Raw genomic sequence first — 288,358 nt, 5'->3', positions numbered from 1 at the left:
CCTGAAAGCCACCGGGTTGACCTGCTCTTCGACTTGGTAGGGCCCCAGTTGTTTATGCCCTAGTTTCTTCTTCGCTAACGACCTGGCCGGTACTGCGTGGGCTGCCAACCAGACCCAGTCTCCCACATGGATCTCTTCGCCAACCCTCCTGTGTTTGTCTGCTTGTACCTTGTATGCGTGCTTGGCTAGCTCCAGGTGCCGCCGAAGCTGATCGTGGACCTCCTGCAACTCCAACACGAACGCGTCTGCTGTCTGCGGCTCCCCCTCTCCCATTCTTTCCAGTCCCGGGAAGGTTCTGGGGTGCCTTCCGTTGTTGGCGAAGAACGGCGTCACCCCCGTGGAGACGTGCTTCGTGTTGTTGTAGGCGAACTCGGCGAGAGGCAGGTAATCCACCCACGTCGCGGGCTGTTGATTCGCATAACATCTCAGGTACTGCTGCATGATGGCATTGACTCGCTCCGCTTGTCCGTTGGTCTGTGGGTGTCTAGCCGAAGCCAGGTTGATCTTGACGTTCAGGAAGCCCATCAGCTTCTGCCAGAAGTTCGAGATGAACTGCCGCCCCCGGTCGGACAGTATCGACCGCGGCAGACCGTGAACCCTGAACACGTGATCTATGAACAGTTTGGCGGTTTGTTCCGCCGTGGCCACCTTCGCACACGGGATGAAATGTGCCATCTTGGAGAACAAGTCTACCACCACTAGCACTGCCGTCTTGCCCCTCGAGCTGGGCAGATCCGTGACAAAGTCCAGGGCCACTCTCTCCCACGGTTCGAACGGGGTTTGCAGCGGTTCCAACAGTCCCGCCGGCGGTCTGTGTACTGGTTTGGCCCTCTGGCAGGTGTCGCACCTCGCCACGTAGTCCGCGACCTCCCCTCTCATTCTGGGCCACCAGAAGTCTCTGGCGACTAATTCTATCGTCTTCTCTGTGCCAAAGTGCCCGGCAGTGGGTGCGTCGTGCAACTGCTGCAGTACCTTGGCTCGAAGATCGTCCCCCGGCACGTAGATGGCCCCTTTACGGAGGAGTAATCCATCGCGAACCTGGAACTCGCCGGTCGCCGCCGTGCCCCTTTGCGCCTCTGCCATCTTGGCTCGCGCGAAGGAGTCGTCCTGCAACGCACGTCTTACCGCCTCCAGGTCAACAGTCGCCGAAGCGCACGCCCACGCTGTCAGTGCGAAAATGTGCATGGCCGCCGCTGGTGTCGCCTCCTCAAGGTATTGCGGTTTACGGGAGAGGGCATCCGCCATGATGTTGGTGTCCCCCGGGACATACTCTATACGGAAGTCGAAGTCCGCGAAGAACTCTGCCCAACGTATCTGCCTCTGGTTCAGGAACCGCGCCGTGCGCCAGTGCTCCAGATTCTTGTGGTCCGTGCAGACTTGCACCGTGTGCTTGGCTCCGATCAGGAAGTGCCTCCACGCCTTGAAGGCTGCATGAATGGCCAACAACTCCCTGTCCCAGATGGTGTAGTTCTGTTCTGACTTAGTGAGCTTCCTGGAGTAGAACGCTCCCGGTCTCCAAGCCCCCTGCGGGTCTTGCTGCAACAGAACTGCTCCCACGGCTCTGTCTGAGGCGTCCGTCTCCACCCTCATCTGTCTGCTGGGATTGACGTGCAGTAGCTGCTCCTCCGACGCAAAGAGACGCTTGAGTGCCTGAAAGGACTGCTCCGCCTGCTCCGTCCAGATGAACTTCTTCTTCTTGGAGCTGAGCGTGTCTGTGATGGCCGCCGTTTGCATCGCAAACCCCTTGATAAACTTGCGATAGAAGTTCGCAAAGCCGACAAACCGCTGGACTTCCTTCCGGTTGCGCGGACTTTCCAATCCAACACCGCTCGCACCTTGGCGCTGTCCATGGCGAGCCCCTTGTCGGACAACCTGTAGCCCAGGAAGTCCACCTCCGACACATTGAACTGGCATTTTTCCAGCTTGGCGTAGAGCCTATGCTGCTGCAGTCTGCCCAGCACTTCCTTGACGTCTCTGTCGTGATCCTGCTGCGATTCAGAAAAGATGAGTATGTCATCCAGGAAACAGACACACTTCTTGTAAAGGAGCCCCGCCAGCACGTGATGCATGAAAGCTTGAAAACAGTGGGAGCCATTTTGCAATCCAAAAGGCATAACTCTGTATTCGTAGGTGCCCAGGGGCGTGAACATGGCTGTCTTCCACTCATCGCCTTCCCGCATGCGAATGAGGTTGTATGCCCCTCGCAGGTCCAACTTGGTGAAGACGCGTCCCTTGCGCACCGTCGCGAGGAGGTCGTCAATCCTGGGCATAGGGAAGTCCGATGGCTTGGTCATGCTGTTCAAGGTTCGGTAGTCCACTACCAGCCTTTTTTGGGGCGTGTCCTTCTTCTTGACGAAGAATACAGGACTACCCCCCACCGCTTTGGACTCTCGGATGAAACCGCGCTCCAAATTGTGATCTATGAACTCTTTGAGTTCCTGCAGTTCGTCCTCAGACATGGAATACAGCTTCCATTTTGGCAACGCCGCCCCTGGCAGGAGGTCAATCTTGCAGTCGTATGGTCTGTGGGGGGGTAGCTTGTCCGCCTCCTTCTCGCAGAAAACCTCCAAAAACTCTGCGTACTTGTGGGGAACCGCTTGCAGCGTCCCTAGCTGCAACTGTGACTCCTATTCCTGTCCTTCCTGCCGGGGCAGGATGCAGTGTTCAGCACAATAGGAAGAGCCGAAGGTCAGCTGCATCTGGTACCAAGCCAGCGTCGGGCTGTGCTTGTCCAGCCAACTCATGCCCAATACAATAGGCGTGTCCGATAGTTGAGTGACGTTGAAGCTGATGACTTCCCTGTGATTCCCAAGGCGCATCACCATTGGTGGCGTTTGCTTCACCACTTGCCCTCCGAGCAACTCCCTGCCATCCACCGTGACAACCTGCAGGGGCAGTGTGGCAGGCAGCAACTGTATAGCATGCCGGTCGACAAAGTCTTGCCCTATAAAGTCCGCATTGCTTCCTGAGTCAATGGTGATTGGCACGTCCATGGTGATTCCATTGGGTAGCTGGAGCGATGCGGTGAGCCTCACTACTGGTTTGGGCGGGAGGGGGTCTGTGGGCTGCAAAATCTCTGGGGACTGCTTCACTGACTCGTCTGGCTGGGCCCCAGTGCCTCTGTCTCCAGCCAGACTCCGTCGTTTCCCTGCTGTGGTTCTCCTTGCTGCGTTGCTGCAGTTACCATTGCTGAGGCTGCAGTGTGCTTGTGGAGCCTCTGGGGACACTCTTTCGCCATGTGCTGCGGACTTTCACAGATGTAACACTTCCTGTTCCCTCTAGGAGGCTTCGCTTTGACTGCTCCCGGTGCTGTGGCTCTGGTTGCTGACTGAGCCCTGGCCCCGCCAACCTCCATCGGTTCCGCTCCCCCTCCTGGCGGAGGCGTGGATTGCGCACGCGCAGCTTCCCTAGGAACGAAGGAGAACCCTCTCGCTGGTTCGCGCCCTCCACGCCCTTCGTCCCTGCTCCATGGACGCTCCTCCAGCCGCACCCCCACCGTCAGCGCCCTCTGAACGACCTCCTGCGTGGTCCTGGGTCGCTCCCCCCTTGCAATTTCGTCTTTAACCGCACTGTTCAATCCTTCCCAAAATAGGTCTCTGACCGGAGCTGAATCTCTGTCCCATTCCAGGGCACTGACCAATGCAAAAAAGCGGGCATGGTACTGTCTTACGCTGGCCCTCCCTTCAGCCCATGTACCTCCTTCCGGGCAAGATCCACGTCTATGCTAGATAAAAAGCAGCCATCCATCGCTTTAATAAAGGCATCCACGGTTTGGAGCGCCGGATCCTTATCTCTCCACAAATTGCGCAGCCATGCTTTAGCCTCTCCATGCAAATGGGACATGATAAATCCCACCTTCTCTTGCTCATCTCTAAAGTCTTTGTCCAGCAGTTGCAGTGCACACTGTACATCTGCTCTAAAGTTGGGGTACTGTTGTAAATTCCCATCGAAGTGAGAGACTAGACCGCCTGTTCTTCTCCCCAACCCAATCCCCTCCGGTTTGGGTGTCAGTTGCCCTTGCTTCGTAAGCACTTCCAACCTGACCTGGAGATCCCTGTAGGCAGCAGCTGCGTCCTCCTCTCTCTTCCTGGATGCAAGTATCTCGGCATTCAGTCGTGTCACTGCTTCTCTGAGTTCTCCTATCTGCTGTTCGGCCGTCATATTGTCTGCCGTTCGTGAGCTGGGTCGTAGGCACCCTCCTTCTCTCCTCTCCGCGAGGCTGCAGATGCCCACAAGGTGAGACGGAGCTTACTGTCAGAGCTGCTTCCAGATCCTAGCTCACAGAGGATCACGCTAGCCAGCGTTCACTTTATAAAAGTCTTTATTGAGTTACAGTTTCCATTCTCAAGCTGCTGCGTGCAGCTCTACGTCTTATGGGTTAGACCGGCGAAGCTCCGTCTGAGTCTCCGCCCCCTGTGCACCAGCTTACTAACCTAGTCTTACTCCACCTTTTCCGCCTGACCGTTCTTCTCTGGGTCCCTCTGCCCCCTGTGGTCTCTTCCTTCCGGGATTCTTCTGACGCGGACCCCCCGGACCCTCCTGTCTCCTTGCGCCGGGCTTTAGGACCTGGCTCCCTTTCCGGGCTGCTTACTGCGCCACCTTCCTGTGCATTTGAACTTGGCGCGCGCGCCCAACCTTCCACTTTCCGCCTGACCGTTTCTTCGCTCCCCGATGGAGGTGTGGCCACTCCTGACTCGTGCCCTCCCTCCTGTTGCGAGCTGCCAGCGCTTGATACCTGGCGCCCTTCTTCTCCCCTGCTCTCTGTTGGTGACGCTGGTCCTGATTTCCAACTGCTCCCCTCTGAGCCCCCTCTGGACCCTTCTTCCTGGGGTGTCCCCCTAGGTTCCCCCCTTGTTCTGGCCACTGGTGCTCCTTTCTGTGAATCTTCTGATTCACTGGAAAGACTCGGAGATCTCGGGTCGTCGTCATCACTCATCTTTTCCTCTGCCTCCTCCCCCTCGCTTTCTGTTTCCTCCCTTGCCCTCGCCTCTGCTCCTGAACCCCTGACAACTATCAAAAGCTTTCTCCGCGTCCACAAATATCAAAACTGCCTTAGTGTTGATATTCACTTCTAGTTTTTCCAAAATATTAATTATATTCCTCAAATTGTCAGACAAGTGTCTACCCGGGAGAAAGCCTGCTTGGTCTTTATGAATCTCTTCCATCAACACTTTTTTCAATCGCTTGGCTAAAATATCTGCAAAAATTTTGTAATCCACATTAAGTAATGATATGGGGCGGTAGTTCTTAAGCTGAGTCTTTTCAGTCTCTGTTTTCGGTATAAGTGTAATATACACTTCTTTCCACGACTCTGGTGCCCTTTTCCCTTCCAATATTTCATTACAGACTCCCTTTAAAGGTTGTACTAACCACTCTTTTAAAGATCTATAGTATCTAGAAGTCAATCCATCTGGTCCTGGAGATTTGCCTAATTGCATGTTTTGAATGGCACCTTCTACTTCCTGTTCAGATATTTTATAATTCAACATTAATTTACTTTCTTGAGAGATTTTTTTGTAATCCATTTATCTTCAAAAATCGATCTATATCAATTTTTTTCTGTGACCCTTGTGTATCTAATTGTTTAAAGTACCTCTGGAAACAGTTTCTGATCTCGGCCAGGTTCTGTATGTTCTTTCCTTCCACTTCTAAATTTATAATAGTATTTAGTTTTTGTCTTTTTTTCATTTGCCAAGCCAACAATTTCCCACATTTATTAGCTGATTCAAATGTTTTTGTCTCATTTGTTTAATTTTCCATTCTATTTCCTGATTCATCATTTTCATATATTGTATTTGATATAACTTTATTTCTCTCAAAATCTCCTGCGATTTTGGTTTTGCTCTCAATTTCTTCTCACTTTCTTTTATTTTCTCAAAAATTTTGTCTTTCTTCTCATTTTGACTTCTCTTCTTTATTGCATTCTGTTGTATCAGGAACCCTCTCATGACCACTTTGCTTGTGTCCCAGATTACTCTTTTTTCAACATTAGTGTTCATATTTATCTCAAAATAGTCTCTCAAAGTTTTTTGGGCCTTCTTAATCACGTCTTCATCTCTAAATAAGGAGTCATTCATCCTCCATCTGAAGGAGCCAGTTGATATTAGTTTCATCTCCATCCTTACAGCATTATGGTCGGAGCAGGTTTTTGGACAAATTTCCGCTTTCTTTATCTTTGGTGCCATTCCTCTAGTTACCCATATTTGGTAGATTCTAGTCCATGTCATCTTAGCTTCAGAAAAGAAAGTTCCCTCTCTTCCCAAGGGATTCTTTGTTCTCCAAATGTCGACTAAGTCCACGTTATCTGTCATCTCAAAAAATGTTTTCGGTAGTCTACCATCCTTGGTGACTACCTGTCTTTGTGCCTTATCCATGTTTGTAGATACCACTCCGTTCATATCCCCCATCAAGATCAGATTGTAATCCAAATAGTCCAATAAGGTCTCATGCAGCTTTTTAACGAATTCAGATTTCCCCTCATTCGGTGCATAAACTCCTACTATCAAAAACTTCTCTCCTTGTATTTGAATTTCAATTGCCACAAATCTTCCTTGATCGTCTTTAAAGATAAATTTTGGTGATAATCTCTCCTTTGCATAAATCACTACTCCTCTTTTTTTAACTTTGTCAGATGAAATAAACTCCTGTCCCAATCTCTTATTAATCAGTACTTTTCTATGTAGCCTTATCACGTGTGTTTCCTGTAAGCAAATCAAGTCCAATTGTTCCTTTTTTAATAAATGAAAAACACTTTTCCTTTTCCGAGGAGAGTTGAGGCCATTACAGTTCCAACTTAATAGTTTCAGAGCCATGATGTAATTACTTTGCTTAACCTCCAACTGCACCAAGTGTTTGTTCTTGTTCTGTCGGTGGTGTCACTTTCTCTGAACCATGCAATCCAAACGATAAATTTGCTATGTCTAGTATTCCTCTTTCCAGTGCTCTTGGCTCTTCTCCAGATTCCACTTCTTTCTGTAAGTCTTCTCCGTGATCTTTCAGAAATCTATCTTTGTCGTCGACTGATCTTATTTTTATCTTTCTTCCTTTATATTTAAAAGACAGGCCTTGGGGAAATTCCCACCTAAAGATGATTCTATTGCTTCTCAACAGGGCAACCAGATCTCCGTAGTTGAACCTTAAATCCAAAAGATGTTTTGGAATGTCCTTAAATATCTCCACACTTGACTGATGTATTTCCAGAGTCTTTTGGAAATGCAGATTCAAGATTTTGTCTCTCTCCTCTTTTGTTCGAAGGGTAATCAAACAGTCTCTCACCTTGTTCTTCTTTCCTCCTCTTCCAAGCCTGAATGCACTCACTATCTTAAATTCTTCCTTCCCCAAATCCAGTTGCCAGAAGTCTGCAAATTCCTGCGTAAGAAAGTCAATCGAATTATCTTTCTCAAGTTCAGGTACGACCCTGATTCTCAGATTCGTTTGTTTCTCCTTCAATTCAATCATAGACAACATCAACCTGTGGTCCTCGAGTTGCCTGTATATCGGTGGTATCTTCTCTTCAGTAGCAGTTGCTATATCCTTTGCTTCTTCAGCTGTCTTTCGGGTTAAAGTAGATTCCTGTAACAATTTCTCAATAGTCTCTGTATTAGTATTCACCTTCTGTCCCAAATTATTGATACTTGTAGTATTTTGATCAATTTTAACTGATGCTTCAGCTACTTGTTTATTTGTTTCAGCTACTTGTTTACTTAAGTTTTCCAAAGATTCATTAATTTTTCCTACTGCCAAAGCTAAAACGTCTTCAGACGACATTCCTTTTGGTTTAACTTGTACAGGTGCAGCCCCTGATAATCCAGATGGTCCAGAAGGACCAGATGTTGATGCTCTCCGCTGCGACCCAGTATCTGTATGAAAGGATCTACCAGACCTCGTAGTTTTTTCCTGAAGCAACTCTAACTTTCCTCTTCCATCTGCCATAACACTCTAGTTAGAATCCAAGGTAAATCCCACGGCTAGGATTGTTTTGTTCTGAAGTGGAAAATTCCCCTGGCCCAGTTGTTATTGTAACAATGTCAAACCTCCTCTAGGGGGACACAGTAACAGTCAAAACTTGTAGCTTTAAAGAGAAAATAACCTTTTTAAATCCCCCAATTCACAAAGAGACGACAGTTTCAATTGCGCTTAATCTCCAGTTACTTTAAAACCAGGAGAAGTCCAGAAACACTGTATCTCTCTTGCAGAGTTAGCTATCAACAGTACTCTATTTACCAGTGGTGCTTTTCACAGAACGGCATTCCTATTGTCCCTAGGCAGTCCGTTCCCAGGCTCTAAGCGGTGGATTTTAGCTTCCTTTCCTCTCTTTTTTTGCAGAAAAATACAGTTCAAACCTTCCCCCCTCCTCTCCTGCAATCCGGAGGGGAGATCGCTTATCTGATGTTAGAATTTGAGTCTTTTTCAAGCGTCTTTCAAAGTTTCTGCTTACAGTCTCTTTGCTTTGATCTGTTTACAAGAAACGGAAGGCGGACTTCCTGTTTATGCCTCCCCGCTTCAGTGCCGAATTAATTGTTTTTCTCCCTTTAAATCCAATTTTATCCTACTCACGGGTAGTTGCTTTTGAAACCAAACTGTCCCAGGAAAAAGTCAGCGCTCTCTGATAACAGCTGTGCGGCTTCACTCCGCGGAAGAAGCAGTCGACTCTCAGCACCACGCCGCTCACCCCGTTTCGCTCCGGAGCCCGTAGATGGGTTCCTTTGCAAATTGGGGGGTCGCAAAGGGTGCTCGCCGAGTCCCACGTTCACAGGCTTCACCCGCCTGTGATTTTTGAAGGGCCCCCACTTCGCCGCAGCGGTAAGACCCGATCCCGCGGAGCTGGTCCCTCAGAAAGTCAGAGGGAATCCGCCATTACCGATGGCGCCAACCCGGAAGTCCTCTGTTTCCTCGCTTTCTTCCACCCCTTGTGAAATGCACATTTCCTTGTTATTTGAGCCCCACAAGGCAGTGACCTGGCACAGCCAGTAACGTACAAACTTTTATGGAATCATATAAGGAACATTTCAAAACATTTATGGAAGCAGAGACATAAAGGCAGCAGAGAAAGAAAAGGGGGTTGCTCCCACAGCCAAAAGACATCTGATCTTGATTCAGGATTGTTAAATTAAATCAATGACAATAGGAATGAATTAAAGAAATGTGCTCACAATATAGAATATAATTCTAGATTCAGTGTTATAGAGAATGCTGAACGGCACACAAATCATAAGTAGGGCAACCAGAGCCACCTCAGTTTTCCTAAACAAAGATGATACTTTGGGCTGCTTCACACATGTATTTTGTATCATTTGGTGACTACAGGCTCATCCACACTTACCTTTTATCCCACACTTTCTAGACACAAAGTCCAGCACTTTCCCAGTCCAAGCACCTCCCCCACCTGAAATGCTTTTCCCAGGAAAACCTACTCTTTAACGCTGAATCGGAACAAACAGCAATCCAGGTTTTCCGCAGAGTGCTATTTTCTCTTATTGGTAGTGAAAAGAGGGTTTTCATGGGGAAAGTGCCGGCAGGGGCAGGGAAGACGCTCTCAGACACGGACCTGAAAACCCCTGACCTGTGCCTAGAAATGCAGAGCAAAGGTAAGTGTGACTGAGCCCTCAGACATCAAGTGATGACTTCTGTCTGTGGTGGAAGATCATTCACACATGTAACACTACTGACAGTCCATACACTCAGGTACCAGTAATCAAGTGAAGACTAATCAGGCATGAAGAAACCAAGTGCTGTGAATGGTTTTGCTGAACCAGGCCAATAATGAGAGGAGGCTGCAGCTCAGCATTAGAGCACATGCTCTGCATGCAAATAGTCCTCACTCCAACCCTGTCCTCTCTAGGCATGGCTGGGAAGGACTCTTGCCTGAAACTGCAGGCAGCTGCTGCCAAAAAAGTGTCAACAGTACTGAGTTAGATGGAGTAGTGCTCTGACTTCATATAATACAGCTTCCTTGGTATAAGGCATGTACAAAGCAATGGCACTGTGTGTGTAGGAAGTGCACAGATTATCTCTTTTGCCATGCATGTATCAGAAAATAATTTATAATTTTGTGCATATTTCAAGTGGAATTACTTCCCTGCAGTGGTAAAAAAAGAAAGGATTGTGTATGAAGAAATCTTTGTTCAGAGATGAAAAGGCAAAGAGTTCTGAACAAACAAACAGGTTGTTTCAACACTTTGGGATTAATGCTGAATTACAGGCTGGGGACACTGGTGCCATGTCAGATTTCCCAAATGTACACGTGTGGAGATTTACGTGTATAGGTTAGATTTCAGAGGACACAGGCAAGAGGCATAGCAAGAATCAAAGGCTTATTTTTGGATGTAATATGCAAAAGTCTCCCAAAATCATTTTATTGCCCCCCCCAAAAAAACCATTTTAAGTTGTGTTTGTATATTTTGTGATCCACACAGGTCATTTACTGTTTCTGAAGCAAAAGAATTTGTGACTTTGGCATACTTATTTATTGTATTTTTCACTGTCAGTCAAGTCAGTTTATTGTGTTTTAGCAGACAGCCATTATGCACATGAAAATGATGATGATGGTGGTGATGATGATGATAGATATTTACATTTCTGCTCCTTAAAAGTATGCATAAACAAGAGAGCTAGGAAAACACAGAAGCACTGACAGTTTTGGACTTTGGGCTCTCAAATTTCAGCAGCGCCCCGTGCAATGCTAAAATCTGGTGGCCCCTCCCTCTGCGCTTCTTGTGCTCTGTGCTACATCATTGTTGAAACACCCCCGGTGGCACCAGCACCCAATGAAGCCAATCCGGTTGCACTACCTTAAAACCGCCTCTGGTCCTGAAATGGTAGCAGGAGACAAAGTCTGCTAAGGAATGCAACTGTAGATCATTGAAACCCTCATATTGTATCTGACCAGCAGAGAACTCAGTTTATACTTAATTTGCCATAATCTAATGCAGAGCAAAGCACAATGAAGGCCATTAAACCAATGAGCTTGTGCGTGCTTAGCTCTGTAGCCATGGAACTGGATTATGGCCATGGGATTTCATTCACAGTTCATTTACCTGTACAAGCTTCTCAAAAAAGCAACCCAACATTCATGCTCTCTTTAAGTCTGATGCTGTAGAATCCAGAGCCCTGGCACGAAAGGAACATCATCTCATCTAACAGCTGATTTTCTGAAAGTTAAAAAAGGAAACAATCCTGAACAAAAATAGTTATGCTGTGTGCACTTTGTGTTCATGGTTGATTGCATGTTTTTCCCTTAGTGCTTCTACGAGTGCCTTTTTACATAATCAGCTATACAGGGCAAAAATGCTGAATTTACTTGTACCCATTTGTTCTGTTTACATGTTCAGCTGGTGAATCTGAGGCTATCCTATATACTACTATTCTCCAGATGCTGAGCCTTAAGTAGCCAAAATTGCACCATCCATTCACAAGAAGGATATATGAACAGGCCTGGGGCCAAACCAGTTTGTAGAAACACACACAAAAATACTTTGCGATGGGTGGGGAAAGTCCCACCATAGAGAACAAAAACCCCAAAGAATCCAACAAGGAATAAGCATGGTTGGCTGCCATAGGACACTAGGTGTTCTGTTGGATTTAAGAAAAGCAGAAAACCGAGGAAAGAGAAGAGAGCTGAGGAGGCTTCACTCTGGGGCCTCACAGGCCAATGCCGGTTGTTCCTCCGGGCACGGGCGGTAGAGGGAACTGGGGCACTTTCACCCTGGTGCCACACAGGGCCGGGGCTGATGCTGCTTGTTCCTCCCTCCACTTTTCAGCATCACAATGTATCACCATATCACAATGTTTGGCTGGTGATACATCACAATGTTGAAAAGCTGATATTGCCCAGCCCTAGTTGTTAGGGTAACAAAAGAAGTGGCTCTGTGCCAGATAGCCGGGGAGTGGACCCCCTCCCTCAACTTGCTGGTAGTTAAAAAGACAAAGGCTAGACTTATGTAAGTTATGTTAATTGTTTATTTTTCATCCCTGAAGAAAGTGATCAGGTAAACAATAGCAAAGTTATATTTAGTAACAGATAGGTAGCCGTGTTGGTCTGCCATAGTCAAAATAAAAAAAATTCCTTCCAGTAGCACCTTAAAGACCAACTAAGTTAGTTCTTGGTATGAGCTTTCGTGTGCATGCACACTTCTTCAGATACACATATATTTAGTAGTTGTGTTTCACGTTTGCACAAAGAAACAAAAGTGCCATCACACCCATGTGGTGTGGTTGGAACACTTTGGAATTCTGTTTCCACATTGACAGGGAATAATATCAGATACTTGACTGCATACATAAACTCCAGTAATATTGACTATAATAACACAGTGCCTATCTTGGTTTTTCAAGTGGGCTGTGGGATGCTAAAACCTGCAGCTAATCTTTCATGCCCACATCTTTTTATCCTTTTTCCTCCTCTGTATACAGAGGTCAGTCATGTGATAAATGCAGTCCAATTCAAAGACAAAGGTATGTGAGAATTTGGAACATCTCCTATAGTCTTCAACAAGTTATCTAGTTTATTTTATGCTTTCTGTTTTCTTCAAGTATCATTCTGTTTCCTTTTGTGTTTCTTATTCTTACTCTTATTCTCATATATATATATATATATATATATATATATATATATATATATATGCAGGTTATGGTGTCTTCGGGTATCTTCCCGTGTAAGAGTTGGGGTGTCTAGGCGACGTTTCGACGAGGTCTCACTCGTCATCTTCAGGCTGGTGCTTTCGGCTTCTTGTTACTAGAACAGAGCAGGATCTCAGTGTTTGAGTTCCTATAAATACTGTTGAGGGGGTGTGGTGTATAGCCTCCAACGTTCTGGGCAGAGAGGAAGTTCCCAGGTTATTGTGCCTTTTCTTCTTTTGTTCATTAATTACTTGAGGGATATCTTGAGTGATTTCTTGAGTGATATTCTGAGTACCACTTAGGAGGGTCATTAGGTGTGGATTAGTTGCTAAAGCTTTCGTGTCTTGACCTCTTGAGCTTGTGAGCTCATGCTTCCAACTTAAATTCCACTCTAAAACCCCAGCTACCGAAAGGATCCTGAAACGAACTGAACTATCCCTAATCAGAAACGAACTACATAAGAAAAGATACCTACTAAACCAAACCAACAAAGATCTGCTCACTCTTCACCTCAAACTCTGTAACAAAATCCACCCTGCACTCTGGGACAAATGCAAACAACTAGCCGTTTGGAGAGCTGAAACAGAGTCCTCACATAAGACAGACACACACACCAACAAACTCCACAAACTAGAGAAACGCCAGAAGCCCAGCCACCCTCCACAACAACCCATGAAACAAACAGTACATAACATATCAGACAGGATCCTCACCTCAACTGAAACCAAAGTACTCTCCAAAGGTTTCAACTTTGCAGTCGCCCCGAGACGCATCCCCACGGAAAACATCATATGCGGAGTCGAAGCTAGCCTAACCAAAATCAACCCAGATGAAGCCAATAAAATCAGACTCGAAGTCACCAACATCCTCTGCTCCAGCAAACCACCCAGAAGCAATTTACACAAAGAAGAACAGAAAGCACTCACCAACCTGAGGAAAGACAACAACATAATCATTCTCCCAGCAGACAAAGGTAATGCCACTGTTGTGATGAACACATCGGACTACCAAGCAAAACTATCAAATCTACTCCAAGACCCTACCTACCAACCTATAAAAACAGATCCCACCACCTATCTGGAAAAAACCACCAAATCCAAAATAAAAGCCTCTCCTATCAGTGAAGAAATCCAGCTAAGAATCATCCCCAGAGAAAAATCATCCAGATGCCCCAAACTCTACGGTCTCCCCAAGATACACAAAGAAGGAACACCACTCAGACCAATAGTCAGCTCCATAGGCTCACCTCTACAAAATCTCGCTAAATTTCTCGCTAAGCAACTTCAGCCCTATGCAGAATCTATCGCTTCACACGTTACAAACTCCTTCCAGTTCATAGAAACAATAAAGAAGCAAAACCTACATCCCGATGACCTACTTGTGAGCTTCGATGTTGTATCTCTCTTCACACAAGTGCCCATTAATGAAGCCTTGACAGCCATTCAAAACAAATACAATCCCCCCGAATACATCCTGGACCTGACCAACCACTGCCTAACCAACACGTACTTCATCCACAATGGACAAAGATACAAACAGATAGAAGGAGCACCTATGGGATCACCCCTCTCACCGGTCATCGCAAATCTGTACATGGAACACTTTGAAACCAATGCTTTAGACAAGTCAGAACACAAACCCAAACTTTGGCTCAGATATGTTGACGACACCTTTGTAATTTGGCCACACGGGAAGGAAAAACTAGATAGCTTCCTCACACATCTCAACAGCCTACACCCCAAAATACAATTCACTATGGAAATAGAAGCCAACAACCAACTTCCCTTCCTTGACGTCCTAATCTACAAAAAACCTGATGGCTCCCTAGGACACACTATCTACCGGAAAAAAACACACACCAACCGCTACTTACATGCACAATCACACCACCACCCTGCACAAATAAACTCCGTAGCCAAGACTCTCATCTCCAGAACCAAACGCCTGGCTGACAAAGACCACTTGACAACTGAGTTACAGAATCTCTCAAATGTGTTAATCGCCAACGGATACCAGCAAAACAGGGTTACGAAGCTAATCCAAAAAGAAACACCCCCCAAAAACCAAGACACAGAAGAAAACAATGGCATGGCACTCCTTCCTTATATCAAGGGCACTACAGATAAAATTAGCAAAATCCTCCATAAACACAATATCAAAACAGCCTTTTGCACCAACCAAAAAATAGCCAATATCCTCAGAAACCCCAAAGATAAAATCCAGTTAGAAAACCAAGGGGTCTATGAAATACCCTGCAAAGTCTGCCCAGCCACGTACATTGGACAAACAAACAGACGAATAAATGCACGTATCGCAGAACACAAGAATGCCGTCAAAAAAGAAGAAAAAACTTCCTCTCTTTACCAACACATGAAAGAAACAGGACACGAAATTAATTTTGCAGATTCCAAATTGCTCTTTAACATGGAACATCACCACAAGAGAATAATCATGGAAGCCATCGAGATAGAGAAACACCCTCACAACATGAACAAGCGTGACGACACGTCCCGCCTGCCAGACATCTGGAAATTAGCCCTCCCCACAAAAACCGACACCAGAACCAGAGGGACACAGAACGCCATCTCCAATCAACCACACCAGACCCAAACCCAGACCCTCTCCACAGATAAATTACAGACACCATCCAGTAGCCAAACCATAGTGGCACCTCCGGATGCTGCACCCCCCTGCAATCCCTACACAGATCTGGCTGGCACAGGGCACAAAACCACAGCTCGCCCCTATACACGAAGCCAAGCCAGAGCACAACTAAGTGCAGTACAGCCATCTTCTCAGAAAAACTCTTCACAAGCTCAAGAGGTCAAGACACGAAAGCTTTAGCAACTAATCCACACCTAATGACCCTCCTAAGTGGTACTCAGAATATCACTCAAGAAATCACTCAAGATATCCCTCAAGTAATTAATGAACAAAAGAAGAAAAGGCACAATAACCTGGGAACTTCCTCTCTGCCCAGAACGTTGGAGGCTATACACCACACCCCCTCAACAGTATTTATAGGAACTCAAACACTGAGATCCTGCTCTGTTCTAGTAACAAGAAGCCGAAAGCACCAGCCTGAAGATGACGAGTGAGACCTCGTCGAAACGTCGCCTAGACACCCCAACTCTTACACGGGAAGATACCCGAAGACACCATAACCTGCATTCCTGTACCCGTGAAAATCTACGAAAGCAAATATATATATATATATATATATATATATATATATATATATATATATATATATATATATATATATATATATAAACAATCCAATAAAAGCCACATTAATAGAATGCCAAATTATAATTCAATTAAAAAAGCCAATTATCCAATTCCAAATTAAACAATTTTAGATGACTCCCCATGTTCTTCTTCCACCCTGCTCCCATTCTCTTAGTCCAAATACAACTGTTCTGATCTTAATCCTTTATTTTAACAACCACTGCTCTGATGACTTGTGTTCGTATTTAACTATTCCATATCCATTACCAATTGCAAGAGGAGTTTTTATCCTGTATTCCTGTGTGAAATGTTTGTTTTACATTCATCTGCCTGCATGTAATCCATCAACTTCAGCATTTCCCTTCATTTCCACTTCAAGGACTGTAATTCTTGCTGCGCTGCACATCCCATGCAATTTTACTTATCCAAAGCCAAAAGAAATCTGGTGTCTCGCCATAGCCCCAGGCAGACATCCAGGATTATCTTCTTTGATCCCTTGCCCGTCCATTAATAAGCTGGTATCTCGCTGAAGCCACAAGAAAAGAGAACTAGAGTCCACTTTACCACCATAGAAGGTCAATGCCACAAATCCTTACAATGCTTTCACACAGTTTAATTCTTGTAGTTATTCCATGAAAATTATGAAGCTGGGGTGAGGGGCCTTGCAAGGATAATTACTCTCAGATTATCCTCAATTTGCTGCATGGACAATCTCTTCTAGCATGGGAGCCACTTTTCACCATGGCAGTGAGCGCCAGAGGTTTCTTATTCTTATTCTTAATAAGTTCTTCTTTGGAGTTGGTTTCAGGATTGAGAGTGTGTCTGTGACAAGTTCAAGGTACTGTGTTCCTCTCATTGGACAAAGGCCAACAGAATTCATGCTACATACATGTTCTTTAGGATGTACAAGGAGGGCAAGCTATCTTGGTCCTACACAAATGGAAATTTACAGCTGGGTGGGTGCTGCCCCAGGTAGATAAACAGCTCACAGCTCTGTCTTTCCCTCCTGACCAGAATTAAAATTAAACAACATAATGATGACAGACATGAGATTAACACTTGTTTGTGTGGCCTCCCTCATAGGCAGGCATTACATTCTTAGCTAACACTGAGAACAAACAGGAGATGAGAATTTCAAATTGCCAACCATTGCATGGCAATAGTAATTTACTGCATGTACAGTAGCATAGTTGTATGAGGATGGAGAGCAGAAGAAAAAGAAGAATTTGACTGTCACTCCTTAGAGGAAATGCAAACAAGACAGGTGAAGTATGAAGGAAGGTAGTGGAAAGAAATACAGAAGGATTATGAAACTGACTGCAGCCATAAAGGCATTCTGTCAAGATTTGGATTAACTCAACAAAAGGCCTTGCAAGCTTGTGCACGATTTCCTCATCTGTGCCTTCCTACAATTTAAATAGCCTCAGCACCAGCATAAAGCTGTCTACGGAAAACATATTATGGCTAACTTCCTTTAACATTTTGTTATTCTCAAGGCTGCACAGCAATGCTTGTGCAGCCTTGTTACTGTTTGTCGTAGGAATTAAAAATCTCTTGTTGTCCTCCCCCTTCTCCATGAATTTGCTGCTCTCAGAGGATAGCTGAACATTTGATGAGGTCATTTTCAGAAAACAGGTGAAAAATAGGAATCCGTGAAGGAAGGATTCAAGTTCCTAGTCAGAAGCTGATAAATCATCAGGACTCCACTTCTTCACCAATAAACCTTTGCATGAACTCCTGAAAACCTTGAGGGATGAACAACTATGTGGCAAGTAGTTTTAAAACAGCAGATTCTAAGAGTCTACACTGAAGGCATAAAAGAAGACTTAGATACCAAACTGGGAAATGTGAAAGCTAAAAGCAGCATTCCTTTTCTAGCATATATTTTGAAGGAGACGTCTTATAAATCTGACTAAGTGTCGGGCATTGACCTTGCTCCAATGCTGCATCTGGGCTCCAATTTGGGAGCTGGCAGACGGATCAAAAGGGCAAGAGACAAGACCACTGGACCTCAGGCAGCAGGTTGAGCAGACAAGGAGCAAAGGGCCTGGTAATAGAACCATGGTCATGGATGGGCTGAAGGACATCTGGCTGGCCACTGTGAGAAGAGGATGCTGGAATGCCATTGGCCTAATCCAGCAAGCTCATCTTATGTCCTTATGACAGATACCAAAGAGGCAAGGGCCAGAGACAAGTACAAAGTCAGGGCCAGGAAGAAGGCCAAGTTCCAGTGCAGAAAGCGGCCAGAAGCCTGTGCAAAGTGGAAGGTAGGCTTGGGTCAAAATCTGAAGCAGCAGTTTGCACTCAGTCAAGAGAATTCCCAGGCCAAGCATAGTTTCCATGAATTTGCCTGCTTAGAGTTACCTTTTTAATGCTTAGAGCTGAATTTAGTAGATAATGGAACCTGGAAATTAAGCTAAGCTCCCGAACATGAATTCCATTTTGGAATTCTGTATATTCTGGAGCACTTGCCAAAGTATTGTATATCCTAATTGCTGCATATTGTCATCTCCCAAAAAGGATAACCAATGCAGCATAGGAGCAATTTCCCACAAACCAGAAGCTTTAAACTAAATTAATAGCCTATATACTTGTCATGCTATTTTCACATTCTGCTTACATCTTGAATAAGGATCTTTGAAGCTACTGTATAAATCAGTGGAGGCATAAAATAAGCGACATGCTATAGGATCGTTTCATTATCAGTGCACGTAACATGGTTCCAGGAAGAGGCTGTGCGTAGTAAACTCTATTAAGGCATTGTGGGAGCTACAATTGCTCTTATCTCCATAAAGCTGTTATCTCAGAATTAACTGAGTTCAACAGGCACACAGAATGGCAGGTATGACCTATACTTTATGAGAGAGAAAAGTTGAATACCACATGGCCAGATGAGCAAACAGATTGTTGATTCATGTTTTCATAACACAAGAAACAAAACAAAAAAGTCTGGTCTGGACAAGCTTCAGTTTTTTCGTCTTATGCCATAGCTTATTGTGCCATCCCAGGACAAGATCCTCAGACCTTAGAGGCCAACTAACATCCTTCTGTGCACACTAATAATTGCAAACGGCATATGGAAACTCCATAAAGACAAAACAATATAACTACTGTATATTCAAAAGCATTTATGTTTCTCTGATTTATATGCTACATGCATGTCTCCATTTGCACTCACAGGGGTGCAACCATTAAGCTTGTTTCACACATTAAGCAGGAGAAATCCAGATCTACCCATATCAACCGATCCTAACTCCCTGGAGAGTATGCCTGACCTGTATGATTTGTCACATTCACTGCTGACATTTTTTGGTATATGTATTAAAAGGTCATGGGTGATTGGCCTGTAGGCACAAATCCCAGTGCTAGATTCGTAGCTTGCAATTTCACACCCCTCATGGTATTTCTTTCCAACTAGCACAGGTTCCCAATATATTGAGTTTATCAGCATTTTATCATATTTATCACATGAAAGCAAATGATACCCAGTCTGTGAAATAGCCTGACACTAAAAATGTGCTACTACCACCTAAACAACATTTTACAGTGATCCCAGCACTTCACATTGGTTATTTTGTTAATCTTTACAATAGCCCTGTAAGCTAGGCCAGCATTATCCAATTCCAGATAGTTGGATAGGTGCAACTACAACTGGGGGGGGGGGTGATTAGATCCAGCCACCTGGTGGTTAAAATAACATTGTAATGAGGGTCCTGCTGATTCTTAATTAATTCAGTGGTACAGACAATTAGAATGACCACGCTGAGTCTAAGCAAAGTACAGTCATATCTCGGGTTACAGACGCTTCAGGTTGTGTGTTTTCAGGTTGCGCACCGTGCTGAACCCAGAAGTACCGGAACGAGTTACTTCTGGGTTTCGGTGCTTGTGCATGCACAGAAGCACTAAATAGCGCTTTGCACATGCGCAGAACCACTGAATCGCGCCCTGTGCATGCGCAGACGGTGCACTGCGGGTTTTGAATGCTGCGGGTTGCAAACGTGCCTCCTGCATGGATCATATTCGCAAGCCAAGCGTCCGCTGTACTACAGAGAACATGAGGCTAAATTAATGGGGAACTCCCCACTGTACTGTCTTCCCAAGTCAATGATGAAAAGGCAGTCAGTGGAAAATAAAAAGCTTTATTTTCAGTGCTGCAGCAAAGTGGCCCAGTGGAATAATTTCCATAAAACTGAGCAGCAACCACAAGTTTCAAAGCACATTGTGTACTATTTTATACAAGTGCAAGTAGATAAATAAGTACCGCTCCGGCGGGAAGCTAAATGGCATTTCTGTGTGCTGCTCTGGTTCGCCAGAGTCCTGCAGGCCACATGACCCAGAAGCTGTACGCCGGCTCCCTCGGCCAGTAAAAAGAGATGAGCGCCGCAATATAAGGACGGGCACACCTTGGTTCTGGGTTCCTCCTCCTTTTCTGCGTGTGAGGGGAGCACCCTGTTGCAACAGATCAATAAAGATCGGGCTTACTAGCTGCTTTGCTTCTCAATGTTCTCTGGTTGGCCTCTGTTATTTTCTCCTACCAATAAGGAACCTATGTAAGGGCTCTTGGATACCCCATAAGGGGAAAAGGGCAGATTTTTATTTACAACACTATCACTACCACCAAAAATGGGAACTCCATGCTCAATTCCCCCTCCAATTCTGAAAGGTCTAGTTGAACTTAGCCCAAATCCTGACATTATTACAATGTGAATTTTCCATCCCACACTCCACAACAGGCTTCCGCAAACTTGGCCCTCCAGATGTTTTTGGCCTACAACTCCCATGATCCCTGGCTGGCAGGACCAGTGGTCAGGGATTATGGGAATTGTAGTCTCAAAACATCTGGAGGGTTTGAGGAAGCCTGCTCCACAACATGGACTGGTGAGGATTGTAATGTTGTCAGGACCCAGATTTGTGTCAGGACCCTGACTAGATTCAACTAAGTATTACAGAAGTGAAGGTGGAACATGTAAGGGGGCTGTCATTTTTAGTGGTAGCCGCATGTTCTTAGTAGCATGTAGTTCTGACTTTAGACAATGCTCCGGTTCATTGCAAATAAATGGATGAATTAACAATATATTTATTGTAAACAAATAAATGGTGAACCTCAACAGGGTTGAGTTCAACAGGGTTTACTCCCAGGTAAGAGGGTTTAGTCTTGCAGCTTTAGTTTATTATCCTTCTGTGTTTAACCAGTTCTATAGAGTTGGATCAAGCAGGCTGCTTCTTGTATACTACCAATGTAGCTAGAGGAGGGGGAAAAGTACCTGCCAACCTACACATTGCCAATGTTCAGACACTGAAAGAAAATGCCTCTCTCCTGATTGCTGTAGAGTTACATTGTTCGTATCAGATAGCAAAACTAATAGTGCAACTGCCTTGGACTCCACATGATCAAATGCTTTTTTTGGAAATTTATGTTACTAGCTGCTACTGCTACTGTACACAAAGGCGTGGAAGCATTTAAATGAAACTCATAGTGTTTTCTGAATATTAGACATAGTAGTTTTACATTATTTAAACTGAAGGATAAATAACGGCACTTCTTTCAGAAGAGGGCAAGAAATGTCAGTGTATTAAAATATAGCTGAACACACTGCATTGTTCTGGTCCATTTTTTTATTTGGGATTTATATTCACAGCACACAGAGCAATGAAAGAAGATGCTGTGATGGCAGTAGAAAGCAAATTATTAACACACATCTTAGATTCACAACGCAAGGCATTATTCAGTCTTAATTGACAGATAAATACTGACAAACGACTCGGCTGAAATAATCATGTGTGATATAGTGTCAATGTATATTCACAACCTAGTATTTGCATATCAAATCTCTCTTCTGCAGTGGCAGATTCATGCTCAATGCTCACTAGTGTGTAAAATGTAGGAATGTTAGAATAGCAATGTGAAATATTCTTTTCCCATACATCAGAGATGGCCAAATCCTTGAGTCTGGTCGTCGAGACTCTGCCCAACATTACTGCTCAAAGGAAATAGCTATACCATCACCACCCCAACAAGCACACCGGTTTGGTCTTTCTGCCAAGACGCAGGCATTCCTCTCAGAAGGAAATCAGAAGAGCCTCTGGTATACTTTGCTCTCCTAACTTGGTAAGGAGAACAGTGGAAATCCAGAGAAAAATCAGACCAAGAGCCAGCCGCAAATGGTTCATGGACCAGAACCATCACTGAGTCACCACTTGCATGAACCAAAAACCTCTTCAGTCATCCTGAACTCTAAATAGACACACATAAAAGCATTTTAACCAACATGTTTTCACATGTCTTTTGCGAATAGTCATAACATTACAGTAAATAGGGGCTATTAATCTTATAATTCAATTTTAGTCCATCCATTAAGAAGTGCAACCTGATAACCAAGATCAAATAAGAGGGATAGATTTCACATAGGACCCTTAACAGTTATTGCAAGTCAGTCTGCTGTAGTTACACTCTCTGGATAAAAAGAGTTCCAACAAAAGCATTGACACTACTTTCCCCAGGGGTATGTTCCACATTGGACCTCTCTGTGGTTTCATCTGAGTGGTTCCCTCACATGCAGAAAAGGAAGCAACCGATGTCTCATGATGTCTCAGAATGCTGACCAGGCAGCAGCAAGTCTCACAAACAAGAAATGAAAGTACATAAATCATGTGACAGGTAGGTTCCATTAACAATCTTACGTTTATTTTGCAAGTATCTATTGTGCTGTGTGGATCCCAGTTTCCTATTATTTGCCATTTTCATATCAGTGATATTAAACTTCACTGATTTGAGTAATCTCAATCTGAGTTGAAGCCCTGGGGAGAACTTGTCAGTAACATTGTTTGCTAAGATCTGGAAACTCAGCTGAACCTTGTTTGAAGTAAATAAAATAGTGTTTCTCAAGCTGGATTTGTGAAGTTTGGCTTCTGCATTGGTTAATTGGTGAAAGGAATTGCTTCAACCCTTGTGCTCTTCTAGGAAGATATGTTTTCTTGCTATGGAAACTGAAAATCAGAATATAAAACTATAAACTTAAAAATAAATACAAGACAGTCACTCAGCTAAAGAAATCTTAGCAGGTTGATATTGGTTATCCATATTTGTTGATTAATCAAGCAGTTACATTTGCATATGCCTGAAACCATACGGTGTGAGCCATAAACTGAGTAAACTAAATACAAATCTTACATCACAATTTGAGTAGAATCCTTCACTAAGGATTCAAGCTGAATTTGGAATTACTTATAAACCAGTTTTTGCTCTCCTGATAAGAGCTGTTAGTTTATCATGGAATCTTGATTAACACAGACTTCAATAATTCAAAAGAAATTATAGATCTCTTTGTTATTTGCCAAGTTTAATTAATGGATTCATGGCTAGCATAATCTACTGGGCCTCCTGTGGTTATCAGAGCCAGTCTGCAGCTACATTGGGGAAATCAGATCACAACAACAATGCATACTAATGAGGCTGTGTGATTTGATATGCCACACCAGTGTGTGGGGGGGGTGACAGGAGGAAGGACGAGACAGGATGGTCAAAGGATGTGTCATTCCCTTAATTGTATAGGTTATTTGGAAATGTGTAGAATTGTTGCTCCTTGTATTCCAATGGTCAGCAGCACAAACAAGAGCGAGCCCAGGCTCTAATCTGATGCAAGTTTAATCAGTTTGCATTGACAGAAAGCCAAAGACTCCCAAGTTGTTTACACTTTTCTCTGATTTATGTACCTTAGTTATATTTTTCTTTGAGCTTCCTCCTCTGCAACTGCGGCTGGGCGTACTCTAAGCTGCTATCACAGAGTAGGCATTAGAATAACAATGATAACAATAAAAGAAGAGACCGCTTTGAAGCACAACACACTCACTGAAGCAGGGAAACAAGGTAGATACCAGGACAGACACAGAGTGCATCCTCTAAAATGATCTGAGGATGGATTTAGTAGCTGACAATGAAATGATTCATTTATACTACCCGATAGCTGCATTTCTTACAGAGCTCTGGGTGCACTAGCCCTGCTGACGTTTTGAAATAAATGAAAGGTGGCATTTTGTTTGTGATGTATTACGTACCCCCAAGAAAAGAGGGTGGGGGAACCTATTTCCAAACATCTTCACCAAAACAAAACAAAAACCCCATGCACATCGAGTTTTCAGCCGCAAACAAATCAGTAGGAAGCATCTTGACTACCATTTCTTCTCTGCTGCAATAAAGTTTCTTGGAATGACAGCTTGTCTTCATTTGTATCTTGCTTTGTAGTAGTCTCAATTTATTATATAAATGCAGCTTCCATGCCACCTTTACAGAGCAACAGACTATGTGGGATCTGATGCCACATCAGACCAAAAGACAACTGTCATGGTTATCGTATTAGAAAGACCTTGCTAAGCTACCCACATCAACCAGGCTGATGATGTCACAGTGGATCCTGGGATTTTGGGCAGCTGCTTCCTGGCCATTCCTCCTGTCTCCCTCTCCCTAGGCCCCCTAGCTGCTCCTTTCCACCTGAGAGGTGCCTTGGCAGTAGCAAGACTTGCTTGTTGCTGACCTGGCCTCTTTAGCTGCCTGTTTCACCCAGCTGTCTGCTCCCAGTGCATCACAGCACCACTGGGAAAGGCCCATGACTGAGCATGCAGGGAGAGAGGCAGTTCATCCAGGTCATGTGCTCCAGAAGGACATGTGTCCCTCTGCTTACATAACACACACAGAGGCCACCATCCTGCATTGCCCTTTTGTTTGCCTGGTCAGTCCCAGGCAGGCTGGTGAGTTAGTGGCCGGGAGGTGTCAGAGAACAGAGCTCTGCAGGGCTGGCCCATCCATGAGGCTAGATAAGGCTACCACCTCAGGTGGCAAGATCCACAGGGGCAGCTGATCCTGAGGTAGATCTTTATTCCCCTCTTGCTCCTGATGTAGATCTTCACTCACCCTTTCTTCCCTGGTGGAGAGGGAAGCACCATTTTGTGGTTTGCCTCAGGTGCCAACCCTGCAGCTACAGGTATGTGTGCCACAAGGCCTGCTCTGCACCTTCTAAGCTGCCCTCAGTGGCAGCGGAGAACACTGTCCAATGGCCAGCACAGCAAGTATAAAACCACAATAAACATACACAATACACAATAAAATATAACAGCAGAAAACATCATAACCAGTTGGCTAATCACATAAAATGTTTTAGGTCAATCAATATTCCTGTCCTCCACTCACATACACAGTTCAAAAAGCCATGTGTGTATTTATTTAATCTATGGGTTTTAAATTTTAACAAGCTTAAATTCTGTATTTTTACGATCTAGATTCTGTGACAAGAAAAAGCTGGATCATTTTATCTATATTAGGCATGGGTCCAGAATTGAAGGGATGAGCCACAAATAGTTCAATAGTCTAATGACTACTCTTTCATTAAGCATTTCAATGCTCTGCAATGAGATTCTCTCTATTCTAATTAATTATATAGTTCAAGATCCCAGTGTGAGTCCCTGTCCCTTTTGGGATGATTTAGACTTCATCCATCTTGTCCCACCATCAGAATCTGTCCTGATGCAGAGCCACAAAGCAATTGCAAGTCCCTATTTTGTCTCCTAATGGTACACATATCCCAAACTGCTACTGAGGGAAGCCTGACTGATAAGCCATGGGCTGGGGAAGCAGGGAACCTCCAAGGCCAGTTGGTGGGTGGTGGTGGGGTTTCCAGTCCCCAGTTCTTTTTTGGCCCAGTGGCCCTGAGAAAATGATCTAAAGAAACCCTCTTCACCAATCAAGATATGTTCCATGCGCTTATCAGCATGCTTGATAAATTCTTTCCATCAGCAGTGGCCATGCAGCCATGACCTGTTTAAAGCCCAAGTTAATAGTTTCTCAGTCAACCCAAAGCACAAAGGACATTGTAACACAAAAGAAACAAAAAATATTTGTTTTCATGGCTGGTCAGTTAATACTTTATTGGGGGGGGCATCAAAAAACAAAAATTTAAAATGGGAAAATAAAACCCAAGCGGGAATGTCTAACAACAATCCAAGATGTTCTGATACAGATCAGAATGTAAGTCAAATGCATTGGCATCACTCTTGACATGATGATTCTATACCCAGTGATCAGCTTGACAGGATATAGCAGTAGATTTAGGATACTTGAATGTTTCTCAACTGCCACCACATACAAAACTGTCTTATAAGTAACACATTTATCAACATCAGCCAGGAAATAAATATTCCTGTCAAAATATGTCTTCCTGTCAGAAAAATGTCTAACCAATTCCTGGAAGTGTCTCTTGTAGGATTCTCATATAGTGGCAGTACAGAAGCTGGCACACATGTTCTTCCCTGATATTTTTCTAGGCCATACATTAAGAATAAGAATAAGAATTTCAATTTATATCCCACCCTTTATCAAAAGATCCCAGGTATGTATACAACATTAGGAACAGATTTTACGGAGCATGAATAATAAAACTTAATTAAAAAAAACATAGTAGCAGATAGCATAATAATAAAATAAACATAACAACAGTCCTCACCCCAGCTTTAACAGGCCATCAATTATTTAATAGCCAAAGGCCTGGGTAAAGAAGAATGTTTTTGCCTGGTGCCTAAAGACATGTGATGATGGCACGAGGCAGCTGCGGAGCTGGCCACTCAGGTGCCCAGAGCGACACACGCACCCTGCAGCCAGGGGCGGAGCAATCCACCTATGGCGGACATTCAACGCGCCGCCTGCCCGCGACTCACAAGCCTCCGCTAATCTGTCAAAATGAAGGGGGAAGGGGGGAATGCCGCTGGCAAATCGTTGCAGCTCCCCCCCTTCCCCAATGGCTTGGGAGTCGTGGACAGGTGATGTGCGAATGTCACCCCCCCCTGTAATGGCACCTGGGGCGGAGCGCCCCCACTGCCCCCCTTCCTACGCCCCTGACACTAGGGAAGCATCTCTGGGGAGAGCATTTCACAAAGAGGGAGTCACCACAGAAACGGCCCCATTCTCATGTTTCTACCCTCTGGACCTCATGTGAAGGAGCCACACAAAGAAGGGCCTCAGAGGATTAATGCAGAGTCCGGGTTGGTTTATATGGGGTTAGGCCACCCTTAAAGCAGTGGTTTTCAACCAGTGTGCTGTGGCACTCTGGGATGCCTTGAGTGATGGCCAGGGGTGCCATGGGCAACCCTGGCCTCTGTCCCTCTTTCCTTCCCTCCCTTCTCTGATGCCCTCTTGCGTCTCTGCCTCCCAAAGGCTTGCACAGCTGTTTGTTGCAGCTGCCCTGGCCACAGCCTCCCCAGGCCAATGGTGCCTTTGGGGCTGGCCAGCTTCATCTAGTGTAATCATCCACCAGTATGAGGTAGAATTGGGCCTTTCCTAAACTTAAACTAAATGGAGCTGCAAGGTCAGCATGGAACAGTTCAATAGGTCTAATGGACTTCCTATAACTACCGTATTTTTCACCCTATAGGACGCACTTTTTCCCCTCCAAAAATGAAGGGGAAATCTGTGTGCATCCTATGGGGCGAATACAGGCTTTCGCTGAAGCTTGGAGAGCGAGACGGGTCGGTGCGCACCGACCCCTCTCGCTCTCCAGGCTTCAGGAAGCTATCAGCAAGCCTGGGGAGCCCGCGGGAGTCTTGGACTTTGTTGGTCAGACGTGACTCCCGCTAATTGATTTGCGATCCTCAATTAGCGATTTATGGCCGCCCGGCACACTTCCGCTGCGCAGCTCTCAGTCACGCCTCAGCAGAGTTTCACACAGCGGTGTAAAACTGTCACGTAGCTTGGCTTAGCTTCCAGACAAACACACAGAGTACAGGTTTTTCTATTTACAGTCATTTATTCCAACAAATCTCCGGAAAAACCAGGACTGCTTGCAGCCATTACAAAGCTGCTCCTTTTCCCCTCACAACACAGAGTGAGAATGAGAAACTCCTCCCAATCTCCTCCCAGCTTCGAAAACTGACGTCAGAATGGTGTGGCATCATGGGAACAACTTAACCTGTTAAGTTCCAAACCCAACACCCCCCCTTGCCGCACATTCTGACAAGACCCTTTTGAGTTCAACACCTTCCCCTTTGCCTTGTGCCCCTTCCCGGCATCTTTCTCAGGCACCTGTTGAACCCCTTCAACACTCCCAGAATCACACTGTGCGAATCTGGCCCACGCACTTGTTGCCTGGTATCTTTCAGGTGGAACGCCCTTTGTTGTGCGACTAGACCTTCTGGGCATAAACTCAGATGTTACCTCTGACTCACCGCCACTAGGAAATGTGTCCTCAGCATCACGGGATTCCCCCTCTGACTTAAAGCGTTTTCGAATCCTCTCCATTACACTCACAGGAGAACTAGGCTCGCTTTTGGGTGTTCTCTTAACATCCTGTTGAGAAACTACCGATACCTCCTCCTGTTCCTGACCTTGGTCAGTTACCTGATCATCATCATCGGATTCTGAATCCTGATCTTGGACCTGGTCCTCATCACCGGGATCAGCCTCTGCCTCCCTTTCCTCCTCAGAATCAGATAGACATTCTGAGAGCACATCACGCATGACAGCAGGTTTTGACCTTTTATCCTGCTCATAGAACTCAGCGTGTTTACTGATCAGTAACTTACTCTGATCACCTGATGGAAATGCAAACCTCCATGCACGTGCTTCTGGCTCATACCCGCAGAAGATCATTTTCCGGAACTTGGATCCATCTGGCCCCTGCAAAGCAGTAGGTACTGCCACAGATGCACCTGACCCAAACATACGCAAAAAAATGAATCTGGGGTTTCCTGCCATGCAACAACCCAAACGGTGTGTCCCCTACCATGGAATTGTAGGTCCGATTCCAGGTGAAGCTCACATACCTGATTGCCTCCAGCCAAAACCTTGGAGGTAACCCAGAATCTTTCAGCAACACCTGTGCAGTTTTAACCAGAGCCTGACGTCTCAGCTCTGCCACCCCCCCCTCATTGGGTGAAGTCACTGTGTGACGTATCCCTTTCTTGCGAAAGAACTTCTGCAAAGCAGAACCTGTTGACTGGGCTCCTCTGTCACTTGTGACAGCTCGCACCCTGGTGGAAAACCTTTGTTCCACCTCCTCAATCCACCCTTTGATCAGCTGTGCTGCATCATCCTTGGATTTGAGACCGTGCGTCCAGGAATTCTGCGTAAAATTATCCTGCATCGTCAGCAGAAACCTTGACCCTCCCAGACTTGGTTCCCTTACAGGACCCCACAAATCTATGTGGACCAGTTCAAAAGGTCTTGTGGTTACCCTCTCCACTTTTGGATAACTGCATCCTTTTACCTTTGCCAGCTTGCAAGTTTCACATTTCACAGCATATCCACATTCTGAAATATTACAACCGTTGGAAACCTCCGGCAGCACCTGTAGTTCTTCTAGAGAACCATGTGCTGTTCGTACATGCCAAGCATGGACACATGAATCATGATTGGGAATTGTAGCACGCAGTGCTTGTGCTTTCTCAACCTTCCCATCACCCTCCAGAGGTGTTTTAAGAATGAAGAGATCATTCTGCCCCTTTTTAACCTTGGCAAGCATCCTCCCTCCTTTGGAGATTGTGCACACATCATCCTGAAAACAAACCTTAAATCCCTTTTTCAGTAAATAAGGCACAGATAAAAGACAGTGGTGCATCCCTGGAACGGTACAACACTCCAACGTCTCCTGTAAAACAGAAAAATGCACATTTACAGCATTAGTCACATTTCTTTTCTGTCCATTTGCGAAGAGAACAGTCTTCCCAGCAGGAATTGCCTTGCAATTCCACATCTCGACAGCAGGAGTCTCTGGAATCATAGAATAGAATCATAGAATCATAGAGTTGGAAGAGACCACAAGGGCCATCGAGTCCAACCCCCTGCCAAGCAGGAAACACCATCAGAGCACTCCTGACATATGGTTGTCAAGCCTCTGCTTAAAGACCTCCAATGTAGGAGACTCCACCACACTCCTTGGCAGCAAATTCCACTGTCGAACAGCTCTTACTGTCAGGAAGTTCTTCCTAATGTTTAGGTGGAATCTTCTTTCTTGTAGTTTGGATCCATTGCTCCGTGTCCGCTTCTCTGGAGCAGCAGAAAACAGCCTTTCTCCCTCCTCTATGTGACATCCTTTTATATATTTGAACATGGCTATCATATCACCCCTTAACCTCCTCTTCTCCAGGCTAAACATGCCCAGCTCCCTTAGCCGTTCCTCATAAGGCATCGTTTCCAGGCCTTTGACCATTTTGGTTGCCCTCCTCTGGACACGTTCCAGTTTGTCAGTGTCCTTCTTGAATTGTGGTGCCCAGAACTGGACACAGTACTCCAGGTGTGGTCTGACCAGAGCAGAATACAGTGGCACTATTACTTCCCTTGATCTAGATGCTATACTCCTATTGATGCAGCCCAGAATTGCATTGGCTTTTTTAGCTGCCGCGTCACACTGTTGGCTCATGTCAAGTTTGTGGTCAACCAAGACTCCTAGATCCTTTTCACATGTACTGCTCTCAAGCCAGGTGTCACCCATCTTGTATTTGTGCCTCTCATTTTTTTTGCCCAAGTGCAATACTTTACATTTCTCCCTGTTAAAATTCATTTTGTTTGTTTTTGCCCAGTTCTCTAATCTGTCAAGGTCGTTTTGAAGTGTGATCCTGTCCTCTGGGGTGTTAGCCACCCCTCCCAGTTTGGTGTCATCTGCAAATTTGATCAGGATGCCCTTGAGTCCATCATCCAAGTCGTTGATAAAGATGTTAAATAAGACCGGGCCCAAGACAGAACCCTGTGGCACCCCACTAGTCACTCTTCTCCAGGATGAAGAGGAACCATTGATGAGCACCCTTTGGGTTCGGTCAGTCAGCCAGTTACAAATCCACTGAGTGGTAGCAGAGTCAAGACCGCATTTTACCAGCTTCTTTACAAGAATATCATGGGGCACCTTGTCAAATGCCTTACTGAAATCAAGGTAGGCTATATCCACTGAGTTCCCTTCATCTACCAGGCTTGTAATTCTGTCAAAAAATGAGATCAGGTTAGTCTGACATAACTTATTTTTCAGAAATCAAATTGCAGTTTGCTGCAGAGTCAATAACAAAACAAAGCTCTGAGCCTGTCCCACGGCCTTGCTCAAACAAAGCAAGACTGGCCGTGAGTTGATACGTCTCTTCCTGGCACCTGGCACGTCCACCAGCCTCAGTCCCACGCCTGGTTGTTTTTCCAGACCGATTGCCATGGAAACCCGACTGGTTCCCATGAGAGGTGTCCTTGAAGCCTTCCTGTGCAGCTGCTCTCGCTCTCTGTGGGCAGTCTCTTTTGAAATGACTGTTGGATCCACACACGTAGCAACGACAAACTCCAGTGGAAAAACACTGCCCGGGGCTCTTTTCAGTTGGCCTGGCCCTCCTTCTTCCGGAAAAGCACTCCTTGCCAGATCCGCCCCCCCTGAACTCCACTCCAGCACGCACAGTGGAAAACTTTTCAAACTTGCCTTTGGAACTTTCCGCCCCCCCGACTTGCTCACTAGCACTCCTTGAGGCTAAATCATCAGGAACAGGGGCTCCAGCCATCTCTAGGCTTCCAGCTTTCATCTGCCCTTGGCCCCCTGCTGCGTCTTCACACAGACGTTTCAGCACTCGCCAGGCCTCACACGCAGATTCAACGCTCTCCAGGTGATGTTGCAAATTAGCATGAACACCTGCTCTCAACATGCAGATCTCAGCTCTCACAGCTTTCTCCCTCTGCATTTTCTCCTCCAGAGAAACAGACTCCAGCTTTCCTGCATCTCTGTCCACCAGCTGCACTGGTTCTCTCTGGGAAATGTCCCAAACTTCCGTGGCTAAAAACCACGCTCTCACCCTTCTTGCCCAGGTATTCCACGCTTGGGCGGTGAGTTCCTCAAGCTGTTCAAACGGAGCTTGAAACACCTCCTGGCCATCCACCATGTTCTCCCGTTCTCCCAAGACGCCCCAAGCTGTACTCACAAAATCACCAGCTCCCCTGGCTCCTGTCCATGGAGAAACGATTCCCTGCTGCTCTCAGCACTTGGCTCCACAGCATTCAGCACAGCGTCTTTCAGCTAGCTTGCTTCAGATTCCGGCCTCTGCCTCCTGCCGTGCTTCTCTGCTCGAAACCGCAGACTTCAAAGCTCCCGGCAGTATCTCCAATGACAGCTTTACGATCGGTGATTAAGGTTACCCATAACCTCTTGGACTTTGTTGGTCAGACGTGACTCCCGCTAATTGATTTGCGATCCTCAATTAGCGATTTATGGCCGCCCGGCACACTTCCGCTGCGCAGCTCTCAGTCACGCCTCAGCAGAGTTTCACACAGCGGTGTAAAACTGTCACGTAGCTTGGCTTAGCTTCCAGACAAACACACAGAGTACAGGTTTGTCTATTTACAGTCATTTATTCCAACAAATCTCCAGAAAAACCAGGACTGCTTGCAGCCATTACAAAGCTGCTCCTTTTCCCCTCACAACACAGAGTGAAAATGAGAAACTCCTCCCAATCTCCTCCCAGCTTCGAAAACTGACGTCAGAATGGTGTGGCATCATGGGAACAACTTAACCTGTTAAGTTCCAAACCCAACAGGGAGTTCCCGCAGGGCTCCCTAGGCTGCGGACAGCAGCCTGTCGCCCGGCGCGCGGGGCGCCCTGAAGCAGAGCGCCCCGCGCGCTGGGCAGACATCCGCAGTGTGGGGAGCCCTGCGGGAGTTCCCGCGGGGCTCCCCACGCTGCGGATAGCAGCCTGCCGCCCGGTGCGCAGGATGCCCTGAAGCAGAGCGCCCCGCGCGCCGGGTAGACATCGGCCAGCCCCACAAGCTCGGGGGACAGCGGGGAGGCGCAGCGCCGCCATCCCGCTGTTCCCCGACCTGGTTTTGGGGGGGAAATAAAGGGGGGGAAATTCCTCTATTTCCCCCCCAAAAAAAAATTAGGTGCGTCCTATGGGACGGAGCGTCCTATGGGGCGAAAAATACGTTATGTTATGCTATTGGCTTCCCAATAGTCTGAAAGCCTAAAGCTCAAAAGGAAGTGGTCTGATCCTGACAAGGGACTGATGTCAATATCCCCCACTTTCAGATAATCCATTTCCTGCCCAGTTGAAAAGACAAGATCCAGAGTGCGACCTGCTATGTGCTCAGGCCACTGAAATGTTGAGGCAGCCCCATGGTCATCATGGCAGCCATGAAGTCCTGAACAATAGGAACAACAGTATACCTGTCATATAGACATGCTGATAACATGGCTCAGAAATGCAAAGGTGTTTCTCAAAGTACAGACAAATTCAAATCAAAACATTTGATTAAATAATATCATGATGAAAAGCAGATATTTTGGGTGTTTTGTAATGTCATCTAAGTGTCCCAATTAGTTTCCTAGCAACACCAAAGCAGCAGCAACCAAGGTTTTAAGTAGAAAGAAAGATGAACCATTTTTAAGATGACCCAAAGTACTCCATACGGTTTGAGTGTTACACCTTTAATTACTCCTGAAAGTATACCCTTCAACATTTCTACGATGAAAATAGGGATGTCCTATTTCATAACAACAACAACGCATTTATAACATTAATCCTCAAACAAGATCAGAATGTGTGTGTGTGTGTGTGTATATATATATATATATATATATATATATATATATATATATATATATGCAGGTTTTGGTGTCTTCGGGTGTCTTCCCGTGTAAGAGTTGGGGTGTCTAGGCGACGTTTCGACGAGGTCTCACTCGTCATCTTCAGGCTGGTGCTTTCGGCTTCTTGTTACTGGAACAGAGCAGGATCTCAGTGTTTGAGTTCCTATAAATACTGTTGAGGGGGTGTGGTGTATAGCCTCCAACGTTCTGGGCAGAGAGGAAGTTCCCAGGTTAGTGTGTCTTTTCTTCTTTTGTTCATTAATTACTTGAGGGATATCTTGAGTGATTTCTTGAGTGATATTCTGAGTACCACTTAGGAGGGTCATTAGGTGTGGATTAGTTGCTAAAGCTTTCGTGTCTTGACCTCTTGAGCTTGTGAAGAGTTTTTTCTGAGAAGATGGCTGTACTGCACTTAGTTGTGCTCTGGCTTGGCTTCGTGTATAGGGGCGAGCTGTGGTTTTGTGCCCTGTGCCAGCCAGATCTGTGTAGGGATTGCAGGGGGGTGCAGCATCCGGAGGTGCCACTATGGTTTGGCTACTGGATGGTGTCTGTAATTTATCTGTGGAGAGGGTCTGGGTTTGGGTCTGGTGTGGTTGATTGGAGATGGCGTTCTGTGTGCCTCTGGTTCTGGTGTCGGTTTTTGTGGGGAGGGCTATTTTCCAGATGTCTGGCAGGCGGGACGTATCGTCACGCTTGTTCATGTTGTGAGGGTGTTTCTCTATCTCGATGGCTTCCATGATTATTCTCTTGTGGTGGTGTTCCATGTTAAAGAGCAATTTGGAATCTGAAAAATTAATTTCGTGTCCTGTTTCTTTCATGTGTTGGTAAAGAGAGGAAGTTTTTTCTTCTTTTTTGACGGCATTCTTGTGTTCTGCGATACGTGCATTTATTCGTCTGTTTGTTTGTCCAATGTACGTGGCTGGGCAGACTTTGCAGGGTATTTCATAGACCCCTTGGTTTTCTAACTGGATTTTATCTTTGGGGTTTCTGAGGATATTGGCTATTTTTTGGTTGGTGCAGAAGGCTGTTTTGATATTGTGTTTATGGAGGATTTTGCTAATTTTATCTGTAGTGCCCTTGATATAAGGAAGGAGGGCCATGCCATTGTTTTCTTCTGTGTCTTGGTTTTTGGGGGGTGTTTCTTTTTGGATTAGCTTCGTAACCCTGTTTTGCTGGTATCCGTTGGCGATTAACACATTTGATTCTTAGCTGGATATCTTCACTGATAGGAGAGGCTTTTATTTTGGATTTGGTGGTTTTTTCCAGATAGGTGGTGGGATCTGTTTTTATAGGTTGGTAGGTAGGGTCTTGGAGTAGATTTGATAGTTTTGCTTGGTAGTCCGATGTGTTCATCACAACAGTGGCATTACCTTTGTCTGCTGGGAGAATGATTATGTTGTTGTCTTTCCTCAGGTTGGTGAGTGCTTTCTGTTCTTCTTTGTGTAAATTGCTTCTGGGTGGTTTGCTGGAGCAGAGGATGTTGGTGACTTCAAGTCTGATTTTATTGGCTTCATCTGGGTTGATTTTGGTTAGGCTAGCTTCGACTCCGCATATGATGTTTTCCGTGGGGATGCGTCTCGGGGCGACTGCAAAGTTGAAACCTTTGGGGAGTACTTTGGTTTCACTGTTGTGAAACCAAAGTACTTTGGTTTCACTAATGCCACTGTTGTGATGAACACATCGGACTACCAAGCAAAACTATCAAAACTATAAAAACAGATCCCACCACCTATCTGGAAAAAACCACCAAATCCAAAATAAAAGCCTCTCCTATCAGTGAAGATATCCAGCTAAGAATCATCCCCAGAGAAAAATCATCCAGATGCCCCAAACTCTACGGTCTCCCCAAGATACACAAAGAAGGAACACCACTCAGACCAATAGTCAGCTCCATAGGCTCACCTCTACAAAATCTCGCTAAATTTCTCGCTAAGCAACTTCAGCCCTATGCAGAATCTATCGCTTCACACGTTACAAACTCCTTCCAGTTCATAGAAACAATAAAGAAGCAAAACCTACATCCCGACGACCTACTTGTGAGCTTCGATGTTGTATCTCTCTTCACACAAGTGCCCATTAATGAAGCCTTGACAGCCATTCAAAACAAATACAATCCCCCCGAATACATCCTGGACCTGACCAACCACTGCCTAACCAACACGTACTTCATCCACAATGGACAAAGATACAAACAGATAGAAGGAGCACCTATGGGATCACCCCTCTCACCGGTCATCGCAAATCTGTACATGGAACACTTTGAAACCAATGCTTTAGACAAGTCAGAACACAAACCCAAACTTTGGCTCAGGTATGTTGACGACACCTTTGTAATTTGGCCACACGGGAAGAAAAAACTAGATAGCTTCCTCACACATCTCAACAGCCTACACCCCAAAATACAATTCACTATGGAAATAGAAGCCAACAACCAACTTCCCTTCCTTGACGTCCTAATCTACAAAAAACCTGATGGCTCCCTAGGACACACTATCTACCGGAAAAAAACACACACCAACCGCTACTTACATGCACAATCACACCACCACCCTGCACAAATAAACTCCGTAGCCAAGACCCTCATCTCCAGAACCAAACGCCTGGCTGACAAAGACCACTTGACAACTGAGTTACAGAATCTTTCAAATGTGTTAATCGCCAACGGATACCAGCAAAACAGGGTTACGAAGCTAATCCAAAAAGAAACACCCCCCAAAAACCAAGACACAGAAGAAAACAATGGCATGGCCCTCCTTCCTTATATCAAGGGCACTACAGATAAAATTAGCAAAATCCTCCATAAACACAATATCAAAACAGCCTTCTGCACCAACCAAAAAATAGCCAATATCCTCAGAAACCCCAAAGATAAAATCCAGTTAGAAAACCAAGGGGTCTATGAAATACCCTGCAAAGTCTGCCCAGCCACGTACATTGGACAAACAAACAGACGAATAAATGCACGTATCGCAGAACACAAGAATGCCGTCAAAAAAGAAGAAAAAACTTCCTCTCTTTACCAACACATGAAAGAAACAGGACACGAAATTAATTTTTCAGATTCCAAATTGCTCTTTAACATGGAACACCACCACAAGAGAATAATCATGGAAGCCATCGAGATAGAGAAACACCCTCACAACATGAACAAGCGTGACGATACGTCCCGCCTGCCAGACATCTGGAAAATAGCCCTCCCCACAAAAACCGACACCAGAACCAGAGGCACACAGAACGCCATCTCCAATCAACCACACCAGACCCAAACCCAGACCCTCTCCACAGATAAATTACAGACACCATCCAGTAGCCAAACCATAGTGGCACCTCCGGATGCTGCACCCCCCTGCAATCCCTACACAGATCTGGCTGGCACAGGGCACAAAACCACAGCTCGCCCCTATACACGAAGCCAAGCCAGAGCACAACTAAGTGCAGTACAGCCATCTTCTCAGAAAAAACTCTTCACAAGCTCAAGAGGTCAAGACACGAAAGCTTTAGCAACTAATCCACACCTAATGACCCTCCTAAGTGGTACTCAGAATATCACTCAAGAAATCACTCAAGATATCCCTCAAGTAATTAATGAACAAAAGAAGAAAAGACACACTAACCTGGGAACTTCCTCTCTGCCCAGAACGTTGGAGGCTATACACCACACCCCCTCAACAGTATTTATAGGAACTCAAACACTGAGATCCTGCTCTGTTCCAGTAACAAGAAGCCGAAAGCACCAGCCTGAAGATGACGAGTGAGACCTCGTCGAAACGTCGCCTAGACACCCCAACTCTTACACGGGAAGACACCCGAAGACACCAAAAGACACCAAAACCTGCATTCCTGTACCCGTGAAAATCTACGAAAGCATATATATCCTTCCTTATATCTAAGAAATCTACGAAAGCATATATATCCTTCCTTATATCAAGGGCACTACAGATAAAATTAGCAAAATCCTCCATAAACACAATATCAAAACAGCCTTTTGCACCAACCAAGAAGAAAAGGCACACTAACCTGGGAACTTCCTCTCTGCCCAGAACGTTGGAGGCTATACACCACACCCCCTCAACAGTATTTATAGGAACTCAAACACTGAGATCCTGCTCTGTTCCAGTAACAAGAAGCCGAAAGCACCAGCCTGAAGATGACGAGTGAGACCTCGTCGAAACGTTGCCTAGACACCCCAACTCTTACACGGGAAGACACCCGAAGACAACAAAACCTGCATATATATATATATATATATATATACACACACACACACACAGGGCTGCCTTCAGATGTCTTTTAGAGGTTGTATAGTTACTTACCGTATTTTTCTCTCTATAAGACGCACTTTCCCCCTCCTAAAAAGTAAAGGGAAATGTGTGCGCGTCTTATGGAGCGAATGCAGGCTCCATGGCTTCAGCGAAAGCAACACGAAGCCTGGGGAGCGCTCCGGAGGCTTCGCGTTGCTTTCACTGAAGCCATGGAGAGCAAGAGGGGTCGGTGCGCACCAACCCCTCTTGCTCCCCTGGCTTCGCTTCGCTGGAGAGGCACTGTACAGCTTTCCTTCTCTGCGCAGCACCCCTTCAGCGAAGTGGGAGGAGAAACGGAAGGGGCTCAGTTTCTCCTGCCGCTGCGCAGAGAGGGAGAGAATATTTGTTTTCTTGTTCTCCCCCTCTAAAACTATGGTCTTATGGTCGGGTGCGTCTTATGGAGCAAAAAATATGGTGCCTCCTTGGCTCAGGGGTCACATAACTCCATACCCTCCTAAATTTCTCTGATGAAAATAGGGACATCCTAGGGAAAAGCGGGACTTTCCGGGATCAAATCAGAAACCAGGATGGCTTCTGTAAATCTTGGGCTGTCCCTGGAAAATAGGGACACTTGGAGGATCTGCTGAAAGTGACTGGGTTACTGGGGTAATTCATATTCAAGCTGATAAAGGCAGAGGATTACTGTATAAGAGCCACTAGGCTGGGAAGACCCTGACTGAAATCTCTACTTGGTGGGCAACTTTTGGACAGGCGCTACCACACTAAGTTCACAGGGTTCTTTGGAGAGCAGAATGAGGGTGTGGGAAAGAACCACGTGTTCTGCTTTGAGCTCCTGGGAAGAAAGGTAATAAATAATGTGAGGGGAAATGAAGCAAATTAAGATCTGTTAAATATATTGCAGAAGCTTCTAAATTCATTCAGCTTATGAATAAAGTTAAAGATGTGTAAACATCTGAGAAACAAACAAGCCTAGGAAGTGTTGTATCAGGATAAATGACAATGAAAGCAAGAACTTTTTCTTTTTCCAAATTTCTCTCTCATTTCCACCTGTACCTGGCCTGATATGATCCCACGGTTATACTGAGTCATTAAGCATAACTTAACATCAGCTTTAATATTATGTAGCACAAATTTATGTACTATTGCTAGCATTTAAAGAAAAAATAATTCCGTTAGAGGAAAATGTTGAATTAAATATAAACTCTCCCCAAGAGGAACAATTAGCACAAAACATAAGATGACACCCCCGGTCTCCAAGGTTTGTTTTGTTTTGTTTTTGCATTGCTGAGAAACGCCTGTCCTGTGTGTCGTTAGTACAATCCCTGCCTGTGGCTTTGAGTAAAGAAACATTGAGTCTAGGCTTGACATAGGTCAGGAAAAATCCTGACATGTCCTGGGTTTTGGATGTAAAAATGGTGTTTTCTCAGCAAAATGTCTGTGAAAACCCAGATGTATGGCAATGCAATAGAAAAAGCAGAGGAACCAAACCAGCTCAAAATGCTTTGAGGTGGTTTGTGGAGGTGGTTTCCCCCAAAAAAGCTCAACAACTTTACAGGTGTCAGGCAACCCTAATTGAAATATGGTAACCCTAATTGAGTTAAAACCTTGATTCCATCTCAGAATGTCTTTAGGAGAAGCCTTCAGAAGGTTTACAAGATCCATATGGATGGAGGCATCATTAATTGTTTTATTAATTGCTGATATAATTGAAGCTGTGCAATGGCTCTCAGAGGTGAGGTATTGTTACAGATCTGGGGTTACAGAGTTTGGGGGTGCCAGGGTACCCCATAGCTGCTAGAGGTAGTGGGTGGTAGAAATCAATAAAGGGGTGGGATTTAGCTGATATTTGGAGTATTGAAGGGAAGATGCCAGGCCAAGGGAGAGACGTTTCTAAGAATGACAAAAGGTGCTGGAAACAAGTCATTAACAAGTCATGGGAACTGTCGTGAGGGCAAGAGATTCTCTGCCAGGGAGGGGGAGGTTACCCTGCTGGAGTGCCTGCAAAGCCCTGGAATCTTGCTGCTGCTTGGCAGAGATTGGGGGTAGCTGCAACCTTAGAAACAATATCTTTGTAAACATCTTTGTAAACAAATAGAAACTGCTCAATTTCATCCTGCTTTTCTAAAGAGAATGTTTATTTTTATTTTTAAGTGCAAAAGTAGCATTACAAAAAAAAAAATAGAAAGAAATGCAATAATATTTCCACATAGCCTAAAAACCAATTTAGGAAGATTACCTCCTTTCTCTGCTGCCCATGCCTTTTGCTTGGTTGGTATAGACTTGCAGGTGCCCAGTCACAGTTGTCTTAGCATCTTGGCTTTTGATCTGTTCAGAAACCTGCCTGAATGGGTGTGTAAGTGGATGAGTGTGTGTTTTGTGCAGTTGTGTTGATGTGCACCAGTATGCATGTGCATGTGTGTCTGTCCGCATGAGAGAGGCTGGTGGCCCCACTGACTTTTGGCATTGTTCACAGACCCCACTGGCATGCAGCAACAGAGCTTTGCTTACAAGGAAATGTGGCATTTTCACTTTAAAGTGTGCTGGGGAAGGCCTCTCCCTCCTCAGGCTAATTCCACCAGGCCTAGGGGGCGGAGCCCAGACTCACCTCTGCCACAGCTTTAAGGACACTGGTGCTGCTGCAGCAAATGTTAAAAATGTTTTGATATATTTTAAAGTGTTTTAAAGGTGTTTTTACTTTTTACTTGGTTGTACCACCGTGAACGGTGCTTTTTATTTATGTATTTTTATTTTGTTCCATTTTATTTTGGTTTGGGGTTGGATATTGAGTGGGGTGGGGATTGGTTTTGTTTTGGTATAATTGTTTTTGGTTTGGTTTTCTATTTTGTAAATGGAGGCTAGTATAAGGCTTGGGATTGCTACCGTGGAGGGGCGAGGGAGGAATGGAGGTGGGGGCAGATGTTATAAGCGAAGGGGATCGAGATACGGATATGCTCCTACCCCTTCCAATCTGCGCCCCATCCCGAGAGACGAGGGTAGGGTGAGCAAGGATTACTCACCTCCGTCACTGGTGCTGTCCAACGCCATGTCTATAGGCAACAAAACCGCCACTCTGCGAGATTTCTTTACCTCGCAGGGGGTCGACCTGGCTTGTGTGACGGAGACCTGGGTGCGCAAAGGGGAAACTGTTACCATACGAGAGATGGCACCACCGGGTTTCTCCGTCCTCCACCAGTCGCGGACTGCGGGCCAGGGGGGAGGGGTGGCATTATTAATCCGGGAAGATTGTCCTTTCAGGGCTCTACCATCGCCTTCGATCCCCGGCATTGAATGTGTTGGCCTAGTGTGGGGCTCCGAGGAGAGCTTGGCTGTCTGGCTGGTGTACCGGCCACCTAGCGCACCAGCAGCCACCCTGTCAGGCCTATTGGAGGCGGTGGCCGGCTGGGCCTTGGAGTTCCCTAACCTATTGGTATTAGGGGACTATAACATCCATGCTGATGCCACTCCCTTCTCACAGGCTCTGGACCTGGTGTCTTCCATGGCGACACTAGGGCTCTCCCAGTTTGTTTCGGGCCCCACACATCAAGCAGGCCACACGCTGGATTTGATCTTTGGCGTCGGTATAGATGTGATCATGTCTCCTTCGACGAAGGTGCCATGGTCTGATCACTACGCTCTGAAAGCCAGGATTGACTTTCCACTCCCACCCTGCTTAGGTGGCGAGCCGATTTGGGCTCGCCCGCAGAGGCTGATGGACCCTGATAGATTCCGTCAAGCCTTGCGGGACCTTGCTCCCCCGGCGACTCATTGACTGAGCTTGTTGAGGGCTGGACTATCCAGCTCCTGGCAGCCATCGATGAGATCGCACCTAAGCGCCCTCTGCGACCCCGCAGAAACCGGGCTCCCTGGTATACCGAGGAGCTCCGGAAAATGAAGCGGGACCTCAGACGGCTAGAGCGAGTATGGCAGGCTGCCCATGACGGAGCCTCAAGAACATCTTATAGGGTTTTTATGAAAACCTATGAGATGGCAATGAAGGCCGCTAAGAAGTCTTACTTCTCAGCCTCCATTGCATCCGCTAGCTCTCGCCCGGCGCAATTATTTAGTATAATTAGGTCTTTAACGTCCCTTGAAGGACAGCCAAATTTAAATAACAATTTGACACACAGCTGTGAGGCATTTGCGAGCTTTTTTGCGGAGAAGGTCCTGTTGCTCCGCCATGACCTCCCTGCCAATTTGGATACAATAAAGGAACTGGAGGCCCCTCGACTGTCCTCGGGTCCAGTATTGGACCACTTTGACCGGATATCCCCAGCCGATGTGGACAGACTCCTCCGAGCTGGAAAGCCCACCACCTGTCCTCTCGACCCGTGCCTATCTTGGCTGATTAGAGCGTGTCCAGACGAGGTGCGGGCCCCCCTGGGGGATATCATCAATTTGTCCCTTGGCACGGGGACATTCCCAGGGGAACTGAAGGAGGCAGTGGTGTGCCCGCTCTTAAAGAAAACATCATTAGATCCTTTAGATCTATCCAATTACCGCCCGGTTTCGAATCTTCCGTTCCTGGGTAAGGTGATTGAGAGAGCAGTTGCTGAACAGCTTGGCAGGTTTCTGGATGAAACATTGGCTCTGGATCCATTCCAGTCCGGCTTTCGCGCTGGTCATGGGACCGAGACGGCTCTGGTCGCCCTAACAGATGATCTCCGCAGGCAGCTGGATCGAGGCGGGTCGGGGCTGCTGATTCTTCTAGACCTGTCAGCAGCCTTTGACATGGTCGATCACGAACTCCTGGACCACCGCCTTGCCAACGTGGGGATCCAGGGCACAGTCCTTCAATGGCTGCACTCGTTTCTCTCTGGTCGGGGACAGAGGGTGGCGCTTGGGGGGGAATTGTCATCGCGCCACTCCTTGGTGTGTGGAGTGCCTCAGGGTGCAATACTCTCCCCGATGCTTTTAAACATCTTTATGCGCCCCCTCACATAGCTTGTCCGTAGTTTTGGGCTGGGTTGCCATCAGTATGCCTATGACACCTAACTCTATCTGTTGATGGATGGCCATCCTGACTCAGCCCCAGACACACTGACCAGATGTCTGGAAGCTGTGGCTGGATGGTTACGTGGGAGCCGGTTGAAGTTAAACCCTTCGAAGACAGAGGTCCTCTGGCTGGGACAGGACAATATGGGATCGAGGGGGCAACTCCCATCTCTTGCGGGGTGCAGTTAGTGCCAGCACTGTCCGTTAAGAGTTTGGGTGTAATCTTCGATACCTCCCTCTCTATGGAGGCGCAGATTACAGCTATAACAAAGGCGGCATTTTTTCATCTCCGCCAAGCTAAGCAGTTGGCTCCTTATCTCTCTCGCCCTGACCTAGCCACTGTGATCCACGCAAAGGTCACCTCCAGACTGGATTATTGTAACTCGCTCTATGTGGGGCTGCCCTTGAGACTGACCCAGAAACTCCAGTGGGTGCAGAATGCCGCGGCGAGACTCCTTATGGGGTCTTCGCTGTGAGGTCACATTCATCCGGTACTATACCAGCTGCACTGGCTCCCGGTGGAGTACAGGATCAGGTTTAAGGTGCTGGTTTTAACCTTTAAAGCCCTATACGGCCTAGGACCCTCGTACCTACAGGACCGCCTCTCCTGGTATGTCCCACAGAGGAACTTACGGTCTGTAAATAAAAACATCCTGAAGGTCCCAGGCCACAGAGAGGTTAGGCTGGCCTCAACTAGAGCCAGGGCTTTCTCGGCTGCGGCTCCAATCTGGTGGAACGCTCTGTCACAAGAGACTAGGGCCCTTTGGGACCTGACATCTTTCCGCAGGGCCTGCAAGACAGAGCTGTTCCACCAGGAGGGCGCAGCCTGACTCCCTCCTCTGGCAATCTGCACAGAATTTTGCTTAACAGTTGTCATCAATCTGATTTTAATTAATTTTTAAAATGAAATGTTTTTAGAATGTTGGATTATTTGATTGTTGTTAGCCACCCTGAGCCCGGCTTCGGCTGGGGAGGGCGGGATATAAATAAAAATTATTATTATTATTATTATTATTAAACGGCTGGCTATCCCTAATCAAAATTACCAAGCAGCAACTGAGTACTGAGCATGAGGACAAGAAAGTGCTTACAACGGAAGTGGGTGACCCCTGTTCTGAGAGCTTGATCCAGCCTCCCCTCCACCAGCTCCACCCACACATTTTTTCTGGTCTCCACCAATTTTGGCAGCGAAAGGGTGGTAGGCCTCGCACTGGGCTGGGTGGAGTGCCGTGCTTTCGCATTTGGGCCCCTGGAGATTTGGCCAAGGATGAACAAGGCCTTTGGGCCAAAAAGGTTGCCAGTGTCTTTAAAGAGCACTATGTCTTTAAATCCTTCATCAACAATTCCACCCTTCCTTCTTGGGGCAAACCTTCATTTTTCGACAGAGTACTAGAAATCATGGAACTAAAGGCAGATCTTTTCATGGTATGTGGTCCTTAATTACCAACTGGCTCCATATCCTCAAACTTTTTTTATTCCTATTAAATCGAAAAAACACTTTAGGATATTTCCCAGTGTTGTTTGAAAGTTTAAATACTCTTTTTCTTTATGCATTATTCACAACAGCCAGATGCTTTGGGGAGTTTGGCTGCCTTTGGAAGGGATCTAGCATTTCCAATTTAGTGTTGTAATTTAAACTGAAATATCTAGGTCTGTGCCTGCTTGCTTTCCATTCCCTGGTTTGAAGAGTGAAACTTACCCTTCCAGTGCTAGGCTGCCACTACAACTATAAGCTCCCATTTTGGGAATCTTATGTGCTGTATTTCTTTAAGCATATATAACAAGCATTTTCTAGAGTACATTCAAACTTCAAAGGCATAGTAATATTATTTATTTTTAGCTGCTCTATTGCAAAGAAGCTCCCTGAGTGATGTGAAGTTGTTGCTGTTCCATTCAAATGCAGTATTAAAATTGGATATGAAAAAGCGAAAGGGAGCCATGGCTGGTGGAGCAAAGTGTGCAGGCGCCAACTTTGCTCAAATTCTCTGAGCTCTTCTTCCCTTTCCAGTGCCCATCCTCCTGCCCTAAATGCAGTGCGTGTTTCTGGTTGTCTTCTGGGGCCAAGTAGGATTTTTAGGTCCTTCTCCCCAGCCCCAGGCTGAAGTGTGGGTGCAGCTCGCATGGTGGGGGCAGCTGTTTGATAGGTTCATTTGGTCACATTTGGCAGGCAATCATGGAATGTTATTGAGATTTTGTGAGTACCCTCGGGCACCTTTAAGGTGAGAGGTGTCATCCTGAGACTTTCCTTCTTGAAATATAGCAACCCTGAGACTTTTCTGCAGGGCTGTGGGGCTTGGTGGAAGGGAAAGGAGCACCTTTGAGGACAACCTGCAGTACCTGCTTGGGGTTGTGAGGATGGATCAGGATGGCAACTTACAGGGGGTAATATGATAACATAGGTCAGGAAATCCAGCACAGGGCCATAAGAATTGACCAAGGGCCCATCAAGTCAAACGCGCTACTTCCAATAGCAGCTAGACTAGGCTTCCTCAAACTCGGCCCTCCAGATGTTTTTGGCCTACAGCTCCCATGATCCCTAGCTAGCAGGACCAGTGGTCAGGGATGATGGGAATTGTAGTCTCAAAACATCTGGAGGGCTGGGTTTGAGGAAGCCTGAGCTAGACTGAGTGCTCTGTCAAGCTGAGGTGTTCAGCTGATGCAATGGGGGAGGAGACACCTGAACATGGAGACAGAATTTAAGTATCATGGGTGACAGATGTTAAGGGAGCCATCTACCATGAATATCTTTCATTGATTTTAAAGCAATCTAACTTTGTGACAAATAATCTCATCTATTGTGTATTGTGTACATTTATACTCTCCACATCCCAGACAAAAAAACCAGAAAGCATATTTAATTGTATTTTACCTACCAGGCATCAGACAGTTTTAGTGATCAAAGTTGTCTACATAGTTCATAGTTACAGAGAGAAAGAAAATGAGCAAAATGTATCAGTAAAAATTTAAGAAGTACATCCTTACCTAGATCTGTTAAATTTTGATTGCTGTTAGAGCAAATTATGCTGTTCTGAGTACCTGCTGTAAATAACTTTCATTCAGTGACTTCAAGTTTATTATTTATAAGATAAAGAGATAACATTTTCACTATCTGAACATTCACAATATGACCATATATTTAAAGCACGTGGCTTTCCCAAAGAATCGTGAGAACCGTAGTTTACCCTCATAGAGTGCAGTTCCCAGAACCTTTTACAAACTACAGTGGTACCTCGGGTTAAGTACTTAATTCATTCCGGAGGTCTGTTCTTAACCTGAAACTGTTCTTAACCTGAAGACCACTTTAGCTAATGGGGCCTCTTGCTGCTGCTGCGCCGCCGGACCACGATTTCTGTTCTCATCCTGAATCAAAGTTCTTAACCTGAAGCACTATTTCTGGGTTAGCGGAGTCTGTAACCTGAAGCGTCTTTAACCTGAAGCGAATGTAACCTGAGGTACCACTCTACAAGATTTTTTGAGGGAGTTGATGTGCGTTAAATGTATGGTGAAGATGTGATTGGGCTTCCTGTTCTGCCATGTCTGATATGTCAGGGTAGTTCTGTACACTTGATTTTGCAGGGCCATCTGTACTACCTTTGTAGGTATTGTAGTCCTCCTCTGTGCTTGTATGTTGCAGCAACTGTCTGAAAAATAACCACATGGGGAAGTTATAATTAATACGTACTTCCTTTCTACTGCTAAGAACCAATCAAGATGTGCAATCTGAAAAGAAGAAGAGCCCAGTCTGGGGACATTCTGCTGAGAAAGAGCTTTTCACTGTTGAAACCCTTTCCTATTGGGAATAGGGAAGCACCCAGGGAGCGTTGCCCCAAATCCTGTGCATGGGCACTGTTTTAAGGGATTGATACTTCTTTTTTTTAACAGAACTGTGCTATATTTCTCTTTGTTTGATGAGGAGGATGTTAGACGTTTTGAAGGTGTCATAATGATTTTTTCATTGCACCATGAAGGAGTTTAAAAACTTAGAAAAGTAGAGCTTATAGTTTTTAAAGGCACAAGCTCCCTTGCTAGGCAATCCTGAATGACACAGCCAAACTGGCACACTCAATAAGTCACAGCCATACACAAAGAACTGTGAAAACATAAGTTGGATTTATAATGCATCTGTCACTTACTTAAGCCATTAAAAAATGCACAACCTCCAGAATTTTCAATGTCACTGGGCAGGAGCAGGGAACCTGCTTTTTCTTCACTGTCTTTCTGACTCATCCTCTTCTTTCTCTTTTCTCTTTCTCTTTCTCTTTCTCTTTCTCTAACCTCTCCCTCTGCATCCAGTGTGCTGTCATAGGAAGGTCAGATCACTCTGGCCAGAGGTCACTTGCAGAGGCTTTCTACCACTCCATCTGCGTTGGGTTGTCACTCATTTTCTCTTCCCATCCTTCTTCTCTAGAGTTTGAAAACCCCACAAGCAAACATCTGGATTCAGCAGGACTCTTAATCAGGCTCAAGTTTGTCAGGAAAATTGAATGTTACAAAACTAGGCAATGCTAACTTAGTGGGATCACATTGACATTCATTCCTTCACATCTGCAGAGCTCACCGACCCGTTCTTGCTGAGCAAGTGAAAAAGACTGAGGATATATATGCTGTAGTTCTGGTAGGTATCTTTTTGGTGCCTGCCAGTGCCCCCTTCCCATCACAGCCACCTCACCTGTCCAGCCCCTCTACCAATTTTACTCTCTCACTATGATTATTTTCATTACCTCCTTAGTGTGTCTGAACAACCCCCTACAGTACCCAACTCGTCTCCACCTAAGTTCCCTTCCCATGCATCTCGGCTTGCTTGCAAAAATGCTCCCTCCCACCCCTAAATAGCTACTGCAATAGCCTATACTCACCATCCCATTAGCCATTGTCTCCATACCACCATCACCAGTAGCAATTCCATGGTGGAATCTACACACATATAAAAAACACTGAGAAAATGTTTTTTAAAAAACATTTCGAAAAATATATTGAAATTGCCATAGTTCACCATCGCTATCTGGTGTCACATTTGTATATTTCACTTTACAAGTCACTTAAAACATTTTATTTGCAGCTGTATAGTTGAGCCCCATGTCTTCCTGTAAAGCAGGGAGATGGATTCTGTTGCCTTCCAGATGATCAAGTCCCAGCAACCCCAACCATGGCCAACAGACAGGAATGATGGGAGGTGTAGTCCTACAAAATTTGGATGATCACAGCTTCCCCAATGCCGTTGTAAATGCTAGCAATTTGCAAAATTCCATGCTTTGTTTCAGTGCTCAGTTCCATATATTGGCTACACTCACATACTGCTAATTTGTAAAGAGGAAGAAACAAAATAAATGGCATTGTTGTTGAAGAGTAAGGTATATATTTTCATTAGCTCTGAAGATGGCTCAAGCACTTGCTTACAATGTAGATGAAACGCTATGAACCTTCTTAGGCACAGGAGACAATTTGTGGAAGCAGCAACATGACTAACCACCACAATCAGATCTTTGGTCATGGAATTAGGCTTTCCTACACCATCCTCCATAGTGAAGGCCCTGCACCGCCTGAACCCCCCCCCCCATGTGAAAGATGGAATGAGGGGAGTGTCCATGGGCACCACTTTGGCACTGCTCTTCAAAAGCCATGTCCCCACCCCGACTTCTGTTATTGAGGAGGGACACGCTGGGGAGAGGGCTCACCCGTCACAGCACAGAGGTGTTCTTTTATGCAATAAACGGCAGAGCCAGGGACTACACCTGGAGACTGGCACCAGGAGGGGCAGCCCTCTGGTCAAAGTTCCACCAGGCCCAACCAGAAAGTTGAGGGTGGAGTGGGGGAAGAGCTGGCCCACCGCCAGAGCAGAGGCCACAAGAGGCCTCAGACAGGCAGCCAATGCCCGGAGCAGCACATCAACTTCACCTGCACCTGCAGAGAGTGGAGACTTTGTCTGAGATCCTTGTGATTCCTTCATTGCAAGGAGTTGGACTAGATGACCCTTGGGGTTCCTTCCAACTCTATGGTTCTATTACTCTATGATGGCTTCAGCTGCAGAGTGAAATCTGCAGAAATTGTGGACCTCTCTTGGGCAAGAGGAAATGTCTTCCATTTATGGTAGGATTCCCTTTAAATCAGCCCAGTGAAAGCAGCAGCACTTCTCACCATGCACATAGGAGAGTCTTGCTGGATCATGACCTTTATTTTGTTCTTCGCGCATAATTTACTTTAAGTACATAACATTTTGTAAATGCACACTTCTGGATCTTTTGAAAAAATGAACTTAGCAACCTACACAGAAAGCAGGTGGCATTCATCTTACTAATTGGGATGTCAAAGACCATTGGTTTTGATTAAATCTCTACACTTCACATTATGTAAATGATTCACAGCTCAGAAAAATAAATGCAGAGTTACCGGTGGCAGCAGCAGGAAAGCAGACAAAACCAGCAAACACATTAGGGGCTGCCTGGTTCTTTAATTTACGTACTTTACTTATACTTGAGTCTTTGCGTAACAGCATTTAGTTCTTCTTGGTTTCACGGGAGTTTGCATTTAGCTAAATCTCTTCAAGATGCATCACACAGAGCTGTTGTGTTATTAAGACTTAATCTCCTTCTTCTGAATTTCATCAGTTAAATTTAGTCTAATTACTCTGTGCTTACCTCCCACAAAGTCATACCTCAAAACCACACAAAATGCATCATCTTGAAATAATTAAAGTATGTTGTCCCAAAATCTGCAATAGTGTCAAGCTAAGAATACATGAATACATGGAGTTCAAATGCCGCTGGCAGCCTGACTGACCTAACAGATCTATGAATGAGAGACTTGAAAACGAACTTGGTACACTGGAAGGTTATAGGAATTGAGTATTTGGAAGTGAACAAGTGGCAAAGACCACTGTAAGGCAAGCAAAGTTTAATCCATTATATCCATCTTATACCATAGACCTTGATACAATGATTGAAAGCTGGAAGAGCAAAGGGGATCGGGAGAACTATTTGTGGTGATATGGGAGAATGACCTCCCCCTCCTCAGTCCTCATGTACATAAACGTATCAATATGTCTTCACAAAGCACTACATCACACACACAACCCCTGAAAACCCAGGCCATTTCTGGCACCTTTTTCTAGAAAAATAGCACTGAGTATGACTCTGTTTAGCCAGACTGTCTACTGAATAGGATGTGCCGGTTATGTAGATTGCACACAATGTCACCTGTTTGTAACTTGCAGAAACCCATTGGAATGCCAATGCCAGGTGTAAACTTTGTCTGGAAAAGGTATAAGGCTTGTAAATTCCAAATGCTTTGATTGACACAGGCAATTTTGACCTGCCTCACCTGCTGTAACCCCTCCCAATTTTGGGATGTCTCTTTGACATTTGCCTACGCTTCGCTGACACTTGTGGGGTGGGATTTTTTTACTGTTTTGTGCCAAATGTAAGACTTGAAAGGCAAACCCCCTTTGTCTCAGGGTTCTCCTTTCTTTGCTTTTAGAGAGGTTGAATCTTTGTCACGACAAATAAACAATCAAAGGCTGAGCAGCCCACTGTGCTTTTGGATTTTTGCCTGGTTGTGTTCTCTTTATTTTTTACTCTGACCCAGGAACCTAGCTTTTGTGAAGCACCTCAGGTAAGGGGTTCAGCCCTAAAGCGAGCACCAAAGGAGAAATACCTGGTACCCCCTTGGAGCATCCATGCCCATGGGGCAACTTTATAGTGTTCTATTTGAAGCATACACGAAAAAGATTTTTTCATTCTCTTATCAAAGTTTCCCAAGAAAATACAGCCATCATGAAATAAGAGATTCTCTTTTGGATTAGCACAATAGCACTTTTATCTCCTTACCTAAATGTACTTATCTTGCATTAAGCGACTGTAGCTTTTTTCTTTCTTATTTGCTGTCTGTTATCTGACGTGTTTTATGCCATTATTCCAGACTAAATAGAATTTTTCGAAACGAAAGAAAACAGTTCTCATAATGGAAGTAATAAACAGTTATGTAGCTTGAGGTTGTGGATTGGAAATGACGACCTTTGACATTAATGATGAAATCTTTAACAACGGTGCCTGGGAGGTGAACTTTCTGATAGCCTCCATACTGAGACTGTCGTAATTGAAACATGGGGCTCGTCCACACTTGCACTTTCTCTACTGCTTTCCCCTGGGAAAGCACTGAATCAGAACGAATGGCAATCGGGTTGTCCACTGAGCGCTATTTGTTCAAGTTTAGCACTAAAGAGCAGATTTTCCAGGGGGAAGTGTCAGAGCTAAGGCAAAGCTGCTTGGACCCATTCTTTCTAGGGACAGGCAAAGTGGAAGTGCAGATGATCCCATAGTTGTTAGCTTGTTGCTTCTCACTATGCCTCATCTAAGACAAGGTCACCAAGGTTTGCTCGAATCTAACTTTCAACAGCCCCAGCTACCTTGACCAATGTGCAACAACATGTAGTGGTCCCCCATTCCTGAGCTAAATAGTCTCTTTTAACTAATTTCTTGATGTCTTGTTGCTTCTGCGACAACAGGCAGATAAAGTTAAACCATTGTACTGCACCTTAAATTCCAGCAGAAATAACTCCTCAACAGTCATGTCTCAATAGATGGCAGTACAATCCTATGCATGTCTATTCAGAAAAACAACTCACATTTAGTTTAAAGCGCTAACGGCTGTGTGTATAGAATCAGGGGTGTAGCACCCCCAGCCTCAGCAGCTTCCTCACGGGGGGGGGCACCCGATCTCACCCCCTCCCAAAAATGTGCCTGAGGCTGCAGCCCCCTCAGCCCCCTCATGCCTCTGTATAGAATACATACAAATTTGCATGATTCAAAGCCTAAGAGTGACCTCAGTTTATGAACAATTTTGGTGACAATCTACCTTTTCCTAGCTAGATATATCATGAAATATAAACTCTTGTATGACAGTTTTTCTTGCTATGTATATAATACAATTACATGGCATATGTGTACAGTATCTCAGCCTTTGTTGTACTTTGAAAAAAGGATAATGTGCTGCATTTTTTTATGTTGGAATACAATCTAAATGCACCAAAGTAGCATTTTTTAAAAAGTGGCCCAAGGGAATATCTAAAAGCAGGAGAACACTGAAATCCATTGACCTTTGCACATAAGAGCAATAATTCCTTTTTAATCCCCTTAAGGGAGCCGGGGAGTGGGGCTGTTTCTTGTCCAGACGCCCAACTCAAGGGCTGAAGGGCAGTGGGTCATATGCAGTGCATGTCATACGCTGAACCTGACCCTGGTCAAGCCCTTCCATCCATCAACCAGCAGGCAGTTGATTTAAGGTACACACCCAATGCCTACACCAAACCTGTTTACATCTGTAATCAATCAGATATCCTAAATTGGGCAAACTTTCAGAAAACAGGATTGCATGCTGGTGGAACAATACACCTTTGCCATGCACATTTGGCACAAAGACTGAGCTGCCATCTCATTGTCTCCCAAAGCAGCAGCCTAGTAGCCCATGAGTCTGTGATCAGAGTGATTCACATGCTTAGACCGTTGAGGGAAATTGAATGAGAGCATGGGAAAAGAGTGTTTCAGTGGTTATCATGCCATCTTGGGGTCCCAATGTGTGTTAAAGAAGCGCTTATGGCTCAATTCAGGAAGCAGCACTGTCAAACTATTGTTCCATCCACATCAGCATTGCCTGGCAGCACCTCTCCGGGGGTTTGAAGAAGTCTTTCTCAGTCATCCCTGGAGATTGAGCCTGGTACCATCTGCATATAAAGCATCAGCTGTAACACTGATATGCAAGACTTAGAATGTGATCTGTAGTGTTTTTAGAAGTACAATTGCAAAGCATAATACATATTTCATATGTGCTTCAAGTGGTTTAGAACTTCTGTGCTACTTTGTATTAGAGTTTCACAAATCTAATTTTAGTTCTCTCCATGCCTTGACTGCAGAAGTCACAGTGAGACAATCCAGGCTGTGTTGTGGAAAAGCAGCATTATGAGTCAGAATGAAAGGCCTATTGAGTCTCTAATCTCATCTGCAGTAGTAAACCTTTGGCTTCCTCCCCTCGCTCCTGTGCACTACTGCATGTAAGCCTGTAACTAAACCTAACCACAAGCAATTGAAACATTTAAAATTTTATTCCCGGTTTACCCCTGCCTCATCTCCCTCCCCTGTGTCAAATTTTAGACTGTAAGCTCCTTTTGTCCTTTAAAATAGTGTTCTATGTTGGGTTGCCAGTGCAATGAATTTGATTTTTAGCACAGGAAGGTGTCTCCAATTGGGTGGGGGTTTTTTAAAGCAGTGTTTCCCAACCGGTGTTCCGCGGCACACTAGTGTGCCGTGGAACGTTGCCTTGTGTTCCGTGGGAGGGAGGCGGGCGAGTCGGGCGGCGAGAGGCGGGGCGGCGGCGGCGAGGAGAGGCCGCCCAGCGCGGGGCTCTCGCCGTCTGCCTGCCTGGCTGCCTGCGAGCTCGGCGGGCAGCGCTTCCGTCCACAGCGCCCGCCTCGCGGCTCTCCCTCGTCGCGCGCCTTGGCTCCCGCGGCCAGCGAGGGGAGCCCGGGCCGCGCGTGGCTGCTGCTGCTGCCGCCGCCTCTCCGGGCGGGAACGCTGCGGGTGCGCGAGGGAGGAGGGCGGCCCCCGGGGGCTGGGAGAGCCGGGCTGCCGTGGCCGAGAGGGCTGCTCTGCCGGGCGCCGCTGACATAATTTAAGAAAATTATCGCGCGCCTTGGCTCCCTCGTCGCGCGCCTTGGCTCCTGCGGCCGGCGAGGGGAGCCCGGGCCGCGTGCGGCTGCTGCTGCCGCCGCCGTTTGTAGTCATGGCGGAGCTGCCGCCTAGGGAGGAGGGAAGAGGGGGCTGGCGGGGGGGCAGGCGGTGAAGGGGGCTTGGCTGCCCCTTGCAGGCTCAGGTGTGCACAGGTGGGTCCCTGGCCACCTGCATCTCTGTGTGTTGATCAATTGGAGGGGGGAAGGCAGGTAGAATTTGCAGCCTCTCAGGCCAGGAAGGGGGAAAGATCTGAGCCCTAAACTGGCTTTTCTGGTTCCTGGAGGGAGGCGAGAGCTGAGCTGCCGGTTCTTAGGAATGTCCTCCTCTCTCTCTCTCTCTCTCTCTCTCTCTCTCTCTCTCTGGCTCTTCCCGCCCAGGGCTTGTGGGCATCTGCTCTGAGAGGAAGATGGAGGTGACTTCCCTTAAAGGTCATGGAATCATAGAGGTGGAAGGAACCCAAAGGTCATCCAGTCCAACCCCCAGCAATTCAGGACTCACAGCTAAAGCATCCCTGGCAGATGCCCCCCCCCGACCTCTCCCTAAAAGCCCCTTCCCCTGTCTGACTGCTCTCACCACCAGAAAGGCCTTCCTAATGTTTTGTGGGAATCTCCTTTCTTGTTTCTTTATATTTTATTGAGAGTATTACAAGGAGTTAAATTGGCGGGGGGGGAATAAAAAGGTTACACGCATTAAAAATAAATAGAAGCAGAGGAAAAGAGCAATAACAAAATAGCAATGGAATATAATTAAGCCTACAGAGCTATATATGCAAATGGATCTACTTATTCTTTCCCTTGAAGATACATTGATTCGTTTGTTACTGTGGTTTCGATCAATACTTTCCAAAGATCTTTACATTTGTCCATGCATGATCTTTGTCTGAAAGCTCATGGGTTGCAGGAGTTGTCATAGGAGGTTATATTTTTGACCTTCCAACTGTTATGGAAATTACAGGGGGGGGCACATCTTTAAAAACCCGCTCCGGGCAGGTAATTCACAGAGAGTGGACAGAAGGAAGCCTTAAAGGGCTTCAGCCTCCCAGAGTGGCGGGGAATAATAATAATAATAATAATAATAATAATAATAATAATAATAATAATAATAATAATAATAATATTGACAGGTGGTGTTTTTCTAGGTGAGGGGGTGGGGACTGTAATAACAAAAAAATCAGCTGTATATCAACCGCTGTTTTGCAATGAGGAATTGCAAATAAGGAAGATCAAAAGGAGAATGTTTTTTGGGGGGGGCTCTCTTCCTCTTCCTCCTCCTCCTCTCGTTCTTGCTGCTCTTCCTGGCAAAAGGGCTGCTGAGACCCCTTCTCTCTTGGGTGCCGGTGGGTGCTGTGACGTTGACGCTGCTGTGGCAAGTGCCTTTACTTAGCAGAGTGCATTCCCCTTTACACAGGAGGGGAGGGGAAAAAATTGAAACTTACACTTTCGTGCGTCCCTCCCGGCGTGACGCTGCGCGCTGACGTCACGGGGCTGTAATGGTGGTGTGCCTCGAGATTTTTTTCATCAAACAAGTGTGCCTTTGCCCAAAAAAGGTTGGGAAACACTGTTTTAAAGTATTTGATTGTCCAGTAGAGGCAGATGTTGTTAATTGGACTTCTGAGTAGGAGGGTATGGCCGGCCTCCCCCAGTTATTATAAATATCCTTAGTAAAACTACATGACACACTTTTTAGACTGCTGCTTCCTGGACCTGCTTTGTGATGCACTTCAAACCCAACCTCCTAGACTTGCTGTTTGACTTTCTTTGGAAGACTACCTGTCTGCTAAACACTTCATATGCCATCTCTTTGTGGTACTTTTGTGACAGCCAGGTCATGTGACCAAGCTGAAGAGGTGCAAGAACCAGCCTAAGTCTTTCCTCTCTGGTCATTTTACACCATCCGGGGCTCAGCCACCTTCAACCCAGCCAGCTGAGCCCTGGCTGAGCTCGGGAGAGTAAATGACTCTGGTGTAGCTTCAGCTGAACAGGGTTGGGAATTTAACACCAGCTGGGGCTGCCTGAGCTCAGGCATCCTAAACTGCTCATCTTGCCATAGGACTGCCTAATAAATGTACCACCACAGAAAATAATGTCCTCTTCAGATGCTAAAATACGAGGAATTAGGATTGCACTCAGCCAAGTAAAAAAAAAAAAAGACACAAAGCAAGGACAGGATAGATCATGGTGGCTTTTATTGATGGCAATATCAACAATGGTTTTATTTCATATGTAAAAAGTTTAGCTTCGTGGAACTTAAAAAAATGTCTCTGTTGAGTACATCCTATACGTATTCCCTGCTTGTACCAGCCTTCTTTATCAAGTGCAAAGTGAGACGTCTTGAGCACCAAGGAGACACTGAGAACTTTTGCCACAACAAATACCTGAAATGCGGAGGAGAGGAAAAAGGTAACATGGAGATCTCATTGTCATTTGCACTCCATCTCCCATTGTTAATCAACAAAATTAGCAGATGTTGTATAAAAACAGGCTTCAAAAAAGTGCAATTTTGTCTCAAATAACTTTTATTTTTTGAGGTAAAGCTGTTTTGACATTATGAGGTAAGACGCACTGTTGATGGATTTTAAAGCACTTTTTAGGAGAAAAGAAAGAACCCAATAGTAGGTTAGGTATTAACTTAATGAGTGTTCCTCATTAAGTTCAGCGGCCAGGTTGCTCACCGGGGCAAGACAGTCTGAGCATATTACACTGATCCTGGTCCAACTGCACTGATTACCAATTAGTTACCAGGCCCAATTCAAAGTGCTGGTTTTGACCTATAAAGCCTTAAGGACCACAATACCTCAAGGACCGCCTCTTTCCATATGAACCTCCCTGGACCCTGAGATCATCTTCTGAGGCCCTTCTTCGTGTGCCTCCTCCTTGAGAGGTCCAGAGGATGGCAACATGAGAACAGGGCCTTCTCTGCAGTGGCTCCCCATCTGTGGAATGCTCTCCCCAGGGAAGTTCGCCTGGCGCCTTCATTATACACCTTTAGGCGCCAGGCAAAAACATTCCTTTTTAACCAGGCCTTTGGTTGACTAACATTCAATGCCCTTTTAAAATGTGCTTTTGTGGGGGAGGAGGGTTGTTCTTTTTTCTTTTGATTATGTATTCTGTGTTTTTATATCGTGATTTTATCCTGTGAACTGCCCTGAGACTGGGGGTATAGGGCAGTATACTAATTTAATTAATAAATAAAGAATGCAAAAATCACCACCCACATTCATGTTAGCAATGAACTCCAAAACAGAGAAGTGGGTCCACAATTTTGTAGTTTGTGTTTTTCCAGCTCAGGACCATCCCAGGTGCTTCCGATATTGACAGAAGCCCATGTTGCCCTGCTGCCATACTTGGCATCCCAGTAAAGCCGGGCATGTGAAGGTGGCAACTGCTGTCTCTAAGCAGCCCAACAGGCTATAGCTCTGAAGAAGAAACATGTCAGGAAAGAAATCACATCAAATAGTGTAATTTCTGTACACTAAATATGAAATATAGAAAAAGAGAAGGGAAGTTTATAACCTTGGAAGATAAATAGATACAAAGGAGACCCACAAGATGGATTGCTCCTGTTAAGTCCAAGTTCTAAGCCAGCCATGTCCTGTTTGTGGATATTCCACACTTCTGCTCCCTCTCGCCCCTCGTTTCCTCCCCCAGCCTCAAAAGCCACTTGGCATTCTGTGCTCTTTGGGCGAGGGCTGTGGCTGCGTGTTTCTCCATTGGTGGGAGCTTCTGGCTGAGAGCATGTGACGCCATTGTCCAAACAGCTCCACTGGCTGCCCATCTGCCACCAAGACAGGCTCAAGGTTCCTGCACACCTCAGGGATCAACTGATATTCCAGCTCTATCACTGAGAACATTTTGCGTCTTTGGTCGTTCCCTGAGTTGGTGAGACTCGTTTGACAACAACAAGAAATCAAGCCTTCAGCCATTGGCCCAATCCTGTGGAACAGCCTGCCTTTTTAAAATTTACTGGGAAATCTTCTATCATCACCACTGGAGTTAGTGGGAAATTTACTGGTATCAACTTTCCTTTATATTTTTCCCATATCTCAACAATGTTTCTCAATAAGGGATTTTCAGTATTATCCCACCACTGCCTATTTGGTTTGATGAAAAATCTATTCACTAACTTCTTCCTCATTTCCTGTGTACCACTCTCTAACCATTCTAACTCTCCTTGTTCTATTATCTCGTCTATGATATATCTTAACTCATTTGCTATATAATATAACTATGTTGGGAAGACCCAGTCCACCTACTTTCTGGGGTTTATACCCCATCTTCTTTTATTAATTCTGGGTTTCTTATCCCCATTGCAGATTTATTAATCATACGTTGCTAACCCTTTATCTCTGTCTCCAATATCTTAATTGGTAACATAACATATTGGTAACATATAAATAAAAAATATTATTCTAGACAAAATTTTAATTATCACTATTCTTCCAAACCATGAAAGATTAATTTTCTAATATTCCTTCAGCTTTTCCTTAATTTCAGTCTTTAATTTCTTAAAATTCTCTTGTTCTAAATTTTCTAAGTTTCTTGTTATATTTATTCCCAAATACTTTATTACATTTCTTAATTTTATATCTATTTTATTTTTCTTCAAAAAAATGTTTTTCATCTTCACCATAATTAAATATCATCATCTCTGATTTGGACCAATTAATTCACAACCCTGTTATTTCTCCAATTTTTCCCCCAAATGTGCTTCTATTACCTGCATATTTTCCAATGGATTTTCAGTTGTTAGCAAGGTGTCATCTGCAAATAAGCTTATCTTCTCCTTTCCTTTACTGCTTATTCCTTTCATATTTCCATCTTCTCTAATTACATTGGCCAGAGTTTCAATGACCATTACAAATAAGATTGGGAAAAGGGGGCATCTTTGCCTTGTACCTCAGGCTAGTGTTATTTGTTCTGTTATACTATTGTTCACCATGACATATGCCTTGTTCCTCAAGTCTAAATCTAATCCTTTAAATAGTTCTCCAAATCCTAAACTTTCTATAATCATTTTTAACACTGGTCATTCTACACAGTCCTATTAAACTAGACACCTGTCTTCCTGCTATAAAGCCACATTGGTTTTTATTTATACATGAAAGTATTCATCCTTTTTGTCATTATTGTTGTCAATATTTTAGCATCTTGATTTACTAGGGAAATTGGCCTAAACGATTCTGGGTCTTTCAAATCTTTTCCTGGTTTTGGAATTAAGATAATTATTGATTGTTCCCACAATAGTGTGGTCCTTTCACTCTCTATTATTGAATTATATAATACTTTTAATTTAGGAAACAGTATTTTTTAAAAATACCTTATAATATTCTGTTCCCATACTCCTGGGGTTTCCCTCCTTTTAGTTTCCCTATAATTTCTGCTGTGATATATTTTCATGATACCGAGATATATAAATATTTTAAATAAATAATAAATAAATAAACTGCAACCAATCGACACTAGCATAGATTTATACTGTTAATTAATATAAAGTCCTAAATCAATCAATTCCATGGTTGCCACATACTGGCTTTAGTCACATTTTTTTATCCACAGACCCAGTGGTGGGTAATGCTTTTGGCAAGTATTTCTCAAATCAAGTATCTCACCATTTATATTGAGCTGCTTTGTGGTTTGGTTTTTAGCATCTACCGAACAGAGAGGAATCCAGGCATGACCATGCTTTGCCTGTGCCTTCACTGTACCCCTTTAGGCACCAGGCAAAAACCTTCCTTTTCAACCTTTGCCTGACTTGATCTACTTCCTATACCCTTTTTTAAAATGCTGGCTCTTTTGAGGGTTTTTATTGGGTTGTTGGTTTTGTTTTGATTTTATGTATTTGATATTTTATGTGAACCACCCTGAGACCTTCGGGTATAGAAACAAACAAACAAAAAAACAAAATGCTTTAGCCAGGTCCACCACATTTGCCTCAGATACCCATTTCTTTTCAGAGATTATCTCCATGACTAGTAATTTTTAGCTGACTCAAAACAGTAGCCCCATCAGTGCAAATTTCTAGACAGCCCCGCAGCATCAGATAAATTCCAACAGAACGTCCATGAGTTATTCTCTTATTCTAGGAAGTGATAAATGTTTGCAAAACCAACTACATGGAACTGGCAGAAATGACGGGCAGAAGAGTCGGTGAAAGAAGACTGGAAGAAATTCAAAGACTACTTACAGAGACATTGTAAAATTAATGAATGTTAGAAGGATGTTGGATAGAAACTAAGCGGTTTCCAGCTGTAATGCTTTGTGAGATATGAAAAAAAAAGGTATTACAAATGGGTAAAAGTTTAATGGTAAGGATTTGCTGAACTAACAAATCGAACTGGAATACAAAGAAGGGGGGTATGAGGAGGTCCGAGGAAATAAGTGTATGGAAGTTATGTTATTGAAAATTAATGTGTGTTTTTAACTGTTTTTTATTTTGTATGTTTATTTTTCTTTTTTTGTTATATCTTAAAAACTTTCAATAAATATATTTTTAAAAAAATGTTTGCAAAACCAAACATTAAAAGGTTTTGTGCACTACCCCCACCGCCCCCTCGCACTGCATGACCATCATCAGTATTTACCCATTATCAGTTCCTAGCTCTTGGAGGTTGATAAAACTGTTGAGTAGGCCGTGTTGACCGCCGGGGCTGTCCATCACCACCTCTTCGGAATTCTAAAGTTTGTTCATAAGCCAATTCTTCCTCTTCCTGCAGGTAAACAACATTATTTAAAAGTGTACACTGACAGAATTATACAGAGAGAAGTTCCCTTTCTAGGCAAAAAGATCTTTAGCTAAAATGGCCCTTACAAGAATGGCTGGGCCAGATCACACTCATGTTTTCTTAAGGACAGACGCCTGAGAAGTGAAATCTGGATACTGGAAAGAGCAGGGAGAGGCTGTATGTGTAGCAAGGAATAGTACAGATAGAACATCTTTTCCCCCAAAAGTCTACACAAACTAATATGCAAAAAAGGGCCAGAAAAGTGACTAGTGGGACTTTTAATGATTAAAAACATGGCATTGGAGTGACAAGTACTTAATGTGCAAGATCCAACACAGAAGCATCAAAGATGAAATGAAAATGTGAAACAGAAAAATGTTACTACTCTTTCTGTAGGAACCTTATCTGTGAGATAATGTCTGTAATGAATAAATAGACAAGCTCTGAAAACTATAGTTATATGTATGTCCCACACTACTTTGAGGTTGGCTCAGAGTGATTAGCTAGCATGGTGCACAAGTTAATGACACATTGGAACTGGGGAGACCTAGCACTGAAACTCCTTCTGTGAGCTCAGATCAGTCACACATTCTTACTCTAGCCTACCTCACAGAGTTGTGAAAATAAATGGAGTGCGGACAGGGGGCAACCATATACTGTATGTCGCTTTCAGATCTTTGGAGGAAAGGTGGAACACACATAAACAAAATCATAGAATCTTAGAATTGTAAAGTTGAAAGGGACTTGAGGGTCATCTAGTCCAACCCCCTGCAAAGCAGGAATCTCAACGAAATCATATGTGACAGAAGGCCATTCAACAGCAAGCACTTAAAAAACTAATACTAATTATAGTTTTTTAGCCATAAATTGTTGCTCCTTACTGAATTGGAAGCTCACCATGACAATCCCCATAGTCATGCCCCCAAAATAATCCCAAAATGCAAGCTGTTCTGTTGATGCCTTCATAGATAGATGATAGATACAGAGATACTGTAGAATGTAGATGATAGATAGATACAGTGCTTTTGGGGGGGGGGTCACAGAGGTCGCATAACCCTAAACATTTTGTGAATCTAAGTCTGGCCTCATTTCAATATGAGTAGGAAAATGAGAGTACCCCTAAACATTTTTTTTAGATTTTTTGGATAGATGATAGATAGATAGATAGATAGATAGATAGATAGATAGATAGATAGATGATAGATGATTGATAGATAGATTAGATTAGATAGATAGATAGAGATAAGAACACACAAGAGTTCATAGCATTTGTATGTACTATTTATGAGGCTCAGAATGACTGCAATCCTATGTAGTTTCTGGAGGAAATTCCATTGAACACTTGGGTGCTTACTGCTCACTGCAAGTGTAAAACACTGGCTTGCAAGACACACTAAGCCTTGCCTTAGCAAGACCATGCAAGCATATGGGTTCCCAAAGAAGATAAATTCTGCAGGGATTAGCTGCTCTACAGACTTCTAGTTGTCAACTCCCTGCTGCAGCCAGTTCCAGCAGGGAGAAAGATATGGTGCTGACAGCACAGCCTCCTCGACAAGCCCTGCTGGGATCAGCTGCACGGAGTTCCTGGCTGCACAAAGCAGGACTTGCTGTAAGTGCCAATCAGCTAAAGGTCATAGTGACCTCAGGAGATTGACACAAAATGGGGATGGGAGTTGGTGGAGCTCAGGATGTGGTCTCCTGGTTGGATCTTGTTTCCCCACCTGTAACATAGACTGTATATTAGATTGAAGTATCACAAGTCAATTGAAGTCTGGTCCAGAATACCGTTTGCGTTTCTTTTTCACAATCTGTGCAAATTTCTCACTCCAGCTGCACTAGGTGGAGGTTAAGATTGTAAGGGGAAAGAGGAGCAGTAGGCATTTCTATCAGTGCTTTTTTGTACAAACTCAGATGTTTTGCTATGACATTAGAGACACCTCTTGTTCACATCATTTATAGAAAGAACTAGCAGGGATAAATGGAACAAGGATTGAACAGCATGGGGGGGGGGAATAGGAACACCTGGCCCTATTTTTATTTCAAAGCCAGTTCAGTTCTCCTTGTGTAAAGGAAAAAACCAAAACATATTAAGTAGAAGATTTCTCACCTTTAAACTTCTGATACCCTTTTAAAGTGTCAGCAGCTCTTTCAACGGATGTTACATATAACAACTGCAATAGCTATCACCACTGAGCATGAATTTAAATTTAAACTTGAATTTTTGGCCTCCCATCTGCTTCCCCACCTCTTATTTTAAATTATAGTACAACCTCCTGTCAGAAAGATTAAAAGCAAAGAAAAGAGGAGGAAATGAGTAAGTGACCTAAAAAGCTAGCTCATAGTTGCTAGAATAAGACTTCCCATTATTCTAAATGCAGGTTAAAATGCAGCTCTAGCCTTTTCTTGCTGTGCTTAAAGCACATGTGTATGTCTTAGTCTACACTTTTTCCAGGTGGATCAAACCTTTTGGTTCTGTTTGGGCCAGGGGTGTGGAACTGCATTTGGCCTGTGGGAGAGCACCCTGGCATTCCTCTGCAGCAGCGCAAACTGGGATACAAGGGAAAAGCCAAGCAGGCTTGAGGCTCAAGTCCTGGTTTGGCAAGGCATAGCTGTGTTATGAATTCCCTATGGGGAACTCTCTAAGGAAGCTGGTGCTGGTGCCTTTGCTCTCACTACAAGGCTGAGAGCAAGCCTGCATTGCCAATAAACCCTCAGGTGCACACGATATGGCTCACGACTGTGAGCTAACAGCAATGTCCCTACCTGTCCCACATCTGACATCACATATGATGGGAGGTGTTGGGCAGGTATGTGTGGTTTCATGGAACTGGTTAGCAGACCTAATTAGGCCCACAACCCAGAGGGTCCCCAGCCCTGGCATAGGTGTTGCCCTACACCTCGCTTCAGATATTTGAAAGGGAATTGCACGTGCTACACTCTCAGATAAGGTTAACAGGAGACTTTGGGACCATGCTAAATCAAGTGGGGGTTGGCAGTGGAGCTGGTCTGCAGTCATACCTCCTTTCTGACCAAACATAGTACTGTTATTGAAGCTGTTTATGACCAGATGTGCTTCAAATAAAGTAGCCCCAAGTGAACTTGTCAAATGCCCTCTCGGCATCCACCAAAGACCATCAGCAGCAAAAGTGTATTCTCCACAGTTGCTATTAAGCCATGTGAATGCTTTGCTAAGACAATGGTTAAGAATGAGCTTAGGACATAGATTTCAGCCTGCCTTTGTAAATCAGATCACACACTAGCTTGAGCCGAAAAACTTGGTTTCCTCACATCGGAATGACTGGGGCATGTCTCTTGTATCTTGCCTAAGACTCTGAAGAGCTGTTGATGTGCCCCAAACCTTTTCCCAAAGCTACATTGTCCAGTGAAGCAAATAGGTTTCTGGCACAGTGGCAGCTAGACCATTTTGTGGCACATACCATGTCCATCTAGCGAGTGAGAAGTTTCTTACCACACTGACCAGCAAAGTACTATGCCAGTTCACAACTACATTCTTGGGGCTCTCATTGAAGATGAAAAGAGGAAGCTCATACTGGAATAGGCTGTTCTAAGAAGAGGTCCATAATTGCCTGGGTCATTCTGGCCATGGCCTCCCACAACTGGCTTGTTCGTGGCAGATTAGCTCAAATTCAAAAGGTGTAGACTTTGAGGAAGCACAGACAGTCTTTCTGTAGGAGATCACTTGTTCAGTTGTTTTACCAGCACGAATTGAATGGAGAATGCAGATAACTCTGATTAAAAACAAACTTGGGGAGTGAATAGCTGGAGCTTGATCCTTTTTTGGCCTGCAAGCTTTGCAGCCTCTCAGAGAACTGAGAAGGATTTCTTCTAACTGGGAAAGTTCAGGCTAACAGGGTAAATGCTTACAATTCTTTGTCAGATTGTTTCCATTTCTAATTTAAAACTAAAGGTTGCATTTCACTAGGCTTTTTAAAGCTCAATATGTTTTGCTAAGAGGGACGCGGGTGGCGCTGTGGGTTAAACCACAGAACCTAGGACTTGCCGATCAGAAGGTCGGCAGTTCGAATCCCCATGACGGGGTGAGCTCCTGTTGTTCGGTCCCTGCTCCTGCCAACCTAGCAGTTTGAAAGCACGTCAAAGTGCAAGTAGATAAATAGGTACTGCTCTGGCAGGAAGGTAAACGGTGTTTGCATGCGCTGCTCTGGTTCACCAGAAGCGGCTTAGTCATGCTGGCCACATGACCTGGAAGCTGTACGTCGGTTCCCTCGGCCAATAAAGCGAGATGAACGCTGCAACCCCAGAGTCGTTCACGACTGGACCTAATGATCAGGGGTCCCTTTACCTTTACCTATGTTTTGCTAGTTAACCTACATGTTCAGAAGTAAGTAGCACAGAGCTCAAAGGAGCTTAGCCCCAAGTATAGAAACAACTGCAGTTGTGTCGTAATTCTTTTTAGTTTAATGGAATAAAAATCCTAAATAGTTGAAAGGGTGGGGGGGGTGTCAAAAACTGTGGAATTAATACCAGCTGCCAAATAAATCACATGAATGATTCATATACTCATCAATCTATGTAACTGGCAACACAATCACATTAAGATTCTTGCTGTTTAGTCAGAAATAATCCCCAGGGAGCCAGCAGCCAATGGGCCAGAACCAGCCTCCTCAACAGGTCCAAACAGGATGTTTTGGACCACTGCTCTCCTAGGATACTGCTTGAAACTACTTGGGAAAGGGAAAGGACAAGGGAAGGTATCCAGAGCACCTTCAAGTGATTGTTCCCAGTGGTGATTCTGCATCCCTTGCCATTTCTCTCACAAAAGGTGAGGGAAGCAGGATATGCTGGGAACTACTGGGAACTACAACCTCAAGGTTCCTGGAACACCATGAAGCTGTGGTTCTCAAAGGACCAGCAGCCTTTTCTATTGTGGGGAGGGGGAAACTGGGAGGCCGTGGAGATCTCATTCTGTCTCATTGCTGCCCTGGTGATTGGGAACAGCCACACCTACCTTTGTCTTGGCCAAGACTACCACTTGAGTGTGGTCCCTTGCACCAAGACAGAAAAAAGGTTACCTACCCCTAAATCACAAACTGAGTTATGTAACTCTGTCAGGTAATATGGCTCTGGCTGGTAATCGCATAAATATTGTTGCACTATCATGATGTAGCTATATGTTACAGCTGACTAGTAGAAAGTGGTTCTTAAGGCCAGTGATAATTTGTTGACCCATCACTAGTTATTCAAGAGGAAAGCACCACCAGACATCTCCTGTACATGCCCTTCTGGCTGCAGAACTATCATTGCACTACCTGTTGGTGAAGGTGACAAAAACCTCTACCTGCAGCATCTCCTGATAGAGGAATAGGTAGTGGAAAGCACAAGGGTCTACCTGCCAGAGTAATGAAGTATAGTTCAGGTGGTCTGCTGGGTCAGTTTCTTTCACAGCAATATAAATCACCACAGGAATGATAACATTAGGTACACACCAGTTCCACAACTCCAGTGTAAGGGCAGGAGAATCCTTGAACCAGTGCCAGTTTGCTTGTTTATGTAGAACACTGTGGCTCCCAACTATGACATGTCACAAGTCAAAACAGATGCTTGGGATATCTGCTGCCCTGGGATGGTTAGATAACTGAACTTCACAGATGGGAACGACCTCTTGGATCAATGTGAAGATGACTAACAGGATAATTGTGCCTCTGTTGACTGAGATACAGGACATCTGGAGAAACCTCCATGACAAGGGCATATGGAACACTGTGGGCCTAGGTATGGAGCTTCGGTACAGAATGTCATTAGCTTTAGAACTAATGAGTCCCTTACCACTGAAAGGCAGGCCTTCAGTGTGGGATCAGGCATCCTGGTTATGCCACACTTAGTTTAGCAAAGTATGCAAGCAGAGGGCAACAGCACCTGCCATGCTCAAATTTGAGAATGGGTCAAGTCCCTAAGGTGTGGTGTTGTAGCCATGTCAAAGGAAACTTGTGACCTCTCAGTCTGAAAAAACAGTCTGCTGTCAACAACAAAATGAATGGAACCAAAGTAGAGAAAACCCTAAGTTTGTGATGGTTGGAAATATTGGCATCGGTGTCAAGCACCACGGAGGCTTGCTCTCACAATATCACTTGGTAGACGGCATGAGTGGTTTTGGTGTGCCTGGTGGAAATGCTGGCAATGACTGGGTACATGTCCACTTTTTGTCCCTCAACAAGACATTCATGCCCATCAGTGGAGGGTGGAATGCTACCAAAAGCAAACATGACCAAAAGGCCACCCATTGCATCATAGGCTCTGATGGAGGGCAGCGAAGGTGTCAATCAGTGCAGAATGGACCAAAATAAAATAACACAAATGGACAGAGAAAAATAAACTGTAGAAGAGAAAGTAAATGAAGGACGAGATGCCCTGTTTCCTGCTGCAATGAGGCATTTTAGATGAAAAATATCTGCTCTTCTTGCTCTTCGTCATTTTAGTGCTGCAAGTTTGGGTTTTCCAAGTTTCCATGACATTGTTTGATGTCAAAGTATGTATCTTACATTAGCAGATTGTTTTTCCTTTTTTAAAACAACATCCTTTTCCTGTTTAAAAATTGAAGCCTTTCTTTTGGTAATTAAAAGAGGAGGAACAAAGAAGACTCAGAATCTTGGTGTAAGTCACAAATTGATGGAGGATTAATTTTTAATGAATAAAATTATTTGAGGATGTAACCAATGAGAACCAGATTTAAAATGATTTTTTTTATTTTAGGGAAAGGGCCTTCTTCTCTCTCTCGACCTTTATCTTACAACTTCACATGGGATTTTACTCCAGCGACATTTCCCTCTCCAAACCCACCTTCTATGAAAGCAGAAACAGTGGTTTGGTGTTTTGGAGAAATGAAGAATCAATCTATGCTTTTATTGGGCACACTGGTTTGTTCGCTAAGAGGAGACTTGTACTCCTTCCAGGTCAGGTCTCAAAGAGGATAGTTTTCTTCAGTTTTTCCCTGTTTTTGTTTCCTTTTTTATTCTTCCTGATCCTTGTGGACTACATTTGCTCAGAAATCTTCTAACGGAAAACAGTAGACCTCACCCAAGAAAGTCTGGTAAATAAGGTTGTTTTGATTAACATTTTCTCAATTTTCAATAATTTATTTACTCATTGTTCCACAAAGTCTTTACATCTATCTCCTACATGTCATCTTAATCTTAAGCAGTTAATGCAACCAGCTATATTTCCCCCTATTTAGTGTTTGTAGTAGTCCCACTGAAATTGTTTCATCTATTATATTGCATTCATATCTATTTAATTTAGTGTTTATTTTGCATCATGTTTGCATTGAATATTTCCAATTTTTCACCACTTGTCAGTTGTTTTTCTTTCTGGTGTGGTTCTGGTCTTTGCTCACTATCCATATGCTCACTAGAGCAAACTAATGTAGACTTATTTGAAAACCTGTTTTTCAAAGATAGGTTTGGAGCCTAATGCTTTCTTCTGGCAGGGATTGGAGGTCATGTCCATTAACATTTCAATTATTCTAATGGCTTTGACACATGATGCTTTCATATTTCAATCATTCTAGCAGTCAGAATGAGAATATGAAATATCAAGGCTCTCATTGTGAATAAAGGATAACAATTGTTTGCAAGTGATTGGTTAGAAATCCAACTATTGTTCATCTGGCACAGTTCATAAGTGCTGTCCTTTTCCAAAACAATTTGTTCACTTTGACAAAACATTTAGGGGTTTAAGTTTTGTTTTTGCAAAAGTAATGTACTGCTGTCCACATACCCATAATATCAATAAATTATCACATTTCAGCACAAATATGAATGCTGCCTCATAATCCTCTCACACACTTGCACTGGCAACATGGTTTTCACTGGCTATTCCTATGTTCCAAGCAGGGAACAATATTTTTCTCCACAACAGGTCTTTTGACCTGAATAATATCAAGTTGCCAAGATACTGGCTGTATTTGAATGTCATGCTAAACCAGAGTTTGATGCACTGTGAAAGGGCTTAGCCTCCTCCTAAGTTGACATGCTCCTCTTGCCTTCCCGTCTCCTTCCTACAAGGCTGAGATTTGTTTGAAAGCTCCTGCTTTTGGTTTTTGTTAAGTGCAGCCTCCCATGCCTTCCATACAAGGAACTGTAATTGAAACTGGCTTATCTTTTAGCTCCAAGTGACACAAGAAACTGTGCTATCCTAAAGAAAAAGGAGAAGCTTCGGAATTCCTCCTTTTGAACTTATGGGATGATAGGAGAAGTGTGCAAACACTGGATGAGTCTAGGACTATTCTCCACATGCTAAAACACAGTTCAGCCTGACATCCAAATGTGGTTCAGTTATGATGTAGTCAACAATTTAGAAAAGGCTCCATCTCAAAACTCAATAAACTCTTCTCCCAATGTCTTAAAGATTAAAACAAGTATGCTTTCAAAAGCATAAAGTTACTGAATTTTTTAGATCTCTCTGAAAAGCAAAAAGAACTGAATTAAAGCTAGAAAGGACTTGTAATTTATACTTGAAGGAATTCAATCAAATAAACCATCTTGTTTTGCTTACTAGACTAATTCTGACTTCAGGCTGTTCACAGCATATGCCTATACCAAGTGTTATTTGACAAGATTGGGAGTCTATGCTCATAACAGACTCCAAAATTAAATAGCTTTCAGAATGGAATACCTTCCACCTGAAAAAATGAACCCTTTTTGAATCAATGTTGAATCAATGTGTTAGGTCCAAACAGCTATCCTATATAACATTGGATAATATGCCTTCGTACTGGGGAGTGTTGTGGGATGAAGTGAAGCACAAATACTGAAAATAATGAGATATTTTGTTCAAATTCCTTTATTTATATGCTGCACTGCTACATCTCTCATCCCCTAACTGCTGCCTAGTAGAGAAGGCCCAGAAAAATAAATAGAATGTGTGTTCATGCACATGTACCTGCATGCGTGTCTTGTGCATTAAGAGTGTGCGGTTGGTAAATCTGGGTAAACATTGAAAAAATATGTCATGAAATATTTTCTAATTTTTAAAGCAAGCAAAGTTTTTAAAAATACTGCTATTAATTGCTGATTATGCCCTCAAAATGTTTTCTAGTCACCATTTAAGACAATTTATAAGGCAATCTATCCCATTTACTCTAGAGGTGTAAAATAAAAATCTTGTCAACCTTCATATTCCTATTGACACACGAAACAAACAGCTGTTTCAAAATACGTGTGCCATTTTTTAAAGAAAAAAAACAAGCTAACATGCATAACAAAAAGCTTTTTTCAGCCTCAGGAAATATTCACTTTTGTTAGGTTCATGAAGATAAAAATGGAAGTCCGGAATCAGAAGCTATTGATCTTTCATCAATACTCTGAGAGAGAAACCTGAGGGCTGTACTTTTAGTTTTTAAAATGACCCGAGTTTCTTGTGGCTAACTTTGTCTAGTTCCTGTGGAATTGTATAATGATGATACACTACTGAGTACTTCAGTATCATCAAGCTACCTCAAGCATCTAGATGTACTAATGGTCCTTAATAATGTGATCAGTGGAGGCCGGGGAAGAGACTTTTCCAAAGTAATTTCAACCCTCTGTAGAAAAAAGTGCTTATGGTGTATGCTGCTAGATCACGGTTGCCTCCAGTTAACAGGTTTCATTTCTTCTGTTTCTGGGTAATGTTGATGGCATGAAGGGAAGCCTGTTCCTAAGCCAAGATGGAATTAAGGCCTTTTATTTCAACTCTATTTTTACTATATTCTCAACTGGCAAAACTGAAATATGCCTGACTACCTTCAGTGCAGCTGCTTCTTGCTCCTTCTCCAATACTGGAAATCCTTTTAATTACTAATTTTTAATATTCAGGCATTTTCCTAACAGTATCACTTCATGTGCAAAGCTAAAGAAAACTGTTTCTCTCTTTATCACTCTAAGTTTAGAGATGGCAAATGAGCACCAACCAAACCTTACAGTGCTGCCCCATCCCCCAATGGTAACATTCCTGTGCTGAGTCTCTGGGCAGCATGGGATTAGGTCTGTGGAGCTGTTTGCAGAACACCTTAAGCTCACCTTCAGACCCAGTTCTCGCCCCATCTATTGTGATTTTTAAAATAGATGTGGCTTAGCTTCGTCAAGTGCAGCTTAATTTCTAGACTTGCAGTCTGCCAAGCTGGTGCCAAACCTATTGCTCTGCTTTCCTTTAGGCCCCATCAGCGAGGCTGAAGGGGGCGGGGTCCTGTCTGGGCAGCCCAGGACCTCCAGACACACTGCCCAGTGCTGCTGACCCAGACGCACTTCATTGCCTCTTGAGACAGACAGATGCCAACCACAAAGGCCCTTGCAATTCCATAGGCTAGGGAAACCACTTCCATCGGATGGGCCAGATCAAAATGCAGCCCTCCGCATTTGACAGGTGGGCGGGGCTGTCCAACTATCAATCAACTTTTATAAGGCAGCTGTGGTTGCACTCTAAAGAAGCAGGGTGGCATTCAATGCCAAATGTAAACTGCAGCCAGGGCTGCAACAAAACAACTGAGAACCACCCTAAGGCTTTGGATTGCTCCGTTGCCACCATGACTTTAGCTGTTCCATTCCTGATGTATTGTAAGCAGATGAGTAGCAGGCGACTGTGACTATGTGAACATGGCCTGGTGGGTCTAATTTGGGCATTCAGCTGAGGTTCCTCACTGCCAACTGTAGGTCCTGGAAGCTCTCTCAAATCGTAGAAGTAGAAACTCACCAGGAAATGATAAAAAGCATAGTAAATATTCTACTTTCTTCCAAAAATTTATCTTTCATTCTCTCCACCTACCCACCCAAATGGGAGAGGAAACATTTCGTTCCTCTGTGACACTGAAGTTGATGGAAATTTTACTTTTCTAAGTATCCGAAATCCTGCTTATTCCTATAATTTACCAAAGTCTGCCTGCTTACAAAATACCGGTTTGGCAGAATTCAAAGACTATTCAGTGCAAAAATCCAGATTGTTGGTTCCATAGTTTGCACTTAATTTTTGATAATCGTCCTGTCATGTCCTCTTCCAGCCTTCCCCTAAGCCTCTATTTCAGATGCAGCAATAAAAAAAAACATGGTTGTATCTTATAATGTTGTCCCACTAATGCAATAACTTCTGCCTGCAGAATGGGACTTCCCCTCCTGTCCCGAAATGTCTTCCCTTCCCTCCACAGTTTGTTCTGAGGGTTCTGCCAACATTCTACAGCAGATGGGAGAGATACAAGAAGCGAAGTCCCATTGTGCAGGCTAACATCCTTGCATTAATGGGATGTCTTAGCTGAATATAACACAGTACTTTGTTGTTTTACCACCACTGATGTGGTTTCAATGCATCTCTGCTCCAGTTACATTCAGAAGGCCATTTAACACATCACCTAAGAGCACACATAGGAATTTCCATCAAGTGGAAATTAAACAAAAAGCCATAGCCAATCACATATTTCTGAAAAGTGTGGCTATATAGCTTCACTCACAAATGTTGTTGATGTTGTTGTTTTGGCTCCACACTATAGTTTTCAGGCATACACATAAAAAATGGTGTATCTGAGTCCCAAAAACTCCTTCCACTATGAAAGAAGTGCATAATAAGTCTATGTGGGGTGGAGTCCATGGGTGGAGCATCTCCAGCCTGAGGCTTAAATGGGTCCAAGCCATGACCAAACCATGCCCATAAACTCTGCACCTGGCATCACATATGACATCAGGTGTGGGGCAGATAAAGACCTGGCTGCACTGCCAATCAGCTGGTCATCAGGGGTTACAAAGCACTGGCTGTAGAGCTCTGCCATCCACGAGAATCCGATGATTATCTGCACAAGCAAAAATAAGTCACTGTATGTCATTGTGATAAACTTGGTCCATGGAGTCTATATGGATTCAGCCCACTGGCCAGATCTAGTTCCCCACCTCTGTGGCAGACCAACAGATGGATTGCAGCCATACTAATCTCTTTCAGAATGCGGTGTGAGTGATTACTGCTTCCATTCAGCTATTCACTTCAAAGTTATAAATGCTAAGATGTACAAGCAGCACTTTACAAGACATAACACAAGTACTGGCCCATATAAAACTAATGCACTGATGTCACATAATCCATAAAGTCATCCCTGAATGGCACAGTAGTGCATCTGACTTCATCAAACCAGATGATTTCACCAATAACTGCTGCTTATCATTTGTGATTATCGCTATTAAGACTTCTGAAAAGACAGACAATCCTATTTTAATTATCTTAAGGCTTTTCCACAAATTGTGTGAGTTACAGCACATGGATAGAAGAAGCCAGACCAAATGGCTTAACTGGAAAGAAACAGGCAGTTTTCTGGAGTTGTGAGGTAAAGAAGTCTGCTCCTAATATATACAGTGTGTGCATGCATGCATGCATGTGTGAGAAAAATGAATCCTGTCTCCAGCAGCATTGGGGGGAAGTGGGCCTCCCTCTCCCACCAAGGCTACTGGATGACATCAGGATCAAGAAAAGAGACTGGCTACTGTTTACCCAATATTTTTGACTTCATGGAATATTTGACTTTAATCAAATATAGGTGGTGTGTTGACCAGCCAGCAGATCAGCATCCCAAACGAACACACATTTTTATGTCAACCGTGCCTAGTAAGTAGAAGTAGGTTTTTATTCTTCAAAAATCATATATACCCTTCTGTCACTTTGTATGGTTTGCACCCATGGCACTAGTTTCATTGCAGTCAAATCAACAGAAAACAGGTTTTTAGAACTGTTTCAAAGTCACTTTTCAGTGCTACTATGGAAACTACTTGTAAATGAAGGCAAGATTCACATTTCACTGCTAATACAGGAAGTACATTTAAATCAAAGAGTTTTATTAGTTTGTGCTAAAAGCCTTTTCCCCACCCACCTCTAAACTGACGTGTAGCACTTGTTAAGAACCTTCAAGAACAGCATGTAAACAGCAGTACAGGCCCCTATAACAGCTCACTACTTATTCAATAATAAGGTTGCTAACCCAATTTGAGTTCATGGAGAGTGATTTTCGCGTGTGCATGTGTGTGTACGATTCAAAACACAACACAAAGGTTGGGCACTGTGTTCCTGGTAACCAGCACACAGCAACTGCATATGAACTGTTTTCTAATGTTTTACTTTCTTCCTATTACAAATAGGAGCCTTACAGATGATCATCTTACCACACATAATCTTCACCTTGTGGGTAGCAAAATTCTCCTTACCCCTCTCTAGTGTAGCACAGATGGTCCAGATACCCTGATAAGAGAAGTCACTCTCAGATTGGTCACCTCTGTGGGATGGACACAGAAGCACTTATCCTCATATACACAGAGTACAGCTTTGCTCATGTGGACAAGGATATGTTCCCTTACCTAGAGCATTCATGCCAATTCACTGTCTTATTTTACTGGTGGTTGCCAACATAAGCTAAAACTAAAGTGTGTGAATTTGGAAAGAGACTTCAGATATGCAGTAGTATTACTTAATGTTCAGATTTCTGTAATGACTAAAAGGCTGACAGAAAAATAACTAACTTCCAAATGTTTGGTGTATTTGTTCTAAGGCACAGGCAGCTCATCAGGCCTAGCCAGTGCCTCCTGTGAAGTTTGTGTGCAACCTAAAATATGCTTGAGACTCCTCTGCAATGCACAAGAGCGCCTTGGCAGGCATGTTGAAGTGAAGTGTTCTCTGAAGATGAAAAGTTTCAAAATTGCTGACTGATGCAAGAGGTACTTGCTTGAAAAGATGTGCTCCATTAATGAAGCACTGTCACTTGAAAGTACCTCATTATTTCTGTTGGGCTACTGTAGGGTTAAGAGTACTCTTAGACAGCAACCATAAACAGCTATATTATAACCAGATGCTTAAGTTCTACTTCCAGAAATAAAGCCAAATGCTAGAGATTACTGAGAAGCACACGGACGTATGAGAGTAAGAAGAAAAACTAGTACTGATAATGAAATTAGATGCTGACAAGTGCATAATCATTTGTAACCAATGTATTCCTGAAATCTGAGAAAAACATAACACTTTAGGTTTAAGTTATCTTGTGTTTATTTTACATTTCTACAGAACAGACTTAATTTAGCCTGAAGTCTCTGAACAATGCATGCTTTTCAAATTTATTTTAAATGTTGCAAAAGAAAAAGTTTATTGTTGTGATGGCATTTAATTTTGGGCTCTTTTTTTTGCAAACATATACCTTTATTTTGTGATCACTGCTACATTTAGCACAACAGTGGATTGCATATATAAGGGTACATATCTATAGCCAAGTTCAACGTTCAAACAATACTTGAGCGATGGAAAGTGCAAGCTTCTTCATCTACATTTTCTATTGAAAGACCTGTATGTCTGCTTGAAAAGAACTCATTCAAAATCTCACATTTATTGCTTTAGGAAATATACAGAATTCATATAGCCCTTTCTTTTACTTTTAATATAACTGAAATGCATTTATTACAGTAACATTCCTTCCCTGTATTCCTTATCAGATACTTTAGTATTAGTCAATGTATGCTATTTTTCTTCTGCCAGGACTCAAACAATATTGTGAAGAGCTTAAGAGTTGGAAGCATATCAGGATCGAACCTTTAAAAGACTATCCATTTTTGTTTATTTTCAACAAAATGGAAATTACTCAATTCCATGGTAAGGAAGCAAAAATTAAAAAATGCCATTTCTAAGTACACCTCCAGCTGCAGGATCCAGACAAAACAAGGGACAGCTCTCCTACTGGCCACTGTTTGGAGATTAGGCTGGATGCCTTCTGCAACCAGAGAATCATTCACATGCACTCTCCAAATCGACCAAAACCTAAGGGTGCATTATTTATGTTGCTTTGATGTCAATTTAAGTGTGTGTATTATGAGTATCTTCATTCTGTAAAATTTGAGGAAAGACAATTAAAAAAGGCCACCACGGGGTGTGGGTGGGTGTGGCACACACACCTGTCCTTCAACAGACTGCCTCCAACGCACTGAGCCTCTTCCTCTCTCTTTTCTCTGTCCTTGTATTGCAGCAGCTGCTGCTGTTTCAGGCCTGCCTACCAGTTTTCCTCCTGATGCTATAGACTGTGCATGACCATAGTATCATAATGAAGCACGCTGGCTGGAACTGGTAAGTCTGCAGCCACCACAAGCACCAAAAGCACAGTGATGTCCCTCAGATCAGGCAACAGGCTGACCAAGCCCATAATCAGACGAACACTGAACTAGCATAACTCATCTTTAGCAATGCATCCATACAAATGAGAGCTTTGGGTGGGTTCTCTTATTTCATCCTGAAATGACCCAAATTCTTTGCTGCATATCCACAGAACATCTGAAAACTAAACAGATTCTGAATGATGAGTGTACTGGGTCTCTAGGCCAGGAAACAGGTATGACAAAAGTTGGGCTTTGCAGTGGCTGCCACAATATGGCCTGCAGCGTTCTTTGCTGCCTCCAACTGAGGCTCTGAATGTTGCACAGGACCAAGATGCTAGAAACCATGAGATGCATAATGCTCCTGGGTCCTATCTCGAGATCCTGCAGAGATGTGTGACAGCACTGATGGCTTCTAAACCTATTTCAATGTCGTCTGGAAATCTGGGAGTCGTGCAAGAAGAACTGCATGGGGACCCACAACAGGGACTGTGACAGTACATGATGCATTTCAGACTGGGCTGGATGCCAGAGAACCTGAGAGCTAATCTGATGGGACAGAAAAGAGCAGGAGACTCTAGACATCACTTGACTGTCCCCATCCTGAATTACAGAACAAACCTCTTTGCTAGAAGAAACTAGTACTAAGAGAATGCAGAAGCTTGTATGGAAAGAAAAACAAGGTCCTCCACTTTACATAATATGTTTGCAGCTATATGAAAGAGAATAAAATGTGAGGAATTATCAGCAGCATGAAAAAATGTAGCACGAGTTCTGGTAATTACTACTTGAACTGCTATGTTAAAGTCATAAAATTTATAAAAAACCATAATGGATTTTTAATTTTTCTACTGGGTTGTCAAAAAAACTCAGAAAGAGAGCACAGAAAGGACTGAAAATGTAAAAGCCAATTCAAGCGTTCACTCTTCTGTGTACCATTAACAGGATAGTTATAAAGTGTCATCATAGCCAATTATACAGACAGTCCTAGTAAAATGGAGTTCAAAGCAGTGGGTGGTAACCAATGCTGTACTCATGCAAGGATGCTTCTATAGGATCGGGAGTGGGGAGCAGTGTGAATGGGAAATTGAGAATTAATTGAGTGGGAGGCAGTTTGGGCTTCACTGGATACAACCCAATTGTTCTTGAATAAACGTGCACTAAACAAAAAGGTTTTTTAAACTCTAGCTTTACCTAAATAGAGCTTTCCATGAACATGTTGTATAAGACCTTTTAGAATGTCATATTTTATGAAGCACTTTAGGTCTTTATGGTTATTGTACCTATCTAATATACTTAAGTAGCATTTGTCAAAATAATGAGCACAATGAAAACAATGGTGGAAGCAGCTCTAATTTTACCTGACATACAGATAGATTAAAAAACCCTTTGGAATTTAAGACTTATGAATTCATCATCTCCTAAACTAAAGCAGAACCCTATGGAAGCTGTCCGTCAGAACCCTTAATTTGACAGAGCAAATTTAAAAAGCATCCTGTTAATTTTTCATATAAATATTATTTTGCTAGTGACTCGAGAATATTGCCCGAACAATTTACATTTTATTACATGAGTGTAAGACCGCATGCAGATTCTTTAAGGCATTGTTATGGATGGATATGTAATAAAGAAGGTCTTAAACCAGTTCTAGAATTCTCTTCTTCAGGCTTTTACTTCAAACTCTCTGCACGATTACCAGTCATCTGTTTATGGCTTCATTGTTCGTATGAACTATGCACTTTATCTCTTTGTATACAATTTATTATCACGTACCCAGGTGTCAGCTTGAATGGGTCTGATGTTGCTTAGTAACACCTCTTCATAGTTTCCATAATCACAGAACTTAACAACTGCAGTTGTCCCAGAGGAATGAAGAGCTTCAATTTCTGCTCGATAAAACTGGAAAAGACATTTAAAACAGAAGTTCACATATTTTAGTTGCAAAAGCAACAATATGTTCACAAACCATGTAATAAAAACCAATCTGTAATAGGATTAGGAAAAATGTATAAGAAACAGCTGATAGTAACTTTTTCCATTTTCTTTTAAAACATTCCTAGTGAAAGATTTAAATCTGCAATTTAATCAACAAATACTTTAGCTGATTAAATGATAGGGGAGAATTTAATCAGTGAGGTGTGAATTGGCAAACTGCATTACATACTAGAGAATAATAATTAAAAATTAAAAGATGACAAATAACCCTAAAAATGAATGGTTGATTTTATCAGTTGTAAATCAGTTCCATATCCTTGATTCTTAAAAAGGCATCTGCAGTTCAAGTTTAAAGGTTTTACTAAATATGCAAATATAATCTATTGTTTAAAAATTAAAATATCCTTAAATTGCTTAAGTGCCTTACATTTTATACAGTTTGTACAGAGGGAAAAACAAGGCTGCACATCTGTCTCTTTATGATCACTTATTCAGAGAAAACTCACTCTTAAGGAGTCCCACTTTCTGTTTCACACCTATTACCCAGGATTACTTCAAGCCTACTGCTTTTAAGGAAATATCCTCTGAACACCCATTACTACAGATATGACAAAAAAATTCTTAGTTCCACACAACCCAATGGAGTGCCACCAAGGACAGGAAGCCAGGATAGAAAAACTTTACAAACCCAGGCAGCAAACTATTCACTTTTCTTATTTATTAAAACAGAAGCAATAGAATTTGACTTGATTTGAGCAGGGCATACCTTGTTATCTTCCCAGTAAAGGGCGAAACATTCATCCCCTGGTTGCCAGCTTTTCCCATATTCTCTTGAAGTAGATGGTTCCACCATTTTTTCTGGTTTGATGGGTCCAGATCTCTTTTTGGGCCCAGTATCATAGTACATTTTTACATCAAATGCTGGGGCCATGTTGGGCGCAGGCAGTTTAATAGGTCCAACTCTCCTTCCTTTCTGAAAATGCTCCACATCGCCATTTGGTACAGAACTAAAACGATCAGTTCTAACAGGGTTTTGATAATCTATGTTCATACCAAAGTGCTGCTCATTTTTTAAGCCAGCTAAAGTTTCATTGGTCAGCATTAGTGTTTTCCTATCATAGAAATTGTCAGGGTGGTGAATCTGGGTTTCCCTACTTCCCTGTTTCTGATTATTGTTGTCAGATGCATCTTGAGCAGCAGAATTCTCTTTCATTTCCATGGGTGATGCCACTTTCCCTTGTCGGCTTTGCACTGGGATGTCCCGCTTAAAATGGAAGTCACCAGGGTGAACAGCTGTGGGATAGGCAGTATCTTTTCGAGCATAAAGTCTATCACACCGATTTCTCTCTTCAGTCCATTGTTCAGGGCCCAAAGAATTTTGTCTTTCGGAAGCTCTGGTTCTCACTGATACGCTCCCCTCCATGGCGTGCCTCAAATTTTGACTGTCTCGCTGAAAGCGAGGTGGCTTCTCGTTCCTTGGCTGCCTGGTGTCGTTTCGAGGAGCATGCCTTGGCTGACTGTATACTTTCAGGCCATTCTGCTCAGCATTCATTGCTCTGTGCTGCCCCTGGTGCTGCAGTGACATCTGTAACTTTGGTTCTACAAAAGAAAAACAACAGTTATTAGTGACACAGCTAGTCAGCATCAAACAATTTTAATTCCTAAAGACAGTTTAGATATTTGACAACCGATATGTAATTGATCATCTGGTGTATAAATAATACATGGAGTCTAAGGTCACATTGTCACTCTCAACCTATATTTATTTTAGTTATATCCTGCCTCTCAGCAAAGATTCTAGGATGCCAAAATTACACATAAAAGTCAAGAATTCACATGAAATTAAAAAGGGAGTTAAAAATAATAAAATCACAACATAATAAAACTTCATAGAACATTCTCATAGAACTATTCTATAAGGTGCAATCAAGAAGCATGTCAATAATCTATGTTAGCAAGACACATGGGAAAGTGTTCATATGGCATTAACCTGAATGGCGTTTTCACAAGCTACAGGAGTTAAACACTGGGGGATGAGCCACCTAAAGATAAGCACTTTGAAGCTCTTGATTTCGAAGCTGTTAATAGAGCAAACTATGGCTACCGCTAATCAGCAACTGCTACCAAACCATGCTTTGAAGGGTTCGTGGTTTGGGATGTTTCTTATTTTGCAAGTAACCATAGTCCGCTCAACTCAAATGTCTGGCAAATCGTGTAAGGGAGAATGAAAACAATGCCTCAGAGGAAAGTATTTCATGGAATGACCACAACCTCTAAACCACGGAATGGCTGTAACTTCTTAACTCCATCAAGGAGAAAGGAAAGGGGCACAAGCCCAAAGGTAGTTTAAATCCAGGGGGCTGAGGGGTGAAATGACCAGGAAAGAGACTATAAACAATTCACAGGCTTCATCTTGTGCAGGTCTAGCTTAAATAGCAAGCAAAGCAAACCCAATCTTTATTGTTGAGCAGAGAGTATAAAAGCAGAAGTCATAAACGTTTGCTTCTTTGTTGTGTCCAACACTTGCTTTAAATGAAAAGAATTCATATATTGGTGCACCTGGTAAGATAAAAAGGTAAAGGGACCCCTGACCGTTAGGCCCAGTCGCAGACAACTCTGGGGTTGCAGCGCTCATCTCGCTGTACTGGCCGAGGGAGCCGGCGTACAGCTTCCAGGTCATGACTAAGCCGCTTCTGGCGAGCCAGAGCAGCACATGGAAACGCCGTTTACTTTCCGCTGGAGTGGTACCTATTTATCTACTTGCACTTTGACGTGCTTTTGAACTGCTAGGTTGGCAGGAGCAGGGACCGAGCAACGGGAGCTCACCCCGTCACGGGGATTCAAACTGCTGACCTTCCGATCGGCAAGCCCTAGGCTCTGTGGTTTAGACACACAAACACTATGTTAAATCCAAATATAAATCTGAAGGTGCATGCTTTGCTTTGAATAATATTAGATTCCCCCCCCCCCTTCTCAAATCAATTGTTTATATTGCTTAATTAATTCTGTCTGAAATTTGTGCTGGAATTCTTGAGTGTACAAGGTATCTAATTTGGTTGATCTCCCTAGCAAATTTTACTAATTCAGGCTGAGCACAGACGAAAAATATTCATTAGAACTGTTGCAGTCAGAGTCCACCTTGAGACAGGTAAGTCAGTGGACTGGTGTAATTTTGCTACCCTGTCACTTCAGACTATTTGTATCTGACAGTAATTTTGGACTTTGAAAGCCACAATCCATTAAAAAAGCATTGATTTTATTAACCATCACAGCAGATGTTTCCAACCCAATGAATTTCTGTAGCTTTCTGCAAAGGGAAAGAGGTTAGTCTGGCATGATTATTTCAAGGTCACAGATTTATGGGAACCTAAGTGAATAAAATGATTGACTGACAACTTAAAAGGGAAATGCTTGTCATCTTAAAACTACCTAGTATAAGACAAAAGCTTTCCTGTCTTGCAATTAAGGCAAAGACTGAGCCATTTTCCAAGCTATTTTCCCCAATTTCATTTTACCATAATAGCCGAAGAGATGTCTAGCTGTGTGACAAAACAGCATGTCCTGCTCTTAAGTGTCAAATTAGGTTTGTTACTACTGTCCAGCAAAAGCATATACGCCATTTGAGAGTTTGGGCTAACGGCTCACTGGAGAAGGAATAATACAAGAGGAAATGGTGGGGTGGGGTTGGAGTTCCTGTCAGTTTCCTTTATGCTACGAAAATGAACTGCTGATAAGCTTCTAGGAGTGTTGGACCTGAGGCGAGCCCCATAATTGTGCAGCAATCCCCAAGTTCTTAGCTTAAAGCAGAGATGGGGAACTCATAACCATCATCCTGGGTCACTAGTCATGCTGGCTGGGACAGAGGGAGTTGGAGTCCCACATCATCTGGAGGGCCACAAGGTCCCACCATCCCTGGATTAAAGTTCTCTGCAAAATTTCCTGGAGAAGACAATTCTGTTTTTGCACCAGGTCAGTGTTGTTGCTGCTTATTAAATTTGTACACTGTCCTTCATTTACAGATCTCAGGCTGGTTCACATGTGTTGAAACCATTTGGAACTAAGCTTCCCATTTTTGGACGGGGGTGGGCGGGGGGGGGGAGTGTGTATCTGAAGGAGGGAAAAGCTGAGTTTCCCCATTAGCAAGATTTCCATCTAGCTATACAAGACATCGAGAAGGATGTCAGGTATTGCCAAAGGACATTCAACAACAAATCACAGAAACTGGGAGTAACAAAACTCAAGCATAGCTCGGAGCTTCATAAATTGTGTTTTACACAACAAGAAGCTTATTTCCAGGAAGGGTGCCTCAAGTAGCTGCTGAAACAACTATCTCTTTGTAAAATTTGAAAGTGGTTCCATAACAAGTAAAATCTCCTTTTACGTGTAGTCTAAATACTTCAAAATACTCCAAGTTAAACTACTTTTAAAAGGAAATCTTTCATTAAATAAAATGCTAAAGAATACTGAAAGCTTCTTCACATGCAAATAATGCAGTTCTTTTAAAAAATAATTTCTAGATGGTGCACAGGTTCTCCTCCCCCTTTAAAGTGTTTGAAACTGTAACTTCAGACACCTTTCCTTAATTTTTGCAACAATGGATTCAAAATGACTGGAAGAGATCAACAATATAGTGCATAAGATGCTCGGAATAGAACTTGTGCTGTTGTTTTTTAACTTAAAGGAAGAAATAGCTCTTAGCCCCTTGGTCTTCCAATTGCACACTACATACCAAACTTCCTCTGTTCATCCCACTATCTGGAACTATGCAACTATCACATATTAGAGTATAATTTGTAATGCAAAATATCACACCTGTTACACCAGTAACATCCCTCACAGTAGCTTCAGGGTAATGCCACGTTTACTGTTTCACTTCATACAAAATAGTTGGGGAGCCAACATATGAACCACATGAACTGACCTGGACCCTGCAATCCTCATCTGAGGCCCTTCGTCCTGTGACTCCTCCTCAAGAGGCCCAGAGAGTGTCAACATGAGAACGGGCCTTTTCTGCAGTGGCTCCCACTTGTGGAACACTCTCTGCAAGGAGGCTCACCTTCATTACATATCTTTAGGCACCAGGCAAAACTGTTTCTCTATAACTAGACTTTTGGCTGGTTAACATTCTTTAGTCTTTTAAACCGAGGGCGGAATACTTGTTTCTTACTATGGTATGTATTTTTGTGTTTTTATGTTGTAAACCACCCTGTGATTTTTGGACGAAGGGTGGTATAGAAATTTAAGAAATAATAATATACAGACATTTCAGAACAACTTCAAGCTGCATATTCTTACACTGGAAAATCTCAATATTATCTGACAGCATTAAAGAAAAATCGAAAACACAAAGCGAAGGAACACAACAACATGAGCATTACAGCAAGTCTCCCTACTTGTAATTCCCAGCAACCGGAATTCAGATGCATATTGCCTCCGACAGTGCAGACAGAACATAGCCAATGCGGTTTGTAGCCATTTTTAACAAGGGAAAAATATACTACATCAATTTGTCTTACCCTTTTTTAAAAAAACAAAACCATTCTAGTTGGAGGCCATTACTACTTCTGTGGGAGGCTGGCTGGAGAGGGTATTAGGCTTTAGACCTCAACCAAAACCATCATAGAGTAACAGACATTCTGGCACCACAGAATCAAATGAGTCCAAGTGTTCTGGTATATCCTATGAGCTGAGTCCCTTTGGGCTGCCAGTAGAGTATAAAGTACTCCAGAAGAATATCCCAGAGCCTCCTAGCCCTGAACTTTGAGCCTCTACAGTAAAGCTGGAGCAAGTCCAGTCTAAAATAAAGGAAGAGCTATTGGCTAAGCAAGTTTGGGTAGACTGTACAATGCAACTGTGGTGAAGTCTGAGCTACAACAAACACAGGCGAACCATACACAACCTGGCCAGAAAGAAGTCTCCAAGATGGCCAATATGCGTTTTCTAATTAGATCTTGGTTAATATTCTGGGCATGAGTGGGAAAGACAAGGCAGCATACCAAAGGTCCCACCAGGACTGGTCTTGGAGAAAAAAACATTCCAGTCTTTTCACTAGATGATCCAAGTATAAGCCAATTCATGGATAACCCATTTGCTGGGATTAAAATGTTATCTGTTCAACCAGTTGTTTTTAAGGTTTCCCTCTTTGCTGCCTTGATGGATTACACCAGAGGTTCCCAAACTTATTTGGCCTACTGCCCCCTTTTCAGAAAAAAAAATACTCAGCGCCCCCCTGGAAATCCACCGTCCTTAAGTGAACAAAGAGAAATATGCAGTGACAAATTTGCATCGTTTATGTATCTATATTTCTACCTCCGTCCTACACCACAGCACAGAAAAATGTTGTAAATAAGACACCTTGAAACTCGAAATTACAAAATTATTTATTAAAATCAACCATAGTAACATTTGCATTACACACACAAAATGAAGATAACAAAGGATAATATTAAAATAAAAATTACAAATAACATTAAAAATAGTCCTAATGAGAAGGATGAACCTAGTGCACTGCCTTCAATTTATTAATGTTCAGCTCTATGAGGTGAACTAGGCCCCAGGATTAAAAACCCATGGGCCGTACCAGAGTGAAGCCGGCTGGCTCAGTCCGATCCGCCCCAGTGGTGGGGCTGGCGCCATTGCCCACCTGCCATTGGCCAAATAGGCAGGCAAGCTGCGATCTACTTCCCGAGCCTGGGTGAAGCTGAAAATGGCTCACCCAAGTCTGGGAAAAACCCTGGCCTCCAGCATGACCGCTGGAGCCAGGGGAGGTGGTGTCGCTTCCAGTGCCAACGTAGGCTGCAGACCTCACTTCAGACCCAAACCTGGACATTTCATATAAAATGCAAAAATCCGCCTGGATGGGTGTGCTGGCCCCCCCAAAAGAGGACACGTCCAAGAAAACTCAGACTTAAGAGGACAGCTATAAATGTTCAAGGTGATGCCTGCTCCACAATACTAGGTCTATACAGTACAGTGGTGCCTTGAGTTACAAACGCTTCAGGTTACAAACTCCGCTAACCTGGAAGAGTTACCTCAAGTTGAGAACTTTGCCCCAGGATGAGAACGGAAATCGTGTGCTGGCAGCAGCAAGAGGCCCCATTAGCGAAAGCACGCCTCTAGTTGAGAACAGTTTCAGGTTAAGAACCAACCTCCGGAATGAATTAAGTTCATAACTGGAGGTTCCACTGTACAATGGAATGGCCAGAGGTCAGGGTGGGAGGAGGATCACTCTGCAGGGGCCCTAATCACCTGAATCAACATGGTATATAGATTCTATTTGCTCCAGCACTTTCTCCTACCCCATCGATTATTACCCTAGATCAATCTTAGCCAATGGGGTGCCCTGTTTCGAACTAAAACGTCCATGAACCCCAGCCAGTGTGGCAATGGTCCGTATCCTGCTGTCAGGGAGAAGGATGCCAAGAGTCAGATTTCACTTACAGGGTGATTCAGAGTGAGACCAAGGCACGGTCCAAAGTTTGGTCAACAGGAATTCCAGTTAACAGTCTAAGATCATATACACACAGGCTCACAGCAAAGAGAGCAAATAAGTCAAGGAGATAAGAGTTCCAGCATCTTTCTATAAGGACTGAAGACTTATATGCAGGAGGTTTTCTAAGCCCCACCCTAGGCACAGCAGTTGGGACTTGTGAACTAGCCAAGGAGGTGGGTCTACTCATATGGATGATGGATCTACTCATGGTGTCGTGCAAGAAGCTGCAAACTCCCACCCTGTCTACATACCTTCTACTGCAAGAGTACCCATTTTAGACTCCAGGAAGTCAAACAATGTGCTTGGAGCCGATGGCCTGGCATTTCCTAGTTCTTCCTCATCTTCAGGTCGTATCCGGCCTCTGCCTTTCCCCTTCCCTAGAGATAAATCATATAACCTATTTAGTTATAATCAAATGAACTTAGCTTGAAAAATAAAGCAATTCAAAGTATTTTAAAGTTAGGCATACAGAGAAACCTTAAAGGAATGTAGTAACTTATCAACTGGATTAGCTTCCACCAATCTTGTGTTCCCCGACGTTGTTGGGAGAACAACTGCATCACCCCTAGCCAGCATGGCAAATGCTCTCCAACAACATCTGGGACACAAGGTTGGGGAAGGCTGAAATAGATGGCTGAAGACATTTTCCATATTTTTGTTGACAATATCTTACACCTACCATGTTAAGGTGTATTAAAGTAGGATATATATTTCAGAGAAAATCTTTGCACCCGGATGCAAGGTAAGTTTTTCATGCTCTGGCAAATTCCAAATACTGTAAGCAATTAGGGTTCTAATTCTACAGGGAGCTCCCACAATTCAGCATGGGTCCATTAGAAACATTCACCCTCCAAAGCAGAGAGAGGAGCTCGGTTGGGAACCAAGCTAGTTATCAAGCTCCTTTTCTCCCTCTCATCATGTGAGATGATCACCTGACTAGGGCATGCATGGCCATTAAAATGAACCCTTTACCTTATGTCCACTCAAACTTATTTATCTGAGACTTTTTTAAAAAATTAGGTATACAGCAGTCTGTAACAACACTATTCTTATTTGACCAAAACAGCAAGCTTAACTGCAAATATTACAGGAAGAATCCATGAGCTAAATAGGGTGGGATGGGGAGCCAGAATATAAAAGAAAGTGGAAGTAATAGCCAAAAACCTTCTGTAGTATCCACGTTTTGAGGCAGAATAAGACACAGAAGCTGGTAATTGAGCACATTCTACTTTTACCACATAGCAGTGATAGTAAAGAAAGTAAGGAAAGAATTGGTAAAATTAGATATGTTATTTACAAGATCCTGCCAAAGTTAAAAAGTATGCTGATCACAGTGATGGAGTGTTCATCTCCACTGTGGATAAGAATTAACTCCTCTCTTTCTGACCCCTCTTTCCCAGTCAGTGCCACTGTAAATAAGCATATGTGAAAAATAAACCAAGTGGAAGAAATTCCAAGAGGTTCTGTTTAAACTGCTTTTTGGCATAATTCTACTCAAAACCAATCTGGACTCTTTGATCATCATGAGGCCCCTCTTCATGTGCCTCCTCCACGAGAGGTCCAAAGGGTGGCAACACAAGAACAGGCCTTTTCCGCAGTGGCTCCATTTGTGGAATGTTCTCCCCAGGGAGGGCTGTTTGGCGACCTCAACAGATGTCTTTAGGTGCTGGGTGAAAGTGTTCCTCTAATCAGGCCTTGGGCTGATTAATTTTCTATGGCCCTTTAAAAGTGTTTTTGGCAGGGAGGGGGTGCTGCTCTGTTTTTGTTCTATTTATTCTGTGCTTTTATCCTGTATTTTTACCGTGTGAAGCTCCCTGAGATCTTAGGATGAAGCAGAGTATATAAATTTAATGAAGAAAAAGGAGAAGAAACTTTACCCCTAAGGTTCCTAGATACGTGCACCTCTGCACACCCTTTCCTAGTTTTCCTGCTCCTTTGCACCATTCCTCTGTATCACTCCCTTCTTCCAAATAACTTTTTCCTAGTTCCTTGTGCTACGTCATTTCCTGGGCTCATGTGCCCCCTTTGGCCTTGCTGTCTGCCATGTTCCTCTGAAGGATCTCATCAGCTCAACCCATGGTAGCCAAAGAACATTCTAACTCTCAAGACCTTGGTGGCATTAAGGCAGGTTAGACATTCGTTGAAAGAAGCTTTACAGCACCACAACTACAGAATCCCTTGGGGTGTTGTATTATAAATCCATTATGTACTGTGTTACAATAGCCTCATGCTGTACACATCAACAGCAATGTTAACTGGGAAGTAATTATAGTTGGTGGCTTCACAGAAAACCACCAGAAACCTTTGGTTGTAGTTCAGAAGTAAATTGTTCCTATTCAAATGCTTTTCTGTAAGAAGCAGCCTTTAAAGTTGTACCTCTAGGAGGTGGCCCTTGTACAGTCATTTGTTTATTGCTGTTCAGAAGGAAGTTCAATGAAGCTTCAAGGTTGTTGCTGTTATCCATAAGCGCTTGCCTTGCTGCTTCCTTACTGAAACCCATTTCTGTTATATGTTTCAGAGCCTTTTCATCAACCTGCAATAGAAGACATGAATAAATGTAAACCATGGATACAATGTACCCCATAAAACTGTTTACTTTTAAAGTGAATATTTATATTTAATTAAAACACAAATTAGTATTTCATGTACACACAAGACAAGACACACAAGACCACAAGACAAGTCTGTTTTGCTAAATTAAGAGTAATTTCTTACAAAGTCATAATTTCATACAAACCACAGACAAAGGGAATATCAAAATATGCCCTTTATTTATTGCCTTTGATTAAACGTCTTTCCTGAATTATCTCCAAGGAGGGCAGGAGCAGGTAGGGGATGCCACCACCTAATTGTGATCCCTATGCCGCCCACTAATTTGGAGCTCTTCCCATTCCACTGCAGTCCATGTGCCACATTTCAGGATATGCTCACCACTCAAGGGAGTCTTTTAAGGAGGTTCAGAAAACTGCAATGGATTGGAGTAGTCAGGAAAGCCTGGGATGAATACACTTCTATCCCCACATCATTCACTACAACCTGGTGTGTTCTGGGAATTGTGAACTGTTGCACTATGATGGAAACAGACCCGTCTTATGTGCAGCAATCACACTGCAAGTATCACAGCCCTCTCACTGTCAGGGCTGCACACAGATCCAGCAGCTACTACCTGCCTTGAATGAATTCCAAAGAAGGGCTGAGTGACCCAGTATCCATCTGGGTTCTTTCATTTGAAAGTGCTTTTCAACCAATTTCAAGAGGGATACACAAGCACAGGTAACCTCAAACATTTAAATTCCTCTTGAATAGCTAACCTCCACGACAAACTGCTTTTGAAAGCTCCTTCAGTTTCAGAAGCAGTTCACAGTATAGCACAGGGAACTGCTGTTCAATAAAGACACAAGGTACTAGCTTTGCACATGATACTAGCTTTGCATTTCTCTGGATCCTGGCCACAGCTTGCAAGAACAGTTCAACTTGCACACTGCTGCCACAATGACTTTTAAATAATTACTAGCAAGGCTGATGTCAAACTACAGATTTGGCAAAAGAACAACATTTTAAACCAGTTTTAGTGGGGGACAGGGGGCGGGCGGGTGTGGGGGACTCCCTGGTCCTGAATGGGGCAACTGTGCCCCTGAAGGACCAGGTGTGCAGCCTGGGGGTCATTTTGGACTCACAGCCATCCATGGAGGCGCAGGTCAATTCCGTGTCCAGGGTAGCTGTCTCCCAGCTCCATCTGGTATGCAGGCTGAGACCCTACCTGCCTGCAGACTGTCTCACCAGAGTGGCACATGCTCTGGTAATCTCCCACTTGGACTACTGCAATGCGCTCTACGTGGGGCTACCTTTGAAGGTGACCCAGAAACTACAACCAATCCAGAATGCGGCAGCTAGGCTGCTGACTGGGAGCAGCCGCCAAGACCATATAACACCAGTCTTGAAAGACCTACATTGGCTCCCAGTACGTTTCCAAACACAATTCAAAGTGTTGGTGCTGACCTTTAAAGCCCTAAATGGCCTCAGCCTAGTATACCTGAAGGAGCGTCTCCACCCCCATCGTTCAACCTGGACACTGAGGTCCAGCACCCAGGGTCTTCTGGCGGTTTCGTCACTGCAAGAAGTGAGGTTACAGGGAACCAGGCAGAGGGCCTTCTCAGTAGTGGCACCTGCCCTGTGGAACACTCTCCCATCAAATGTCAAAGAAATAAACAACTATATGACATTTAGAAGACATCTGAAGGCAGCCCTGTTTAGGGAAATTTTAATGATTGGTGTTTTAATGTATTTTTAATCTTTTGTTAGAAGCCGCCCAGAGTGGCGAAACCCAGCTAGATGAGCGAGGTAGAAATAGATGATGATGCTTGTTGTTGTTGATGATGTTGTCACTAAAATCCAGCAATATTTTCATAGTTGAAAAGCTCAACATCCATCTGTATGGGGGGAGAAATCTGGATTATAAGAAACATATCTGCAAAGAGGTTACCTTTCAGCCATGACAATTGGTTTTCAATTTTCTTGCAATTTAACATTTTACTTTAATCAAATATTGAGTTAGGCTGCAATCCTAACTGAAGTGCCCTTCAGTAAGCTCCACAGAATATAACACATAGGAATTGTACTGGTAGTCAAGATGTCTGCATACCTTGCACAAAAACATCCCCTGAACATCCTTCATATAAAATGTTTGAAGGCTTGCTGAGATTCCAGCCTTACCAGTTCTCGATAGACACCTTCATTTTTCCCCTCAGGCTTGATCTTCTCTTTTTGGAACACTTCCCTGATTCGATTCCCTCCTGTACTCACACTGAGATTGCTTCTGGTACTGCCACCTCCTCCAAACGTTTTAGTCTTTAGAGAAGAGATAAGGAAAATAATCTTTCAGTACCACCAGTACTAACTTTCTTTATATAACCACTATGGAAAGCCAGTCTGAAGATACTCATTTTTAGCATTCCTGCAAACAAAATTTTGATTTCTAGCTCCACTTCTGGTCTCTCTAGAAATCACAAAATACTGTAAAAAGGTTTTAACAAGCATAATTGGGGATTATTATTACTATCAAATTTATTACCCAACCTTCACAAACAGCTCCCAGGGTAGGTTACAACAATCTAAAACTCAGAATAAGAAACATGTAAAACAGATTATAGTTACAAGAACAGAGTGGGCTATGAAAACACACATTTCAGGTGTCAAAGGCAAAGAGGTGAAGAAGCCAGACACACCTCTGTGGGGAGAGAATCCCACAACTTATATAAAAAACAACTTAAATCAGAAATTGGAAGGAAGAATATTTCATCACCGATACATTATAGAGATTACATAGGCAGTACGGTTAGGCTTTTAGTTTAAGGGACCTTTTACATTACTAAAACTGCTTGCTTTTATACATAACAAAATGTTTTGGTTCCAAAATATTCTATGTACGAAATAAACCAGTCAAAACATCTACCCTAAGTCTGACATATTTATGTGATTCAATATACATATTCATTTTAATCCTTGGCTAGTGCGATATCTGAACAATCTACTCCTCCTGTATTTCTGGTCTTTCCAAAACAAGCAAGCAAGCAAACAAACACCTGGGTACTGAAATAAGTTACACTGAAACATATGTTTCCAATATCTATCTATCTATCTATCTCTCTTTCTTTCTTTCTTTCTTTCTTTCATACAGTGGTACTTCGGGTTACAGACACTTCAGGTTACAGATGCTTCGGGTTACAGACTCTACTAACCCAGAAATAGTACCTCGGGTTAAGAACTTTGCTTCAGGATGAGAACACAAATCGCGTGGCAGCAGCGGGTGGCTCCATTAGCTAAAGTGGTACCTCAGGTTAAGAACAGTTTCAGGTTAAGAATGGACCTCCAGAATGAATTAAGTTCTTAACCTGAGGTATCACTGTACTCAAGTTTTCTAATTAGCTTAAATAACTATAATCAATGAATATAGAACAATGCATGCTTCTAAACTGATTGGGTGATTTTCTCTTCAGCAGTACTCCATGCCAAATTCCTTTAGAACCCCCTTTCTCCTCACTGGATAATTTATTTTGTGGGAACACAGCAAATACCTTCATATTCATTTCTCCATACAATACCAAGAAGAGAACGCACAGACATTATAGTACCTCCACAAATTACAAATTTACTGTAAATAATAATAATAATAATAATAATAATAATAATAATAATAATAGTAATAATATACTGCAGACCCTCTTTCTAACCTCTTTGCTTTTTGCTACTTCTGCAATAGCAGCTGTTCGCTGTTTTTCAAACTCATCATTGTCCCCGGCAGGTTTCGCTGTGCTTGTCACTTGCAGAGTTTTTCTCCGATCCAGCTCCCTGCTGTCCACTTGAAGCTGAGATACACACTTCTGGAAATGTAAAAGCATATTTAAAAAGCAGCTCCATCTACCATGTATGTCATTTTTAATATAATAGAATCAAATCACAATACAGCCACATGCCAGATTCTAGTTGTGATCTGAACTTCCCAGTCTCTACTACACAGGAAACAAAGACAGATAAATTATAAGAGAGCAATTGTGTTACTCAAGCAGCCCAGCATGATCCCCTGTCTCTTCCTCTCCCTAAAGATCTTTTGGGACTGTGCAGGTTCCAAGAAGTGGACAAGAGGCTCCAGAGGAAGCCTCCCAGTCCAGCCCCACTCAGGTCTTGCTTTGATTAAAGAATCCTCTCTACTGGATGAAGAATGCTCCATTTCTAGACAACCGGTTGGTACCAAATAGCGGAAATTGAAACTTTCTACCCCACAGATCAAGCTGCTTTTAGAATATAGTCTCATTGACATAGGGACGTGCACAAGAAACTGGGTGTGTGTGTTTGTGTGTGTGTGCGCGCACACACTCTAAAAACAAACCAATACTGTACACACAGCTAAGTACAAAGCAGGGGCAAAACTTAAAATGAAAAAGATATCTAACCAAACATTTAACTGCTAAATAGAAAGTATCACGTAGCTGATGTTCCTTGTGGCACTTGAAAGAATGGACTGGGAAAGCACTTGGCCGCCGCTTGAAAGTTCTCAAACATGTAGAAAAGCATTATGTTCAAACTAGTTTCTTACAGTTATATCAATCTGTAAATTAATGCTTAAATATCTTTTTCCTGCACCATATCCTGTTAAACACTAGACTCTAAAGAACACAATGCCAAAGTATTGAAATAAAAAGTCCTATATGTAGCTTTTTTTAAATAAAGCCTCTGGGTATGGGGCGGTATATATATTCAATAAATAATAAGAAATAATAATAAGAAATATTCCAAGATACAACAGAGTCGCTTCTGTTTCAAAGTTTAAACCTATTTTAAAAGCACGTCATACCTGCCCAAAAGGTACAAAGGGAGGAGGTCCACCTTCCGTTCCTATGTTACTTCTGTTGTGTTTCGATAAGCTCTGTGAAATGAAGCAACATTATCATGAACTGGTATTGCCACAGCAATACCCGTCATGCCCTGTATCTACCAACTTACTGATCAACCTTACTAGAAGCACCGGTGTCATGAGAAGAGTGTGAAGGCACAGGAAAGCTTGAAGGAGACAAAGAGAGAAGGCAAACTTTCTAAACAAGCAAATCAACTACCCAGTTTGAATTGGGCATTAAGCTTGTGCTTCTAGAAAGAAATACATATGAAGTCTTTTTACTGAGGAATAGGAAGTTCTATGGATTCAAAGAAATGTAGGGTGGAAACATGCTACACAAACCACAGAACTTCGTGTTTTACACACTGTGTCTTCAACCAGCGCTAGATATCAATTTATTAGGCAGGAAAAAGACCACCTTAGAGGCTGCTCCAGAGGGACTATGCCCTCCCACACCCCAAGATCTTTTACCACGTGACCTGCCTTCTGGGAAGGATCCTGCTTAATATTTTGATAGTGTGATTGCAGTTTTATTAACAGTTCCGTTACTCTGCAAGCTGCCTTGGGAAGATTTACATCATGAAAAGCAGGTTATACATTATTGCAATAAATACCGTATTTTTCGCTCTATAAGACGCACCAGACCACAAGACGCACCTAGTTTTTGGAGGAGGAAAACAAGAAAAAAAATATTCTGAATCTCAGAAGCCAGAACAGCAAGAGGGATCGCTGCGCAGTGAAAGGAGCAATCCCTCTTGCTGTTCTGGCTTCTGGGATAGCTGCACAGCCTGCATTCGCTCCATAAGACACACACACATTTCCCCTTTTTAGGAGGGGAAAAGTGAGTCTTATAGAGCAAAAAATACGGTACATATAATCAGACAAAAACCACTATTCAAGAGATGTACAAGGAGTGTTTGCTAAGTTCTTTCTGAAGTGCCTCAGGAAGGAGACAGGTTTTCCCATAAAGTGAAGAGGCAAAAAGTAGAAAGCCTCAGCAAGGAAATCAGAGAGCTTTATGACATTCACAGTACCACACTGACACTGGATAGAAGGCTGGTATAGAAACGGCCCACCTCCAGTGTGGAACTTTTGCCAGCCCATTTTTCTCAACACCACAGAATGCTAACAAAATGCTAAATTTTCTGGGTTTAAATCAGGGATGGAGAACCCCTCGTGAGCAACCTGACAGCAGTTTAGGGCCAGAGGCAAACATGGATAGAGCAATGGATGCTCTACTTTCCTCTGTACCCTCCCACATTCTGCCCCAGAGACACCATACATCTCTCCACCCAGGCCAGCAAGAAGCATCAGCACAAGGCCACATTCCAGGAGGAAAATAACTTGAGGAGAGTGTGGAGCAGGACTGGTGAAGGCTGTGGTCTGGGGGGATGGTCTTGGGGAGCCCCAGAGGCCAGGTATGGCCCCCCCAAACCTATGATTCCCCATCCCCAGCTTAAATCCTGACCTTTCCATAAAAACATTTTTAATGCACATTACAATGTGACTTAATTAAATGTGCTTTGTAACACAATCACAATGCCTTCATTTTCATATACCTAATAAATAATTTGAAGTTTAACTAATATACCTGAAGGAGCGTCACCCCCATCATTCAGCCCAGACACTGAGGTCCTTCTCTGAGGGTCTTCTGCTGGTTCCCTCATTACAGGGAACCAGGCAGAGGGCCTTCTCAGTAGTGGCAATCTCCCTGGGGAACACCTCAGATGTCAAGGAGATGAAGAATTACACAACTTTTAGAAGACATCTGAAAGCAGCCCTGTATCAGGAGGTTTTTAATGCTTGATATTTTTATTTTTATTTTAGATATGCTGTAAGCTGCCCAGAGTGGCTGGGGGAAACCCAGCTAGATGGATGGGGTATAAATAATAATAAAATTAATTATTATTGTTGTGTTGTTGTTGTTGTTGTTGTTGTTGTTGTTGTTGTTATTCAGCTTAAGGTAGGGAAAAGCATGTTACCTCACCCTTTGCAACTCCCACTTTTCTATAAGATGGTCCACTTCACCTCCAAGAATCACTGTGTTGCTGTCATCCAGAAGGAGGATGCCATTTTTCACTTCCACAATTCCCAGCAGTTTAATTTTCGTTCCAGGAGGAGTGTTCAGACTAAACACAAGAACAAGAGGAACTCCACAAGTATTGACGAAAGTATTATTTCAGTATTTTGTTCTGAATCACCATTACACTGAATCAATTCTAAGTTATTTATTATGTGATACATATTAAATAATTTGGTAGTGTGAAACTACAGTGCATTCTGTTTTAATGCTAAATAGCTATGTGACTTATTTAGGTATCACTAGAAAGGACTCACTGCACTTGGAGATATCTGCATTTGAAGATGTAGTCATGAGAAAACACATGGCCCAGCACTATCACCTTATGCAGGAAGCATAGTAAGAATCCATCTCCATATTGCTTCTGGAAGCACTCACAGAAAACGTGTTTTACTGTACGTTTTTTTCAAAGTGCCTCCATTGTTCAGTGGCAAAATAGGTAAACAAAAAACACATTTTCAGTGCTGCAGCATCTATAGAACATCAATCATTACAATGGTAGTTTTCAACTGTTCACTCATCTGTCAAATTGACAGAATATATTAAGAAAATCAGCTGTCAATCACTTCAGAAACTGAGCTCCGACTAGGGATACTTAGGTGAGAACAAACCCTGTTCCTGGAAATGGAACAGCACACAAAGGAGATATGAGATTCAGATATCTGAATATGGGGCATCTCATGACTGAGACACTTTTACAGTAGCATGTGAGAATTCACAGCCTTGCTACTGGGACCTTGAGGATCCAAAGCATGCAGCCCTCCCAATGAAGAAAAAGGGCTTCAGACATTGGCCAAGCAGCACAGAAAGGAGATAGAGACCCATCACATATCTGTAATCCACCAGCAGCATCAAGACACCTCTAGTACAAGGTGTCATGAGAAATTCCAAATCCCTGTCAAGCATTACTGGATGAAAAAAGATGTTCATTCTACTTTCACCATCTTCATTATAATGTTGGCTCCATACAGACCCTGTTGCATTTTGCGCTGGTCACAGATGAAGGAAGGAGCCCAACTGTGGAGTTTGGTCCTCCATATTCCTAGTCTAGCATCTTATCAGATGTGCTGGTGGTCTAGATCAGGGATAGGCAAACTCCAGCCCTCCAGATGTTTGGGAGTACAATTCCCATCATCCCTGACCCACTGGTCCTGTTAGCTAGGGATGGTGGAAATTGTAACCCCAAACATCTGGAGGGCTGGAGTTTGCCTATGCCTGGTCTAGATATTGCTCAGTCCTGCCCTTTGCCAACAGCTCTATTAAGACAGTTGAGGTGATGCGAATTACTTCCAGATCTCCATGAATACTACAATCATAGTTTATTAACTAACATAATATGTGACAACTTCCATCCTTAAGAAAAAGAGTGCTGAAGTAAAGTCAGCAGGCTCCTTCTGCAGAGCTGCCATTTTGTTCTTGTTCAAAAACTGCAAATGGTACAAGGGTGGTCAGAGCATGTTGCAGTAATACATTGTTTGTTTCCAGGCTCAGTTTAAAGTGTTCTATTAATCCTCAAAATGTGTAAGCAGTCTAGAACCAGGTTACCTTAAGGACTGCCCAAGATCAGCATCTGAGAATCTAAACTCCAGCCAGTCATTAGCAAAATTTTGATCACTGGCACTGCAATCACAGAATTCTGCACTTGAAGAAACTTTCACCCCCCACCCCCCTTTTGGACAGATGCTGAAAATGTTTTAAAGATATTTTGTAGGCAATTTTTGCTTATGTAAAATCTTCTTTTTAAATGCTGAGCTATTTTAAGCTGTGCTTTTACTGTCACTCTATTTTGTTTTCTTTCTAGAAACTGCTTTGAAAAAAATATTTTGACAAGCACAGGTGCAAATAAACTTTATTCTTCACTTAGGTTTTATTTAAAGGACAACTTTTTCCAGAAAGAAACATGTTTCTTTTAAAGAACTAAGATGACAAAACCAGCATTTCACATTTTCAGAAACAAAAACGTTGTCTTTGAAACTATTTAATTAAATAGTATACAATATATTCAAATATAAAATTGAAGATTTGTCCTGTAGGATCTTGCAAAGCTGGACCGATCTTTTGGTACTGGAGTACAACTTCACACTTATTTTTGGATGCCTAACATGCTTTCATCTACAGATAATGAGAAAATGGGCACATGAGCTCTGGGAAGAAATATGGGCAATTAAAGTGAAGCCACAGTGGTTCTTGAATGGTTTTATATTAAAGTAGATCTAAAGGATACATACAACTATGAAACCAAATACCTAATCCTGGCCACCACACTACCTCCAGTGCTGTCTTGTTGCAAGATTTAAGGCAACTGTGTAGATAATATAGGATAAAACAGGAGCATACCTCCTTGACCAACAAAGGACAGAATATCTAATATGGAGGCAGTGTTCCAGTTGTACTGTGGCCTCTAAAGCTGTGGGGGAAAGTTGTGTAAAGACAACAAGTCTTATGATTAATCACAAACTAGCACTAGGGTAAATGTATCTGGGTGCAACCTTGCACAATCTTGCATATCCCTATGTAGTGTAGCTATGAATGTACATGGGGGCGGCAGCTTTCTGTTAGAGAAGCTTCAGGAATGTTGCAGGGCAGTCTTAAATTGGTGCTGGCAGAGGTGCCAACTTGTATAAAATATGGGGGGCAGGTAAGTCCCCCCCTGATGCGGTGCCTGCACACTATTTGAAGGGCAATGTCCATCAACTTTGAGGGCCCCAGCACCCTCAAATATTTTATTTGGGGAAGAAGCCCCCTCAGCCCCTAGAAGTTGGCTCTTACTCACAGAGAAAGGCTTTTGTATAATGTTAAGATATTCTTGATTTTGCTCACCAAGTAATTTCTTAGTGCACAAACTGCTCTGCAATCTCTTTATGGTTTACCATACGTGTAAAGCCAATGAGCTTTGCACATGGCTTCTCATCAAGTCACTAATTCATATGTAGTCTAATCCAGCATACCTATTATGCAATTCATTAGAATTTTTAGTAATGAAATTCCACTCATTTTATTTACACAAGTAATCAGCTGGCCAGATGGCCTTTCAGCTGTTATCACCCTATGTTAAACTCCAGCCGATTACTTGAATGGGTATCATATAGGCACCAATTGCCCAAAGAATCTGAAGGACAGCTTTAACTATAGCTGTGTATAACACGTAACACCCTAAAGTTTTCTATTAAATTAATTTCTTATAAATGTTTTACTTTTACAGTGTACTTCTGTGTTTTCAGCTATTGTAAACCAAGGACCACTATGAGAGATTAGCAGTCAATTTATTCTTGGAGGCATAAACCACAAACAGAAAAAGATATGAAGGATTTCTTCGTATAGGATTATTATTTCTTCACTTCTGGAACAAACGTTTTCTCCTTCAAAAGATATTGTAAACTCAGACATATTCTATATATTGAAATGCCTTTGAGAGTTCTAAAATGTAATGTGCTTTCAGTCAATATAAAGCAAAATAAGTATTGTTTACCTTATTTTGGACATGTAATTATATTCTATTGCAGTGCAGCTTGTGTGTCCATCAGTCATCTGCAAACGCAGCATTCTTGGAGCAGCCTGAGATTCTTCATTATCCTTTGGTGCAGCTATATTGCGTACTTTTTGGATTTGTAGAACACATGGACCTTCTAGCTGTGAAGACCAATGGGAAAATTACTTTAATTAGCTTTGTTCTATTTTGTGTAACTACTATAGGAAATGGTTCTGGTAGGTATTAGGTTACCTAAAAAAACATTTTTAATTATACTTCATTATTATTGTTGCCAGACCAGAGCACTGCCATCATTTCTATGGACACTAGGGTTGGGCGATATCTGGTTTTCAACATCACGATATATCACCAGCTAAACACTGCAATATTTCAATATATCACGATATCTTAAATAAGGCTGGAGCTATGTAGAGGTGAACGTGGTAATGTCCTGACAACTGCTACTACTTATGAGTCTAATTCTAAAACTGATAATTTTTTACTTACCTTTAACATATTGTTACAACTGCTATGTTATAGTGGTACTGTACCAATAATGTTTAAATCAGCACATTTTCTCTAAAATTAAAGCTGTAGAAGTACCGTATTTTTCGCTCTATAAGACGCACCAGACCACAAGACGCACCTAGTTTTTGGAGGAGGAAAACAAGAAGAAAAATATTCTGAATCTCAGAAGCCAAGAAGAGCAAGAGGGATTGCTGCACAGCAAAAGCAGCAATCCCTCTTGCTCTTCTGGCTTCTGTGATAGCCGCACAGCCTGCATTTGCTCCATAAGACGCACACACATTTCCCCTTATTTTTTAGGAGGGAAAAAGTGAGTCTTCTAGAGCATAAAATACGGTAATCAGTAGCATATATCAAAAGTAAGGTGAGAGAATGTTTACTAAAATTTTAATTACATTACTAAACAAGCAAAACACTAATTCAGTGTCACACTTTTAGATATTCAAGTATCCATTGAGTCTTATACATCCCACAAACCAGTTATCTGATTGATGGTAATTTTCTTTTCTAAACCAGGCCAAACCAGAAAGAATGGCTAAAATTTTACAGAACAAAAAATGATTAAATGAAAATTTTTGCAAGGAAAATTTGCATTTCAGCATTCTCTGGCAATAGAGATGCCATTTGTCTCTGAAGAATATATGCTGAACACACTTTCAGAAGGCACACTTGTTCCTGGGATAGCCCAAAACTTCTTTGCATGCACCATCAATATTGGGAAGGATGCCTCATGTGCCGTTCACCATATCAAAGGGCATTCATCAATGTCCACTGTTGGCATAGCCATATAGTTATTTTAGCTCTTTGGTCCTCCACTTGAAATAAACATTTTTTGCCAACCCCTTTTCTATGGAGCATGGTGAGTATTTGGCTCTGTATAAGCAGCAGAGTCCCATGCAAGTCTGTCATCTTCTTTATGGCATCCTGTCTGACAGCCTCAGGAGCCTCCAAGAAATGCAGGTGGAATCTTGGGTCACACAGAGGCTAGACCTATAATGGTTGCAGTAGGCTCACTTTCATTCTTTTCTAACTGTGCACCCAAACTTCACATTTAATATCAATGTATTAATTTGTTATTAATAACAAATGTGTGAGAAACCAAAGGGGCCAGGAGAGAATTGGGAAGAGTTTTAGGGTAGGGTATGGGATTGGAAGAGAAAATGGGGGGGGGGCATAATGAGGGGGAGAGACACAGATGCAGATGGGGGGAAAGGTTCAAAAGGCAGAGCAGAGTGCTTTTTTTCTTTTACTCTGAAGCAACTTGCAAGCCAACAAGCATCTTGAGAGTGTATTTCCCTCCTGCTTGGACTGGTAAGCCGGAAGACTCACAGAGTTAACATGGGGCTGGCTGCATAGGCTGGGTTAATAAGAAACCTGTGGGCTGCTTCTGCCCCAAAAGAAAGGTCACACAACAAACACAGGGGCTCCCCCCCTTTATTCTGAAGCAAGTTGAAAGTCAAGGGGGGGGGTTCTATACACAGCTAACAAAGGGCTCCAGCACCAACAAGGGAGGGGAAAGACAAACACACACACAGAGAGAGACAGACAGAGAGAGATGGAGCAAGGAAGCAAGCAATTTCGAAGGGAAAGAGTTAACAAAGAGAACAGGACAGAGAGCGAGCAGCAGCAGCAGCAGCATCACAGAGTAGTTCCTTGTAAGTGTTGTGCCACAGAGAGACTGAGCATCACTGGAGCAAGGAAGCAAGCAATTTGGAAGAGAAAAACAATCAGGAGGCAGAGGAGACTGTGCAGCGAATGCAGCGATTTTTGCTCAGTCTGTAACCAGTTTTTGTAGCTACCGTATTTTTCGCCCTAAAAGACGCACTTTTCCCCCTCCAAAAATGAAGGGGAAATCTGGGTGCGTCCTATGGGGCGAATGCAGGCTTTCGCTGAAGCCTGGAGAGCGAGAGGGGTCCGTGCGCACTGACCCCTCTCGCTCTCCCGGCTTCAGGAAGCTATCCCAAGTCTTGCAAGCCGGGCGGGATGTCCCGCGGGCTCGCAAGGCTTGCGGGCAGCAGCCTGCACCCAAAAGCTGGGGACAGCGGGGAGGCGCAGAGCCGCCACCCCGCTATTCCCAGACCTGATCTGGAGGCTGGGGGTGGGAGAAGCAAGCCTGCTTCTCCCCCCTCCCCGACCTGATCTGGAGGCTGGGGGTGGGAGAAGCAAGCCTGCTTCTCCCCCCCCCCCCGCCAGCCCCACAACCTCCAGATCAGGTCGGGGAATAGCGGGATGGCGGCGCTCCGCCATCCCCCTATTCCCTGACCTGATCTGGAGGCTGGGGGTGGGAGAAGCAAGCCTGCTTCTCCCCCCCGCCAGCCCCACAACCTCCAGATCAGGTCGGGGAATAGCGGGATGGCAGCGCTCCGCCATCCCCCTATTCCCCGACCTGATCTAGAGGCTGGCGGGCAGAGAAGTAAGCCTGCTTCTCCCCCCCGCCAGCCCCACAAGCTCAGGGGATAGGGGGATGGCGGAGCGCCGCCATCCCGCTATTCCCTGACCTGATCTGGAGGCTGGCGGGGGGAGAAGCAAGCCTGCTTCTCCCCCCGCCAGCCCCACAAGCTCGGGGGATAGCGGGCCAAGCTGTCCCTGAAGGCAGAAGAGGGAGACGGAGCACTCCATCTCCCTCTTCTAGCTTGGGATGGTTGCGCAAAGCCTCTGCAGGGCAGCGCAGTGCGCTGCCCCACAGAGGCTTGGGAGGCTGTCCCTGAAGGCAGAAGAGGGAGACGAAGTGCTCCGTCTCCCTCTTCTAGCTTGGGGATGGCTGCGCAAACCTGGGGGGAAATCAAATTTTTTCCTTTGATTTCCCCCCTCAAAAAATAGGTGCGTCCTATGGGCCGGTGCGTCCTATAGGGCGAAAAATACGGTATTTGTAGTGATGACGGGGAGAGCTAACTGAAAAAGGCAGGAATTTTTGCAGCAGACTATTTTAGCTATTCCAGGGACGCGGGTGGCGCTGTGGGTAAAACCTCAGCGCCTAGGACTTGCCGATCGCATTGTCGATGGTTCGAATCCCCGTGGCAGGGTGAGCTCCCGTCGTTCAGTCCCAGCTCCTGCCCACCTAGCAGTTTGAAAGCACAATTAAGTGCAAGTAGATAAATAGGTACCGCTTTCTAGCGGGAAGGTAAACGGCATTCCGTGTGCTGCTCTGGTGCCAGTTCGCCGGAGCAGCTTCATCACGCTGGCCACCTGACCCGGAAGTGTCTGCGGACAGCGCTGGCTCCCGGCCTCTAGAGTGAGATGAGCGCACAACCCTAGAGTCTGTCAAGACTGGCCCGTACGGGCAGGGGTACCTTTACCTTTACCTTTATTGTAGCTATTAGTAGGGATGGCAAGGAGAGCCAGGGTGGGGGAAGGGGGGGTGCGGGCCGCCCTGTGTGTCACCACTGAGGGGGGTGACAAAATGCCGGGCGGCACTCACCGCGGGGCCTGCAGTGCCCCCGAGCCACGCCTCTCTCCTGGGAGAGACATGGTAGCTTGGGCGTGCTCAGGCTCCGCACTGCCCCTACGGTCCGCCTGCTGCCTCCCCCCAGCGGCAGGGCGGCTAAGTGGGAGGAGGCAGGCAGACTCCGGAGGCCTTGCGGTGCGTTGCCGCCCTTGCCCAGCCCCATGTGCCCGAACGGCATCCTCCGCCACTGGGGAGAGCTAACCCATTCTTAAAGAGGCGGCGATTTTTGCAGCAGCCTGCTGGCAGGGAACAGTTGACTGAGGCAGAGCTAGCACAGGAAGAAGCACTAGCTTCCCGGTTTTTCCAATATTGTGTTTTCTGAATACCATGCACAAGATCTGCAATATATTAGAAGGTCATTTTTTTATATAAAACAAAAACAAAAAGCGATATCATGATTTGATTAAAATTTCAGTATCAGGAGACTATCTTTTTGCTTGTTTGGCCTCCCTCCCTCCCTTTGATAAAAAGGGAGATTGATGGGATGAGAGCTGGGGGGGGGGGGGAGAGAAGATTTAGATGGCTGCCGTATGCTGAAATGGGAGGTTGGGTACTATGTGAGAATGATGGGGAGGGTGTTTTTCAATAAGCAGTGCAAGCAAAAGTGTGTCTACTCACAAGCAAGCCCTACTGAATGCAATAGGGCTTACTCCCAGGAAAGTAGTTAAGTTGAAGACAGTGGGGCCTACGCATGCACAGATTCCACTGGCCGCTGAGGTGAAATGACACCAAAGCCAGAGATATACAGGACAAAATAGAGTTGACAAAAAACACCCACCCACTAGAAAACCTTCTTTAACCTTCAGAAACAATTGCCAAACAGTTGTGGCGGAAACTTCTGTGCTGCTAAATTCAACTATTAAGTACAGCAAGTGGGGTGGCTGAATTTTATTCTGGCTCCTAAGAAGCTATTCTCCTGGTTGCACAGGAGAGCTGGGGGACATTGGCCTTTCCTCAGGCTCATTCTAGCTTGTGTACATAGCACTAAATCATTGTTTAGTTTAAAATGTGAAGCAGTTCAATATTTACAGGCTGTTTGTACAGAAGAATCTGCAAAATTATGTCTGTCCCAATCCTAAAACCTCCTTGTTGAATTTACCAAATGATTCATTGTCTAAGCACAATTTATCTCCCTCCTCTAACAAATGGGTCCATCTAGAGGCCATCTGACCCACAAAAGTGCAGCTTATACTTTGGCACCCTGTTTTTTCAGCTTCTCACCTGATGGTTACACCCATTAAACATATACATTTAATTACAGTGGTACCTCGGGTTGCATACGCTTCAGGTTGCAGACTCCGCTAACCCAGAAATAGTGCTTCAGGTTAAGAACTTTGCTTCAGGATGAGAACAGAAATCGGGCTCCGGCAGTGCGGAGGCAGCAGGAGGCCCCATTAGCTAAAGTGGTGCTTCAGGTTAAGAACAGTTTCAGGTTAAGAACAGACCTCTGGAATGGATTAAGTACTTAACCCGAGGTACCACTGTACAGAGCTAAGGCTTCTAAAAAAATTCGCTTAAACACCCAGCACTAAAAAGACAAGAGAAGATCTAGTCTCACCGTCAGCATAGCAATATATTAAAAAGATCCCTAATTTTGATTTGTACAACCAAACAGATATTAAAGATATTTGCAGAGAAGACCAAAACTGCTAACCTAAATTGATTTCAGCACTTAAACCTAATATTCCAACAATAATTTGGAAAAAATGCTAACTGCGCATAGTTTGGATTAGCTCTAAATTTGTTCAAACCCTTCATACGCTGAGAAGTATCAGATTTCCTGTTTAAATACAATAACCATTTAACTCTACTCACCATAAGGCACGCTGTTACATTATCTGTCACATATGCTGAAGTTCAACATTTTTCTTCAAATTTAATCTAACACAGCCATCTTGTGGCTGAAGCTTGTATATCATGATTCTAAGTTCCGTGAAACTGTACTGTTACACCCTAGTTCTCGTTGTTCCGACGAGGGTGGGGATGTGTTTGGGGCTGTTTCCCCCACCTGCCCGCATGTGACATCATATGTGACGTCAGGTGTGGGGCGGGTAGAGAAGTGGCTGGATTGGACAACTCAATCACAGCAGGAATAAAGTTACTACCCAGCTGACAGCGAGTGAGCTCACCTTGCTGGTTTAGCTGTGCCACCAAGTTCCCTAGATCACTAGATAAAGGAACTAGATCACACAGCCGATCCATGCAGCATGCAGGACTGTCATCCTGGTGCCTAAAAGCTAGCTCTGTTCCCAAGCACCTGACAATCAGCTGGCTCCCAGGCACCTGAGAAAACCTTGCAGGAGACTTTGACAACCCACCTGTTAATCACCTGACACCAGTAGCCCCTGCAGGGATGATGCCCAGTAAAGGGAGAAGGGAGAAATAGAGAGACAAGTTCAGCTGGAAAAGCTGCAGGAATACAAGTACTGTATGAACACAAGTACTGCAAAAGCCAGCAATTTTACCTTTTCCACCTTTCCGCCATTGATGTCACTTGGAAGGAACTTCTTCCCAATAGCTCTTAAATCTGTCTGAAGTCAAAATAGAAATTAAGTTTGAGTACTGTTTTCCAAAATAGATACCAGAAAGAAAGTAACAATTCATAAGAAATAATTTATAGTAAGAAGTAATAACAGTATTTCACAGTCACGCATACTGGTATATATACATACCCATGAACAAAGTAAATATTATCAAGCTCATGATTCTCATACACAGCTCTTAAACAAAATAATCTTTTATGCAACTTAATGCAAATCTTTAAAAAGGAATAATCCCTACTTAAGAAGAGTAAAATAATGTTATAAAAAACTTGTTGCCTTTTTACAGAAATTACAGTTCAGACCTCTAGCAGCTATGTGTGCTTGGTTCCCTCCACATTTCCTAATGGTTTCTAAGATCCAGCTGTTTTAGTCTACATTTACTTGAAGCAGGTTTTGTATGTCATATCCTTTAGCTAGCTGTTACTGATATTTTTATTTTTATTTAGAATGGGTTTTTTTAGTTAATTGTTTTATACACACACATACACACTATTTCATTGTTTTATGTTTTTATTGTGTAAAGCACATTGAGATGTTCACTTTTAAAAGGAAGTATACAGTATTTTTAAAAAATGAATATTACTACCCAAGACACTGCAACACTCAGATTACATTTTCTTCCTATAAACAAGCAGATGCACAATAGAATTAAATGATTTATGCTTCAAATTTTTGTTTTAACTTTGAACTAAACATTTATAGTATTGTTCCAATAGCTGACCCAATGCCAGAGACACCACTCGTTTTTAAAAATAAAAATCATTAAATCTCTGTGGTTTAAATGTTGGTTGTTTACCTGCACACCCTTTACAATTAGGATTTACATAACCTTCATTAGTTATTTACATAACTATATTTTGTTCATCCACTGTATTAAGCAAGTTTCTAGTATGCATGGCTGCAAAAACTGTGGGATCATGTAGGTGGTATTATTGAATGAAATCTAAAGCATCCTGAAAGGAAGCAGAAATGACAAAGGAGTTGTGTACATGGGTGCTAGACTATTTTCCTGCTGACTGCAGTTCCTTATGCTATCCCTCTAGAACAGATTTGCAAGATGTATGAGATGCACCAGCAAAATATGGGTGAGGAAACCCAAAGGGAATATAATGAACACTATAAAAGACTAAATATATATAAAAAAATTGTCCAGTAGCACCTTAGAGACCAATTAAGTTTGTTCTTGGTATAAGCTTTCATGTGCATGCACACTTCTTCAGATACTATAAAAGACTATAATTCTAAGGAGAGAAAGAGAGAAGGCATGACAGGGTCTTTAGTCTTCCATTCTGTTTCCTTAAATGTCTGCTCATAGATTCTGACTATCTGCTGGTTAATGATAACATATGCTTAGTCTATTACCTGAATATTCAACGGAGACAATACAGTACACTAGCACAATTTTTGTTGGTATAAAAAAATTTGCTGTGCTGAAGAGGTAATTTTAAATAAAGCCAAGAACCAGAAAAACTATTGCTTGCCTAGTATAGAAGCATGAACAGAAGGCCACAGTTAAATTTTCAGAGAACACATAGTTAGTAATTGATATACTATACAGAATTATTCTTACGAAATACGAAGAGAATTGTATGAAGCACTAACAAAACTTATAAAAAAATGCTTATATAACACGGATGCAGTCAACACCGATAGTTCTACCTTGTTCCCTTTGGGAAGAAGCAGGAGAAATAGTGATTTCAAAGAATGAACCATATCACTATTGTTTTCTATTTAACAATATTATGGCAGAAGAAACTGCCTCCAGTTATATCCCCAGGTAATAGACTAAAGAATGCCTATACTTCTATAACAGAAATAGTATTTCTAACTTAATTTATCCAACATACTTAAGACCAAAACATAAAAACAAGGTAGAATATATACATAAAACAGCTTCAATCAACTTCTATTACAGATGGAAACCTGTTCTTTAAACCCAGCAAGTAAAAACAAAATTGCAAAACTGTATTTCCATAACTCAGAATGGAAATTAAATCTAGCAATTGTTATTGTGATGGGTCTATTTTATTCCCTTTAAGACAACAACTCAAGTCACCCACCCTAAATAATTACTAGGCAAAACTTTAATTTGTATAATACTATTCTAATCTATTTTGGGGTTTTCTAGTAATTATTTTACAATAATAGCACCTTTAAGAGCTATGGTATTTCATTTTGTATTATATCAGCCAACCCATAAGCTAATGATTACAATAAGTGACAATTAACAAGACAATTATGAAAGTTCACATATGCTACCTACATTAAGTGCAATCAGAATAATGTCGTTTATGTTGACTTTGTCAGATGAATTTGTGCAGGCTTCAATTCCTTCATCTGACAGGTACCTATTAAAAGAAATGAAAAATGTTGATTTAGTATACAGATATCTCAAATGAAAACATCCCAAATCCTTAATCTATCCATGAAAACATTTTTAATGCATTTTAAGTTGTACAGCAAGTTACAATTTCACTGAAGCAATTCTGGGATGTTAAACTGTTGCACAGTAAGTCTCCAAAATACCAGATGATGAGGAGAACAAAGGAGAAGAACTCTTGTCCTCCTAGTTTGCTTGTGAGCTTTTATGGAATGACTAGTTGGTCACCGATAGAAGCCTTGGGTGAGAGCCAATGTAGCAATGTGACCTCTCTCCCTCCCATGAGCCCCACAAGTGACCTCCAAAGATCTGCTCTGGAGGCTTATGGGACTCTATGAAACAGAGTTTAATGGCCTGGGGAGGTGCTGAATGAGGGAGTAAAGGAACAAAGTCCTGTTGCACAAGCACATAGGTAAAGTAAAGGTAAAGGGACCCCTGACCATTAGGTCCAGTCGTGCCCGACTCTGGGCTTGCGGCGCTCATCTCGCTTTATTGGCCAAGGGAGCTGGCGTTTGTCCGCAGACAGCTTCCAGGTCATGTGGCCAGCATGACTAAGCTGCTTCTGGCGAACCAGAGCAGCGCATGGAAACGCCGTTTACCTTCCTGCGGGAGCAGTACCTATTTATCTACTTGCACTTTGACGTGCTTTCGAACTGCTAGGTTGGCAGGAGCTGGGACCGAGCAACAGGAGCTCACCCCGTCGTGGGGATTTGAACCGCCGACCTTCTGATCGGCAAGTCCTAGGCTCTGTGGTTTAACCCACAGCGCCACGCACATAGACACATAGACACATAGGCATAGACAAGCACATAGACCTCACTAAATGTGGCTCATTATGCTGGACATTGTCCTGAAATAACAAAGCCATTCTTATTTTCTAAGTAATTCAACCAAGCATTGTAGCAGCTGAAGCTAATTCCTTTGCTTTCAAAACAACTTAGTTGTAAGTAACTTTGACCTGATTGTTCCAAGATATTCAAGAGCAACACCCTCAATTAATATGAACTTGATTATGTATTGTAATGCAAGGTTGATGCCTTTACCTTTTTTGCCAGGTTATCAAAATATTATTTACTGAAGGTGTTCCTCAGCAAATTCTGATGCCTCAACAATACCCTTACCGTTCCATATACAATATTCCCAAATACTTATTTTCAACCCCCCACCCCAATTTCCTGTTTTGAAGGGGAAACAATATGGTGGATCACCATTACGATAATGGTAAAGACCAAACAGCCATGCATAAAATTCTACTGATGTAGCAGGGGTTTTCAGTTCAGCCTCTTGAACTTCCGGAAAAGACACTCCTTAAAAATCAGCTGGACAGGAAACATTGGGTGCTGCACAATTAAGTCTTACTCACTGTAGATGTACTGAAATTAATGGTCCTAACTTTTGGATACCACCCATTACTTGTCCATGCAAACATGAACCTATCGGGTTCACAAACACCATTGTTTGTTTTTAAACCATGCCTTTATTGAAAAAGAAACATTTTCATGCAACTTAGTCAGAAATAATAAAAAATAAAGCTGAAGCCTGATAGGAAATTTGTTTTCTACATTCACACGTTACACTAAATGACAGGTGAGGAAATGGATCCAGCCAACCCTCCAAGAGGTGACTTGGCTCAAGGGAAGAATTAGAAGTGCACTCTGGATTATTTTTAATTTTTACAGTCTCAGCTTGCACCAAGTCACAGACGCAAATATTCCTGCTGAAAACAGGGAAGGGATTCAATCCCAAATGCATGCTGTGCTTTGGGTGGGGATCAATTTAACTCAGAAACTCTGGAGCGGAGCCAATCCCAGCAGGGCTTATAACTACAGTGGTACCTCGGGTTAAGTACTTAATTCGTTCCGGAGGTCTGTTCTTAACCTGAAACTGTTCTTAACCTGAAGCACCACTTTAGCTAATGGGGCCTCCCGCTGCCGCCACGCTGCTGGAGCACGATTTCTGTTCTCATCCTGAAGCAAAGTTCTTAACCCGAGGTACTATTTTTGGGTTAGTGGAGTCTGTAACCTGAAGCGTATGTAACCTGAGGTACCACTGTACTATAGTGCTAAATTTAAAAGGTGCTGAATTCAAGCTCTGCTTGCAGAAGATCATTTAGGAGCGCACTCTAAGAGTAACACTACATCCAAACCAGTAGCTGTAAAAAGAACTGCATTTCCCCCAAAGCTATCTTCACCACTCTATTGAATTCCCTGCCACACACACACCCTTTTAACCATTAAGTAGGTTCAGAAGACAATCAGAACATGGCTTGTTATTTTGAAGTTTGGTATACACACATGCAATAACTTCCTTCTATACGTCAAGCTATCAGTTATATAGCCACTAGACATTTAACAGCTACACAAAGGAGTAAAAAACTTGATTTTGCTGCCTGCCACTGCCGAAGCAAAGGGTTGCTAAGTATCTGGCAGGCTTTAGCACATGGGATGAGCAGTGTTTGGCTTAGTTGGTCACAACTTGAGCAGGCTTACCAGCTTTAGATCAGAATTAAGTACATCCTCTACCTACAAAAATATTTATTTATTATATTTATAAAGTTAAACAACTTTAGTGCAGGGAAGTGCACTAAAAACAAAGAATGAAAATAAATATTAAAAATATAATACAAAACAATGATAGGAGTATGAAGATTTATTTCTGTCAGATACACAATAAGGATGAATCATAATTTTGAGAACCTCAGATTAAACAATTTGTCTGTTTAATCTGAGGTTCTAACTCTTTTAATGTGGAAAAAAAGTATTTATCTGATGCTGAAAAAACTATAAAGATGGTGCCAGGTAAGCCTCTTGCCTGAATCTACTTCATAAATTGCTGTCACCAAGATAGCCCTCCTTAGATGTCACCTTCATCTGCTGGGGAACTTAGAGCAGGACCTTCAATAAAGATTTTAAGGAGATACACACACACGGTGAAAAAAGTATTACAAAGCCTTGGCTTTTCTGAAGCCAAGCTCTGATTTGGACCCAATTTGAAGCAAAGCAACATAAGCTGAACCATCCTGCTTTCTAAAGCAAAATCCAAACCAATGTAATCTTTGTTGTTTTAAAAAACACACACCTCGAAGCAGTGTGCACCAATGAAAGAAAATAAAGTATAATAATAATAATAATAATAATAATAATAATAATAATAATAATAATAATAATACTTGCAACAATAATTCATAATGCTACTCAAAAGTATTTTTGTTAATGTTTTGAAGTAGGAACTGGACCAACACTAAAATATGGAATGATGTAATTGAGGATGTCACTGAAATACTGTAATATACTGTTTAGTAAATAATAATAACATACAATATGCTGTGCTTACATCTTACTTTCAACCTGGAAGCAAATTATACTTAAACAAAGCAAACAGAATTTTCTTGTCTAGGAAACATCACAATGTACAACTATGGAATCACCACTTGGTGGAACTATTGCTGCATGTCAAGTCCTTGTTCCTTAAAAAATAAACGAGTGTTTTAAAATTGGGGGAGAATGTCCAAGTATAAATAAATAGTTTTAAATTTAACACTAGTTTTATGGAGTTGCATGTTTGAGCAGAAGAGTGCAGCTAGAATATGTATTTTCGATTCCATTTCAGAAAGTCTATGATTTATGCAGAGCAAAAGCATGCAGGCCAACTCAACAATAAGCTTCACTGAATTCTGTGGGACTTGCTCCCAAGAACAGGCACCTACAATTACAGCCTAATTGTCTTAACACATTATCCACAAAACACTCAAACCTACTTGACACAATAATTTCCTATACACTCACCAGCATTAACTAGAGCCAGGGGTAGGCAACCTAAGGCCCATGGGCCAGAAGAGGCCCACAGAGGCTGTTTAACCGGCCCAAGAGCCACCCCCAAACTGAGCTGCGCTAAACTGGCGCAGCATGGCACAGGGACTCTCTTCCGCAGCTCCAGAAATTGTTTCTGCGCATGCCCAGACACCGGAAATCACGTCTGCGCATGCCCAGACACCGGAAATCACGTCTGCGCATGCCCAGACACCGGAAATCACGTCTGCACATGTCCAGACACTGGAAATCGCTTCTGCGCAGGCAAGATTTTCGGTGTCTGGGCATGCACAGAAGCTATTTCTGGCATCGCGCTGCGCCGGCCCACGGAGGATCTCTGTGGGAGTGATCCGGCCCATGCCTGGTAAGCCTTGCCAACCCCTGAACTAGACTATTATGTGTGGCAAGAACAGCACATAAATGCATGTTCTATGAGACTTCCATCAGGTCAAAAAGGAATAGGGGAACCAGGGAATACTTGGGTGTTAGAATAATGCATTTGTATAAAACAAAAATATAAAATATAGCACATTTTACTTTTGGGGCTTAACATCTTACAAAGGCAGCTTACAATATCATAAGAACACAATGAATACACCAACCACTGGTTGCACTGCTGTTGTGCAAAGCACTGCCTGCTCAGAGACACAAAAGCCCCTCTCGAAAGGCGTTCTTTTGGCTTTTGAAGAAGTTTCTGACAAAGACATTCGCTTGATCTCACAACCAAAATCTCCTGTACTTGATATATTGTTTTAATGGTATTGTCTTATTGCTCATTTTATTTATAGGTGTTTATATATTAATGTTTTCGTGACCTGGTTTTCTATATTTTGTAAACCACTTAGAAACCTAGTTTGGCATTAAGCAGTATATAAATTAAAACAGGAAAGTTGCTAAAATTGACCTTTTAGAGCACAATTACAGCAAGGAACATTGTTCTATGTACGTTGTGGTTTATGCAAGAGATGCACTGGATGCTCACAACCTTTGTGTACAGTGGTACCTCGGGTTACATACACTTCAGTCTACATACGCTTCAGGTTACAGACTCCGCTAACCCAAAAATAGTACCTCGGGTTAAGAACTTTGCTTCAGGATGAGAACAGAAATCGTGCTCCGGCAGTGCGGCGGCAGCGGGAGGCCCCATTAGCTAAAGATGTAGATGTTAAATAGAATAGGGCATTGGTTATCAACCAGTGTTCCATGGCACCCGTGGGCAACACTGGCCTCCATCTCTCTTTCCTTCCTTCCCTCCCTCCTCTGATGCCCTCTTGCATCTCTGCCTCCCAAAGGCTTGCATGGCTGTTTGTTGCAGCAGCCCTGGCTCTGGGCTGGCCAGGGGGTGCTGGTTGCCAGCAGCTGAGGAAGCAAGCAAGTGGATGAGGGAGCCCAGCCAGTCTGCCAGCCCTTGCTGCTGGGAATGGACAGACAAGTGGGAGGCCGGACAGGCAGGCAGACAGGCGCCGTGCTGGCCTTTCTTGTGCTTGCTGCGTGCAGTGCCTGTCTGGGAGCTGAGTGTCCAGCACTGAAGGGGGGCTTTTCTGCCATGCAGGCCCAGCTGCTGCCACTCAAGGTGAGTAAGGTGATGGCCTCACGTTCACTTTCAGCCAGTCTCTGTTGGGCTGCTAAGGCTGGGGACATCCTCTTCCGAGGCCCCTGTATGAGGCACCTCTTTTGGGCGGGTGGCTCAGAGACCAGGGGTGGTGGCAGCGGCTGCCTGGAGGACTCCCAAAAAGAGGCGAGAGGAGGCTGGGGGAACACTCCACAAGGGAGGCTGTTTGAAAAAGGGTGAGGAGCTACAGGCAAGGGTTGACATAACTGGGCTCCTGAGCCCCACAGGGGTGCCGCACAAAGATTGCAGTCGGTCAAGGGAGCCATGGGCTCAAAAAGTTGAAAACCACTGGATTATGTGTTGCATGAAGAATGGCTTTCTTGAATCTTCCAATGTTCAGCTTCATTGAATGTCCAAAAGTTCTAACGTTATGAGAGAAAAAATTCTCCAGCCACTTTCTCCATGCCAGACATAATTTTATAAACTTCTATCATGATACCTCTTATTCCCCCTTTCTCTAAACTAAAAGTTCTGAACACTGCAACCTTTCCTCATAGAGGAGTCGCTCCATCCCCATGATTATTTTGGTTGCCCTTTTCTGAACCGGTTATACAATATTCTTTTTGAGGGGAGGTGACCACAACTGTACGCAGTATTCCAAATGAAGCCGCACCATAGGTGTGTATAATGGGGTTAGGAAACGGGTGGTTTTATTTTCAATTCCTTTCTTTAAAATCCCCAGCATGAGATTTGCCTTTTTCACAGCTACAACACACTGAGTATACACACTGGTATTTACCTAATTTTAAGACATGCTAAGGAACAATTGGTTGTTATTATGTCTTCATATGTAAAACCACAGAATTCAAAGAGGCTGCACTTTCTTTTTCCCATGACTGTAAACAATCTCAGAAAGCAATAAGCAAATAATAATAATAATTTATTTATACCCCATCCATCTGGCTGGGTTTCCCCAGCCACTCTGGGCGGCTTCCAACAAAAGATTAAAAATATATTAAAACATCATAAATAAAATAAAATTCCTTTCAGTAGCTCCTTAGAGACCAACTAAGTTAGTTATTGGTATGAGCTTTTGTGTGCATGCAACTTCTTCAGATACACTGAAACAGAAGTCATCAGACCCTTATATATAGTGAGAGGGTGGGAAGGGGTATTACTCAGAAGGGTGGTGGGAATGGGTGATTGGCTAATAGATGTGGTAAACCTGTTGACGACTGTTAATGACTGCAATTGGTCCTACAGGAAAAAGCAAGGGGTGAGATGGCTAAAAACAGCTTTATCATGTATAATGAGATAAGAATCCAATGTCTCTATTCAGACCAGGTCTCTCCATGTTTTTAAGTTTGGTAATAAGGTGCAATTCAGCAACTTCTCTTTCCTGTCTATTTCTGAAATTCTTTTGTAATAAGGCAGCTACTTTGAGATCTTGTATAGAATGTCCTGGGAGACTGAAGTGTTCTCCTACTGGTTTCTCTGTCTTGTGATTCCTGATATCAGATTTATGTCCATTTATCCTTTGGCGTAGGGTTTGGCCTGTTTGTACAATATAGAGAGCTGAAGGGCACTGTTGGCATTTGATGGTATACACAATGTTAGAAGATGAGCAATTAAATAGTCCTGAGATGGTATGTTTGATGTTGTTGGGGCCAGTCATGGTGTTGTCCGGGTGTATGTGGCAGCAAAGTTGGCATCTGGGTTTATTGCAGGCTCTGGTACCAGTGTCCATGTTAAGTCTGGTTGTTGTATTATTGTGGGTGAGGAGTTGTTTAGGATTGGGTGATTGTCTGTAGGCAATGAAAGGTCTTCCTCCCAGAGCTTGTGAAAGAGAACTGTCATTGTCTAGGAGAGGTTGCAGATCTCTGATGATGCGTTGTACTGTTTTAACATGGGAGCTGTATGTGATTACTAGTGGTGTTCTGTTATTTTCTTTTTGGGGGTCTGTCTTGCAGCAAATTTTCTCTGGGTATCAGTCTGGCTCTGTTAATCTGTCGTTTAACTTCATCGGGTGAATATTTTAGTTCTTTTTTTATTGGGGTTTTCACACACAAACAACAAGAAAATAAAGCAATCTTTTACAATCAACATTTTAAGTCATCATATTTACACTGCGTGTCCTCACACTGCGTGTCCTTTTTAGTTCAAAAAAGGTTGGCTGTAGGTATCTTAGGTGAGAGAATCCAGGCAAATTGTACTGAATTCCAGTGTTCACATACACCAGTGTAATTCTATGTATCCAAAAACAAGTTGCCATATACATCTGTTAAATATGACCATACACTGCTCTAGCACTGTGAAAGCTTTTCAGGCACCCATACATTAACAAGTTTTAGAAGCTGTCAGCATGCAACAACCCACGCCCCAGGAAATGGCTGCGACTAGCCAGCTCAACCAGGTGAGGGTAGTCAAAGGGTCTCAAACCCTCAGTGACTTAGGGATTTCCCCTGCATGTGAAGACAGGCTCCTGCAGATTGGGCCGATGTGACCAATAGTGGATCCAACGGTCAAGAAGGCAGTTGCTGCATGTGCTGTAGAGAGAAATGAGAGGCAGATGGGGCTCATCTACCTCAGAAGGTAGCCCACCTAGAAGAAAGAAAAATCTTATCTTAAAAGTTCTACTGTCTTGTGGGTTATCTTTGGGAGAAGAAAAGGCTAAGGAGTAAAAACTACACAAATCCAGAGTGGAATCCCCAAGACAGTTGGATGGCACCTTGTATGCCTGTTTCTGGCAACTCTTGCAGCTGGTGCCAAACATATTGCTGTGCTTTCCTCCTTTGGACTGCATCAGTGAAGCCAAGAGATGGATCTTGTCATCTGGACAGTCCAGGACCTCCACACACACTGCCCAGGCTTGCGCGACAGGGAGGTGACTTTGGTGTTGCTAACACAGCAGTTTGAGTTCACCCCTGGAGGAACACTCTATTCTCTCTGAAGATGGGCACCAACACACACACACACACACACACACACACACACACAGAGCATTAAAAGAAGTACTGAATTAGTAACACAATGCATAAATGTGCATAATGGAAGTAAATATCAATTGTAACGTAACTTTTTTCAGATACAATAGCCCTCTTTTCAAGTTTTCATGGTCTATCCATATGTTCTATCAAAACATGGTGGGCACCTAGACTGTACTTGTTGGCCCCTCATCTCTGTATGTTTAATAAAAAGTCAGAATAGGCTTTCCTCATTTTGAGTATGTGATCATGAACCCTGGTCTGCACAGGGACTCCAAATTACCTGAGTATAGCTATACTGTATGCACAAAACCTATCTTCACCTTCTGCCTAACACATAGAACATGAGGACAGGGCTAATGGGTGGAAGTCTGCTCTCTCTGCACCTGCTGACCAAAAGTGTTGATAGGAAAAGTAAACAGTATTTATTCAAAATATATATAGAGTTCCTAATGCCAGTTAGCTCAGTTGGTTAGAGAGTGGTGCTGATAATGCCAAGGTTATGGGTTCGATCCTCATACGGGCCACCTGAGATTCCTGCATTTCTGGGGGCTGGACTAGATTATCCTTCAGGTGCCTTCCATCTAGGATGCTAATGCACAGCTCAATGCTAGAGTTAGTGGGTGGGAGCCAGATTGTTGTGAATGGAAGGGCTCCTTCCACTCCTGGAAGGCACTGAGGTCCAGCAAATGCTTCCCACTGGTGGAAGAGGGAAAGGGAGGCTTTTTAAAATGACTCCTTCATCCCCCATGCAGCCACTCGTGTCAGATGTTATCTCAAACCTCCAAATCTTGAAGCGGGAAGACCTGGTGAAGTCTGCCTCTCAAATCCTCTTCACCCAATGCTAGCTGAACTTCATTGAACATGATTTTGGATGCAACTCAGTTCAAAAGTGTGCATCAGCCCCTGATTCTCTATCAAAAGTCAACCAATGTAAGGGGTCTTCTCCAATAAAAAATAAATTTTCAAACAAAGCTTTAAATGCTTAAGTCATATTATTTTACACATTTGGCTACTGGGGGAAAATTGGTATAGTTATACAATACATAAAATTAACAGGGAATATGTTTTGTGCATCAATACAAGTTAAATAAACACGTTGCTGGCCACATGCCTGCCAGGTACATCATGCTTTCACTGCAGCTTACAAAATTATTTTAGAGTATATATCTAATGAAGAAGTACTGAAGGTAGACTTAAAAGCAAGTCCCCAAAGAATTTCTAAATTTTCACTCTAGTATGATCACTTTTTCTTTGTCTATTCTACTTGTCCCTGAACTCCTGGCGGGTTGGAAGTGAGTGGGTGAAGAGTTTGCCTATCACCTCTCTCACTCCAAATAATTAGCAACATTGCTTCACATCAGTGACCAAATATGTTTTCATACTGTTGTGAACTTGTCAACCAAAGCTGTCAACCTCGTGGTTAGGCCCAAGTACTACTTTAAAATATTAGCTTTGCTAGAATACTTTAGTATTCAGCATTTCACATTATTCAGCTTTCTTTACCAAAGCTGCTAAAGTAGAAAATGGTTTGTTTCAACAGTACATATACTGCAAGCAATGTAATTATTAGTTATAAATATAGCACTGAACAACAACAAATGAAATATACCTTGCAAGGTTCTTCAAGTGTACTTTCATTAATCTCTTAACTGTCAAGCTAACCTCAGCACATATCTGATGAAAAGTAAAGGGCGAGGACAGATTTCCACAGAAAGGACTAAAAAAAAATGCAAGCACAAATGCAAAAACCTTTAAATCGTGCCACCTTGATTTCCAATTGCACAGCAGCTAGTTTAATCATTTCTGGCCTAATCTTCACAAGCTGACAACAAATCTTTAGGTGAAAGAGTGTACTGCGTGAGGAGTAACAGAAACCTAGGTTCAAAAGCTGGGACAGCAGTTAAAAGACTGACATGATAGAAATGCCTCAAACTTCAACTTCAAACTTTGACTCATCAGGTGAACTTAAGCAAATCTCTTTTCTTAGTCACTACATCTATAGTATAGGAGATTGCACTACTGATCTGCCATACACAGTTGGAAGGTATGCTAAAATAAAGTATAGGAAATTCAATACAGGAGGCGACAAACGGCTGATAAGAATATTTTTGGGCGGTGAGCTGACAAGGCAAGCCTAACCCAAGTTCTGCAAACTTCCGAAAAGCAGCCCAGGTGCAAAGCGGTGCTGCCCTTGCGACCCCCGCCCCGCCGTCAAAACCCGAGAGGCAGGAACCCCGCCGGGCGCGCAGAGGGGCGCGATATCCCCACCCTCCTCGGGGAAGTTCCCTTCGCGACCAGCCCGTCTCTCGGCCTTCCCCCGACACACGGCGCCTCCAAGGGAGAACTGAATGAATGAACCAACAGCGGTGCGGCCTGCGGGGAAAGGCTGCGGCCCAGGAGGCCTCGTCAGGCAGGGGAGCCGCCAAGAGGGGCGAGAAGTCGCTGGGGGGCTGCCCTCCTCCCCCCCCCGCCGCCGCCCCACTCACCAGCCGGCCTCCGGGAGCGCCGAGGCGCCTCTCTCGGCCATGGCGCCTCCTCCTCCTCCTCCTCTCCGCCCCCCGCGGGGAGGCCCCGCCGCGCAGGCGCAGAGGCACCCGAGGGGGAGCACACGAAGCCGGGGGAGGGAAAAGGAAGAACGGCAGGCCCCCTCCCCCCTCCGCCCGCCCGCCCCTCCCGGAGCGCCGCTTCGCCGACCCTCACGCTGCCGGAAGTCGGGGAGTCTCCGGCGCCCCCAGCTCCGCGCTTCCGCTTCCGGGTCGGAGGCGGGCCTTTCCGGCGAGCGCGCCCTTCGGGACCGAGGCGCTTGGGGGGCGGGCGGAGCCAGGCAGCGCAGCCCTCAGAAAGGGGCCCCACCGGACACTCAATTAGCCTTTGGCTGAAGGGGGGGGCGTGTTGTTGTTTATTTTGTTTCCAGGTAATGTCTTTTTCTGCTTTTATACTGTAAACTGCTCGTGATCCTCGGGGGAAGGGCAGTATAGAAATGATAATACTACTACTACTACTACTAATAATAATAATAATATAACTACATGAATAAATGTAGTCCTGCCCTGTGTACCGCACCGTTCTTAAAAAGAGAGGGGAAAGTGGCTTGTGGTCCTGCAGCGTGAATGTGCTGATAATATAACAAGGTCAACAGATGCGGCTGAAATTGGGTGCAGAAGACCCTTCCTCCAGGTTGCTTGACCCGCTCCCTCTCAGACTCCCTAGTCCGCTTTTTCCATCACTGCACCAAGAAAGTGGAAGGACTCAGCCATAAAGGTTTGGGAGGCAATGAGACCACAGTCCGTGACTGCTGGGAGGAAAGGATTCAGTGGGGATGGAAGGGATCTTTGGCTTTTTTGTTATCTCCCGCTTGGACTACTGCAATGTGCTCTGTGTGAGGCTACCTTTGAAGGTGACTCGGAAACTACAACTAATCCAGAATGCGGCAGCTAGACTGGTGACTGGGAGCGGCCGCCGAGACCACATAACACCGGTCTTGAAAGACCTACATTGGCTCCCAGTACATTTCCGAGCACAATTCAAAGTGTTGGTGTTGACCTTTAAAGCCCTAAACGGCCTCGGTCCAGTATACCTGAAGGAGCGTCTCCACCCCCATCATTCTGCCCGGACGCTGAGGTCCAGCACCGAGGGCCTTCTGGCGGTTCCTTCATTGCAAGAAGCAAAGCTACAAGCTACAGGGAACCAGGCAGAGGGCCTTCTCGGTAGTGGCGCCCGCCCTGTGGAACGCCCTCCCATCAGATGTCAAAGCGATAAATAACTACCTGCCATTTAGAAGACATCTTAAGGCAGCCCTGTTCAGGGAAGTTTTTAATCTGTGATATTTTACTGTATTTTGGTTTCTATGGAAGCCGCCCAGAGTGGCTGGGGAAACCCAGCCAGATGGGCGGGGTACAAATAATAAATTTTATTATTATTATTATTATTATTATTATTATTATTATTTATTATTTATTATTGAACCAATGACTTTGTGTGTCTTTCCCACCCAATCAGCCTGACCCTACATGGTTCTGGTATCTCAGTACCCAGCAAGCATCGCCTATGCAAGTTTAGAGTATATGAAGAGGGATTTTGAAATCAGTGGGCTTTATTTCCATGAAAATGCATTTTGAGTCAGAACTCCAGCACAAGAAAGGAGAAAGGGAGAAAGGTTGTTTTCTGCTGCTCCAGAGAAGCGGACACGGAGCAATGGAGCCAAACTACAAGAAAGAAGATTCCACCTAAACATTAGGAAGAACTTCCTGACAGTAAGAGCTGTTCGGCAGTGGAATTTGCTGCCAAGGAGTGTGGTGGAGTCTCCTTCTCTGGAGGTCTTTAAGCAGAGGCTTGACAACCATATGTCAGGAGTGCTCTGATGGTGTTTCCTGCTTGGCAGGGGGTTGGACTCGATGGCCCTTGTGGTCTATTCCAACTCTATGATTCTAAGAACGTTCATTGTCAAGTATCATTTAACAGTTCGTTCATAAATAGCAGTTCATTCATGAATGGAACATTAAGTACCACTGATGGCATTGCTGTAGATCATTTATGCACACCATCTATATAAACTGTTAGTAGCCTGAAACTATCACCTGCATGAGATAATTGATTAATGTATTTAATAATAGGAAATTAAATTGTATCACATAACTGACAGATCTTTTAATTGATTACTTCCCCTTTTAACTGATTATTTTTTAAAAATGTAATCATGTACCAAACTTAAATATGTGTCTTTTTGAGACATTGAAAGAAGCATAAAGCAATGTAATTTCCAAAAGCTACCACTCATTGCAGTAACAAACTAGAAGCAACATAGCTTCAGAAACCAATGCACTTTATGGGCCCCTTAAATGGTGTTAAAAACAACAGATGCGGCAGCATTACTGGAGATAAGCAGGTACAGGTTGCTTCAACATTACAGGCCTTTAGTGCTGAGGCATAGTGCTCTTCATAATGAGCTGAACTGGAATTAAAACAGAGCACTTAATATAATGCTATATAACCCGACATAGCCCTTTTCCCATGGCCAAGATCTTTCTATAATGTCACAACAAAGTCCAAGTCAACAAAGGTCCTCTCCAATGTTAATTAAAAGTCTTTTTTAAGTAATAATTTTTATTAAATCTGCAGTTTTACCTCTTAAAGTCAACATTTTACATACTGTTAGATATCCCATGACTTCCCTCCTCTTTCCTTGGTTCATTTTATTTATCTTTCATTCCTGCATATTTTGCTGTAACCATTTCAGTCAGTTCACTTTTACATCACTCAAACAATAATTACACAGTTGACTTTATCTTAATGCTACCAGCATTTTCAGTTGTGTACAGTTATTTTCCATATACTCAATAGATGTTTTCCACTTTTCTTTGAATATATGTTCTCCTTGCTCTCTTATCCTACATGTTAAACCTGCAAGTTCTGCATATTCTACCATCTTACGTTGCCCGTCCTCTTCACTTGGGACCTCCCTCACTTTCCATTTTTGGTCTAACAATTGTTGCATACATAAATAAAATTTGTTGAAACTTAGGGACTTACGTTTGAATTATTCCAAACAAAAATGACTCCAGTTTTTGGGGAAAGTTATTTTAAACATTTTTTAACTCATTTCCCAATATTATTTTCCCTTTTTACATGTCCACTACATACGAAAAAATGTTCCCTTCATTTCTTTACATTTCTAAATAAAACATTCTACCTGAGTAGAGAAAACGTTTCAGATCTACAATGGTGGTATACATAATATTTGTGCTTTTCTTGCAATATTTATTATTAGTTAGATGTGCCAAGATGAACATGCTACCTAAAACCTTGGCTCTAAAACTTGCTTGCTCATCTGGGGTAATATTACTTTTGCGCACCCAAACTCCTATTTTAAGAAGCAAATATTTAGCCTACAGTTAAGCAATGACATTTGTAAAATAATGAGTTTGTAATTTCTAGGTAGTGCTCTATGGCCCTTCTTGTAAAAATATATAATAAAAGCAGTAACTCTCCACCACACACAAAAAGAAAAAGCTGATAGCATCAAAATGTTTAAGAATCAAAGGAACCCACCATTCAATGTTTTTGTGTGATTCTAAAAAAAAAAAATATTGCAGGAAATACTCAAATAATTCATTTTTGATCAGATAACCAATTAAGTCTTTTACCTTCATGTCAATTGCAAGATGTCATTTAAATTTCATGCAGTCAGTATGAACTACAGAGGTCTGAACTACTTTATTGAATGTGTAATAAAATATTACTCCTAGAACTATTTCGGAGATGTATAATCTATAATCAACTCGCATAATACAGCTGCATCCAAATAATGAAGCAATTATTTCAACAGGAGAGGAGTTGCCCTTCTTTGCATTTTCCAGGTCTATAGAATTCCCTTTGAAATGCAAGAATGAAATGATGAGAATTGTGCATGGCATTCAAAGTGCGGCTGCACCATATATTTGTATTAAGACACAATAATGTTGACAACTTTCCTAATGATCCTTCACACAGTATGCTTTTTTCACAGCTGCTGTTCACTGGGTCGATGTTTCATTGAGCTCCATCATAACTCCTAGATTTGTTTGCTTGGATATTACATCTTTTCAAATCTGCATCCATAACTTTTAGACAGGTTAAAATATAAAACTAAAGATTATAATAAATGTTCATAGATAACATATCCAACAAGTACTAAACCATCAAATAAAAATAACGCTGTTTCAACTGGCACTGCTTAGAATTTGAGACTTTATGTGTAATCAAAACCCAAAACAAACAAATCATAGTGAGCGAATGTGGAGACAGCTTGTGGGCCCCAAGCAGGCTTCCAGTGAAATATTTGCTGCCTGCTGGTTGCTTGGATGCTGGGAAAGAATCCTGGATCATGTAGACCAGGGGTGTCAAACTCAAATTCATCGGGGGCCACATCAACAGTTTGGTCACCCTCAAAGGGCCGGTTGTATCTGTAGGACTTTATCAAAGTTATTTTTCCTTAGGCACTGGTGTGTGTTGTCTTGAACCTATACACTATTTAATATACCTATTCCAGTACGATTTTAAATAAGAATAGAAGAAGAAATAATAATGATTTTTTAAAAAGATGATGAGATGGGCTTCCAGGCAGACTGGAGCTCCAACAGGGAAGGAGACAGGAGCCTGTCCCAACAGAGCAGAGCAGAAGCAAATGTTGCCTCCCCCCGCCCTGCCGCCGCACTCAGGAGTCGGAGGATACGGAGCTGCAGTTTGGGCAGCAGCAGTTTCTTCCTTGCAAGGGAGCCCCAGCGGCACCGCGAGCGCAGGTGGCCAGGATGTCCTGCTGGGGCCCCGAGCTGCTGCAGTTGCTCCCGGGCAGGGGGCTATCTGCCAAGTCCTCCAGCCCGGAGAAAGCCGATGTGTTGGCGTGGGGAGGGGGGCGGTGTTTCGTAGCCAGGCTCCCGCAGCCAAATTGCTGGCAGGCTCCCACTTTGCTCCAGCCGCCCAGATGCTGGCGCGGTCCTCTTCGGGGTGGGAGGCGCCCCTGCTTTGCGGTGTGGCACACCGCCCGCCCGCCTCCCTCCACCCCACTCTGCGCAGCTGAACCGGCAGCAGCTTCGCCTCTTCCAGCCCAGCGGGGGCGCGCCGCCTGCGGCAAGACCTGCGCTGGGTCCCCGCTCTCCACTCGCCTCTGGCGTTCCCTTCCCCGCCTGCCGGCCCCGCTACTTATCCACCAGGGTGACCCCCAGCCAGCCCCGCCGCCCGCGCCCCCAGCCATCTCCTCGCCAGCTGCAGCGCCGCAGTGGCCTCTTCTTGCGGCCCGAGCGAGTGAGCGAGCGGCGTCCCAAGCGTGGCTCTCACTCCCTGCCCTCGCTGCCAGCCTCCGCGGCTCCCTCACGCTCCAAAAGTTGCCCCGTGCGCAACCCGCCCCCTCAAGCAGCCGCGCCTGGGAGGCTTCGAGGGGCGGAGGCAGCCGGCTCCGAGCTCGGCTTCGCGGGACCGCCTCCTCCGCAGCGAGCCCCGGACTGGACCGAGCGAGCAGAAAGCCTCTTTGACCGGCCCGCGAGGCAGGCGAAAGTTGTGGGACCGGCCGGTAGGCAGCGCCGACGGGGCGCTTCGGTTGGAGCCCTGTCTGCAAGCAGGCAGGGAAGGCTGTTTGCGTGGGTCACTTTTTAGAAAGGCAGAGAGCCTCCACCGGAGTGCGGACCCTAAAATCTGGGTCGGGACCAGTAAAAAGGATGAGAAGCTCGCTTCCTCGCCCTTGATGCCACGGGCCACATGACGAGGCCTGGCGGGCCGGATTTGGCCCGCGGGCCTTGTGTTTGACACCCATGATGTAGACCTTGGTCTGATTCAGCAAAGCACTTTTGAGCTTAAGGTGGCAAGGTGCATCTGGAACCAGTACAGTCCCTTAGCTTCCAGCCTGAATCAGCATTGTATTGCAGAGTTTATATCATTTTAATTAATAGTACCTTTACCGCTGAAAGTATGGAGAAAAGTCACACATCAATCCTGTTATTAGCCATCATAGGTGCTTAGATTGGGCAGGCTTGATTATGACCTTCTGCACTCTAATTGTATCACTGCAACTATTTCCCTTCTTTTGAATGACTCTGGAGAAGTGTGATGGGCTGGACTTAGGAAACTTGGATTCAACTGGTCACCCAGACATGAAGCTCATTAGGGGTTTTTGGCAGATCAATAATTTGGCCAAACCCAGAGGTGTTGCAAGGAGGAAATAGGATAACCTCACATCAATTGCCCTGAGCTTGCAGGTGGTGCAGGGTATAGATGTGAAAAGTAATATTTTATCTGTTTTTGGCATTTATATGTCATTGCATAAATATCTCCTAATCAACTGTCATCTGAGAAGTTAACAACTTAAAAAAACAAAAATCTTACTACATACAAAGCGAAATCAATCACAGCAGCATAAAATCCAGGGTGAAAAACAGTTCAAAGCCTAAACAGCAATAGAGCCATAGTTGTTTAACAGCATCAGAAAGTATAGCAGGTCTTCACCGGGTTTCAAAAAGTTCATAATGTAGGTTCTGGGCGAGCTTCTCTGGGGAGAGTGTTCCATAAAATGGGTGTCAGAGCTGCAAAGACAAATACTATAAGAACAGTCCACCTAAACCATAAAGCATTGTTAGCACTCCACCTCTTTTTTAATCAGTTTTATTTATTTATTTTAAAATAAACTTTCTTACATTTATATTCCAGGTTGGCATTGGCTACCACCCCAACCTCAGCACTGCCACTGCTTCTCACTGGCACCGAGAAGAAGAAAGTTGGCCCTGGGCAATGGGAAGACCTGCAGGGCCAGCCCAGTGCCCTTGAATAGAGGAATTTGAGTCTCATGAATGCACAGTCATCCACCTGCCCAGCCGCTTTCCTTCCTCCAGGCCCCTGGTCTCTCCTGTCCTCATTACTCTCCCTGTAAGAGCTGAAGCACTGCAGTGTTTCACGTCTCCCTGCACAGGGAAGCTGCTGTTCCCTCTCTGGGCCCGGCTGAATTCCTCCTCAAAGCGGCAGCAGGCATGCCCTTCTAGTCATTCTGCTTGGAGCTTAAATGGTGGCTCACTGCAAGGTGGCTGACACTCCCGAATGCCTCTTTTTTTTAGGCCTGCTTGGAAGGAAGCCTTTTGATCTGCAGTCCAGAAGCTTTGTATCACAGTGTGGTACGTTGGCTTGACAGCCATGGACAGAAAGTCTTTACAGAGGGTGGTGAACACAGCACATGATATCATGGGCTGTCCCCTGATCCCCCTAGATAACATTGCAAGAGATTGTTGCCTTAGGAGAGCGAGGAAAGTTCTCAGGGACGATTCACACCCCGGCCAGCACCTCTTTAATCTTCTACCCTCGGGCAGGAGACAGAGAAATATAATCTGTCGTACCAACAGGCTAAAAAACAATTTCTATCCGTGGGCTGTTAGGCTGCTGAATGGAAAATAATATAGTGCAACTGACTTTCGGGGTTGGTGTGTTGTGTGACAGACACACAGAATGCAATGAGATTGAGTGTTTTGGAGGGGGAGGGAGGCTCAGTTAATTTCATTGTACACAGGTTGTACATTGACAATAAAAGTAGTATTATTTGCACTTTGTCAGTAGAAAACATTAAGCAAGTGAACAGGCAGTACAGCAAGCTTAGTTCTTATAGAAGATGTTAATTTGCATTACTGCTGCTTAGAGCAGTGTTTCCCAACCACTGTTCCACGGCACACTATTGTGCCGCGAGATGTTGCCTGGTGTGCCGCGAGATGTTGCCTGGAGGGAGGCGGGCGAGTCGGGCGGCGAGAGGCGGGGCGGCGGCGGCGAGGAGAGGCCGCCCAGCGCGGGGCTCTCGCCGTCTGCCTGCCTGGCTGCCTGCGAGCTCGGCGGGCAGCGCCTCCGTCCGCAGCGCCCGCCTCGCGGCTCTCATTCCCTGCCCCTGCCAAAGCTCACCCAGCCAAGCCGCGCTCTCCTTCCTGCCTCGCTTTGCTGCCTCCTCCCCCCCCCCACCCCCAAAGCTTGGAGGTTCCCCGGCAAGGGGGAGGGGAAAATATTGAAACTTACACTTTCGTGCGTCCCTCCCGGCGTGAAGCTGCGCGCTGACGTCACGGGGCTGTAATGGTGGTGTGCCTCGAGATTTTTTTCATCAAACAAGTGTGTCTTTGCCCAAAAAAGGTTGGGAAACACTGGCTTAGAGGGAGCAGGGAGACACATCAACATCCAACTAAGGTAAAGGTAAAGGGACCCCTGACCATTAGGTCCAGTCGCGGACGACTCTGGGGTTGCGGTGCTCATCTCGCTTTATGGGCCGAGGGAGCCGGCATGGGTCATGTGGCCAGCATGACTAAGCCGCTTCTGGCGAACCAGAGCAGCGCACGGAAACGACGTTTATCATCCTGCCAGAGCAGTACCTATTTATCTACTTGCACTTTCATATGCTTTTGAACTGCTAGGTTGGCAGGAGCTGGGACCGAGCAACGGGAGCTCACCCTGTTGTGGGGATTCGAACCGCCAACCTTCTGATCGGCCAGTCCTAGGATCTGTGGTTTAACCCATAGTGCCACCCACATCCCTTAATATCCAACTACTGGTAATTAATTTAAACCACTTGCTGAAACTGCTCTGTTGCTGACTCTTTGTGCTAGCTTCTGTGGATGATTTTGCCTCTCTAAAGTGAGCAGCTTTACCCTCAAAGCAGAGATTCTTTTGGTTTTGGTTTCTTGCTTTGCTCTTCATTTCCCCTCATAATCTTTTTGGAGGTTGGAGGAATAAAGGTTTGCCCGCTCTGTTTGAAACAGGCTCTCTTGGTAGGCTGTCCTGCCCTGCTACCCTGAGGAGATACAGTCTAAGAGTTAATAACTGGGTCTTCTGTGTTGTAATCAGAGCAGATCCTTTAAAAAATCCACCATTTATTGATGCTACTGCATCAAATTTGTGTGAGATATAATTACTGGTTATGTGTTGTTTGCCATTCTTGAACCCCAACCTGTACTTCCCAGCTCCACCATCAAAATAAAAAAAGAAGAAAAAGCAGCCTTTCTAGAAACTTCACAAGTCCATTTCAAAGTGTTTTCCCTATTCATCAATTTTGGCAGTGAGGATTTGGCAGATGCCAGTACATACCCTATGAACCTGCATTTTGTTCAGTCAAGCCACCTGGCCCCACACTGTCCAGTCTGTGAATTACGGCCACTCCTCAGTTCCGCTTTTAAACTTGTTCACAATCTGAAGTTAGGGGTGAGCAGTGAAGTGGCCAAGCTTGCTGATTAGGACACCAGATTGCTCAGGGCAGTTAGAACTAAAAAAGAACGTGATGAACTCTCAGGGATCTCTCCAAACTGGGTGAATGAGCATTGAAATGGGAAATCTGGTTCAATGTATTCTAGTGTAAAGTAATGCACATTGGGACAAAATACACACATCTACACTCATGGGCTCTGAACTGGTGATGAGTGACCAGGAACAAAAGTTGGGGGCTGTAGTGGATAGCACAATTAAGATGGCAGCTGTGAAAAGGGATAATTCTGTGTTAGCAATAATGAGAAAAGGGGTTGAAAATAAAGCTTACGCAAGGCTATGTTTCACCAACACTTGAAATACTGCATACAGTCCTGGGGGCCACAACTCTTCAAGGATATTGTACTGCTGGCAGATGTCTAGAAAGGGGCGTAAAAAGCTAACTCTGTCGTCCTTACTCTTTAATCTTACGTTCCCAGAGGCCTGGGGGGCAGAGGCCAAGACATGCCATATGCAGCTGCCTTTTGCCGAGGTAAACCGACAAGTCCCTGAAAGGGAGCCAGCAGGCTTGGTAGGTTGGAATTGGCTCCACTTTGAATTCCTCTGATTCCATCCAGAACAAACAGTGTCTTAAAACTGATTTGCTTTGTTGTGATGCTCATTACTATACAGTCCTTGTTTACTTTTCATATTTGCGCCCATTACAAAAGCATGCATTACAACCAGTTACAGGAAAACTCAGTAGCACATTGCTGTGATTCACAGCTGCAATATTGTTTTCAGTTTTATTGCTTATATTGTTTGTGTGTACATATGTATATTTCATTCTTACAAGGCAGTAATTTAAACATAAAACTGTGTTTTATTTATGTATTTACTCAAAACTCTGGAAAAAATAAAGTTAAAAAGTAAAATAAAGTAAAAAAGGGGCAGGTGAAAGCGAGAGTGAAGTTGTAAATCTTGCTTTATGTTTGGGTTGTATTCAGCTTAATTTGCCAGGAAGCTGCACCCTGCGTTTGTTAAATGTTTGCTTTTACATTTTCTAACAGATGGAACATGGGCATTATCAATGTTTCTACTAAACAGCAAATGGCACTGCAACGTAAACACAATATTGCAAGAGGTTGGTCTTACATTAGCATCTTTACAATCTGGCGGATAGTTTGCACATTTAAAGGCATCTTATTTTTAGACCAACTGCTCCTGCATTTCCACATATTGATAGGGGACATTACTGACGCTTCTGTACCAGAACTTGCTTTTCAAACCATGCCTAATGTCTATTCCAAACTGAAACAGGAGACCCATTCTTTTCTTTAAAAAATAAAATAAAATTTATTTTATTTTATTAATAAAATAACTCCAAGATTAAAGAGCATAACGAAATATTGCTATAGCAGGTTGAAAGCAGCATAGGGTTGGGCATTCTCATTGACCTTATTTATTTATTTATTTATTTAGGTCTGTCTTTGACCATTATTCTCCTATGTCTTTGGTCTCAAGGCATCCACAACTCTGGTATGAAAATAATATATACTCAGTAGCGACAAACATTAAATATGCTTTTAAATCAACCTTATTTCTATCCCACTTCCAAACCATCTCCATCTCACATGATTTTCTCTGATACATCTTAGCCCATTTTGCACAGGCTTCAAAAGTTTTACCTTCCAGTACAGAATATTCCGCCTGGGCAACAACAGCAAGGGAGAAGCAATGCCTCTTCTTCCCTTTCAGCTCATAAACTCTAAACTCGCGCAGCTGACCTTTTCTGGTAACCGCCCAGTTGTCCTATTGCAATGTATTTAATCTGTGGCTTCCTTTGAAGATGGTTCACAAACTACAGTTAGTGCAGAGTGTGGCTGCTAGATTGTTAAGTGAAATTAGAAGGTATGAACATAGAACGCAGGCTCTGACCCAACTACCACCTGCTGCAAATTTGTTTCCTAGCCCAATTCAAAGTACAGTCATACCTGTTGAACGTTTTGGCTCCCGAACGCTGCAAACCCAGAAGTGAGTGTTCTGGTTTGTGAATGTCCTTTGGAACATGAATGTCCGATGTGGGTTCTGCCACTTGCGATTGGCTGCAGGCTATTGGTGGTTCAGTTTGGAAGCTGCCAAGCAGGAAACAAATTAACTTCTAGTAGTTGCATGCACGTGTATTGTCCTAATGGATCACAACAGATACCAGTCTATTTAGCATATTTACATAATAGTCTAGAGGCGTTGAGTGTGAAAAAAATCAATATGAAAGGGGGATGGGCAACATATCAGAACCTAATAACAAAAACAGAAGGTAAATGGAGGCTGAAGTCGTTTGAGGTAGTTAAGGAATATGTTAATGATTGGCTGCATTATTTTCAAATCAATGAAATGTTTAAAAAAGATCTAAGATTAAGAGGCTTTGAGGACAAAGAGTCGAAATTTCAGAAAGAAATAATAAATAGTGATTTTAAAGTTTTGGCTAAAATGTATAAGATATTATTAGAATGGCATACAAAGGATGAAGAGGTAAAATCGGTTATGATTGGCTGGGCCAAAGATTTTGGATATAATATACAAATGGAGGATTGGGAGAAATTATGGAAAGAAGGTTTAAGATTCACTGCATGTACAACAATAAAAGAAAATGTGATGAAAATGATGTATCGATGGTATGTAACACCAGTGAAGTTAGCAAGGATGTATAAAGGATGTAACAAATGTTGGAAATGTAAAGAAAAAGAGGGTACATTCTATCATATGTGGTGGGAGTGTAAGAAAGTAAAAAGCTTTTGGGAAATGATATATAATGAATTGAAGAAAATGTTTAAGTACACTTTTGTTAAGAAGCCAGAAGCATTCTTACTTGGTATTACAGGGAATGAGATAAATAAGAAAGAAAGGAAGCTATTTTTATATGCAGTGACTGCTCAGAAATGGAAGCAAGAGGAGCTACCTACACTAGACGAATGGAGAATGAAGATGACGGACTGTGCAGAACTTGATAGACTGACGGGAAGGATCCGAAACCGACGAGATCAGAGATTTATAGAAGATTGGGAAAAGTTTACAGAGTATATGCATAAATTAAGTGATAATCAAATAACGCTTGTAAGCTTTAATGAAGCTCTGTAAGAAGAAATGTCAATGTGAGTAAAATAAGACTTAACCTATAAAAATAATGGAAGTAAGGTTTTAGAAATGTGTAAGAAATTAAGAAGGGAAGGAGTATCAGTCAAGTTGAGGGAAGTCAAAAAGAGAATGGATATAAAAAAGATGTATGAATTGTATAAATTTTGTATTGGAAAAATTGAATAAAAATAAATTATAAAAAAAAAGTCTCACAATAGTGGGAAAACTTCCAAGTTCAGGAGAATTCAAACACTTGCTCCCTATCATAATAAAGACATTTACCAACATGGCTGCCTTTCCTTTCAGCATCTCATGAAGTAGCCGACTGTGTACCCTCTGCCTCAGGCCTCAAGCCCACTCACTCACCCACCTAAAAACACACCCAAAGAGATAGTGCTCTGTGCAATCGCCTGTGAATCTTGAAAGGCAGCATCTCTTTTTAGAACTTTAAGCCAACTGCCTGAGCCCAGTAGCTTAGTCCTGTTCCAGTCAGGAAAGTCATCTTGATAGGAGACTCAACACTAAGCTGTGGAGAGAGTGGGGAAGCCATGTAAAAGAAACAACTGGTTGCTAATTCATGGCAGACACAGGCCTGTCACAAGTGTTCCTCCATGCTGTAGTTTTGCAAAGAAACTTATAGTTGTAAAGTTCAGGGAGAAAGTTCTGCTCCCAAAGAGTCCAGTTTGGGCAGCCATCCCATAACTACTTAACTTGAGAGTAAGCCCATTAAACTCAGTGGAACTTTCTTCTGAGCAGCCATGTATGGAACGGCAGTGTAAAATTGGCTATTATTAAATGGAAGCAATTTATCTCTTTTGTCTTATTATGCAAATAACCTTCCAAAATCAAGCTTAACATGCAATTTTTATCCAAGAATATTTTTGTGTGAAGCTATTCTGAAAAGATTTGTATCTTTATAATTAGGAAGGGCAAATATATTAAGAAGGATAAAAGGATAATTTTCTAATCTCCTGTTATGCAAATTAGTTTATAATTTTTATCATTTACTTCAGAACTGGAAGAACAATGGAGCTTTTGTTCACATGCAAGGGAGTCTCCGTTGTCTGCTTGACATGCTGCAACTGAAAATTATCTCAAGGCAAGTATTATTAATGGCATGAAGAGACTGTAAATACATATCAATTAGCTACATGCACACATATTAAACTAGTAAAAGAAAAGTTCATATTTTACACACTAACTTTAGCTCTTAACCTCTTAGCCCTTCAGTTTCCAATAATGCAATTTCTACCCTTCTGTGTTCCATATTACAGAACTCTGTACTTATCTGTAAAGGTAAAGGTACCCCTGACCGTTAGGTCCAGTCGCGGACCACTCTGGGGTTGCACGCTCATCTTGCTCTATAGGCCAAGGGAACCGGCGTTTGTCTGCAGACAGCTTCCAAGTCATGTGGCCAGCATAACTAAGCCGCTTCTGGCGAACCAGAGCAGAGCACGGAAACGCTGTTTACTTATCTTAGACGAAGCTTATTTCATTAGGGGTTTTCCCCTCAACATGTATTTCAAAATGTTAAGAATAAACCTCAACAATAATTGATATAACATGTTCTACATGTATTGAGTATTGAAGTAAATTATTAGAAATCAAAAGAACAATATTGTTGGTCCGATCACAAAACATCCCCAGAGTGGATTATTATTATTATTTTCTTGTTTTCTCAAAATTAGCCAATATGAAGGAGGAGTTAAGCAAGAAAGGAACATAAAGGAGGTTTTCCCCTGCCGGATATACTATGAGGCATCCTGTCTTTGTTGGTTGAAGGAATGGATGACATCAGAGAATTCACATATTCTAGACTTAGAAGGTCATTACTATTTTTGGTTGGCACGCTTATTTATGGTATGAAAAGGTGAAAGTTCATAAAGGACTTACAAATCATATAATTAGGGGGGAAATGTACAATGTATGGGATAAATACAAGAATTTATTAGAGGTAAAAACACCACTTTAGCTCTCACCATTGGAAGCTATAGCGGTAAAGAAAAAGAATATGATAGAAGGGTGGGTATTATTGGAATGGGAGACAAAGGATGAGCAAGGATCCTCAATGATACATTGGGCAATAGCTATTGGTCATAATATAGACATGGAAGCATGGGAACAATTGTGGAATATGGATATAAAATTTACAGCATGTTAGGGTCTAAGAGAAAATGATATGAAAATGTTATATCGATGGTATCTAACACCGAGTAAATTGAAAAAATGTATAAATCTAAATCAAATAAGTGTTGGAAATGTAAAGAGAAAGAAGGTTCTTTTTATCATATGTGGTGGCCTTGTAGGAAGGTTGTAGCTTACTGGGAAATGATATATAATGAATTGAAAAGGATGTTTATAATAACGCTTGTAAAAAAAAACAAAACAGAAGCTTTTCTTTTGGGAATTATAGGGACAGAACTACCTAAACTGTATAGAATCTTATTCATGTATGCTACTACAGCAGCAAGAATGTTACTCACCCCAAAATGGAAAGAAGTCCCAGCAAAGGTAGAATGGATACAAAAACTTATGGAATATGTAGAAATGGCGAAACTTACTGGAAGAATAAGAAATCAAGATAGCAATTTTTTTTATAAAAGAATGGAAATGGTTTATTGAATATTTACAGATAAACCGTAAACAGATAAGAACATTGGCAGGAGTATTGTAATAACTTGCAGTTTTATAAGAGTATATATTTAAAGTCAATGAATAAATGAGCAAATTAAGTTAATTTGGATATACGGAAGTTATTAAAAATAAATTTAAGGAATCGCAGAAAGAGGGGGAAGGAAGTCAAGTTTTGAAATGTTAAAATGATTGTCAAATCAGTGAAATATATAAACCTGAAAAACATAATTAAATTTCTTTTTTAAAAAAGTAAGTGCTCATTCTTCTTCAAGAAGGTCTTCTCAGTAACTGATAGTAAACAATGCCATGTTATGAGGGGTGGGCCATTTTCACTTATTTCCAGGGTGCACCTATCTGTATATGTATGTGCATTTCTGTTGGGTGAGTGATTTCAGCAGGATACAGCTGACAACAGACATGACTGATAAACATGGCTTGCTTTAAGCTGGGCCCTTTTAGATGGAGAGACTCCTCTCACGGAAGGTGGAGCTAGCTTCTGAGCTAGAGCTCAGCTCCTCTTCAAGGCTCAGACTGAGGATGGCTAGCTATCATTGAGTCAGCATCTGAACTCTGCTTTTGTGGAGTCTCCAATCTGAGAGCTGTATGGAACTGTCCAGGGTGCTGCTGAAGCCTCACTTCGCATCTGCATTGCAGAGTCGCTTGCTTAAAGCAGAACAGGTGCTCACCAGTCACACCTGCTGCCAGTTACCTGGTGATGGGACTTTGGTACCACTCTGGTGGGAAGGTAAACAGCGTTTCTGTGCGCTGCTCTGGTTTGGCAGAAGGGGCTTAGTCGTGCTGGCCACATGACCCGGAAGCTGTACGCTGGCTCCCTCGGCCAATAAAGCGAGATGAGCACTGCAACCCCAGAGTCGTTCGTGACTAGACCTAACGGTCAGGGGTCCCTTTACCTTTACCTTATGCCACTACTGTCTCTGGGCACTTGGGCTGTGTCTTCTTTGTGTGATTCCGCCCATGGATGGTTAAGTCCAGTCAAAGGCAACTATGGGGTGTGCCGCTCATCGCGCTTCCGGCCAAGGGAGCTGGTATTTGTCCACAGACAGCTTTCTGGGTCATGTGGCCAGCAAGACTAAACTGCTTCTGACATTTACCTTTCTGCCACAGTGGTATGTATTTATCTACTCATGCTGGTATGCTTTTGAACTGCTAGGTTGGCAGGAGCTGGGACAGAGCAATATACCATGAATTAGACATTGTATGTAGTAAAGGTTGAATCCATCCCAAGGTTATCTGTAATATAAAAAATGTTATATAACATTTGTAATGTAACAATTGTTATTTGTAATATAGTGTATAGAAAGCTTTTCAAAACATGTCAAGTGGCTATTAAAACATTCTTTCCCCCTCCACCCACACCCACACAGTTTGATATCAAAAAAGTAACTTACAATTATATGTGCTATTCATATGCTCTTTGTGTTGCTGTAGTGGCATTAACAGTTAACAGCCTGAATAATGTTTCAAGACATTAGAGATATTGCAGAATTCCTACAGTCCCTATCATCCCTATCATCCCCTCTTGCACTTTATTTTCTCTTCTTTCAATGACAGAAATTAACCCCCACATCTTATTCACTTGAGTGTTTCTGGGTGGTTGTTTTAAATTCCCAAATGCATTATAAATGAGTGTCACACCACAAATGTGTATACAGTACTGAGTGATTAACCATAAGCTGTGAGACATCTGAAATAAATTCTTGAACAAGTGAAGCTGTGCAATGAGTGTACAATGGTCAGGATGAAGGCACAGTCTTGAAAGAAAAATTGCAGGAGAGAATCAGAGACAAACTGCTGCGGAAACTGTTTATCATTGTTCCTTAAGTTGCTCTTATGTGTGGCAAAAATCTGAGAAAGAAAGTTTTGTCTCATCTCTCCACAGAATTTGAGAGGAAAATTGTTCTTTCTCAAAAATATTATTGCCATGTGGGGTCAGAGCAGGGCTCCATCTTTCCCAATATCCCAACACTGCTCAGTTAGATGTTTCTGTGGTGCCCACAAGAGCAGCAAGCCTTCCTTATTGCTTACCTTCCAGGAACAAGTGTTTTCTCTTCCCAGAAGTGAAATCTGAACTGATACTTAGGTGAAACTTTAATTTAACCACATTAATAAACCAGAGGACAGAACTTTAGGTCCTAAGCAACCAACACAGCTTAACTGAATGGCTGGAGTACTTTTTGGCCCAAAGGCATTTAAATATTTAGGACTATATAGAGTACATATTCCTATAACACTGGGTAAAGTATATAATTTATATTATAAGCCTTTAGTGAAATCCACTCAAAAAATATAAAGAGGTATGGAAAGAATAATGTATGCTGGGCAGAAATAGAATGGCAGAAATGAAACTTATTCCAATATTCCTTTATTTGTTTCCCTTCCCCAACTCCCAATATTAAGGCTAAAAATATTCAATTTTTTTCAGAGTGAAAGATCTAGAATTACCATGCATTTTCTTTTCTTTTTTTAAGTAAATGAATAGGGAGTCTCTAATCTGGCTATATATGATGATGCACTCCATCTTCAGCAACTGTGCCACTTGATTTTCAAAGAAGAGTAGCCATGGATAAAAATAGAATAAACAAAAACTATGGCAAAGAATCTTTATGTGTATTGTCATTCCACCCATTGTACCTCAGCAGTTTGGAATAAAATTAAAAAAAAAACCAATTATCAGGTGCACTTTTCAGGTCTGGAAAAATTGGCAAAGCCTCACTTCTCCAGGAATTTCTCCAATAATGCCACCTGATTATCACCCTAGATTCAAGTATGATATACCCAAAGGTAAATTACTAAAATGGGAAGAAAATGATATTTTAGACCTAAATATATATTCTTTACCACAGAGCTGATATTAGACAATTTGAATACACCAGTTAGAATCATGTATTCTTAAGGATGATGGCATTGCTATTTTCTGGCTTTGAAAGAATGGTAGAAGCAATCATTGTTTCTGAATGGGGGCTAATATAAAAATAAATACACAATTAATATTTTCTTTAACAAGCACTATGACTAGTTTAAAGATAGCATGGAAAACCAATGTGGAGCAGTCTATAGACTATTATGACTGGAAAGCTATTTGGTTAACCATGCAATCAGTTTTTGCATATAAAAAACACCTTGAAATTTTGGGATACATATACAGTATGGTATACAACTCCCATACAATTGTAGATGGGGTTTCCATAACTTGTTTGCACAACTGAATGGGGCATCTGCTACCACCTATGGTGGACCTATCTGATGAGTGTGACTTTTGGGGGGAAAGTACAACAGGAATTTACTTTGAATTTGAAAGAACTCATTAAGTTTGCATTTTAGTGAATGTTATTCTCTTAGGTGAGAGGCCAGGTTTAGATATCAAAACATAAGAATTGCTTATGTTTCTTATTATAGCAGCTAGACTCTCTATTGCATAAAATGAAAATCCCTAGAAGAACTAAACATAGCATTTATAGAAACATTTAAAAGGCTGCAGTGGCTGTAAAAAATAACACAGGTTATCTGATGAGAGACACCGATAGACAAAGTGTGTTTTATGTAGCATGCCATGCCTTTATTTCATATGCAAATCAGAAATATATGCAATATCCACCATCCTCAGCAGTTCTGAAAATATGGAGACTGTAACTATAAAGCAATGTTTTGAAAAGAAGCTATTTTCTGTGATACATCTACGTAATTTACTTAATTTTCAACTTGATTTTACATGGTTTTTACCACATCAGAAGGAGGAAGAGGAGAAGGAGGAGATATTTTACAAAGATTTTACAAATTTTACAAAGAATATTCATTTAAAAATAATATATTACTTGCAGAGCCCAGGAACTACTAAATAATTGGTGGGTTATTATATTGGTTTTATTTTCCCTCCATTTTTGTTGTAGTAGTGCAGATTAATACACTTTAAACATACCTAAAAGATAAAGAGATGCATTTGGTTCTATGAAATCAAATTCTTCACGACAGCTTGGATCTGAAATTCATGGTTATCCTTCCACTGGGCCATTTGATACAGGAGGCTAGCCTCTCCCAGCTTATTTCATGTAGCCCTGTCAGCTCCATGTTTTCCTCATCAGCCCCAGTAGAACATGCTTCTGCTATAACCCTTTAACCCGTCTCTTTTCTTTCAAAGCAACAGGTAGTGGAAGGGTATTCTTCATCCTTGGAGTGGCCAAAATACTACATTAAACCCTTTGGTGGCTGCTAGATATGTTCAGTTTCTGTTTCAGTTTCTGTTAATTGGTTCTCGTGGGAAACTTGCAGATTCTAGCTTCACCAATTAACTCCAGCTGGTGTCAATTTACTCTTGGCAGAAAGCCCAGGTCTGCTTGACCTAGAAACTACTCACTCTGATTGGTTAACGAGCAGCACTCAACTCTGTTATCTAGGGATTGCTAGCACAGTTTGGTGTGAGGTGTGTTAGGAGTTAGAAGTGCTGTGTATGGTTATGAGAGAGAGAGAGAAAGAAAGAGAGGGTTTATTTGCTTTTATTTGTATGCAGAAACTCTGCTGGTTTTATTTTTCCTTTTAATAAATCCTGTAAATAGTTATTCTGAGTCTAGCTGACTAGTCATTACTGCCGCAACTAGCTTCTTCGCTGTGCAGGAAAACTCTGCTACGTTTGGGCTAAAGCCAGTAGGGCTATGCCTGACACTTCAAAGTTCCATGAGGTTATGGGCATTGTGCTGCCAGCCTGAGTTGTGGTGGTGTCAGCATCAACGGCGTTGGTTCCAGTAGTTCCAGAAGTTGTTCTCTGGCTGGTTCCTGACCGTGGTGAGCTGGTGACGCAGCGGACAGAAGGACAACAGCTGCAGCGTGTGAGTGCTGGGTGCTGTGGTTCCTGTTTTCTCTCTCGGTGGTCGTGAGTAGCTGGTTCCGGGTTCCAGGGACATCGCTCTCAAGATGGCCTCACAACCAGTTCAGATGGCTTTTGAGTGTCTGAATGACTCCAATTACTTGCTGTGGTCGGAACGCATGCAGGCAGTGCTGCAGAGGGATCGTCTCTGGCAAGTGGTGAGTAAGTTTCCTACGAAGCCTGATGATGAAGACCTCGATAAAGACCAAAGAGCAAGGGCCACAATTGTCTTGGGGCTGGAAGATTCCCAGTTGCCGTATGTGAGGGGAATCAAGACAGCTAGAGGTGTGTGGCAAGCACTTAAAGAACTCCATGTGCGTGAGACAGCGGTTTCCAAGCTGTTCATTCGCAAGGCATTGTACAAGGCAATGTTACAGCCTGGGGTTACAATGCAGGAACACCTACACAGTTTACAGTTAAAGTTTGCTGCGCTACAGGAAAGAGACTGTGCGTTAGACCAGCAGGAGAAGGTGGCTATTATTTTGAGTTCTCTCCCGGAAAGCTGGGATAATTTAGTTTTGTCTCTAGAAGGCATGCAGGAGCATGATTTATCAGTCAGTTACGTTATTGGGCGTTTGACTGAAGAATGGCAGAAGAGGCAAGAAAGGTCGTTGGCTGCAGAGGCTTCTACAGGTGGACGGTTTGGAAGGAGTTCTCATGTCGTGCCAGAGGTGAAGCAAAAGCAGCGTACCGGTGAGGAGTCAGCGTTTGCTGTTAGGCGTTGTTTCCGATGTGGGTCTTCAGCGCATCTAAAACGACAATGTCCGGAGTTGGTCAAGTCTCAGTTGCCGGTGCAGGAGCAGAGACGAGATCAGCAGCAGCAGCGGAAAAAGAAATTCTTCAAACGAAAACAGTCGGCTCAGCTGGTGACCGGCGAGGTCAAGAGTGCTGATGAGAAACAAGCAGTCTGGGTGGTCGATTCGGGAGCGTCTCGCCACATCGTGAATTCAGATGAATTGTTTGTTTCCAAGAACTCAGCACAGCGCAGCCAGGTGGCTCTAGCAGACGGAAGTACTTCCGAAGTGATTTCGGGGGGTGCAGTTTTTGTTCCTTGTCTGCGTGAATGCCTGCAAAATGTACTTTGTGTGCCGTCATTAAGGAGCAATCTGATGTCTGTAGATTGTTTGCTAAAAGCTGGGTTTAAAGTGTATTTTGAAGGAGACAGTTGCATTATTAAGAAGGCTGGTGAGATTTTAGGCACTGCTAAGTCAGAGGGAGGCTTGTTTTGGCTTAAAGCAGGATCTCAAGTTGCAGCAGTAGTCAGTAAATCTCAGCCTGCAGTGAATAACAAAGCTATACATGACAACTGTGTGCACTTATTGCATAGGAAAATGGGGCATGCTTGCTGGAAAAGTGTACTAAAAATGTCTGAATTGGCTGATGGGGGTAATTTAAAGAGTTGTAACAAGTACCTTGATTGTAATGTGTGTAAAAAGGTTAAAACCCACAGAGTCTCTTACCCCAGAAGTGACAGAGTTAGTGAGTCACCGCTACAGCTGGTTCACATGGACGTAATTGGTCCATTTGCTGTAAGCAGGGGTGGATCGCGTTTTTCACTAACAATTGTGGATGACGCCACGCGTTATTCTTGGGTTTTTCCCATGAAGAGTAAGGGTGACGTGTTCACTAAGTTTAAAGGCTGGGTGGCATCTGTGGAAAGATTTCTGTCTGTTAAACTCAAAAGGATACAGACGGACAGAGGTGGCGAATTTATGTCAAATGCCTTTAAAGATTGGTTGCAAAAGCGTGGCATTGGGCATAGAAAAACAAACGTTTTTTCCCCAGAGGAGAATGGCGTTGCAGAGCGGAAAAACAGATCTTTACAAGATATGATGTTTGCCATGCTTGATGATGCTGATTTGCCCATGTCTTATTGGGGGGAGAGCATGCTCACCGCGTGTTATCTCCAAAATAGGCTCTTCCACCAAACAATAGGTACAACCCCGTATTTTAAATTGTTTCAGAAAAAACCCAAAATTGACCATTTGCATGTGTTTGGATCAAAAGCCTGGGTATTAATTCCGAAACAAATGAGAAAGAAGGGAGATCCTAAGACCAAACAGTTAGTGTTTGTAGGTTACCAGGAGCTGGGAAAAGGTTTCCGTTTTGCTGAAGGGACAAATGGCATTGTGATCTCCAGGAATGCCAGTTTTTGTGAACATAGTGGCTGGGAGAGACTACATGCCAATACTGAGGTTTGGTTTGAACCTTCCCAGGAGCTTCATGACTCTGAAGGTAGACACAGAGAGTCAGAGTCTGAGGGGGAGGAAAGTTCAGATAAGAGCTCTCAGGAAAGTGAAGTTAGCCAAAGACCAGTTGCTAAGCAACAAAAGAGAGGTCGTAGTTCTGAGAAGGAAAGTGGGTCAGAAGAAAAATTTTCTCCCAGAAGATCTAAAAGACAAAACAAAGGAGTGCCTCCGGTGCGGTTTTCTCCTGATACTGCAAATGTGTTTAGTGTAAGTGCAGAGCCCAAGAGTTTTCAGGAGGTGTTAAAGTTACCAAAAGAGGAGGCAGAGCTCTGGAAACAGGCAATGGAGGAAGAGATGTCCTCTCTGAATGAGCACAAGGTTTTTACACCAGTGGCAGCGCCTGAGGGGGCAAAGATTGTAGGCTGCAGGTGGGTGTACAAAAGACTTAGGCCCGGTTAGGACATATCTAGGGTTGGAAGTGTGCTGGGCCCAAGATGGCAGCTGCCTAATTAGTCAGCAGAACAAAGTTAAACAACTACTGACTACATACAGGATGCAGGATTGCAAAGGGGCAGCGGTGCCTATGGATCCAGGTTTCATAAAAACACTTCATATAGATGAGAGTCCTGAATTTGAACATCCTGATGTATATCACTCTGTAATTGGAAGTTTATTGTATATAGCACAGTGGTCCAGACCTGATATTAGCTATGCAGTAGGCATATTAAGTAGATTGGTCTCAAAACCCACACTAAATGCCTGGAAAGGGGTAAAACAAGTTCTGAGGTACCTCAAACAGACAATTGGCTATATGTTACAATTAAATTCTTCAGAGGATGAAATGTTGAGTTGCTACTGTGATAGTGACTGGGGAAATTTGCCAGATAGAAAATCTGTCACAGGACTAGTCATAAGGGTCGGTGGAGCTTTAATCAGCTGGCGGTCTCGCAAGCAAGACGTTGTAAGTGTGTCATCAACGGAATCAGAGTACGCCGCATTGAGTGAATTGTGCAACGAGGTGATTTATTTCAAGCATTTGTTGGCAGATTTAAATGTAAATTGTGGAGAACCAGTACAAGTTTACATTGATAATCAAGCTTGTATAACATTAAGTAAAACAGAGGGTTTCAAATCGCGTTCCAAACATATCTCTGTAAAATACCAAAATGTACGTTGCTGTGTACAAGACAATGTAATCACCTGTACTTATGTGTCAAGTGAAGAAAATGTAGCAGATGTGTTAACTAAACCATTGGCAAAGATAAAGAACAAGCGAATGTGCAAGGGTTTAGGTTTGCTGGAAAAATGATCTCCTACATAGGTGTATTTGGTGTTAATTGTTCAGCAGAATCTGTGAGGGGGTGTTCAGTTTCTGTTTCAGTTTCTGTTAATTGGTTCTCGTGGGAAACTTGCAGATTCTAGCTTCACCAATTAACTCCAGCTGGTGTCAATTTACTCTTGGCAGAAAGCCCAGGTCTGCTTGACCTAGAAACTACTCACTCTGATTGGTTAACGAGCAGCACTCAACTCTGTTATCTAGGGATTGCTAGCACAGTTTGGTGTGAGGTGTGTTAGGAGTTAGAAGTGCTGTGTATGGTTATGAGAGAGAGAGAGAAAGAAAGAGAGGGTTTATTTGCTTTTATTTGTATGCAGAAACTCTGCTGGTTTTATTTTTCCTTTTAATAAATCCTGTAAATAGTTATTCTGAGTCTAGCTGACTAGTCATTACTGCCGCAACTAGCTTCTTCGCTGTGCAGGAAAACTCTGCTACGTTTGGGCTAAAGCCAGTAGAGCTATGCCTGACACTTCAAAGTTCCATGAAGATAGTCGTCTAGGGCACCTGAATCTGAAAACGGACGATAGCTTGCAGGTGGTGTGGCAGCACGTTCATGGCCTCCTGTGACGCACACGCTTTTCCATCCTCAAATCAGGCAGGATTGGTGGTTCTTCAAACACAGGTTTGACAGATGATTGTGTTACAAAGGAAACGGCAACATATGGCCTCTATCACACCACCACCAATGCTTTAAAATTATTGGCTGGTATCCAAATAACTAATTTAGATATGCCAAAAGACTTCTGCATGCCCAATGGGAGTTTTGCTTTTTTAACTTTGGAAGACCCAACCTGTGCATCATATCACAGCTTACTTATGAAAGTATTTTCCATTTTTATGAAGTGTTTTTTTATGTGACTGGGTGTGTGTGCTTATTTTGAGAAATATAATCCTGATGCTAATGTGGCTATGTATGTCACTTCAGTTATACTGGACCATATTGGCACTCCAGCCTTGGAAATGATGGAAATACGTAACCAAACCCTGTGCTTCTTGTGCACAGACATTTAAGAGGGCACTCATTTGCCTCTAATTAATTGGTCCGCAGGTTTTGTGGTTTTTTAAAGCATGCAGCATACCAGAAAAAGGAATTCCTCCTCTCTCACATAAAGGAAATTGCTTTTCTAACGTTATGCTAGCTGTGACACATGCATACAGAATCTAAAACATTTTTCTCTTTTGGAACCCTCCCCCCATATACTGTACATACATGATTGGTCAATCAATTACCAGTAACTTATACATTTAATTAGTTAAGATTTCTTTAATCAGATGTTGTTGGCATCTGCCTGTCTTGGGAGACTATGGAGGGGTGGGCTTTCAAGGGTAAAGTCAAACCCCTGGAGAGTTACAGCGTCTGCTGAGGCTGCAGAAAGCTATATGGGAGAGGCATGTTTTATTGCAAGTGGGACAGATGAAGGCATTCAGTTTTGCTGCTCCAGGGGCACCAGGGCATTTTTTCTCTCCGAGTCCCTTCCAGCCATCAGATGTCAAGTGTTAAAGTGTCCAGTTTTTTCCTTTATTCCCCCCACCCCACAAAGAGATTGCTTCGTAATACTGTATCACTGTACAACCGTCACTGCCTAGACCATCTATTCAAATTACAGATTTCTCTATAGATTTAGCAATGATCACAATCACATAAAAAGCACAGGCAGGCTTGAAAGTGATGTAAACCTCCTGTGAGAATGCTCCAAGAATTAGAAACACATTTGGATCAATTGCAGACCAAGGTGCCCAAAGAATAAGCACACAGAAGTGAGTTCTCTCATACAGATGTCCAAACCGTAGCACAGTCCTGCTGGCAAGGGAAGACCAAGTCATCTCAAGCCACAGGCATATGACTGCCACACTTTATAACTGCCATCTTTACACACCTATGGCACACTTGTTTTGGTCAGCAGTTTGTGGCACTCATTATTTTGATCTTCCCCTAATTTTATTATATTGGAAGCTAGTGTATTAAAAGCATTTGTGACCTGATTTCCATATTAGCTATATTGCAACAGCCACACATTTGTCTTTTTATGCTCTCTCTCTCTCTCTCTCTCTCTCTCTCTCTCTCATATTTATTGCCCCATTTTTATGTTATGTTTTTTTTAATTGATCTTATACTCATTTGTGTTGTATTGCTGTTATTTTTATTGTATTTCTATGTTTAATGGTGCAATTCTATACTGTACACACTTATATGAGAGAAAACCCATTAAAATCACTGGGAATTACTTCTGAAGACAGGCATTGGATTGCATTGTTAACTTGAAAATTACCCCGGGGATCTATGGGAGTGAAAAGTCGGGACAAAAATATTTAGATAAATTTTACCTGTGGTTCTGTCCTACATCATTGTAGTACTGCATGTAGCACTGAATTGGTTGGGACCATTCTGATCATGTTGCCCTTTCCCATGCCAGAATCTAGATGGGTAGGAGTGTGTGCATACCACAGATGAAACCAAACCAAGAAGGCTTGAAACTATGTAGGCCTCAAGAGTGCAAGTATGAATAACTTCAGCATAAAGTAAGCAAAACTAAAAGATAAAAGAATTAGGAATCACTGTTCCCTCCTGTTAGAGTGTCAGTGCCAAACATCAGTTTAGTTTCTGCTTATTTGAAAGCAGCTTTGTATAATTTTTTCCTGACACTACATGAAGCAGAACATGCCTCAGGCTATATCTTTTTAAAGCTTCTCAGATGCTTTTGTATATAAATTCTTAGTTGTCACAAGGTTGACCAATTCTTGGCATGCATTCGGCAAAAGGAGAAATCCGTAGCAATGTTCTACAAATTGAGATACTGTACCAAAGTTTCATTAAAATGCCTGGCTCCGCTGCTGCATCCTTTTTCTGCATATTTGAGATATGTATAGATTTGGTACATGTACGAGATAAATTATTTCAGGGGGGTGGGACTCTCTTCCTAATAATTTTAAAAGTCTGTGTGAAGTTTAAAGGAAACCAATTTAACTCATAGTTTCTGTGTAAACTTTTAAATAATGAGATAATCTTTTATAACACTTATGAATTATGTTGTAAAAATTAGAAGTGGTTTAGTGGAGTTTGGGCCATTTTGACAGTATGAAAATGCATAAATCAGAAAGCTGGCAGTAATTTGGCCTAATTTTGCTACTTCATATTTAACTCTGAGTAAGGCAGTAATGGAACATCATTACTCTTTGGAATCTAGATATCACAAAAACCTCATGATAAAAGCGAAGTAGACTTTCATTATGAAAGTTCAACCTTTGGTGCTGAATGGTAGGTATATTCAGTTTTAAGTCAATCTTTTCTGTCACCATTTTGTAATCATGATTTTTTATTTTAAAAAGTTTTTTATGCCTCATTCAATAACAGCACCATGATCCTTATTTGCTCTACCAAGCAGGGGAGCTAGCTAGACTTTTTGAGGCTAGCAAGTGCTGAAGGGACACAGCAGGACAGCCTCCCAAAATGATGTTACAGTGAATGCCTCAGAGGTAAATCTCAAAGGTGTTACAGTGCTGGCTCCGGAAATGTTCTATGCACATCTGCAAACTCTTCTCCACCTTCAGCAAATAAGTCTTTCTGCAACACAAATAGCACAGGGGTGGGATCTGACCCAGTGCTAAGGGAACCTTATAAAGACTGCAAGCTTGTCTTTATATTGCTGGAGGACAGGCTGCCATCTGTCTAGTGGAGCTGGCCCAGAAACTAGCACATTTATGAAACTACCTGTACACAGGATGTGTAACTTAGGGACGTCTGGGAGGTGGAAAGCCTTGCAAGGCATCCAGGGGAGCAACAAACACAAGAGTGCTCCCAGAAAAAGAACTTTTACTGAAAAAGTAAAACAACATTTTGTTCATTTTAGCAGTTACTGAAGGCTCTCATGTACAAAGTTAAGGGAGGATAATAAGGCAGACAATGGCAAACCCAAGTGGCTATATGGTTATGCTTTAGTATTTGGAGGGGGGAAGGAGGGTGGTTGCTGACATGGAAACTGGCAGGAGAAAGAGTGTTGCATCTTTCCTTACTTGTCTTCTCTCCAAAACATGGCGTGGGTGGGGGTTCTTCACACATGCGGATGAGAAACAGTGTACAGGTGGTTTAATGTTTGTAGACACTAATGGAGTTATGAAATGCAAGCAGGGAAGCCAATATAATTAGCACCTCATTTCTGTATGTCTCATCACAAATAGTTGTCAAGGACATGGGGCAATATGGGCTTTGGTTTGGAGAATATTACACAAATAGGTAACATGGCCATGATTACACTGTTCTGTCTTTTTCTCTTCCTCAGCAGATTAAGATTTTTCATTTCATAGGCCATCTGCCTCACAAGTATGATACACCTGTTGCTCTGAAATTCTGTTAGGATGGAATGTAAATCGGCAGGTTTTTTTCTCAGTATGTGTTCAGATATTTTTTTTTAAAAAAACCATTTTAGCAGGAAAACAACATATTGGCCAAAGTAATCTGAACAAGTGGAATTTCTCTGCCCCAACCACCAAAAAAAGATTGATGTTTGGTTTGTGACACGTTTGAGAGCCTCATGGAACAAAACGATGATTGTATAAGCCTAGACTGTCAAGTAATGATTAGAAAAGGCAGATGCTCTGTTTTCAGCACAGCATCTGCCAGAGTGCTGAACTTGTTCTGCTCATTAGAGCGGCTCTTCTGAGAGGCAGGAGTAATAATGTTGGTTCAAGGCCAGTTTTCAGTTTTTACCCTTGAATATCTCATGTCAGAGAGTGGAATAGAGAAACAGTGTTGCTTTTCCCATTTTATTTCCCAGCTAAAAGTATGGGAGAGGGTGTTGTCATATATATGCACCCCTCGCTTGCTTCCTAATTGGCCAATGGGTGCTGCTCCTGATTCCATCCCATCCCCTCTAGGGCTCAGGGGGGACATTGGGCTGGAACATATTCCCCATGATGGAAGCCCAAAGCAGCCTCCCCAACCCACTATCCCCCACCAGGCGGGCTGGAAATCAATGGGAATGGTAGCATACAAACTTTATCAAATAATATAAAGAAATAAAAACAACAAACATTTGTGTGCACCTTGCTCCCCCCTCCCCGTGGGAACTCAAGACAGAGTACAGCTAAAAACAGCAACTTAACATTGATAGAATTTAAACTATATTGATAACCATAGAGAGAGGGAGAGAGACAGGTAGATATGGGGGAACCAATCATGGAAAAAATATATAAAATTCTAGAATCCAAACAATATTTATTTGTTTGTGTTTAATAACTATGGGAAAGAAGAGAATTCTTGTTTGTGTATAGAGAGAGAGATGAAGCCCCAGCTCCCTCAAACACAGGCCCAGGCAAGGGCCTAGTCAGTCTGGGGTCCCGCGCACGCGCCCAAGCCAAAGGGCAGCCAATCGGCTCAGCGATTCCCTGGCGCCTCCGACTCCCGTTCCGCGGACGCCGCTCCATCCGGGACTTTCTTCCTCCCTCCCTCCGGAGAGCTCCGTCTCCACCTATCAGAGAGGAGAGGGGCTCCTAGGCCATGCTCGGCGGCCTGGGATTGGCTGCGCAGAGGCGGGCAAGGAAGGGAGGGCGGGGAGTCCAGGGCGCGGCGGGCGTTTCAACGGCCCAGGGCGCGCGGGCGAGAGGGGCGGGGCCTGGCCAACGCCTGCGAGGGGCTCCTTCCGCGCGCCTGCCATGGAGCCGGGGGCGCCGCGAGGGAAGAAGGGCCGAGGAGGGAGCAGGATGCTCCGCGGCGACGGAGGCGAGCCCGGCTGGGAGGCGGCGGCGGGCGGAGGCGGCAGCACTAAAAAGCCCAAGTTTGTGAGTAGCCTGAGGCAGCTCTGGGCTCCGGGAGCCTCTCCTTCGCTCCCCCCCCCCAGGCCGTCTCTGGAAAATGCCTCTTTTTGAAAAACAAGAACGCGCAACTGATTTCCCTCATGGGGGGTTGGCGAGCCCCCCCCCCTTATGCTGCCCAGGAACTTTCCTTCGGAACTCGCTGCCTCTTGAGGTCCAGGAGGCGCCTTGACTCTTTACTGCAGCTGCTGAAAAAGAGAATTGGTTAGACAAGCCAAGGCTGGGAAACTTAGACCAATTCTGATGGCTGTGCATTTTTTCTTGATTTTCTTTTTGTAAACCGCTTTAAGGGCGAGGTTTTTTAATATATAAAAAACTATAACTAGGATATTTAAACAAAAGCTGCTTGGAGGCTTTTTCTTTCAGCGCGAGGCCAGTCGGGAGAGAGAAGGGTGTTCAGGCATCTCTGCTTGCTTCCTCACCCTCGGGCAGAGGGTTCCAGACTCTTCGAGTCCCCTGTGGGGAAACCTGCACCAAGCCTCAGAAGCCCAGTTTGGTCCCCCCTTGCCCGCAGAGCCAGCAGCCCCTCACCCCTTTGCAATCCTTCTTTTGTGGAGCGTTTCCTCAGCCTCCTCTCCCCTCTTCTTAGGAGTCCTCTGGGAAGCTGCCTCGGTCTCTGAGCCACCCGCCCCCTGCCCCAGAGAGAGGTGCCTCCTCGGAAGAGGATGTCCCCAACAGAGACTGGCTGAAAGTGAACGTGAGGCCACCACCTTACTCACCTTGAGTGGCAGCAGCTGGGCCTGCATGGCAGAAAAGCCCCCCTTCAGTGCTGGACACTCAGCTCCCAGACAGGCACTGCACGCAGCAAGCACAAGAAAGGCCAGCACGGCGCCTGTCTGCCTGCCTGTCCGGCCTCCCATTTGTCTGTCCATTCCCAACAGCAAGGGCTGGCAGACTGGCTGGGCTCCCTCATCCACTTGCTTGCTTCCTCCGAGGCTGCCTCAGCTGCTGGCAACCAGCACCCCCTGGCCAGCCCCAGAGCCAGGGCTGCTGCAGCAAACAGCCATGCAAGCCTTTGGGAGGCAGAGATGCAAGAGGGCATCAGAGGAGGGAGGGAAGGAAGGAAAGAGAGATGGAGGCCAGTGTTGCCCACGGCACACCTGACCAGCATTCAAGGCACCCCAGGGTGCCATGGAACACTGGTTGATAACCAATGCCCTAGGGTGTTTTACTCTGATACTGATAAAGGGGACTCTTAGCCACAAGTTCATACAGAGTTCGCAGGGAAGGGATGGTTGTCTCCTTATCTGCTTGCTTTTCTGGGCATAAGCAGGTTAAAAAAGGGGGGCAGCAGGGGCAGTTCTTCTTCACTTACTGCCAGTCAAGCCAAGGAGGCCAGGGACTTGTGGCTGTTCCATGGGATGGGTTCTTGAGGTTGTCCAGTGGGGTATCATCAGGGTTACCTCCACATTTACAGAGACCAATATGATGATGGACAGTGAAGGAATATTGCTTGCATAGTGAAATTATACCTAGAATTTCTTTGCTAATTTTTGGTAGACTATCTGAACTGCATTAAGAGCTTGTTTCTTTATTTACAGCATTTGCACATCAAGACACTGACAGATGATGTGGTAAGATTATTTTGCTTTTATTCTGCTGTGACTAACTATGTTTTACCACACAGATAACGGGAACTTGTTTGTAAAATAATTCTAGTACTTAACTGAAATGCAGTAACTCACTTCAGATGTAATGCCAAATAATGATTTTGTGTTACATGAACTTGCCTAGGGCTAATGTGCTCTCCCACTGCCCTTAATGCCATCTCATATTTTTTCTTTAGTTAATGGGTAAGTGAACCAATAAATGGATAAATGTGAGTAAGAAATAATAACAATAAAACTATAACAATTTGCTGTGGCATCCTACATTGGCAAGTTTGCTTGTAAACTAGAATTGGGAATTAAATGTTTGGTTGTAAATAATAGTTTGCCCAGATTGGATGTAGTGATAAACTATAGTTTGTGACAAAACAAGTATAGGAGGAATAAATGGGTATCCTAAGCGTTGTTCATGCAAACCAAGCCAATAAGTTGAGTGTGCCATTGGTTAACTATGCTTTAACCATGCTTCCACGCTTATGAAAGAGATGTCCTGTTTATTGTGTTTTGGCTGGAATTCTCCATTACCTATTCAGCTAACAACTTTCTACGTCTGGGAGGTCAGAGTTATAGATGACAGTTCTGGGTCCTACCTTATTTTTAGGTATTTTGCATTGCAAGATTTTGCTGTAGGAATGTATTTAGGGGTCCTATTAGCTTCTTTGGGCATGATACTAAATTATAGTTTAGAATTATGTGTATGAGCCTAAGTTTACTTCAGGCTTGCATGCCAGATCACCTTTCTAGTGCTGCTGTGAGGAGATTGGAAGCTTTAACTTGTGTGTCCAGTCAACTGCTTATTTAATTATTTTAGAACCCTAAACTAGTTTATATTTACTATGGTTTGTTGAGTAAAGCTATTGCTGATTAGGTAGAGAGTTGCATAACCCCAGTATCACCATACTAATGTACTTTTTTGTTGTTGAAGACTGCCACATGTGGTTGGATATGCCACAGCAGCAAATTGCAAAGTATGGGCAGAGGTATAAGGAATATGGCAATTTTTAAAGTACACTTGTGCCATGTTTTTCAGGACTTTATATACTTACCTTGATAGCATGCTTGGTAGCATGCTGACATACAACGCGGGTGTCAGTAGCTAATGCCCAATAACATCTAGATTACAGAATTCTTCAGTGGCTGCAGCTTAGAAACCAGCTCACCAAAGGGTGAGTTACATTACTTTATATTCAGGGCTAGTGATGCTTGAACCCATGCAGCCAAACTATCCGAATCCAATAATGGTTGCAGCTGATGTACCAAACGAAGCTGATAAAATGCGGTTGTAGCCACTGAGGTAACCTGAACCTCAAGTGACAAAGCTGGGAATACCCGTAAACTAGGTACCTGGTATATCAGACAAAGTACAACCTGGCTCGTCCAGGCTCAGTCCTGTAATATCAAACCATAGTTTAGTGTTTGTCTAAGCAAAGCCACAATGAGTCGGAGTCACCTAATGATGGTAGGAATGAAATAGTACTAGGTAAACAACATTTTTTTTTTAAAAAAATGTTTTTGCTTTTTTGTATTTCAGTGCTACTGTAAAGAGATACTACTGATCCCACATATAAGAAGTATTTTTAGGATGCACTGTGTATAATATGAACTTGTTTGGACATATTCATTCTTAGTTCTTGTTCAGTTTGATAGATTTTCAAGTATACGAATTCCTGGGAGCAAAAAAGATCGACCAACTATAATGAATCTGAAACAATTGCATTCCACAACCAGCAGCTGGCCTACATCTGCAGATTTGGATGACTTCATTCCTAATCCTTTATCAGACGGGGAGATCCTATCACTATTTGAAAAAATGATGGTAAGAGAAATTGTTCAATTGGCTGTGAAGGTGTAATGATATCTTAAACAGAATACTAAAGTTCCCACTATGCTATTGGGTTTCTCTTTCTGCACAATAAAAGCACTGTTAAAGTTATATCTGCACACCAACTCATTAAAAAAATAGTTTCAACTAGTTGTGTGTGAATTTTAGCAGTGGCAGATAGTATTACAGTCCATTATATGAATGGCTCTCTCCTACTAAGCATCTTGCCTGTTGATACAGCCTTGTCCACTTATGGCACCAGCTTAATTTTCATATTATTCCATAAGGGTGAATGGGGGGCACATAATACCTTTCAAAATAGTTGTTGCAAAGATTATACTAGTACCATTACTCTTGTTTTATATATGCGACAAAAATGGGCAGCAATAATGAAGGAAATGGTTACCAATAAATCATATATATTAGTAAACCCTAAATAGCATCTTTCTATAATTTCTACCAGTCCCAACTAATAATAATTAATAATAGTAATTTAATTATTTGTACCCTGCTCATCTGACTGGGTTGTCCTTGCCACTCTGAGCGGCTTTCAGCATATATACATAGTAAAACATAGTAAAACATTAAACCTTGAAGAGCTTCCCTATGAAGCGCTGCCTTCAGATGTTTCCTAAATGTTATATAATTACTCATCTCCTTAATATATGATGGGATGGCATTCCACAGGGTGGGCGCCACTACCAAGAAGGCCCTCTGCATGTTTCCCTGTAACTTCACTTCTTGGAGTGAGGGAACTGCCAAAAGGCCTCAGTGCTGGATCTCTGTGTCTGGGCTGAGTGATGGGGTGGAGACGCTCCTTCAGGTATACAGGGCCAAGGCCGTTTAGGGCTTTAAAGGTCAGCACCAACACTTTGAATTATGCTCAGAAATGTACTAGGAGTCAATGTAGGTCTTACAGAACAGGTGTTATATGGTTCCGGTGGCCACGCCCAGTTGCCAGTCTAGCTGCCGCATTCTAGATTAATTGTAGTCTCCGCGTTACCTTCAAAGGTAGTGCCGCATAGAGTGCATTGCAGTAGTCCAAGTGGGAGATAACCAGTGCATGTACCATTCTGGTGAGACAGTGCACAGACAGGCAGGGTCTCAGCTGGCATACCAGATGGAGCTGGTAGACAGTCACCCTAGACACAGAATTAACCTGTGACTTCATGGACAGCTGTGAGTCCAAAATGACTCCCAGGCTGTGCACCTGGTTGTTCAAAGGCACAGTTACCCCATTCAGGACCAGGAAGTCCCCCTTTCCCCCCAGAAACATTACTTCTGTCTTGTTGGGATTCAACTTCAATCCATTAGCTGCCATCCATCCTCCAACTGCCCCCAGAAACTCACACACGACATTCCCTGCCCTTCACTGGTTCCAATTTAAATGAGAGGTAGAACTTAGTATCATCCACATCTTCATATTCACTGTAACTGAGTTGAGCTCACAGTCCTTCAGCACAAAAATCCACTCCAGGTTAATCTAATCTTTCTACATTTCAATATAAAAATATTCCTTCCAGTAGCACCTAAAAGACCAACTAAGTTAGTTCTTGGTATGAGCTTTCGTGTGCATGCACACTTCTTCAGATACATTATTTTGACTATGGCAGACCAACACGGCTACCTATCTGTAACTGGAACTATGGAAGGCACTACATTTCAATAGTTAATAGGATCATTTTATTGCTTTTGTTAAATAAAAAAATCCTTGCAATCTACAGCAAGTAACTCAGGATTTGCCAGCATATTCTAATGAACCTTTTATTCATTCCTGGTTTATGGTAAGGTGATTTTGTTTGTAAATCATAGTATGTAATGTCTGTTTTGCCTTTTCCCCTTAGGAAGATATGAATTTAAATGAAGATCGAAAGGCACCATTGAGAGAGAAAGATTTCAGTACCAAAAAAGAAATGGTGGTGCAATATATTAGTTCTGCTTCTAAAGTGGTAAGCACTCTTGAGTGGAGTGGGTGTTTGGGTGGGAGAAAAACTAACGGATATTAAGAGATTGATGCAAATCAAGGAAAACACTACTTTTATCAGCAACTGCAATCACAGCTCCCAACAAGTACAGTCCAGTTCATGCCAGACTGCGTGTTATTTAGTTAAGATATTTATATACCACTTAATTATTCATATTTCTAAGTGGTGTAAATAAAAACAACCCACAGAAAATGGGACAATAGAATGATAAGACTTTATCATGAAACCAAACATCACCTTAAAATACCTGTTGGAACAAGAAAGTCTGAGGCAAGTGTCTGAGGTTCAGCAAGGAGGGCGCTCGGCTGGGAGGGAGTTCACAGCCTTGGGTCCACTATACTTAATTCATAACGGGGGACCACTGACAGAGACTCACTCAAAGATCTCAGTGATTGGGCCTGCATATAAGGGATTATGGACTCACTGTTACAAATTAAATTTGTAAATTAACGCACGAACCTTGAACCTGGACCGGTTAAATATGGACAGCCAGCTTTTAAGCACTGGAATTATGTGCTGGTACATCAACAGACTAGCCACAGCATTTTGCATCAGCTGGAGCTTCTGAACCAGGCACAGGGTAGCCCCACATAGAGAGCCTTGCAATAATCAAGTTTTGAGGTTATCAATTCAGGAATTTCCACAGCTAGGCTAACCCTATTGGTACACTAGCTATAGTTGGTAAAAGGTACTCCTGGCTATTTAGGCTACTATTAAATCTGAATGTAAGTTTGTTAGTTCTGCTATTTTTAGAAATTGAAAACAGTGCCTCTTTCATTTAAATGAAGTATGAATGATTTACAACACTTTATCTACCAAACAGGTGTGTTTCATTTTCATCTGATGAATTGCTTTAGTTTGCCCAGTAACTGTCAGTCATGGCAATTTAGTTTTGTTTGGGTAGGACAAGGCAGAATGAAGCAGAAAGAAGCAACTCTTGAAAGAAGAGAGGACAAAGCTGTTCAGTACAGTTTCCTAGGTTGTCTATTTCTACTGCCTAGGAATGGAGTGGATTCAACCTTTAATTCCAATTTGGTCTTGCTCCCTGAAATGGTGCTCTCACAGATGTCTTAGTGGAAACTAGGGCCAAAAGTAAAGATCTCCTCTCAAAAAGAAAGAAAAGAAAAGAAAAGAGGCTAGATTAAGATCTAGGGAATACCCAAGTTGTAAACCCTCCTGTGTCCAGAGACCTATTTACAAGTCCTTATAGGCCCCTCCTCCCCAAAACACAGGGGATTCATAAGGTTTGAAAGACAAACCAGTATTGGTAAAGACTCTTCGATTCAGTTAGCTTCCAGAGTCTTTTCAAAATGAACAACCTGTGCCTTAAAGGCATTTAAATTTACCTATATTCAGAAATGCATCAGGTTCCCCTGCCGTGCAAGGTCCCACTAGGACCTGGCGAATACCTTAACCTGTCTTCAACAATATGGCTTCCTGATAAACTGGCAAAAGAGCCACCTTTGCCCCTTGCTGCAGATCCAGCATCTGGAGGCTACTATAGATATAGCATCCGGGGGAAACTATAAATACAGCAACCTTTGCTCATGAAATCCATATGGCTTTTGTTGCATTTTTAAAAAGCTCCTGCAAAGGGCTGGGCATCATTTTGCCCAGCTTGATGCAGTTGTGGCCACAGTGTATTAGATAAGTATTCATTTTTTAAAATATAGAATTTAATATGTTTGTATTGAGATTTAATTTTAAATTGTATACTGCTCAGTATGCAGGTGGGTAATGACACGTTTCAGTTTGTTCTGTACTGCAGGTCCCCCAGCACATGCCAAGCTAGCATGTTTGGGAGGATACATTAGGGAGGCACTTGCAGAAGATTAGTGTATTTGTTCTTAGAGTGAGTACCCAATCTAGTAGTTTTAAAAGTGTTAGTGACCATTATGTGTCGCTTTATGGTTAGTTGTTTTTAGTTAATTTTATGTAATTTCTGTACCCCAACCTGGAATCTATTGTAATGTAGGGCAGGCTATAAATAACATTTTTTATTTAAAAAAACAACTACTTGTATAAACGTAAGGAGGTAGTTAACTTTAAACATGTAATTCTCTCCAAGTAATCCTATGTACCATGTGTAATTGCTTAATTTTTATCAGCTAGATATAATTTTAAATTATCATTTATTTTATTGCATGTATATTCCAGCTTTCAAAGTTATACATTCTTCATATTTTATGATTTTAAACTAGCTAGAAAATTGCTTTAGTTAAACACTGAATTTCTCTAAAAGTTAGTAGTTTAATGAGATGCTTGTGAATTGTAACTGGTAAAATGCAGTGAACTGAGATATTGAGCAATTATTACTTTCCTTGCAGGGGTGCCTCAAGAGTAGCAAGCAGATTTCACCACAGGAGTTCATATATGAACTGAAATCAGGAACAGTAGATGAAAAACTTGTTGGTTGCTTAGAATCCCTCCGCGTGTCATTGACTAGTAATCCTGTCAGGTAATTCTAGTTGTTCAAAAGTTGTTCTTTTTTCTTTAAAAAAAAAAAGTGTATTGCTGTATTTCTATATGACCATTTTCCTTCAGTAAACAAAAGCAAATTAGTAAAATTTTATAAGGTGTTGTGTTTTACAAGGTGTGTTTATGACTTTGTTTAAGGTAGAGTTTCTCCAGAATCTTGATCTCTGAATATCAGTGGTAGTCACTTTCCTCCAAATGCCTTTCCTAGATGTCTTGTTGTTTTCCCCCTGTAAATATATACAAGTGGTATTAGAAATATGAAGTTGCATGTCTAATATTTTTGCTGAAGTTGTAGGGATAGTAGAATTGGACTTTAAAGTAGGAACAAGTGACTACAGTTTGTGTTGTGATCCAGAGAAAAGATGGTGCTTTTGTTTTATAGCAGCTGATTCTCCTGTGTGTGCATTGCTATGCTGCTCGTGTACTTCATCTGTGTTGCTCATTCACTGGATACTAAATTAATCTCCATATCATTATGATGTTGCCAAAAGGTCTCTTGAACTAAAATTAGAATTTGATTAAATCAACAGTTTTAATACTAGCTGTGATGTTTTATGGCAATGTCTACATATAAATTGTTTAGAGTCATTTATGAACACTAAATGTTCACGCATTTCAGAACTTATTCTCTAGCATTGTCTATGCACCTTTTCAAGGCCCTTTCTGTGTCAACTATTTGTGTCCCACAGTAGGGCTACTGAGAAGAGATGTTGAGCAGAGCTGCAATATTAATGCTGCATGGTCGGCATTCTTACTATAAAGCATGAATCCTCCTTATCCATGTGCAGATAAGTTGATACCAAACAGCAGTAAACAAGTTGGGAAATGATATGAAACACACACCCCTCTCTCAAATATCATACAGGTTGCCTGCAAGTCTTTGCCTATTTTTGAGTGGTGCCACATGGGGCGTTTAGATGTGTAAAGATTTTCAGTGCTGTTAAAACTTGTATTTCCTAAGGATGTGGCAGTTGTTTTTAAGTGGTAACTACTGTGCCTCCTGGTCTGTGGGTGTCTTGCTGCCCAGCACAGGGAAAGGATTCTGAGCTCTTGACGCTATCTCTTTTTATATAACTATAGTGATTGCTTGAAATAAAAGGTCACCTAATGGATACAATATTCAAAATATCTTTTTCACCACCTCTTAATACTTGCAGTTGGGTTGAGAACTTTGGACATGAAGGACTTGGATTACTACTGGACATCTTGGAAAGATTGGTTGAAGCAAAGCAGTAAGATTTTTTTCTACAAATATACAGTCTAGGCCTGGGTGATGTATCGATTCATCGCCCAAACCCAGTTTTGAAACCTGCATTGCGTCAATGCTTTCACAATTTTAGGCCAGGCAATATACCATGAATGCCAGCAGGTGTGGCCAGCTTTTCAGGTATGTCCTCCTCAATCCTCAGCAAGCCCAGCAGGGCCACTCAAGACCCGCTCCCTCCCTCCCTCCACAGCCCAGCCAGCCATCCCCAAAGATAATGGAGTGGGGCTGGGGGTGGCAGCGTGCTTGCACCTACCTCTTGTGCTTTGTGCTGTGCTTGCTGCTTGCCCGCCCATCATTTCTTCGGCTGAGCAAGTGGGCTGCATGTGGGGAACAGCAGTAGCAGCAGCGCTGGCTCCCTTTCCTCACCTCCGACCCTGTACCTTCATAGTTGATTGGTGGTGACGGTGCCCATTTCCCTTCAAGTCGCTGCTTGCAAGATGGAAGTAGTGGGGCTGGCTGTGGTGCTGGAGCTGTTGGGAACGCAGTGAGGTGGCAATGGCCATGGGGTAGGCTAGGAGGGAGCTGGTGTGTCTGCTTGGGGGCGGTGAGGTACTTAGGCAAGGCGATGCTGTGCTGTCAGTGTATGCTGTCCCATTGGTGCAGATGGGAGCTGCATTGTGGTGTAAATGAGCTATGGAGGGTTAACTGGCTACTGCACTGAACTAGTTCAAACCACTTTGAAGTCCTCCTTCCTCCTCATTTTCAGGCATTGTGATATATCACTATATTGTGATGCTTTGCTGGTGATACATCACAATGTTGAAAAGCAGATATTGCCCAGCCCTAATACACTCCTCAGCAAGAGTAGAATAGCTTGCATTATGATATAAATTTCTTGTCCTTAATTTGTTTCAGACAGGAACAAATTCTGAAGAAGTTACAGCACAAGATCATACAGTGCTTGAAGGCCTTTATGAATAATAAGGTTAGCAACGTCATTTGCTTATTTAAGACTGCTGTCGTATACAGTACTTGGTTATTTGGAAATAAGCCCTATGAAACTCAGTGACGCTTTCATTTCAAGAAGAAATGAAGTATAAACACACATAACTGATACTGTTAACAGTTGTTAAGTGACATGCCAACCTTTGTCTCATATCCTTGATTCTACTGGCACATAACTAGATACACAAATTGAAGCTGCAATCCTATGTTCAGTTCTTGTTGGGGTCAATATCTGGTATGTTATGGTTTAACTGTTGTCATGCCTAACAGAAAGCTATGCCTATGCCAGTGGCTTAAAAGTGCTGCAGTAGTAGTAGTGATGATGATGATGATGATGATGATGGAATAATAATTTCATTTCATTTTTTACTGCTTTATATTTTAAAGAAAAATCTCAAAGCGGTTTACAGCATATTAAAACATCAATAAAACAATCCAGAATTAAACATTTCTGAAGAAAGTCGAATATAGAGTATACAGTCAAAGCAACATGATTGACAGAAAACTAAAATATTGCCTTAAAGATTTCAAAATAGAACATTACAAAGGAAGTCAACTAAAGAATACATATTTAACACAAAGTTAACAAAAAATACCCTAAACATTTCCAAAAAAAATTGCTAAGTGAAGTCAAATATAAAAGGCGCATTTAAAACAGCATAATTAACAAGAAAACAAAATATCATAAGCATGACACGGCTGTTTGGCAGGCACAAAAAGATGGGGCAAAATAATCCAATAATTAGGATTTTTTGTCAGGCATAGTAATGTCCCTCTGTTCTTACCAGGAGCCTCTTTAGTAGAGCTGGGTGAGTCTGGGCCCTGTCCTCTAGGCCAGGTGGAAAAGGCCTTGCAGGGAGCAGCCTTCAAGACTCCCTTCAAGGTTGATGTCTGTTATCTTTTCTGTAGCATTTTTTATTTACAGTTGCTGTACCATCTTTATTGGAACCATTTCAGAACAAGCTCATTTTATAGAACTGATACTGATTCCGGCATGTGCAGCTAATAAAATGCTTGCTTTGCTTCTCTCCCACTACAACTGTTGTTGTTTCACCAGGAAGCAAGCCAGATTTGGACTTGTTGTGATATCTGAACCAGACTCATGGTTTGTCTTTCTCCAAACAAACAACATGTGATAATCCAAGACCAACCTTGGCTTGCAATTGTGCTTTATTTAGAAAGAAACCATGAGCCCAGATTTGACATCACAACAACCCATACTCTGTCATGTTTCCTTGTGGCATAGCAATAGTAAGAGTGAGGGTGGAGAAAATTGAGCACTCTCTTAGCTGTTAGTACTAGCATGCTGCACGTTTCCATTCAATAATAGTTTATTTTTTGCATTACATGTTAAGCATTATCTGCGAATCAAGCCAGTGAGGTGCCAAAAGATCATAGTTAATCTACAAGTTAATCTTGTAGTGTCCAGTGGGGCTCCTCCCCCTTCCCCTTGTGTTTAGGATTTCAACCTTATGGTACTAATTTAGTTTCCTCATTAGGAGGCCTTCATGCATTTTTATGAGGTGTCAGTTGGAAAAAGAAGGTAGCTTAGTCCACTGGTAGAATCAAACTTCAACATTTACACACTGAAACTAACACATTTATTTTAAATCCAAGTCCAGTTTCCTTTCTGCAGGACAGCATTGTTTCTATATAAGACCCTACGCATGTTCCAAAAGCAGCAGAAGATACTGTATCTGTTGCACTTCCTGCTAAATATTCACTTAAAATTTAAATATGGCAGTTAGGAGTAAATCAGTTGGCACATACAGAGTATATTTATGAAAAAGTAACTTTATGTGCTTACACAGATAGCAGATGATGCATATGAAAATGAAACATGTAAAGCCAAAGACTGGACGTGAAACGATGGGATTGTATAAAAATATTGAATGTTGCAAATTAGTCATTTGCCTACGACAGTGGTTTTCAGCCTTTTTGAGTCCATGGCTCCATTGACCAACCACATTCTTTCTGTGGGATACAGGAATTCCCACTTATATGGGGGTTTGTGCTGCCAAATACAACAGTTCTTTCCAAGGATATCAGCACAAAAGGAATGAGGAGGTGGAAGGGGAACAAGAGCAGTTTTATTAACAGGCATACAAAGCATTAGCAGGCATACAAAGCATAACATAAAACATACCCGACAGGGGCTACCCAATCTCCCCTTCAGCTGCCTGGAGCCACATGTAGAGCAGCAGGAAAAAGACCCCGACCGTCGGTGTCCCATCATCAGGTCCTTTGGTCTGGGCAGAAGCTCACCGGGCCCCTCCCACCTATGGCTTTCATAGCCTGCCTTGATGCAATCAAGTGCACCTGGCATTACTCATGATTAATACAGAGCGGCTGAGAGTCTCCCACTACCTGCAGCCGGCATCCAGCCAGTACTTGCAACACAGAAGAACCCAATAAACGCCTGACAGGTGAGAATCCAGCAGACCTCAAACTGGGGATGTTAAAGGGAAAGGGACATGCCACCTCCCTCCTCAAAATACAATTGTCTTCCGCATTTCCACTACAGGGTTGCATTCCGGCCCCCTACTTGCATCACTTGGATGTGCATAAGTGGGGATGTCCCCCATTCCACCCCACATGTATGATAGCACACATACAATAGCCAGGTTCTTTAAAAAACTGAGCATACAAGGCTTAGTGACAGATGTGGAAGGACACAGTGTGGCGGTATTAGGCAATTATTAGACTGTGTGTATGCCTGTAGTATAAGTTTACTGTGTGAGTAATGTGAAGGGTGTGTATAATGTGGCTGAGTATTACCGTATTGGCCCGAATATAAGCTGCGTCTGCAAATAAGCCACACCTTTAAAATTCGGGGGAGGGAAGAAAAGAAAACTACCCAATATATGCCACTCCCTTAAAATTCCACAGGCTCTCACACCCATTCCATTTTACTATATGTTTGTTTCAGCAGTGTTATCGTAAAAGCCAATTTTTGCAAGGTCGCAAATTTTAGCTGCTGTTTTAATGGTTCATGGTCAGAATTTGGAAAAGACTTATATTCAGGCCAATACGGTAAATATTCTGAGAATTGTAAGAGCCTAAGCAAATTTCCACTTGTGTATTCTTGTTATTTTATTCTTATTGCTATAAGGTTTTTGTATGAGTGCTTCAACAAAATACTACATGGTAGTTTTTCAGTCATTTGAGTAGTGTGCAGTCCTGCCTACCTGGAATATTTGTATTTTGAAAGTGGCTAGGAGAATTGATAAACTAATAGAAATTACTCTTTTTATAAATGGGTGGCACTTGCCTTCTTTCTGTTAACTATCACTTTTTGTTTTGTCCAGTATGGTTTGGAAAGAATAATGGGTGAAGAGAGAAGCTTTTCATTACTGGCTAAAGCAATTGATCCTAAACAAATCAGCATGATGACTGATATAGTTAAACTTCTTTCTGCAATATGTATTGTTGGAGAGGAAAACATGTAAGTACAGCACTGAATATCTAAGTTGGTTGGTGACTTAGAAGTAAGTAGGTGAAAGTTGTTAATTGGAAATGGTTGTATTGAGACCTAAAGTTTAATCTTGAAAATACCAATACCTTGGCAGTAAGCATTTTTAAACAATGCACGGAAAGCTTGATCCTTTAGCACACATTGTTATGGTGGTGTTTGCAAACAAGGCTTTGCCAAGATGTACAGAATGGAGGCCTGTTTTACAAACATCTGTACAATCACAAGGGTTAAAGCTAGGGAACTGGTGCTCCGCTCTCAAAGGTGGCAGCAGCCAGAGACCATCAGTGGAGGAGGTGAGCTGTTTAGCAGGCCCTCTTCCATAACTGCTGGAATTCCTCCTCCTCTTAAGAAATCCAGCCTTTTTGCACCTTTGGCTGGCAGAGGGAAGCCTCCCCCATCTCACCCCCTGCTGACTGAACGATTGAGAGCCCATCTGGGCTCAATCTACAAAGGAATTGGGGGCTATATCAAGACATGGTCCAATGGGCGGTTGTCCCTTTGTGGGAAATGGCTTCAGGAGGAGGCAAGGGCAATCACCCCCGCCCGTAACATCATCTTCTCTGGTGATGGCCTTGCCTTATTTGTTTAAAATGTTTTTCAAAAAAATTTTTATTGCTTTTAAATTTGGGTTTGTATGGGAAGAGAGGAACTGCGGAGAGCAGGGGGACTCCAATTACAGTGGCTCTGGGCAAGGGGAGGTGTGGTGTAGGGGTGGGGCATGCCTGGTAAGGGGTACCCTGCACAGGCAGTTAGTGACTGTGACTGTGACTGTGCCAGCCCTCAGAGGCTGATGGATTCAGTTGGTTTCCAGAGGGCCCTGGTTGATGTGACTGGCACACTTGTTGAAGCCCGGGCTGACTTGTAGAACATCCAAATGAAACAGTCACATGAGTGCACTTTCCCACTTCGTAGAGCCCACTTGTGGCTCAAGTGTTCTTGGTGGTGCAGAGTGCCTTTCATTGGCTTCGACTAGTGGCCCAGCTGCACCCCTGTCAGGGCAGGAATAACTTAACATATGTTGTCTATGCTCTGGTAATCAAGGTTAGATTATTGGAACATGTTATACATGGGACTGCCTCTGAGGACGGGTTGGAAACTTCAGCTGGTGGGGAATTCTCCCAATTCTCCTAAACAATCTGGCCTTTTAAACTGTGGGTGGGTGGGTGTTGTTTTTGTTTGTTACTAAGTTGGGTATTTTTGTAGTGTAAACTGCCCTGTGATCTTCGAATAAAGGGCGGCATACAAATTGTAGTAGTAGTAGTACAGTGGTACCTCGGGTTGCAGACGCTTCAGGTTACAGACGCTTCAGGTTGCAGACGCTGCTAACCTGGAAGAAGTACCTCGGGTTAAGAACTTTGCGTCAGGATGAGAACAGAAATCGCGTGGTAGCGGGAAGCCCCATTAGCTAAAGTGATGCCTCAGGTTAAGAACAGTTTCAGGTTAAGAACGGACCTCCAGAACGAATTAAGTTACTAACCCGAGGTACCACTGTAATAGTAATTAATAATAATAATAAATGATGATGGTGATAATAAGTAATAATAAATAGATTATAGAGAAGATTCCATTCCAGTTGGTAATCTTTATATAGAATTCTGTATGCATAGTCCTCCTCAAACTTGCTTTAAGGACATTAAATAAAAAAATTGCTTTAAAATTAGTTTTATGCTATTATAATCCATTTCTTTTTATTGGTAAATATAAATTATTTATTTGGTTTTTCATGTTATAGCCTTGAAAAAATTTTGGACGCTTTGACTACAGCAGCAGAAGAGAAAAACATTGACAGATTTTGTCCCATTGTGGAAGGTCTTCAGGGGAATTCCATCCATTTGCAAGTAAATGATAAGCTTGTGTGCTTTTTTTTTTATAGCAGAGGCAGCGTCTAAGGAAGACTAAAAATAAAGCTAGGGTGGGGTATATGTACCAGTTCTGTTTGTAGATGGGCAGACAGTGACATTTCTGTGCAATCAATTGTATTGATTTGTGGCTCTATTATGGCTCTATTATGATGATGACTTAGGATGTCAGAGCTTATGTGCAACATTAGTAACATGTTGCAATCTACTGTACCACTTGGAAAAGCTACTTTTTCCTGAGACCAATAGCGATGGATATTTTAAAAAGCAAAACCAGAAGTTCATATTTTCCCAAGTGTTATGGAGTTTGGGGGTTTGAAGTACTGTGGAACACGTGCACTAAAAGTCTTATATGCCCAGATAACATACTTGGTCTGAAAAAATACATAGCTGAATAGTGGTTGGGCTTTTTATCTTAATGGCTAATGGTCTTTGGGGTGTTGGATTTAGAACTGCAAAAGCTTTTTTCTCCTGTTGTAAGAATGTTACGGTGTGTAGCTTACTGAACACCCACCTTCCCTTGCATTGGCAATTAACTTTAAGACAGCCTGTGTTGGTGCCAATGGAAGGCTGTTGTTGATGCTTATTGGCTGAGCTAACCCTCTCCTCCACAGCTGCAATATATGAATATCCCCCTCTTCCAGCAATTAGGTTTGAAATTTAATAAATTTAATAAAAAGATAGATGTTTAATATAAAAAAGAAAAAAGCCAAACTGTTTTTTGAAGCCTGAGTTCTTCATGAGAGAGTATGAGAAACTGCATATGGCTTGTGCTGCATTTATTTTGAAGTATTTTATCCTGCCCTTCGGCTGCAAAAAGCTCCCAGAGATCAATAGCAGCACCCTCAGACTTCTGTAACGGAAAAAGAAATGGTACTGGGGGAGGAGGAAAAAAGCAAACTTGGGCAACTGCTCTTACATGCATTTTGTAATGGGTATTTGCCTATGGGTGGGTGTGTACCAGCTCTGACCTCACCTGTTTTGGCCTCGCCCATTGCAGTCATGTGGATCCTGGAAGGTTGGCTGTAAGAAAATGTGGCCCTTAGGTTGAAAAAGGTTCCCCACTCCTGATTTAAAGGAAACTTTGTACTAATGTGTAGGTTTACTGTGATGTGTGTGTGAAATTTATTAAGAATTTACATACATTCTATGTGTAGCATACAAGGTAAAAATATATATACCATATTTTTCCATGTAGAAGATGATTTTTTTGCCAATTTTTTTTTAGTCAGAAATTGGGGGTTGTCTTATACATAGATGGTTAAGAAAAACACTACTTACGAGTAGCATAGGAAGCCTGGGGGTATTTCAAGGTATTATTTAGGGGGGGAAGCGCACACACACACACACACACACGATGCTCGACTGACTAAAGCCTGCAAGGGAGAATGAGGAGGGTCACTTTTGCAGTGGGAGGTTTGCAAATGAACAAACAACCACCGAAAGGGTGAGAGCGCAACGTGGCTTGGAAAAGGCTCTCAAGACAATGCACCAAAAAGGGGGACGCCCCCCCCCCACAACTGAAAGAGGGCTGAGCAGGCCCTGGAGCTGAGACCTAGGTGGGCTGCAGCTGCGGTTGCCGGCCTCCGCTGCTGCCTCCTTGCTGTTCTTGGAGGGAATCAGTCCATTCAGCTGCTGCCTGCGTTGGCTATGAATGGAGATGCGATGTGGGCCAGAGAGGCAGCCAGTCCATTAAGCTGCTGCCTGCGTTGGCTATGAATGGAGATGCGACGTGGGCCAGAGAGGCAGCCAGCAGCTCCTTGTCTCTTATGCAGTGCTTCCTTCGCAGCCTCAGTGGAGCAGCACGGCTGCCCAGGCATCTCATACTTGACGTGTTGCTGTTGTCACCGCTGCTGCTCCCAGTTCCTCCAGCCTCTCTTACTTTCCCCTCTCTGAATCTCTCTCACACACTCACAAACAAGACACTTCAACTCTCACCCACAGGGTCCTACCGCCTGACAGGCTCCACTCCCACTTTCCATTCAAAGGGCATGCACCTACTCGGCACAAAAAAACCCTGGACATTTTGCCAGATTAAAGAAACCCACTGCAGGCGCCATGAAGAACCGCCTGTCATTTCACTTACCACTTCTGCCAACCAGTGCAGACAACTGCGACAAGCCAGGTTAGGCAGAGCAGGAGCTCTCCCTGGCACTCTAAATGAAAAAAAAAGTTGTTCTGTTTGATGTTTAAAATACTGATTTCTTAATTTCGGGTTCAAAAAAATACGGGGCGTCTTATACACAGAAAAATACGGTATATTTTTTGTAATATATGTATATATAGAGAGAGAGGACATGGGTGAAAAAATAAATTGTTTTATTCATCTTTTGTTGTTTGAACTGGTAGGTTATTGGTTTATGTTGGCATACATTTCCAGATGTGTTGGTTGTGTCCTATTAAGTCTAACATATATGCAGTAGTCATCTAAAATGATTTGGATCAAAGTGGCCCAAAGTTTCATGCCAAGTGGGCTGTAAGAGTACTTTGACACGTAACCTGTAGACCACACACTGCCTTGTCACGCAGGGGGCAGGAGCGAGGCCAAAATTTGACACACACCTCCTAAGCCTTCACACTGCCTTCCCTAAGCCAGGTGCTGAGCTTTGGGAAGGAACCACAAGACTCTGGCAGTCCTAGAGCCCTCCCACCTCCTTCCCAAAGCTGGGAAAGCACTAACTAGGCTTTGGGAAGAAGGTGGGAGGACTCCTGGACCATGCCAGAGTCCTCATGCCTTCTTCCTAAAGCGCAGAATCTCCTTACCTGGCTTTGGGAAGCCAGCATGAGGGCTGAGGGTGTGAGTGTGTCATGTTGTTGAGGGCTGCCAAAAAAGGGCCGTCCGTTGGATCACCCTGATTTAGATACTCTTTAGCAATATTTAACAAGTAGCACACTGGGTTGCATGTCATGGCGACTTGATACTCCTGCACTCTTAGTAATAAAATATCAAGTCATAAATGGTTGTAAGCTGAGCACATGCAATTTAGTATTGTTTGGTCTGTTTTCTTCTGAAATATTATTTTTCTTGCAGGTAGCCTGTATGCAGCTGATCAATGCACTAGTTACGTTTCCTGATGATTTGGACTTCAGACTCCACATTAGAAATGAATTTATGCGTTGTGGATTGAAAGAGCAAGTGCCAGTAAGTCCCCTATAGTGTGTGTGTGTGTGTGTGTGTGTGTGTGTGTGTGTAAGAGAGAGAGATAATTAATATTTAAATTAGTTTATTTTTCTTGGCTGAGGAAAAGTTGTGTTAAGCCCCTTTTGGTGTAATTTATTAAGACAGAGAATGAAAGATTACATATAAAAATTGATCCACAAATGTATAGATGAAAATAATCTTTAGTACCAGCTTTGTTTTATGTAATGTATTCCAAATTTTAAAATATATCATTTGTTTATTTGAATAATTAATGTAAATTCTCCCAAATAAATCCCTTGCTATGTTAAAAATTGGATTTTGTTCAGAATAACTTATATTTGTAAACAGTCATTAATTAAGCACTATTGTATTCTCCCTTCCTGCTGCAGCAACTGAAATGCTTAAAGAATGATGCTTTGGATATTCAACTAAAAGTGTTCTGTGAACATACAGAAGAAGACATGATTGAATTTTCTCATCGTTTAGAAGATATCAGATTGGACTTTGAATATCCTTTGAAAGAGGACAAAGAACCCAGAAATTTTAGACCTGGGATTGGTAGCAAGCATCCCATTGGTGATGCCTTTTTTCCATTTTAAATGGAAGTAAGAGGTGCTGATGTAGAAAATGAGAGTGTGCATGTTGTTCCAGGACTATGGGTCCGGGCGAGCAGGGAAGGCAGTTTGGGCCAAACACATGAAGTAGCTGTGCTTAACTTACACATCTCAGCTTGGTTATTTAAATGTTGAAATTATAATAAAAAATAAATTTTGCTTTGAAAGAGTAAAGTACTTGTATGGCCTAGAATACAAATTAGCTGTATCATCCTTGACCTGGATACTGAAGCAAATGATGTTTACAATGTGGTGTGGAACACTGTAAAGGACACAAGTGCAGAAGGCTATTTTCTTTCTATACTTCAGCATCTCTTGTTGATCAGAAATGACTCTTTTATAAGGTAAGGAAAACTTGCAATAGCTCCTACCTAGGTATTTATTATAAAAGATTGTATAATGTTTACCACCTGGAATTTTTCCCTGGATGTCCCCCCCCCCTTGTGAAAAGGGAATAACTTGTGAACTGATGCAAGTTACTTAGTTTGATAAGAGGAGGAATTCCAAGGGAAACTGGGCTTTTCCTAGACTAAAGTTAAAATGGGCCATATGCTTGCCAAGGAAAGGTGGTCTTTGCTGCCAGCATATCTAAGAACCAGTTCATATATTGGAACAAGCTCACTTGTAAACAACTATTCACATGATTACCCATAGTAGCAATATAATTCTGAAAGTGACATATGAGAAAACTCTGCTCCCTTCCATTATTTTATTTTTTTAGGTAGTGCTTTTTCTCATCATGAAAGAGAAGTCTTGATTTGCAGGTGTTCCCTTCTCTGGTTACATGAGTAGACTGAGTAGTTATTTGCAAGATTGAGCTGTCTCCAATGACACATGAACTTTCACTTAGATTATGATGATAATGATTGATTCAATATATATACTACCCTCTATCAAAAGATTCCTGGGTGATGTACAACATTTAAAATATATTCTGTGGAACATAATCATAAAAACACAATACAAAGCATAATAATAGGCAGCATAATAATAAAAAAATCATAATATCAGTCCCCCTTTAACAGACCATAAATTATTTAATGACCAAAGGCTTGGGTAAAGAGAAATGTTTTTGCCTGGCATCTAAAGACATGTAGTGATGATGCCAGGCAAGCCTCTCTTGGGATAGTATTCCAGATGGGCCACCCCAGAAAAGGCCTGTTCTCGTGTTGCTACCCTCTGAACTTCTCAGAGAGGAGGGACATAGAGAAGGCCTTGGAGGACAGGTCTGGGTTGGTTCATATGGGGAGGGGCGGTCCTTAACATATTGAGGTCCTGAGCTGTGTAAGGCTTTATAGGTCAGCACCAGCACTTTAAATTGGGCCTGGATTGGCATTATATGCCCCCCAAACTGTTCTGTTTTGGTGAGCAATTGGGCCATTGTGCACTAGCTGAATTTTCCAAATCATCTTCAGAGGCAGCCACATGTATAAAGCATTGCAGTAATCCACCAGCCGAAGTTGATGGAAGGCATTAGCAAGGCCACCTGGGCCTCAAGCGACAATAATGGATCTGGGAGCGCCTGCAAAATACAAACCTGCTCCTTAAAAGGGAGTGTAACCCCCGCAAGAACGGGCCTTCTCCCATCTATTCAGTCTAGGGAACCACCACTAACAGCGCCTCAGTCTTATCTGGAATAAGCTTCAGTTTATTGGCTCTAATCCAGTCCCTTCCTGAGGGGGCAAGGCATTGGTCTAGAACACCCACTGCTGCACCTGTAGACGTAAAGGAGGAATTGAGCAGATTACCCACACTCCAAAACCCAGGCTTCGTGTAGATATTACGTAACATGGCGGAAAGAATTGAGCCCTGAGGGACCCTACATTGAAGGCCTCATGGTGCCAAAAAAACACACCCAAAGCATCGCCCACTGCAGACGGCCATCCAAGTATGACTGGAACCAATGCAAAATAGTGGCCATCCACCCCCAACTATGATAGCCTCTCCAGGAGTATACAGTGCTTGATGGTATCCCTGAAATGTCAAGGAGGATTAACAGGGACACACTGCCCCTGTCTTTCTCCTGACGGAGGTCATCATGTTATGCAAACAGGGTGGTTTCTGTGCCAAATCCCAATTGACAATTCTAGAAAATGAGTCTCTTCTGGACTTCCCACCCTTACCTCCACAGTGTTAATACTCAAACCCTTTCTACTGCATTATATCTTCATTACAAAAAGTTTCTCTTTTACAATTTATCATTTTTCTTATACTGCTTTTATCTCGATTCCTGCCTGTGATTTCACTTGACTGTAATACTTTTTAAAATAGTCCACGAAAGTCCTCCATTCTTCTATAAAAAGTTCATCATTTTGCTCTCTTAATCTCCTTGCCATTTCTGCATAGTCCATTATTTTCAAAAGCTACTCCTCCTTTGTGGGAACTTTCTCTTCTTTCCATTTCCATGCTTATAATATTCTAGCTGCTGTTGTCACATAAATAATCTGGTCATCTTCTTTGGAACATACATCCCTATTATACCTATAAGAAAAGCTTCTAGTCTTTTCAGAATAGCCCATTTAAACATTTTCTTCATTTCATTACATATCATTTCCCAAAAACCTTTTGCTTTTTTACATGTCCACCACATAGGGTAGAATGACGCATCTATCTGCATACATTTCCAGTATTTACATGACACATTTTTATACATATTGGCCAGTTTATTTGGCATTAAATACCACCTGTACATCATTTTAAGATACTTTCCTCTTAGTGTATAACAAAGCAGTAAATTTCATATCCTTTCCCCATAACTTCTTCCAAGAAGCCATATCAATATTATGGCCTATGTCTTTAGTCCATTGTTATTTTTTCCTTAACCAGTTCATCTTTAGTATTTTATTCTACTAACATTTTATACATTTTAGAAATCAGTTTTTCATTACTCTCAAGCAACCCCATTAGGAAATCAGGTCTTGGTTCCAATAAACCAGTGGTTTTCAACCAGTGTGCTGTGGAACCCTGGGGTGCTTTAAATCATATGGTCAGGGGTGCCATGGGCAACACTGGCCTCTTTCCTTCCCTCCCTCCTGATGCTCTCTCACTTCTCTGCCTCCCAAAGGCTTGCACAGCTGTTTGTTGCAGCGGCCCTAGCTACAAGCTCCCGAGGCGAATGGTGCCTCTGGGGCTGGCTAGGGCATGCTGGTTGCCAGGAGCTGAGGTGGCCTCGGAGTAAGCAAGCAAGCGGGTAAGGGAGCCCAGCCAGCCAGCCAGCCCGTCTTCCAGCCCTTGCTGTTAGGAATGGACAGACTTATGGCAGGGCAGACAGACAGGCGCCGTGCTGGCCTTTCTTGTGCTTGCTGTGTGCAAGGCCTGCCTTAGAGCTGAGTGCCCGGTGCTGAAGGGGAGCCTTTCCTCCATGCAGGAGGAAAGGCACAAGCCTCTATGAGGGATAGCAACTATGGTGGTTTCCCTTTAAGTAGATTCTTATACCTGGACCATACAACAAAAAAGCTTCTCCTTACAGTTTAATTTTAAAAGTCTTTATGGACCTTTGCTTTTTCATGCCACAGATATGCATGCCATATCATACCCTTACAGATCCAGCAATCTAGTATTTTTTTAAATATCATCCATTCCTTTATCCATGTCAAACATGCTGCATCATAATGGATGACTATGTTGGAAAAAACACGCGCGCATTAGAGCCTTGTTTCATGTGAATATATTATTGTTCTCTTGGCCTGTTTTATGTAGTGGGACAAGACATATTATGACACTTTGGTTGTAACCAATGTAGCACTATGTAAAAGACCCTTAGCAGTTTTCTTATCTGCTTTACAAATAGTCAGCTGTTACATCATTATTGCAAGTAACACTAAACAGTTCAATCTTAAATCAGATTTTGATTGTTAAAATCAAACCACATAGGACTGGCATGTATCACATGAGGCAGAATAATGCTAGGGTCACAGAAAGTAATGTTTGATCAGGCCTCCAGGCTTCAAGAGTGCTTTTTTTCTGAAATGAGGAAGTTTCTTAAAAAAAACACAAAAAAACAAACCTTAACATACCACTGTGGGCTCCTTTGGGGGAAAAGCAGGATATAAATTGAATCAATATTAATAATAAACCCTGCAATATGAAACCTTTGCTTCTCAGAAGCAACATTACTTGTAGAATGAAGAACTTTCAGCTTGTTCTGCAATATGTATTTTTCTCTTTCACCTGTATAGGCCACTATATTTTAAGTTAATTGAAGAGTGCATTTCACAGATAGTCTTACATCGAAGTGGAGTAGACCCAGATTTTAGTTATCGTAAAAGACTGGATGTAGACTTCAGTCATTTAATGAGTAAGTCTTTTTATATTATTATTCTTCCTATAAAAAGCATGTTTAAAAAGATTAGCTGGCATGTGGTTAAAAGCAAACCTATTCCTCTTTTAAAAAAAACTGCTTAGAAAGCATAGCTGTGGGCCACAATAATGGGTCACAATTACCTTCCTACTTAACACTGTTTTCTGTGGTCTCTGATAGCTACTGGGCTTTCTAGCTGTCCTGATATCACAGCTGGCTATGTGTTGACATGTCTTCTTATAAGAAGGGAGAGAAGTAATACTGGGCAACTGAGTCACCATTAAGCAGTCTTCAATACTCATCTTCTGTTGATTGCTCTGACACTGCTGTGTGTGAAATGTGAGCAAACAGAGCTCAGCCTTGGGGCAGGCTGACGAGGAGCTGAAAGCTTGCTTTTCAAATTACTTTTTAAAACCCCAAACCTTGGCTTCCTATTAGATATTTGTATTGAGCAAAAGAAAATAGAAGAACTTGAAGAGAGAGCTTCAGAATTTTCAAAAAAGGTTAGTAATTTCAGGTTGTTTTATTCAGATATGCTTAAATTTAAATGTAGACATTACAATGTGTTCTGAGACGTTAATAATTCATGATTTTAAAGAGCTAAAATAGGCCTGATGCCCAAGACCTGTGGTTCAAATCCAACATTTAAGTTTCAACATAAAAAGCAATCAAGTGATTTCTGTTTCCTGGATTGGTGCAATCGTTTGGGAAAGGGCTGTCTAAACCTTCTTTTCCATGTCATTCTCCTGATGAAAATCCTCTCCCAACTGCTATTACAAATTCCACATGATACTTGTTCTGCGCTTGTAAGGATTTGGTCTGTCAATGGGACAGCACCTGCACTTTGGAACTCCCTGCCCATTGATATTATTATGCAGGTACATTTGCTGTACAGTGGTACCTTGGGTTAAGTACTTAATTCGTTCCGGAGGTCCGTACTTAACTTGAAACTGTTCTTAACCTAAAGCACCACTTTAGCTAATGGGGCCTCCTCCTGCTGCTGCTGTGCTGCTGGAGCACAATTTCTGTTCTCATCCTGAAGTAGAGTTCTTAACCTGAAGCACTATTTCTGGATTAGCAGAGTCTGTAACCCGAAGCGTATGTAACCTGAAGCGTATGTAACCCGAGGTACCACTGTACTGTTTTCAGTGCCTACTAAAACTCTGTTGTCTAAGCCAGTGTTTCCCAACCGGTGTTCCGCGACACACTAGTGTGCCGTGGAACTTTGCCTTGTGTTCCGTGGAGGCGGGCGAGTTGGGCGGTGAGAGGCGGGGCGGCGGCGGCGAGCACACGCGGGGCGCCGAGCGAGCGAGCTCCCACATCCCATCGCCGCTCGCTACTGGGCCTGCGCATCCGCTCGCCACTGGGCCTGCCCCAGGAGGTGGGGTTGCGGGCATCACGCCCTTCCCCACGTGAGCGGGGAATCCCATCCGCCCCCACGTGAGCGGGGAATCCCATCTCAGCCCCCGCGAGAGCAGGGGAATCCCATCCGGCCACGCCTCCTGGCTGGCTGGAGGGGGCGTGGCTTGCCCTTTTTAGGGCCGGAGCGGAGGGGGCTCGCCCTCTCTTCTCCGGCTAGCCCCATCGCCGCTCGCTACATCCTATCGCCGCTTGGCGAGCACACGCGGGGCGGCGAGCGAGCGAGCTCCCACATCCGACGGCACCAAGCAGGGGCCCTTGGCCGTGCCGGTGCCCACCGTGCCCGCCTCCGCCCAGGAGGGCGGCAAGCAGCCACCGCCACCACCACCCCCACCCCCACCGCTGCCCGGCAACCGCGCCGCCGCCCCCGGCTCCCCGCGGCGGGTGATCGTGCAGGCTTCGACGGGCGAGCTGCGAGCTCGGCGGGCAGCGCCTCCATCTGCAGCGCCCGCCTCGCGGCTCTCATTCCCTGCCCCTGCCAAAGCTCACTCAGCCAAGCTGCGCTCTCCTTCCTGCCTCGCTTTGCTGCCTCCTCCCCCCCCCACCCCCAAAGCTTGGAGGTTCCCTGGCAAGGGGGAGGGGAAAAAATTGAAAACTTTCACTTTCGTGCGTCCCTCCCGGCGTGACGCTGCGCGCTGACGTCACGGGGCTGTAATGGTGGTGTGCCGCGAGATTTTTTTTCATTAAACAGGTGTGCCGTTGCCCAAAAAAGGTTGGGAAACACTGGTCTAAGCAACCCTACCCTGACATATAATAATTGTTTTATAGTGTACATTTATAAAATTGCTGGTTTTATTTTGGAATGTTTTAGGCTACTTTTTTGGGGGGGATATCTGTTTTTATTATAATATTAATGTATATTTTATGTAAACTGCAAAGAGGTTTTTATGATTAACTAGTACATCAACCTGTGGAATAAGTAAAAGACCTGCTTCACCCTGCTAGGAACTAGACAGGTATTTGTACTGCATTTGTCCTTATTTCCCCAGTGTGGCTAATGGAAGATGGTAATTATCATGTGCATAACAGGTTATTTCTGTGGAAATTGTATGTTCTTAGTATTCAAATCTATTCATCTTAGTCATTTTTTCCACTGGTGTCACACTATTATTGGCCATATTCTATCACTGTAGCTTAATTTTTACCTGTTCAATGGTGCAACCCTGTGTACACTACACTATGACTTACTCCCAGGTAAATATGTGCTGAACTTTAGTTTAAATGGATATAAGTAACGCTTAAGGACCGAGGAGTTATATTAAACATTGAAAGAATGAATACAATGATATATAGCACTTTAATGCTTGTATTTCAGTTTGAAAATGAATTTGTAGCACATCAAGAGACAAAAGCACAACTTCAAAAAATTGAAGAAAAAATTATTCACACTGAAGCAAATGGAAAAGTTTATAAGCATAAGGTAAATGATTTTTTATTCCTTAAATTTGGTTTTTAATCAAACTATTTGAAAACAAGTTTTCAGATAATTATACAACTAGTTACAATAATACAATTAAATAAAAGGTCTTTCATTTTTATAAATACATTTAGTTGTCTTTATATAATATGTACATGATATTTATATTTGTCAGGTCTGTAGGTAGTTGCTTGCGAGTTAACAGCCAGGACTCCGACCTGTCTTTTACAGGTTTTATTAAGTGCAAACTATGTACAGTTCAGAGATCCAAAGTTCATGTCTGTCTCAGTCACTTGCAGATTCCTGGAGTAGCCTTTTCCGGTCCACCTCCCCAGCACAAGAACTTAGACACCCCAAATCTCCGCCTTCCCTCCTTACATTTAACCCCCCTTGCGAAAACTGGGCATCAGAAGCGGCATATCCGTTTCCCTACCAGGCTGGCTGAGTCGAGGTGCTTGGACTCACAGTACCGTCTGTGAGCCTTTGCCTCGCTTTGTCCCTCTGCTTCACTGGAGGCATGACTCTCCACTGCCTGACGAAGTGCTACTGCTCAGCAACTTTGGAGGCTCCCTTTACTCTTCTGCCCCCCTCCCCTTTCAATGGCAGTCCCCTGACAATATTTTTAAAACTAAAAATTTATTAAACCATTGGGCAGAATGGTTCCAATGTGGAGATAAGAGAATCTTGAACAAGAAACTGCTGTTAGTCCATGCTAGATAGAACAGGAAGAACATTTATGCATTTCAGATAGAATTCTAATATTGGTAGCGTCTTGTGCTTTATTCATATTTTTACGTTATACTTTTATTATCTTCATAAAAGTACAGTATTTTTTTTTAAGATAGACATATTTCATGGAGGAAGCATTTTGGGAAGGATAACTAAATGTAGCCTCCACATGTGGAGACAGTACACTTCTGAGTAGCAATTGCTTGTAGACAAACAAGGTTGGATGGGGACTTTTGCTACTGTGCTCTGCTTGTAAGCTTCTTAGGAACATGTGATTGGCTGCTATTGGAAGTGGGATACTAGACTAGATGGACATTTAGTCTGATCCAACAAGGCTTCCAAGTTATTATGTTTCCTAACTGGAAACGTCTGAGAAAGTTATGTGATATGAATAACATACAGCATTGTAGCATTACTAATTTGCACAAATGTTGGGTCTAAGCTGCATAAGGCTTTTGTACACAATACTAGTTCTTTGCATTGTGGTTGGTAGCAAATGGCTAAGCAACACAGTGGACCTGCATGTTATTGATGAGCTTTGCCAAATTTACAACAGAGTAGTTATGCTGGGTTTCATAAGTTTAACTTGATATTATTAAATGATATTTAGGGATTGTATTCATAAATCGGAAACTTGCTTTTCAGGATGGCTCAATAATGAATGGCGTAGGTGCCTGTCCAGTGACATCTTTGGAAGGACACGTGACTCCAGTCCCATTAGCTGATGCAGCACCCAAGTCATTACCACTTTCAGCTGGAGCTCCACCGCCACCGCCACCCCCATTGCCACCTTCATTGACTAGTAGTTCAGGAAAGGCTCCTCCTTTTGGTGTGCCGCCGCCACCACCACCACCACCACCACTACAGACATTGCCAGGAGCACAGTGTTCTCCTCCTCCTCAAGTACTGCCTTATGGATTGAAGCCTAAAAAAGAATTTAAACCTGAGGTCACTATGAAAAGACTGAACTGGTTAAAGGTAAATAAACGGAAAGCATATTTTGCAAAATTCTAAGTAGAACTGAATTATTAGACACTGGTATTAGTTTATTTATTTTTATTCCTTTATTAAGAGAACTGTATCTCACATTTTAGCACAAATGTCCTCACAAGGTGTTGTACGGAAATAATAAAACATTAAAACCGGTTTAAAGTGAAAACAGAGCCCTTTAAAATGAACCATAAAACGGACATAGGTGACTTTACTTTTTTTTTTTTTAATCAATTGAAATAAAAAAGTTTTGAGAGTCATTTTCAACATTGCTAGGTAGGGTTCCAGGCATACTTCCGAGGTGATTTTATTCCGTATGTACCACCACTGAAAAAGCCCTGCCTCTGCTTCCCATCAGCCTTCCCTGTCTCCTATTATTGGCTAGAGAACAGGGCCACCAATGGGAAAGTTTTGGCAGGCTCATATAGGTGCAGATGGTTTTTCAGGTAATGTAGTCCTAATTAACTAGAGCTTTAAAGGTCAAGGGCAGTATTTTAAAGTGTGTCCAGAAAGAAATAGCAATATAAACTGCACATAATAGTTATAACAGACTCTGGTGGTTTAGTTTCTAAGCATTGTGTTGTACCAACTGAAGTTTCTCAAATGTTTTTAGAAATGACTCTTATGTAGAGCACAATATAGTAGATCTATTTTTTTTTATAAATTTTTATTGGTTTTTCAGTTTTTCTGAACACAAACAATACATAAAACAAACAAACAAGTATAATTTCATATCCTTTTTTTCTTAACCTTACTTCGCCGACTTCCCCATACCTCCCCTTTCTACATCCCAATTTCCGAACCTATTTCAGCAAATCCTACCCCTTGGTTTTATCAGATTTTCCCTTATTTTTACTTTTACTTAATCTACTTACTCTTTTACAGCTGTAATCCCTCTTTTTCTAAAACCTCAACATTTTAACATTCATTAATTTTACAATACTTCTTAAGATAAATTTTGAATTTCTTCCAATCTTCATCTGCCGTCTCTTTCCCCTGGTCACGGATTCTGCCAGTCATTTCAGCCAGTCCCATGTAGTCAATCACCTTCATCTGCCATTCCTCCAGAGTGGGTAGATCTTGGGTCTTCCAATGCTTTGCGATAAGAACTCTTGCTGCTGTAGTAGCGTACATAAAAAAAGTTCTGTCTTTCTTTGGCACCAATTGGCCGACAATGCCCAAGAGAAAGGCCTCTGGTTTCTTAGGGAAAGTACATTTAAGTACCTTTTTCATTTCGTTATATATCATTTCCCAGAAAGCCTTAATCTTCGGGCACGTCCACCAAAGGTGATAGAAAGTACCTTCAATTTCTTTGCATTTCCAACACTTATTGTCAGGCAAATGGTAGATTTTTGCTAGCTTGACTGGGGTCATGTACCACCTATATATCATTTTCATAATATTTTCCTTTAAGGCATTACATGCCGTAAATTTCAAACCGGTGGCACAATACAGTAGATCTAGCCAGGCTATAACCAGAGCATGTGTCGTTGAGACAAGGCCTAATTTCTCCAGGTAGTGTTATGGTAAAGCTCTAATAACTGTTATACGGTAGTAAATAACTCGGGTAAGGTACCATATAGCTGGAATCATGCTATAGTAGTCCCAATCTTTAAGAGAGGCCACCCAAATGTACCCTCCAATTATAGGCCAATTAGCCTGCTCTCAATAATTGGGAAGCTGTATGCCCAATTCCTCAGTAGCAAACTGACAACTTTTCTAAATGAACATAATATACTATCTGAAGCCCAGGCAGCCTTTCGTCAGAACCATTCAACATCAGACCACTGTAATGCTGTCCTTCCTAGCCGAGAAGTATACCAGGCCTCTACAGGGTAAACTCTTTGTGGCCTTCATGGATCTGAAATCAGCGTTTGACTCCATCCCCAGATCCCAGCTATGGTCCAAATTAAATCTGATTTTGCAGGACAAACGACTCCTCTTTCTTATAAAAGCCCTGTGCAATGGAACCAAACTGCAGGTCTGAGGGCTGACAAAGGACAGTTATCGAACAGCATTGAGATGACTAGGGGGGTGAGACAGGGATGCATTTTGGCCCCCACATTGTTTTGTCTATTCTTAAATGACCCAGAAGAGAGCTTAATGGACCCAGATGGACACCTTCCAAAAATAGGAATAAGAAGGACCCCCTTGTTGTTATATGCTGATGACGCGGCCATCATCTCACGTTCCAGGCCGGGTTTGAATTATCTGCTGAGGAAATTTTCTGATTACTGTTCTGGAAATGGTTTATCCATTACTTATGAAAAATCTAAAATTTTGGATTTCGAAAAAAGCTTCTCCCGGTCTAAATGGGTGCTAGATGGCCATAACCTTGAACAGATCAAATACTTCAGTTACCTAGGGCTCACATTCCATCATACAGGATCTTGGAAGCACCACTGGCAAACCTCCCTTCAAAAGGCGGAGATCACAAAGCTAGCCATATTCAGATTCTTTTTCACAAAGGGCGGCAAATACGTTCCAGCAGCCTTAAGGGTTTTCAACGCAAAACCCGTTCCCCAACTCCTGTACGCTGCAAATGTCTGGCATAATGGGGACCTGCCAAAGCTAGATGGCTTTCAGGCAAAATTTCTACGATCTCTGCTGCAGGTACCCAACTGTGTCCCCAGCTCCATACTTCTGTTAGAAGCTGGTGAATGCCCAATTTCAACTAAAGCGTGGTGGGCTGCCCTAAAACATTGGCTCAGAATTTCAGTGTTTGATCTAGGGAAGGGTTTGTACCAACACCTGACCAATGAGGAATTTGTCAGCAAATGGCAGAAAACCATGGCTAAAAAAGCCACGTCTATTGGTCTGTCACCCCCCAACTGTATTACCTGGGTTATGAAGGCGCCCAAAAGATACTAAAGAAAGATTCACGAAGCGAACGTAACGTCTGTGCGTGCGCGGGTCACGTTTCAACACTTCTGCACATGCGTGTGACGTCATTTTGACGGTCTGCGCATGCGCGCACGGCAAAACCCGGAAGTAACGCGCTCCGTTACTTCTGGATCGCTGCGAGCGCAACCCGAATTTGCCTAACCCGAAGCGTATTCGTCCCGATGTATCACTGTATTGTCTATCCTTAACGTATACTTTGAGGCTTCAAAGCACATACATTTCAGTAATCCTTGAGTGTCAGCCAGGGGCAAAAATTGGCACCCAGACTTTCTGAGGTGCTCACAAATAGAGAATCTTTAGGTGAAATTCACCTGGCGCCCTGCTAATTTCGAACTCTTCTAAGTCATTGGAAAGAACTAATATTACTTTCTCTTTATCGTTATCAGCTATATGATCAACTTCCATATTTTGTGCGTGACTTCTATTATATATCTGTAGCTAATGTGCTATCACTCAGCAGTTATGTTATTATATTTGCAGATTAGACCACAAGAAATGAATGAGAACTGTTTCTGGATTAAGGCAAATGATGGGAAGTATGAGAGTGCTGATCTTTTAGGCAAGCTGGAGCTTACGTTTTGTTGTAAAAAACCCCGTAAGTAACTAATTGTTTTGTTTTAAATTCTTATTAGGTTAGAAAATGAGCCTAGTTGATTTTGATTGAAACATCAGAATTTCTTACAACTACAGTTGAACATCTACACGTGCTGTCTGAGAACCAAGTTGAATAGTACTTTGGCTTACCTAAGGCCTTTTATAAGTGATACCATATGAATTGTAATTAGGAAGAATTAGGAAAAGGAGCATATAACATACGACAATTTTTGGTCAATGTTTTGTAATGGGATGTACAATAGTTCAAAGTTGGGAATGCAAGACACAGATTTGTGATTTTTGAGGGGGGGGTGTGCGTGTATTAAACTGATCATGACTTGATGGCCTTTATTGAAAAATGGAGAAAGTAGGGAGCACAGGAAGTGACTGCCTAGAACTCCATGTGCTTCAGTGGTATAAGAGAAGTGCAGCTGAAATCAGAATATCACTACCTCCATCTCCACATTAATCTTCATTGGCTTTAAATAGATGAGTGGTGCTCTGGTGGTGGTTCATGCAAAGCTGCTATTCATACTTTTGATTTTGAGTATGAAACTTGTTCAAGTTGCAGACGCTTGCTTGATAAACAACTCTTGATTGTTGATTGTGTATTAAATGCACTGTACAGTGGTACCTCGGGTTACATACGCTTCAGGTTACATACGCTTCAGGTTACAGACTCCGCTAACCCAGAAATATTACCTTGGGTTAAGAACTCTGCTTCAGGATGAGAACAGAAATCATGCAGCGGTGGCACAGCAGCAGCAGGAGGCCCCATTAGCTAAATTGGTGCTTCAGGTTAAGAACAGTTTCAGGTTAAGAACAGATCTCCAGAACGAATTAAGTTCTTAACCTGAGGTACCACTGTATTTGGTTACAGTGATTCGAAAAATAGCTCAGCCCATAGCAGTTTGATGTTGTGTGGGCATAGCTTACCGTATTTTTCGTTTGGGAGCGATGATGCCTCTTTCCCTCCCTCCCCACTGCCTTGAGGGGCTGTGAAGAATGTTCACCATGAAATGTGGGTGTGGCTGGAAACTGAGATAATGGTTATTTTAATCTCTGGAGATACAGCAATGCTGCTGCTGCCGCCACCTCTCCTACACTCAACTCCTGGTTTAGACCTGAGGCTGGGCACGAGGGAGCTGGCAGCAACTCTGCTGCTGCCGCTTCTCCACTCCGCCCCCAGGTCAGACCTGATCTGAGAGCGGAGCTGTGGCTAGGTGTGATTTGCGCCCCAGAGCCAGTCTCCAATGATGGAGCCTGGGGGGGGTGCCTGGTTGCGCCTCCACAAAAATGCACCCCCCAACCTCCAACAGATCCCTGCTTCAATCCCTTCCATTACCCCACTGTTTTCTGGTTTCTGCTTCCTGTACCTAATCATCTTAATTCTGTGGCTACTGAGCATGCTTAGTGTTCATTGGGCTGACTTTGGTATGTGTGCATGTGTGTTGTCCTCTTGCAAATTTTTAAGTGATTACAGTGGTGCCTTGGTTCTCAAATGTAATCCATTCCGGACATCCGTTCCATAACCAAGGTGTGCTTTCCCATAGAAAGTAATGCAAAACGGATTAATCCGCTCCAGACTTTTAAAAACAACCCCTAAAACAGCAATTTAACATGAACTTTACTATCTAACGAGACCATTGATCCATAAAATGAAAGCAATAATGAATGTTCTGTACTACAAAATAAATAAAACGGCATTGTAGATGATAAAAATTAAAATTTAAACAATTTCTTATCTGCCCTGATGATAGTCACTGTTTGGGTGGGGGGCGTTTATCCATTTCTGTAGTCACACAATCAGTTGGTAGCTGAACTGGATTCCACATAATCACAAAAACAAATTAACCAAAAAACTCAAAAAGAAAATAAATAGCAAAAACAAAAGCGCCAAACTTAATCCGTTCCAGAAGTCCGTTTGACTTCCGAAATGTTTGAAAACCAAGACACAGCTTCTGATTGATGCAGGCACCCTGGATACAATAGCTGACAGCTGCTATTTGGCTTCCGAAAAATGTTTGAAAACCGGAACACTTCTGGGTTTTTGGCATTTGGGAACCAAGGTACGACTGTTGTTTGTAATTTTGCAAACCTTAGGGTTCTCTGAAGCATGCTAATACCCCTTTTGTTTTTCATTAGCCCAGTTTTAGCTGGATAATTGTTGGCACTCACAGCACCAGTATGCTGTTAGAGAAAGTTGTAGGCTCTAGTTATTCTTATGTACCACTTACTACTACCGTAGAGTCATTAGATTGGTACCTTGCCTTGGTTCCTGCTGCTGGTTTGGGGTTGCACATTGTGGTCCCAAGCAGATGGCTATATGAAACCTAACGTGTAAGGAAGCAATTTCTTTCCACAGCCATAGTTTATTGTGCTCTTGAAGCCAAATTGCTGTCACAGGTGTGTGTGTGTGTGTGTGTGTGTGTGTGAGAGAGAGTGAGAGAGAGAGAGAGAGAGAGAGAGAGAGAGAGAGATAGAGTGTGAGTGAGAGCACTGTTAGGATAGCAATCCAAAGCCCCAACTGAGTTGTGGGGCAGAACATTGACCACTATGAAGTTTTCCTGCTAGCGCCTCCTGTGATGGAAGGCTTTTACTTTTTTGCTTTGCTAGTTCCAGGTTGGCACAGTAGAGAAGCTTGGATTGTGATCATACTTGGCAATCAGACTGGCTTTGGTACAGTGAATGCATCACTGTCCTGCTTTGTCTTCAGCATAATGCCACATTTTGGGGCCTTTTGTCACCTATACTGCCCATGCCTTTGGTGGGAATATCTCCACCCATTCCTAATCTCCAGCAGTGGTGCAGATTGGGGCTTAGGGTTGTGGCTTTCCTGCTTACGTTTAAAATCTAGCAACATGAATCTTGTTATGTGCTTCTCATATGTAAGGAATGGAACTTTCTGCACTTGCATTGTGCTTATTTTTATTCATATTTAATTTCAAAACCACAACAAAATATGTATCTTTAGAGAAATATTTGATGCTTAACATTATTGTGTGCTAATAACATTGTTGTGCTTTTTGACAGTAAAAAAAGATGAAAATATTGAAGAGAGAAGTATTAAAAAACGAATCAAAGAACTCAAAATTTTGGATCCAAAGACTGCTCAAAACCTTTGTATGTAAATGCTTTACTTTGTTTAAAACATTTTAGAGTATCAGATTTTTTTGAAAATAACAGTGTGTTCTACTTACTGTATTGTATTATTACTATATTTAGGACTCACTGTGGCTTACAGCTAAAATAGAAACAGCTTAAAACAGAAATTTTAAACTTTTAATTTGTATTAAAGCACGGATTGTCGCCATGGTGTCCTCCATATGTTGCTGAACTTCACCTCCGATCAGTCTCAAGCAGCATGATTCCAACATATGGAGGAAGTTATGCTAGCTTACCCCTGTATAACAACAATATCAACAGTAGGTTTAACTTATGTAATGGTGAGCGTAGGATTCATTACTGTACATACCAGAGCTTTCAGACATTGGAAACTAAATTGCAAAAGTACATAAATTTCTGGAAGATTATCCATCAGAAACAAATATAACTATCAGTAGATGGTTGTTGTTTATATTTAAACTCAGAAATTTTCTTTATTCAGTATTTGCCATCTTCAATGGGGATCTTTCTAATGAGCTTGTTTCTCTTGGCTTGTCCTGTACTTTCTGAGAGGTTTTTCATTTGCCCTGCCGCCTCCCCAGGGAAAACCCTCTGTTTACAGTGAATCGTAACAAATGTCAGTTTTCTGCAGATTGACATGTGAAACAATTCAGTGGTAAACAGCAGATTTTCCCAGGGTAAGCAGTGGGGCAAACAAAAAACCTCTTGCACTCTTACCTAGAAAACATGGGACAAGCAGAAGTGTGGATGAGCTCTCAGCTTGCTCCCACAGCAGAATTAGTAAGTTTCTCCAGTGGCTTGGGAGAAGAGATAGTTATTGGCTAGACAATGGTGACTTCACCATCCATGCTGTTGAGGTGAGGAAATTCCAGTCACGGCACAATCTCGCATCCACTATGGTATTCTTCTGGAGCAGCTGTTTTGAGTTGGGGGGTGGGCAGTCAGGGGCATAGCTATCTTCTCCGGTACCTGGGGCAACCCGCCCACGAGGCCGCTGCCATGAGCCCTGCGCAAGGGCCACCATCCTCCTTGGCAGCGTTGCTGGCAGGCAGCGGCCCCAACAGCACCCGGAGCGCACTGCACCTGCCTTGCTCCACCTCTGGGGGCAGTACTGCTTTGCAGACGTTTTGATCCTACTTGGCTGACCATCTTCAGAAAGTGGTGATTGGGGCTCATGAGCCTTCTTTGTGAGGTGCTGCAGGTTTCAGAGTTCATGAGGTTAACATCTACGTGAAAATGCTGAGTGGGATTATCCAGAGTTTTGGAGTGCATTGCACTCCTTCTTTTGTTTCCTGAAACAGACAGATGCCGTCCAGCCCAACCTATCAGCTCCTGGTACACAGCTCTATTCCTTCTTTACATCTTCAAGTGTGGCAGTGAGTGTGATAGATCTGTTTCTGACCTCAGTAATGAACTTGATAAGAGCCGTTAAACTGAAGTTTAAACCACATAAGATGATAGAGTTAGTGGGGGTTTCTCTAGACTGGAGGGTGGGGTGTGATCTGCCCTGGATGGGGTTACACTCCCACTGAAGGAGCACGTGTGTAACTTTTGGGTACTTCTGGATGCACTTTAGGCTCACGTGACTTCTGTGGTGCAGAGTGCCTTCCATCAGCTTTGTCTAGTAGCCCAGCTATTCTCCTTTTAAGAAATGATAGTCTGAACACATAACCCCAATCTTGGCATGACTGCAGTGGCTACCAGGCACAATTTGAGTTGTAAAGCCATATGCAGTTCGGGAGTCTCGTACCTCAAGGATCGTCACTCCCCACTTCAACCAACCTGAACCCTACTGTCAGGTGCTAGTGTGGTTGCTCGAGAGCAAACAGGCAAGACTCCAACCTGTCTTTTCCAGGCTTTATTATCTGTACAAAGTATTTACAGTGCAGAGCGTTGCAAGTCCACGTCTGCTCAGTCGCTAGCAGAATCTGGGAGTGGGCGGTCCTTATTCCTTCCCCAGCATAACAGTCGTGTGACCCCCATCCTTCTCCTCCCCTCTCTGCGCGCAAACCTACTGCGCAAAGTGGGCATTGGCAAAGGGGGACTTGCCTCCCCTGCGCTTTGCTCAGGCTCGATGTTGAGGTTTCCCTAGCATCTTCTGATCCCTGCGCCCCTTCCCCACTGGAGACGGGGCTTTCCTCCTTGCCAGAGGAAGAACTGCTTCGCAAGATCTTTGGAGGCTCCCTGTAACACAACTGCCCTTCCATCTCTCGCCTCTGAGCTGATGGCAGTTCCCTGACACCTCCATTCATCATTGTGGGCCCTTCTCTGCATGTGACTTCCAAAGGAGGTGGCGACAAGACAACAGGCCTTCTCAGTAGTGACTCCCCATTTGTGGCATGCTTTTTCCTTGGGAGGCATGCCTGGCACCACTGCTTTCTGTTTTTAGATGTCAGGCAAAAGCATTTTTATTCACTCAGGCCTTTGGATCCTAATTTTATGCTTAGCTTGTAATGGGATAGGGTTCAGTTGGATTTTCTCTCTGATACATATTATTGATTAATGTTTTAGATTGTTTGTAATGTCTGTTTTTGTAAGTAGCTTTGAGATAACTGTTGTGAGAAAGGCAACTAATAGGTTTAATAGAGAATTTTATTTACTAGTTTATCTTCCATTTGTCTTTCCTTATTTAAGCTCATGTATCTTGCTAAAGTTATTGATGTGCCACAAATTTATAAAGTGAGCAAGTGGTCACTTTAAAACTTTTTGTAGACATCTCAGCAAGCACTGTAGCTGGACAACATTACTTTTGCTTAGCCAAAATGTGTTCCCATTTGATAAGCATAGTTTGTGTTTGTGTGCTTTTCCTTAGCTATCTTCTTAGGTTATTTTCGGGTACCTTATGAAGAAATAAAAATGATGATACTGGAAATAGATGAAGCCCAGTTGTCGGAGTCTATGCTTCAGGTATGGTGAACTGATAAGCAGCTTTATAATCAGGTTTTTATGAATACAAAACTGTTGGTTTAATGTTTAGCTGACTTGGCTTCTAATGCAGAAGGGCAGGATGTAAGTTTAAAATAAAACTAGCCTGATGTAATTCCAGTGATGAAAAGAATACTCTCCTAAACGTCTCCTAAATCATCATCATAGCACCTGGGCTGGTTACAACCATTGAAAAAGCTACAATAAAACATGGAAGGAGCAAAAGATCATGAGGTTCAAGCTAATGCCTCAAAGCACTATTCACTGCAAAGCCAATCCAGTGCAGATGTAGTCACTTAGTAGGCTACATGATATAGCAAATAGGGATAGTTGAAATATTGGGGATTGTCTGGAGTTTTCTTTGTTCCTGGGCTTAAAGACTTTGGGGTGGAGGGATGAACTGGTTTTCTTGAAGTGTGGAGAGTGATGGGATGATATTCAACATTGTATAAGCAGAATTCATTTTCCTCTTCACCTGCTTCTCCAAGCTCCCCACTTCTACTTTGGAAGGTCCCATCAACTCTCTGGAGTCGATTTGGAAACTGCACAGGTGGGAGGGGAAGAAGTTCTGTTGTGAGAGTGTAAGCCACTTTTGCCTGTGGATGGGCTTCACTAAATATCACTGACTATCCATACTTCAAGTTTTCGAAGTGACAAGTGTACTCTATTCTTGCAGTTCAGTGACAAACCGCCCCAATTGCTTTAGCTTTCTAAAAACATTCGGTTTAAATATCCCAAGTGATAGGAGATGAATAAAATGGCATGAAATCTCTCTGAAGCAATACAGCAGCCAAGAATTAGAGCAAGAAGCGTTGTATAAATTGTGGTATATATTGATACCTCCCCCCCCCCAGCTGTGCTAGTGAATGTGATGATGTAAGTGGAGATGGTTGTAATTAGGGCTTAACTAATGTATGGTCTCTCTTGACAGCCATCTAGTAGCATAGGCCACTAGTGGGAGAAGGAGAATGTTCTAATGAAGGTTCTACATCATTCACTTTCTATTAGGCCATGTGTGGTATGAATATCAAACCCTCCCACCTTTAAGGTACAGGGTTTTGTTGTAAAACCTCAGGCTTTATTCTGTCAAGTGGGCTCACACAGCATTAGTTTGTTGGTTAAAACCTTTGTGCAAAGCTCTACAGAGCTACAGAATTTCCAGCCCTTTTGTTTATATCATCTGGTACAATTGGTAGCTTGAGTTGAGTGCCATCAAACTGTAAATTTGTTATCTGTGCTGAATAATGTCATTGGTGTAGATTTAAATCCTAGTGCTAAATACCTTGTCTAGATCAGTTCTTCCCCGCCCTTGTCTAGATCAGTTCTTAAGTTAGACTGTAATGATGTACTTTTAATAGTTTACTTTTATTTAAAGGTTATATGTTTATTGGCACAAATTTTCTATGTGGTATCGCCATACAAACAAAAAGCAGTTTGCCCAAATAAACAAGCATAGTAACTGATGTAAATAATAACATTTTTTGCTTTTTTAAAAAAACCACACAACTTATTCAACAGTGTAATCAGAGTAATAACTTAGTCAGTGTTTAAACTCACATAAAATTTAAGGAATATTTATTGTAGCATAGAAATTCAACATTAATGTTTTCTGGGAATTAGAATTGCCAGGTTCTGACTAGGAGGCCAGTACAGTAACCCACTTAAGAGTTCACTTCTCCATGAGAAAATAATTTCCAGTTGTCAGCATTCATTAAAAAACTGTTTTCCCCCACCCCCATATTCTTGTATGGCATTTCTTTTGAAGGCTGTTTATTGACTGCTACTAAGCTTTTTTTCCTGAGGCTATGATTACAACAGTTTTCAAGTAGTGAAGAAAATGGAAACTTGCACTTTTAAAAATCAGGAATTTCCGCTTTTGCACTCAACACTTGAATTCTATTTTCTCACTGGAGTCAGTTTTAGTTTTCTTTTTTTTAGTGATAAAATCCTTTTTTTCTTTACATGTGTTGCTGTTTGAGCAAATTCCTTTGATTCTTTGTAAGACTGAATTGAAATTTTTTTGAACTGGTTGTGTAAAATAAAACCTCATGGGAACATTTACTGAGAAAAGACCGTGAAAACTCTTAATATATTTCATATATTTTCATGATACATAGAATCTAATAAAACACCTTCCTGAACAAAAACAACTGAATGAATTGTCCAAAATGAAGAGTGAATATGAAAACTTGTCTGAACCAGAACAGTTCTGTATTGTGGTGAGTAGCACTGTTCCTTCTGCTTCATATGTGATGCTAACAATATCACTATAATTTTTGAATCTTTGAAAAGTATTTTAGTATTTTACCTCAAGCTGTATTTTTGGCTCTTCTACATAACAAATGTAGAAAACTGGGCACTTGCCTTCTAGTTTCTTTTGGTTGTTTGATGGCAGTAAGGGCTATGAGTGTTTGAACAGTGTCCTTGTTAGAGGCAAAAAAAGTCCAAGATAATGCTGGGGTTTTGATATACTGCAGGGATTTTGCTTATGCACTTCTGCCACCTTATCCCCTGAATTTAGAATAGTGAAGCAGAAAAAGAATGAAGAGACTTGCAGTCCCAAGAACACATATACACAAATAATTCTCCTATAACATTTTCTGAATAATTATGCTTAGAAATATATATGTGTCACTCAAACTTTATTATGGCCTGAGCAACTGCTTATGCACTAATGTACCCCAATAGTAATGTGTGGTGCTGTGCAAACAGCTTGATAAGAAGCACCTGGAAGACCAGAAGAAATGCTAGTGGGCTTTTTGGCTTAGTATATTCACAAGTTAAATATAGCTGAGAAGGATAATTATTCACAAGTTAAATATTGCTCAAACAAGTGTTCCTCGTTCATTCATCTATTTTGGGGTAGTATATAGGCATGAGCTTTGGCTTCAGTCCATTTGTCATACCTGTAAATCATCCAAGATTAAACCAACCTGCTCCATGCTAAAGCATAACAGGTTTTAAAAGAGAACTTTTTTCCCTTTTCAATCAGATGAGCAGTGTAAAGAGGCTGAAGCCACGGCTGAGTGCTATTCTTTTTAAGCTTCAGTTTGAGGAGCAGGTGAATAACATCAAACCTGACATCATGGCTGTCAGTGCTGCCTGTGAAGAGATAAAGAAGAGCAGGAGCTTCAGTAAGCTTCTGGAACTAGTATTGCTAATGGGAAACTACATGAATGCAGGATCTCGAAATGCACAGACGTTTGGATTTAACCTCTGCTCCCTATGTAAAGTGAGTCTTTTTAAAGAGCTGTGAATGCTGAGTTCAGTGCTGCAATCACTTGCTTTTCATATTTACAATGCAGTTTAAATTGCTTTCTGTTTTTTGACACCTAACATCTTCAATAATTTCAGCTTAAATGTCTATTCATTTACCCCCCCTCCCCACTTATAAAAGCAGTTAATTTGTTTTGATCTAGACAATAGTAGATATTGTAAATGTGTATGCTCGGTTTCGAGATTGCTGTACAGTTTTAAAAGCTTTGGTGTTTCAAGCCGACAGAAAGAGGTGTGACATGGTGAGCTACTGTTGCTGCTCATTGTCTCAATTACAAATATTTTCATCAAAAATGAAACTGAAAGCTTGCACTTAGTGAATTCTGTTAAGGGTTCAACGGAGCAAATAATTGGTCCCAGTTCTGCAAGTACTTCAGATTTGTACAACACGGAGTATACTCAGTCAGAGCTGAAATACATTTATTTCAGCTTTTTCTTCTGATTTTGAAGGCTGATATTCTCCAAATATGCACTGGATATGTACATATTTGGCTACTATCTGATACTAAAGCATCAATATTATAATTGAATCTTGCAGTAAAGGTAAAGGGACCCCTGACCATTAGGTCCAGTCATGACCGACTCTGGGGTTGTGGCGCTCATCTCTCTTGACCGAGGGAGCTGGCATACAGCTTACTGGTCATGTGGCCAGCATGACTAAGCCGCTTCTGGTGAACCAGAGCAGCGCACGGAAACGCAGTTTACCATCCCACCAGTTTACCATCCCACCCATTTATCTACTTGCACTTTGACGTGCTTTCGAACTGCTAGGTTGGCAGGAGCAGGGACCAAACGGGAGCTCACCCCGTCACGGGGATTCAAACTGCCGACCTTCTGATTGGCAAGTCCTAGGCTCTGTGGTCTAACCCATAGCACAACCCGCGTCCCTGAATCGTGCAGTATCTTCCAGTAAATGATTCCTGGTGTGCAGTCTTATTTAGAAATTTTGCAATATCTTCATCCATTAAACATTTTGGGAAACATTCCCTGAATAAAAAAAATTAAACTTTGATGTCAAAATCTGAAAAGCTTTTAGACATTTTTAGGCCCCCCCCCCCCCTTTCCATCAAGGAATTCAGAGCAGATGGTCTCCCACCTACTCAGGCTAAACTTGGTCCTGCTTAATTTCAATAAGGTTGCTACATCGTGTTCCTTTACAAAGCTGGTATCTTCTAGATACTTTACACTGCATCATGGGGGTTGTAGTCCAAAACATTTGGATAGCACCAAATTGGCAAGGACTGCTTTAGACCATGTCCGTGCAAATTGTAACTCTGTATTAGAAAACAGAATTTGAATATGAAAATCAAATTTTCAATTAAAATGGCAAATTAAATGCAAATAATTTTTTTAAATGGTTCAAAACTCAGTTTTCAGATATTGTGCAGGAAAACTGATTTCAATTTCTATAGCATGTAAATCATAAAATATATGATCAAAATGTATTACTGCTTCTGAATATTCACTTACTAATTTCTAGTTAAAGGACACCAAATCAGTTGATCAGAAGACAACACTGCTTCATTTTCTGGTGGAATTGTGTGAAGAGAAGTATCCTGAAGTCCTAAGCTTTGTTGAAGACTTGCAGAGCTTAGATAAAGCAAGCAGAGGTTTGTATTAAAGAATGGGCTAATATATTTTATTCAGCTGTTGTCCAGAATGAATAATTTTTTATTTGAGTGTTGAAGTTTGTATCCACACCCAAGAATTTACATTGCAGAATTTACTACTTTTCAAGCTTCCTTGTAAGCGGAAGGTCATTTCAGGAAAGTTCATATTAAACTAAGAAAATGTCCAGAACAGAATAGTGGTGTGCAATAAGAAAGCAGCAACACAGAGTTGGAAATATTGTACATGATACTGGTATGCGTCTTTGAAAGGTAAGAAGCTACAAGACTGGCACAAGAATTGTCAAGATTCCAAATCTGTTAAAAATGAGTAGTCCTGCAGTACCAGAGGCTCAAACAGATGTACAGTGGTGCCCCGCAAGACGAATGCCTCGCAAGACGGAAAACTCGCTAGACGAAAGAGTTTTCCGTTCGCAAAACGAATCTCCTATGGGCTTGCTTCGCAAGACGAAAATGTCTTGCGAGTTCCTGCGGGGTTTTTTCCTCCCCCCCCCTTTTTCTAAGCCGCTAAGCCGCTTATCAGCTGATCCGATAAGCTGATAAGCCACTAAAAGCCTCTAATAGTGCTAATCCTCTAATCCGTCAATGGGCTTGCTTCGCAAGACAAAAAAACCACTAGACGAAGAGAATCACAGAACGGATTCTTTTCGTCTTGTGAGGCACCACTGTATATCCAAACTGACAAGCAGCAAGCCCTCAAGAATTCTTCACACTTTCAGCCATAGGGATCCTCCCCCCCCCCCCGAAAGAAGAAGCCATGCTGCACTTAATGCCGGGTAATAATAATAATAATAATAATAATAATAATAATTTTTTATTTATACCCCACCCTCCCCAGCCAAGGCCGGGCTCAGAGCGGCTTACAATGTTATCCTGCACATCCTGTATACTTTTGCTTTGCACCACAGTAGCAGGCCAACTACCAGACTTTTAGAAGACATCTGAAGGCAGCCCTGTTTAGGGAAGCTTTTAATGTTTGATGTATCATAGTATTTTAATATTCTTTTGGAAGCCGCCCAGAGTGGCTGGAGAAACCCAGCCAGATGGGCGGGGTATAAATAATAAATTATTATTATTATTATTATTATTATTATTATTATTATGAATGTATGGGCTGAAAAGTTGGCCACTGAAATTTGCCAGGAGTGTAAGGGACAGATTTAAGACCCCCCTGAGATCCAGAAATGAGCGCCATTACTGGCTCACGTGCTTAGTCATCAAACGTGCTGGGCATTGTACTTACTGAACATTTAGTTTCACAGGCTCAGAGGCACTCTGGAGTCTTTTTTATGGTGCAACAGAATGGGGATTTGTGGATGATTCTGCTCCAAAGTGGTTCTACATATTCTGAATAAAAGAGTCAAGATGAAAATATTGAGGTCCATTCGGCTAGTGCTTGAACTACAGAGTACTCAGGCACACAGAAGAAGACACACACATTCTGATATGGTGCTCATGAAAGTTCAACATTTCCCCCAGTATCTGAGCCATTTCCAGTACAGGTAGTTGCTGTTTGGGTTCATAGTCACATCCAAAGTTTCACTTAGGTACTAGTGGTGCTTGGGGCACATCTCAGGATACAAGTGGTGTTTCTTTATCCCAGGGGCAGCTAATCTGTGGTCTTTCATATATTTTTGGATTCCAGCTCCCAACAGCCCAGGCAGCAAGAGAAATAGTCAGAGGTAGTGGGAGTCGTAGTCCAGCTAGAGATGGAAGTTCAAAGGTTAGACACCCTGCTCTACTTAGTTGACATTTTATTTTGAACATAACTCAAGTATTCTCCGTAGAGAGGTTTATAAATTCTGGAATCCATATTTATTTGCTCTTGCTCCTTGAATCAAGTGCTTCAGCCCATTCAAATCTATCTCACCTATACTAGAGACCACAGTTTCACGGTGATCTGAGAGAAAAGTTTTCTGGAGCAAATCCTGAAACACAGGAGAGCAAAACTAGAAGTTCAAAATTTTAACATGTTTCTATCTGGAAAACAGACTGGCTGGTACATGAAGTCATGTGCACCTCATGGTTATTAGTCTACTCTTGGTAATTATATGCTTCACCAGGATACTCTAAACCAGTGTTTCCCAACCTTTTTTGGGCAAAGGCACACTTGTTTCATGAAAAAAATCTCGAGGCACACCACCATTACAGCCCCGTGACATCAGCGCGCAGCATCACGCCGGGAGGGACATGAATTGCTAGCAAATTACATAATCACCTCCTTGAGGGCTGGCTCATCTTCTCCGAAGGCAGAACCCCATTAATTAACAGGACAGACTCACACCATAGCCAAGACGAGGGGGGGAAACCTCAGTCATGCACAGTCATGCACATGTGGGGGCTAAATGAGGACGAAGACCGGGCAGAGAGCAGGGTTCAAATCACCCCACCTGGCCAGGACAATCCCTGGGTGCTCCCTTGGGCCACTCGCCTGACCCACCTCGCAGGGCTGTTGTTGCGAGGATAACACAGGGAGAACCACGCGCGCCCCCGGGAGCTCCTTGGAGGAGAAAGCGGGCGATGAATGCAATGCACGAAATATATGAGAGGCGACCAGGTTTTGCAGGTGAGGGGCCCCCGCCAGCCTCCGCTTCCAACACCCGGCGCAACGACGCCGAAGTTTCCCCCCGGGCTCGGCTCGGGGAGCAGCACTGCTCCCCCCGGCTCCCCTTCGCCCTCCCGGCTCTCTCTGCCGCCCACTGGGGACCCCCCTCACCTGCCAAGTCCGGAGCGCCGGTGGAAGTTGCATGCATGCATGCAGGGTGCCGCGTTGCCATTGCATTGCACTGTACTCCATGCAACGCCTGCACGCATGCATTGCCTTGCACGCCCGCCAAGGGGTCTCCCCGCGGTCCGATGCGTCCCCTCCGGCGCGGATGCAGCATTGCAAAAATAAACCCCCCCCCCCCGACGCAGCCCTACCTGGGGGGCAGCCTCCGCCGCTCCGCCTCCGCGGGGATCCCCGGGCTCCATCCTGCCGCCCGATCTCCGCGGGGGCGCAGGCAGGCTGCGCGGGGTCTGCGCGGAAGAGCCCCTGCCCGCCCGGCCGCCGCCGCTGCGCTCATTCCATGGCCGGGAGAAGAGCGCTTCAAACAAAATGCCCGGCCCGCCAGGCCACGCTGGGAAACGTAGTTTGCGCACCCCGCGCGGGCACGGAGCCCAAGGGCAAGGGGACTACGGATCCTGGCAGCCCCCGTGCTGGGGACGGAGGGGGAGAGGCCGGGTGCAGGGATGGAGGGACGGGTGGGCGAGCAAGTGAGTGAGTGGCAGCCACCAAGCCTTGGCCGAGAGCCAGGAAGGGGCTCCCCGGAGGAGGAGGAGGGAGGTGCAGAGCGGGAGGGAGGGAGGGAGGGAACCCCAGGGGTCATCTAGTGACGGCGCCCCAATCGAAAATTTGACTTTAAAATATATATATATATCTTTCGAATTTTTTAATTTTTCCCGCGGCACACCAGGCAACATCTCGCGGCACACTAGTGTGCCGCGGAACAGTGGTTGGGAAACACTGCTCTAAACAAGTTTTGCACCTACCACTGAACAACTTTCTCCCTTTAAGATGAGAGAGTCTGGCAGAAGCATATGTCCCCATGAAGAGTAAGTACTATAGTATGTTTGGTACTAATTGTATACCTATATACTGTCTCAACTGTGATCGGTATGCCCTCTCCAGATCACTCAATTGGTGCATTAACTAGTCAGAGTCTGGGTACATTTGCGGTTTCCGGTGATGTGACTGAGTAAATTTATTAAACTGATCATTCATGAAGATATTGAGTAGATGGTAGAACTCAACACATGACAAAAGTATTTCATAATGTGGACTTAGAGGAATCTTTGCAAGAAAGCATCTACTAACCGTATTCACCTTTTGATATGTGTGAGGTTTTAATTATAAATATATGCTTAGTTTCAGCAGAAAGCTTGGAGAAGAGCCTGAAGCAGATGGAAAGGCAGCTTATACAACTTGAGAAGGATTTAGAGACCTTTCCCCTTTCTGAAGATATTCATGACAAATTTGTGACAAAGATGTCCATATCCTTTTGCTGTTAAATAACTTATCTGGCTTTGTCTAAGGTTCTTTAACACTTTTAAAATTTATTTGCATAATCTTTATTAAAGTTATAGCCATCACTTCTGACAACCCTGACCTCATTTCTACCTTGAATTACTAAGAACCTAAAACGGCTTTAATGAAGATTCACCTATAATTCATAATCTGAAGGTAGTCCTGTGTCATCTCCAGTGGTTTGGCGTTTTCGTCATATAGGCATGAAAGTGCTCATTGAATGGAAAATATTACTGGAGGAAACAGTTGAGAAGTTGACTAGTTAAGCACTACAACTTAAATTGGATGGAAAACAGCTTAATTTAGCAATGAGGGAAGAGTTGCCAGCTTGGGGTATCAATTTAGATTGCCCATTTTGATTATTTTTTTAGTCTGAACTACAAACTAATTTCAGTTTTTTAAAGCTTCTTTTCTCTTACTGTTTGGAATTGTATGTGTAATTATTCCTTTGAATTTATAGGAGCCGCCATCATTCTTTTCCATAAATCCTGTGCATCTTACCTGCTAATTTTGGTTCAGGTTTTTTCCTTTCAGATGTTTTTTGATGTGATTTTTTTTTTCTGTGTCTGGTTGGTAATTCACTAAGAAGCAAGTAGCATTAGCACAAAAGACAGCACTGGGGGGGGGCATCCACAAAAAGCAGATAGATGTGCTCTTGTGGGTTTCTTGTTTTTGTTGGCCTGTAGGAAGGTTTAATGAAGGTATGAAAGAACTAATTGTCTGCAGCTCTAAACCATTATGCTTCACATTCAGTTCCCATGACACTTCATGTTACTAACCAGAGTAATGTTAGCTGTTGGCCATTTGAGGCTACAGAATGTATGTTCATATTTAACACTTGGTCAGTACATTGGTTTTGTACATAAATATCTATTTATTTCTTAAAATGTATATAGTACCTGGTTGTAAGAAACCTCAAAGAAGATTACAAAAAGAATAAAACAATAAAATTATCAATTAAAACAATTAACAACAGTTTTAATCAGCAATAAAGTAAAAACAGATTAAACCACATCAACATGCTAGGTATCTGGTAGGCCTATCTAAACAAAAATATTTTAGCACATGCCGAAAAGTGTACAGTGGGGGCACCTGTTCCATATCAATAGGCAACAAGTTCCAAAGTATAGGTGCTGCCGCAATAAAATATTGATTTCTTATAAATGTGGAACAGGTATTATGTGGCACCTTCAACAGCGCTACTTCTGCAGATTGAAGCAATCAAATGGGCGCATGTGGGGTAAAGTGTCTCTGAGGTGAACCAGTCCCAAGGGCTTTATATACTAATTGTAACACCTTGAACTTGGCCCGGTAGCAAATCTGTAACTAGTGCAAATCACTTAAGAGCACGTATTATATGCTGCCAATGCCTTATTCCTGTCAGCAATTGTGCTGCAACAATCTGCACTGACTGCAGTTTTCAGATCAAGCACAAGGGAAGCCCGACATAAAAGCGCATTGCAGTAATCTAGTCTTGAAGTAACCAGAGTGAATTACTCTGACCAAGCTTTTCCTGTCTAGAAATAGCTGTCAAATCAATTGTAGTTGACAAAAGACACTTCTAGCCTCTGAGCAACTGAGCCTCCATTGACACAGCTGGATCCAGAAGCACCCCCAGAATGCAAACCTGCTTAGTGCAACCCCATCCAGGATAGGCAACTGACCAATTTCTCGGACATGGGAACCACTTGTCCATAGTGTCTCTAACATGCCCGGATTGTTTTCAGTCATCTTTCTCACTACTGTATCCAAGCAATGGCCCACACAGTTGCATGTCCAGGCCTGAACCCAGATTGGAATGAATCTAAATAATTTGTGTCATCCAAGAATACATTCAGCTGCCACACCACAGCCGTCTCCATCACCTCCCGCCAAAGTGGGTATATTCAACTGGTGAATAGTTGTTCCAGTCTAAGAGGTCCAGAGCTGGGGGGGGGGGGGTTTAGGAGCAGCCGCACTACTGCCTCTTTCAAGGCAGCAGGGATCACCCCTTCACATCCACTGAATGTGGATATAAATGCATTCCATTTTAAAACAGTCCTGCCTGAATGTCTCTTGCACCATACCGAGCAATACAGTTTCTACTGGCACAGTCACCAAGGTGTAATGACACTTCTATAGGTATTTCTGCCTTCTAGCCTATGATTGTCCAGAATCAGCAGTTGATCACCTGAATGATAAGGATTTGAAGCTCTCAGAATGGTTAGCAATTTTCTGTGCTTTCGCATGTAAGCATGGCTATGCATGCACATGGTAATTTTAATTTTGTCTTTGCTATCTTAACTGCCACCTTGAAAGCATTCTAGCATATACATTGCTTGCCTGAAGGACAGCACTGAACATGGAAATGTATTCATAAACCCTACCTACAGGTTTACACACAGGTTACTCTTATTTATAAGAGAGTGTATTATCTGAAACTTCACAGAAATACCCCACCATTTCAACCAAATTCACATGTGACACTTAAACAGATGGTTTGATCTTTAAACACTGTTAAGATGCAATAGTTAGCTCTCTTCTGCTAACACTCCCTATAGGCAGGGAATAATTGAGGAACAGTGGAGTTACATGTGGTTTCTGGTAATGGCTGTGAGCTTTCTAATTAAAGACACTCACTTCCAGGAATACTGGAGTTACGATAAATTACAAACCAAAGGAGACTTGATGTAAAAGTTACATGAACCTGCACAGCGTGAAGAAGTTGGGGCCTGTCCGAGCTCTTATTGTTATGACAGGGGAAGTTGAATGATGCTGATGTCTTTTGAAAGGCACACAGCTCGTAAAAAGCATTCGCTGGGAAAGCTGAGACAGGAAGGATGGGGCTTTGTGAAAACTAATTTCTCACTTGCCATACAATTACGCTCTGTAGGCAACTTGGCTATTACATCCTGTCACTAAATATCATAACCTGGAGCCGGCTAATGAATTGATTAGTATTCATATTTCTTTTAGAAGTCGGATATGTGCACAGTCAGTGGGTTCTATTATTGATAGAATCTATAATTATATAAAAGACTTCCTTACTGGATTATTCTAGTTAGCTGTCCATTGCAGTTGTGTACACTACTTTACATGCAATTAAATCCCCACCCCCGCTTTTTTTGCTGTAGATAGGAATTCCAGAGAAATAAAGCATAGAACATTAAAACCATTTATGCAAACATTATGATGAAATGTAATTAAAATTACTTGATAGGTATAGATGTGCAAACAAGTTAAATGAAAATTGGGTCCGTGAACAGTTTTGAGAAGCTCACATTTCTCTTTGATTATAATACAGGCACACCATTAACAAAATACACGATAAGCTCTAGAGCTCTTATCTACAAAAACAAATTGATAAAATACTTTTGTCCGTTTTTTCTTGCACCACTTTGTCACTTTAGAAAGCCATTTAAATATATATTGCAAGAGATGACAAATCTATAAAAATAATTTTATGAACTAAATGGTATTTTGTACTTCTGTACTTTTTCAGAATAGCAGGAAAATAGTGTCTCATTTTATCAAGAAAATGACAGTTTTGGAAATAAAGCATTTAGTATCCTGCTAAATTTTGCTTGATTAATAATAGTAATACGTTTTAATAGTGTGCTGATCGTTAAAGGGATTTATATAAATTGTTCTCTGTGAGATGATAGTATTGGCTATGTATGATGATCTGTTGATATAAAATTAAATTGCCAGTGGAACCAACTTGATATAGGTACATAGTGAAAATGCTATCTGAATGATGACTTCCTATTATGCTTAGCAAAATTATAAGAACTGAGACTCTAGAAACACAGGAGGCGAGAAGTTTAGGAATATTGGTTCGGTTGTAACAAGCACCTTTTCATGTTTGATTTTCATTGTGCATTTACTAGCATGGTTTGTTTAAGTATTAAGAGGCTTTAAAGATTATCAGAAATTCAGCCAAAAAATCACAAAATGACATGTGTAGAGGAATACTATGAAGAAAAAATAAAGTATCAGCTGAGAGTGTTGCAAGGAGATCTGTAACATTGTGGTATACTAGATAAAAGAAAAAGTGATGATTACTAATTGTGAAAAATATAGATATGTTTAAGAAAATGTTGGCAGTGTTGTGTATTTTAAACCCCAAAAAAGTTGCAGAGGCATGGAAGTGAACAATTATGTGAGTGAACAGAAGTGAAAGTTTAATTAGAATATTAAAGTGCTGAACTGTTTCCCAATGCTTTTCTTTATTAAAATTACTGCCAAACATTTGTTTTTTAGCATTAATAAAATATTAGTTAGAGAACAGTAATTCTCACTGATTTTGAGAAGGATCAGTAAGTTTGTTACCAAAGAAGTTCACTTGTTTGAATGTTTCAGAGGACTAGCGCTTTGAGTAACTAATCTATGTATTTTTGCAGTGTTTAGTTTGTGTTGTATTGGTGCCCAAGAAGAAATCTCTTATTTAGAGTATTTGCTCCCTGCTCTTCGAGGTGGGGGGAACAGCCTCCCAGAGCAGCTTACATGCAGTTAGTTAAAGCAAGATATTCCCGCTAGTTTGTTATCTAAGTGGGACTTGGGTTGTGCAGAGGCAATTAATCTTTGAGGTATGAAAAATGTAGGAAGAATAGAAAGGAAAAATGCTGACTATGAGAAGAACTACATGCTATTGGAGAGGTGATAACTTACTGCTGATAACTTGCTATTTCCTCTTTCCTGGAAACGTAGTATTCGCTATTTATTTTGATTGATTGATTGATTGAATTTATATCCCGACCCTCTTCCTGAAGAAGCCCAGACTGGCAAACAAAGCAAAATAATTGTAAAACCCTAAAACTTTCTAAAAACGTACTCTCTTCCATCCAGTGATCTTGGAGTTGCCAGGAACAATATTCTTCAGCTACCAAACACCTGAGTAAATGGGAATGTTTTCAAATTCTTCCTGAAAGTTAGTGAGAATGGAGACAGGTGCACCTCAATATGGAAGTCATTTGACAATCAGTTTTGTAACCTTAACAAACTTAATACACCTTTGCAATTCAAGCACGGGAACAGTTCCAGAAACTTTCGAGGATGCATAACAGTATGGAAACACTCTATCGGAATGTAATGGAATTTTATGCCGTCGATTGGAAGAAAGTTTCAGTGGAAGAATTTCTAACTGACTTGAACAATTTTAGGACAATGTTTATGGTAAATCTTATTACAATCAAATTCTAGACTCTGCAGAAGTAGTATAGATGAAGATGCTTTTGCTTCACAGGTTCAGCTATTTACATCACTAAGAACAGCCAGCCACAACCTTGTGTCTCCATATATTGTTGGACTACAATCTCAGCATGGCCAGTGGTCAGACAGGTTGGAAGTTAACAGTCCAACATCATCTGGTGGACTGAAGGTTGGGTAAGGCTGACTAGAAAGATGAGTATATATTTTGTTGGTAGCAGCAACCTAATATGCAAGCATGGTGGACCATTTTACCCCAAGTTACATGAGAACCAGATACATTTGAAACAGCAGCTACTAGTCTAGGTATAGAACTCTGCCGCTGCCCCTTACTTCAGGTGTTCAGGGGAGAGTGCTGATCCTGATTCCTACATAGCCATAATGGTATGATCTCTCATATCAGTACAAGAGGCAGGTCTCTGCATGCTTGGGGTTTCCCAAGGTATGCACAAATACAAAAAATATTTGTCATAAATAAATAGAATGGGGCAACCTTTCCCTGCCACCCCTTCCCCCTAAACAAAACATAACAATAAAAGCAGGGAGGAATAGCAAGGGGATGCACAGGTGAGAAGAGTGGTCTACAAAAATTGCCCACTCACTGCATGAACATCATTTTTTAACATTAAGGCTAAACAGCTGGGCTAACTTGGATGTGTGCAAGAGGAAGAAGCAATAGGTTGAAGGAGTGAAAGTGGGGTAGGAAAGGCAAGAGATGCCAGCTTTTTAAAACAACCCTAGTACTATAACAGATTCTACTGCTGTGGTGGTGTTTTATTGTTGTAAACTGCTTTAGGATTTATTTTCAAATGAAAAGCAGCATAGAAATGATTTTAAATAGGCATGTATACATTTTTCTAAGTCATAATTGTTTATGCTGGTGAAATTTAATATATTTTGCTAGCAAGCTGCAAAGGAGAATATGAGAAGAAAAGAAGCAGAAGAAAAGCAGAGACGTGCTAGAATTGCTAAAGAAAAAGCAGAAAGGGAAAAAATAGAAAGGCAAAGAAAGAAAAAGTGTTTGTTGGAAATGAAAACAGGTAATGTGGACAGGAACCTTGTTCTTGTAATATTGCTTGTGTTACTAGCTTGATGACTTCTAAAAGCAGAACTGGTTGTTTCACTTCACAAATGTGCTTAAATCTGACTAATCATTTCAGGGCAATGTTTTGCTTGTGTGGAGAATTAAATTCCTATTATTTCCCGTTAATGCCACACTTTCTTTGCTTTCCACATTTTTCTTGCCCTCAAGCTAACATTGAGATGCTTGGGAAATGTGGTGCACTTTGCCCATGCTCTGGCCCCTCTTGCCTTACCTCTGGTTGTGCTGATGTTTGCCTCTTGGCTCTTGCTATGGCATTAGGGGGCTAAGTAAGGTAAGTTCCTTGCTCACCCATGCCAGCACTCTTTCCTTGATTCAAGATACTGCATGCTCCTACTTCCCAGCTTTGCACGGCACACCTCCCACAACACGTAGAAGTAGTGGGTAGGTACTTCCCAAATTTTAAGTGGACCTGAAATTGGAAAATGCTGCAACTATATCCTATCCTAGGCCAGCCTTTCTTGACCTTGGGTCCCCATGTGGTCTTAACTACAACTCCCATCATCCCTGACCTGGCTGGTTAGGAATGGATTGAGAACAACATCTGGGGACTTGAGGATGAAAAAGACTGCCTTAAACTAATCTGTCCATGCTGAAAATCCCATTTACTTTCTGAGCTGGAGGAGAGTTTACTGGGGACATGGTGCTCAGTTCATAATGTAGATTGTCCTAAAAACTATCATTTTTAATCTTTATTTCTTCATCTTTTGTTCTGCTTATACAATTTCCTTAGCATAGGAAAAAAACTACTTATGATGTTATAGGTTCAGAGCTATGCAGCAGTACAATCAGCATATGCCTAAATTGTTAAAAGGGGGTTTGGCATTAGCTCAGTTTGTCAGCTGGCTCAGCAAGCATATCGGTTTCATTTCAGTAGGAGAAGAATATTACTTTAAAGTTAGCGGTAAAAATGGTAACTCATTGCCTACAGATTGTCCTTTGATCGAAACATTTAAGGCAGTTTGCAATTCTGCATCCCAGCTCACCTGGGGTTCATAAAATCATAGAAGGGACCCCAAGGAAGGGAAGGGACCTTGGAAGGGACCCCGAGGGTCATCTAGTCCACCCCTGCAGTGCAGGAACCTCAGCTAAAGCATCCATGACAGATGGCCACCCAACCTCTGCTTAAAATCCTCCAAGGAAAGAGAGTCCACCACCTCTTGTAGGAGTCTGTTCCACTGTCAAACAGCCCTTACTGTCAGAATGTTCTTTCTGATGTTTAGTCAGAATCTCCTTTCTTGTAACTTGAAGCCATTGATTCGAGTCCTACCCTCCAGAGCAGAAGAAAACAAGCTTGCTACATCTTCCATGTGACAGCCCTTCAGATGTTTGAAGATGGCTATTATATTTACTCTCAGCCTCTTATCTAGGCTAAATATACCAAAATCCCTCAACTGTTCCTCATAAGACTTGCTTTCCAGAACCTTTGTTATCTTGGTTGCCCTCCTCTACGCACATTTCAGCTTGTCAATATCCTTCTTAAATTGTGGTGCCCGTTGCATATCTTCTGTCTGAGAAATCAAAAACAATTTTGTGCAGATTACTTGACGTAACTTGAATTACATTTTTTTGAAACAAACAACTGCAAAATTATTGTTGAATGGGAAGTATATGTGCATATCTGCTTTAAGTAGCTCTTTTGAAATTGTATGTAGCTGTATAAGACCCTATAGCAGAGAAACTAAACTGTGTTGGCTCAGACGTAGTACTGGCTTATGGACAGTCCTCCCAAAGGCTGCAAGCCCATGGAGGGTGCAGCCAGTGGGAGTAGGCGTTACTAAAGTTGGTATGACTACTTTGTACCAGCTATCTCTGGTCTGTGTCTCTGCATATGTGTGTGTGTACGCACGCGCGTGCGCACACACACACACACACAAGTGTGCATAGTTTCAGATCAAACCATACTTTGAATGAATTCTGCTTTTTTAAATGCAGCGTTAAATGGTTAAAAAAATACAGAGGGTCGAAGTATTTAGTGAATGAAAGTCTATTTTCATGAGTGGACATTCACAAATCCATAAATGATCCATTTAGGGAAGCAGAATCTGAACATCTAATATACTGTATGCAAATAATCATTTTCATCTTGGAAGATGATGTAACCTGCTTCTGCAAACCCACATGGCTTTAGGATGTGGCTTCATTCAGGGTTCAGAGATATTAGAAGCATATGAATGATGTTGCATTATATTTAAAGTTACTGCTCTATTTCATTTTAGGACGCAGTGGTGTGAGGTGAATCAAATGAACTTTGGTCTGCATTAGTGGACACAATATGAACACTAACAGGGCTGACTTCTTGGAGATCTGATTTATGAGTAAATTAAAGGCTTGTCTGAATTTGGAATTGCCAGCTTTTTATTGCTACGGTTTCTTCTCCAGCCCTGTAAATCCTTTGGCATTGCTATGGTAACCATGAAAGCTGAAGGAATTCCCTCCATCTCTTTTTACAGAGGGTGATGAGACAGGTGTGATGGATAGCCTGCTGGAGGCCTTGCAGTCAGGTGCTGCTTTTCGAGACAGAAGAAAACGCACAACAAGGGCTAAAGGTGAATACTCCTCCCCCTTCTTTTATAGATTTAGGGCACAGGACTATTTACTACAGAATGCATCAGTTGGTGGAGAACTACTTATAGTAACAACATTAAATGATAATTTGTAAAGTTTTCAGAGTACACCTTTGCTTCCAGGAAACTACCTTTTGGAAATACACTTTTGTGTAAATATTAAAAATACTTGTTTTCTTTTTCTTTTTCCTTTAGATACAGATGTGCCACAGAATTTCAGCCCAACCTCTGAAAGACCTGTTCTGAAAGCTTGTAACCATGGTAATTCATAAATCATATCTTTTTACTGTTGATTCCTATTGATTTCCATAAGGGTCTGTTATATTCCTTGTTTACTGTCATATCTGGAATAAGCCACTGGGATTGGCTTGCCAAATGGAAGTCACTTAGTGTCTACATTCTTAAAAGTTTTCTTCTTATCTTTACATATCTGACCTGCATTTTTACTTTGTCTAAAATCTGAAGAGTTTCTGTTCTCATCCTGAAGCAAAGTTCTTAACCCGAGGTACTATTTCCGGGTTAGCGGAGTGTGTAACCTGAAGCGTCTGTAACCCAAGGTACCAGTGTATGTGTAAGCTATTCTACTTGGAGTGATCTTTGTAGAAGCAATACATGGTTTGTTTTTTGTTATGAAAATCTCCCTGTTGTGAGGTTAAAGCTGATTATTTGCTACTGCTGCTAAAAACCATTTCAAAGGCAAGCCGATTCATCTTCCTTTTTTATGATTCTGGAAATACAAAACCCTACTAGAACATATGGGTTACCTTGCTGGCTCAGTCTAAAATGCATCTTATGCAGCATCTGCTTTCAGCAGCAGTCAGCCAGATTGCTCACAAGCAAGGTGTGATGGCCTTCTTCTGTCTGTCCCAGCATCTAGTCTTTAGAGGTATACTGCTTCTATAGAGGTTCTGTTTAGCTACTATGGGCATTGCTTGGTAGTTTATGTGGTGTCCAAGCTTTTTTCAAAGAGGGCCAGATTTGATGAAGTGAAGGGCCGTGAGGACCGACCAAAGGGCCAACCAAAGTTGTTAACCTTTTTTAGGATTGAAGTTGTTGGGGTTCTTTTTACCCCAGGAAATATACTACTGTACTACTGTGGGGGCCAGAATAAACTGACCAGCGGGCTGGATGAGGCCCCCGAAACGAACTTTCAACATGCCTGGTTATGGCCATTGCTACACCCTGTAGCAGTGAATTCCATAATAGTGTGTTGTGTGGTTCATCACTTGTTTTTATTGGCCCCAACCCTACTGCTGATCAGCTTTCTCTTGTTGGAAGATTCTTAATTTACTGTTGCAGTTGGTTGAGCCCTGAAACTGGGATGGATAAGTTCTGGCATGCCTTTAAATATGCAACCTTTCGATGTCAATCTAGTTTTAGAAACAGTTTTGAAGGACAGCAGAAGCTGATCAGACTGTAAAATGGGATCAGGTAAATCAACTTTGTGAAAAGGGAGAAAATGTCTAATGCACCTATGTCACAACTCAGTATTGTTTAAACTGTCTTTGTAAGTATTTTTAATGGCACCTGAAGAACTGAAATTTTCAGATAGTCAATAAAGAGAAGTCTTATGAAAATTGTTTTAAAAAAGCAATTCTAGACATTGCCTCTGTCACTGATCTCATTCCCTACCAACAGTGACCCTTTCCGTCTAGACACTGACTAATGATTTTCAGAGCTTCGTTAAACCAGTTATAGAAGATTGTTGTCAGCCATTCTCCACTAAATTGCTTTCCTAAGCTATGTAGACATTCTGGTCAGGAGTTTTCAAACACTGATTTTAAGTAGCAATATTCTGCAGAATAGGTTGGTGGGGGAAAAGAACATAACAGAGAGGAAACATGGCAATGTGTGTGTGTAATTTGTAAAGATCACATGATACTCCTCCTATGCAAGTAAGCCACCAATTGTCAGAGATGGATGTGTTGGCACTTCTCAATGCGTCACTTCTCCCTGTATGGGTGACTTGCTTCCATTCTCTTATATGGAGAATATGGCCCCTGTTCCTGGTGTCAATTGTTATGTGAAGGGCTAGATCTTGGTATTCTCCCAGTGCAAGTGATTTGTAACGTTAATTCCTACCTAAGGTTGTGTATACACAGAATTATGTACAGTGGTACCTCGCAAGACGAAAAAAGCGCAAGACGAAAGAGTGTTCCGTTTTTTGAGTCGTTCCGCAAGACGAATTTCCCTATGGGCTTGCTTCGCAAGACGAAACGTCTTGCGAGTTCTTGCGAGTTTGTTTCCTTTTTCTTAAAGCCGCTAAGCCGTTAATAGCCGTGCTTCGCAAGACGAAAAAAACCGCAAGACGAAGAGACTCGCGGAACGGATTAATTTCGTCTTGCGAGGCACCACTGTACATAGAACTCTGTAGAGGCTACTTCAGTGCAGCTAAGGGGAAGGACCATAAATAATTGGTGGAGACTATGTTCTGCATGCTGAGGGACGCGGGTGGCGCTGTGGGTAAAAGCCTCAGCGCCTAGGGCTTGCCGATCGAAAGGTCGGCAGTTCAAATCCCCGCGGCGGGGTGCGCTCCCGCTGCTCGGTCCCAGCGCCTGCCAACCTAGCAGTTCGAAAGCACCCCTGGGTGCAAGTAGATAAATAGGGACCGCTTACCAGCGGGAAGGTAAACGGCGTTCCGTGTGCTGCGCTGGCTCGCCAGATGCAGCTTTGTCACGCTGGCCACGTGACCCGGAAGTGTCTCTGGACAGCGCTGGCCCACGGCCTATAGAGTGAGATGGGCGCACAAACCCCAGAGTCTGTCAAGACTGGCCCATAACGGGCAGGGGTACCTTTACCTTTACCTTTATGTTCTGCATGCAGAAGGTCCTATGTTCAATCCCTGGCATCTCCAGGTAAGGCTGGGAAAGATTGGTCTGAAGCCCTGGATAACGATGCTGTTGATGCTGACAATACTGAGTAGATGAATCAGTCATCTGATTTGGATTAAGGGAACTTCCTATGTTCCCTTGTAGGACAGAAAAGTGGATTGATGGAATCTGGAGATTCAGTAACCATGGCAGCAACACTTGTTTTGGCTAGTGGGCTGCAATCACCAAGCTCGCCTACTACAAGATATGGTAGAACTTAGGGTATCCTGGGAAGACTCCACAGTAAGAGTAAACATGAGTTTTTTACCTTTCTGGTGGCAACTCAGAGAAGAGCTCTGCTACTAGCCTTGCGAAGTTGAGTGGCTCAATAGTATGGATGCCAGATACCATTACTACAAAGCCTCAGGAAGAGGCATGTTGCTAGGCTGATAATGGACATTAGCCTAAGCCCCCACAATAGCATTTCTTTTTGAGTAGTGGAGCCATGTTTTCAAAACCTTTTGTCATTTATTATAGATTGAACTTCGTAGCTAAGTAATAATCTCTTTGAGTGGTGGCAGAAATTTCTCTCTAATAATTTTGAGGGCCCATATTTGACAGCCTTTCCGTTAGCAATATTTCCTCCCAGCATATTTACATTGGTGATTTTTTAAAATATATATTATAGTGTATTTAAGACCAGGTCTTTGCAAAAGTTTGTTTAAAAACCACCTGTCTCATAAGCATTCATTTCCAGACTCCTAGTCTTGAGAAACTTGCCTATATATCCAGAAAGCTCTTTTGTTAATACTAACACTAGGGGGTGCCATTCATCCATTGTTTAGCTCTAGATTGCTTTGAAAATGCGGGCAGCAAAATTTTCTCACGTCAGAATGAAATGAATTCTATAATGAAATAATGCATAAAAAAGCTATTATGAAATTCATGTATAACGAGCTAGATATATATCGTATAAACTAAAGACGTCTGCTACCTAGCTGTTATTGCCATACTGCCTGGTAAAATAATTATTACTGTCCTGACATTTCATAAATATACATAAATGAAGAGGGTACAAGCATTAATTTTAAAGTTTGGAGAACAATATAATGGTAATATTTACTTTCATGATGCTGTATACTGCATGCACTTCATTCAGTTGAAACTAATTTTATAGTTTTTAGCTTAATCAGGTTTGTTCTTAGCCTTAGGCACATTAAGTATTTACACCTAGCATAAACAGCACTTAAGTGGTATTATAATAATGAACAAAATTTTTGGTCATTGTTGGATAAAGTGTTAAGATAGCAAAGGAAATGTATACTTTTACAGTTGTACTGTAGGTGGTACTCTTTTACTGCTTCTTCTGAGGGTAGGGGCAGAATAAATATATATTCAATTCAGTGTGATCCATCATCAGGCAACTGTTCAAAAAGTAGCATTCTTAAATGCTCTCAAATGTCCAGTAGCAAAAATAAATGAAGGGCATAGTGCATTAAGGGATTTCCAGTGGAGTCTCTCAGGGCAGAGGAAACTGCTGCGAGAGAGAGCTCATGGGACAGATTGTGCTCTTACTGCCTTTAGCAATAGCTTCCTAACTAATCAGTCTCCAGGCTTACACCCTGCTTTAACTTGAGCTGCTTTCTGTTTGCTAGGCACTGACTGAAAACAGGACACAGCCAATTATTCTCTGCTGAGTTAACCCATTTCACTTTATCCAGTGGAAAGCATGATTGCCTCCGTATGGCAACATATTCTTCATGTGTTTTCATTTTTAGTTACACATCTTCTAAATTAGGGTAAATAACAAATTATTTCAAATAAGTTTTAATTTAAACATTCACATATTTCTGTTAGGTACTCAGAGGTTTTTCTGTTGAGCCAGTTAGCACATTGAAAAAACCAATCCTGTACATCCGAGTTACGCAGATAATGTGAAATGACACCAGAAATGGACCATCACTTATGCAGAAGTAATTGCCCAAATAAGAACATGAGAAGGGCCTGCAGGATCAGGCCACAGGGACATCTAGGCCCACATCCTGGTCTCACAGTTGCCAACCAGATGCTTGTGGATAACCCACAAGCGGGATCCGGGCACAAGAGCTCGTTTTTCTTGTGGTTTTCAGAAGCATTACTGCCTTTGACTGTGAAGGCAGAGCTTAGCCATCCTGGCTGGTTGGCTATAAACCGCTGTGCTTTGTGGGTTTTAATTTAATAATTTCACCCCACATTTTTGGTCTCTACTTTATTCAAAGAATACTCTGTGGCTGGTATTTAAAGCAGAATGTAAGTACATTTTTCCCTGAAGTGCTGGTAAATGATAAGTGTATGTTCCCAATTGGCAATATCCTTTATTTAGAAGAATTTAAACATAAGAACAACCTGCTGGCTCACACCAAAAGTCTAGCATCCTGTTCTCACAGTGACTATCCAAATGCCTATGGGAAGCCCACATATAGGAGATGAGGGTGCAATAGCAGTCTCCCCACTTGTGAGTGGCATTCGGAGGCAGACTGCCTGCCACAGGGGAGGTGGAAAGTAGCCACCGTGGCTATTAGCTATCAAAAGCCTTGCCCTCCTTTAAAGCTAATCAAGTTGATGGCCATCATTACTTCTTGTGGGAACAAATGCCATTGTTCTGTGCACTGTGTTTTTTGTCTGACCTGAATCTTCCTGACTTATAGTATTATGAAAGATTGAGAAAAACTTCTTTGTAACCACATCATGCACAGTTTTGCAAACCTCTGTCATCTTCCCTCTTTACTCTCCTTTTCTGTAAACTAAAAAGTTCCAAGTCAACCTTTCCTCAAAGGGAAGTTGCTCCATCCCCTTGATTGTCCCGCTTGGCCTTTTCTGAACCCTTCCAGCTCTATAGTGTCCATTTGTTCTCAATCAGTTTGACAACACCTAACATAAGAGAAGCCTCCTGGATCAGGCTGGTGGCCTATCGTGTTCGGCATTCTGCCCTCCCCGTGGCCAGCCAGATGCCTCTGGGTAGCAGGAACCAAGTATAACCCTGCTCTTCCCTCCTGCGGTTTTTAGTCACTTGCATCTGGAATCCGGTCCTGGGGCACAACTTGGTCAAAAGGAAAGAGGGAAAAACCAGGGGGTCTGCAATACTTAGCTAATTTGGAACCGCTGGCATAAAGGACTTAAATGGCTGGACCACATTGCTTGTTTTCAATGTACTACAGTGGCGCCTCGCAAGACGAAAAGAATCCGTTCTGTGATTCTCTTCGTCTAGCGGTTTTTTCCTCTTGCGAAGCAAGCCCATTGACGGATTAGCGCAATTAGCGGCTTTTAGCGGCTTATCTGCTGATCGGATCAGCTGATAAGCGGCTTAGCGGCTTAGAAAGGGGGGGGGAACCAGCAGGAACTCGCAAGACATTGTCGTCTTGCGAAGCAAGCCCATAGGAGATTTGTTTTGCAAAGCACCTCCAAAACGGAAAACCCTTTCGTCTAGCGGGTTTTCCGTCTTGCAAGGCATTCGTCTTGCGGGGCACCACTGTACTTTGTTATTTTGTAAATCACTTTTAAGACTATTCCACAGTTAAGTTTTGAAATAAAAAAAGGAGAGAGACAATTGCTGTGTTTGACTAAATCAGCAGTGAGCAACCTCAGTCTCAGGGACAAAATGTAGCCCTTCAGACCTCTTTATCCTTCACTCAGGACCCTCCCTAGGCCACATCTCATCAGCCCAGCTCCATCTCTTCCTTGAGTGCTTTCACCTGGCTGGCATATGGACTTGAAATGTGACATTTGATTGCCTTGAGAGAGAGGTTAGAGGAGGGGCAGTAGAAACCTCTGTGTTTTGCATGGTTGGAATATAGCCTACTGTACAAAGGTACTAAATGTCACATCTGTTGCATCACCTACTTTGACTGTGGTCTTGCCCACCACTGGTATATCTCCACTCGTCAAGCTAGTCCCCCCCACCCCCACTTGACTAGTTTCAACAAAGCATAGTTAAGATGAAATACAGTTTAGGGTTTGGTTGTAATACTGAGCTGTAGTTATTCAAAAGCGAACATAAAAGCTTCATATTTCATGGATATGCTGGGAGTTTCTTCTGCAGCTTGTTTCCATTATGATAAACAAAGGTTTATTGTGACATCCAAATGCAGATCAAATGAGAGGATTTTAACTGACCTTACATTTGCTTTCTGTACTAACCAGAGGAATCTAATAAGTGTGGGACACTAAATTCTGTCACCAGGGGTTACTCTAGTAGCTGATACCTGAAGCTTCTTTGTCACAGTCACATGTTGTGGGTGGTATCCAACCAAACTGTTAGTGCAAGCACTTTTGACTGTGCAACTGAATTCCCTCTCCACGAGCCCCCTGCACCCTCCCTAAATCTGCTTCAGAGGGTTGGGGAAAACCCACAGCAGATGGTGGGGAGGGGAGTGGGGATGTGGTTCTGTTTCACAGCCCAGAGTGTTTGATGTAGCAGAACTATTTAGTTGGATACTGCCCTTAATTTGGATTATATACTTATAAAACATAACAACCTGAAAAATAACAATAGTGGAGCAGTATCAGTTAGGTTTGCAAAATGTTCTACCAGCGAATTGGTACATAGTTGCTTGTTCCTATGTATGGTATCAAAAATGTGAATAAGGAGTGTGCTATTTGTGGACAAGTAGTGTAGAATTCAACATTTTCCTTGTTAAAGGATATATCTTGGTCTTATCCAAAGTCCTTAGCTGGACAAGTTTTATCTTGTGAGCAAACATTGAGAGCTATATTAGGTCTTCTGTAGGAGATTCAGTCATCAGGGCTGGATGTGTAGGGAGCTGCCACAGTAGGATGTCATAAATAGCTGGAGAGCCATCTGGCCTCAATCTGTTAATACATATTTCCCTTTTGCAGTCAACTAGTGTGGGTTTTCCCCTGCTGTATGCGGCAAAGATGAGGTGCCAAAGATGAGGCAAAGGCAGTGAGGTGCCTTTTTGGAAGGCTGGTTAGATTCCATTTCAGGAGGTGTGGTACTGTTTGTTGGTGGCTGCAAAAAAACAACACCACAGTAGCTTGTGCTATGTTAAAGTGCACGTTTTCATAGGCTTGAGGGAACTTCATCAGATGTGTTATCCTCAGTTCACAGGTGTGCCTGTATGAAATTATAAAATTCACACAAACCCCCTAGTATATTAAAGGAAAACAGGGACAACTGGCAATAAAATGCAAAAAGTACAGTCTGTGACAATTCTGTGTAAAATTTAAGATAAGCACACACAAAAATTAATCACAATAGAAGAAATGGTGGTAGTGCAGTCATCCCAGGCTTGATATGTTAATTAACACTTGTGTTGGGACTGGACACTATTGTCTCAATTCAAGCCTAAACAAATAAATCAAACTTCTTGAATAGGTCTAATTCAACAATTTCACACCAGTCGTCCCTTTAAATTATTTCGTTAGAGAATAACAATGTTCCTGTGGGCAGTGGAGTATCCTTGGAGGCTGAAATGTTCTCCCAGTGAGTTTCTGAACAAAACGTTGTGTAGAACCATAAAAACAGAGAAAGCTATTACAAGGTTCTGAGGAGTAGACTGTAGTCCACAAAAGCATAATCTTCTGGGGGGTTTTGCTGCTACAGATAATGGTGTTAGGCAACTGGGATTGTTGCAACGTCTGCTTTTGTGTTGTGTCTCCGTTATGTGTCCTGTTGTTGTTCAAACACTTTCAATCTAAATTTGATATCCTGTAGTTTAAAACCACTGTTTTTATGCTGTAGCTATGCTTAGCTATTATAGAATCAATTTGCCTCTCTCGTATTTTAATTCTTGCCTGGTAGTCATTGGCAACAAGGAATTGCATGCAACCAAGTGCATGGAATTCCACACAGATTAGTGAGCAGGTTGTCAGTGGAGGGATGTCGTAATCCTCTGCACTCAGCATAGGAACCAAGTGGGATTCTAGAAGTGAGAGGCTCCCTCCTCTACATCCAGAATGGGAATAGTTAACATTTGCACATAATTGAATAGTGGAATTCACTTACCACCAATTTGGAAGGCTTTAGAGGGGTATTAGAAAAAAATTATGAAGGGCAAGTCTATATCTACCTCTATAACCAGAGCATGCTAGGGAGCAACAGCAGGAACAGGCTATTGCACTCATGTCCTGCTTGGAGACATCTAGCTGGCCCTGGAGAAAACAGGGTGGACTAGGTAGGTCTTTGCTCTTAATTCAGTAGTGCTCTTCTTGGCTCTTAAATGCAGTAGGCTTTTACAGGAGAGATAAAGTTGTCCGCCTCTTGTCTGCCAGCCCACAGCAGGCTAGTAACGTTTGTGTGCTTATTTACTATGTTTAGAAATGTATAGTCCCCTGTTTTGAGCTATGCAATGTATATCCAGATGTTCAAATTTGTTCTCCTGATTTTGTCATTTGAAAGCTGCTTTAGGAGCATTTTTTGTCTGGCGAGTGTGATAATAAAAAAATCCAAATAAATAGGAACAAAGGAAGTTGCTGATACTGAGCTCAGAGCATTGGTCTATGTAACACAGTATTGTCTACATTGACTGGCAGTGGCTCTCTGGGGTTTTGTATAAGGTTTTCTTCCAGCCCTACCTAGACATGCCGGTGATTGAACCAGGTACCTTCTGTGTGCAAGGTAGATGCTCTACCACTGAGCTATGGCCCTTCCCCTGGTACAGAGATGTGGGTGGTGCTGTGGTCTAAACCACTGAGCCTCTTGGGCTTGCCCATCAGAAGGTTGGTGGTTCGAATCTGCATGACAGGGTGAGCTCCTGTTGCTCTGTCCCAGCTTCTGCCAACCTAGTAGTTCAAAAGCATGCCAGTGCAAATAGATAAATAGGTACCTCTGCAGCGGGAAGGTAAACAGTGTTTCTGTGCACTCTGGTTTCTGTTGCAGTGTCCTGTTGCGCCAGAAGCAGTTTAGTCATGCTGGCCACATGACCCAGAAGCTATCTGGACAAATGCCAGCTCCTTCAGCCTGAAGCGAGATGAGTGCTGCATCCCATAGTTGCCTTTGGCTGGACTTAACCGTCCAGGGTTCCTTTACCTCTTTACCTTTGCTAGATTACAACTCCCATCATCCCTGACCAATGGCCATGCTGGATGGGGCTGATGGGAATTGAAGTTGCAACACCTGGAGGGCCACAGGTTCCTCATTACTGATCTAGGCCAAGCCCAGACCTTGTTTTGGATGTGCATCTTAAAACTATAAAGCAGGTTTGTTTTGAAAACAAGTGTATTATGTAAGTACACTCAAGAGGTCAGATTAGCTATGGCTCCCTATTAAGTGAAATGTATGTTATGGCCCTTGCTACTTCTCCAGTTTTAGGAAACTTTATGAGTGGTTCAGTATAAATGCATTAAGTGCCCAGATAGGTGATATTTCCATTTTTGTTTTTAAAAATGTGTTATTTGTCTTCATTGAGCCTCAGAGGTTGGAAGGAAATAAGTTCAAATACCGTATTTTTTCATATATAAGATGCCCCCTATTTTTGCGGCTACAACCAATCACCAGTCCACCCTTGGCACTATCCATGTATAAGACGCCCCCTAATTTTTGCCTTTTTTTAAAGGAAAAAAACCCTTGTCTTATACACGGAAAAATATGGTAAATAAAAATGACTAGGCTCACTGATCATCAGCACCCTCATAATTTTTGTCTAAATGCTTTCTAGTGTAAAGGGTAAAGGGACCCCTGACCATTAGGTCCAGTCACGTACGACTCTGGGGTTATGGCGCTCATCTCGCTTTATTGGAGGAGGAGGAGTTTGGATTTGATATCCCGCCTTTCACTCCCTTTAAGGAGTCTCAAAGTGGCTAACATTCTCCTTTCCCTTCCTCCCCCACAACAAACACTCTGTGAGGTGAGTGGGGCTGAGAGACTTCAAGAAGTGTGACTGGCCCAAGGTCACTCAGCAGCTGCATGTGGAGGAGCGGAGACACGAACCCGGTTCCCCAGATTACGAGACTACCGCTCTTAACCACTACACCACACTGGCTCACCACACCACACTGGCTCACCAGTGGCCGAGGGAGCTGGCGTACAGCTTCCAGGTCATGTGGCCAGCATGACTAAGCCGCTTCTGGCGAACCAGAGCAGCGCACAGAAACGCCATTTACCTTCCGGCCAGAGCGGTACCTATTTATCTACTTGCACTTTGACGTGCTTTTGAACTGCTAGGTTGGCAGGAGCAGGGACTGAGCAATGGGAGCTCACCCCATGGTGGGGATTTGAACTGCCAATCTTCTGATCGGCAAGCCCTAGGCTCTGTGGTTTAACCCACAGCACCACCCGCATTATATTTATATTCTTAGTAGAACATCCTTTACTGGAACAATGTTGTTAATATAAATCAAGTAGTATTGTCTTTATTGATGAAGCATTATAGTGTTGAACCATCTTCAGTTTTCATAGAATCATAGAATTGGAAGGAACTCCAGGGGTTATCTAGTCCAACCACCTGCACTTGTAGGTATCTCAACTAAGGCATCCATGACACTTGGCCATCCAACCTCTGGTTAAAAACCTCCAAGGAAGGAGAGTCCACCACCTTCCAAGGCAGTCCATTCCACTGTTGAACAGCTCTTACTGTCAGAAAGTTCTTCCTGGAGTTTAGTCAGAATCTCCTTTCTCGTAACTTGAAGCCATTAGTTCAGGTCCTAGCCTCCAGAGCAGGAGAAAACGAGCTTGTTCCCTCTTCCATGTGACAGCCCTTGAGATATCTGAAGATGGCTATCATATCTCCTCTGTCTCCTCCTATCCAGGCTAAACATACCCAGCTCCCCAAACTGTTCCTCATAAGACTTGGCTTCCAGGGAGGCTCGCCTAGTTGTTTCATTACATATCTTTAGGCGTCAGTTGAAAATGCTTCTCTATACCTCTATAACTGCATCACAGTCATTGGCTCATGATATGTTTGTGGTCTTCTAAAACCCCTAGATCCTTTTCACGTGTATTACTGGCAAGCCAAGTGTTCCCATCTTGTATTTGTGCAGTTGGTTATTCCTGCCTAAGTGTACAACCTTATATTTGTGTCTACTGAAATTTATTTTGTTAGTTTTGGCCCAGTTCTCCAATCTTTTAAGGTCATCTTAAATCTCAGTTCTGTCTTCTGTGGCATTAGCTATGCCTCCTAGTTTGGTGTCACCTGCAAATTTGATGAATATCCCCTCAATTTCTTCATCCAAGTAGTTTATAAAGACGATCAACAGGCCTAGGGCCTCCCTCATATGAAAGCCCCCAGAGCTCTTTGCAATGAACAAAAAGGAAGAAAGTCGCACTTCTTTTGGCTTTATTGAAATAATTCTGTAGGGCCAAACAGATACAGTCCTTAGAACTAAGTGACTCAATGTGGGAAGCTCATATATTTCCATTGCCTGCCCCTCTTATTAGGGGATAAAGTCTCTCTTCATTTGTTAATGACAGTGATGATGATTCTTAATGTCACTGTTGACTGCTGTTCACTTTACATGGTTGAAATATTATTCTGATATATCAGTAGTTTATTAATAGTTTAGTAAAACATTTGATTCAGAATAATATTTTTTTCTTGTTTTCCTCTAAAAACTATGGTAGGTGCGTCTTATGGTCAGGTGCATCTTATGGAGTGAAAAATACAGCATTTCAATCTCAGTGCTGCTTACTTTATTTCCTTTATCTTTTACAAGAAAGCAGTTGCAATATGTTTGAGATTTTAGAAAAAATCATTGAAGATTTCTGTTAAATGTGTGTATCCTAACAGCCTGTGTATGTGAGGGAGAAAGAGCTCTGGCTTCTTCAATTTCCATGGTTCAACAGAATTACATAGAAAACAAATGACCATTTTTATCATTTCTTCATTTCTGATAAAATCATTTTAGTTAACCTAAATTCATTTTGAATTAACAACTTGCAATGCACTCTGAAATAATTAAATTGCAGTGTGTGCTTATCTTGGTTTTCCAAACAGACTTATCCCACCCATATAGAAGTCTGTACACTACTGTTTGGTCAGCTCTATTGCTTAAGAATAAAACATTTTTTTTCTTTTTACATCAGTTGCTATAAAATATTAGCCACCTGTGAGAATTTGCATATTTGGAAGAACCTTCTGCTTGATTTTTTTTGGCTGTATTCCAAGGTTTGTATGTGTGTTTTTAAATGGTTTATAAAGGAAAGCAGAAATTGAGCCATTTCAAATCTTTCTAGTTAATTACTCTAAGAGGTACTGTATGTTAGGAAAATAAAGACACAATTTCTTAATTAATCTAGAAAAAATAAAGCAAACATTCTGAAATGCCAGTGGGCAAATGCATGGGACAGAACCATGGCTATTCTGCTTAATAGCGATTATGTTGTACACAAGCTGAAGCCAGAGCCCTGTGTCGTCTGGGCAACTCCTGTTGCCATAGCAATGGAACTCTGTTGCAGGAGCAGGGTGAATGCTAATTGTAGCCATTTGTTGTTCCCTTCTGAGTCTTCTTTAACTTAGCACGATTGCAGAGCAGTCTGAGGTGCTGGGTGAGCAATATCGAGAACCCCAAAAGTACTGTTACTCAAGGAAACGGGATGCTTGACTTGAAGTAATTATTTTAGCAGTCAACAGTGCTGACAGTGACACTGTGTGGGCAGGGATACAATCTGATAGGGATAGAGAGCTGTTTAAAAGCTGGTTTGTTATTATTTATCTATTTCCAGCATTTGTATGCCATTCCATACAGTTTACAGTTAGTAAGTAAAAATAATGCAAATATAAGAATAAAGCACAAAACTGTTTTTAAAAAATGAGATGCCCATTTAAAAGACCTGGGTGTCCCAAAGGCTGCAAAGATGGTGCCAGATGAGCTTCCAGTCTGCTCCATTACCAGGGTGTTGCTAATTAAAAGGCCTTTTATCTGGTAGTTATCCACCTCACATTAGAGCCAGTGTGGCACAATGGTTAGAGTTTTGGACTAGGACTTGGGAGAGCAGGATTCGAATCCCCATTCAGCCACGAAGGTCACTGGGTAACCTTGAGCCAGTCACCATCTCTTAGCCTAACCTACCTCACAGGATTGTTGTGAGGATGAAATGGGGAAGAGGAGAACCATGTAAACCATCTTGAGATCCTTGAAAGATAAAGGTGATATATAGATGTTAATACTGCTACTGCTGCTGCTGCTGCTACTAGCACCACCACTACTACTACTGCTACTAATAATAATATATGGTGGGTGTACATGGAGCAGGATGTCTGAAGACTATTTTCCTGCATTCTAGGGACTTGGAGTAGATGACCCTTGGGGTCCCTTCCAACTCTACAATTCTGTGATTCAAGATCCTTAGGGGTTTACCAGTTAAAAGCAGCAATTTAAATTTGGCCCAGAGACAGACTGAGAGTCAGTGCAGCCAACAGAACACAGAATAAATATTGTCAAATGACACAGTCCAGTTAATAATCTTGCAACCTGTTCTAGACAACTGCAATGTCCAGACCACTTTTGATGTCATTACAGCCTAAATGAGAGTTTACCTTGGCACCAAATGAAGCATTTTTCTTTGTAGATTTGGCTTGAGTCTGCAAAGAAAATTTTTTACTTTGCATAAATGACTCTGCATAGGAACGCAGGAAGCTGCCTTACTGGTCAGCCTGGCTCAGTATTGTCTACACTGGCAACATCTTTCCATGGTTTCAAACATGGACAAGTGAAACCAGTCGCCTGTCTCTTTGATCCTTGCCCATGTTGGCTAATAAAAGCAAGCCCGGAAGGACAGGACGATGGGCCCCACGGGTGGTGAATGCTTCCCTCTGTGTTGGGAGTCTTCCTAGACTGGTAAAGAAATGGTAATTAAACTGCTTCTTAAAAAACCATCTTTGTACCAACCACTATGGCCAACTATCGTCCATTCTCCATTCTTGGGTAAGATGATTGATTGAGTGGGTGGGTGCTGAACAACTCCAGGCATGCCTGGAGGATGCAGACCATTTTGATCCCCTCCAGTTGGGATTCAGGCATCATCATGGGACTGAAACTTGGTTGTACTGGTTGATGATCTCCAGCAGGCTAAGGACAAAGGTGAAAGCTGTTTCACAGTTCTGCTGGATCTCTCAGCGGCCTTTGATACCATCAACCATGGTATACTTCTGGACTGGCTAGAGGGGTTGGGAGCTGGGGGCACTATTATATAGTGGTTCCGTTCCTTCCTCCTGGGTCGTGTCCAGAAAGTGGTGTTGGAGGATGAGTGTTCAGATCTCTGGGCTCTCACTTGTGGAGTGCTTCAGGGCCCCATACTCTCCCCCATGCTTTTCAACATCTACCTGAAGCTGCTGAGAGGGGTCATCAGAGGGTTTGGGCTGGGTGTTCATCAGTATGCGGATGATATCCATCTCTCCCTCTCTTTTAAATCAGTACCAGTGAAGGCAGTGAATGTCTTGTGTGCGTGTCTGGAGGTGGTTGGAGGATGGATGGCAGCTAACAGATTGAGGCTGAATCCTGACAAGACAGAAGTACTGTTTTGGGGGGGATAGGGGGCGGGGGGAGTAACTGTGCCCCTAAAGGACCAGGTGAACTACAACTCCCATCCCCCATAGCTAGCGAGGCCAGAGCTCAGGGATGGTGGGAGTTGTAGTCCTGGGAGTAATTTTGGACTCACAGCTGTCCACAGAGGCGCAGGTCAATTCTGTGTTCAGGGCAGCTGTCTACCAGCTCCATCTGGTACACAGGTTGAAACCCCATCTGCCCGCAGACTGTCTCACCAAAGTGGTGCTTGCTCGGTTGTCTTCCTCTTAGACTACTGCAATGCGCTTTACGTTGGGCTACTTTTGAAGGTGACTCTGAAACTACAACTATTCCAGAATGTGGCAGCTAGACTGATGACTGGAAGTGGCCACTGAGAGCATATAACACCAGTCCTAAAGGATCTTTACTGGCTCCCAGTACATATCTGAGCATGATTCAAAGTGTTGGTGCTGACCTGTAAAGCCCTAAACAGCCTCAGCCCAGAAAAACTGAAGGAGTGTCTTCATCCTGATTGTTCACCTGGTGGCCCCCCTGAACAATCACCTTGTCAATGTCATCAGGCTCAAATAACCAAAGGTCACCCCACAAAACTGGACTAGGTTGTTTACCTTGTACTGCAGTGACTGTGAAATCAAAATCATTATGGATAAACACATCACAGTGTTCTGAGAATTCTATTACATCTCCCACTCAGCAGATTTCAAAAGGTCCCACACCATCGGGGAAAGATCCTTTGCAAAACACTGAGGGGATGCAACAGCATCTCTATCACCGCCATATAAAGGTAAAGGGAAAAGGGACCCCTGACCATTAGGTCCAGTCGTGGCCGACTCTGGGGTTGCGGCGCTCATCTCGCTTTATTGGCCGAGGGAGCCAGCGTACAGCTTCCGGGTCACGTGGCCAGCATGACTAAGCCGCTTCTGGCGAACCAGAGCAGCGCACGGAAACATGGTTTACCTTCCCGCCGGAGCGGTACCTAGTTATCTACTTGCACTTTGATGTGCCTTTGAACTGCTAGGTTGGCAGGAGCAGGGACCGAGCAACGGGAACTCACCCCGCCGCGGGGATTTGAACCGCCGACCTTCTGATCGGCAAGTCCTAGGCTCTGTGGTTTAACCCAACAGTCCCACCCGCGTCCCTCATCGCCGCCATAAAGTAGGCCCAATAATGGGCTCTTGCTTGTTTGTATGCATTCATCTTGAGTTTATTTATTCAGTTCTTTAAAAGGCACTTCCTTGGTTAAGATCCCAGGGCAGCTTACAAAACACAGATAATACAATACGTTTGATAGAAATTTTTTTTTACAGCCAACATTATATTGCTTTAAATATTCAAGCTGACAGATTACTACAGATGAAGGCAGTTTCAAGACATCTGATACGAATCACAATACAGTGGTACCTCTGGTTACCAACGCTTCAGGTTACGAGCTCCGCTAACCTGGAAGTAGCTGCTCCTAGTTGTGAACTTTGCTCCAGGATGTGAATGAAAATCGCATGCGTGCAGCAGGAGACCCCATTAGTGAAAGCGCACCTCAGAATAAGAACGATTTCAGCTTAAGAACGGACCTCAGGAACAAATTAAGTTCTTAGCCAGAGGCACCACTGTGGTCTTTTCCAAAGGGATGAGTGAAGAGGTGGGTCTTAGGGCTCTGACAAAAACTAATGAGAGTGACAGCCATATTCCAGAGGAGGGAAATCTACAGGTGGCATGCCATATCAGGGAATACCCATCTCTGTGTCACTGCACAGCAGACAGTTTTTCTCCACCTATGCTCCAACCATCTTCCTTCTTCATTGCCCTTAGCTCAGGTATGGATCAAGGAGCTACATGGGCTCTAATCAGCAGAAGGGACACTTGTTAACCCCCCAAAGTCCTTTCTCAATTCCAGAGAGGAACTAGGGCTTCCACAGGAGCAGCAACCATACCAGCAGGAAAATTCCCAGGAACCCTTATGATTTTATCAGCTTAATGGAGGAGGACTATTCCAGTAGCACTGCCCCCCCCCCAGCCTGTAATGGGGAAGTGATTCGACCATGACAAAAGAGCAGGTGTCAAACCACCTACTTTCAGATCACTCTTCTCCTGTTCAGCTGAGAGAACCAAGTGGTATACTGATGATATGTTGGGATTATTGGTAGCCATGATCAGCCCCAGGCGAGGTGGTTTGGGCATGTTTTTATATGACGGTTACTTTGACACAGTGTGTGTATTGCCTTTAAAATAGTTTAGATAGGCATGAACATAGCACTGGAGTTTGACACTAGGGAACAAGTTATTTCACAGAGTAGTACTTGATTATGTCATATTTCATGAGGATATTGTTGTTGTACCATAGATGCCACTTAGAGCACTGGCTCTCAGCCGTACTTTTATACTAAGGAATCTTAAGAGGCTTCATTATTTACTCATTCAGAAAGTTGGGTTGCAGTTAATCACCATCTACAACTGCACATCTAAATTGAAAATTACTCAGTGTTCTTTCTATACCCTTAATAGCATGTCAGGGGAATTGTTTAATAATAATAATAATAATAATAATAATAATAATAATAATAATAATAATAATAATAATAATGATGATGATATGCAAGAGGATTCTGTAGTACATGGCTTCAAGATGAGTAAAGAGTAATATTATTGAAGTATATATTGGTGTTCAAGAGCCAGTAAGAAGATGTGGCCAAATACTTTAAAAAATGCATGTCTGGTACTGGTACTAATTATAGTTGCTAAGTTGTAACTTTTCTTGAACACATAGCATATGTAGAGAATTACAGACTGTGCAATCTACATAGAGGAATCAATTATTTGTGTACAGAAAAATATGTGCTCTGGTTGTCCACCCTTTTTTCTTTTTCTCACCATGCCTGTTTTATTGTACAACTGGTTGTACATTACAGGAGCAAGAGAACCTTCTATTACAAAGACATACCATATTTTTCTGTGTATAAGACTAGGGATTTTTTTTTAACCAAAAAAATAGGTTTAAAATTGGGGCTCATCTTATATATGGGTAGTGCTGAGTGGTGTTTTCTTAATTTGGAGTCCCCAAAAATATACATGGAAAAATACAGTATGTACCTAAAAGAATACTAAATGATCAGAGCACATCACCTACAGTAGGGCTGTATCTGACCTACACATATGGAAACATCCTAAGAGGTGGCCCAACAAGTAAAAATGTCATTGCTGGTGGAATGCTTGTACATCACAGAAAAAAGTCGCATCCCAGCTTATGTCCCTAACATTCTAGCTTTCTGCAAACATATGGTGCTTGTGGGCAAGTGTCTAACCTAATCCCCTACCTTTTGTTCTGCAATGGTATAGTCCCAGGAAAAATGCCGTGTAATGTTTCTGAATATGTGAAGATATTCTGACTTCAGCATTGAAAAATGATTCCTCAGGTTCCCAAGTTCTTTTATAGCAAGGAAACACAAAGAACTATTGAGTGTGTTTCTAATAGTTAGCAGATGTAACATTTTGAATAGCTTGGAATATTAACTCATATGGACTTACTTTGATTAAAGTTAGTAGCACTATAATGATCATGTGATAACTGATGAAAATGTTCAGATACTATATGAAACTTACAGTTTACTGTGGATTTACAGGGTTTGAATAAAAATTAGATGGTTCTCTGATTCTGATAGTAATATGACCTTTATTCTGTGTGTATATGTTGAATTTATTTCAAATACAGCAAATGGCTTCTATCCCTTTATACTTGGGATTTATTATGTACACAGCTGCTTAAAATGAAATTGCATTACTATTTCAAAAGATGATCTCAGCCAAAAGACATTTTGATGAGGTCTTCATAATGTTCTCTTCCTCTTCCCAAATTATCTTCTTGCACTTCCATTTCATGTCAAGCTTCCTATGGATTCAAAGAGCCCTGTAAAAGCACCTAAAGCACTTATATATGTTAACAGATGTTCTCTTAATTTTTCTCCCTTTATGCCACATTCTTCTCACTTTATTCTGTTCTACTCCAAAAGGGCCCCACACTCAAGAACAGATGGGGCGTGGAAGCACATCTGAATCTGTCAGGTGTCATTGGTGGCCTTTACAATCCCCACAGTATCCGAAATAACCCCCACTCTATTGTTGTCACCTTCCTCCATCTCTTCCACGTCCCACTTCAAAAGCCACTGCTTTAACAGTGCCTTTCTTAAGGTATCCCATCCTTGAACTCAATTTCCACTGCCATCTTGCACTTTTCATTCACTTCTCCTACCCTTTATACATTTGCATTTTAAAGCTCTCTAGACCGAGACCATGTAGCTTCTGAGTTCTGTGCAGTCCCTTGTACACTCCAGCTACTTTAAATAGTAGTATTAATTTCCTTTTTGTCTGTACTGCACCTGACAGTCCTCAACTTGAGTATGTCACAATTTAGTCATCATGAATAGCTTTTGAATAACATTTGTCCTTTTCTTGATTTATGTCCTAAACGATTCCTTACTTCATTATAAAATGATCAGCATATTATGAAGTGGGAATGTAAAGAGAATTTATCAAGATAAACTGCAGCTAGTTATCCCATTGAAGTTATGTCACAGATATTTCAGCAAGGTCCCTGCCTCTGGCATTTACTATCTAAATGACTTGTGGCAGAAGATTATAGATCTTTCTTAGGAGGTAAAGGTTGGAGTGATTCCAACCCCCACCCCCCACCCCTTATTGAAGGCAAGTCTTGGATTATTTAAGAGTTTTTCCTTCTGTGAAACCTGCATTCATTATGTAACATTTGGCAAATCTTACAGGTAAGGAAATACACATTTCTATGAGTTCATGGCCTCTTCTCATCTATGGTAAATTTGACTTATCAAGGGCAAGCCATGAGAGCACAGCTTTTCTGCAGGTTTGATGGGGAATGTCAGCTGCTATACCTTTGCAAGGATCCTTGGGGATTTTAGTAACAAGTCTGATATAACTGTAAAAAGCATCAGCTATTCTGGCTGCTTTAACCTGATACAGCATTTGTAGTAGATGGGAAGAACACCTGCATATGGTTGCATAAATAGGCAAAATGCTTCAGGTTCTTTTACATGGTTTTATATTTCTTCCACTAAAAATATAAATGAAAAACACAATGGATTACATAGGCTGCATTATGAAAGGCATCATATAGCAAGTTTTAACACTCTTATCATTTGGTTCCCATCTGCAATGGCTGCTCCTCTTTTTATTCTATCCCAAATATAATGCCGCAGTCCATAAATCTATGAAATCCAGGCTAGGACATTGCTTTTGTGGTAAATTAAAGTGGCTCCATGGATGAGTAGTGCGAGCTAAGCTTGGCTTCCTTTCAAAAATGGCACTGCCACCGCCCAGCATTAAAACACTGCCTGGAGGTCTGATGAGGAGGGTTGTAAATGGTGCTGCTACTGTTGTCGTAGAAGCAGCCGCCAATCAGGGCGGGAACACAGCCACATTGGGTCTGTGTCTATGTTGTGGGGGGGCAGCATTAGAAGCTCATTACCTAAGCCCCCAAACTCTGATTGGTGCCAGCCTTGCCTCAAAATATATCTTCACATATTTTTGGCATGGAGAAAATGCCTTTTCTCAAAATGTACTTTTAAAAAGTACTTTACAATTATTTATATGATGCCTTAAAACTAAGTTTTCGAAGCAGTTTACGTGGTAAAATTGAGCAACAACGTACAGTAGTACCTTGGTTTAAGAACAACTTGGATTAAAAATGCTGCAAACCCAGAAGTAGGTGCTTTGGTTTGTGAACTTTGCCTTGAAAGCAGAACGTGTTCTGCTTTCTGTTGAGTATGTTTCATTTGTAAATTGAGTCCCCTGCTGCTATGGGAAAGCATGCCTTGGTTTAAGAATGCTTTGCTTTAAGAACAGACTTCTGGAACGGATTAAGTTCGTAAACCAAGGTACCACTATAAACATCTGGAAAGTAGCATCTTAATTCTGAAGTTTTCATTATAGTTTGATAACTTCCTTAAAAGAGGATTTTAAAGTTTTGGAACAGGTTGTTGCTTGAGTCTGTTAAGCCGCCTTAGAAAGATTACACCAGTGGCTGTTGGGGGAGACTGGGAGTTGCTAGGAGAGCAGTTGCATTAAAATTTCTTCTTCCCAGTCCTCTTGTTGCTGTTGACGCACCACACCCACAATGGTCACATGGGAATATGAACACACTTCCATTCAGAGACGTGTTGCTGAATACCAGGCCCAGGTACCACAAGATTCCCCAAAGGAACAACGTGTCTCATCCAGACTGAGGCTTTCATTAGCTTCTAGTTCTCAGAACTGTTTTATTCTTGTAGTTATCTAATATTTATGAGAGGCTTTTCAGTGATGAACACTTTACATGCACAGGGACATTCACCTGTACTCCTGCTGCTTTTTTGGCTGGCCTGTTCTAATCAATATACTGCAAATCACAATAGAGAAAAAAAGATCAGTTTAGTTGAAATTTATTCATTTTTTATTCCACATTGCTACATTGCAATGCAGAATTTTGTATGTTTAAAGGTGTACAAGTTTAATACAAAATATATTTACCTTCAAACAAATTTGAATAAAAGCAATGTGTTGTCTATAAAGAAAGGAATTTTTAAAAACCCTAGTTATTTGCTTTTTTCTGTAAAAAAAAAGTCAGTATAGAATAATTAAAATCTAGATGCTGTGTACTTTTCCATAAGTGTTTGCTTTTTTTCAAAAACTGGATAGCACAGCAGATACAAATACAGTGGTGCCTCGCAAGACGAAATTAATCCGTTCCATGAGTCTCTTCATCTAGCGGTTTTTTCGTCTTGCGAAGCAACCCTATTAGCGGATTAGCGCTATTAGCGGTTTAGCGGCTATTAAAGGTTTAGCGGCTATTAAAGGCTATTAGCGGATTAGAAAAGGGGGGGAAGCGAAAAAAATCGCAAGACTCGCAAGACGTTTTCGTCTTGCGAAGCAAGCCCATAGGGAAATTCGTCTTGCGAAAAACGGAAAACCCTTTTGTCTAGCGGGTTTTTCATCTTGCGAGGCATTCGTCTTGCGGGGCACCACTGTAGTCAAATAAACAACTTTAAAAGTCAGCACCAACAGTTTGGATTGTGCTCAAAAATGTACTGGGAGCCAATGTAGATCTTATAGGGTCTGCATTGTTATGCAGGTGTTATATGGTCCTGGCAGCCACTCCCAGTCACCAATCTGGCAGCCACATTCTGTAGTTTCTGAGTCACCTTCAAAGGTAGCCCCACATAGAGCGCATTGCAGTAGTCCAAGCAGGAGATAGTCAGAGCATGCACCACTCTGGCGAGACAGTGCACAGACAGGTAGGGTCTCAGCCATTGTACCAAATGGAGCTGGTAGACAACTGTCCTGGACACAGAATTGACCTGTGCCTCCCCGGACAGTAGTGAGTCCAGTATGATTCCCAATGCTTGAACTGACCGTTGGTGGAAGCGAATCTAAGGAACTGAGACAAACACTGGTGACACGAGAGAAGGCTGTAGGCCTAATGAAACAAAAACTGAAAAATCACTAGATTTTAATGGAAAGGGATCATGGGGGGGGGATCCTGGATAAAGCTGTAAATGGCTACTAAGTAACCCATTTGGATATGTTCTACTGCCCCAGTTGGAGGCAATATGCTTCTGAAGACGAGTGCCACTGGCCTGAACAGTGGCGTAGGGCAAAGGAGCAGCACTGATCAGTACAGATACTAACAAAATGCAATATGCTCCTGAATTTCTCTCTCTTCTTTCTTCCATCCAGCCCCTACAGAGTATCATTAATAAGTTTATTTAAGCATGAGCTATACAGTATGAGAAAAATAATATGACATCCAAATTAACATTATTTTAAAAATATATCCTAAGTTCATGTTACATTAGTCAGTTTTAATAGAATGAGATAAGGTTCTCCATCTCTGTACAATAATGTCGGCTTCTACTGGATAAATCAATGAAATGTTGCTCTTAATAGTACACAGACGAGAATGCCTAACAAATCTGTAACATCTTAACTGCTTTTCTTTCATAAGAAATGTTAAAGTGCAGGTGATAACTTTTTAACAAAATCTTCTAACGTGCTATGTAGGAAATGTAAACTGCTGTGGCATTCTTCTTTCATCATATAGGCAAACATGAAAATGTCATAAATTTAAGTGCTTTGCATGCTTAAAGCTTTTTGTTGTTGTTGTTTAGTCGTGTCCGACTCTTTGTGACCCCATGGACCAGAGCACGCCAGGCACTCCTGTCTTCCACTGCCTCCCGCAGTTTGGTCAGACTCATGTTTGTAGCTTCGAGAACACCATCCAACCACCTTGTCCTCTGTCGTCCCCTTCTTCTTGTGCCCTCAATCTTTCCCAACATCAGGGTCTTTTCCAGGGAGTCTTCTCTTCTCATAAGGTGGCCAAAGTATTGGAGCCTCAGCTTCACGATCTGTCCTTCCAGTGAGCACTCAGGGCTGATTTCCTTCAGAATGGAGAGGTTTGATCTTCTTGCAGTCCATGGGACTCTCAAGAGTCTCCTCCAGCACCATAATTCAAAAGCATCAATTCTTTGGCGATCAGCCTTCTTGATGGTCCAGCTCTCACTTCCATACATCACTACTGGGAAAACCATGGCTTTAACTATACGGACCTTTGTTGGCAAGGTGATGTCTCTGCTTTTTAAGACGCTGTCTAGTGACAAATGACATAGATGTCAGGAATGGGGATAGGGGAGAGAAGCTATACACTGCCACAGCCTTTTAAGGTTGCAACACTGCACAATACTGTGAGGAAAGTGTATTAATATGATAGTCCTTATAATGTTAGTAACATTCACTTGAATAACCTTTGCTGATTTTATGGGGTTCTGTGTGTGGTTGATGGTAACATGGATAATGTCTGGTCTGGAAATAATTCACACAGACCTCCCTTCAAGAGTTCTCACAGTGGCATGAAAGCTGCTTTATCTTGGTGTGATTCTACACTACATTGGAGTGTATGAATGATGCAGTCACAGAAATGGACAAGTCTTTGCATTTAAAAGGAGAAGAAAGTACAAAAAGATGTATCAGCTTGATAGGTCATTTCACAGTTATTCACAAACTTTATAAATTACTTACGCTCTGCATGCTTCCATACTGGGCAACCTAGAGATGACCAACTTTATTTTTTAAGATCTACTGAAATAAAATGGAAAAGCAGAGTATCCAAAACAAATTTCCTTGGTAACATACTACTATTAATTTAGAGAGCATGCCACGTTCACAGTGTGAAAATGTCAGTTCTCTTATGCCATTCCATTCATAAAGAGGTGTAGATTATTTATCTCCATTTTCCATTCAAACACAGTATGAACAACCTGAAGGAAGTACCTCAGCAATCATTGTCATTCTTTTGAAATACTGTGTGTACAATGTATTTTTATGGGGAATCTAAAAAACAAATAGGTAGATTGCAGCAACTAGATACTTGCAAGGTATTTATGATTTATGGATATATGAGAAACCAATTAATCATCTTTTATGGCAAAATTCTGATATAAGTCAACGTGACTCATGTTAATGATATGACAGAATAGTTCTCATCGTCTTTCATATTCAGATATTAGCTTCAGGGTGTATTTACCAGTTTACTTGAAGGCTCACCTTGCCACATACATGCCTACTTGTCTCCTTGGCCTGAGGAACTTATACAAGTGCTATAAATTTTCCTTCCTCATCTGTGAGGAGACAGTCTTTTAGGGAAGCAGCCCCTATGTTTTGGAACACCCTGTCTGTTAACGTTAGGTAGGCACCCTCATCAAACTATGTTAAGACTTTTCCTAAAAAGTTTTTGTTCCGGCAAGCCTACCCAAACATTTAATTTAGTTATATATTCTTGTTCTTAAACGTTTGGTGATTTTAACTGTGTAATATAAGTTGATATTATTTTATGTAATTATGTATTTTATGTAGGAAAGAACAATTCACTTTTACTCTGGTTTCACCTAAGACCTATTGAATTTGGTAGGACTTTATTCATTTCTTGCCTTTATTCCTTTTGTTTGCTATACTTTGAGTAATTAAGGGCTTGTCCACACTTCCACTTGTCCTGTGTCTAGAAACCGGGTCATTTTCCACTTGTCCAAGCAATTTTGCGTTTGCCTTGCCACTTTACCCAGGAAAACTCACTCATTAGTGAAAAATCAGAACAAACAGCAAATCCTGGAAAACCTGATTGCTGTTCAGAGTCCTAAACTGTGGGTTTTCCCAGGGGAAAGCAGCGGGACAAATGGAAGTGCAGATGAGCCCTAGCTTGGGAAAGGGGATTACAGCTGTAAAAGATTAAGTAAAAGAAAAGAATAAGGGAAAAATCTGATAAAACTAAGGGCTAGGATTTGCTGAAACAGGTTTGGAAATTGGGATGTAGAAAGGGGAGGTACGGGGAAGTTGGTGAAGTAAGGTTTAAGAAAAAAGGATACGAAATTATACATGTTCGTTTGTGTGTTTGTTTGTTTGTATTGTGTATTGTTTGTGTTTATAAAAACTGTGAAAAACCAATAAAAATTTTATATAAAAAAAATACACCCGTGTAAAGCAAGCACAGCGGGAGCCGTGTAATCCCTCCACCCCTGCGCTCGGCCACCCCATTGGGAGCAAAAAATATGGTACTTTCTTTAAACAATTGATACAATGCTTTTTTCTAAAACCTCGACATTTTAGCATTCATTAATTTTGCAATGTTTCTTAAGATAAATTTTGAATTTCTTCCAATCTTCATCCGCCGTCTCTTTCCCCTGGTCACGGATTCTGCCGGTCATTTGCTTTACACGGGTGTAAGTGGCTCCTGTCCCGCTTTGCTGCTTTAAAGCGAGCCACGGATGAGGGCTCCGCTTCCTTCCCTCCTCCGCGGCTCCCTTTAAAGCAGCAAAGCAGGGCAGTAGCTGGTTACACCCATGTAAAACCACATCAAAGGTGGTTTTAAACAAATTATCAATTAATGTTAATGGTTTTTTTAATGGATAATTATAATTTCTGCTTTGGAAGTATGTGTCTCAACTTCAGATGTAATGTGGTTTCCTTTGAAATACACTTATTACAGATTTGTAGCAAAGCTACAAGTTTGTCTGTTGTAGCTGTTGCTTAACATTTCTGTTTTGTTCCATGTTGTGAAAAGCCCTTGTATGGGTATTGCTGGAATGCGTGTGCTTGAAGTAAATCTTCTACTAGCCAGTTAATACTGCATAAAACGAAGCTGTTCATTTTAATATTATGTGCAATTATTTTTTCAGTAGAAGTCAAATTAGTTCATTGAACTTTTTATAGGGGTGTAATAACACTCCTGCCTATTGGTCATTCTGGAATGGAAGATGCAACTTGTCTTATCTAAACATTTTATGTTGGACTTACATGAAAAGGGCATTTCATAGATTGAAACTTTCATTATCCTGTCTGCATACCCATAAGACAATCTCATGCAAAGTGGAGATGCTGGTATGTAGTGTAGTTATTTTACAGACACGGTACTCTTAAAAAATCTACAGTACGCATCTCAGATCAGCCATGAGCTCTCCCTGCCCAAACGTTACTGAGCTGCTGTAAACTAAGATAATATATGTGTTTTGCTTTAAGCACATAATTTCAACAGAAATCGAGCTTTAATTATTATTTTTCCTATAAATGTAGAAAAAAATGTGTCTTAATTCTGAATTGTTGTGCTTGCATTCTTTATCATACCTTAAGAATTGAAGTCTATGCATTAATGCTGTTGAATAGTTTTAGCTAAAATTGAGACTAAAATGAAATCTGATGGACTGAACAGAGTTGACAGCACCTTTTTGAGTGATGAAATTGCTATTGATTTATGACAAATACCAGTAAAAGCAGTCAGGGGCTGTTTTGCTGCTGTCACTTGAGAACTGAAAGTAGGCAGGTTTTGTTATCAATCATCTCTTGTCGGTATAAGACAGCGGCAAGCTGTTATAATTGATTTGATAGCTACATCTGAGTTTTGCTCTAGTGGGCACCATGGATTGTGGCAGAGCAGTGGTGCAGAGAATTGACATGGAAAGGAAATGGCATTACTCCTCAAAGGCAAAGTTATATGATGATTAGAAAACATGTTGATCAAAATGCTTCTCTATGCTAAAAATTTCAGGCTGAGATGTAGCTGGGCCTGAGTTTTGTGTAGAAAATGTGTACAAGGCTAAATTTAAGAAAGAATGTTTTGGAAAATGCTGTTGACCATCAAACTCTGAATACCAGGTCAGAATGTCTTTTTCCTAGCTACTTTGAGGATGACTGTTGAAGGCTACTCACCAATTGAAACTTTTCTCTGGAGAGGGAATGTTAAAGACAAATCTAATTGCCGAAGTCACGTTTTTGTGGGTAGAATATTTGATTGGGGAGGTTTATTAAGTGCAGACATAATGCCAAACCATAATGCCTGCATGTTAACTGTTAACTGTTATAAGAGTTGTTCTCAGTTTTTCTACCTTCAGTAAACCTATTCCATATTGAATTATTCACATATCAACCACAAATTCCCAGTGCTCTGAAGTGGATTCTGAGCCTTTCCTGCAAATGCCCATTTCAGGAAAAGCCAATAGTCATGGGCAGGCAGCCATTCAGGAAGTTTGCTTGATACTACGGACTGATTTCTTCAACTGAAGAGCTTTTTGAACAGTTCTGACTCTGAGGAGGAAATCCATGATGCTTCCAAGAGACTTACTGTATTTTTCGCCCTATAGGACGCACTTTTCCCCCTCCAAAAATGAAGGGGAAATGTGTGTGCCTCCTATGGGGCGAATGCAGGCTTTCACTGAAGCCTGGAGAGCGAGGGGGCCGGCTTCAGGAAGCTATCCGCAAGTCGCGCAGCTCTCCCACGGCTTGTAGAGAGCTTGCCTGCACCCAGAAGCTTGGGGCGTGCTGAGCTTGCGGATAGCAGCCTGTTCTGGGGCCGGGGGAAGCTCGGGCTTCCCCCGCCCCAGCCCCGCACCTGGGGGGGAAATAAATTTTTTTTCTTTATTTCCCCCCAAAAAACTAGGTGTGCCCTATGGGGCGAAAAATACGGTAAGTAGAGTGAAATCATAGAATCTTAGCGTTGCAAGGGACACAAGGGTCATCTTGGGTCACAGAGATCAGGCAGGTGGGTGCATGCAGATCAGGCGTGGAGATGAGGGAAAGAGCAGCTGCAGAGATTGGGGGGTGGGGGGAGGAAAGGGAGTGGAGTTTGAGTGGGAGGGGAGGGGCGTCAAGCCACTGTCAGCGGAGCAACTAGCGGTGGCAGCCAGCAAAGGTGCATGTCCACTATGGCTGCTGCTGGTTTCCTGCTGACTGAGAAAAGCTGCCTCCACCTAAATGTCATGGGAAGGTGCCACAGTGCCTTGAAGTGAAGGGTGATCAGCTGCCCTGTTCTCCATCAGCATGAGGGGAAGGCTGCAGCATTTTCAGCTGCCTTGGTTTCTCTCAGTGTAAGGGAAGGCGGCTCAGATCAGCAGTGAGGAGCAATATATTGCTGCACATTTCTGGGTCAAAATCATTATTACGCATTTTTAAACTGATTTTGGCCAATATATTGAAAAATTGCACAGCGTTAAAACAGACCATAATTGGGAACCACTGGTTTACGTTCTCTAACTACTCTGAATTCAAAAGGCTTGGTATCCAATATTTACAAATTACAATATTTACAAATCAGGCAATGGGCCCCTTCCAGGGTCTTATGATATCCTGTGATGGTGACCTTAAATGTCAGATTGGTGAACATAAATGAGGTCAAATTTGGGTAAATGTTCCATTAAAAACTGTATCTTTTAGGATTCAATAATCTACTCTAAAAGCAGTACTTAGGTGATATTGTACTCTGGCACGCCTTTCCAAAATCAATACAAATATCTCTTCACTATGTTGGCAAGGTTGTAATACTATTGGAACTTATACACATGTGTGTTGGGAATGTGAAATTTTAAATAATTTTTAGGTAAAGGTTTTTACCCTTATCTCTCATAGATCAATCATTAACACCAGATCAAGTATTGAACTTGCTTCCAATAGAAAGCAGTACAAATCCCAGCGTATCTCATAAGATACTGGTCTTTCTATTACTAGCAGTGGGAAGAATGTCAATAGTCAGTCAATGGAAAACTTGCTCACCTCCCTTGCTTGATCATTGATTTGGTAATAATAATAATAATAATAATAATAATAATAATAATAATAATAATAATTTTTATTTATACCCCACCCTCCCCAGCCAAGGCCGGGTTCAGAGCGGCTTACAAGCAATAATAAAAACAAGTTGAATGATTACAACTTAAAAACAAAATTAAAATACAACATTAAAATATTGAAACATTAAAATATTAAAATGTAGCCTCATTGCAGGAGGAGAAGGAAAGGAAAAAAGAAAGAGAGGGAGGGAGGGAATCAAAGTGGCTCCAAGCCAAAGGCCAGGCGGAACAACTCTGTCTTACAGGCCCTGCGGAAAGAAATCAGATCCTGCAGGGCCCTGGTCTCATGAGGCAGAGCGTTCCACCAGGCCGGAGCCATCACTGAGAAGGCCCTGGCTCTGGTTGAAGCCAATCTAACTTCCTTAGGGCCCGGGACCACTAGGGGGTTGCTATTTATGGACCTTGAGGCTCTCCGTGGGGCAGACCGGGAGAGGCGGTCCCGTAGGTAGAAGAGTTTGGAGTTTGGATTTGATATCCCGCCTTTCACTCCCCTTCAGGAGTCTCAAAGCGGCTAACATTCTCCTTTCCCTTCATCCCCAACAACAAACACTCTGTGAGGTGAGTGGGGCTGAGAGACTTCAGAGAAGTGTGACTAGCCCAAGGTCACCCAGCAGCTGCATGTGGAGGAGCGGAGACGCGAACCTGGTTCACCAGATTACGAGACTACCGCTCTTAACCACTACACCACACTGGCTCTCGAGGGTCCTAGGCCGTGAAGGCTTTAAAGGTCAAAACCAGCACCTTAAACCTGACCCTGTACTCCACCGGGAGCCAGTGCAGCTGGAAAAGCACTGGGTGAATATGCTCCCATGGCAGAGACCCCGTGAAGGAGCCTCGCTGCAGCATTCTGCACCTGCTGGAGTTTCTGGGTCAGCTTCAAGGGCAGCCCCACGTAGAGTGAATTACAGTAGTCAAGCCTGGAGGTGACCGTCGCATGGATCATTGATTTGGTAGAGTATGGGATGTAGCTCTCTCTGAGTATCAAAGAAAAGTAAGCAAGGAAGAGTCTAAATCAGATCATTTTGATGCTATTTGGTCTATTTTTTTTTTTAAATAATTTTTATTAACAGGCCAATCAGATCACATTAATTCCAAATCACATCAATTCCAAATTATATAGCCAAATTTTTAAATTTTTTTGGGGGGTACCCATATTTCCAGCTTCGAACGGGATCCAAATATCTCTCTTGCTGCTGCTTTGATGACATAGTTCTGTCCAAATAATAGTCACAGTTCTATTCAATCTTCTCTTTGTTGTTTTCCCCATCTTCTTGTTTTTATCATATATTCCTTTCTTTGTGATCTCTGATAGTTTCCACAAGCGGGTTGAAAACAAACGTTGTTATGTCCTGTGTGGCTTTTACGTTCGTCCAAGAGCCATATCAAAATAAACAGACATCATTTCAACACTCCATACAAAACAATTCCCACAGTCTGTTCTGTTTTCCACAGACCTGCCGCTCTCATAATTTTTTTCAGGGGGCCCTACCAGGCCGAACTCACATTCCGATATAGTTACAAGCCATAGTCCTCCTCCCCCTCCTTCTGCGGACAGATCTGCCATAACAGCCTCTTTTTCCAACTGCGTCACAGAGAACCTTCTTTCTTTTCTCGATGTTCCACAAGCCATATCTTTGATTAGTAATTAATTTCCACACAGTTCTTAATCCTCCTGCTTGTAATCAGTAATTTGCAACGATTCTTTTTTAGGAGGGAAGGTTATTGGGTACTCACATAAGACAAAAAAAGAAAAGCCCCCCCCCTTTTCAGTCTCGCTCCGACATACCGATCCTTTGATGAGACTTCTTGATTTATTATTGATTCCAGCCTGTTGCTCCCCATCACAGAGATCCCTTTAATTAGCAGTCTTTACTCCCGATCTTCACTTGAAATATGTGCACTTGCTTCTTTTCCAATTATATATTTTGAGCTGATGCAAACCAGTGCGCGATCAGAGACAGCGTCCAGGAGAGCCGACCCCACCCGAGGGCTTCGTGCCTAGTGCCCTCACCCCCTTCTTTCGAATCCGGGGGTGAATTATGGACACAGCAGGCAAGGCAGTGCCCCCCCATTCCCTTGGTGGGCAAGGGAGGCTGCATACTCCCATATCAGCCTCTTAATTACCTCGTGTGGGTCGGAGAGATGTTATTGTCGGCCATCTTCCAATGCGCCCCCTGGTGGCCCCCCATTTGGTCTAAATTTTTGATACACGTCACTGCAAAATAGACCCCCAATGGTTCAATTGAGTTTGTGGAGAGAATGTATTTTATAAGATTAGGATAAATGCTTCAGATAGTAATTATAAAAGATGCATCACATGTGTTAATGTAGGGTATTATCTTCCCTCCCCTCCCATTCTTTCCTAGTTTTCATCCCCCACTTTTGTATCAGTATGCTTGATTTTGTTTATATTTTGACTTTTTTAAAAAACTAAAACAATATAAAAAGTAGGATAATCCTGTCACACCTTCCTAACATAGCTGTATGGTGCTCTATATATCAAACAGCTGAAAAATAGTTTGGTGCATACAGGACTGATACTGTAATAACAAAAATATATTTGATGAAGGAGGAATAGTATTTGTTTTGCAATTGGTATATATTGTACTTAAAATTTTTAAAGAAAATATCTCTGAGAAACAATAGAAATATAGGTTAAAAAAGGTGACACAGTAATAATATAGAGGTTTCAGAGCTAGTTAAGAATTTCTTTTGAATTACAAGACTGTTCTCCTAGGAAGAGCAAGCAGAATTGTTGCTAGGACTTATTCTTGAGGGACTGAAAACTCTCCATAGGGAGATAGCAGAAAACATAAGCTCTTTATATAGTGATACATTTGTGAACAATATGTAAAAATGTAGACTTCCTTCAAGTTGCTTGCCTCAATGCTTTTATAAATTTTATGAAGCAATATTGTTATAATGTGAATATGTAGTTTCTTCATTGTGTTTGTTTTATGTGTGTCACAAATCCCCAGTGCGCTGAAGGGGATTCTGAGTCTTTCCTGCAGATGCCCATTTTAGGAAAAGCCAAAGACTGTGGCCAGGCAGCTATTCAGGGGAGCTTGCTTGACACGACTGATGTCTTCCACTTAGGATAAGCATCCACGGAACCTTGATTCTGTTGAATTGTCCTAATATGCCTGTCTTCATGATGGCTCATGATGCACAATTAGGTTACACCCCAACATAAGGTGGGTTACACCACTGGAACTGCTGCTACTGCTACTGTTGTGGATGTGGGTGTGTATGAGTTTGTGGGTGTGGGTGTGAGAGAGAGGGAGAGATAAGAGGAGGAGGAGGAGGAGGAGGAGAATGGAGTGAGATAAGAAATGAGTTTGGTGTTGAATTCTTCTGTTACACGGGATTCCAGAAGGATCAATTGAATCAAATCTCCCCATTTATTTATTTAAAGTGTTTTAGGCAGTCTTTCAGAGTAAAGGCCTCAAAAAGTCTGCTTACCTTAATCAGTGGGTGGTTTTGCGGCAAGGGGCCGGGATGTGGCTGACTACCTGCCAGTGATTGGCCAGTCCAGCAGGCTTTGGGCAGGCCTCCCCTGAAGGCGGACCTGTCTGGCCAATCATTGCTGGCTGGGCCTGCTCCCGGGCAGGATAAATTGTGGCCTGGCTTGGCGGTCACTCCTTCTGCCTCTCTTCACCAGTCATAGCCCCATCCCAACGGTGGTTTACCCTTAGATGCACTCCCAGCAGAATGGCTAGAATGGTATTATCTGGCTTCACCCAATGCCTATGCCCAACCACATCTGTAACCAATACAGGTTGTGGCCTATTCAAACCCATAATGCCATATACTGTTGTTTTGAACTGCGGGATCATGGGGTCTTAGCACACGAATGCCATGCATAATAGAAAAAGATACATAGGTACATTGGACACAAAAAATCGGCATACATTATTATGAGACAGTACTTTTGGATGAAGGGTGGTAACAAATTTAATAAATCAATTGTTGGTAGTAGTGGCTGGCAAGGGAGCATGAGTGGGGCTCTCCTTGATTTCTAATGGTTATCAGGAGTTGATAAGTTAGTGGGGAGCTTGGTGCAGTGTGGTCATAATGTGGGGAGAATAGGATAGGCTCCAAGCTCTTCACTGCCTCTCCCCTCTCCTCTCAGTAAATGCTTGTGATATCCAGTGTTGGAAATCAGGAGAGCAACATAGCCCCACCCCTGTCACGCTGCAAGCCAGCACTAACTTCAAGGCCATTCACCATCATAGCAGATCTTACTAGTGGGTGTATGAGCAAGACCTCCGAAGCTGCTCATAAGGTACAAGCAAGATTGTACATATTGAGACCATTTAGATTGTCTGGTTCCAAACCAATTGAAGGTTAACGTCAGCACTTTGTTAGAAGAACTTATGTACAATTGATTCCATGTTGTGGTTTCCTAATTCCCACCAACATCCTGCATTTTGCAGCAATTGGAAGTTTCCAAATCATTTTCAAAGCGCATTACAGTGGTACCGCGGGTTAAGAACTTAATTCATTCTGGAGGTCCATTCTTAACCTGAAACTGTTCTTAACCTGAGGTACCACTATAGGCATTTCCCCTCTTAAAGCTGAAAGTGTTTTTTTAAGGATTATAGAAGTAGTCCCCTTTTCAAGATATCCCATAAGAAGAAGACAAAGAATCATTTCATATTGATATTGGATTGCTCTTATAGTTTACATTAATGGCAATTAAAAAATGATTTCAGGTCCAAAAACTGCTCATGAGCTTCAACTATGATAATTTATAAAATGTTCAACATTGAAGCAATACAAAAGAACCATATGTGTGATATGAATTGTAGTAGTAGTAGTAGTAGTAGTAGTAGTAGTAGTAGTAGTAGTAATTTATTATTTATAGCCCGCCCATCTGGCTGGCCTTCCCCAGCCACTCTGGGCGGCCTCCAACCAAATATCAAAAACACAATACAGCATCAAACATTAAAACAGGGCCACCTTCAGTTGTCTTTTAAAAGTAAAATAGTTGCTTATTGCCTTGACATTTGCTGGGAGGCATTCCACAGGGCAGGCGCTACTACCGAGAAGGCCCTCTGCCTGGTTCCCTGGTTCTCGCAGCGAGGGAACCACCAGAAGGCCCTCAGCACTGGACCTCAGTGTCCGGGCTGGATGATGGGGGTGGAGATGCTTCTTCAGGTATACTGAACCGAAGCCGTTTAGGGCTTTAAAGGTCAGCACCAACACTTTGAATTGTGCTCGGAAACGTACTGGGAGCCTATGCAGATCTTTCAGGTCCAGTGTTATATGGTCTAGCTGCCACATTCTGGATTAATTGCAGTTTCCGAGTCACCTTCAAAGGTAGCCCTATGTAGAGCGCATTACAGTAGCTGCTTACCAGATGGAGCTGGGAGACAGCTGGCCTGGACACAGAAGTAACCTGTACCTCCATGGACAGCTGTGAGTCCAAAATGACTCCCAGGCTGCGCACCTGGTCCTTTAAGGGCACAGTTACCCCAATCTGCCATAACTTGAAATCTGATGACGAGGCCCCGCTAATAGATCCAGCTTAATGGGATCTGACCCATGACCCACCAAAGGGTCTTCCCAGTAATGGCAGCTCATTTGTCAAATTTATTCCCCTTTAAGGTTTGGCTGGCATCTAAGTTGTTTAGTTTTAGGAACCAGCTTGAAGTCTTGTTTTTGCTACCAAGTTTTTTAATGCAGAAGAAAATTTCAGGAAGCTGTCAGGCTGTCTCTATTTTTTATTGTATAGCTAATATTTTATATTTTTTAATGTTGGTTGTTTTATATTTATTTTTGTAACACAACCTGTCATTAGGATGAAGGGTGGGATAAAACCTTTTAAAATAATATTTAAAGCTATATTATACAAATTTATAACATGAGCACCCCTTTTTACTATTAGTTGTTTGATATACAGCATTAATTTTCAAGGAGTAATTACAGAATTGTAACTTATTATTGTTGTCATTATCATTATTCATTATCTGCCCCACTTCACCTTGCCTGACTCCCATTGTGACACATCATTTTTGAGAAAGTTGCTTCAGAAAATAATATATATATATTGAAGCTTTTTCGTAGAAGCTGAAATGGGGCAGGGTGTGTGTGTGTTGAAACCACATTTCTAACAAATGCAGAACTATATTTTCCAAGTTTCTTCTGGGCAAAATTAAGTGCTGAATGATGTCAAATGGCCTCTTCAAGTTCAGAAGCTTCTTGCATGATTATAACATGAAATTCTAATTATTTGCAATAGGAATGTAAATAAGGTGGCACCAAGCCTTATTTGCAATGACTAATGAAAGCTGTTGACTGTAATCAGAGAGATGCAGAGCAACAGGGGCAATTCATTAGGAAAAATGTGGCTGGCAAACAGCAACTGCATGCCAGTTTGGGCCTTTCTGTTTTTACATCAAATTATATACAGTATTTGTTGTTGTAAATGATAATAAATAACTCCCTTTATGAGGAGAGTAAGTAGTGATAAGACATTGCTGCACAGTTAATCCTGCCAACTCCTGCAAAATATCTACAGGGTATATGTCATACTTGGCTTTGCCATGGATAGCTAAAGATGCTTGCCATATTACATTGATTAAACACATTTTAATTGTGGATTTCTTCTGTTGGGTTGAAGTTCAATATATTAAACACGTGCTTCAAGTCTTATTGCTTCACGCAATAAGCAGTTCCTTTAACTTCTGGAATTAATCAGATATTAGTGTATTGCTTGTATATCTTAGATTTATGGTGTATTTAAGTCATACATGTTATTGTGACCTTATTAAAATAATAATATGCACATTACATTCTTTTATGAATGCATGCCTGTAACACTATTTTGGATTTGTAATTCTGAGTCTTCTGTTTCTGCATGAATATAATTGCATTTGTTTCTAGAAAATATACTACTATTTACTAGTTTTTGTGTCTCTAGTTAGTACAATTTTCTAACAAAGCACTCTCATATTGCAGATAGTGATATAAGGGGCCTTTTCCTTAAAAAAGAATGAGGACTCATTTAGCTGAGATTCCTGCACTGCAGGGGGTTGGACTAGATGACCCTCAGGGTACCTTCCAACTCCATGAATCTGTGACCCAAGGAATAAGTCTGTTTTAGACCTTGGTGGCATATGGCAAACCTATTTTTAATCTGATGCTCCTAATTCAGTATTAAAACATGTTGTGAAGTTCTAATATAAGCCAAATGGAGACTTTATGATTAGAGGTAGCGTATGCTCTCTGGCTGATGGGGACAAACGGCAGAGCATGGATATTAGATTATGACCTACTTATAAATTTTGACTGGAGTATGATAGTTTGAATTATTATTTTTTATGACTATCAGCAGCAGTTTGCTATGTCCAGGGTTTTCAGAATGAGTACTGCTATTCAAAGAAAATTGCCCCCCTCCCCCACACACCACACACACTTTGCGTCCTGGCTTATTTTTATAGTAGTTCTGGTGATGGTGTCTTAACCAAAGTGTCTTAACTGACAATAACTTCAGCAACTAGAGATGCTGGTGCAGATCAACAGCCTTGGCTCCAGACAGAAACTCAAGGACTCGTAATGCTCATTTCAGGCATCTGCATTATCCAGCTTGGATTAAAAACAGAGTCGTAGAAGAATTCACATTTTACCCATCCAGCTCCCTTAAACACTTAGACACCATTTCCTTTACACAACACTTAACTCCGCAAGGGCCATGGGAAGAGGGAGGATCCGATCTCTTATTTTCTCCCCTCTCCTTACACTGGTAACATGTCAGGAAGAAAGATCCCCATGACCCTTGAGAAACAAAAGAGCTAACTCTAAAGGAACTAGCCAAATAACAAAAGTCTTTGTCAAATGACCTAATGACCAATAGCAAAGGGGCCAAATGAGAATTATAGTTTCAGAGTATGCGCATCACAACTGCAAGGTCCTGTCCTATGTATCCCTTAACCCTAATGGTGGGGGTGTGATCAATAGCGACCCCTGCCCACAAGAGGTCATAGAGGCTGACCAATGATTGGTCACAGGATTTGGCCAAATTGTTTTGGTTTTGTCCCCATCTTACTTCCTTGGAATGATACTTTAGAAATAAGCATTGCTACTTTCTTAGGAAGTAACTATACTGAAGAAGTCTTACTTTGGTTCAGAAGGAGGCCCTGTCGTCACAGCTGCGTCTCGGCCGGGAGAAAAGACGTGTGGCCTTCATCTGTTCTGGTTGTTTCTGTATCCTCCTCTGCAAAGAAACTGGACATTTAAACCTCACAGTTTTGGTAATACTTAAAGTGCCTTATGTTGGTTCAGAAGGGGTCCCTGCTCTCACCATTGCTAGTGTGTATTCATACCACAACAAGCATGCGTTACTCAGCAGGAAGCCCTTGTCAAATGGTGAGCAGTTGAATGCAACCCAGCAAGTTTCATGGCTGACTGGGTCTGATTAACTGCAATTCCAGTATACCTGAAGGAGCGTCTCCACCCCCATCGTTCAGCCCGGACACTGAGATCCAGCACCGAGGGCCTTCTGGCGGTTCCCTCATTGCAAGAAGTAAGGTTACAGGGAACCAGGCAGAGGGCCTTCTCGGTAGTGGCGCCTGCCCTGTGGAACGCCCTCCCAGCAGATGTCAAAGCAATAAACAACTATTTTACTTTTAAAAGGCATCTGAAGGCAGCCCTCTTTAGGGAAGTTTTTAATGTTTGAAGCTGTACTGTTTTTAATATTCAGTTGGAAGCCGCCCAGAGTGGCTGGGGAAACCCAGCCAGATGGGCGGGGTATAAATAATAAATTATTATTATTATTATTATAATTATAATTCCACGAGCCCCAGCCAGCCAGGCCGGGGAGGGGAGATGTAGCTCAGCCACAGGTCAGCCACTCCTAATATACCGTATTTATTTGAATGTAATGCACGCCTAAAAAATTAGGGTGCACATTAGATTTTATGACACCAGCAAATACTTTTTTGGTTTCAAAGTTTTGAAAATTCAGGTGCACATTAGATTTGATGGTACATTGTGTAAATACAATAACAGAACATTCTTAACAAATACCACCTCTCAGCGTGTACAAGTAAAACTAACTTGTTACGTGACACCCCCACCCAGTATTTTCTTAATATTTTAAAACGTTTTTAACCATTTAATGATAATTTTGATGTTTTCTTTTATATTTTTGTAAACAGCTCAGAGGCAGTTTGCAAATTTTGTTTTTAAGAAATACATAGAATGAAATACTTTTAGCACCTTAGAAATGTAAGTGTGAAGTATCTTATCCTGGTGTTGGGAAGAGTTAATTCTAATGCACATTTCTATGGCTGAAGAGAAATGAGTTCACTGCTGCTCATTCCTTGAGTGATTGAATTTCTATGCCGTTCATTCAGATGAATCTCAAAGCTGCTTACAAAATAATGACAACAGCATAGTAATTATAATAGAACATCACAAATGCAGCATAAATCATATAAAATAATTAACAAATAATCATCAACCAATCTCCTTTTTTGGCACAGAAAAAGTGCATTGCATACTCGGACTGGAACACAACAAAGTTAATGAAACATAGTTGGAGATACATTAGGATAAAATTGTCCAGACATGAGGTACGAAAGTGGCTCTTAGGACCTATGGTGACGTAATTTCATGGCGTCACTCAAAAATCTTGCCACATTCTCCCACAACATCATTCCTACAATTGATGAACAAATAATCAGTAAAACAATTGCAATCTATAAAACACTATTAATGAAACAGCAACTGAAACATAAGCTAAACACCACAATTACAGCAAATTACTTGCCCTTTGAGTGAATGGTCGAAGATTCCTGAAGTATAGTTTTGATTTAACCAGACAGCTAGAAGGAAGGTCAACCTCTTAGGAATCTCCAAAGGAAAATTATACCCTGTTAGGTATGTCTACTTGACTCAGCCTGGCATTTGACACTGGGTTATGTGTTTGGCAAGACCTGAAGCGTTTCAGGCTCAATTTGCTCACAAAGCTTGCTTATAGCTAGCCGCAGTTGCACCCATTCTTGCTGCCTCTTCTCACCTATATTGCTTCTCCCTTTAAGGGATGCGTCAGAACTCTCAACGAACGAGACTTCTTCACAACGAGCTTTTTCTTGTTCTAGAAAACACTGGAATGACTTTCCCAACACTAAATCTGTCCTATTTACCATTATCACTATTTAGTAGGAGGAAAAGTAGTAGTAGTAGTAGTAGTAGTAGTAGTAGTAGTAGTAGTAGTAGTAGTAAAATTTATATACCATCCTTTATCTGAGGATCACAGGACAGTTTACAATATAGAAACACAAAAATACATAACATAGTAATAAGAGCAATTACACCCCCAGCTCACCCCCACAGTTTATAAGACTATAAATTGTTCATCAAAGGCATGGGAGAAGAATGTATTTGCCTTACAGCTAAAGATATGCAATGAAGATGCCAGGCCAGCCTTCGACAGGCAGGGCACCACTGCAGAAAAGGCAGGTTTTCCTATTGCCACCCTCCGAGTCTCTCGTGAAGAACACACCTGAAGACGGGCCACAGATGATGATTTCAGGGTCTGGATTGGTTCATATGGGGAGATGCGGTCCATATGACAAGCACTCACATTGCCCACTCATATTTTTCATTAAACCAAGATATGAACCACCCTTCTCTCTGTGCATGCCTCCCCTTTTTAAAAAAAATATTTGTATTAAGTTTTAAAATTTTATATTGATTACAATGACATTCTTTCATAGAAAAAGAAAAAATACAATTCCTGTATCTCCCCCCCCCACGACTTCCCTCAACTTCCTCTTCTGTTTCATTGCATATTAACTTCTCCTGCTTGTTTTATTATACCTTAATATTACATTTTTTATTTTAAATACTGTTCTGTTCGTATCCTTTTTATACCATAATTGTTTTCAAATTACCTCTTACACTTTTTTATTTTTGAATTTTTACATCTTAACTTCTATGTCCATTTTGTTAATTGTGTTTACTTAAACCCTGCTAGTGAGTTCACTTCTTTACAATATTTCTGTAAGTACAACATGAATGGTTCCCACTCTTTTTTGAAGTCTTTATTGGCTTTGTCTCTTAAGTTTCCCAGTTAGCTTCCCAATTTCCCCATAGTCCATCAGTTTTTCTTGACATTCTTCTTTTGTTGGTATCTTGTCTTATCTCCATTTTTGGGCTAGTAATACCCTAGCCACTGTTGTGGCATACATAAATAGTTTCTTCTGCTCCTTTGGCAAGTCTTGACCTATAATGCCTAGCAAAAAAGCTTCTGGTCTTTTAACAAAGGTTATTTTAAACATTCTTTTCATTTCATTATAAATTATTTTCCAATTTTTAAAAATTATTTTACAGTTCCACCACATGTGATAAAACGTGCCTTCCTTCTCTTTACATTTACAATATGCCACCCCTTTTAAGTTTACTGCATTTTGCTCTGGAAATCTTCACTTTTCATTTTTCCTAACAGGTAGGGATTGGTAATTGAAAACTTACATGGTTAATATTTTAGCTTTTAATAAAGGCTTGTTGGAGAAAAATGATCAGCCATAAAAAATAGAAAGGTTAAAAAATGGTCAAATGCCATGAAAGGATTCACTGAATAACAGTAAAAATAATGTTTCGTTTCTTCATTAACTTAGATGAAGCATGTAACTTCATTATTAGACTAATGTAACTGATATCTGTTTTGAAAATGCATATAGTGCTTGTAGGGACCATGATGGATTGGACTTCACTAGTGGGTAATAGAAGGTTTTTATCCAGCCTACCTGCTATCTCCAGGAAAATATCTCCCTAGCGAATTTAAAATGTTACTTTCAAGTCTAATTGCTGGAAATGTGTGTTTAGAATTGGCTACTCTACCACTGCTGTTGCAGGGTTCCTGTGTGGTTGGTCAAGAGGAAGTGTAGCCCTTGGGCCAAAAAAGATGAACCACTGTCAATATCCACAGCAAGGCTCATCTGGCACTTTTGTTACAGATCTTTAGGCACCACGCAAAAACACTCCTCTTTTCCCAGGCCTTTGGCTGCTTAAACAATCTACGGCCTTGTGAGACTTGATGTTGTATACAGTTTAAGGTTGGGGAAGAAGAGAGGAGGTGATCTGTAAAAAGGATTTATGATCTGAAAATAGAGGTGATGTATGTATTTCTGTAACCCAAGAAAACCTTTAATAAAAATATATTTTTAAAACAAATATGGACTTTTAAACAGGGGGTATTGTTTTTATTTGTTATTATGGTATGTATTTTTGTGTTTTACAAGAGACAGCTAGCAGACTAGTCGTCTCTCACAGCAGGAGAACTACTACTGTATCTTCCACCACTCTCACTGAGGGATGAAGCAACCCATACCTGCTGCAGTTCTAAACCAGCAGGTGAAGTATGCTCCATAGGGAGCTGTGGTGTTAGCATCTCTTCACACCTCCAAGCGGAGGTCTCCATTTGTTTTTATGCTTCTAAATCTTCCCCCTTGTCTGCTTCACATACTTCTAAGCACCAGAGGCCTTCCAGTGAAAGAAAGATAGTTAATCCATGCCCATTCTAGTAGGAACTGCAATTGAGTATTTTGGATAGAAAGCAAGCAGGTCCCTACCTATTGTTGTTGTTGTTGTTGTTGAGTTGTTTAGTCATGTCCGACTCTTCGTGACCCCATGGACCAGAGCATGCCAGGCACTCCTGTCTTTCAGTGCCTCCCACAGTTTGGTCAAACTCATGTTAGTATCTTCAAGAACACTGTCCAACCATCTCGTCCTCTGTCATCCCCTTCTCTTTGTGCCCTCCATCTTTCCCAACATCAGGGTCTTTTCCAAGAAGTCTTCTCTTCTCATGAGGTGGCCAAAGCATTGGAGCCTCAGCTTCACGATCTGTCCTTCCAGGAAGCACTCAGGGCTGATTTCCTTCAGAATGGATCGGTTTGATGTTCTTGCAGTCCATGGGACTCTCAAGAGTCTCCTCCAGCACCATAATTCAAAAGCATCAATTCTTCGTCGATCAACCTTCTTTATGGTCCAGCTCTCACTTCCATTCATCACTACGGGGGAAACCATAGCTTTAACGATACGGACCTTTGTCGGCAAGGTGATATCTCTGCTTTTAAGATGCTTCTAGGTTTATCATTGCTTTTCTCCCAAGAAGCAGGCGTCTTTTAATTTCGTGACTGCTGTCACCATCTGCAGTGATCATGGAGCCCAAGAAAGTAAAATCTCTCACTGCCTCCATTTCTTCCTCTTCTGTTTGCCAGGAGGTGATGGGACCCATGGCCATGATCTTCATTTTTTTGATGTTGAGCTTCAGACCATATTTTGCGCTCTCTTTCACCTTCATTAAAAGGTTCTTTAATTCCTCCTCACTTTCTGCCATCAAGATTGTGTCATCTGCATATCTGAGGTTGTTGATATTTCTTCTGGCAATCTTAATTCGGGTTTCGGATTCATCCAGCCCAGCCTTTCGCATGTTGAATTCTGCATATAAGTTAAATAAGCAGGGAGACAATATACAGCCTTGTCGTACTCCTTTCCCAATTTTGAACCAATCAGTTGTTCCATATCCAGTTCTAACTGTAGCTTCTTGTCCCACATAGAGATTTCTCAGGAGACAGATGAGGTGATCAGGCACTCCCATTTCTTTAGAAACTTGCCATAGTTTGCTGTGGTCAACACAGTCAAAAGCTTTTGCGTAGCCAATGAAGCAGAAGTAGATGTCTTTCTGGAACTCTCTAACTTTCTCCATAATCCAGCGCATGTTTGCAATTTGGTCTCCGGTTCCTCTGCCCCTTTGAAATCCAGATTGCACTTCTGGGAGTTCTCGGTCCACATACTGCATAAGCCTGCCTTGTATAATTTTAAGCATAACCTATAGAATACCTGTAAAAGCATACTAGCCTGTCTATGTGGTTAATACATGTTGTAGATTACTGCAGTGATAACAAAAAGCTTTTCTGTTAAGTGAAATTCTGGGTTAACCCTTTCCATTAGCCAGAGGGAGGTGATCCATAGTCAGTGGTGATACGAGGGGTACTATTAAACATGTTGTATCTTGAGCTGTATCTGCTTGAGCAGGAGAATGTGGATTTTTCTGATTTTTTAACATGGGGGGTCTTAACTTTTGTGTGGTACCCTTGGGGTACCTAGCTTTCAGTGAGTGTTTACTTCTGGTGCTAGGATTGTGTTTTTAAGTAAATTTTCTTTAAAATTATGCTATCTCATTCAACCATTTTCAGCCTTCATTTCAATTAACAGGCTATGCTTTCAGTTAAATTTAATATAAATTCAGGAGGCTTACCTGTTTACATTGAAATTGAGAAAACAAAGAACTTTGTCAAATTCAATTTAGCATTACGGAGATTACTGCAGCACATCAGCCTTTTATCTATAGTAGTGTATAAAAGCACTTTGAACAGTGCATCAATTTTCACAGCCATTTAGTAGATTAGAAAGCAATTGTAAGCAAAATAAAACCCACATTAACTCCTGTCAACAGCCTCCCTTTTTCTCTGTTATGGATTGGTTTAAAATAACGATGAGGTCGGAACTGATTGCATCAACAGTACAGATGTATTAGAAAAATGAATGAAGCCACTGTACGAGAATTCAGAGTCATCAGTAGATATTTGTCCTATCTATGTAGCAGCTTTCATGTTTGCTTTTCTATATAGTACTATGAGCTTTTTGGGGGTGGGGGAGAAGAAGAAGGTAGGCTGTATGTGAGACACGTCTAATCCCTGGATCCCGCAAGTGTTAAAATATAAGCCAGGCTAGCTTCCTGTGTTCAGGAGATAGCCTGGGTGATGGACTATCAAGGGAAACAAAGGAAATGGGCTCTGTGTGAGATGGCAGGTGGGTGGGGTTAGAACATTAGAAGGGCAAAACCTGAGTTTAGAGTGGAGTTGCTGTGATGGGACCTAGAAGTAAAGCAGCAAGCTTGAAACAGTCAGAGCAACGTTTGAGAGCAATGTCTGATTTCTGTTTCAATCTAAGGCTGCAGGTATGGGAGAAACAGGACCTTTTGGGGGTTTAACTGCTGTGAACCCCCCTGTATTGTATATATGTGTAAATAAACCATATATCATAAACCACTGTCTCTGCTGTGTTCCCAAAGGAAACAGAAACCCTGGGTGGGGGCCTGGAACTCCTGGAATCTTGCACTGCTCTGAGATTAGGGTGATGTGCAGCAATGCAAAAACAAAACCAAGCTCTGACATTAAGGGAACATGTCCCTGTCACCAAGAAACAATTGCTTATGTTTTGAAACAGTAATTATATCTAGTGACAGCTTTTTAAACTGTGCTCAATTTTCTATCCTAATAGTATTGCAGTTATAGCTGTCTAGTGTTTTGTATGCAATCAACAAAATACTTACATAAATAGAATCACATATTTTATTTATTTATTTATTTGTTCATTCATTCATTCATTCATTTATTTTAAATGAGCACTCCTCTGAACAATTGTTCTGATCCATTTGCAACATTATTTCCTGGTTCTGTCTTAAAAGCAATTAGAGTAACTAAAAATGACATTTTATCTGAGCTTAAAAGCAATTAAAATAAAGTGTACTTTTAATCATAGATGGGAAACCACCTATAAGCTAGTGTTCAAGGTCCTTTATATAATTTAAAATAAGGCTTGCTTTTTAAAAGAAAAAAATAATGTGCCCCTCTTGTTGTTCTGTGGGTGAATTTAGAATAAGAGATTTTTAAGGGGGGGACATGAATTACTGAGGAGCGTACCAGTGCATATCTTTTTAATTGCTTGCCTAGGTTGGAACAGTAATTTTCTTTCAGATAAGGAGTATTTCTATGCTGCTAATTTCTTTTTTGTTTTTTTGTAAAAAGAAAAAGCTGCCTTGACCTTCACTAAAATTTTACCCAACAAGCAGTGTCTGTCCTGCTACAGTATGAATAATCACAGATTGGTATACTGTGGTACCTTGGAAGTCGAACGGAATCCGTTCCGGAAGTCCTTTCAACTTCCAAAACGTTCGGAAATCAAGGCGTGGCTTCTGATTGGCTGCAGAAAGCTTTTGATGTTTGGGTTCCAAAGAATGTTTACAAACTGGAACACTCACTTCTGGGTTTGCGGCATTCGGAGTCAAAATGTTCGACTCACAAGGCGTTCGCGAACAAAGGCACGGCTGTATTTCATGAACCCAAAACACAGCATGGTAATTTTCAGTATTAACTACCTAAATCTAGTGAGAGTTGTTCAAAGAAGACTAAACAATTCTTGGTTTTTGTTTTTCAGTTCAGCAGCCTTATTGCATTAACTGTATGCTGTTGCAAAAAGAAAAGAAAAAAATCTTGCAAAAATATAAACCGTGAACCAGTAAATTGTCCTAGACACATAATAGTAATCCAAAATTTTGCCAGTTATAATTCATTGGATGTGTCAATGACAATTTAACTACATTGTGCCCTTGAACCTGAGTCATATTCTTAAGGCCACAAAGGCAATTTTAGCTACTTCCCTGGTTACACTAGCAACAAGTCTTACAAGACTCATTCAGTGAATGGGACCATATAAATGGTGGTGTGAAAGTCTGTCTTACTCTAGTGCTGCCCACAAAAAAGGCCAGATCATTGCTAGTTTTAATATAATGCCCCTTTCTCATAGATCCAAACCTTAAAGCAGGTAACAAGGAATCACAAATTACAGATTAAGACACACCCAATCCTCATGTCTGCAGAGGGAGTTTCAGAAGCCCTTGTAAGGTCCTACTGAGGAGCAAAATGGGGCAAACTAGGCATATATACTCAAACCTTCCAGGCACTGAAGGGGCTCTTGGAGCGCTTATATTCCATTTTGAATAAAGATGCTGCATATGTTCAAATGAGGCCGTGGTTAATGGCTCATGTTGAGCAGAATTTTTGTTACTAGAATGTAATAATGTTAATAATTATGAAGCAATGGCTGTGATTTGCTGGAAAATGAGAGGATGATTAAGGTATTTATCTTTTTATTAGCTACTGCTTTTTATGATACTTATGGAAATGCACTAAGTAAATTATTAAAACTGAATAAATTTTGCATGAAATTCTGCCAACAGCTAAAAATATTTCTGGATTAAGTCATAGGTGTGTTGTTTCTTCTTATTCAGGTGTTTGGCATTCCTGTCTTGATACCTTATGTGGCATGTTTCCTATCAGAAAATATTTTTTAAAATTACACTGCACTTAACAGCTTGAGCTATCAGTTCCAGCCATTTTGTTTCTATTCTTTTTGCCCTTCCCATCTGAAAATCCCTTGCAGGGGGTTCCCAGTGCTGTCCCATTCAGGCACTCATCAGGTCCACTGGGAAGCTTTAACACCTTGGGCTTTCCTAGGCCATGGGTTGTTAACCAGTTGCTGATAATGTTGTCACGTCACATCATCCCTGATCATTGGCCACTGGCTGATGGGAGGTGTAGCCTGGCAGTGTAGAGCCACAATTTAGCTACCCCTTCATTTTAAAAATAAAAGAAATACTAGCTAGTTCAACTTAATTCATATCACTAATCTTTTTTCAATTTACAATTTGTAACACCATCAGAGAGGGAGAGGAGAAGCAGCAAAAAAAAGCACTTACATCAGGATGGAGATGCTGATGTCTTGGCAAAGTGAAGCATCTATTTACCCCATAGTAAGAAGGCTGATGGGAAGAAGGCAGAATTTAAATATAGCTTTCAAACACAATTTAAGCCCAGGATTCAAGTCATGCTGGTACAAATCCAACTCTAAATCAAATGAGGTAATGTACTGCAGAATGTACATCAGTGGGTGGAGGAGAGAATATGTCTGCAGCAGATCTTAAGGTCACTTATGAAAGTGCCCTTACATGCAGTTGAAAGTGTCCTGTATGTTATGGGTTTACCTTTGCAATCTAAAATAAGTGGTCCAGTTTGCACCTTTGCAATCTAAAATAAGTGGTCCAGTTTTTAAATGAAAGGCATTGATGAGGTTTTTGAGGTTTGAAGTTTTTTCTACAATCAAGTGGTATGTAAATTTTATGAAAGAAAAAATAATAATTCATCAAGGTTTCTTTATAAAGCAGCACCTTCTCAATGCTTCCGTTCCCAGTTAATCAGTTGACACCCTATTAAACTAGAGTTGAGGATTGGACAGTGAAGGATGAACTGTGTTCCCTGAACTTCCACAACCCCAGGGAAGTAACAGTAATAGTAGACTGGGAAGCAGATACATTCTAGAAGCACGGCAACTGGCTGCTAAATCCCTTAAGAGCAATTCTCTGACAGAATATATTATATGATACACCAAAGAACTGAGATGATGAAGCAGAGTTGTAGAAAAATCCTTACTACCTTGTTTTTCAGAGTTTGGGTGCTAGGTTTCACCACATAATTTCACTGTTGCCTATCATATTTTGGTGTGTTATTTTTCAGACGCTGTTCTGGTGTATTGTACAGTATAGGTCAAATGCTGCTTTTGTAACTAGAGATTCTTCAGGAATAAAAGCATCACAGCCATGTTTGTGCAGTACAAGATGTGATATTTCAGTAAAAATATGTGGATTAGTTTTATATAAGTCTGTTAAGGAAGGAAGAAGTTAATATCAGACAATATGGAAAAAAAATTAAATGTTGCTTTTAAGTGCACTATTCATACTTAAATTAGTAGGACTTACTTCTGAGTAGTAAAATTCCACTGTTAACTGCTGTGAGTAAAATCATTCTGTTGATTTAATCATAAATCCCTTTATAAAACTTTATAAGATTTAATCATAAATCCCTTTATAAAACTTTGGTCGACTTTTTTCTGCATAATGCTTTCTATTTAATTCTATGCTATGGTTTATATCAAATATTTATTGAAATGTGACTTGAATACCCAGACACTGTCAAGATGGTTCAGTGATTTAGTGGTGCTTCTCCTACAGCTTCCCCTGTAATCAGCAGATGCTCTGGTATTATCATAAATATTTCCTTTACACACACACAAACTTACATGCTTCTGATTGAATTCAACTTGTTGCATAATAAATATCCCATGATGATCTCCAACCTTCTGTTTGTACTATTGCCTCTTGGTCTAGACATCCACTTTTCAGGGCTGCTTAGTTAAACTGAAGCAGGCAGAGAGAAACAAAATATTGTTCTATATTCACCTACTGTCGCCACCCTCACTGGAGTGTTAAAGACTACCAAAACTCTATTTTCTTTGTTGGGTTAATTTTCTGCTCTGTTTCCTAAACTATATATATAATCTTAAATTTCAGACATCAAGGTGTTCACTACAACCACAAGGTAATGGCGTTCTAAGTCAGTCACTGTCAGTTCAAACCTCATAAGCATATGTGTGAAATTTAGAAATTTTTTTGCCTACGTCACCTTACATTGGTTTACATTGAACTGCCTTTGGTATTTTACCTCCCATTCACTCACTTTAAAGAGATCCTTTTGGAGCTTTCCTCACCCATCACTCTAAATTATTTAGGAACAAGTTAAAAGGCATAGGTCCCAGTACCAGTCCTTGGGGGTCTCCACTTTCTATAGCCTTTCGTTAGGAAAACTGACCATTTATTCCTACTCAGCTGTTTCATTATCAGTTACTGATCTGCAAGAGTTCTCCTTTTATTATTAACTGCTAAACTTATTCAGTCTTTGGTGAGCTGCTTTGTAAAACGTATTTTTGATTTAATTTATTTAATAAACTTTATTTTTATTTTTCAACACAAAAACATAGAAAGTCATCAGAGAGATGCTTATATAATAATGGTGTGTGTATAGCATTATTCTACAAAGGTATATTAAGCTAACACATAATTTGAACCATATTTCGTTTTTAGGTATAGATAAGGAGTTATGGAAGTCATTCATTGAAAGAGTTTAGTACACAATGTCAACTGAAACAACTCTCCGATCTAATAAGTTAGTGAAACAGGTCTTACCCAGGGGTCAGCAAACTTTTTTTGAGGGGGCCAGTTCACCGTCCCGCAGACCTAGTGGGGGCCGGACTGCACGCGGCGGAGGGGGCGCCTCTCTCTCCCTCTGCCGCTCTGCCTGTGGTTGGGAGGTGGCGCCACCACCTCTCCTTTTGGGCCAGCTTTCAGGGACAGCAGGCGCGCCAAGCTCCAGCCCACAGCGCGGCCATGGGGAGAGGCCGGCAAGCAGGCCGTGAGGCTTCCTATCAAAGCCCAGCCCCCTTCCTCCGCAGGGCGGGGAGAAGCCAGGAAGAGGGAGGGAGGAGACGACAACACAGTGGGGGGGGGGGGGTTGCAAAAAAAATGGTGCCCGTAAAAATTTTTGGGGGAAAATGGTGATCATGCCGACCCAAGCAGCGATTGCAGAACCGTTTACGGGCTGGATCCAGAGGGCAGTTGGGCCGGATCCGGTCCACAGGCCTTAGTTTGCCGACCCCTGCCTTACCCTTTCAGTAGCCATGCTGGTTAGTTCAGCAACACTTGTTCTTCTATATACAGTGGTACCTCGGGTTAAGTACTTAATTTGTTCCGGAGGTCTGTTCTTAACCTGAAACTGTTCTTAACCTGAAGCACCACTTTAGCTAATGGGGCCTCCTGCTGCTGCCGCGCTGCCTGAGCACGATTTCTGTTCTTATCCTGAAACAAAGTTCTTAACCCGAGGTACTATTTCTGGGTTAGCGGAGTCTGTAACCTGAAGCGTATGTAACCCGAGGTACCACTGTACTTGGTAATTTTATCCTTGATCGTGCTTTCCGCTAGTTTTCCTGGGACAGATGTTGAGCTAACTGGTTAAGCATATATTTTTAAGCATATATTAAGCACTTTTTTTTTTAATGGAAACTTTCCGGTCCTCAGATATAGAGGCTGATATTAGGGACAGCTTACATATTTTTTGTTAGATTAACAATTTTGCATTTGAGATCTTTAGATCTTTAGTGCTTTACATTTTTTGTATTAGCAGTTTAGCAATTTTGCATTTGAATTCTTGGGTGGATGGCATGTGGATCCAATGTTTTGTCAATTGTAATTTTGCCAATAAGGCCTCAAACTCATAAAATCATATTCTTTGTTCCCCAGATAGAGAAGGGAGCAAAGCTAATTTTCATATAAAATGTTTGCTTAGTTTTAAGCATTGAATATGTAAGATGTGCTCCCTTGAGCTGTTTCACATGAAGCCTTGACATCTATATATTTTTGTAATCATCCATGCAACTATGTGGTCTCAATAGACCACAAGGTGCATATCTATATATAATAAATCCATCTTGCCAGTAATTACGCTGATCTTGCTTCAACAGATGATATTTGTAACATGCCCTTTGAGCTTTCCACCTCACCTAGGACTTTTGCAAAAGAGCTGTTGTTTCTGTGGTAGGGAACAGGTTATCTATGTATCAAGTGAGACAACAGAATATCTGTTTCTACTAGTGTTTATATAGTCTTTTAAGTCCAATAAGCTTCCCTGTTTAGCTGGAATGTATGCTGCTCCTAGAATGCAATTCAGTACAGTTGGTGTGTGCTCAATAGGACTTACTGTTGATTAGGATGCAGTGCCTGCACACTGCCTCGCCAGAGTGGTGCATGCTCTGGTTATCTCCCGCTTGGACTACTGCAATGCATTCTACATGGGTCTACCTTTAAAGGTGACTCAGAAACTTCAGCTAATCCAGAATGCGGCAGCTAGACTGGGGGCGGACGCCGAGACCACATAACACCAGTCTTGAAAGACCTATATTGGCTCCCAGTACGTTTCCGAGCACGATTCAAAGTGTTGGTGCTGACATTTAAAACCCTAAACGGCCTCGGTCCAGTATACCTGAAGGAGCGTCTCCACCTCCATCGTTCAGCCCGGATACTGAGGTCCAGCTCCGAGGGCCTTCTGGCGGTTCCCTTGCTGTGAGAAGTGAAGTTACAAGGAACCAGGCAGAGAGCCTTCTTGGTAGTGGTGCCCACCCTGTGGAACACTCTCCTATCATATGTCAAGGAGATAAAGAACTACACAACTTTTAGAAGACATCTGAAGGCAGCCTTGTATCTTTATTTACAGTGGTACCTCCAGTTGCGGGCGGGATCTGTTCCGGAGGTCCAGCCAGATCCCAAGGTTTTCGCAACCAGAAGGACCACTTTTGTGCACGCACGCACGCATGGCAAAAACCCAGAAATATACTTCCGGGTTTGCCACTTACGTATCCTGAAATTTATGTAACCGAAGGGATATGTAAGCAGATGTTTGACTGTATTTATTTATTGAATTTATATTCTGCCCTATACCTGGAGGTCTCAGGGTGGCTCACAGAACAAAGCCAGAACACAAAACATATAATCAAAATAAAAACAACCCAATAACACACCCCCCCCAATTTTTTTTTATAAGGGCATGGTGTTAAATAGTGGGTAGACATAGCAGACGACGCAGCGATTTCTCCAAAGCAGCTCTTTATTTGTAAGCTGGAACAGAACTGAACAGCCAACAGCTCAGCTGGCCTGCTTTTATAGGCAGCCGGCTGTCAATATTGTAGCAACAACAACCCAGGGTTCCCCACCTAAGGTAACTGACATGGACCTGAGTGAAAACTACCGTATTTTTCGCTCTATAACACGCACCCGACCATAACACGCACGTAGTTTTTAGAGGAGGAAAATCCATAGGCATGCCACCCGTAGGCATTTCCTCCATAACACGCACAGACATTTCCCCTTACTTTTTAGGAGGAAAAAAGTGAGTGTTATGGTGCAAAAAATACGGTATATACACAATACTCCTGGTGGCCAGGGTGAGAACTTCAATACATAACACATAGGATGTCAATCAAATCAACAAAGGCCTGGTTAAAAAGGAACGTTTTTGCCTGGTGCCTAAAGATGTATAATGAAGGTGACAGGCAAACTTCCCTGGGGAGAGCGTTCCACAGACCAGAGTATTGGGAAGTTTTTAATGTTTGACATTTTATTATGTTTGTATAGGTGTTGAAAGATGCCCAGAGTGGCTGGGGCAACCCAGCCAGATGGGGGGTAATAAATAATAAAATCATTATTATAGGATTAAGTCGGATTGGACTGTTGCTAATATGTCCATTCTCGTGCCATAATCTGCTTTTTATACCCAAATAGGCATATTCCCCACTTTTCCTATTTGGTTCTCTCTTCATACTTGCAGCTGCATTACGTTTCTAAACACATTCACTGTCATCTCAAATCAGATATTTTGCTTTCCAACACCTTTAGGAGAAGGTGACATAGCCAGTACCTCACTGATAACCACAACTCTTCCCCTCAAATACAAATGACAAGCAAAGTAAAGCTAGCCTAGAGCTGCTTGTTCAACTTTTTAAGCTCTGCACAAGTGTTTAAAAACATCAACATTCTGAATTAAGCCAGGCTGTTGTAAAGTTAATTTGATTTCTATTCCCAAAGAACAATATTAATCTTGGGACATCAGGTACTTCCAAGAGCAAAGAAAGACTACCCTAGTAAGAGAGATTGCGGACACATGCTTTGCTGTATGTATGCCCCTAGAGCTGGATTAGACCTAGAATCTGTTCTACTCTCCAGATTTTGGGTGGGGGAGAACTACTACTGTACTTCATACCTCACTGCTAGACTTTATTAACCTCTTACTAACATGGATGCTACTCCTTCTGTAGTGGATCCCACACTCAAATAAAGCCTTTACACATTTAATTTGGCTTCCTTATGTATTTACATACCATGCCAACAATAGACTTCAGAAGGGGCTGCTTTCTGAAAGTGGTTTATAGCCATCCAAACCGTATGCGTGGATGTCTTTGCCCACATACTAATAGGCAAAGGAGAAACCTGGAAGGCAGAAGCAACCACTTTGGGCAAGTCAGTTGTAAATACCGCTTCAATTTGGAATACAGCAAGCAGCCTCTTGCAATTCAGTGTAAATGTTAGCTCAGAATCTAAATGCTGATACATGCAGCATGACACTGACTTCCAATATCTAGTGAATCCACTGCCTCATTGTAAACAGCTGCTGGCAGTTGCTGAACTGCATCAAATGTTCCTCTCAACAAATTCTCAATAATAGATTTTAATTTTCAGAATTTCTCTGGTTATTTCTGTATTAGCCCACTTTACCTCTCTTGCATGCCTGCTGCTCCTGTTCTATACTACTTGCTCTGGAATCAATTTGTGTGAGTTCCAACCCCCACCCTTTCCCACACACTACATCTCATCTCTCCACCACCTCAGATCTCCTGCTTTCTCTGTCAACAGCTCACAAAGCTTCTTCCTTGAAGTAGTTTGACAATTGACCTTACTCTGTCGCTTCTTCTTAGTTTAGGTGAAGGGTGATGCTGAATAATGGAGGGAGAATGTAGTTTTAGAGGAAGGGGTTCAGGCTAACATTTCAAGGTTGCATGGATTGTATAAGCTGACCTGGCATCATATCACAGCTGCAAGCGTGAAATAGTTGCATGACTTTTACTTGCGTGTTACAATCTTATTCTTTGTAATCTTCAATTTTCAGTCCCAGAATTTTTAACTGTACCCTGGAACCTATTCTTAGGAGATTTTTTGTGCTTTTTTAAATTTTTTGTAACCATACTTTGCCAACTTCCAGCTTTCCTCTCCAGGACAAAGAGTTGTAAGAGAAGATTGAGTTTCTGTATCTTTAATGATTACATAAGAGATGGAATTTTTGTAGGTGTAGCTTGTCATATAGGGTGAGAAAAGTTTGTCTGTTAATTATTATTATTAATTTCATTTGTATACCATTTAGTATTTTAAAGAAAAAAACTCATAATGGTTTACAACACATTAAAGCATCAAATAAAGCAATCCAGAATAAAACATTACTGAAGAAAGTCAAATATATAGTATAAATTCAAAGCAACGTAATTAATAGGAAAGTAAAATATTAGCTTAATAATAATAATAATAATAATAATAATAATAATAACAATAACAATAACAATAACAATAACAATAACAACAACAACAATATATTACTTATACCCCGCCCATGTGACTTGGGTTCCCCAGCCACTCTGGGCGGCTCCAATAATAATAATAATAATAATAATAATAATAATAATAATAATAATAATAATAATAATTGATCAAATATCAAACATTAAAAACTTTCCTAACTTCTTAAAGATTTTAAAATAAAACCTTACCAAGACGTCAACTACAGAATGCACATTTAATGTAACAAAGTTAACAAAAATTATGTTTGTTGTTGTTATTATTATTACTATTTCCCAGTCACTCTGGGCAGCTTATCTGCCTTCAGATAAAGGGCTGCCTTCAGATGTCTTCTAAATGTTGGATAGTTGTTTATTTCCTTGACGTCTGATGGGAGGGTGTTCCACAGAGTGGGCGCCACCACCGAGAAGGCCCTCTGCCTGGTTCCCTGTAACTTGGCTTCTCGCAGTGAGGGAACCGCCAGAAGGCCCTCGGTGCTGGATCTCCGTGTCTGGGCTGAACGATGGGGGTGGAGATGCTCCTTCAGGTCTACTGGGCTGAGGCCGTCTAGGGTAAGGTTACCAGATTTTTTTCAATGAGTCTGGGGGCACTTTTCAACTTCAATGGATTTTGTATGGGGACTGATTTGTAAATCCGGGGACTGTCCCTGGGAAACGGGGATGTCTGGTAAACTTAGTCTAGGGCTTTCAAGGTCAGCACCAACACTTTGAATTGTGCTCAGAAACGTTGTTGTTGTTGATTAGTCATTTAGTCATGTCCGACTCTTTGTGACCCCCTGGACCAGAGCACACCAGGCACTCCTGTCTTCCACTGCCTCCCACAGTTTGGTCAGACTCGCTCAGAAACATACTGGGAGCCAATGTATACCTTTCAGGAAATCTTAAAGATTTCAAAAGAAAACATTGCTGAAAGAAGTCAAATATAAACTGCACATTTAAAACAGAATAATAAGAGAATAAAATATTCTCATTAGCATATAACGTCTTTGCTGCTCTTGCTGCCAGTGGTGGTTGTGGAGGCTCCGGCCCAACTGCGTCTCCACTAAGAGACAGCCAGTAGGTCAATCCCCTTTTCCGCCTAACTCGTAACGCACAGGCTTCCTGCTTCCTTCCATGGCCTCTGGTCCCCACTAAAGGAAAAGGGGAAGGGGGTGACAGGGCCATTGCTATAACCCAGCTGAGGTCAGGATGTGACCCATTGGTACACTGTCTCTCTCTAGTGACTAGTACTGGCAGTGCACTTTCGAGTACTACTGGAGTAGTACAGTTATCTAATATATATATAATATATATTTTTATATATTATCATGACCATATTGGAAAGCTTGGAAAGGGGTGATGTATTCATGTTAAATTAAAAGTAAAGGAAAGGGACCCCTGGATGGTTAAGTCCAGTCAAAGACGACTATAGGGCGCAGCGTTCATCTTGCTTTAATACAATGCCCTCACAATTCTTACATCAAAATTGAGCATTAGTTCAATTCCCTTTTAGGAATTAAAGCAGTGGCCAGACATTCCTTAAATATTCAGAAGCTTTACTTGCAGAACAGATGATAAAAGAATATATTCGCATTCGCAAGACATGCTTATCCAAGCATAGGCTCAGCTTCACTTAAAATATAGCTTCTTGTTTTAAATCATAACCTGTGTCTCCCTCTTCCAGCTCTGCACTCAGTCTGCACTTTCCTATAGGCCTTGCAGCTCCATGAAGAGATTCACATTTCAACCTTTCTCTGTTCCATTCAGAGACCCAATAGCTGCTGCACTGCTGTCTCTCTATTCATAGAGAGCCCTCTCTGTATTCTCTCTTCAGAGAAAAAACATTAACACTTTCCTTCTAGCAGTGTTCAGAGAAGCTTCTTTATACAGCCATCTCTTTATGCTGTGACATCGCAGTGAACTCACACAAAATGGAGTCTGTGACTTGGTACTTCTCATGTGACCAAAGTTAACTAACCACATGAAAGCTACTGGAGCACATACTAGAATCAGCTAGTAACTAATCAAAACTTGAAAGTGCTTTCTGTAAACACACAGCAATATCTATTTAAGCAATCCCATTTCAACAAATTAAATCAGTATATCTAACAGTATGGGCATTTCATATGCCTAATTGTCATATGAATCAGCTTTAGACACATTCTGCAATTATCAGATTTAAAACTGTTCAAAACAGCACATCTGTAAGTGCTCACTCAGTTCTCCTTTCTGTTGCTGGGATGGACAGATGGACAGCCACTGTAAGCTTAGAAACAAGTTCCTGTGCACAGACCACATACATCTTTGATCCAAGAAAGATGAGTTCCAGTAAGTATAATCTTGAGTTTGAGACCTTTCCAAAATCTAGGATTCAAATAAGCACAACTGTAAGCAATGACATAAATACAGTTTCCCCTCTCCTTTTTTCAACATGAAGATTAATATTCATGTAGAAAACAGCAAGTGCAAATCACAAAGTATCTGTTTTTCCCTAGGTATCCTTGTTGGATACCTATTACATTTATCTGCTTCCTGATGCATATACCCAGAGAGAAATGCTGAAAGTTCCTTGCATCTTACATTTAATGCTCTCTTCTTGACATGAGTAATTATATCCAAGTCAGAAAAAATAATGTGAATCAGCTCTGAGCCATGTAGTGAACCTGGCTTTCAAACACAATTTCCAGCAATCAAAAGTGAAGCGGCAGGAAAGAAAAAGAAGCCCAAGAAAATAGCTCTGAATGGAATGCGTAGAGCTAGAGGTGCTCTAAGATGCTGCTATCAACTTACCAAAGTGGAAAATGTCAGACTTTGCCACTCGCCACTAAGAATTAGATTATGAAATCGAACAAATACTATTTAAAACCCATAGTAGAAAGTGTATTTTTGCAGGACGTAGGGGATGAGGTGTACAACATGTTTGGGCATATAAACATTCACTATGGTTTTATGCAATTTCACAAGGCCTTTTCAGACATTATGGGGTTGCTAATCTAGGTTTGCCCCAGGGACTTTATTGAACAGAGCTACAACCAATCCCAATTCTGATGGGTAAATCTACATTGCTTTACTGTTGTTTTTTAATGGTTAAGTGAAGGAGTACTACTAACTATTAAATGGTTTCTAATATTATTATTTATTAATTGCCTTCCACCTATGCCCCAAGGCAATGTACAAAATATAATAAAAACAGTTACAAAGCAGCACAACAAATAAGATGAGTTTCCTGCTTGGCAGGGGGTTGGACTCGATGGCCCTTGTGGTCTCTTCCAACTCTATGATTCTATGAAAACAATTCAAAATGAGCAGCTATGGCAGAGCCCTATTGCTCTACCCGGGAATACATGTTAGAACAAAAATGTCTTCTCTTGTTTCCATGGAGTACAGATACTGGGTATCTGTTGTAGCTCAGTGAGCATGCTGTTTCACAGAACAGGGGAAGCCTTACAGAGAACCTACTTCTGAATCACTGTAGAGTGGACTTCTAATATTTTGGTGCAACCGGTTTAGAATTTCAACAGCCAGGTTGCTCACCAGGGCAAGGCAGTTTGAGTATTTTATACCGATCCCGGTTCAACTGCACTGGTTACCAATTAGAGTGCTGGTTTTGACCTACGTATAAAGCCTGAAAGGGCTCAGGACCACAATACCTCAAAGCCCGCCTCTCCCCATATAAACCATCCCAGACTCTGTGTTTATCATCTGAGGATCCTCCACGTGAGGTCCACAGGGCGGCAACATAAGAATGGGCCTTTTCTGCAGTGGCTCCCCGTTTGTGGAATGCTGTCCCCAGGGAAATTCATCTGGCACCTCCATTATACGTCTTTAGGCACCAGGCAAAAATGTTCTCTTCAACCAAGCTTCTGGCTGATTAATATTCTATGGCCTATTCTATGGTGCCCATATATTTGTGGGAGGGTTTGGGGGGGTTGTTTTAACTATTTCTTTTGTGCTTTTCTCCTGTATTTTTATCTTGTGAACCACCCTAACATCTTCAGATGAAGGGTGGTATATATTTTTTAACAATAACAGCAGCAATAACAACAGGAACTTGAAGGAGACACTCTGCTACAGAACATAGTGACCTGATGTGTATATAAGGGGCAATGTGGTCTCTAAAATAACCTTTCCCAAGCTGTATAGGGCTGGATGTGTTAGTACCAAAACTTGAACTTGGATTGGGAGCAGATTGGCACTCATTGCAAATACCACAAACAAGGTGCTGTATGCTGATGGTAGTTTGCCCTCACAAGCAACCTGGCCCACCACATTCTAGCCACCACATTCAGTACTAGCTGCAGCCTCCAGACCAATCTTGTGGGTAACCCCACACAGAGCACATTGCAGAAATATAACCTTGAGGTTAGCAATGCATGGGCAATGTGGTCAGGCTGTCCCGGTTCAGAAATGGCATAGACAACTTCCTGTACATGGGAGCTGCTCAAAGTGCCCCGCTTGTCAGATTCAGTTTATTAAACCTTAGCCAGCCCACCTCTGCCTCTAGACACCAGTACAGGACCTGCACAGCCATCTCAATTGTTACCGAAAAGTAGAGTTGAGTAGCATCACTGTAATAATGCCCCCTCACTTCATATGTCCTGTTGACTTGCTCCCAAAGGCTTCCTATAGAGGTTGAATAGCATTGGAGACAAGAGGCATCTCATAACTCAAGAGCCAGGGAACTGAGGGACACCCTTCCAGTGGTATCTTCTGGAACTGTCCCTAGAGATAATCACTGAGACAACCCAGGAACTACTGCAGAACAGTGGCCCCTGATACCTCTTCTCCCATTGAAAGCCCAAGACTAAGACAACCCAGTTCAAACGCCAACCCAGCTAGGAAGCTCACTGGCTGATCTGGGGTAATTTTTCTGAGTCTAGCCTACCCTACAGGCTTGTCTTGAGGATATAAACAGGATGGGGAATGTGTACTGCCCTAGACTCCTTGAAAGGACTGTCACATAAAAGGACTAAGATGTACTTGAATCCGGGCTTTTGTTCATATCCAGAGCTGCTTCACAAAATGCACTTCACACTAACAACAGTCAAAACAATCTACAGTAGTTATGCACCCTCATGGCAATTGCTACAGCTTAAGATGGTGCAAACATTGGATATGAATGTAATACATCCATAAGAATTATTATTTTCTTAGACCCCCTGATGCTTATTCATACATTTTTGTTTGAAGCTGAAAACCACATGCAGTTTTGGAGCTACTCGTATATGCAATAAAGAGCTAAGACTACTGTTCATCAGTACAAGGATTTTCCCCTGCATGCTGGAACCACTCTATCCCCCCCCCTCCGCCCCACACCACCTACACCTGTTCTGAGGTTTCCCCTAAACTGCACTGCGCATCTATGAATCCTCTTGTATCAGTGTAAAGAGTTAATTAAATACTGCCCCATGGATATTGAATGGTTAACATTTGCATGTGTTAACTGTTGCATCAACCAAAAAAGGTCTCTCACCATGATGATGCCCTTTTAAGAAACTTTAAAATTAAAACACACAAATATATATAGACAGAATGGGGAGGGGAGTTTAAGAACCACAGGACAGCCAATTCCTGTATTTTAAGGAAATAGCAAGCGGTCTTAAGTGGAGTAGGCTAGTTTTGCATGTTTTAGGGTGAGTTATGACCCCAAATGTGTAAAAAAGTTAAAATGCCCTCATATCAAAGTCTAGCTGCACATGGGAATTTCTACAAATTGCATGATAGGAAGAAAATAATTTTCTTGTTCAAGAGCCATACCAGGAGCCTTTATTAAGTTTTGAATTGTCTCTAATATGGCTATTCTTCTTTTTCAGGCCAGTATAATCATTCCAGTATTTATCTCTTTTGCAGTTGCATATTTAAATTCATACTATGTAAATTCAAAAAGGCACAATCATCTTACATGCTTAGTGCCATTCCTTTGAGTCTTGTGTGTATCTAATTCTGGTTATATGTTTGTGCAATTTTCTCATACAGTAAATGAAGCTAAGTGAAAATTGCTTCTCTCTTATTGGATTTTAAGTAACAATTGTCCCCCTGATGCAGGAGATAGAAGAGGTTATTTTATTTTCTCCTAACAGCCAAAAGGTGATCATACTTCTAAAATTCGTTGAGATTGCCCAAGAAACTGTGTAAAAAACTCATCCATCATTGTGAGCCCCTGGTCAGGGAATGACAGTGCAGTAAATATCTTCAGCAGCAGCCTTTTAATGTACAAGCTGTTTTCGGTTGGGATTTTCAGCACTCACATAAAACACACTGTCATGAGTGACTGCCTGTGCTCCAAAGTCATTACTATTGGGATGATGGAACATCTTTCAGCGAATAACCAAAAAACTCTAAATGTCATGTCAAGTTTGTTGAAACCATTTTCAAGCCTTGTTCAAGGTTACATGAATATTGAATATGCCTTTTTTAAAAGAAAAAAGTATAGGATCTATCAGAAGGTTTGTTTAGACAGGTAAATTGAAGAGTATATTGATTTTTTTATAATTGCCTTATGTATTGTTTAAGGCCCCAAGTGAATCTACACTTCATTTTGGCTCTTTAATAGATCAAATTACGGGGACAATAATGAAGTATGATATTCCCAACTGCATCTGGTTAGGGAGTTTTGAAGTCAGAATACTAGAGTAGATGGCCTGATCCAGCCAAGGTCCCTTCTCAATGAGATTTGTGGTGTGTACAGGGAGAGGAGAGGAAGATGAGATCCTCACATCATTGGATACAACCCTGTGTATCTGGAAGCTGCTATGTTCACTTTCATGAATTTACAAATGTAAAAACGCCCTATGTCGGTTTTATTGACAAGTGTACTCATCTGAGCTAAACTGCTACTTGGGGGTGGGAGGTGAGGCTCACCTTTCTCTTGTTTCCTCTGGGACTAATTCTTTGTTTAGAAGATTCCAAGACGTTACTGGTTTCAATGTGAGGGATGAGTGTTCAGCATTTGAGAAGCGCTCCTGCTTTATATTTATGCAATGTCAGGCTAGGATTCCAAAGACCATCCTACCATTTCCATGTACCCAAGTGTGCCTTGGAAAGTTTAAACATCCCACTGGGCTTGCTTACAGCATGTGGCTCTTTGGATCCTAGCCATACACTTGACTTGTCCATGGGTAGACTTTGTTATTTTTATTAACAGTTTTTCTTCAATGTGCTTTCCTTAGATCACAGTTTAAACTTTGCTACTCGGTTCTTTCAGTTCATTAACCAAACACCCGCTCTTCTCTTTAGAATGTAGAATTGCACAGCTTTGCCAGTTTTCAGCAGTTGGGGTGCTTGAGTCAAAAATAATTGTGATTTGTCTGTTTTCTACCTTACAGAAAACCAGAAAGCACCAACAGAAAAGTTACATTTGCACCACAATATGAACACAACATCAACAAGGAATCCAATGAGCAAGGACCTTAATTTCAAGATGGAAACTAATTCATCTGTAGAAAAGAGAGCAGCTGTTGGGAAGAAGGGCATTAGTAATGGAGGAAGTAGAGGGAAAGAAATGGAGCTTGATGGCTTTGTTTCTAAAGGAGAAGCAATTCCTGAAGTAGAAGCTCTGCTAGCAAGATTACGAGCACTGTAATCTTTGACTTCACCGATCAAAGCAAAAACTGAGTCCCTTAAGATGTTCAAGAAAAATGTATGTCTATAACAGAATATACAACTTCAGAAATGCAGGTGGACCAATTCTCCAAATCAGAAATACCTGCAAGTAAAAAATTAGCATGTTCCTCTCTTTCAGAAAGACTAATTCATTAGCTTTTCACATGCTGTGAGTATTTGATGTAAATGAGCTTTTGAGCAACTGATCTCCATTAGCTTTCTGAAGCAATAAATGTTTATTTTCTGATTGGCACCATAAAGAAGCTTTTCATGGCTGTTACATGTTTTGCATGATGCACATTTGATGTATGGATTTATAATGTTTTGTGCCTGAATACAAAATTGTTCTTTGTATTCCTGTAATATGGCATTGATGTCTTGCGTAGTTCGAAGACAATTCAAGGATAATGAAAGGGGGGAAATTTTGGTTCACAGATCTGTTGACTGCTGATTAACACTCATTCCCCCCATGTGCTCCACTTTAAAACAATTGTAAGCTATTGACTTAAATTTTTAAAAATGCAAATCAAGCTATGTACATCCTGGGTATTGTGCATTGCAGAGTCTGAAATTTTAGTAGAAAAAAGTGCAATACAATATTACATAAGTTATAAATAAGTTTAATAGTATAGCTTGATTCTTCATCAGGTAAGTGCTAAAATGCATTCATTTATTGTTAATTTACAGACAACACTGCCTATCTATGCATAAAGTAATATCAAATGTATGATAAGATGTATATCCAACCTATAGCTGTTACTCAAACTTGAAATATAAACACAATTTTGCCTTAGCACAAATTTATGATTATTAAAGGAACTTAGTTACTCTTTGACTGTGACTGATCTTAATTTTTCTGTTGCGCACAGAAAGACACCTAAGGAAATATTTGCCAGAATTGGCTTTTTAAATTGCTTTGTTACAATGCATGCTGTTGGATTTGGTAGAGATTTCTCGCATACTTAATCAATATTGGTGTATTTTTAATTCATTTGTAAATTGCACATCACTGCAGTGTAGACGAATTAATTACTCTTGCAATAGTATATTGCTTCTGGTTTTAATTGGGTTGGAAAACTGGATCCATTTATGAGATCCTTATAAGATCATACCTGCAGATTATTTGGACACACCGATTACCGGTAATAATTTTCTTCAAAATGTTGTGTAGGAGCTATTTTTAAAAAAATGCATTGCCTTAATTATTTTTGAACAAATAAAAGCAGAATGTTGAAACAGATCAAACTTCAAATTCCTCACCAAAATGGTTTAGGGATTATTGAATTTAGTATATTTCTTTGTTACACATCTTCTTGTACTGTATTTATTTGCTCCTTTAAAAATCGGACAAATATGCCTTTGGAAGATGTGAATTGCTTTTTAATGTAAAGAACTCAGATCACTTTTCATTGTTAAATATAGATCATTTCTGTGTCTTCCTAGCATTAAGAACCAAAGTGGACTTTGTTGTTGTTGTTGTTGTTACCATTACCTATTGCAGTGTTTCCCAACCACTGTTCCGCGGCACACTAGTGTGCCGCGAGATGTTGCCTGGTGTGCCGCGGGAAAAATTAAAAAATTCGATTTTTTTTTAAAGTCAAATTTTCGATTGGGGCGCCGTCACTAGATGACCCCTGGGGTTCCCTCCCTCCCTCCCGCTCTGCGCCTCCCTCCTCCTCCTCCTCCTCCAGGGAGGCCCTTCCTGGCTCTCGGCCAAGGCTTGGCGGCAGCCACTCACTCACTCGCTCGCCCACCCGTCCCTCCATCCCTGCACCCGGCCTCTCCCCCTCTGTCCCCGGCGCGGGGGCTGCCGGGATCCGTAGTCCCCTCGCCCTTGGGCTCCGCGCCCGCGCGGGGTGCGCGAACTACGTTTCCCAGCGTGGCCTGGCGGGCCGGGCGTTTTGTTTGAAGCGCTCTTCTCCCGGCCATGGAATGAGCGCAGCGGCGGCGGCCGGGCAGGGGCTCTTCCACGCAGACCCCGCGCAGCCTGCCTGCGCCCCCGCAGAGATCGGGCGGCAGGATGGAGCCCGGGGATCCCCGCGGAGGCGGAGCGGCGGAGGCTGCCCCACAGGTAGGGCTGCGTCGGGGGGTTTTATTTTTGCAATGCTGCATCCGCGTTGGAGGGGACGCATCGGACCGTGGGGAGACCCCTTGGCGGGCGTGCAAGGCAATGCATGCGTGCAGGCGTTGCATGGAGTGCAGTGCAATGCAATGGCAACGCGGCGCCCTGCATGCATGCATGCAACTTCCACCGGCGCTCCGGACTTGGCAGGTGAGGGGGGTCCCCAGTGGGCGGCAGAGAGAGCCGGGAGGGCGAAGGGGAGCCGGGGGGGAGCAGCGCTGCTCCCCGAGCCGAGCCCGGGGGGAAACTTCGGCGTCGTTGCGCCGGGTGTTGGAAGCGGAGGCTGGCGGGGGCCCCTCACCTGCAAAACCTGGTCGCCTCTCATATATTTCGTGCATTGCATTCATCGCCCGCTTTCTCCTCCAAGGAGCTCCCGGGGGCGCGCGTGGTTCTCCCCGTGTTATCCTCGCAACAACAGCCCTGCGAGGTGGGTCAGGCGAGTGGCCCAAGGGAGCACCCAGGGATTGTCCTGGCCAGGTGGGGTGATTTGAACCCTGCTCTCTGCCCGGTCTTCGTCCTCATTTAGCCCCCACATGTGCATGACTGTGCATGACTGAGGTTTTCCCCCCTCGTCTTGGCTATGGTGTGAGTCTGTCCTGTTAATTAATGGGGTTCTGCCTTCGGAGAAGATGAGCCAGCCCTCAAGGAGGTGATTATGTAATTTGCTAGCAATTCATGTCCCTCCCGGCGTGACGCTGCGCGCTGACGTCACGGGGCTGTAATGGTGGTGTGCCTCGAGATTTTTTTCATGAAACAAGTGTGCCTTTGCCCAAAAAAGGTTGGGAAACACTGACCTATTGCAGTTATACCCAGATTTCCTCCAGTGGCTTAAGATGGTATACACAGGTCTCTAGCTTCCCCATTTTATTCAGGCAGTCCTTGATTTGCACTGTGGGGCAGTGCAAGGAGGCACCTCTCTGGGGGGCAGGGGGGCAGCTCAGAGACCAGGGGTGGCAACCGTGGCTGGCCAGAGGACTCCCAAGGAGAAGGGAGGGGGGAGAGGAGGCTGAAGGAACGCTCCACAAGGGAGGGTGTTTGAAAAAGGGTGAGAGACTGCTAGGCAAGGGGGGATATAACTGGGCTCCTGAGCCCCACAGGTGTGCCACAGAAAGAATGTAGTTGCTCAAGGAAGCCATGGACACAAAAGGTTGAAAACCTGCTATAGTGGCTTTCTTTGATTACCACAATGGTGCTCAAAGCAAAGCCAAATCACAGTTCAAATTGCACTGAACTACTCAGTAACACCTTCTACTGGACAGTTGGTGATAGACAACCTTCTTGGGAACAGAGGGGAATGCCAGTTGTAGGAGGCTCTATTTGCCTGCACTTTCTTCTTAAACTTACATTTGCAAACAATGCTGATAGAAAAAATCCAGTTCTTTGAAATATCACAGCATGTTCTATGGTCTGAAACCTTTTGCAGTAACTTCGGCAATATATTATTAGTAGTTGTAGTGTTTAGGTGTGTAAAGGTAGTTTCTTTCCCCACTATTGCAATCCCCACCCCTCATTTATGAGTTGTGTGGTCTTATATTTGGACAGATTCTAAAGTGATGTGTGATCTTACGATTATAGAACAAGAATACCTTCAGTTAGGTCAATATTGTTTCAACTGCTTCAACATACTATGAGAACTGTTATGTTTGAACGTAGATCTTCTAAAAGGCTGAAAAAGCATTTCATCATCAAAATTGGTTTTCTTCCCTACATCTAAACAGGCTTATCCTGATGATGATGTAAGAATGAAATGTGTTTTGAAAGGCCAGGATCTTCATGCTTCTTGAATGTATGCTGCACCTGACATATAACGGCACAGAAACAGGGAGGTTAGGAAACAGATCTGATAAATGTGCTACTTGATTTCACTTTGGGGACCTGAAATTGCATCTCGCACAGAATGAAGCAACTGGAAATGAAATAGTTTCAAATGACATCTTTAAAGGTCATGAAGGAAATGATGGTAGGTGATCCAGACTTTCTATGGCCACAGGTGTCTTGTCTATTCAAAGAAATATACCAGAACACACCTATTTTATGGCACTATTTTCAGACTGTTCAAAATGAACAAAAGGATAGAGAAAGGACCCCAAGAAATCTAAGCAAAACCCTAATATTCTTCAAATTTATTTTTTAAAGTGCAGGGGGTTGTGACCCTGAAGTGATATTCTTATTTTTTCCAATAAAGGGAGCACCAAAATGTCTGAGATGGTTCAATAACTGAAGCCTGGTTTAGAGAACCTGGGGTTGTGGTTAAAACTGTTCCTGACCCATAACATTTCAGAATGCAAAAGGGGGTTGAGTCTTATAATGTCTACCTTTCTATACTTACACATGCACATTTCGCAGCATGGGGGAAACTTGGGTAGAAGAGTACTAATCTAACATTCTATCTGAAATGCTAGTTTTTGTACATACTGTATTGGCCCGAATATAAACTGCACTTTTCCCCCAAATTCCGACCATGAAAAGTTAAAGTGCGCCTTAAATTCGCAACCTTACAAAAATTGGCTTCCTCGATATGAAACAGCTCCCAAGCCTCCCCTACACCGGCTGAGAGGAGGAAGGGGGGAAGGCTGCCAGCAAAGCGGCGTGGCTCCCCCCCCCCCCCCCGAAGCAGCCCTGGAGCGCGGGGGAATGGTACCAAAAGATTTTCTTCTACATTTGCCATTTTCAGGTGTGAGTGCCTGCGGAATTTTAAAGGAGTGGCTTATATTCAGGTATTGCGCCCCCCCCCCAACTTATTTGCGGGTGCGGCTTATATTCTGGCCACTACAGTACAGAGCTCCCCCTCCCCTTATTGGGGAGTATTCAGCTAACCTATCCCTCAACTCCTGTCTGAAGAGATGTGGTCCAATATACCACAATATCTGTGTTTTATATAAACTAACTGAATAGTTGTGGTTTATAGATGCTATGTTGGTTTGGGCATGTCCTTTTGGCATTCTGTTGCATCTTTAAGTTCAACCAAAAGTAAAATATATGTGGACAAAAATAACTCCAGTTTTCTTTATTTGAAAAGAATAATGAATTGGCAACACTCCCTAGTATACCTGAGTACTATGTTGAGCATGGAAATGACCTTAGTGAGTCATCCTTTGCCAAAGCTAGTGAGATTGCATCTATTTGCAATCTTCAATGCATACATAGAGACACTGAATGTTCTTTATTGGGCCAGCTGGAAGGTTTCCAACCATGGTTGTTGTTTAGTCGTTTAGTCATGTCCGACTCTTTGTGACCCCCTGGACCAGAGCACGCCAGGCCCTCCTGTCTTCCACTGCCTCCGGCAGTTTGGTCAGATTCATGTTTGTAGCTTCGAGAACACCATCCAACCGTCTCGTCCTCTGTCGTCCCCTTCTCCTTGTGCCCTCCATCTTTCCCAACATCAGGGTCATTTCCAGGGAGTCTTCTCTTCTCATGAAGTGGCCAAAGTATTGGAGCCTCAGCTTCAGGATCTGTCCTTCCAGTGAGCACTCAGGGCAGATTTCCTGAAGAATGGATAGGTTTGATCTGCTTGCAGTCCATGGGACTCTCAAGAGTCTCCTCCAGCACCTTAATTCAAAAGCATCAATTCTTTGGCGATCAGCCTTCTTTATGGTCCAGCTCTCACTTCCATACATCACTACTGGGAAAACCATAGCTTTAACTATACAGACCTTTGTTGGTAAGGTGATGTCTCTGCTTTCTCTACCAACCATGGTAGAGACCTACTACTTTTGGGGTGGGGGAGCAGGAGATGACACTCCTCTACTGCCCCCGAAATTGGTGCAAGTGGTGGTTGCAAAGGCTCCCTCATTCCACGCAGGAACATCTTCATCAGCAGAAGGCAGAGAAGAGCCAGTTCCAATCGGCCTCAAGGGCAGGATATGGTTCATAGGTTTGGCTTGAGCCCGGTTATCACTTTAAATTTTGACACAAGGGAGCGCAAGGGAGGGGTGATAATTGGGCGCTTCAATGGGTGTGTCTACTTGGTCCTAAGCTGCTCCCTTGCCCCCTTGCTTTGTGTAACTTTTCATGGGGGAAGAGCTATAGCTCCACTGAGATTATTGTGAGGGTAAAGGGGATCCTGAGCCATGCATTTAAAGCAGTGTTTACCAACTCGGGGCCATGTGGCCCTCTGTCATAGCTGTCAACGTTTCCCTTTTTTATTCCGAATAGGATTCCTTGCAAGAAAAGGGAAAAGTTGACAGCTATGCTCCCTGCCCCCCCCCAATATTCCAAGGGGGCCACAGGTGAAAATCACGTAAATGGGGGGGGGGTAATAGCACAAGGCTAGAGGGCTAAAGGGGGAAGTGAGAAGTGAAGAAAAAGAATCTTTGTATTGGTTTTTATTGGGGGGCACCTCCCATGGGGGAACCACAGGAAGGAAACAAGGTCAGATGGGGAGATGGTTGGGAAAAGGTTGGGAAACACGGATTAAAGGATATTCAGTGAAACTGCTTTACCCATTTTTTTAAAAGTTTCAGCATGCCAATTTTCCTGAATATGATGCAAAATACATTTGACAAGGAGTTTGTCACAGTTGCAACATTGAAAAGTGGTCTATCCACATGATCAATGCAAGCGTCATCTTAAATATCAACGAAAGCAGTTGATTTCCAAATTGTGAGGTTGGGAAAAACTTCTGGGTGGGTCGGTCCTTTTGCTGGTGCGCTAACTGACATTTATTGGACTGACAGCATTTGCAAGCACTTGATCTTCATCATGCTGATGAGCAGATCCATGCTGGGTTTTATTTACACTCCCAACTTGATATTTGCCCCTGAGAAAAAAATGGTATGTTTGTCAGTTTCAATTTCAAGAACTTTCTGACACTTTGGTGGTTTGAGAGAATGTACTGATAGCATGAGAACACTCTTCAGTCAAGAGGTAGGTACTTCTTTATTGAATCTGTTCCTGTTCAGTAACATAACCCTAAACATGATGAATATGACAATTCTAAAATAAGGACATAAACATTTGATAAACAGTATTGCAGAATGTGAAGTGTGTTGCATTCAGCCAGCCTGTTGCTAAATAGCTTGGGCACATCAGTGATGGGTGCAGTGTCCAGGCACGCAGAATTTCTACTGCCACTCGATTGCACACACAGGCATGCCTCCAGACAGCTGTGGAGGCTATTAAGATGAATGGCAGAGCTGCATCCTTCACCATATCCCCTTCTAGCTTTCCCCCCTGCTTGGTGCAAGTTCATGCCTGCTGTGGAACACAATTAACTTGCGTTGAGGCAGGTGAAGGGACTTTGGAAATCCTATTTACCTTCATGCCCCCCATGCACTGCCTCTGGGCCCAGTCTAAAAACCAATGTGGGAAATGGTTTTGTTGAGTCCATGGGCATCATCTGCATGTAGGTGCCGCACCCATAGTTGGCTAGGTTATGCCCCATGGTGGTAAATCCTGGATTCCTAGGTCACGTGGCAGACCAGTCTGATCAGCTGCAGCAACAGAAGCTCATTTCTTATTGCAATCCCAGGAGCAGTGAGGTAGGCAAAACCTCCAGACAGGCCCAATTTGTCTGCAGGCATGTTCCTCCCTGCCCCAGATATGGCGACTGATTAATTCCCAAGCAAGGTCGTGCTAGCTAGAACAACTGTCCACTTACCTTCTGACAGGGCTGAATTGTGCAGGATGGGTAGGTCGGATGTCTGACACCAACTTCGCTGCCCACTCACAGTGCAGTCATAATTCAAGCCACAGAGGTGGACCTGAGTGGAAACTGGTTCCCCCAGGTCTATCTCCAAAACCTCACCCCTAGTCTGGCCATGATTGGCAAATATGAATTTCAATGCTTTGCAGGACATCCCAGAAGAGCCCTTGACCAGCAGAGGCTGTTAATGCTGCCAGCGGTCACATGGGTGAGGACTTCGCCGCCGCCCCCCCAGCTCCCCAATGGCTGCGTCACATCACACCATCCAGCAAAAGGTAAGCGGTCTATATCGATTTCTAATTGGCAGATCTACAATGGTGGATTATCCTGTTGAAACAACATCAACCACATTGCAGAGTTTCTCTGCCTCTAACAAAATCGCAACAGGAGCATTCTGCGCTATATAATATAGCAGAGTGACCTCCCATTAACTCCACCTCTGAAATACAGGAACCTTTTTCCTTTGTGATTGTCAAGTCCCCCCAAGAAGGATCAGAGCATTTTACTCCTTTTCTTTCTTTCTTTTTTTCCCTTGGAAGATCTGCAGTGCAGTAAATCTTTTGACTCTGACAAACTGCAGAAACCAGTAAACAGCTTCAGCATAACACTGCTTGGATAAAGCATCAAATATCAGACAGGTTCAAAAATGAAGCTCTCATTGGAAAACATTATGCAGTTGTCATTGTTCATCCTTCTACTATCTAAGGCTGAATCTTGTTCAGATAAACCTCACCCTTGCTTAAGCAGCTAGGTACAGGGAAATGTCAGTATTTCAGCATTCCCAATTTAGCTTGTGTTAGGCTAGTCTGAAATCAGAGCTTAGATTTGGTAGGTAAATACATATAGCTGATCCTTAAAGGTTCACTGCCTCAGCTGCATTTAGTACTTCAACTGCTTGGGGGAACATGAGCACAGAGGCATCGGAAATGAATAACTATAAACATTTTAAATGTAATAGAAGGTGGTGAGTGAAATGTGTCCCTGATGGGCTGACTAATAGTAAATTGTGCCTTTTGGAGCAAGCTCATTCTTTATGCCCTTGATAAAATAAACAGAATATTTCTGCCTTCCCACTTTATCTTTGTTCCTCTGTTTATTCTAATTTCCCATAACACACACACTCTCTCTCTCTCTCTCTCTCTCTCTCTCTCTCTCTCTCTCTCTCTGTGTGTGTGTGTGTGTGTGTGTGCATGTTCATAGAGATGGAATTTGTTTCCATGATTCTTGTGTGGTAGATGTGGTGTTGAGCTGTACTGGTTTTGACGGCAGGTGCATGTCTGACTGTCTTCATCAGGCTTCCTCAACCTCAGCCCTCCAGATGTTTTTGGCCTACAACTCCTATGATCCCCAGCTAGCAAGACCAGTGGTCAGAGATGATGGGAATTGTAGACTCAAAACATCTGGAGGGCCGAGGTTGAGGAAGCCTGGTCCTCATGCTTCTTCCTAGATGTACAAAAAGACAAGCCCGTGAGCTGCTCTATAACATTCTGCTTTTGTATGCAAGGGTTATGTTTAAGACCATTCAAAAATCCATTCCCCACCTGAAGGCTGAACTGGTTTCTGCTATTCTATTTCACTTGGGGAACTGCAGCCTTGAGTGGGATGTGCAGGGGCTGGGTGGGCTTTGCAGAGAAGCACTAGATCACATCTCACTGGGTGCCTTTTAAGTAAATGGCTTCAGCAAAAATTACATTTTGCAATTTTGCCTGTGTATGCCTGAATCCTTCCCTTAAAAGACCTAAATATTTAAGCCTGTTTTTAATTGATACTGATTTTATATTTTACATTTATGATTTTTGATTAAAATTTGAATGTTATTTTAATGCTGTTGGTTTAGTAAATTGTATTTTAAATATATCTTCCTCTTAGTCACTTTCAGAAGGTTTCTACCACTAAAGGCAATTTTTATTTATACACACACACACACACACACAAATAATACTAGTTTTTACATAATATCAATGCTTTTTTCTTTAAAAATGTTTAGGGGTACTCTCATTTTGACTCAAGAAAATCACCATTTTATAGTTCAAATCAGGGGGAAAAAATACAGTAAATGGACAAAAGTACAAAGATTCACAAAATGTTCAGGGGTATGCGTACCCCTGCATCCCCCCACAAAAAAATCACTGCATAGTATCAAAATATTTTGGGTCAATACGTCATTTTCTACCATATTGTATCAATTTCAAAATGTGTGTGTGTGTGTGTGTGTGTGTGTGTGTGTGTGGACGTGGGTGGCGCTGTGGGTTAAACCACAGAGCCTAGGACTTGCCGATCAGAAGGTCGGCAGTTCGAATCCCCACGACGGAGTGAGCTCCCGTTGCTCGGTCCCTGCTCCTGCCAACCTAGCAGTTCGAAAGCACATCAAAGTGCAAGTAGATAAATAGGTACTGCTCCGGCGGGAAGGTAAATGGCGTTTCCATACGCTGCTCTGGTTCTCCAGAAGCAGCTTAGTCATGCTGGCCACATGACCCGGAAAGTTGTCTGCGGACAAACGCCGGCTCCCTCGGCCAGTAAAGCGAGATGAGCGCCGCAACCCCAGAGTCGGTCATGACTAGACCTAATGATAAGGGGTCCCTTTACCTTTACTATATATATATATATATATAATCAACCTAAAAATAATCAACCTAAAAACAATGGGCCACGGTCTTATTCATAAATATTTCAGGTCTCTGCCTTCCTTACCAGGGTCTGAGAGGCAGAGATTAAGCTTGCTGAAGCCAATAGTAGTAGCACTGGCCTAAAAACAGAAGCTGGGGGGGGGGGCAGAGGAAACTATTTTTCCTCATTTGTTTTTTATAGCTTCAGATATATTTTCTAACATATAAGATTATTAGAATATGTATCCTTGCCTGTTCTTAAAAAAGAAACCCGTAGTATTACAATTCTGGATATGCCCTTGCTCATATTCAGGAGTGGGACATTGCAGAGTAGTTCCCCAGTGAAAATATATTTAAGAAATACAGGGAGAAAATGTCTCCATGTGCAGTATTATAAACTACATCCGCACAACTTACTTATTGGTGGACTGTAAACCTTGAAGAAGCACATCAAAGAGCTTCTTTTGTTACCAGAATTCTGACATAAAAAGTACGTCTCGACATATTACGTTTTCTCTGTTTGATGTCCTCTAAGGGAAAGAGTTCTTGGTTGGTAGTGAAAGTAGTCATAAATAGTGTTTATGGAGGCCTGAATGGGGCGAGGAAGAACTGAGTCTCTTGCAGGAATGATTTCTTGTAAATATCCTTTAGGCTACATAGTGTGGGCATGGAAATATTTGCTTTTAGTCTTTGGAAAGTTGAGTTCTTCACTTCACTTTAATGAACCATTTTCTGAGGCTTATTCTTTTGTCATTGGCTTAAATTAGGAGACTCCAAACGCTGACCTTGTGTGCTTTCCAAAGGGAGTCCATAGCTCATTTGTGCAACAAAGGCCTTTGCCGTAAGCCTAGGAGAGCCTTTGCCAATCAGAGTGAAAAATACCAGGTTCGATGGAGCAAAGATCTAAGCCAGTACAAGGCTGTTCTATATGTTCAAAGTCAGTGGGGGAAGGGGGGGAGCACTTGCTTAGCGGCAAAAACCTTGACATAATGGTGTGAATGCAGTTAACATTTGTGTGTTTGTGTGTGTTTTAATGCAGATAGTACCATAGCTGTCAACTTTCAGATTTGAAAATAAGGGATCAGCAGCCTCACCTGTCCTGGGGACAGTCTACGGTCCAACTTTGTAACCAGAGGTTCAACTAAACAGAATCTGAATCCCATGCACCACAAGGCCTATGCAGCCTCAACTTAAGATGGCTCCCCAGCCTGGCTTTGCAGCAGCACGTGCAACCAAACGGCGTCCAGTGTTCAAAACCCCCCTCTGGTTGCATTAACTAGCCACACACACACGAGGCGGTGGCAGCCTCCCGCCCGCCATTGTACTCAACCAGCTCCTTTCCTTTCCCCCCACCATGTGCCCCCCTCCAGACAGACCTTATCCCCAGCAAGGGTGAGTGGGCCATCGATGATGTACCCATCTGATTCTGAGCACAGGTACATTCCGAGCCCCTCTGAGCCAAGGCCCAAAGGCAGAAAGCCCAGCCAGCAGCCAAACGAAGCCTCAAGCGGTGGTTCCCACAGCGCAGCAACCCGGCAAAGGGATACAGCAGCAAGGAAAACCACACCGTCACCTCTCCGCTGGGAAGCGCTGAAGCAAAGGCGAGTCCCCAGGCAATGCGGCTGATTTTATCTGGACAAGGGGCATGCAAGCTCCACACCCCCAGTCGTTCTCAGACTCCTTATTGGTGAGCAAGGCAGTTGAGGAGCCTCCCTGGCCGGCAGGGAGCCAGGCGGGAGAGGAGCTTCTTCCTTTGAAATCCGGGAAATTTACAGGATATCAACAATCTGGGACAGCAGCGGGAAACGGCGCTGGAATAAGGGAGTTTCCCGCCAAAGAAGGGAAGGTTGACAGCTATGGATAGCGCCCACTGGGAAGGGGGAGCAAGGAGAGAGAGCTGAAGACCTTTCCTCCTGCCAACAGAGGCTTCCCTCCCAATGAAGGACTGGACTGGACTGTTCCTCCCCACCCCTGTAGGTCCTCCCCACCACTGCTCAAACCCCACTCTGTGGCTGTTAAAAATGTGCACATTGTGAGAACTTAAATAATTGCCATCACATCTAGTTCATTCCTTTGTTTAAACCAGGGCTGGGCAACTGCCTCCTCCCTGTCAAAGGGGGGATTTCTGGGAGGGGGGGTCACATCCTGACAGCAGCGCATTGCCCCCCCCCCCCCACTTCTCTCTCTGCCACCACACTCCTTCCCTTCCTTCCATCTTTCTCTCCACCCAGTCTGCTGCCAGGAGTGGGACAAAGTCAAAGGTCTGAGCCTACTTGCTGAAATAGAGGGGATCTGTCTGCTCTCAGCTGGGTGACAGTTCCACAGAGCCTGGTCCACAATCTATCTCCTGGTAGAAACGAGCCGAGCCGTGCAACTGAGCCAAGTGGGGAATGCACTGAAGATCTTGTTAACTGGGCAGAGATAGAAGGAATCAGGAGGACTGTAGAGTATCCTGGACCAAAGTCATTAAGGGCCTTGCAGATTAATTGGCCCAGTGGCATATAAGCAGATGCAGACATGGAAATTCCCCGTTTGCATTTTTGCTTCAGTGTTCAGGGCCAGGAAGGGGCTGTACTGCTTTTCTAATTTAATTTGAATGCTAATTTTTAAAGCCCTACAGGTCTGGGCCCCTGGATATCTGAAGGGCTATCTGCTCCAGTATGGATCTCCATGTGCTTTTAGATCACCTGCGGAGCTCCCGCTGTGACAGGAGTCAGTAAGATCCAGAGCATTCGCATTAGTGGTGTCCCAGTTATGAAACTGCTCAGGAAGGATTTCCTAACTTTCTTAACATTTGCTGCTTTTAGGCTGATAGCCAGCACAGCTCCTTTCTGGAGGGCGTTTTGGCCTCCAGGATATCTAAACCAAGAGCAGCAGTTTCAGTATCTGCTTCTTAGTGCTCCATCAAATCGAGATGATTGTTATATGCTGGATGTTTTAACTCTGATTTTACGGATGTTTTTACATGCTTATATTCTGTTCTAAACATACTGCTTTAAGAATAAGTTACTTACTAGTTCATCCTAAATTATAAATAACTTGATTTTATTGAAATTTCTTGCCAGATCTTCATACATTATGATTTCCAGGCTGTGCACACATTATACCTTTAAAGCAGATTAGAAACACACTCTTTCTCTCAAAGAATTCTGGGGCCAGTAGTTTACCCCTCACAGATTTATGATTCCCAGCAACCTTTAACTTGGGTTGCCATACATACTCTTTTTCCTGGAGATGCCCTCTTCTCCATGGGTAAAACGCCAAACTGAGAGTGGTTGTTGTTGTTTTTAAAAAAGCCCAAATGTCTGGGTGTTTTGTTTTGTGTTTTTGGCTTGCTCCCCTTGCTCCCCCCTTAGGTATCCCTCTATTGGGCGTGCCTCCCATCATTAAGCAGCTCTGCAGTGCTCCTTGGGTCAAGGTGCTCTCTTACCTACCTATGTCCACCCCACCACCACCATTGGATCTGGTGTCTCCCGCCTGCAGACTTGACTCGCTTTAGGGCCTGCTTTTCAAGTGGCTTGGCAAGTCCAGTTGGGTGGTGGAAGTCCATCAACCCTCCCTTCAAATTAATTGGATGAACACAAGGTCTCTCCAGTCGGCATCCTTCCCCACCGCATGGGAGCTCAGGGGGGGCTGTGGTCTCAAGAAGAGGCGCAGAGAAGGAACCCGGCTGCTGTGTGGAGAGCTCAGCGGTTCCCATCCCTCGTTTCTCTCCCCCCTCGTTTTCTGTCTCATTCTCTCTTCTTCCCCCCTCCCTACTCCCCTTTCCCCCTCCCCTGCCTCGTCTCCACCTTGCCAGGGCTTCAGCTCCCCCTTTTCTCTGGCAACCTGGTGGTCCCTCCTGGACTCTTTGGGATTTTATACCTAGTGATGTGTAACTAACAGGATGCCCAGTAGTGGTGGCAGCGGGGGGGGGGGGGGCAGGGGCGTGTCTTCCTACTTCACATAGATTTTTTGGTTATTTAATTCACATCCTCTTGCTCCAGCAGCCTTAAAAATATATATTATTGACTCATAAGGAACCACCATTTCATGGCAAATCAGCTGTATCAGACTTTTGCAGCTGCTTGTCTGTATACATTGAAGGCATCAAAAATAAAAAATTCCTTTTTTATTTTTTAAAAAGGGAAATGGTTGCTGACCTCCAGTTTTCACACAAAGGAAGGGACTGTTAAAGTAATTATAATTATTTGCTTTTTAAAGAAATTCTCTATATAACTTTAATTCCAACATTGTGCTCTGAACTGTTTGTTGGGTCTTGTAGCTCTCTGAATGGTGAAAAAATCAATTGTTTATTTTAAAAAGACATCATTCTCTGCATATCATCTGTTAGTATGCGGTCTTGTTTTTACTGGATCTGAGCTGAAGGGAGGGTATTTATGGGTATGTAGCATCAAATGCAGGTCGACTCTAGCTTGGCTGCAAAAATGCACGGTACATGCGTTAACATACAACACGGGTTCATGTCCTTGGAGTCATTGTTGTACCTTGATGGTAAAATGGGATGTTTTCAGGAGAGATCAGTGTTGGTTGTGTTGCCTAGTGTAATGGTTTTGGGCTTGTTGTTTTAGTGCATGGGTAGGCAAGCTAAGGCCCGGGGTCTGGATCCGGCCCAATTGCCTTCTAAATCCAGCCCGCGGACGGCCCGGGAATCAGCATGAGTAGAATATGTCCTTTTATTTAAAATGTATCTCTGGGTTATTTGTGGGGCCTGTCTGGTGTTTTTACATGAGTAGAATGTGTCCTTTTATTTAAAATGCATCTCTGGGTTAGTTGTGGGGCATAGGAATTAGTTCATTATTATTTTTCTGCGGTACAGTGGACCGGCCCCCTGCTGAAAAGAATTGCTGACCCCTGTTTTAGTGTGTTTGCATTTACAGTGGTACCTCTGGTTAAGAATTAATTCATTCCGAAGGTCCGTTCTTAACCTGAAACTGTTCTTAACCTGAAGCACCACTTTAGCTAATGGGGCCTCCTGCTGCCGCGCCGCCGGAGCACGATTTCTGTTCTCATCCTGAAGCAAAGTTCTTAACCCGAGGTACTATTTCTGGGTTAGCGGAGTCTGTAAGCTGAAGCGTCTGTAACCCAAGGTACCACTGTATTTGCTTTGAATGGCACATTGATTGAAAATGATTTTGAAAACTGGCTATACTTTCTGGATGAGACATAGACATAACTGGTGGTTGAAGACTTGCTTTCCTCTTCTCTTCTCCAGCCACCTCAGCAATATAGCACAGCTTCTATCAGGGGTCAGCAAACTTTTTCATCAGGGGGCCAGTCCACTGTCCCTCAGACCTTGTGAGGAGCCAGACTATACTGTGGGGGCGGGGGGGGGGGGAATGAACTAATTCCTATGCCCCACAAATAACCCAGAGGTGTATTTTGAATAAAAGCACACATTCCATTCATGTAAAAACACACTGATTCCCAGGCCGTCTGCGGGCCGGATCGAGAAGGCGATTGGGCCGATCCGGCCCCCGGGTCTTAGTTTTCCTATCCATGTTCTATAGCCTACATATAGTAGGGATATTTAGAATGAGAGTTGTAATAGCAATCCATAGTTAAAGGTAGAAGTTGGCAAACGTGTCCTCGTTTTTGCTCTTCAGAACATGGTAACCCTACTCAGTGCCCAGAATTCTTGAGGGAAAGAAAGTTATTCCAGTGTTCTTAAAGCTTTAGGCCTAGATTCAAGGAAACAGTTGGGCTAGGAGGTAGCCGTGCAACCAGGCTTTCTCTCCTCTCTTATTTTTCATTGCAGACAAAACCTCGGCCTGTCCACACAATTTTCCAATTTTGTTCCTGTTTATAAGGTTACAATATAGGTGTATATTTGGATTACTTGAAAACAGTTTGTGTGACCTGAGGAAAAGTCACCACTCAGCTGAAAGATCTATAAAATTCATTCACAGGTATCTCACTTCCTGATTCTGTAGCAGCCGCATAGGCAAAAACTGACAAAACGGGACAAGGTTTTTTTCAGAAGGCTTGCAAAGAATAATGTAGAGGTGGCAAAAGAATTGATTCAAAATCACTGTAGAAGATTAATTGTGTGACATGTGGGCAATTGGTTAATGGGATTGGGCCGGTTCCCATTGACTGATGCTTTGACAAAAAGAAGCTTTGCATTGCATTTCAAATGATGGAAGAGATTCGTTTTTCTACGCTTGTTTACCTCAGTGTAGTGAAAAATGTAATGTGTGAAGCAGCCCTCAGAATGCAGTTGCTGTTATTTGAAAAGGGACTTTACAAGCCAAGAGATTCTCCGCTCTGTAGCTTCCATGCTCTGAAAAATGAAACAAATCTAAATGGAAATTACAGGCTTAGCTGACAAACTTTGCTTTGGAAATTGACATTTGTACGCTCTATGCATGAAACCATTGTCACATATGAACTGAATCAAACACACCACAGTGTGTGTGGGGGGGGGGAATGGTCAGAGCAAATAAACCTTGTATATGATTGGTCCACTTTTGCAGCCTCTGACACATTCCAGCCACTTCTCTATTAAGCTTGCCAAATTACTAGAAAAAAGTAGCCTAGCCTGCTCTTGTGCCTTTAACAGCAGCTTAATGTACAAAAATCAGCAGGTGAGTTTATCTCTCAGGACAGAGATAAATATGAGCTAATGTCTGCAGCTCAAGCTGCTGCTAAACATGCAGCTACAGTGGTCATCTGAACAGTCAGCAATCCCATTTTCTGTTGCAGCCAAAGCCTATTTACTCAGAGGAGACATTAATCTTATGCTCCTCTCTCAACAAGTGTGTCAAGAGGACAGAGTCCATGATGGCCAGGCGCCCCCCATGTAAGAAGCTCTGCTATAAAAGGATGGATCACTGGATACGAGGAAGAATTGATTGGTTTGGCAACACTTTTTGAATGGTTTTAATGGACTAGAATTTTGGCAGGACACTCAGGTACTAATAACCAAGTTTCTAGATCCAAATGGATGCAGAAGGGGTTATTGACTGTGGCTTTTCTTAACAGGGACAGATGGTCAGTGGAAGATGGCTGGCAGCCACAGTATGCATCTGGAGTTTAGAAGATACCACCCTTTCAACAGTTTTCCACTACTGTGAGCAAAGATGTTGTTATCACAGTTGGGGGAGGGGAGCCAAGTGTAGTCCTAAGCACATATATATGGCAAGGATTCAACTCTAGGCTGCAACTCTTGATTGATTGAAGCTAAGCTCCAGAAATTGTGCGGGAGCCTTTCACTATTGCTTCATCACAGGAGGCTCTCAAAATCTTGCTGGACGAGGTAGTGTTATCCCTGACTGTTCTTCCTGCTGGTTAGGGCTGATAGCAATTGTTATCCAGCAACTTCTGAAGGGCCACAGGCCCCCTGTCTCTGATACATCAAGCTCTGCTGACAAGGCCTGGGCTGCCTCTGCCATGAAAAGAGAGCAAGTTATCTTAACTTATCAGACTAATAGATTATAATTAACAGCAGCTAGAGAATACCATGTTTGCAGGGCTTTTCAATTTACTGCCTGCCAGTTCCTTCTTATTTTCATTGTGTTGGTGGCAGATGATTCCTTAGCTGCTTCTCTTTTTGCTACAAAGTTGATTAAACAGTTACAGAATCCAAGTCTTTCTGAGCAGTGGTGTTTGCCAAGTAGAAGAAAATGGCCTTTGGCAGATGTGGTGCCACAGAGTCCATCTTCTCGTAAATTCTTTTTAAACATCTATTCTGCATAAATTTGCTGAAGGAAGTCACCCAGAGGTTTGGGCTGAAGTGTCAGCAATATGCTGATGAAATGCAGACCCGTCTGTTTTCCATCTACACATCTCAGGAGGGCTACAGAAATCTTGAATGGTGCCTAAAGGAGGATGCAATGTGGATGCTATGGGTAGGGAAACCAGCTGAACTGAGTAAAGGGGTGCAACTAGTTTTGAATAGGATTCCACTCCCTCTAAAGAAGCAAGTTCACAGTTTGGGGGTTCTTCAGGACTTGGCCCCTGTGGATGCACAGGTGGTGGCACTGCCCAGGAGTGTCTTCTGCCAGCTTAGGGTGGCATGCAAGTTGTGATGCTGCTTGATTGCAATAAAACTCCAAGTGGTTTACAAGAAATATTAAAGTTGTCATTAAAAACAGTTTAAAGATTAAACATAATTAAAATTAACAATAAAATATTAAAACGCACCAACATCTACAGGTCTCGATAGGCTTGCCGAAACAAAGATGTTTTAAGCAGGTACCAAACAGAGAACAAAAAGGTGCCTTCCTGAAGCCAATATTTAGGGAATTCTAAAGCATAAGGGCTGCCACATTAAAATATTTGTTACAACTGGGGGGGGGGTGTTATTCTTCAAATTAAAACGATCAGCTATGCACATCTGGGGCAAGGCAAAGCTGCAAGTAAGCTGGTCCCGAGCTATTAAGGTGCAGATCATGAGCAGAGGTGTTATATGCTGTCAGGGTCTCACCCCTCTCAGCAACTGTGCGGCAGCATTCTATACTACCTATAGTTTCAAGGGAAGCAGAAGAGAAGCCCCACTGAAGGGTACATTGCAGTAACCCAGTCTTGAAAGTCACCTAAGCCTGACCTGTTGTGCTCAAGGTCTCCCAGTCCAGGCGTGGCCAGAGTTGTACCAAGTGCAGCTGGTAAAAGGGATGCATGCACAATGCACATCTAGAGTAAACTACTATAACGCATGCTTTGTGGGGCTGCCTTTGATGATGACTCAGAAACTTCAGCTGGTTCAAAATGCGGCTGCTGGTTGGGGCCAGGTAGTTATATCATATTGCACTTGGAAGGAAGTATGGGTAACCATCTATTTGAAGGGCTAAACCCCTTTTTAGAAGAGTTTCAAGCCCAGTCTAGCCTGGATAGAATGTGTATGAATCACTGTAAGGGGGATTCAGTGCTATGTGGTAGACAGACCCCCATAAAGTGATGTTGTGAGACACCTGCTGCATCTCATGGCCTGTGCTGGGCCAAGTGCTGCAAGTGCCCATCCAACTCTCATGACATGGCAAACCACAGGACATGAGACACAGCAGGTGTCTCTACTGAGGGAAGTCTTCCATAGATTTGGGCTAGGGTGGATGAACCTTGTATGCTGATGACACCCAGATCTATTTCTGATTTCCATCTTCTGATCCTGGGAAAGTGTGGCAGTTGAGAACTGGTGTCTAAAGGCAATATGACATTTGATGGAGAGCCCCAGTTTCCCTTTTGCCTGCATCTCTTCTTGCCTCTAGGTTTGCATGTGGGGAGACAGCGCCAGTTAGGGGGCTCCTGGGCCATCAGTTCGGGACCCTTGCAATGTACATGAAACATATTTCACCTTTCCACTGAGGTGAACCTATAACTGTAGACTGTGTGTGGAGCCCATGCATATTTTATAAACTATCTCATGTACTGTATTTGAGCCCACATGAACAATGAAAAAATTATTTGCCATTGCTCAGTGCATTGCCTTGATAATGGCAGGCTGCTGGTCCAGTCTCTGAGTTCCACAGGACAAAGAGAATGTACTATTTCAATTTTGCTTTTTAAAAATGTAGCTATAATGAACATGCCTTTTGGCTTTCAAAGCCATTTTTCTTTGGGGAAAGTATTGAAAAGAGAAAGAGAGGAAGATGGCTGAGGAAGCTGCCAGGTGTTGGCATGAGATGAGCAGACATCTCACCTACAGAACAATTATCCGGAGTTCCACTTTAATTAAAGAGAGAATGGACCAGCAAAAAGGACCAGTTCTTTTCTTTGCAGAGAAGCCTCCTCTATAGCAGCTTGTTCCTTTGTCCAATGGGCAGCCAGATTGTAACTAAGAATAGTGCCATGAAACGGTGTGAGAATTAAAAAGGGGAACATGACGTGGACAGGAAAGATAGCGTGATTCTTTTCCCTGCCTTGTGAAATTCTCTTTTGTAAAGAATGAATAAATAATAATTCAGGGTGGTCACCCACAAGATGATCTTACCATGCCCACTCAGGTTTAATAATCTGCTTTGCCCCTCTTAGCATAACTTGTGGATATAGATGAACAAAGGACTGGAAGTTGGTGAAAGTGCCCATCTTGTCATTCAGTTTCTGAACAGGAAAATCTAAAGACATATGTTGAAAGTGACACTTTACATCTGAACTAGAATGCTTTAGATTTGTCTGCATCTCTTGATCAGGCATGAAATTTCACAAGTTGTTGCCTATCAAATATTATACAATACTAAATTCAATTCAAACACAGTTTAACTATTTCAAAAGCACTGTGTACCAGCCATCTAACATTATTACATGGTGCCATTACAAACTATCCAATATTAAAATAAAATACTGTAGGATGCAAAGTACAAATACTCATCCATTTACAAAGTAGCTGTTTTACTACAAAGGAATTTCAGAAATAGACTGGAAAGAGAAGCTGCCGAATTGCAACTCATTACCAAACTTAAAACCATGGAGAGACCTGGTCTGAACAAAGACATTGGATTCTTATCTCATTATACATGACTAAGCCATTTCTCACCTTCTCACCCCTTGCCTTTTCCTGTAAGACCTATTACAGTCGTTAAGAGTCGTCAACAGGCTCATCTCAGCTATCTGCCAATCTCCCATTCCCACCACCCTTCTGAGTAACACCCCTCCCCACCTTCTCACTATATAGAAGGATCTGGCAACTTCTGTTTCAGTGTATCTGAAGAAGTGTGCATGCACACGAAAGCTCATACCAAGAACTAACTTAGTTGGTCTTTAAGGTGCTACTGGAAGGAATTTTTTTATTTCATCCATTTGAAGTGCATGAAATTTGGTGTCAAACTTTCTGGGGGAGAATTTGGGAGAGAATTATTTGGAACAAATTAGGTTTGGCTCTAGGATGGTGCTGATGCCAATTGGGATAGTCGTGATCACTTTGAAAACCACATAGACACATTTTGCACCTCTTTCACTAATGTAAATTACCTGCTGAAGAACATGGTAGTATCAGTCATTCTGATCTTGAGATTGAAGAAAAGTGATCCAATCTGTCTGTAAATCATGTGGGCATCTGTAACCACCCAACTGTGATTTAATTTTTTAACATTGTGTTTGGGATAGAAACAAAAAATGCAAGTTCTTTCTCATAAGTACATGATCTGGCAATGCCAGACTCTATTAAGTTAAGTAATTAATTAGAAGCACGTGAAAATTGCCAAGCCAAAGCTGGACTAGGAAGTGGTAGTGTTCCAAATTATATTAAATTTTGTCCCCATATGGTTTGACACAATGTTGAATAGTAAGGATGGAGAGAGGAGAGAGGCCAGCAGAGCCAAGACTTGAAAAGGCTTCTCGTGGGCTGACTGAAATATTATGCATATAATCCTTTGAAAGTTGGCAGATATTTCCCTCACAAATAATTGGTCATCTGTGCTGCTTTTGCAACTGTTGTGAGTACAGATCACTACACTGTAAGCTCTGTAGTATTACCAATTCCTGACAGGTGTGTCTTTGGGCTGGAGAATTGTCAGCCCACAGGCAGGATGTGGCCCAGAGTTCTGCCTTCATCCCATTGCCTTGCACATGATTTAGGTTTGAAAGAAACCACAATAGGATGTCTTGTTCAAGTAAAATTACAGCATGGTTGCTCTGGGAGAGAAGGTCAAGCCCTCCTCATGTGCTTCCCCCCACCCCATGCAATTGTGTTTGAAAACAGCCTTCTGGGCATTTTTTCAAGCCTAATTGTGGTACAGGCATTGTTGTTTGGAGGAGATCACAACTGGGGACAAAGATCTCTCTCGCTGACCCACATGCATATATCCCACTGCTCTGTTAGTGCCAACAGGAGGCTGCATTCAAGCTTAACTGCTGCAGTGGAGGACCTTGGGGGAGATCGAACACACACAATTGGACTTGGAAAATGTGGAAAATTTTAAAAGCCTAATTGCGGAGGATTGGGGAGAGTTTGTGATGTGATGTGTATATGTATGTGATTAGTGCATATGCGAAATGGCTTTTTTATTTTTTTGGACCTGCTCACCAATGGACTTGCACATTTCTATGACCCTTGTGAGCAAAGCAGTCGGGAATCTCATACTCCCAGCAGGGTCACCCAAGGAGGTAGGGTCAAAGGGAAGGAGAAAGACAAAGAATGATCCAAGAAGTCCTCAATAGCAGAACAGGCGGAAGATAACAAGTGGTATGTTACAACAGCTGTGAAGGCGGATGAAGGCTGCAGCAGATAAGAATCTACCCGGTCATCGTGACAATCTTACTCGGCTGTGAGTGATTGCCGACGAAGAAGTGATACGTAACAGCATGCAACTGATGATCCCCCCTACCATTTGCATTGTGTTTCTTCTGCATTGAAATAAATGATGTGCAAAAATGCAATGATAACATAACTGTAATTACCGTATTTTTCGCTCTATAGGATGCACTTTTTCCCCTTCAAAAATAAAGGGGAAATGTGTGTGTGTCCTATGGAGCGAAGAAGCCATAGCCCCATGACCCTCTCCCAGCTGGAGAGGTGGCGCGCGGCTATGCCAGGAGCCTCTTTAGCCGCACACCACTTCTCCAGCCGGGAGAGGGTCGTGGAAGGCTTCTTTAGCTAAACAAGCCCCCCGAGACCCTCTCCCGGCTGGAGAGGTGACGGGCGGTTTTGGCAGGAGCCTCTATAGCTGCGTGTCACCTCTCCAGCCGGGAGAGCTCGCGCGCGGCTAAAGCAGCCCCCTGTGACCCTCTCCCAGCTGGAGAGGTGAAGCGCGACTACGGCAGGAGCCTCTATAGCTGTGTGTCACCTCTCCAGCCGGGATAGCGCGCGGGGAGCTATGGCAGGAGCCTCTCCGCTGCGCGCCACCTCTCCAGCCAGGAGAGCGAGCGCGGGGCTAAAGAGGCTCCTGCCATAGTCGCGCATCACCTCTCCAGCTGGGAGAGGGTCGCAGGGGGCTGCTTTAGCCGCGCGCGCACTCTCCCGGCAGGAGAAGTGGTGCACGGCTAAAGAGGCTCCTGCCATAGTCGCGCATCACCTCTCCAGCTGGGAGAGGGTCGCAGGGGGCTGCTTTAGCCGCGCGCACGCTCTCCCAGCTGGAGAGGTGACGCGCGACTATGGCAGAAGTCTATTTAGCCGCGCACCACCTCTCCAGCCGGGAAAGCGTGCGCGTGGCTAAAGCAGCCCCCCGCGACCCTCTCCCAGCTGGAGAGGTGAAGCGCGACTACGGCAGGAGCTTCTATAGCTGCGTGTCACCTCTCCAGCCTGGAGAGCGCGCGGGGGGCTATGGCAGGAGCCTCTCCGCTGCGCCTTTCCGCTGCTCCCTGACCTGCTCTTTGGGGCTGGTGGTGGGCTTCCCCCCCGCCAGCCCCAAAGAGCAGGTCGAAAGGAACCTGAAGCCTGGAGAGCGAGAGGGGTCGGTGGGCACCGACCCCTTTCGCTCTCCAGGCTTCCAAGGTAGCTGCCTGAAGGCGACTGAACGCACCTTAAACGGCACCTTGTTTTTTTTTATATATAAGATATTTATTGCAAGTTTTAAACAAAAGGAAAACAAACCAACAAACATAAAAAATACCATCACCATACCCCATAACAAAGACCACAGAAAAAATTTAAAACATAAACATAACATGAAAAGAAAAAGTACAACAAAATCGATTTATCCTTAAGTCTTATTTTCATGATCTTTGGACTTCCTCACATCACCCTTTCCTGCGTTCTCAGTCATATAGTTATAAGCGGCAAATTATTACCTTATTTCAATTCTTATTTTATAGTTCTCAGATATTATGTCCCAAATTTTCAATATTTTATCATGTACTAAACTGCTTAACTTAAACATAATATTACTTCAAATTTCATCCTTTTCTTAATCATCACTTATTCATACATCATACAGCTAAATTACTGATGCCATGTTGTTTTCTATCATGCATTCTCTTAGCATTCATACAGCTTATAATATTTTTGTAAATAGTCTTTAATTTTTTTTCAGTCCTCTTCCACCGTCTCTTCTCCCAGGTCTCGAATTCTGCCAGTCATTTCAGCAAGTTCCATATAGTCTATCAGTTGCATTTGCCATTCTTCCAGAGTGGGCAAATCTTGTGTCTTCCAGTGCTTTGCAATGAGTATTCTTGCTGCTGTTGTTGCATACATAAAGAAAGTTCTATCCTTCTTTAACACCCCTTGGCCTACAATGCCCAAAAGGAAGGCCTCTGGTTTCTTAAGGAAGGTATACTTAAATACCTTTTTTAATTCATTATAGATCATTTCCCAGAAAGCCTTGACCCTTGGACATGTCCACCAGAG

General features: G+C 42.6%; 2 protein-coding genes and 2 long non-coding RNA genes across 6 annotated transcripts; 1 reads left to right on the top strand and 3 right to left on the bottom strand.

The window, feature by feature from the left end:
* Positions 1 to 55,563: 55,563 nt before the first annotated feature.
* Positions 55,564 to 117,434, bottom strand: TDRD3 (tudor domain containing 3). 3 transcript variants are annotated; one of them, XM_081198351.1, is made up of 14 exons: positions 117,319 to 117,434; positions 106,368 to 106,452; positions 104,027 to 104,092; positions 97,592 to 97,752; positions 94,030 to 94,171; positions 92,004 to 92,075; positions 90,883 to 91,032; positions 89,366 to 89,500; positions 87,029 to 87,185; positions 84,904 to 85,029; positions 77,927 to 78,759; positions 76,999 to 77,124; positions 59,981 to 60,106; positions 55,564 to 55,774 (listed from the first exon to the last, which is right to left on the bottom strand). In XM_081198351.1, exons 1-13 carry the CDS (start codon positions 117,357 to 117,359, stop codon positions 59,987 to 59,989), a joined length of 2,214 nt encoding a protein of 737 aa, XP_081054477.1. In that variant the 5' UTR covers positions 117,360 to 117,434; the 3' UTR covers positions 55,564 to 55,774; positions 59,981 to 59,986. The 3 variants fall into 3 exon arrangements, with proteins under 3 accessions (XP_081054477.1, XP_081054475.1, XP_081054476.1); XM_081198349.1 differs by lacking the exon at positions 117,319 to 117,434 and adding an exon at positions 116,442 to 116,462; XM_081198350.1 differs by lacking the exon at positions 117,319 to 117,434 and having other exon boundaries at positions 104,027 to 104,088.
* Positions 117,435 to 121,502: 4,068 nt separating this feature from the next.
* LOC308589518 lies at positions 121,503 to 125,576 on the bottom strand. Its single transcript, XR_014009345.1, has 3 exons — positions 125,468 to 125,576; positions 123,111 to 124,971; positions 121,503 to 121,687 (listed from the first exon to the last, which is right to left on the bottom strand). It is a non-coding gene; the product is annotated as an uncharacterized lncRNA (long non-coding RNA).
* A 20,736-nt stretch (positions 125,577 to 146,312) lies between these two features.
* DIAPH3 (diaphanous related formin 3) lies at positions 146,313 to 264,600 on the top strand. The gene is made up of 28 exons (XM_081198299.1): positions 146,313 to 146,444; positions 148,019 to 148,051; positions 149,724 to 149,900; positions 151,751 to 151,855; positions 154,219 to 154,349; positions 155,527 to 155,601; positions 156,492 to 156,561; positions 159,890 to 160,026; positions 161,789 to 161,894; positions 164,947 to 165,057; positions 165,447 to 165,565; positions 165,899 to 166,015; positions 169,850 to 169,968; positions 170,410 to 170,474; positions 172,706 to 172,810; positions 174,182 to 174,514; positions 177,911 to 178,025; positions 181,058 to 181,147; positions 183,963 to 184,057; positions 186,193 to 186,294; positions 187,068 to 187,307; positions 188,832 to 188,961; positions 192,887 to 193,012; positions 198,036 to 198,199; positions 199,137 to 199,272; positions 201,788 to 201,883; positions 202,097 to 202,162; positions 263,492 to 264,600. The coding sequence occupies exons 1-28, from the start codon at positions 146,319 to 146,321 to the stop codon at positions 263,746 to 263,748; spliced, it is 3,546 nt and encodes a 1,181-aa protein (XP_081054425.1). The 5' UTR covers positions 146,313 to 146,318; the 3' UTR covers positions 263,749 to 264,600.
* On the bottom strand, positions 240,792 to 242,735 carry LOC308589545. The gene is made up of 2 exons (XR_014009374.1): positions 241,731 to 242,735; positions 240,792 to 240,996 (listed from the first exon to the last, which is right to left on the bottom strand). It is a non-coding gene; the product is annotated as an uncharacterized lncRNA (long non-coding RNA).
* Positions 264,601 to 288,358: the final 23,758 nt, after the last annotated feature.

The sequence above is a fragment of the Podarcis bocagei genome (assembly GCF_964188305.1).
Source record: "Podarcis bocagei genome assembly, chromosome: 6".
In the NCBI taxonomy this organism is placed as follows: Eukaryota; Metazoa; Chordata; class Lepidosauria; order Squamata; family Lacertidae; genus Podarcis; species Podarcis bocagei.
This window is presented reverse-complemented; position numbering and strand designations above follow the sequence as displayed.

Excerpts from the sequence above, each read along its gene's own strand:
- TDRD3 (XM_081198351.1), bottom strand. The coding sequence starts at position 117,359 with ATGGCCGAGAGAGGCGCCTCGGCGCTCCCGGAGGCCGGCTG. Across the intron at positions 97,753-104,026 it reads ATGGCGGAAAGGTGGAAAAG|CTAGAAGGTCCATGTGTTCT; the intron begins GTAAAATTGCTG and ends TGGTCTTCACAG. Across the intron at positions 89,501-90,882 it reads AAGTAGCAAAAAGCAAAGAG|ACTAAAACGTTTGGAGGAGG; the intron begins GTTAGAAAGAGG and ends TCTTCTCTAAAG.
- DIAPH3 (XM_081198299.1), top strand. The coding sequence starts at position 146,319 with ATGGAGCCGGGGGCGCCGCGAGGGAAGAAGGGCCGAGGAGGGAGCAGG. Across the intron at positions 172,811-174,181 it reads GAAAAGTTTATAAGCATAAG|GATGGCTCAATAATGAATGG; the intron begins GTAAATGATTTT and ends CTTGCTTTTCAG. Across the intron at positions 174,515-177,910 it reads AAAGACTGAACTGGTTAAAG|ATTAGACCACAAGAAATGAA; the intron begins GTAAATAAACGG and ends TTATATTTGCAG.